Source organism: Cyclopterus lumpus, chromosome 21 (genome assembly GCF_009769545.1).
Source record: "Cyclopterus lumpus isolate fCycLum1 chromosome 21, fCycLum1.pri, whole genome shotgun sequence".
Classification (NCBI taxonomy): domain Eukaryota; kingdom Metazoa; phylum Chordata; class Actinopteri; order Perciformes; family Cyclopteridae; genus Cyclopterus; species Cyclopterus lumpus.
In genome coordinates this window covers 20,285,580-20,516,955 of record NC_046986.1, presented here as the reverse complement: position 1 = coordinate 20,516,955, position 231,376 = coordinate 20,285,580, and the positions used below count along the sequence as shown (strand labels likewise).

The following is a 231,376-nucleotide window of genomic DNA, read 5'->3' as shown; positions in this document are numbered from 1 at the left end:
ATGAGTCTAAACAGTCCATGGAGCTGAATAAAGTAATAATATCAATCTAGGAGTCAGACGCACACTGTGTGTGTGTGTATGTGTGTGTGTGTGTGTGTGTGTGTGTATGGCCTCCTCTCAGACCACTAAGATGGATGGCACCATGTTAAATCCTGTCTAAGCTGTGATGAGTGTCACCAAAACACAAGTATGTGCGTGTGTTCACACATGTGTGTGTGTGTGTGTGAGATCCAGACACCTCATGGTGATAGGCACCTCTGATAAACTACTCTGTTAGGTACTGTTAGGTTACTAATGGTTACCACATCAGCATTCACAAGACTACGCACACACACACACACGAAACACACACATCAAACACAGACTGGCTCCTTGTTGAGTGTGTAGTCGGTGCCCAGATGAACACACCTTTAAAGTGTGTGCCGATCTTGATACAAGTACTTGAGAACGAACACATTTCAGGATTAGATTACAAGCAGACTATACATAGATTCATGCATATATGCAAACACACAACAAATGACAATATTTGCATAAAACCGGATAGTATTTAATTCCATATTTCATTTCACGAAGCTGTGTGTATTTCCAGAGCAGCAGACACACCTTTGATTCAGTTTTTGTTCTCACTCGCTGATTATGATCGTGTACTGAAGGAGGATGTGACCTGAGTAAGTGTGTGTGTGTGAACCTGCAGATGTAGGAGTTCCTGCAAATATGTGTGTGAGTGTGTACATGTGTGTGTGTGTGTGTGTGTGTGTGTGTGTGTGTGTGTGTGTGTGTAGGGGGTGGAAAAAATAAACACATTACAATCTTATGCAAACCAAAAACCAAATCTTATCTTTGTTAAACACATAACGTTCAACCTGTGTTGACACAGTGTCACGGTTGAAAAAGAAGACTTTCCGGATGCTGTAAGTTTGTGGTGTTAATGTTTGGAATGATCCGATGTGGACGTTTTTCAAAATGAAAGTTCCTGTAGCAAAAATAAACAACTACATTTGCAACTTGCAAGTATTACTATAGTATTTACTACCTACTACAACAACGACTTCTTCTACCATTACCGTGAGCCCCTAGTAAACCTTCACAACCACCTAATAAACACAATACACCACTTTAGACACTAACAACCACCTTGTACATCCAAGCACAAACTACGAAGACCACGGAAACCAATCATCACTACAACCAGACCAATTATTCACCTAGAACAGCGTCTTAGCTTATTACTTCCAAATAACATTTTGTGTATTATATAACCAAACCAAGAGACCTTGTATACAGAGACATAACCATTCTGTAAAAAAGCCAATTTATATAACATGTGTTTGTATAAGATACATACACCTAGTGTGTAAACCTTCTCAAAGTCCACAAAACACATTTAGATTGGCTGGGCGAACTCCCAGGACGCCTCCAACAGGCCTGCAATGGTACAGATCTGGTCCACCATTCCACGGCCAGGATCTGAGGTCCGACAGTCAGAACCCTCCTTTCCAGCACCTGGGAATAAACTTTGCAGTGTGATATCCACTCTCGGGTCCCCAACCGGTACCCTGTCTGCTGTTTCCAGAGACCCCTTGGCAAACCAAGCCCTTCTTCGGCTTGCCGGCCTCCTTCATCGCTGGTGTCCACCAGCAGGTCCTCGGGTTGCTGGAAGGAAAAGACGCCGATGACCTTCTGACCACAGCTTCCAGCAGCTTCCAGCAGCCCACTTCCACAGCTTGAAACCAGGAACAGCAGCCTTAAAGTTAACACTCTAATGTCCACATCAAATGCTCCAGCAACGAAACGAAATAACACACGTGGCTAATGTTAGCCTCCTTAGCTCGCTAACTAGAGCTGATGAAACCTGCTAGCGACGGTTGACATGCAAACCAACAAAATGAGAAGCCGGCTTGTTTGCGTCTGTCCGAAATCAGAGACCCATTGTTCCATTGGTAAATCTGCCACCATTGGTAAACATTACGTACCATGCTATATGGGAACATATACATGCTATATGCAACAATATAGCACACACCATGTTTACATTGCAAAAAGCTTTTGGTCATTAAGATATGGACATCATCATCATTTTACACTGAGAATAATTCATACCGTGACCAACATTTGACAATAAAAACAGAAAAAGACAGCTTTTATACTGCGTATTAGGCAGATCAAATATTACTCTGCAAAGCTATCAAAGATGTTTGAGGAGTGCAGCACAGGGCCTAAAAGGTAGTGCTTCCTGATTGACAGCCTTTGGTGCCTCATGTGGTTGTGTGTGCAATTGTGTTTCCATGGCTTTCTGCATGCCCTAGTCGATGTGTCCTTGAGCAAGACACTTAACCCTGAATTGTTCCCTGTGGCTGTGTCTACAGTGTATGAATGTAACATGATTGTAAGTCGCTTTGGATAAAAGCGTCAGCTAAATGACATGTATTGTATTGTATTGCATGTATGCAATAGACATCTCCCTTCAGACCCCCCCCCTGAAGTAGACTGATGACTAGGGGAAGGTTTTAGCGCCATGGCCCTCATCAATCCTGCAGTGTTTGGAAGTGGCGGGGCACCAGCCGGCACTAGCTAATGGGACAGGAGTAAACACAGAAGGAAATGATGCTGCTCGTCTCTGTGTTGCAACGGTATGGATAATATGGGTTTTTTGGTTTGGACAGAGAGAAAAACACTTCAATAGTGGGACATTGAGACCAAAAATAACGAGTGTGTTATTCTGAATCTGGCATCTGACATTAGTAGCCTTTAACATTATGTCTGTAATGTATACCTTTTTTGTTTTTTTACAGCTTTGTGAAATTATTTATTCATTTATTATGTATCTGTATTTGTGGTAACTGTGAGTACACATGACAGAAATATTATAACGTAGTATGAAGATTTAAATATAGGCCTACGAGCAAAATGGTTATTATAGGCTTTTACTTTGACTGTAAATAAAAAAAAAAAGAAAAATGCAATATTTGGATTTTCCTTTTACTGTATTTCACGGTGTAACCCAATTACTGCCATTTTTATACCATGGAGATGTTTGTGGTGAAGAAACAGAAAGAGTGTTCATATTACTTTGGATAATCCAACGACCTGTGGAACAACCCATAATGAGAATAGGTCTCTAAAAACAACCGCATGGTTAGATACGGCTACTGCTGGGTGAGAAACTATGCGTTTTGCATATGATCCTGATAGAGTATTAAATAGATTCCAGCCTGTCTGACGAGGTGGATGCTTCTCCTGTAGGAATGGATCGGAGTGTATTAGTGACCTGAAGCGGGGCAAGGATCATCCATCAGCTCACAGACAAGGCTTTCAGTGAGAGACCCCGCTCAGATAAACAGTCCCCCCCCCCCCCTCCAGATCATCACATGTGCACACACACAGGCACACATCCTTTATGTGTATGCAGCGTATATACAGACAGGAATGCATGCAGATAAAAGTTATGGCAATATACATGCATGCACTCAGGCACCCGCGCGTAAACACGGATCGTAGAGGGAGATGTTAACAGTCTGGGAAATCAATCAATCACCGGAGGAATAATAACAGCGCCCGCTAGTGTTATACGATGGTGGTAGCGGCAGGGAAAATAACTTCAGAAATGCCATTTACAAGTTTAAAAACTGTTCTGTTGAAAAGCTGCTTATCAGCTTCTGAGTAGAACTACAAGATCCAATGTCCCGCCCAAACGTAGTCGCTCCTCGAGGGGTCCCTGCTCGCCTTAGAGTGGATTTGAACTTCTGTGCAGGTGAATTCGTATCACCTTTTAAAGATCACATGTTTAATGTGTGAAAGATGTGTGTTAATTAAGAGCCTTCGTGTTGCTCCGCCCCGCCACAAAGAGACTTCGCCGCCGACCTACCTTCGACGGAGGTCCTCGGCAACGGTTGCCCGGCAGCTGAACAGGTAGGCGCGCAGCGACTGGAGCTGCTGACGGAGACGCAGCACGGTGCTGAGAGGTTCGCAGTGCTCATACAGACACGGGTTGAGCTGCTGGACGTCCAGCAGAGGCTCCTCGTACACAAACTCCAGGAACTCCTTGGCCTGTTTAGACACCTGGAGGAGCACATCAGAGTCTCCATCAGGGTCACGGCACCACGGACCGGAGACGAGAGGTGTAACCGTGGTTGTAGTTTGGATGGTGCAGAGCTAAGAATACGTACCAAAAAGCCTCTGATATAACATGTTAACAGGTGAGCTGTGATGTGCTGGTTGCTTGATTTTCTTTGGTCCGAGCCCGGCTAGCTGCTGAACCCCCCCGCCCCCCTTTCCAGTCTTTAATGCTAAGCTAAACTAACATCTTCTGGTTGTAACTTCATATTTGGCGGACGAACATGCGAGTGGGATCAAAGTTCACAAACTATTTCCTCTCATCCGCAGCAATCTGCACCACAATCAAGAAAGACGATCCTGGATTTCAGCTTGTGTTATGACTTAAAACCAATGCAGGCGGCCATTGTTGTTGGGGACGTGTTGTATCAGGTGCCGCTTAGAAATTAAATATGATCCATGACGTCCAGTTCGAGTAATAGATGTGTTTCTAATCTGGTCGGGTTATAACATTGTGGAAAGTTGTCATTATGTCTTATTTGATTGGCCGCTGCAGCGCTGGGGGCCTCTGCATTGGCACCAACATGGCTTCGATATATAGGGCATGGTCCTTTTGGCTCACGCAGGGCTCATGTAAACGCAGCCTGAGGAAACCATTTTGTTAATTTGTGAGGGAAAATATAAAACCGTTAAAACTCTTCTATCTGAAAATAAAATGTGATTTAATATTGGCTCCAATTTGTCAGAAAGGTGACAACTTGAAGACACAAAGATACCCTGCTGATGTTCGAGGGGCTCATAATGAGTTGAGTTTAGTTTAGTGTGTGTGTGTGTGTGTGTGTGTGTTTTCCCACCTTGTGCTTACTGGTGTCCCAGTTGTGCAGCAGACGTGCTGGGATGAGGAACGAGTTGTCCTGATGGCAGCTCTGGCAGTAGTACCAGCCGCTGTAGGAGCAGACCTTTGCCTTTCCTCTGGAGAGGCCGACTGGACGCTGACAACCTGAGGACAAAGTCGTCGAGTAAGTATGTGTGTGCTTATATCTTATTAATAAACAAATATGTGATGTCATATGATACTCTTGGAGGGCCTGAACCAGAGCTCCACAGTAACAGTTGCCAATCTGTGGCCTTAGGTTCCCGTCAGTGGCAACTGCTTTTTAAATGATTAAAAAAATATTATACTTAAATATTGCTGTTCCAGTCAGAACCGTATATTTAAACAACTATTGCATCACCTCCCCTTCTTTATGACTGCTGGCTTCTCCCCCGACCTTTGAGTGTAACCTTTAGGAACAGCTGTAAACACTTCTGTTACTTGGTCACCAATTTCAGTCTGAAACTAAACTTAAGCCTGCTGTATTATTGTGGCATGAATCTATCTTTATATGTCAAGTCTCCATCCACAGAACTAATCGTGGTGTTCTTTGTGGAGGATGATGATGATGATGAAGACGAGCGGTTTCATTGTGGTTTGTTACCTGCTGGAGAGGCAGAGAACATCATCCCCATAACCTTTGGTTTTTGGTTCAGTCCACCTAACTCTAATGTGTCCACTCCCACCCTCAAACGGCAGTAACCACATGTGCTGTGTACCTGTGAGCAATATCTTACTGATTATTTTCCTTCTTCTACTATTAATAACCACATTTCACCCTTGAAGTTAATCCATCAGATAACTCTTGGGAGGCAAAGTGTCCTGGCATCTTTGAGGTCGACGGTTGCCTTAATAAAGTTTTTCTTCTGTCAAATGTACATCATTAGGCTGCATGTATAACTGCATAGCATCTTGACTTAAAAACAAACAAATCAGTTTTGCTGACCACTTTTAAACATTAGTGTTGAGTCCAATGACTCAGTAACCGTGAGGAAAGCAGTTTAACAACTTTTAAAGAAAGTGTCAAAAGTGGAAAACCAAACCAACTTAAAGATCTTCTACCCGAACGTGGAACCAACACGTGTGTGTGTGTGTGTGTGTGTGTGTGTGTGTGTGTGTGTGTGTGTGTGTGTCTCATGTTGCACAAGTCTGTCCTTGGTGTGAACGGTCTGCTGGAGCCAAGATCAGGAGAACTCAAAAGGCTGTAAACCAATGACTTGGCGTTAATATGTGCCACTTTATTGCCCCTCTCTAAATATCACACTAATCCAGTCGAGTAAACCTGCTGATGATAAAACAAGATAGTCCAAGTAAAAATACATTTAAAAAAGGCAGCCGGAAGAAAATATGTTGTATCGTGGCGGATGTGACCTGGACAAAATAACGGGAACGGATTTCATTGCACTGATAACAGAGTTGTAGAGAAATTTTTTACAGTTTTACAGTTAAACCATAAAAAAAAAAAAAAAAACGATTCTGGAAAAACTTGAAACAATAAGACATGAAACAATAAGCCCCGTATTCACCACATTTTGACCTTTAGAGACACCTAAAGGTCAAAATGTGTTCCATCAAGAGGATGCAGTCAATAATCCAAGTCAATAAAAAATAAATTCAAAAAAAGTCTGTGTTGTTGCCCAGACCTTTCGCATTTTTGTGTACAAAAGGAATTACAACACTTTGAATTTGGATCTCCGTATATATTTAAACAACTATTGCATCACCTCCCCTTCTTTATGACTGCTGGCTTCTCCCCCGACCTTTGAGTGTAACCTTTAGGAACAGCTGTAAACACTTCTGTTACTTGGTCACCAATTTCAGTCTGAAACTAAACTTAAGCCTGCTGTATTATTGTGGCATGAATCTATCTTTATATGTCAAGTCTCCATCCACAGAACTAATCGTGGTGTTCTTTGTGGACGATGATGATGATGATGATGATGATGATGATGATGATGAGCGGTTTCATTGTAGTTTGTTACCTGCTGGAGAGGCAGAGAATATCATCCCCATAACCTTTGGTTTTTGGTTCAGTCCACCTAACTCTAATGTGTCCACTCCCACCCTCAAACGGCAGTAACCACATGTGCCGTGTACCTGTGAGCAATATTTTACTGATTATTTTCCTTCTTATGGTATAGTGCATCTTCTACTATTAATTACCATGTTTGCCTAAATCTAGCTGCCTTTCCCCTTGAAGTAATCCCTCAGATAACAGAGTCCTGGTTCTTCCAGTAGTCACAACACCGCACACTTCAATGGCAAAGTGTTGAGGAAACCTGAAAGGCCGAACGCATCCTCAGCTCCATTCTTTGTCTTATCCACTCTTTAAAGTTCACTCGTCGCCCAAACACCCGGACCTGGTCTATGACCACACACACATAGTTGTTTAAATATACGGAGATACGGAGATCACACACACACACACACACACACACACACACGCAAACACAGCTGAGCGTCACAGCCCTGCGACAGGTGACCCCTATCCAGCACCATCCCGGAGGACGGGGGCCCGGAGGAAAACAGCCGGCGAACACAGGTAGAAGAATACAAAACAAACGGGAGATTGTCATCTCGGTTTTGGGAGACGGGAGGCGAGGAGAGCCGCCGGGGAAGCGAGACGTGTGTCGGCCTGTTTTTTTTGTCGGTGGTGCTTCAGAACAAGCGCGACGCAGACTGACAAAAGGGAGGAAACAGGCAAACGGGCTGAATGAGTAAAAGGCTTTTGAGAGATGAGAGGAACGGCGGAGAAAAGAGAAAGAAAAGAGTGAGATCAAACGAGGACAGATGAAGGCAGGCAATAAAAGAAGAAAAAAATAAGTCAGGTCAACTGCTTTCATATCACGGACGAGGATCTGAAGTCCGAAAACGACAGACGGCGGCCTGAGGTTCGGAGCGCTTTAAAGACGGAGCATCGAGTCCGCTGCGAATTAACCTCCATAAACAGATTCTGCGTTCACATGAAGCATCTGTAGGCAGCGGGGACACGATTTGGTGTCAAATATTGTTCTGCTTTCAGGTTCTGGTTGAATGCAGGAAAACAGTCCGGGCGGCGGAACGCATTGAACAGAAATGCCTTCTGGGAACCCGCTGGCATCCGCCTGGCGATGATTTTGATTTGTATTGGTTTGAATTGAGCTCGTGAGTTGGCGACTTGTGGTCGGCTGTAGCTCATGGGGAGAGTGGTCGTCCCGTAAACCACGAGGTACCCGGTTCGATCCCCGCTCTCCCCATTGTTACATGTTGAAGTGTCCTTGAGCAAGACACTGCAGCTCACTGCTCCTTAACAACTAAGGATGAGTCAAATGAAGAAATGAATTTCCCCACGGGGATAAATAATAGTGTTTCTTTCTATCCGGTCGCCCAAGAGGCGGGTCGTCATCAGACCAACAGCCAATGGGTTCAGAGATTGAGCCACATAGACTGAATGATGGGAGAGTTGTAACCATTGATAAACCTGTTGATTCATTTAGAACAAAATATTGATTTAATATGATACATACCAGTAAGCCAGTTCACTGCAATCTGGGTTTTATTTTGGCAATCCATTTTATTGATGCAGACTGAGTTCATCACAAATATATACATGTATCCTTTTTTTTAAATTTAAATTTTTTTTTTTTTTAATGGCGCCATGTCTCTGCTCACTTCTCCTCTGCCGAGGACTTGTGGGAAAACTGCATTTTATGACATGCGATCGCAGTCTGACCAGGATGTGGTCTGACTGGTTGCAATGCTTTACACTGGAACCCTGAAAAACCCTTTATTGAAGCGCTGTGTCAAATCATCTATTTTTATAGCTTTCAACAGTGGACATAAATAAATATATATATATATATATATATATATATATATATATATATATATATATATATTGCTTATGAATAAGAAGGATAACAACAAAGTCTTATCTCACTGAAGGACCTGTGATCGAACACACATGTGGAGGCTAATTACACAGTGAGCTCATGCTGTTGTTTGGGTGGATGCTCTTTCAAAACGGAACCACAGTCCACTGGTCGGGAGCCAGCAGGCCGAGGGGACGGTCACCAGTCGGAGAAACAGCGTGTCACTTCGAGGAAAGAGCTGACCGCCGCGACGGCTCTCTGGCCAACTGCGGCCTCGGCTCTGGTCGGGACCAGAGAAAACAAAGACACATGCGTTTGTAGCCTGAAAACAAATAAATAACAATCTTTAACCCCCAACCTCAAATTCTATATCATGAGACGGGAAGAGAACGCGCCCACACAAAAACACACACACGTAAAACGTACTGAGGCCGTCTGTAAAGAGCTCTGGACTGTGAGAAACTAACAAAAGTAAAGCCTTTCCCAGATAATGCATCGGGGAATACAAAGGTTAAAAGAACAACAAGCGTATACATTTTATATAATCAATCAATTCAACAACCCAAAGAGCCCTCTGCAGCGAGAACAGTTAAGTCGACTGAACACATTGTGAGACTGTATAAATAAAATATAAATACAGTATGCATTTGTTTTTGTTAGTAAATAAGGTACGTAGCATAAGAATGTACGACGTCAATATAAGAATATTAGGTAAATAAATATACATATACACGCCTACATATATTCCCCTTTATTAGGAATGCCTGAAAAGTCTAATGTGAGCCGATGCTTTAATGCCGTAGTCTTACTTGTGTAATAACTCGCCATATTGTGAAAATTGTTCACTCCATCACTAATACTCCTCTGCATTTTGTGATCGAGAGCTTGAACGTTGCATTTTTTATTTATTCTTTTTTCATGAAACTGTAATAATAATAATAATAATAATAATAATAATAATAATATTGGCATTCTGTAACAACCCACTCAAACGCCCCTCTTCTCTCGTCCTGTCTGATCTCTCGTGGGTCCTTTCTGGGACGAAGAAGCGACACGCGGGGAAGACATGAATGGGAATTCAAACGTAGCTCAAAGGTCTACCGATTGAACCGCGGCTCTCTGTAGTGAGAGAGGGTCACTTTGACCTGCTCGGGGTGAGCGGACGGTGTGGAGAGGGGGGGGGGGGGGGAGAGAGAGAGAGAGAGAGAGAGAGAGAGAGAGAGAGAGAGAGAGTTGGCACCAGGGCAACAACAAAAAATAATAAAAAGGGGGCTCACGCTTTCATCTGCCCGCCGCTGGTTTTAAATCTAAACCTCTGTGTGCGCGTGTGTGTGTGTGTGTGTGTGTGTTATGTACACGTGTGCGAATTAAAACTGAAAGGACGACAGGAATTAGAGCTTTGATGTGTCCCATTCACTTTACCAAACACTCCAATGAAAATGTGCACAAATGGAGAGTACTATAAGACTGTGTGTCTGTGTGTGTGTGTGTGTGTGGCAGAGAGAGACTGTCTATCTTTTGATGTGAGCCCACCTCCTACTTCCTCGATTCCCTCATATCTACTGATTTCCACTTCACCCGAAGTCCCCCCCCCCACCCCTCCCATCCTCTCATCCAACAGATTCACATGGTCCATCGGGGGCCTGAGAATGTGCTCCAGTGCAACGGCAGGGGTCACCAAACCTGAGGACACACTCTGCACAATGCGTGTGTGTGTGTGTGTGTGTGAGATGCGGCGATGGGGAGGGACGGTCTTCAAACGAACACTAACCGTTTCCTTCAAAAGAAAATCAAAAACGCAGCAATTCCCCACGTGTAATTAGCTGAATACATTTATACATTTTGATGTTAAAATAACCAATCACTCGATATGTATGGATGGACGCAGCATGCATATGCAGGTGGGCCGACTTGAAACAAGTTCAAAGGGAGGCCAGGGGAAACTAAAGTAGCGTACTGATCATCAAGAGATCTCGTTTCGATTAGAGGCTTCGGAGAAGAATAATCCGGCGTGCATGCAGGTAAACAACAGAAGGAATATTTTTTAGGAATTATTTTTACGGGGGTTTTGAGGGCTGACCTACGGCCTTTATATCCATGCTAAACTTATTGTACCTCAAGTATAGACTACAACAGTCAAACCACCAAGTCTCGATGTACAATTCTGTAATTTCGTAAATTATTCCTGGCAAAGGAAGTCCATTGTAATAATCACTGTACAATAAAAACATAACATCATAACACAGACTAATCAGAGGAGCTGCAACCGATTGATTGTTGTATGTCATTGAATAACATGTTGATTTTTTTTTTTTTTAGCAAACATTTAGTCGATACATGGTCCTAAATTAGGAAAATGGCCGCCTCACGTTCCCAGAGCTCAAGTTGACATTCGATAACCGGCCGGCTAAAAAGACATTTCATTTACAATCATATCAAACTGACAAACGCAGCAATCCTTCACATTTGAGAACCGTCCGGTACTTTCGAGAAATAATTAACTAGTTATTTAACGACCAGCAGGTATATTACGTTTCACTGTAAAAACATACTAAATCCCTTCTTTTAATCCTCTCACTCCCCTCCTCTCAGTGTGCTTGAGGCCACAGAGATGTATTTTTGTTCAGCACAGGATAATTGAAGTGTAATAAAAAAAAAATGTTTATTTAAGAATCTTATTTAAAAGCTAAAATTTAAACAATTAAACAATTTAAACTAAAAGCCTACACAAACAAAAGAACTCTAACAATAACAAGTGGACTTAAAGGGAATTCCAGGCCTTGAAACGGAACGGTGGAAAAGCTTCTCTCTTTTTTAAAGGCTCTGCTATGTCACACTGCAGGAGACTGAGAAGGGATACAGTCAAATAAATGAAAGGGGGGTGGGGCGGGGGCGCAGAGGGAGAAAGAGAGACAAAAAGAGGGAAAACGCTGTGAGTATATGAATGAACCCGTTGAAAGGAAGAGGAAAGAAAGGGAGGAAAAGGAGGGAAATAAACGGACTGAGCGAGCAGAGGTGTGCTCTGTATAGAGAAAGCACGTATCCAGCTGTCCCTCCCATCCAGCGCTACCCAGAAACCCTTCAATCAAACAACCACGATCGAGCCTGACCACTGTAGCATCCCCAGGCCGCTTTCATTCGCTCTCATTCATTCATTCATTCAGTCGTCCATTTTTCCCTCTCCTCCGGTGCTTTAAGCCTGCCAATTATCATCAGTGGCCCCCAGACGGCCTCTGTGCTTGTTCCTGTTTCAGCTGGCCTTTCAAACAGCCCCCTGCATTAATAAGCCAGTTGTTACAAATTAAAAAAAAAGAAGGGAGGTGAGCGGCGATTATTCAAAAGCCTCTCCTGAAAAAAAAAAAAAAAAAAAAAAAAGAGGGAGGAAGCCCACGTTTCACACCCGGGGAGAGTAAAAGCACCGCCTGCCATTTACGGGGCTGTGCAAGGGGTATGGAGACTAACAAGGGTGGTGATGAAGGAGGAAGAGCGGCTGTAATGGGTCCGCACATGAAAAAGGTTTAGATGCTGGAAAAGAAAATAGCTGACTGACAAGAATAGGTAGATGCATTTAAAGCCCTCATATATCAAAGCACATACAACAAAATAAAAAATCTACATTTGATAAACCCAACAGCAATGTTTCTGTTCCTGAAATCAAGATAAAAAGCTAAAATAATTGTTGTTTGTTTTTATATGTGAAGCAGATAAATCTAATGTTGAAGCCTTTGGTGGAGGAATAATTCAAATCCAAAACAACAACATAAAGATATTCTATTACACTGAGTAACACAGCATTTATAATTGGCCGAAAATATTTGTTGGCGGTGGCGAGATGACCAAGTCTAAGTTTGCATGTTGCGTCTTATTTCTTTACGATATAAAATGATAATGTACATGCATGTATCGTGCATGCTTCATAGGAGTATGCAGCTGCTCGACTGGTCTTCAACCTCCCGAAATGTACCCACACTACTCCGCTCCTCCGCGACCTTCACTGGTTACCGGTGGCCGCCCGCATCCGCTTCAAAACATTGGTACTAGCGTACCGTGCTGTGAACAGATCGGGTCCGGTCTACATCCAGGACATGGTCAAACCGTACACCCCAGCCCGTTCACTTCGCTCGGCTTCTGCCAATCGGCTTGTAGCTCCGTCACTTCGAGCTAAACACTCAACAAAGTCACGACTGTTTGCTGTGCTGGCTCCTCATTGGTGGAACGAGCTCCCCATTGACATCAGGACAGCAGAAAGTCTCAACATCTTCCGTCGCAAACTAAAAACACATCTTTTTCGACTATACCTTGAATAGGGAAGGTAGAGCCGTAGTAGCACTCTGGTAGCACTTAAATGTCCCTTACCGATAGCACTTTGTTGTTTAGCACTTTAGTAGCACTTAAATGGCACATACGGATAGTATTCTGTAGTTGAACGTTATTGAAGAAATTGTACTTGCTTGATTCTTGTTGTTCTGAGTTTGGACTCATGGTTTAATGCACTTATTGTAAGTCGCTTTGGATAAAAGCGTCAGCTAAATGACATGTAATGTAATGTAATGTAATGTAATGAGTATACATTTGGACCGCAGCTTCGTATTTTGTCCAGAATACTGCCCTACATTTTTTTTTTAAATTTAAATAAACAAATAAGAACCCTCTGCCAGTCAGTAATAAAGTTACGTTTTTAACACACTTTAAAAGAAGGGAAAAAATGTCTATGCCCAAATACATACATTATACTCTGATTTAGTTTCTCCTCTGTTTAGCACTCAAACAAACCCTGAGTGTAAAGATATATGTAAGATATACTGTATGTATACCTTCAATATACGTTCTACTGTTTGTTTGGAAATTTGTGTTGGAAACCTGTGAATAAGCCGAATTAGGAAAATAGGGAAAAAACACATTGTGTTATCATCTTCTTCATAGACAACAGTATGTGTCTGTGTCTGTGTGTGTGTGTGTGTGTGTGTGTGTGTGTGTGTGTGTGTGTGTGTAGGTCCTTTACCTGCACACCTGAAGCTCTGAGCCGTCAGTCCCTTCTCCACAGCCAGACAGGTGAGAATACTGAGGAAACTAGTGGTGACCGACTGCCGCTTGGCCCTCTGGGCCTCCCGCTGTCGCCTCTCCCTGGATGGTTTGGATCTCAGCAGCACTCCCTGGAGGGCCGGTGCTCCTTCTCCCGACTCTCCCGCTTCCCCTTTGGCCGGCCTCTGTGCTCCAACCGCCTCCCGCAGGGCCTCCGCCCATTCCTGGGCCTTGAGCCGATTGTCCGCCCGGAGCCTGAGCACCTCTTTGGGGAAAACCACCTGGAAGCAGTCCCCTCCGTCTGTCCTCGGCTCCCCGCTCTCGGGCTCCCGATTGTGCCGCACGGCCAAGCAGGAGGCCATGGAGAACTGGAGGACAGGCTGGGACACGGACCCCCGGCCATCGATGGGGAAGGCCCGGAGGGTGGACTTGGTCAGGACGAAGGTGAAGGCCCGCGAGTTGTTCTGATCCATCAGCTGGTGGAGTGGGCCGGCCTTGAGGACGTCCTGGCAGCGTTGGGTGAACAGAGGCAGGGTGGTGGGTCTGCTCAGGATGCCGGAGTTAGGCTGGAGGTGGAGCGACGCCTCCGACGACGACGTCGGGGTGTCGCTGTCGCCGTCGGGCCTAGTGTCGAGGCCCGACGGCGAGGGCGACGACAAGAGCACGGGGAAACTGACGACCTGTTGCTTCTCCCCTCCGGCCTTCCGCTGGTGGTTGTCCTTCCTCGCAGGTCTGGCGGCCTGCACTTTCTCACACATCAGCCGCCTCCACTCCCCGGCCTCCCATTGGCTGGCCGCCCTCAGCTGCAGGCGCATGCTGTTGAAGAACAAAGCCTGGAGTGTGCGCTGGTCGACGGGCTGGGCGATCTGGCCGTGCTGGCTGCAGGGTGCCGGCGACACGACGCTCTGGCAGTGCGACAGGGAGAAGGCGGTGCCCAGCTGACGGTTGGCGCTGCTGTCCAGAGTGTACAGCCGGAGCTCGCAGGGCGTCAGCTCGACGTGGCAGGGTGTCCAGCGGCCCCGGGGCCCCTCGCGCTGCTCCATCGCACCCTGCTTCACCACACTGCCGCTGCTGCAGCTTTTATCCGCTGGACAGAGATACAGAGGGGAAATAGGGAGAAATAACACATAGATGAGTAATGTGTGTGTGTGTGTGTGTGTGTTCATTCTGATACAAACACATCGTTACATAACACACACTTAAAATATTAGTAGTAGTGACACCGCCGTGTATTTGACCCCAAATGGACCATCATTTAATAAAAGAACATCAAGCTGTGTTGAAGAATTGAAACTAGAGATTGAGAACATGAACTCATGTTTACTGAGGTAATAAATCAAGTGAGAAGTAGTCATATTCTCATAGACTTCTATACAATCGGACTTCTTTTTGTTACCAGAGGAGTCGCCCCCTGATGGCCATTAGAGAGACTGCAAGTTTTGCTTTCCCTTCACCTCTAATTGATCTACAAAACCTTAATCCAGATGGGCCCGTTTCCTACACAAAGTAGCTTATCTCCGACATGAGCGTTGGTGTTTTGGAAAGAGATAGCTGTGAGCTAGTGCTCCTCTGGGAAGTGTTTCTTGTCGCCAGGGCAGGAAGAAACCGTATTGTTAAGGAGCCCGCTGGGCAAACTGTTCCACTCTGTTAATCTCAAGGCCAGAGGCACACCCTAGCCCTATGTTGGCCTTTCCTCTCCATTCTGTCACTGTCTGCTGTTCATTTATGCCCCTCCTCTTTATTATGAGCTTTGCTGCACTCACTGCCCTGCTTGAAAAATACTTAAACTAATTTAATTTAGGTAATAAAAAAATATATTCTATTAAACTAAATGTTTCAGACAAAATGTATAACACGGAGCGCAACAAAGGTATTTAAAGACCTGTGTGTAGCATTTAGCGGGATCTTTTGGAAGAAATTAATAATATTACTACGAAGTGTGTTTTCTTCAGTGTATAATCACCTGAAGATTGCGTTTGCGTTTATATCAAGTCGAGTCCTGTTCACAAAGTTGGCAGCCATGTTTCTACAGTAGCCCTGATGGATAGTGGATTTTGGTGGACCGTACATGTATATCATATTTGCCTGAACTTATTCATCTGACACAAGCCAATGTCTTCCAGCCGATAGTATTGTTAAGGTTCAAATGAAAATTATTCTCAGTAAAGCAGCACTTTTCTAAGAAAAAAAAGTATTGCCTAGAGATTTGAATCAAGAGCCAAAAGAAAAGTGCAGGATTTAAAAAGATCGTATTAGGGATGAACACCCAGCGTTTCATGAAGCCACATACAAGATCTCATCATACTTGAAGGTATCATTTGTGTTTCAATCTCAGCCCGCTGAGTCTCCACTGAGAAGAGAGGAAGAGAGAGCAGCACCTGCTGCACAGGCTGTATGAGCAGATGAACCATCGGGATTTAAAACGGAACAGCACAGAATAAACAAGTAAGCATAAAAGATATCAAAAAGCTAAATCATACAGTAATAGTTAAAGGTTTTGTCAACCTTTAAAAGTTAAAATGGTGTCTGTAGCTGAAAGTATGCAGAACGTTGGTGCTTTTAAAGTTGAAGAAGTTTAACAGCAATAACCAGTTCTGATCACTCTGTGACATCACGCTCAAACTCGTCGCTTATTGGTTGAGAGCTGATTTAATAAAGAATTGAGAAGCTCTCCCTGTAATACAATTGTCTTTTGTAGCTCTCTAACAAGGATCCAAGATGACTCAAATCAGTTGTTTTAAATGAAATATTGCCACATGAAAGCAATTGTACTCCTTAATGACTAAGAAGCTTATTTGAGTAGTGTGTGTCCTTTTTGTGTAGTGCTTGTATTAATCCTACATTTAGAATATGTAGGCACAGAGTTTTGTTGTTTTTGTACTATATTATAATATACATTTGCCTTATTTGATATATCACTTTTTTCTTTCTGTGTAAATCAGATCAGAATCAGAATCAGCTTTATTGGCCATGGATGTGTGCACATACATGGAATTTGACTCCGGTTACACGTACGCTCTCATCGTACCACGTATTTAAATTACAATTACAAGTGACAGGATAAATATAAAGACATCAATAGCAAGATGTATGTACAATATAAACAACAACAACAGTGAATTGGGGAAGTAGTGCAGATGGAGGTGATTAATTGTTCAACAGAGTACGCAATGTATTCTGTGATTTATGTTTTTCCCCCCTCTATTTTAGTTGATGGCTACTGTAGGCTTAGTTGCGGTGTAGCACAGGAAATAAAGAGAAGAAGCACAACATTAGAAATTGTTACACCTTTTTAATGTATATTTCTTTTCATCTTGAGAAGAAGTATCATAACTTGTATCGTAACAAAAAGCCACTACCAATGATCATGTTTTTCTATCCATTTATACTTCATGAATATCTTATTGTATATTGTTAAAAAGTGTTGAGTCTGTTGCATTATGTTAACATCGTGTACATTCAGGGCTTATGTAGCAGGCTGTTGTGTATCTACTGTGTGTCAATATACCTTTAGTGCAGTGCAATTCATCTTGTTTACAGTGCATCTTTTACAAACCACTTTTACTAAATGTTTTAGTATGCGGCTCTCTACTCGACGCAAGACTCTCTGGACTCTACTCGACGCAAGACTCTCTGGACTCTACTCGACGCAAGACTCTCTGGACTCTACTCGACGCAAGACTCTCTGGACTCTACTCGACGCAAGACTCTCTGGACTCTACTCGACGCAAGACTCTCTGGACTCTACTCGACGCAAGACTCTCTGGACTCTACTCGACGCAAGACTCTCTGGACTCTCCTCGACGCAAGACTCTCTGGACTCTGTCCTCGACGCAAGACTCTCTGGACTCTCTCCTCGACGCAAGACTCTCTGGACTCTCCTCGACGCAAGACTCTCTGGACTCTACTCGACGCAAGACTCTCTGGACTCTCGCCTCGACACAGAATTAAATAATAAAAACATTTGTCCCTTGACAATCGGGTCTCTCTACTTAACGCACTATGGGCCTCACACAAATGGCTGGGTAAATAGTACAAGAACATTCCTGCTATAATTAAGTGAATTATTGAATCGTCCTCAAAACAATATGTTACGTAGTTAAACACCAGCAAACACCAGAAATCATAGGCGTTCACTTGAGTGCTTGCAGGATTGCTCATTCATGCACTTTGGATGTGGCTATTCCAAAAGAAAATACATACTTATTATCCGAGCTGTGTGCAAGCGCCTGACTTGGTGATTTGCAGGTCAAAAGACAAATAAACATGCATTTGGATACAAGTGACAGTTTTTAAGTTTAGGTTGTATACAATCATTACGTAGACAGTATGCCATCTACTTTATTTCAGCACGCAGTTAGGACCTGCTTCACATTTAAATGGAGACTGAAATGCTGTGAAAACAATGGTTATAGGTAACCTGAACATCAGGAAAAAGAACTGTCAGCTTCATTTAGACCAGTTGTAACTTTAATATGCAGACGTCTTTTAGTGGGTTGACAGGTTTACTTAAAAATCCCAGCAATCACCGTGCGCCACAATCCGATTTAATTGTAACACCCACCCCACCAGGAGCCATCTAATTGGCAGATATTGCATTTTGTTTCATTAACACGCTAAATCAGGAAAAGGGAAAATGCTCCACAGCTCCTGTGGCGGGTCGAGAGCCTCATCAATCTTATCAAAACAGCAGCAGACGTGGTGTCACTCCGGGTCTCAGACTTTGCATGTTAACAAACCTTTTTTTTGTTGCTAAGGGGACAAATGAATATGCAAATGAGTTTTGCAGCTGGAATCAGGAGTGGCTGATTGGCAGTCTTCACGCTCGGTGGGGCCGAGATGAGAATTAGGCATTGTGGCGAGGAAAAACCGCTCCGTTCAATTAGCCTTCATCTCCACCTGGTAGGTTTCGACATCACACTCTGGTAATAGTCTCAGCCGTCAACCAGAATTAACTGGGTTTTTTCCTCGGGACTCCAAACAAACTATCACGCACTGTTGCCTTTGAGTCCATCCGGACCTCGATGATATTACACAACATTTTACAGTCTAACTCCCACCGTTTGCTGGATACAAACGTAGACTGCAAATGGAAAAGAAACAGAAGGCGGCACCTGCGGCCACACACACACACACACACACACACACACACACACACACACACACACACACACACACACACACACACACACACACACACACACACACACACACACACACACACACACACACACACACACACACACACACACACACACACACACACACACACACACACACACAGACAGAGGGGGCACCGTCCCCTCGGAACCGACAACATCTGTCCTGTTTAGGTTCATAGCGGGGTGAAGCTATCCCAGCATGCACTGGGTGGGAGGTGCAGAAGTAAGAACTAGCACATCAGTCAACGTCAGCATCTAAAAGCTGCATTCAAGTGTGTGTGTGTGTGTGTGTGTGTGTGTGTGTGTGTGTGTGTGTGTGTGTGTGTGTGTGTGTGTGTTTAGTGTGTGTGTGTTTAGCATACAGTTAGTCTGGGAACACATCCATTGCAGGGGCGGGACTTAGTAAAGGGTCCAACTAAAATGCCCCAATCATCATGGCCCAAGGTGATACCTTCAAATTGCTTCTTCTTCTGAACTAAAAACACAATAACATCTAAATTGGAATAACAAATTCATACATTTTAGAGGCCTGAAACAGCAATTTTGTCATTTTTGCTGATTTGTGTTTTGTCGATTGACTAATTGCTTCATCTAAATAACCCTGCCTCAGCACAAGTGGCATCAGAGAATGTAAAGTTATATTTTTGATTATTCTTTTGCATGTTCAAATGTGGTAAGACTGTGTTTTTGTGCCGATGGCAAATAGCCTCTGGTTGTTCAGAGGACTAGTGCTTGTTGATCGACTGAAAGGAGTATTACATTCTGCTGATAAGGGTATCTTGTCATTAAACTCTTTACCGTTTTCTTTACAATAAAAGCAGTTTCCTTGAATAGACCCTGAACTTTAATGAATATAATCCTTGCAACAAAGTGTGCAAAAAAACACAATAATAATAATAATAATAAACACAAACAGATGGATGCCGCCCTTAGTGAGCAATGTTATAAAACACAAGAGCCACAATGCAGCTTATATCCATGTTTATTGTGTGTATAATCATTTCCATTTACCATCTAAACATCCCCAGCTGTCACTAATGGAAAGGTAAACAGTCTCTCTCTCTCTCTCTGTGTGTGAATGAAGAGACATCGCGAGGCCGAGCTAAATCACTCCTTCTGCTTATTACCGTTCTTTTCCTACTTCTCTCCTTTCAGTGCACGTCGAGCCAAACTAAATAGCCTGATGCCTTTTCACACATATGCTAATACTAAATAATCCTGCCAGTATCAGGGGCCGGGTAATTGGGTTGCCTCTTCTTTCGCCTCATTTGAGTCCATTTGCTGACAGGATTACAGGCTATTATCCCCCAGGATCCCTTAGGATCTCCTTAGGCCTTTAGATGGCCAAAACACACACAAACAAATGCTGTGTGTGTGTGTGTGTGTGTGTGTGTGTGTGTGTGTGTGTGTGTGTGTGTGTGTGTGTGAGAGAATACTGACTGTCATAGCACAGCTGTGTCATTTCAACTTATCATCATCTTCTATCATTATTGCTTTCTCTGAGGATGCTTCAACATAAGTACAGCATACGCCTCGATCTGCAGCACAAATAGTCCAGAGACTTCCGTCCTCCGAAAAGCCTCTCAAAGGCTGAGAAAGCTCTCCGGTGAATGGACGCTCGATGCGACGGAGGTAGGGAACGGACTGTTGGTCACTGGGGTTTGCCTAAATGTCCAATTAGGCAAATCCGATGCAATCAAAAAGGGTCCGTTCACCCAAATTAAGATGCATATCATTTACCACTTAGCTTTGGGGATAGAGGAAACATTTCTCAAGGTTTTGACACAATGGAAGTCAATCAGATGGCAACCTCACGTTCGGAAAAGTGAAGCTGATGCCAGAATGACTTAAACGTCCATTATTTTTAATGGCCATCAGGAGGCGACTCCTCTGGATGTGAAAGAAAGTCAAATTATACAAGTAAATTAGAAAATGACTCTACTTCTTACTTGATTTATTCCCTCAGATGGAGGCAGCAAAAAGTGCCAAAATTGAGGCTTCAAAGCGACAGTCCACAAACTGACAGGTGACGTCTTACCTCTATATACAGCAACATGCGTTTTTAAGAAACAGCCTATGTAAAGATGGATGCTATTAAACATTTGTTTTGGTCCAAAACTATGGACATGGGAAATTAATCGATCCAGGGACCAAACTGTTAAACGATTTCACTGATATTAAATATTTTTTTAAATAGCAAAAGCCAATGTGGATGGAAGTATATCATTATACTGCATCATGAATCCCAAATGCCCTTTTTTGTCTAAAACCCAAAGATTATCAAAATCATTTCTTCTTCTTCTTCACTTCTGCACCCTGTGACAAAAGAGACTCGCACTGTGTGTGTGAACTCACCCTCTGGCTGTTGGTTGAGGATCATGTTCTTCAGAGTGTTGCCGTCCACCGTGGGCAGCCCGTTGTCGGTGTATGCCGACGGCCGGTAGTTGACGTCTGACCTGGACCGGTTGTGTCCCTTCTTGAAGGCCGATTTGGACGAGGAGTTGGCGGCGTTGTTGGCGCACTCCTTGGTATGGGCCGCCAGGTCGTTGGTGGAGCGCGCCCGGCTTCGTTTGCCGTGCCTCAAGCCCATCCCCAGCCCCAACACGCTGAAGTTGTCGGCCCAGGCCAGGCCCAGAGGCCCCACCTCCGGCTGCTCTCGGGCCAGCAAGCCCCACACGCCGCTGGAGCTCAGCTTCCCCAGCGCGGCGCTGGAAACCTCCTGCAGTTGCTTCGGCTGCCTGGCGGGCTGGAGGATCCCCGTTTGAGCTTGGCTCGGAACTTGGCCTTGTATCCCATCCATGCAGTGGATAAAGTCCTCGGTGGCCTCGAGGGCCGGGCTGATGTCGCCCACCATGTCAAGCTGCTCGAGACCCTCCATGGCTGGGAGCCTCCTCACCCCCCTTGAGCAAGGAGTCTCACAACTAGACGGTTTTCCAAAATGGGCACAAAAACCCAGTTAGCATCATTCACATGTCCAACAAACCACACTGGCGATCCAATGCAAGCTAAGATCGGGGTGAGGAGGATCCAAGCAGCCGGCGGGCTTCGCACACACCGCTGTGCGAAGCCAAGTCCTGCTCTCCTCCTCAATGCAGGGCCTTCATCCAAGGTTACGGCCTTCTTTTTCAGCGGCGTGCCGCCAGCACTGGAGGGGAAGTCGACTACCTCTCGGGGGTGAAAGCTGCTGCGGCTTTATGCCAGAGCTAAACAGGACTGGCAGTAGCCTGGGACTCCCGAAATCATGCCAATTTGGGTGGCAAACTACGCTACTTAGCCAGAAACACACACACTTTGGGCAAGAAAAACAGTGAAATCCCTCTGCACAGACTGATATTCTCAAGGGCTGCTTGTTTTAGCCCGTCAGGTGGCTGGGAAGTCATCAAATGGAGACTATTCCTGCCTCAACTGTCAGAAACGGAAGAGAGAAAGGGGAAATGGTTAAGAGGAAGCGCGCCGTGCAAAAGCAAAGAACGTGAACACATCTGACAGTAAAAATAGAGGGATTGAATTACCTATTAAAAAACGAATTGTGTTTCAGGCACCTTGCTTAAACTCTAAATAGGGGCTTTGTCGTTATCAGCTATAAAAGCCCTGAATGAGATCAGAGCAGAGCAAGCGCCCCGCTGGTTACGGCTATGTAAACAAATCAAGGAGAAGCTCAGATTACCACAAACAGAGAGAGAGAGAGAATGATTTCATTCCCTGCTCAGGTAAACGTTACCCTGCCACATCTTTACATAGTAAATATTGGTTTTCTGCTGTATTAACGTTGGTTGGGAAAATATCATAGAGAACCTTCAACAACTTTAAGCAGCGAACTACCGACCCACCTACAGCGTCTTCATCACACACCGAGGCCGCAGCGATTCCTCCTCAGCAAACAGACGCGCTCGTCCTCCCTCACATGAAATAATACTTGACTTCCTCCGTGGCTGCTTATCAGTGGACTGAGCAGGCAGAGAGGAAGCAGGCCTGGGTGGGGTTCCCATCCATCTGATTCTCTCTCTCTCTCTCTCTCATCATATCATTTGTGCTCCCTCGCCCTCATCGATTTCTCTTCTCCTCCACAGCTCGGCCTCTTTTACTTTTCTCTACATATTAATTATTTAAAGCCCATTACATCACTCCAATTCAATTTCTAGTCGGGACCCGGGGCGATAAAGTTGAATATTCACAAGTTATAATGATTTGTTGGTGGTGTGCAAAGGAAAGCTGCTCAACTGTTTGCCTTTTTCACAATTCATTTTTGTGAAAATCAAATTTAGATTTTTTTTATCTTAAATGTATTTCCCATCTAATTTTAGTTTTTTTTAAAAAGATTTTATAAAGAGGCTGACAGAGCAATTCAATCAAATCAAATTGATTTTGTTTAGCCCAAAATTACAAATTTGCAAAGCAATGCAGTGTTTTTTCGTATAACAATACATATGTTGAGTAAAAAATGTCACTTGTCAAAAGTCTGACCGTTCTGCAAAGGTTCCTACCTCCCTGTTATAAATCTTAGGTGGACACAGTCGAGCAAAATGCATCAGCTATATTTGTATGTTATTTCTCTATAATGCAGACCCTTGTGTCTTATGGTTTACAGCGTAATTAAATGTCAATCATTCAATTATTACACACGTATAACGTATAATCCATTATATTCAACCACACCTTAGGTAACATTATTACTGACACTGGTACTGCTACTTCATATGTGTGTTTATATTGTGTTGTCAGGTGTGTTTATGTTTTTCTTTTTGTATACACTTCAGTCAGGGAATAGCAAACTTGAACGTCAACACAGCTAAAATGTAATTTCAACTTTTTCTCTCCTTTTTTATAATTCAAGTATATGTTATGGTCGGTTATGTCATCTTTACATTCCTAAAAGTAACGTCACACAATAATACTACATGAGTTTAATAAAAGGATAGCAGCAGCCAGAATCGACAACAACAAAAACAACAACAACCGGGTTCAGCCCACAGCGCTGTTGTTTGTGTTCGTCTCGGTAAACACACGGTCAGCCTCTCTCTCTCTCAGCAGCAAAGCCCGACAGAGGTGAGGCCACGGTCAGCCTCTCGCGACGTTAACTAATTACGTCAACTGTACCGCGACACCCTCCCCGCGAGCAGCGCCGTGAATACAATGATTAACCTCCACGAAGGCTGACTACACACGGCCTGTATTTACCCACAAAGCTGGTGTGATGTCACCCGGTGTTAGGTAGCGAGCAGCTAACGCTAGCCCCCCTCCTCCTCCTCCTCCTCCTCCTCCCTCTCTCCCTCTCTCTCCATCCTTGCTCCCTTTGTCACTTTGGAGTCGGAACTAGTCGCTCTCTCGTGTCCTCCACGTCACGTGCCGGCGGATTTATACCGGCGGTGTCTTGTGGTGAAACCGGTGCGTTCTCGAGCAGTAAAATAGAAATCAGACTCACCTTACTGTGTTTACCACTATGTCATTTAGCCAGTCCGTCAGCGATAAAGCCCCCTGAAGGCAACTGGGGCTACAGGATAAAGGTTCCGGGTACTATGTGGTGTACTCACTGTCAATGTGTTATATACACAATCAATACATCGTGAAAGTAATTAATAAAATAAATAAATAAATACAATTTTATAAACCATTGAATTGTTATGAATAAATACAGAAGAGACCAGTAAATGATGAAATAAGTCAGTATATTATTAAAACTCAACTCGTGATAATCTTGTACATGTTTTGTGTTTGTAGGAATCAGGTCACATTTACATTTCAGATATTTTTGTTTTGTTTCACCTTTTCTCGTGAAAATACCTTCCTCAGTATAAAAAATATAAAATGAAGGTAATTACTGAGGCACACATAACCAACCAATTAAAACACACCCTCAATGGTGAAACATTATCATCGATGTAAAATTCAACTTATGACTAGCTGCATCATCCCTGTTGCCACAGTGAGGCATACTGGAGTTTGGTTTTATTACTTTCAACCATTTCTAATTAAAAATAAATTGTCAATATTTTGTTTAAAAGGTCATGGGGACATTTTCCCATGAAGGTTTCATGAAATACACCTAAAGATATACATTTTTGTTTTATTTTTTTCAATGCTTGATTATATCATGCCTTTCTACATGCAGAATCACCCAACACCTGTTCTCCATCTCTTACTGTATTAACGTAATCCTGTTATACATAGGGTATTTGCCTCATTTCTATAAAGAAACCGAATAAATTCCCTAAAAGCCTTGATCAATACCACGGTTGATAGCAGGAGGTGGTGCAATTTATTTAGTCTCACAAAGAAAGGCCATGACACAAGATGGAAAGAGGAGCAGAGAGTGGAGGACAAAGCAGAGGTGGAGAATAGTCCCTCCCTAATAGACTGCTTAAAGCTGCCCCCAAACCAAGTGTCCAGCAGAGAGAAACGTCATTCAGTCGGGACGCAGTAAATCTGCTCAAATTGCGATCCAACAAAGTGCTGAATCAATATATGGGGCCAATAAAGGACATTTTATATAAAAACACATACATGTGAATCAATGTTGTCCATCTCCAATATCATAAACATGCAGTTTCATTTATTAGACTTGAATACATATGTTATGATTCTGTTTGGTGGTACACTACTCTGACTGGCTTTGGGAAAACCTTAAGAAAACTAAAAAGGAGTATGTAAGTGTGTAACGCTGCAGCGCTGCACACTTTTTCTTGGTGAAGCAAAATAAAAACTGTAATGGACTAAGTTTACACCTGCATTTAAAACTTAACTCCAGTGTACACACTTTTATTGTGTTCTATATGTTATCATGTATAAGTTTAGGCTACTCTTTGTGATGAATATGTAACCGATTGAGGGAGGGTGTCGCGGTACAGTTGACGTAATTAGTTAACGTCGCGAGAGGCTGACCGTGGCCTCACCTCTGTCGGGCTTTGCTGCTGAGAGAGAGAGAGGCTGACCGTGTGTTTACCGAGACGAACACAAACAACAGCGCTGTGGGCTGAACCCGGTTGTTGTTGTTTTTGTTGTTGTCGATTCTGGCTGCTGCTATCCTTTTATTAAACTCATGTAGTATTATTGTGTGACGTTACTTTTAGGAATGTAAAGATGACATAACCGACCATAACATATACTTGCAGGTGAATCTGAAACCAACTTTGAAGACCCAAAAGTACTCAAGCCAACACGGGAATCTCGATAACTCTGTTATTACTGGAAAATTAAATGAAAGAATAGGGTGTAATTATTGTTATACGATACCACTTTCTTTGTCAAACAATATTGATAATAACTTCCCATAAGAAAGAGAATCGCCTGATGTTAAATCCTTTTTCATAAGGAATTTATTCAGAATGATATTCTCAGGGAAACAATGGGTGTCTCGGGTAAATTGGATTATTCCAAATATTAGAACAAATGACAGATTATCAGCAGCTCCAATCCAAGAAATATCATTATCAGCTTCCATGAGCCCATTTGAGAACAAACCCTCGTCGGGCCTCCTCCTCTTCCTCATCATCATCCTTTCTCTGAATGCTCTTTGTCTGGATTCGCTTCAAAAGTTCTCTCCAGTGAAGGAGAGGCGGGCCAGGCCGCCCTAATGGGCTCTACTGAGTCACTCTCCCTGCAGCTTTGTTGTTGGACAACAGTCCTGCATGTCTCAAATAAATATTTCATTTGGAAACATGTTTCAGTAAAAGCAAATCAATAAAGGTGGGAACATCTTATCCCAGGATTTGACATTCATTTGATTCAACACATTTCCACAGAGGCAAGTACGTTTCTCCTACCAGTGAGCGCAAAAAAACATCCCTGTTAATGGGAGAAAGATGTATTTGTGTCTCTTTCTCTCTCCATGTCCATTCGCCGTTTGCCATTTGATTGGTCAGATTTATACATAAGAAAAAGGCTTGAGTGGACTTCCAGGTATTATGACTGATCCACTGTCTTTGCTGCTCGGGAGCTACAGAAATCCTTTTAGACTAAGTGCCTGGGCCTGGATACAGATGGATGCAACAAATAAGCTTCAGTTTTAGGAATAAGACCATCTCTGTCCACGAGGCTCCATCATTTTCCATCTAACATCAATCCCCCCCCCCCCCCCCCCCCCCCCCCCCCCTTTTCCCTTGACTCATGCACTCAGTTCCCTCTCTGTCCCGTCTTGCCTATTTCCTTCTTTATTTTGATCATCTTCTACTGATGACTAAATTATGATTATATTTAAGGATGTGCAGGGCTTTCATCTGTCTAGTGCGTTGTTTAATACTGCCCCCCTCTAACCCCTCTCGAACCACAAGCCCGACCCCCCCAAACACACACGACACAATAGCCATCTACCTCGACTGGCTCGCTCGCTATTGAAGAGCAGAGCGGCTGCTTGGTTCCCATGGAAACACTGCGCGTGTATGTGTGTGTGTCTGTGTGTGTCTGTGTGTGTTTGTGTGTGTGTGTGTGTGTGTGTGTGTGTTTTTCGGCAAATGTTTCTCCCTCTCTGAGATTAAGTTGGACTTGCACGCACACAAAAACACAGGTTAGTTTTTTTAAGTGTTTCTTATTCAAATAATTTCCAACTGCTGCATTTTAAATCTGCATATGAATCGGAAGCAATAACTGTTCATTTGAACAGTGAAACACGTTGTGCTTGCCTGTGATCATTCCTCCTGTTCACACTGGCCATTAAAAAATTACTTCTTGTGCATTTTCAATTTCGGAGAAGAGAGACAAAATCTACAATTCTGTTCAAAAACATAATCTAAAGTTTGTCTAAAGCTGTGAGGTGTCTGTGGATATCTTCCAAAGTATTTTTTATTTTTTTTTAAATCCATGTTGAGCTGCAGTGGAAGAATGATAACATGGAGAGGAAATGTTGTAAAGAGACTTTTTAATTGGAAAATATCCACTTAATTTGTCTAACTTGAAGAACTGAAGGCCTATGTAAGCGTCAGTTAAAGTTTGGAATACATTTTTTCCCAAGATGCAACTCGACAGCCTCCGGTTGGTCAGAGATCGGGGTGTTAGCAAAAGCTAATGTAGCCTCGAACCACCAGCCTCAAGCAGAGCTCTGGCAAGCTCACTACCTTCTACATCCACACCAGGAAACAACCTCTGTGTCAGAAAAGGGAAGCCAATGAGGAAGTGCCTTAAACCTGCATTCCTTCTAATGGCCACCAGGGGGCGAGTCCTCTGTTTGTATAGAAGTCTATGAGAAAATGACTCTACTTCTCATTTGATTTATTCCCTCAGTAAAAATTGTAAACATGACTTTATGGTCTCAATCTCTAGTTTCAGATATAATTCAATACAGCATGATGTTCATTTAGTGAATTATGGTCCATTTAGAGTCCAACAGACCATAAAGCAGGGGATGCTTTAAGGCGGGGCTACCTTGTGAGTGACAGGCGGCCGTTGTCCGTTCTGGGAGCTGTGCCTGTTTTTGTCTTACACCTTTAACCCTTTCACCATGTGTTTCCAGTTAGTTAGTTGTAACATTTTTGGTCACCTAAGAATGTAATACATTCAGCGTGCAGTTGTACTTTGCTCCGCCCGGTACTGGGAAAGGGCCTCAATGTGTTGTAAGTGAATTTGCTTCATTCAACCTTTCTCACCGTGTGTTTGGCTATAGTATTGACTGTAAGGCTAAGTAGGGGAAGAAATGCAGCTGTTGTCCTGTTTTGTTCTAATACTTCAGTGGAGGTGGCATTTTGTGAAGCATAGTGTTTGACATGAAAACAGCAATTTAAGATTGATCTGGAACAGTGTGGACACGTGTCTGTGTGTGTGTGTGTGTGTGTGTTTGTTCAGCCACGGCACCACACGTCTCATTCACACCTAATGATCCTAGCCTCTCACTGGCAGCCATCTCTCTTCCCAGACCAAATCCAATTACTGGGGACAATAGAAACCAGCTCCAGGCTCAGGACTCCATCAGCTCCACTGTGCCGCTGCTCCGAGACTCCTGCTGGACCCCTAATCATGTCGAGGGTCCACGAGGGCCACAAGGTGCACCTGTAGACGGACACAAGTACAAAGAGCAGCGCGAATGCAAACACATATCAAGGGCAACTGCAAAGAAATAAAACACACAAACGTGTACAAATCAATCAGCACAAAGATTTATGCAAATATGAATAAACACTGATTATGTAACTGATGCAACAATTGGAAAACCAAATGTATAGCATAAGAGAGTAAGACAAGCAAATTCAAAAACAAAATCCAATCCAATAATGCTGACCTCCAGTACCACATGCTAAATTTAATAGTTATCAATATATTCAATCTCATTTTGTGCAACACACACACACACACACACACACACACACACACACACACACACACACACACACACACATACACACACACACACGCTTCACAGCACCACAGGGTTCATTTGTCAACAGCTCCATCTAGTGGCGCAAACATGAAACAACAGGGGTGTGTTCTATCTGCATCAGGGTGGCCGAGCTCTTCAGCCCCCTTGTTACGGCTTTGACAAACATTCAAAATAATAAAATATTATATGCACAGTTTAGGCCGAAACATGACAGTGTATTATTTTTCTTCATAAGAGTTTGATATTGTTATAACAGGTAAAAAATAATTGTCTTTATTCTTGTTCTATAGTTTCATAAATACAACAAACTATCGTTTTTGTTCATATAATATGACTATATATACAACTTTATATTGTATATATAGTCATATTATAGTCAGCTGTGATATCAAATAACTTTTGCAGCTCCAGACACATTTTATTTGATGGAAAAAAGGGCAAAATGGCTCTTTAGATATAAGGTTGCTGACCCCTGTTGTAATCAAACACCTCCTAAATCCCCACCTTCTGCTCCTCCTCCTTTGGCTGCTCCTCCTACTTTTCCTCCTGCTTCCCCACCTGCTGCTCCTCCTGCTTTTCCTCCTGCTTCCCCACCTTCTGCTCCTCCTGCTTTTCCTCCTGCTACCCCACCTTCTGCCCCTCCTCCTTTGGCTGCTCCTCCTGCTTTTCCTCCTGCTTCCCCACCTGCTGCTCCTCCTGTTTTTCCTCCTGCTACCCCACCTGCTGCTCCTCCTACTTTTCCTCCTGCTACCCCACCTTCTGCTCCTCCTCATTTGGCTGCTCCTCCTGCTTTTCCTCCTGCTTCCCCACGTGCTGCTCCTCCTGTTTTTCCTCCTGCTACCCCACCTTCTGCTCCTCCTCCTTTGGCTGCTTCTCCTGCTTTTCCTGCTTCCCCACCTGCTGCTCCTCCTCATTTGGCTGCTCCTCCTACTTTTCCTCCTGCTTCCCCACCTGCTGCTCCTCCTGCTTTTCCTCCTGCTACCCCACCTGCTGCTCCTCCTCATTTGGCTGCTCCTCCTACTTTTCCTCCTGCTTCCCCACCTGCTGCTCCTCCTGCTTTTCCTCCTGCTTCCCCACCTGCTGCTCCTCCTGCTTTTCCTCCTGCTACCCCACCTGCTGCTCCTCCTCATTTGTCTGCTCCTCCTGCTTTTCCTCCTGCTTCCCCACCTGCTGCTCCTCCTGCTTTTCCTCCTGCTACCCCACCTGCTGCTCCTCATCCTTTGGCTGCTCCTCCTGCTTTTCCTCCTGCTTCCCCACCTGCTGCTCCTCCTGCTTTTCCTCCTGCTACCCCACCTGCTGCTCCTCCTCCTTTGGCTGCTCCTCCTGCTTTTACTGCTTCCCCACCTTCTGCTCCTCCTCCTTTGGCTGCTCCTCCTGCTTTTACTGCTTCCTCACCTTCTGCTCCTCCTCCTTTGGCTGCTTCTCCTGCTTTTCCTGCTTCCCCACCTGCTGCTCCTCCTGTTTTTCCTCCTGCTACCCCACCTTCTGCTCCTCCTCCTTTGGCTGCTTCTCCTGCTTTTACTGCTTCCTCACCTTCTGCTCCTCCTCCTTTGGCTGCTTCTCCTGCTTTTCCTGCTTCCCCACCTGCTGCTCCTCCTGCTTTTCCTCCTGCTACCCCACCTGCTGCTCCTCCTCATTTGGCTGCTCCTCCTACTTTTCCTCCTGCTTCCCCACCTGCTGCTCCTCCTGCTTTTCCTCCTGCTACCCCACCTGCTGCTCCTCCTCATTTGGCTGCTCCTCCTACTTTTCCTCCTGCTTCCCCACCTGCTGCTCCTCCTGCTTTTCCTCCTGCTTCCCCACCTGCTGCTCCTGCTGTTTTTCCTCCTGCTACCCCACCTGCTGCTCCTCATCCTTTGGCTGCTCCTGCTACCCCACCTTCTGCTCCTCCTCATTTGGCTGCTCCTCCTGCTTTTCCTCCTGCTTCTCCACCTGCTGCTCCTCCTCATTTGGCTGCTCCTCCTGCTTTTCCTCCTGCTTCTCCACCTGCTGCTCCTCCTCCTTTGGCTGCTTCTCCTGCTTTTCCTGCTTCCCCACCTGCTGCTCCTCCTGCTTTTCCTCCTGCTACCCCATCTGCTGCTCCTCATCCTTTGGCTGCTCCTGCTTCCTCACCTGCTTTCCTTCCTGACTACGAGAGCTCTTACGAGGAAGCGTATTCTTCCGGGGGCGAGGACTCTCTTGTAGACGAGATCTCTGACGGCGAGTACTTGCTTGACGAAGAGGAGACCGAGCTCCCCATACTGGATCTTGAGGACAACCCGCCAATCCCCCAAGAAGACTCTTTGGTTCTTAGATCTGCCTCCACTGGGAGACGCCGGGAAGAGAGCGCCGGGGAGGAGCCTCCCGCAAAGAGGTCGAGGTCGCATGATGAGAGCGACTCGGATTGACTCAACCATGCCAATCCTCCATGAAACTTCAGAGCTTCATCACTTCCACATCGCAGCAGGACATGTGATGGCCTTTGGTCCGTTAGTGTCTTGCACTGGGGCTTTATTGTAGTATCTCCTTAACTAAACTTCCTTCCATCCCGAGGCGATTCCCCAGGTAGCCCTCGTGACTGTCGGCGCCCCGTGCGTGTGGCCTTTGCGTCTGGCGGGGCAAATCATCTTTAAACCTGGTCGGCGTTGAAATGAACACAGCACCAGCGGCTCAAACTGGTTGGTCTGCAGCGTTGAATCCCCCAGATGTCGTGCCCTCCAGGACGAAGCCCTTTACTTGGCACCTTTGCTTGCCATCTCATCTCTTGAAAGATTCTGCAGTCACGTGCATCCACGAGATTTTTCTTTTTTGGCGTTATTAGTTTCTGTTTGTAGCACGAGTAGTATTAACACATTTTCCATCTCTCTCTCTCCCTCTCTCTGTCTCTCTGCCCCCCACCCCCTGTAATCACCTTCGTCTGGCTTCTCTAGTTTTTTGGTTTTTGGAGATGTGATGAACTGCCTTTTCCTTTTACCTTATTTCTGGTTTTCATATCATCGGGCAGCTTGTGCCTTTTGGTAATCCTGAGGCCCGACCCAAAAGAGCCCACTGAGCACACTTTGTTACCCGACTATCTCAACTCTGGTGTCTAAAGTGGCACTTTTGTATTGAGAGATTTATTGTAAAAAAAAAAATAATGCCGACAGTGAAAACCTCTTCCTGTACACGGAGTCATCTGGATGACTTTGTAGAGAAAGAACAGATCTTTTTTTAAGTCAATCCAGGTTTAAAGTGTTCATGAGTTCTGAGAATATGAACATGTTTGATAGGTTGTAAACGCTTCAGAGGGAGCTCACTGAGGCCTTCAGCACATATACACACACACACACCACATATATACACACCACATGAGGCCTTCAACACATACACACACCACATATACACACAGATTAATTTAAATTAATTTCAAAGGTATATTCTGCTACCGTGCGATGCAAACCAGTGAATCAATATTTCATTCGACATTGCTTTGAGTTTGAAAGATAAACCTTAAATGTGATGAAACTACAGCCATGCTGGTGGTTGAAGGTATCATATGTATTAAAACATATTGGAAGAATATGGAATACGGAGCACTTGATGAAACAGAGAAAAAAACATTGGTATTTTGAAGTAGTGATAAAGTTTGACCTGAAGGGGGCACCAGAGATACTCAAGTGTTACGAAACCCAAAGGTTAACCTTTAAAAGATGCAACATTTCAAATGTGATTAAATAGTGTGCAAAGAGAAAGGAGGTATATTCCAGAATAAATGAGGATGCTCCATGCTTCCTCCTGCAGGACGGAGCATGTAAAAGACCCTCAACCGTCTTCAGGGGATAACGTACAGACTGTGTACCCTCCTACACGTCCATGTGTAACCGATCTGGTTCCACTCGTCAGGTCCCACGAAGTCCTTCAGGTTTAGTGACGTGTTTACATACAGCAGCGTGTTTCACCTGCATACATTATTTTATTTCAGAACGCACCGGTCTGCAGACGGGTTTGAGGGAACGAGGTCAGCAGTGACTCATATAATAAATAAGAAATAACTTGCTCATGCTATTATTGCACCTCAAGTACATTTTTTCATTTGGATTCAAACTAATATGTTCAAAAGAAGCATTGAATGAATACAATTCTTCTAATCGCAGTAACTTTAGCTGCCATTTAAAGAAGTGAAGTGTAGTGAAGCTCCAACAGTGTGAGCAGCAGTCCTCCAGGTACAGTTAGAGTGAAAGGAGAACACCTGATACTGTCACACCTGAGATTGTTTTCATCCCAGCTGCCTGTTTACAGTACATGTGACCTCTGGAGCACACTCTTCAGGAAGCAAAGCTGCATGGGGCACAATCCCAACTTTCACTTTTCTTTGAACATGTTTCAATTTAAATAACTAAATGTAAAAGAAGAGTGTGTAAAGAATTATGTTTGATCGCTTAAATACATATTTTATTCTTATGTATATACTTAAATTGTGTTTTCTTGTCTACAATACTGCCTCATGCAGGGCAGTATTGTCCAGTAATATTATGAAAATATTCGTTTTCATATTTACAAATTGTATATGTTTATTTGTACATGAGGCTGGACACATGTTATGGATATATTGTCAGGGACCTCTAAGCTCCCCCCCCACTCCCCAAAAACGCTTGTTCACACGCCCCCACACCATTGTCTTCTTTGTGTGCCACAGACATTGAACACTGACCTCTAGTGGACTCCAAGTAAAGTGCAATTGTTTTACCTTAAGTGGGGGGCCCCCTTGGGGAACTAGTCCAGTGGAGTGACCTCATCTCCACAATATACATCCTGGGTCACCATCTTCACCTCAGTGCCTCCATACCCGACCTCAAGCAGTGAGTATGCACATCAAAAGAGCCTGAGGCTGCTTTCTATCAGGGTGACTGGTGGCATTGCATCATCATACATTTTCACTCATTCCATTATTTTACAATAATTGTTCAAATCACTCAAAGTTATGTACATCCATTATTGTCTCTCTCTAGTTTTCTAAGGATTGAGAAAGATGGCTGCCCAACTCGTCTTTCAAAAGAGGAAGCAAACCTGATCCATACAGACATTGTCGGTCTTAAACCGATTCAGAAAGTTCTACAGGCATCTTGGATCAAATACAGGTGGGTATCAGGATCCTGGACCTGAGTTATTTCAAAGTATTGGTGAGTTATTTGAGAGTGAGACTTTGTGCACATATAAGTGGGCAACATGGTTTCAATAAACGAATGTTGGCTTGTGCATGCTGGCGCTCCCCACGGGGCGTAAAGGTCAGGTGTGTTATGGGTGTCCAGGGCCGTCATCAAAGTGGAACTGTGTACCTGCGTTGTGTCTGTCGATCAGGTGTAGGCTTCGTATCTCGGATAGTTTCAATCATGTACCCTGGGCCAAAAAGCACAACCTTATAGGTCCTTTTGGGAGCCTCAACCTGATCCCAATGCAGTTCTGCACCACGTTCCGTAGGTCTTTGATTCTTTTATATAATGTCCTCCTGCAATTTCTTGGAAGTATCAGTGTTTATTTTCTTTACGTAGCAGTAGTAATTTGAGATGGTATTAAGGAAATATATAGACGAAAAATAAATCAAATCATGTTCATAACAGAAAGTTGTGCAATTGCCAAATATAAAACCTGGCAGACAAGTTTTACCATGACATGTTAGGAAATGATGAAGGCAGTTTTAAAACGTTGTTCCTTTTGGTGGTTAGTTTGTGGATGTAGTCCGTGGAGGTGTGTACTCTATTGGATCCCCTTTTTTCATTCAGACGTCCCCATAAAATACAATAATTTGTGGCATTGTCTGTTGAAATCCGTTGGATATCCAGCAAGTCACCCTTCGCTGTCCCGCTGGGGGATGATGTCACGATGTCGACATCCATTTATTGTATGGTTGAATCCTGATGGGCAAATACTGTATAGGGTAAATATGGACCTGCACAATATATAACTCACGTGTTGCCATGACAACGTTATGTACCGTTAAGTCAACGTACTCTCCTCACTGATTGACTGGCTCATTGACTGGCCCCTGTAGAGACTACATTAAGGAACAGATAGCGTTATACAAGGCATGTATCTAGCTGGTGGATAAAAAAACAAACCCTATGTACATAGAGGTAAAAAAACAAGAAACGATATTTATGGGTTTTTTTTTACTCACACTTTCTTAGAGACTTTTGCTGCGGTTTGAGGCATCCCTACGATGGCACACACACACAAAGGTGTCATGACTTTTCATGCAAAAGGGCCAGTTGGACTATACCGTTTCCGATTGTGATCAAAGTAGTACAAAGAAGTAATCTGCACTGGTACACTCGCCCCGCCCCCCACCTTTCCTCAACCTTTCTCTAATGCAGCTTTAATTAAAAGATATATTTTAGTCCTCATGTAGTCCAAAAACCCTTTCGGCACTCATTCCCTCCTCCTAAGCTCTTCATTTGCTGACTAATAGGGGTGAGAGCTAGTCTGCGAAGCCACGATCCACACACAAGAATGCCGGTCTCCTGAAACCAGACAAATGGGCCCCGAATGCCCATTTTCCAGCCATCTCCTTGAGGTGCTCTAAATATTGCATTATCTTTCCAGAGCAGCGAGAGCGCCGGAACTGAGATGATGATGATGTAAACGTGTGAAATAGGGTCGTGGCAGGTGAGAGAACACGCTGAGCTGAGGAACAAGAAACAAAGACAAATGGATTTCCATAAGCGTAAATACCTCACAGAAGCTTTATTGGATGATGTGAGTGTGGCTCACCTTTCAACAGGAAGTTGTAACGTCCATGGGTGGAGAGGGTGAAGCGAGTCACACAGGCCGTGGGACAGATTCGTCACACACTGGGTTCTTTGCACTAAAAGGATTTATTTCTCCTCCATGTAGTTATTATAGACTAATATTCATGAAATAAAGAAAAGATATGAAACCGTTCCTTCAAGGGGCACCATTAGTACACAAAGAACACTTTATCCACAACAGTATGGATGATGTCTACGTGACAAATTAACGATGCTTGTTGCTTAACACTTTTGAAACGTGTTAATATAAGGTGTTTCTTTTATTTTTTTATTCATCCTCCTTACTATACTTTTTCCTTCCGCCAATGTGGTGGACAACCAATGTGAGACTGACTCCATGACTTAGTGCTAGTACGGATGGGATTGGTGCTGGTTCCCATAGCAACTGCTTTTGGCACACCCTCCATGACAACTGTGTGTTTGCATAAAGAAAGAGAAGAAAAAAATGAAAACATTTCTCAACATTGAGCAGGATAAAACTTTATTCGTTAATAAAACTTTGCTTTTGGACAAAGAGATACCTCATAGTTCCTTTACATAAAGAGTTTTTACATCATCTGTTACCACTGATGTCGTTACTGTACTAACAGACACATAATATATTCTGTTACAGTCAGATTTATTGGAAATTCAATTACACCTTTCCATGTATGTTGCGTTTTGTATATACTGTATGTCTGTCTGTGTGTGTGTGTGTGTGTGTGTGTGTGTGTGGCTGCAATGCACTGAAGCTGTGAGGGTTTGTACACGCCCATGCAAAGCCGACTAGCAACAGAGAAGTGGGTAGTATTGCTATCATCATTTTGTGAAATTAATTCAAGTGAACGGTTTAAGCGGGAATAATAATAATAATAATCGTCCATCCATCCGTACTAGAGTATATTTGAATGAAACACGCATGTCGGAAGAGAGGACGGATGCTGCACAGGTGGTTATGTTTCTGATCGAGGCTCAAGGGAACAATGACTCAAATATCACGCCACCGGTCAAACGAGGTGGTCCGAGGGGATGTCCTCACAAACCTCTAGTGGCCGTGGGTTCAAACGTTTCATTTGACGACGGGGGGGGGGGGGGAAGAAAAATCATAATAGATCATAATAAAAATCGTTATAGATGTAATGAAATGCAACCGCAACTCACGGCAGCATCCGTCCGTTACAGCACCCGTTACTCAGGTGTGTGTCAGGGGGCCCCGGCAGCACGCCGTCCGCCGAGGCCTAAATATCACGTCGCATGAACGTGCACGAGAGAAAAGCTGCATGAAAATAATGTGCAAAGAGGAGAGGATAGAATGGACTCGTTGCCAAGATCACACTAGTAATCAGTTCATCGGAGCACAGTCTAAGATGAGCAGCAGAGCCCCCGTGAAGCGCACCGTTACTACGAGTTACGATGAGCTGGTTGTGGGCCTCACGTGGCGCTAGTTGGCGTGTGAACGCTGTGCTTTGCGAGTGAAAGTCTTTGTCGAGATTGTCTTGTGTGCATCTGGAGGGGCGAAACGTTACAAATCAGTGTGCTGTTGGTGAGTCGTCGCGGCGTGAGCCGGTTCACGCCGACGGTTCCATATGTTCTTCGCACAATGAAAAGGAAAAGATCACAATGGAGAAGTTTGCACCTGGTCCATAATAATAATAATTACAGAGTGGAGTGGATGTAGGCGCATCCAAGGCTTTGGCACTGTCCTCGATCCCCGGGGTGGGGGGGGGGGGGGGGGGGGGGGGGGGGGGTCAATTTAGACTCTCTCCCTTGGATCCAGAGCACTGAATACTGGTGACATCTCTTGTCACAGCGGCCGTCTGCCACTAGGGGGCACACTGGCACTCGGGATCCACATTAACAGGAAGAAACCAGGCCACGGTTATTGAAGCGGTTTACTTTAAACCTTAGAGGCTGCAAAGCATCGAGCGTGCTCTTTCAATACCTGTTTGTGTGTCTTTGTTGCCTATGAACGATTTACGTCCACGTTTTTGACGTTTTCCGTCGTCTCAATACCATTTTGTATAAGATCAATCCATGAATTGATCTTGTTTTTTTACTCCAAGAGGATGACTCCATTTCAATGAATCCACCACGACTCATCGACGTTTAATGAAATCTGACGTGTTTGCTTTGAAAATGTTCCGGCTGATTGCATGTCTGAGCTTTTAACACCCACTGAAGGTCAGTAAAACCACGGGGGATTTGTGCCACCGGGTTCCAACGTGTAAAACCATAATTAGCTTGTCAATCAGTTCTTCTTTTGACACCTTCTCATAAGTGATAGAGGAGCCTTGGACGGTGCAGCGCTGTCAGAGCACGCCTACATCCAGTCTGAGGTTTTCACTTACAGTGCAAACATATACAGTAAGACTTCATCATTTCACCAATATTCTACAGTACTATGTAAAACAACATTTACAGTATAAGCGCTATAGAGTAAATATATATATTTTTAACCATATGCAACATTGATCATCCTGCACTGCAACTATATGCTGCCTACTCCAAAGAAAAAGCCTGTTATGTCGACCATACAAAGTACTACGACTATATTTGTGACTTTTTGCTACTGATGCACCCGGAGAGTGTAATAAACATTTGTACAGACTGTGTGGTTGGTATTTACATTCAGTTGGTTGCACACACTGATGGATGATGACGATGGTAACATGCAGAACGAATGATTAATAAGCAGGGAAGCAGACAGAAGCCGACCACCTTTCTGTAAATGATATGCAATGGGAATGATGGATATTCCCACTGGCTGCTTTATCTTTGTCGTTGTGCTTTGTTTCTTAGGTTTTTACACTTTTTGTCATCCAACTTTCCACAGGAACTTTGCAGTCAACACAAGAGAATACAAAAAAGAAGAATAAAACATGAATAAAATAATATCAACCCAGCATTAAATATCCAAACTGGATTCAGTACAAAACTCCATAGAGACAATTATGATATTATGATTATAGCAAACGGTACCAGAGACTTTCCTGCAGAGTTAAGTTATTTTACATCTTGTGTTACAACAAACAAAATACCATATATAAATATTCCATCCATCCATCCATCCATTATCACCCGCTTATCCGGGGTCGGGTCGCGGTGGCAGCAGGTTCAGCAGGCCGACCCAGGCCTCCCTCTCACCCGCAGCACTTTCCAGCTCATTCTGGGGATCCCGAGGCGTTCCAAGGCCAGCCGGGAGATATAATCCCTCCAGCGTGTCCTCGGTCTTCCCCGGGGCCTCCTACCATAAATATTGAGACGTTTTATTCCACCTTACCCTTAACAACCTGGATTTTATTACTGTTTTTCAGTTGTTAGAAGAGCTGCTGAATGCATCTCAGTAATTAACTCACCCATTTATGTATGTGTGAAGAAACAAATCAAAAGATACGCACAATATATGGCGATGAAAGTCAGATACAGCAGACAAAACACAGCAAAATCCCTTAAATCAATTCCTAGTTATTAACAACCCACTGTGCTGAACTGTCGTCAACAAACACCGGCGGGTGAAGGAAAGTCGGCTAATTTGTGCTCGGACACATTACCCACAGTGCAGTGGGCTACGCATTGTGTATATACGACTTGTGCACTTTAGCTTTACAGCCTTCCTATGGCAAATGTTTGTCCATAACGTCTCCTGTGCTCTTTACAGCCGCGTGTGTGCTTTTAGTCGACGGGTTTCTAGATGAAGGCTGTCTCTGCTCCTCTCTCAGCGACCAAATTAGGATGTAAAGCGGCCGCTTCAAAGGAAGGAGGCTGGTGGGCTTTTGACAGGAACCTTCTATCTGATTTAGGAAGGCATCGCCCGTACTTAACAACAACTAGAAACAGAATACAATGTAAATAAATAAACTGAGTGAGGAGCCCTCAGCTCATCTTGGGCGTATATATTTATGTTCTTAATTAAGAGACAATAGGGAGACAAAGAAATCCGCGAAGAGCTCATTATTACGTTTTCTCAAGAAAATCACATGGGGAGCATACCGAGTTTTAGGCCTCATTTAAGTATAATCACCATTTGATCATTTGGGATTTTGCTCCCCATTATTTCCACCATGAGGACAAATGTATACACCGGAGTCTCTCGCAGTGTGGAAAACTGTGCCGACGTGAATAAGTGGCGTCACCACGACGACAGGAGACTCGGCTCTCTTGCTTTTTTTTTCTCATTCTCGTTTTTTTAAATCGAAGCTGCTGGTATCACGAACAAAAAAAAACAAAAAAAGTGAAGAAGAGCAGAAAAGAAAAAGAAAAAGAAAAAAAAATAACTTCAAGTGTTTTCTCTCCAGGATGTGTGTGTGTGGTCTTCAATCGCGTCCTTTTTCCCTCAAAGTCTCTCTGGCATCCGTGTTTGTGCGTGCGTGTCATGTCTGAATGTGTGATTGCTCTATGTACAGTGCACAGCATGTGTGTGTGTGTGTGTGTGTGTGTGTGTGTGTGTGTGTGACGATTCTGTATGGGCTGCGGTGGGATGTGTATCAAAGTGTGTATGAAAGACAGAAAGAAGAGGGCAGGAGGCAGCCAGGTGTGTGTGAGTGTGTGCGCGTGTGTGTGTGTGGACGTGCCCGTCCGGTCAACGCACGCTCTCACTCAAAGCGTTCGTAGTTCCTCGTCTGTCTCACTCGGGGCACCATGTCCTTCAGGAGCCTGCGGGCGCAGAAACGGGGGAAAAAAAAACTCTCATTAGAAAGTGTGCAATAATCTCTTTAGACGATGTCCGGTAAAAAATAATTCTTATGGTATTTAAACAATGCTTCGATTCAATATCTCACATATTCTTCCATCTGCAGCCTCACTTTGTGTCAATGCGGTAAGCAGTAGAAGGAATGTGTTTCCTTTTTTTTTTTTAAAGGCAAAATGCCAACAAATATTGATTGAAGAATATTTTGTAAAAAAAAACAAACATGTTGTGAATTTCAATATCAATCTTTTGTCAATGGACATTCACTTTTGGAGTGAACACCGCTCTGGAGGAATCGGAAATGTTTGGATCTCACAAGTCTTAATCGCTAATCTGTTTTGGCACTCGGCCACACGCACTCGAGTTCACACGTGAGTCGGGCATTAACGGAATATGGATTTAGGAGTTTTCAAAAAGAAATGTAATCGGTTGGTTTTGTCCCTCACTTGATGCCGTAAGCCAAAATGATGAGTCCAATGAGAACTCCCATGGTGCCATCCAGATACCAGACGTCAGTGTGGTGCTTAAAGACTTCGGCGCTGATCAGAATGGAAAATCCCATGATGGAACCGACCAGAGAGTTAAACCCTGAAAAACACAACAAAATTGGACAACATGTCACGTGTGTATTGAATGTTTGAATAATGGACAGCGACATACTTATTTCAGCTCTTTCTTGCTACAGTGCCAGTGCTATTCATCAGTCTAGATTGTTCTGCTGTGTGTTGCTTTGTGTTGCGGATGCCGGCCGTAGAGATGATTTAGACCTGGTTGTGTTTACAGAACATCGTTCCTCCATGAAAACCGACTACCGAAATATCTCTCGGTCAAGCGCAGGCACTTCCCGGAGTTCCTTTGAAACACAAATGGCTATAAATGCTACGTAATTGTTGAATAAAGCTCCTGTATTTACCCTGTATAGCAGATGTTTTTTTTCAATAATTACATTCCTCCTGGTGTGGAAGCCAGTGGGTTAATGTCTCGCCTGCAGTGAGTGGAGAGTCTGGTGGGAAATAAATCCAGTCTGAGAACAGCAACCTCAGGTTTATTGGATTGATGCCCTGCACGTTCAGAGACCTGGGGATAGCGGCGCGTTGTGTGTGTGAGTGTGTGTGTGTGTGTGTGTGTGTGTGTGTGTGTGTGTGTGTGTGTGTGCTGCACTTTTGTACACCTGCTTTGTTTTGTGGCTTTGGTTTTAATACTTTGGAGTCTTTCATTTGGGGTTTGAGCATCCAAACATTTACCCGGTCTTTTGCAATGGGTTCATTATTTGGGAGTTATTTCTGTTTTTTTCCTTCTAATTTATTTGACAGTTATGGCTTTTGTTACTTCTTGCAGCCTCTAAAGGACTATAATGAGAACAAAAGAGTGACGTATTGTTGTACAGTTAATTTAACTACCCAACAGAAAATAAGATAATAAAATTAGCTCCATCTAGATTGGCTAAAACACTGAAATGACTGACAAAAAAAAGGCAACAGTAATAATGGCCCAATAATAATATATAATAATAATAATAATAACAGGGGCCATTTCACTGCATAAGAATTAATTGTACCCTCCATACTATACATACGTTTATGTGATGCTGCTAGTTTTACTTCAGTAAAAGATCCAAATACATCTCATAACTTTCAATCTTTTCTCAATTGTTTTTAGGGCCGTATTTATCGTAACAAATTGCACAAAAGTCAGTTTCGCAACTCTTCAGGTTGAGTTATTTGTCATTAGCAGGGTAGAGACACACCGACACTGACCATCAACACTGAAAGGCTAAAGAAATGACTGACGAGTGGTGGAAAACCAGATCATTTTGCTGGCCATGTGGTGAATCAAATACCTTTTCCTATCGCTGTTCTGGAGCCAGACCTCTTAGACTCATTTATTTTAACTGTGTGTGTGTGTGTGTGTGTGTGTACACTACCATCAGTGATGAGTGCCCGGCTGGTCAGCACTCTTCCCAGCATGAACTTGGCCACAGCCAGCACAGCACATGTGAGTCCGCTCACTATAGCAACGCTGTAGAGGAAGTCATCCTATGGAAGGAAAAGGGTAGAGAACATGTGTATTATAGGTTGTGTGTTTAACACAAAGCCCACAAACACACTGAGTAGACAGCGTCCGTAAGGCAAACACTGAGCCGCGCCAACACTATCAGTCAGACAGAATGACCCACAAAGCCCGCCTCAGCTCACCCATCAATAATAGATTTACAGACTCGACTTGGCACATCAACCCAAGGTCATTCCAATTTAAGTGATGTGAGGGGTTCAGAGTTTGTGAGTGTCAAACTGACTCAGCACAAAACCGCACGCACAATAGCAGGACCGTGACAACTAAAGCACGAAGCGTTTATTTTTCTTTGTATTTTAACTTCCCTCTTTCAATCTCCACTTTGAAAACAGTTCTTATGCAAGTTCTGTTTTTAACCTGAGATCTGTGTCCCTTCCTATATCCTCACATAGCTTCCATCTGTCGAGCTGAACGGTGACGTTGGAGACATGAAATACTGCCATCAGGCCCAATAATAGTATGTATTTATTCAAGGCACTACACGCGCATGGTCCGCCCACACAGGGGCTTTGGCTTAATTTGCCTGATCAGACTTGTTTTTTACTACACCGTTTAATTTGTATTGCTTCGGGAAGTTTGGTGACCTTGTGTAATTCCAGCAACTGTGTGTTCAAAGGGAATGGGCCCTCTTTATTGTTTATGCCGGCTCACTGTCCCACTGTCATGGCTTACTGGATGTAACATTACGAGTGACACTTGTGTGCTTTCCCTACTAAGACAAGTTCACATGCGCAGACGTAATACGTAGATATTCAGGCTGGACTCATGCTCCTTTTGGAGCTACACCTATCCCTATACCCATTCATAGATATCCCTTCTTATGTTATCCACGTCATCGTGAACAAGGAAGTATAGAGAACGCAAAATCCCACACAGGGCCAGTGAAGACAGACTTTTATTTTGAAAGGACCGTGTGCATGTCACGAACGTGAAAGGTCACTCCGAATTCTGAGTAACGTTTCGTAAGTTATCGTAGGGACAGTTGTATGAGGATACGTTGAGATATTCAATAGTTTACTTCGGAGTGTGCCGCTAACTTCTGACACTTATGAGGCCTCGTCATTTGGGGGTCACCGTGACACGAATTCCACATGTGTGTAGAGAGGAGGAATGGCAACTTCCACGGAAGCTATGACACATTGCATTGTGGGATTGTTAAGAGGAAGGGACATTGTTTCGTGGGAACTTTGAGGGCATTAGCTTGTGCATACATTTCACACTAGAATAAAATGGTTGACGGTATACAGTGAACTATATAGTGAACTATAACGTACAACGTAAAGTATATATGCCTGAAATGTATTAAAACAATACATAGTAAAAACGTCTCTGCATGTAATTTGAATAAAACATTTTCTGGTTACGGTAAGAAAAATACCTGAAAGTTATCATCTCTTACATGAGTCATGAAGTTATTTTCAGGAAAGCGTTAAACATGTGGGGGCTGCACAGCTGCGAGGGTTCGTGCTGTATATGTTATTGCATCTTTTCTTCTACACAGGCAATTCATAATTCCGATGATGGTAATGTGTTGCGGAAGACTCACTGAGAGCAAGATCAGAGAAGAAAGGTGTGTAAAAGGTGTGTCTGTGTCTGTATGTGTTGCATCAGTGTGCTTTGCCCTCTCTCCGTCCAGGGAGAGCCAATGTCAGCTCTCTGTTTTTAATCAGAGACACAGACGGCCCGCCGCGTGGGAGCAGCTACCCAGGACGTGATGCGAATCGGGATTCCTGGTTTTCCTCGCCCTCGATGCGATTTCACAGCCACGGGGCAGACATCTTAACACCGTTCGCTCTGTAGTTCTTCTGTAATCCACAACGCTTAACAGGAAGATCTCTCGGATGGAGGAACCAGGTACGGATTTACCTCCTATTTTCATTTTCATTTGTATTCCCTGGAATCTCTGTCTGGCTCTTTCGGTCACACACACACACACACGCACTCACACACACACACGCACGCACACACACGCACACACACACACACACACGCGCTGTACAAACAGATCACCGCAGGTGTGACAAATCACCTCTGACTTCTGTTTGATAGAGACTTCAATGAAAAGCCTGTTTCTGCCACACAGAAGAGAAAAGAAAAAAAAGCCCAAACGTGGATACAAAGACAGGGAGGCCGTATGAATGACGAACAATATGAGTCATGGCATGTTGATAGAGGGGGGCAGACTAGGTGATCTTGCAGGGAGAGGTTGGAGAAAGGGTCTGGGCATAATGATGGAAGGGAAACAATGAAAGAGTGAGTGAGTGGAGGGAGGCAAGAGAGAGAGAGAGAGACTGGATCAATGAGAAGGGAATGATAGGAATCCTTTAAACCCCCACTTCTACAATATTGTGGAAGTATTTCACATACAAGTACAGCTTATTATCTGGTTAATCCAGACAAGAGAGGAGGGAGCACCCTGACAGGCAGAAGATAAGAGTACAGGGAGAAAAAGAATGGGAGCGGGATGGTGGTGAAAAGAGAGACGGGCCGTCAAAGAGAGAAGACGGTAGTAATAGGCTCCTGCTGGTGTCAGGAAGCTCCTCTGAGACCTCACACCCCCCAGTTTCCATCAACATAATGGCAGCGGAGCATCAAACGGATGCCGGCGCTCAACCTGCCTCTGCGTGCAAGACCGCTTATAGCTGTACCGTCTGTACGGGCAAAGGGATTCAAATAATGCTTTGCCTTCTGGGTAAAAAGAACTGGAAAGGACATTTGGTGGATGTGTTACAGCTCTCATTAAAAACAGACACGGTCAGAAATACACATTATTACTGTATAGACCGCAGTGTCAGAACTTACAATACATTCAGCGATAAGGAATATTTGCATTGCAGTAAACCGCAAGCACGTCTTCATTTTTTTAAATGGGTGCCCCCTGTGGAGTTTGGGCCACTTAAGAGTTTGGGCCACTCAGCGGCGCTATGGAGCAATGTTTTTGTAAGCGGGTCGCTCAAACGCTCGCAGGGACACACAGCACCCGGACAAGCATGCATTCGACGTTCCAATGCCAATGAGCAGCTGGTAGTAGTGCGTCAACGTACACGTGGGAAGTCAATGAAGAAAGAGACTGCTAGTCGACGGCGCCACGGACACAAACAATGCAGGTTTGAAAATATTGGTAAAAATCCGCAGTAAATGCTTTTAACGCGTTTATTAGGCCTTGAGTGTGTAGACAATGCATTTTCATGTCTTTACAGGAAAACTGCTTAGGGTAAACTGCGCCCTACAGGATTTTTGTTAAAGGGCACAATAGGCTCAAATTTGACCTCAGCTCAAAGTATTTTTTTGAGATCTGCTGCTGGGCTCAATAACAAAATCAAGAAGTGCATTTTAGAGCTTTGAACTGAGGAGGCTCGGGGTGGACGACTTCTTTGGAGTGTATACATCTCTGGAAAAGGACAGACGGCGAAGGTCGAATCATTTACAAACCCAAAACAGGAAGGTTTCAAAGCACAGGCCTGGAAAAACAGATGCGATGGGTCGCTCACCAAACAGCGTGATAACGGAAGGGTTGGGCCGTGCCCCGGCAACAGAAAGGAGAGACTATATCAGGGGATCTTATTCATAGTTTTAACACCTCCAGAGGGAGAGAGAGAGAGAGAGAGAGCGAGAGGGGTGTGGGGGGGGGGGAAGTGTGTGTATGTGTGTGTGTGTGTGTGTATATGTGTGTTTGCGTCGACGAGGGAAAAGTAACAATAGTCAGGTGGAGGGAGAAGAGAACTCTGACGTCAGAGGAGCTACAGCAGAGGGCTATAAAAAGATACCGCGCCCACAACGATGAGTGAGTGTGTCTGTTTGTGTGTGTGTGTTTGTGTGTGTGCGTGTGTGTGTGTTTTGACTGAAATCGAGCGCATATGGAACTCCAGGCTATTGTAGATTTGTCTGTGTGTGTGTGTGTGTGTGTGTGTGTGCGGTATGCATATAATGCACACGTAATGTGTATGCGGGGTGACTCGTGCCCAACACACTCACACGCGGGCGAACGTGTTTGCCACTTTTCTCATGAGCAGGTTGTTTATGTTGTTGGTGGGGGGGATAGCTGTGTCTTAAGTGTATGTGTGTGTGTGTGTGTGTGTGTGTGTGTGTGTGTGTCTGTGTATGGTCTTACCACTTCCGGGGGCACCCTGGTTGTCAGATCATGGATGGCCTTTCCAACGATGCACAGGGAGGAGAGAATGAACACAACCCCCAGCACCACACACGCCCTGCAGACAGAGAGACGGTCAAGTCAGGTCAAGTCAGGTCAAGTTGAACCGAAGCAATAACCTCAAAGAGCCGACTCGAGGTCAGTCACAGTGTTTACTTCTAGCCACTTTCGCTCTTGCGTCTGCAGGAGGTGCGTTTGTCTTTTTTCCTGCTGCAGTGACGTCCCAAGAAAATGTTCACAGCATCCAGACGTGAACTGAGCGACTTGGCAGGGTGGTGGTGAGCCTACTGACGCGTCAATTCCCTTCAATTCCACTTGATGTGGAAGTTAATGCCACGGAGCGACGGGTATAAATTTGCCACATGGCACGGCGGATGATGTCACATCCCCAACTGTCGTGATACCGAGAGGCCTCTTCATGTCTAATTTGAGTGATAATACGTCGAATCTTTAGAAAAAGCTCAGAGTTTGGGAGACGTCAGCAGACTGCTCACCATGTATTTGGGGCGATGTGTCCGCGACCAGAATAAACAAGTTGCCGACTGCAGTCGGAGCGCTTGAGAGGAGGCACTCTGTGATGTTTGTTCAACGTGTTTTTCATACACATGCACATTCAACTGCTCCGGCTGCATCGGAATGAGATATGGTTATTCACCGCCTCTGCATTGCTTGACTTGTTCACAGTCTCACTTCCTGTGACACACAGAGGAACACGGGTGGTGGTCAACTCACACCGGCCTGTGTTCGGGGAGTGAGTTGCAAAAATTGCTTCGATTGAGTTCCAGCTCTGTAATGTGGTAAAGAAATGTGGCACGGTGCGGCATAACAAAATGAACATAGCGACTAGATACCAACGTGGCCTAAATACACTCTCCCAGTATGTGTTTAAATGTGTTTTTTGGATGTTACATATTGGGTCGATAGAACGAAGGGAAGACAAATATATTGCCGTTTACTGTGCTTTTGTACATTCAGGGGTTTGTGTGTGCGTGCGTGTGTGTGTGCGTGTGTGTGTGTGTGTGTGTTAAATGGATGGCGGAGTGGCAGCTCGGCCGTCTATCCTCTGCGACACCTGACAGCCACTCTGATGGACTCAAGCTCAACTTAATGCTACCTTCCACTTCAAATCGCCACTTGCCATTGGTTTGTCTTTACCAGTGAAACCAACCATTAAAAATACAACACAATCCTGAAAATAAATACCCTCTCTGACCGGAAAAACCTAGATTCAATTGTGCAGTTTTTGGGGAAAATAAATCACAATTGCGTGGGCCGCTCGTAGAAAAAAATTAAAATAAATGGAAAGACAGATAGATGGATGAATACTGGAGATGAGTGGAATGAAAACAAAACTCAGGAGCTCTCGTGCTTCACTGCAGGTGGAGAAGAGAAACACAGATTGCATCACACGGCACACATTCGTCCAACAGTAATTGAACTCAGCACGCTGTTTGGTACTCACATGTACTCTCTGTGTGCAGAGTGCACAGCTGCTGCATTGCTGTAGCGCCAGAGGACGATGAAAGACGACAGGACGTCCAGCGTGGCATCGAACTACGGCAGGAACGCAAAGGAAGAGAGGGAGGGGTCAAGTTATGACATGTTAACTTGAACAAACTGTGGTATTGAGGCCCTCGGTACCGGGCACTTCAGACTGTGCATCAACTAAGAAGTCCCGACGGTTTTAAAGATCTAACGGATGCTTTGATATGATGTGAAACATACAACAGCTGCTTTAAAATACACTGCATGACCCAGAGACTGTCGATTTGTTATCAAGGCGATACATATTAGTCAGTAATCCTCTCTCAAAGAACTCTAAGGCAAGTCTTATCTGTCCTTAAGCTCATAGAATATGGCATGAGCATTATCATTTCATGTTTTAGTCACACCTCTAAAAGCTAAACCTTCACAGCCCTCTGCGTTGGGTTAGATCAACTTGTCGTCTTCTTGCTACTTCATTGAAACGGTCCTAGATAGCCGAGCTCTTGATAATTGAAATCCAATCTTTTAATAGAGAGATAGCGAACACTGCAGATTGTGGATCATAAAATTGTAATCACATCATGCTAATCACATTTTCTCTCACTCGCCTCGGGTGTGGAGTCTTTTTTTAATTAATTTTTTTACTAATTACACAATTTTGGGGAAAGCCAGCAGACATGTTTAGCAGTCACAAAAGGCCTTTTGACATTCAACCTGAGCTTCTCTGCGCTGTTACCTTGGAAACCAAGGGACCAATAGCACTTTGGACATGGGATTCATTAATAAACCACAGAGACCAAAGTTATGACTAATTGATCAATGCAAATGGAGGGAGGGGGCATGGGGGCATGGAGGGGGGGGGGGGGGGGGGGGAACTCACGCCAAATCCAAAGGAGGACGAGCTGTGTCTCATGAAGGATACGGCTGTGGAGAGAGAGAGAGAGAGAGAGAGCAGTTAGGACCGATTGATTAGTTTTAATTCCAGTAGTCAGTTTACTACTAATAAAAGTTACCACATGATGCGTCTTTTGCACAGAAAAGTACATTATGCGAAGTGAAAAACAATTACATGATGAAACATTACGGGATAATAAGTGTCCGTTCCTCTATTCCTCCATTATGATGGATAGTACTGAACACAGTACCATCATGTATACTAAACAGGGCATAGATATTGGTGTGCATCTGTCTAATGTGTGATCAGTGTTTTTTTGTTGGTGGATAATTCATATCGCCAGTTCGCCTTACATACCGAGAAAGTAGTGCTCCCATGGTATTCTAAATACAGTTAATAGTCCATAAAAGACGATTGGTGAAGATATCTTGCAGATGAAATACAACGAGTCATTTTCTAATGTACTTCTTACATGGCATTTACACTCTTTTAAATCAGCACGCATTTAATTTGACTACTTGGATGGCGGCAGCAAACCACCCGTTAAACGTACCATTGACGCATCTCACGCTGATGGCAATGTGTTATCAAATGGAGGCACATTAGTTTATATTGTTTCTGGCCAGTATAACCAATATTCATTTGCTGTTTAGCTCTAGTTTGGTCCCCACCGACTTCCTATTTCCGCGGCTAAACGCTCCACTCTGTTAGCCCGTTAGCTGCCAATCGTGTTGCTCTGCTGTTCGGTGCTACAATGAGTTCATCAGAGGGTTTTGTTTTTGTTGAAAGCAAGGTGCGTAAAACCAAAACAATGAGCTAAAAGACATCAAATCCCTCTACAGAGATCAGGGGGAATACACCTTTCACATTTGAACCTTTTGAATGCTCCATTTAAAACGGTCTGGATGGGCAACTGATTCCTGAATAGGAAGGAGGGTGTTGTACATTCATTGCACTTCTTGTCTAGCACACCTGTGCCTCTTTTTTTGTTTTCTTTTTGCCCTTCTGCCTGTCCTTGTGTTTCTCTCTCTTGCGCTTTCTTCCCCTACACCTCCCTGTGTTTCCAGGACAGTCTCGTGGGGACAGCACATTGGCAGTTAAATCACCATGGTAACAGGAGATTTGAGGCCAAGCTGGGACTTGGTTAGAACCACAGAGCTTTCATCTTCCTCCCCTCTCCATTCTTTGTCTTTGTCGCCTCTCCTCTCTTTTTCCCTGAGACTCTCGGATTCTGATTTCCTTTGACGCATATCTCCTTCTGTCCTCCTTCCTTTCCCTTCCTCCCTATCTCGGAGTCTCTTTGAGTGGTGGCCTTTGTCTTTTATTCACTCTCGCTGAAGCTCTCCGCCTCGCAGAAGGCGGGCGACGCTGCATTGCGAAACAAGCGCTCCCAACTTATCCTTTTGTTTGACGCTTACACGTGACCGACAGAGCAGCTTCAATGTGAACATCTGCATTAAAAAGGCACACGCGAGAGAGAGAGAAGAAAGGGGGAAGAAACGCTGGAGAGATGATGACACCAAGGAATTGAATAAAGTGGAGAGGGCCGACCCAGATCGACCCCTGATACCGGGCAGATGTACCGAGACAGGCCAGGTGCGTAACTCATGACTGCCCCGCGCACACACTCACATATGCTGTCCCTCTGTCTCGCTCAGTCTGGGGGGAGACTGTCACCCAGAGTCTCCCCCCCTTACTCTCTCTCTCTCTCTCTCTCTCTCTCTCTCTCTCTCTCTCACACACCTCGCTCCAACAGGCCTTCCGACCCGTCTGGAGAGTCCAAAGACGGAGCAAACACTCTGAGCGGCATAAAATAAAGCCGCTCCTTAGTCGGTCGTAGTGATCAGAGGCTAATAAACGGATCAATTATGTATTTTACAGCGAGACTGTAAAGAATCTCCTCTTCTTAGTGGTTTAATTTCATTGGACTCGTCTCCCCGGAGAAGCATGATAACTTGCGACAGATGTCAGTGAGGCTTAGTTGTAAGGCTGCAACTAACGATTATTTTTTATTGTTGATTAATCTGCCCAATATTTTCTAGATCAATCGATTAATCGATAGGTGACGTCATGAAATTTGAGAAAAAGGTCCAAACACAAAGATATTCAGTTTGATATGAAACCGAGAAAGACTTGTTGTCACGGAGCGGCTGACGAAACAACACTTTCTGACATTTTTGCAGAAGAAATTACTTTAACAATGAATAGGTTATGAAAAAAGTTGGCGGTTATTGTTCTAACCATTGCAGCTGCCGTGCTGTGCAATTGTAACAATTGTAACAAAGGAGCCAGTTATCCGTTCCACGCTCTAAAGCCATGTTTTAATCACATGAAGAATATTATATTATTATAAGACTACAGGCATAGAGACATCATCCTCTCTTCAAAATATCTCTGACACGATTCGAAGATATGTCCCATATGCCGACGCAGGTCACGGGTCCAGAACAAAAGTCCTACAGTGCGACATTTAGGAGGACGAATAATGTGAGGAGCACATTTTAAAAGATATTCTCAAAACCAAATGTGATTTTTCACGATACGTTTCGTGCGGAGCGACCTGTCTGGGTGTCACGTCTCCGAGTGTGCATGTAATGCTGTAATCTCTATTGTGTTCATTGCCTATATGGCATTGCCTCATGTATTATCTGAAATGTTTACTTGTATTGATGTTATGTTTTTACCTTGCTTCTATGTAGAGCACTTTGTAAACCCTGTTTTTAAAGGTGCTATATAAATAAATGTATTATTATTATTATTATTATTATTATTATCTCAGTGACAAATGGACGAAGTCAGGGCTTGACTGTTGAATATTGTGGGTCATCAAGTCTGGCATGTGTGTGTGTGTGTGGATGATGACGTTCCTAAAAGCTGGAAGGATTATTTTCCGGCTCTTAGTGTCCAGCTAAAGATCTGCCTTTGACAAATATAATCCCACCCTGGTGGTTAGTTTTTTATGCAGGTCTTTGGTCGGGGACGTGTTAGTTGTTAAAGGAGTCACACAAGTACTTTCCTTTATTCTAAGGTATAAAATTGACCTTTCTATCTTCAAACTGTCTACACTTATTAATCCAGCGATGTGGTGGGTCGTGCCCTTTATTATAATTGATCTAAACGCCTGTGTGCGTGTGTCCGTGTGTGTGTGTGTGTGTGTGTGTGTGTGTGTGTCCGTCTGTCTACATTCCAAGAGAGCCTCTGAGTTGAGGGCTCAACCTCGCTGCCTGAGAAGCACTGACCCATAAACTGTCATGGGTTTAGCCTATAGATTTGTGGTTTTTCATCCAGCATAATGCACACCTCAAGAACACATACACCGTCCCAAGTTATGGCCGATCAACACGCTGAGTGTCGGGCTCTTTGGGCTCCTAATGCTAAGTTAGCAGAACATTTATTTACGTGGAGAGAAACTCCATCCTCTCCACGGCTTACACAATGTCCATGTGCTCTAAACTTGTGACTACAGCGTGCTCGGTAGCAGGGGAAATGTGTGTCATCATTTTGCAACTTCAAGGAACCTTTTCTCATGACATGATTGATTTACGAGTGGATCTAGGAAATGTGCTGTGGTGATCAGATATAGTGATTTGTTGCACATTTTAATAACTCTTACAGGAAATTGTTGCATTGTTCAGAAAAGGATCCCGAGCCACGCCAACTCGGAAAAACTTTCCAGCAACATACAGTTATTGGCTGCAATTAGGACTAGTCTGATAAAGCGACTAATTATTTCCTGTAGAAGGGCAAAGAAGATAGAATAAACGAGCTGGAAAAAAAAAAAAGTTTATTGTTTCTCTGGGGAAAAATGAGTCCATGTGAGTCCGAATGTTTTCTCTGAATTTTTCATCGTGTAATAAATCGTTCATCCGACCCTCTGTCTTCAAAAGCGATGCGGTGAGTCAGCCGGAATGTTAATCAACACCTTCATTGAGTAAGCACTTTGCACACACACACACACACACACACACGCACGCACACACTGCTTTGCTCAATGTGTGTTCAGTCCCCAAAAGAACAGATGTCCTCTCTCTGCGTCTGTGTCATCTGTCTAGAAAGTCATTAGGGGAACATTTAAGACCCCTCAGATTCATCACCAGCCTCGTCACCTCGAGCCCTTCCCTACTGTCTGCCCTCGTCTAAACGTGCCGTGACTTAAAAACATCAGTCACATTGTGCATGTGGTCGTTGGTCCAAAAACACTGTGTTCCTCTCTCGATTCCATATCGGCGACTAATTTGAAAATAGTGTTTTGTTTTTTTTCTTCCGCCGGCAGCCATTCATTTTTCCAGTTTCTGCTCTCGGAGCTCATTTCGATGGTTACCGCCTGCCAGCGAATCGATGCCTCTCTCTCTCTCTTGCTCGGGGAGAGCAGACACAATACTCGGCGCAACATCCTTCGGGTTGTTAGTTAATCAGGGAGGCAAACGTGTGTGACCACTGCTAACAAGACCGGGGGAAACCGGAGAAGAAGGCAGAGGAGGAGGTGAAGATGGAGCGGGCAGAGGGAGGAAAGAGAAGAGGACAGACGGAAGAAGAAGAAGTATGAAGGGAAGGAAAGAAATGGGTGTGATGATTAAGGAGGGGCTGGAGGAGTAGATGAGACAGGCTGGAGGAGCAAGAAAGGAATAAAGGAAACAACAGTGTGCCTGTATTGTTGTTATCTATAACAAGAAAACACTATTCCTCACCCTTACAAGGCCGATTACGCCAATTTATGGCAGTCAAACACGAGGCCAGCGTGTCTCCTGGGTCTTTTTCTAGGAATTATTATTCAGCTCTGTTCTATGCTCCCCATAGTTCACTCGGATGTCCTGCCAACACCTGCACATCCAGAGCCGGGCTGGAGACTTGGCAGCGGTAAAACCCTAATTGTCAGTGAGTTATGTAAGAAACCGGGGGCCTCGTGCCAACACTTAACACCTATGCTCGCCCGCCCGCTCGCCGTCTCTCTCCTCGGTCTTCACTCGGCACTGACGCCGAGCAGAAGACGGATGAGGCGGCATCTAATTGGAAATTAATTCCAGGCCAGACTATGAACTGTTTTTTTTACATTTTGTGTTGGAGACAATGTGAATATGTATACTCCATACATTTGGCATTGGTGTTATACTCGCATGCAAAACAAATCAGTTTGAAAGCTCATCATCAACATATTTTCTGTATGGGTGCACTGCCTAAGTTCATTCCAATAATGCCCTACGAGCGGCTCATTTGCCATTTGTTTCCCTCAGTTTCTGCCCCATGCACATCATTGGCACATCAAGTGGTGTTTTTTAAATAAAGAACAGAAATATAAAAGGTGAAATGGTATTTGAGGATACACTCTACAGTCACGCTAGCAGCTCTGTGAGGCTGTAGCCTGCTCGGGAACAGCTGTGTTTTGAGCTGAATGCTAACATCAGTCTTAGTGATGCTAGCTGATTGCTAATTAGCAGAAAACACAAAGTCGATTTTCCGCCCACAGGAAAATTAGGTAGGAAAAGATCTTTGTTTGGTTTGAAACAAGTGCCTTTACTGAAGAAAGGAAGTCATGTAACAAAAACATTAACGTTGACTTCTTGTTTCACACGGGGAACCAACAGCAGTCTCCTGGCTGAAAGACCTCCCCTCACACACATCGCCCCCATCCCCCACACCCTCCTTCCCTCCTGCTCGCCGTCTTTATACTCGTCCATGATTACGTGGATAACATACAAAATAATGTCTTATGATGTCGATGAACTACGGCGAATTACTTGCTTCGAAAAGTGGTGGACCATCTGACATCCGTATTCTTATCACACAGGCTTCAGTTTTGACTTAGAGCCCAATATGGCAGACACAATAGCAAGAGTAGAGGTCATTACGGTCCCCGCTTCAGGTCATTTTAGAGAAAGAGAGGGATCAAGGTGCACATTTTGCATGAACAGTAAACCATGTACACCAAAAAGAAAAAAGAACAACCCAACCACTGCACTGATTAAGTCTCCTAAAGATGGCTACAATGTTTCCATTGTTTAAAGACTACAACCGCTCTAAATTTAATATGGAAGAAACCAAAACTGTCAACTATAAATGTGTTAAATCTCATGGAGGATATCTGCCAGAACCCACACTGATAAACCGAGGTCACGCTTATGTCTTGGCCTGTTTGTCTGCTGACAGATACCGTAGGTCCAGACAGAACATGTCTACACGGTCTGCCTCTCATTCAATCCCCCCGTCAACACCACCCTTGCTGTCGACTGTATATAGAAAAGGAGAGGAAAAAAAAGCCCACATCGAATTAGCAGAATCATTTGCAGCCAAACCGAAATGTAATTGCCACCTCCTCTCTGTTCCTCAAGGGCAAAAGCTCAATTCAGGGATGTGGAATTCAATTACATCACAAGGAGCGAAGGAATAATCTGGGTGGCTGGGATTTGAGCAGGAGACAGAGAGATGAAGGCAGAGGCAGACCCGAGGAGCAGATGGACCGACGGACAGAGAGCGAGACGAGCGGGAGGCAGGAAAACAGACGGAGAGCGAGATGAATAAAGTGAGAGAAAGAAAAGAGGCACTCTCGCGCTGCCAATCGGTGACGCTCTGAGAGACGAGTCATCTGCGTTAGTGCTGAAATTCTCCCAACAGACACATTTAATGAAGTTGAGGAAAACCACCTAATGGTCCCGAGACGAGGGGGGAGGGATTCAAAGTGTTTGAAGAATGGCGGTGTGGTTCAAAAGCGGTTCGTTATTTTTCCTGCGCTACACGGGGGTGATTGTGGAGCGGATGTTTGCACAGTGGAAGGGTGGGAATGGTGATGGTAAGCAGAGGCTAGAGAGAGGAGGAGGAGAGCTGGACAGAGAAGGGAGGATGGGAGGGAGGAGAGAGGCTCAGCGGGAGGGAAATGATGCATCATTAAAGCCGGACGAAACAAGAATTTTATGCAAATACACGTGCCGAGATACGGTTGCAACGGAAGAGAACATCCCACCGGTGCAAATCCGGACGCTGAGGCGTTACAAGACTTGAAAACTTGCGCAGGAGAATTCTCAATTTCTGTCTTTGAGTATTATGAAAAGCGCTATATAAATTAAATGCATTATTAATTTCTCTGTTAAGTCTGGGCGGACATGTGACAAGGTGACCCGATGCAGCTTCCAAAGTTTCGATATTGAATACGAAAACAAAATAACCTGTGTGCAAATAACTGTTTTAGATAAAAGCGTCGGCTAAATAAATGTATTGTAACACACCTGTCTCCTAGAATGTCTTTAACGAACTAATTTGCAAACAGCATATACATAAAAACTTCTTTTTTTTTTTTAATTAGGAAATGTTTGTAATTAACATATCGGGCCAATTACCTATCAGTAAAATGTTCCTGGAGAAGGTATTTCATTGGTATTCTGACAAATGATCTGATCTTATATTATACGAAGACCGTCATCCCTGGAAAATATACACGTATGGGTGGTTTGTGCAAGCTTATCACGACCTCTATACTCTCGTTTATTACTCGGCAATATCAGAGTCTAATATAAATGTATTCCAGAGCAATCTATTTGAAGTGTTAGTTCAGGTGTCGGGATGCAAATTGCTGTGGCAACTCCCTTAATGCTTTGAAAACCTTGAATAAATCAAGTATATAGCAATTAATCTTCCAACTTCGAGTAGATTTCTTGAGTATATGAGTTCTGTGAGTTAAAAAGTTATAAGAGAATTTTAAAGAGGAGTGCATTGGCAAATCAACAACTCCTTCATAGGGTTTTCAAAGTGAATATTTAAAATAGAAATGCGTACTGCGTCGAGTAATATATATATATATATATATATATATATATATATATATATATATATATATATATATATATATATTTATATTTATGGTCTGTTTGATTCTAAATGGACCATAATTTACTAAATGAACATCAGGCTTTATGAAAAGGACTTAAACTAGAGATTCGGATCATAAACTCATGTTTAGAATGGGAATAAATCAAGGGAAGGAGAGTCATTTTCTATAGACTTCTATACAACCAGACTTTTTCAACCGGAGGAGTCGCCCCCTGTTGGTCAGTAGAGAGAATGCCAGTTTTAAAGCACTTCTGCATTGGCTTCGGTCCTTCGCCTGGTCCGACATTGAATAGAGGAAGTGATCAGAGGTTGCTATTGTTACCATCCAGAGTTAGAAATCAGCTGGAATAGCGGTACGCATAAGGACAACTAGATTATTAATAGCCGCTCGAAGAATGTTGCACCGTGAGTGTTTAACAAGCTAAGGACCATCCCCCTGAACGGACACTCTCCACCATTGTTACATATTTGTATTGATTGCTACGTGGATGTGCAATCTCAGTCCAACATCCAATATGTGAATTACCCCATATCTAAACTGGATACCAGTATTGGATGGTATCAGTCTCCTCTCTAGTGACGTGGTTTAAAGAGCGACACATTCCAGGTTGGAGGTCCGGTTGGATGTGTGGGTCAAACAAACCCAGAGCAGCCCTGGCTGCTTGTGTCCGGTGTTGACTGTTTAAAAATAACTCACTTAAGAAGATGCTGAATAAAACACAACAAAGTCAGCCATGATCAGTCCGGCTGTGTGTTTGACAGTTTGTTTACTTTTGTCTTGTCAGCAGCAGCTGAGCTGGTTGCAGGTTCAAATAGCCTTGATCATTAAGTCATTACTGTTTATTCTGCTGTAATATTATATCCACACACGTTTCTGATTTGTCTGCAATTTATTTATTAGGAATATTTATGTGAATGTCAGATGTTGTACCATATCTGGGGCAGCAAATTATTCATAAGTCATAAATGCAATAGCCAGGATGCAAACCCAACACTCCTGCTTTGAACGCCCACATTGAATACTGTGACTCTGCAGCCCATAAATGGCGTGCTCCCTTATTCCTTCATTCATTCGTTAAAAGAAAAAAAAGCATTGCCTCTGAGATTCACCCAGGTAGTGATTACTTTTACACCACAACGTAATTAGGAGAACACTTTCATCATGTTCAAATGTAATATTTCTCGGAGACATGATTGACGGACAAGTTTAGATGTTGGCGACTGTGGCTCAGTGGTGAGCAGGGTCATCCTTCAATCAGAGGATCGGTGGCTCGATCCCCGGCTCTGCTAGTCCATGTCGATGGAAGACACTTAACCCCAAAATTGCTCCCGTAGCTGTGCCTACGGTGTGTGAACGTTAGTTAGTCCTGATGGGAAGTACAGGTCCATTTACCATTTAAATGTCCCATTACCAAATGCGTGTGTGCGTGCGTGTGTCTTAAACGGCTTGTTGCCTTCCAGTGGGGCAGCGAGTTAAAACAAAGGCCCTCAGGATATTGCTTCCTCATTAATTAGTGGCTCTAAATGGGCATAAACTCCATCTGATGACCACACACACATACATACAGAGAGAGAGAAACACAGACAAACAAGCTGGCAAAGCCAACAACCACACACAATATAAAACATTTAAAATAAAGAAAATTAAGCAAAAAGCACGTCCAATCACAAAAGGCGCATGTAAACACTGCTTAGGCGTAAACCCACTCTGCCTCCTCAGCAGACACGTCCGACATGGCCGCGGCCGTTTGCTGCGAAACATTGCCTTTTTAATAATTCAAGAGCTCCCGCTCAGCTCTGCACCGCGCCTCGCACTCTGCCTGAGTTCACCCTGCGGAAACCCCTACTGGGATGCTTCCTCTCTCTTCTCTCTCTCTCTCTCTCTCCATTCCTCCCCCTCCTGCTTCTTTCCTCCTTTTTAACCTTTCTTTTTTTTTGTTACTGTCCTTCCGTCACCTGCGGATGGGCCACTTGCTCTCTTCTGTCCCTGTGTGTCTCCAAAAAGAAATCCTTTTCCCCTTTCTGTACGTCTCTTTGTCGTCTCCCGTCACATTTCGCCGTTAATCATCCTCCCTCTCTTTGCTCTTTCCCTCCCCTCCCTCCCTATCTATTTTCATCCCTTTCATTTTGCTCCTCAATCTGTCTCCTCCGTTTCCTACCCTCTCTCCTCTCCTCTTAACACCCCTATATTCATAACCCCTCTCTCTCTGTGGTACCCCTCCCCTTGCAGTAGCCAGGCAGAATTGATTTATAGCACGGGCAGTCGATGGGGAGGTGCCATCTGCGACCCGCTTGGCACCGTGGACTCGCCGGAGCTGGTGTGGACTTTAAGCTGGGACAAGCTCACTCCGGTGAGCTAACTTTTCCTGGACACCTGCAGCTTGTTTGAAGAGCCTCAGTCTGGAAACTTTTTAACGGCTCAAGAAGGATGCATTTGAGGATTTTTCCAAAAACTGATCCGGCACAAGGAGTTCTCTATGTCCTTCTGAAGAGAGAAAGGGGGTCACGTGTTTGGTGATAATAAGTGACCAGACCTCCAGCGTCAGGCCTGGTGGTATGGTTCAGCAAAGCCCAGCAGAGTCATGAAAGGGTGATGCTGAAGACACCTCCGCCGTTAATGTCCTCCCATTTAGAACGTGTAGCAGTGAGCAAATAGGACATCTTGCGGCAAACCAACGTGACAGTATTGTGAGGGAATTCATTAGGAGCGCAGAGAATATCCTCTCAAGGTCTACGCTGCTGCTGCTGCTGCTGCTGCTGTTGTTGTTGTTGTTGTTGTGCTCGGCGACATCACTGCGACAGCCAGAGCTGTAGTTAGTGAGCTGAGGGCAGGTGTTAGCTTCCCTCCGAAGCCGACGAATGGATCGCGTAATTAAGCGGATGATTTGATCGTGGTGCATACTGAGACCGACTTCCGTACAGGATAAAGAAAGGCCACATGACACAGCCAGTGGTTCCACGCATCACAAGTTGTATCGGTCCCACTTGATTTAATGTATACATTTGCCTTATTTAAAAGCAGCTTTTTCAAAGAGGGTAACATTCCATCTAAATCCAGTTCTCCTGTCTTAGCTGCTCTGCTTGTTAAGAGTCAAGTACGACTCTAGAATATAACATAAAACCACGTCTAATTGAATCCCTGTGGATTTTAAGTGGTATTACAAGACAGGACGGGGTCGGGGCTGGCCGGATCTTACACATTGCTTTCCAATTCTTGAAAGGTATTCTCTACCCATTCTGAATCAGATACAATCTCACACCAAAAGGCAACTCGTTAGTGCTCAAACCTTTGCCAACACAAAACTATTTCCAACTGGCAAAATTGCACCTTTCAGAATGTATTTTTCCTTTTTCTGAATGGTTTGCAGGGTTCTGTTGCCAGCTTAGCTTTTCTTTGCTAAAGCTGGACCGCCTGAGCGCAGACAAAAGAGTCGACTACAAAACGCAATATTAGTAATGTGGTGAGGACCGTGGGATGGGGTTGAAGGCTCCACAACAACTGGCATTTGAGACACCAGTGCAAAATAGAATAGCAATAAGAGTAACATAAATATGGTATGACAATCCTTCTGATTGACTAGCAACAGCTGATTTCTGTTCACCCTTTTCTCCCTTGCTATTTTAATTGCTTCACCGAAACTATAAAAACTTATTTTCAACATTCATAGTTACATAACTCCATTGTCAGCCCTGCCTCTGCCCCATTTAATAACAAAAAGCAAACAAACAAACAAACACATGTATTTTGAGTGCTTCCTCTGGGTCCGTCAGAGCTCCGGCTGGCGGGACCATGAAATGATCTCCCTGCTGTTTACTGTTTACCTCACTAATTTATTAGCTTTGATACGTCTCAAGACTTCCAGCGCTCCGTGGCAGGATAACAGTGAGCAATAAATAACATTAATCATGCAGCTTCATTATCCCAAAACCAGACGGAGAGACTGCTGCTTCACTGCTCTGACCTGATTGGCTGCTGGGGCTCAGACTCGGACACACGACTCTGTTTTAGCCCTGCAGGGAAGAGATCTATGAGCCACTTGAGCCACCGCACTACCTCTCTCTCTCTCTCTCTGTCTTTCTTTATCGTCAATGATCCTATATGCACTTCAGCAGCCTCTCTTTGTATCACTATCTGTCAATGTCCCACGACACCCGCATTCTTCTTCTTCTATGCTGCAGAAACTGCATAAATATGTCTTTGTTAAAATGAAAAGGCTGACTAGTTCCGAGCTCAGGGGGAAAAAAGCTGTGTAACATTCCCCCAAAATATCTTTCCTGTCTGTAATACCAAGTCAGATTGCTTATCCGGTATCCACATTTGTATTTCTTGCCATGTAAGATGATGCTTGCTGCCTGTGGTCTCTTTAGTCAAGCTGCTCTAATTATATAAGCAAGTTCTATTCTCACTTTCAACTCAGCAAAATGCTCATATGGGCTGTGCAATTTGCCTATTTTGTTCTTTTGTATAAGAAAAAAAACAACTGAAAACATTGTTTGACCACACCTATAACGACCTCTAGAGCGACCTCTATTCTATATCAGGTTCAATTGACTTCTCGTTCCCTGCTGTTATCTTGAGCTGGTTCGTAAAATAAAGGGGTGAATTTACATACTGACTCATAAACAAGCACGGATTCAATCTGGCCTTCAGGTCATCGCCTTGACAGTTAGTCCACACTCACAAAAACTCTGAAAGACGTCAGTTTTTGCATTACGCCAGAGGAAATTTGGCAATAAATACAAAGACCAGAGGAAAGCCGAGAACCACACAATTCATTCACACGCAGGTTAAGACATTGGGGTTAAAATGAGGTGTCCTCATACCTAAACGACTGAATTGGTATGTAACTTAGTTAAGTTAAGTATATGGCATAAGTTAAGTATGTGGCTTTAGTTATGTGAGTGACGTAAGTTAAGTGAATGGTGTATATGTATGTGGCTTAAGTTAAGTAATGTAGGTATGTGGTGTACGTTAAGTAAGTTAGGTCTGTGGTGTAGTTTAAGTATATGTTGTAAGTTAAATAAGTTAGGTCTGTGGTGTAAATTAAGTAAGTTAGGTATGTGGTGTAGGTTAAGTGTGTGGCTTCAGTTAAATGTGTGGCTTAAGGTAAGTAAGGAAGGTTTTCTATATACATAGTATACCTGCCTTTCATTGCGAGCATGACTGTGAATTGTGTGAGCAGAATAGAAAGACAGGAGAGCGAAGCACACAGCGGTGTGTTTGTGTTCATGAAGGCTTCCGTCCGAACAAAAAGGACCACATCACATTTCCCCCCACAGTTTAATTAAGAGCTCCGTGGAGAGTGCTCTCCATAATCAGACACAGACACAGACGGGGAGAGGTGCCTGAGACACGTGCACAAGTGGGCACACAATACTACACATGCCATTACGCACACACACACACGCATGTGCAATCCTAGCCGCTATCAGTGTGAGGTATGAAGCCTATTTCAGCTGTCAAGCATCGTTTATTGTGAAGGTTTGTGTTAAAAACTACATGAGTTGAAAGATATTTGAACATTTTCAGTTTCCTGTCATCCGCTGGAAGTGTTTCGCCTCTCTGGAGACCTCTCACTCTTTAATGTGGCAACGCAATCACAGGCAACACAACCAGAGAGCAAATAATTATAGATTTAATTCTGTCAAATATACAATGCAATTCTCTACTAAAATGCCAGCGCAAAGAGTGTGTAAATGTTGCACTTACACCCTAACCTAGAAGCATTTTGTTAGAGGGTGAAGTGGAACTCATGCCCCACCTTTACACCGCTTCTTTTTTTTTTTTTTCCTACAGCAATATCATGGGCTGAATACTGATTTGAAAAAGACCAAGACATGCCAGTCCTGTTTATATTCTAGGGGTGAATTCACATCGTCGAATATGACTGGTCAAGTCTTGCCTACCGCCGACTCGTGTTTTTCCCCCATTGTAGCAGCCCACGGACAGAAAAGGAAACAACAGGGAAGTCAAGGGACAGTCAGTGAGACCGAGAATTGTTCATCAATTAAAAGAAACATCTCTGATTAATAAATATATTGTTTGTTTCTTAAAACAGTAGCCTTGTTGTAAACAATAGAGCAACTGCATGGTGATTTATTCCCGCTCCCGAGGGAGATTGATTGAAAAGACATGAGTTGTTCTCACAATTTTATGAACAGTGTTATTAATAGGCTGGTATATAAACCGATACGTCATTATTTATTGGGAGAAACCAAGCAATTCTTCTCTTTTTTTCCATCAATATGACTGTGAGATGGCAGTAGAATCGGGCTCCATCGATGGATTTGTTGAACATTACAGATGCACTATTCAGGGTCACCCCTCAAATATCCATTCAAACTCCTTTGTGTTGAAGGAGAACAATTCAGCAGTTTCTCTCGCATCGTTCCATCCTTTAGTGTCTTCTCTATGGGGAATCGTTCTGCGTGCATTTGTGAGTCTAATTTATTTGTAAATCCTTCAGTGTGCGTTTGTAAATCGAACATATTTGTAAATTGTTGTGTGCGTATTTGTGAATCTTTGTGTTTGTGAGTCTCTCTTTGTGCATTTGCAATTATTGAGCCTGATCTGACCCCATACTTCTCCACCCACCTGTCCCCTCGCTCCTGTCTCATTATGACAACGAGGTGTAGCATTGATAGACCCGAAAATCACACACGCCATCTGCTAGTTGATGACATCAGAGTCACAGTGATCCAATTGAATTTTTCCGTGACTCGAGAACATTGAAAACACCTCTGCGGATTGTTCACAAGATTGTAATAAGTAGTAAAGATTCGGAATGAAATACGTATTGCTTTATTTAACGAGCGTCTCTCACACAGGAGACCTTTGTTCATGTCCCGTGTGAAACAAGACGTCAACGTTGACTTACTTGTCTCGTAACTGCTCCACTTAAGTAAAGCCACTTCCCTTGTTTTTTTTTAACACAAACCACAATCCGTCACACGTAATATCCTATTGATAGATGTTATTATTTACATCACAATAGTATCTTCAAGCTGAAGGCCAGTAAACCATCACTGACAGGAAGGTTTCAGCAGATTTGTCATGGCTACGTCTCCGGATCTTGAAAGATAGCACTTATTATGTCAGTGGATGATGTAAGGAGGCACACAGTGTGTCTCGCTGCCACTCCACATCCGATAACTACATTTCATGGCTCGTGCTCATGTGTTTTTTTTTTTTGGTCATACATCCTTAAAAAAAAAGAGGCGGGTTAGCAGTTTCTGGATGCACACTGTTACGAGCAGTCCTGTCATGGCAACGGGCCTCCTGCTTCACCACCATTCACCGTGGTAACACGAGCACAGAAGGCGCTGACGGGCTTGAAAACACGGTGCGATGTATTGGACTCAGCAGTGTTTGTTTGGTGGATGAGGAAATTCACCGAAGCACTTATAACTGTAACTGTGGTTGAATCACGAAGAAGTGGCTCAATATAGCTGGACTGGCCTCGCAGGGAGGAAGGGGCGTGTCGCGTCATGAATGCAACGCTCCCGTCTCGACGCAGAAGAACAGTCCTGTTTGAAGAAAGCGAGTTCACCCGCATCCAGGCCGAGCAGCTGCGGCCCAGTTTCACTCACTCGAACATCTCCAGCGCTTCTTTCATCTGGCTTAAAAGATGAATGAGGTGCGAGTCATGACTGGCAACTATCTCCATCTATTCTGATTCCGGGCTGTCACTTTCTTTTACCGGCATCTCCGCTTAATGGGAGCGTTAACAGCAAGAGACAGGCAACAGATCACGTTGGTCTGCATGATCCATCTAATCCATATCCATCCACATATGGATGGATATGGATTAAGCAGTAGGCTTTTAGAACAATTTGACTTAAGTCACCATCTTGTGGGTTGGATTCTTGACTTTTTAACCAATAGGACACAAAGACTGAGGGTCAATGGTAATTCTGTCTGAACAAGTTTGCACCTCCACTGGCTCCCCACAAGGATGTGTGCTTTCGCCCCTATTATTCATTCCTCTCTACACAAATATGTGTCAGAGCAGGTATGAAAATAGGACCATTTTAAAGTATGCAGAGGATTCTATTATTGTTAGTTAGATGTTAGATGAGACCAGCCGCAGTCCGGTCATCCACGACTTTGTCAAGTGGTGTGAGGAGTCCCATCTTCAATTAAACATGATAATTGATTCCTAGCCAGCAAGACTATTGCTTGCTCTAAGATGCTACCTAACTCCAAAAAGGTCAGTCATTCGGAGAGAGTTTATAACCAGAACTGATGAGTATTATTCTTTTTAAGATACGTTTTCTGGCCATTTGCCTTTTTAAGCTTGATAGGACAGAGAGAGAAAAAGAGGAGAAAGAAGGACAACATGCTACATCGGTCAGATTCGAATCTGGGCCGCTGCGATCCGGGTTCAGGCTCGAACCGGACTGGGCTGGCCCATCAGCCGCCATTGGCTGACTGTCATGTGGTCAGCCTGAGCTCTCTAAGATATGGGAGCTGGTACAATAGCTCTTTACCTTACACTTTTTTTGCTGGCATCTACTGTGCATTTTTCCTTCTTCTAAATGTTCTCACAAATCCAAGCATATGTTTCTATTGCTGTAAACAATATGCTGGTGAGATGGTTAATAGTGCCAGCTTGCATTCTTTTTCCCCCTCTTCCTTTTGTCTTGGCACCACAATGATACTAATTTAAATTGATGGAGGTCTTTATTGCTGACTTCATCGTCCTATTGTTTATCTAAATCATGTTTACTGTATTATTGCATTTTCTATTTGTAATAATTTTTGTGTGACATGTGTGAGATAGTTAGAGCAACATCTTTGGATACAGGCCTGAACAACCTCAGTCATCAGAGAAATTATTTACAGAACAAAAGAAAGAAAGCAAAAGCAGCAATGAGGGTTCAGCCTTCGTTCCCCCAAAAATATTTACATGATTATTTTCCTTCACCCACTGAAAACACATTGCTATTAATAAAAACCAATAGCACTTTGTTCCGGTTGGTTGAGGGCAGTCGCATCTTCTGTCTAACTATTGTTGTTAATTGAATTAAAAACCAACCCATCATCATGTGTGCAACAAGGCCTGTCACGCTCATATTACCTGTCAGTAGCTTTCACACAAAAAAGAAGAAGAAAAAAAAGGTGAGTGACTATCAAGGGGCAAAAAAACACTTCCAATGTGCTGTTTTTATGCTCTGATCCTGAAAATTGTAAATGCCTGTGGAATCATATAGCGTGTGCCTGCGCTCAGGGAGAGGCTGCTGCTGTGAGTACAGGGTGTGCAGCTGTGGAGCCCAGTGCCAGATGTGGACAGCTGACAGCTTGAATTTCAACTGGGATTGTTTTACGGTTTTGTTTCCATGCATAAGGTGAGCTAAGACCTTAACACAAGGACAATATTTACTGCTATTGGTCACTTCACAACCAGAAAAGGGCAACGTAAAAAGATGTGCACGGCGCGTAGATGCACCGCTCTCCATGGACACGACGGGACAATCCTTGAAGCCGTGTTACGGGGTGTGTTTTCTTTTACTGATTGAGGTCAAATGGTTGATGTTCCCTGCTTCCAATTAATAGCTTACCGGCATCTGCCAACCTGTTCGTAACATGTCTCTGACCTTCACAGACACACACACACACACAATCATCATAATCATCTAAATTGTCTCAGGGGCCTCACTCTGTGAGTGAGGTGGTGAAAATTGAGTGCAAATTAGTCCTCGGTCTCAAGTGTGTGTGTGTGTGTGCGTGTTGTCCTGATATGGTCGTGAATGTGGCCTGCTGCTCGGGGGATACGGACGGATCGGGACAGAACACTCCGCTGCTTATACGTAAGGACTAATTGTTTATTTACACACTTGTATTCCCCGTTGTCTTCGTGCTACCTACTCGGTCTGACTGCCTCCGTTTCATCCGCCCGACCTGACAGAATCGTAACGAGACGATGCTTCGACTGGGTTTGAGCGCAGGGGGAGGGTTTGTTTGTTTTCATGCCAGCCGAGCATGAGTGGATGCTCACAAGAGGTTGCTGTGATTCAGTGTCGGAGAAAACAAATGATCCCAAAATCTGACAAAAGGATCTTGTGTAAACTCTAGGATGAACGGGGCATTTAGAAGGTGGCGTGTGCGAGCAGCTATTCTAAGATAAATTACATGTCCATCTGTCTTTCTCACCATTCTGATCTCCTCACTCTCTTTCTTGCTTTCACTTCCTCACCTCCTAGCCTTCCCACTTCCTATTCCAGGTTCCATCAGCCCTATAACACAGGGCTCAATACAAAACAAGTAATGCATTAAGGGGAAAATTAGGCTTTCGCATCCCCTTTTCTCTGAGGCCACCCTTACCACCAAGCAATCTCTTCACAAGTAACACATTGCAGTATGAAGAAGCCCAGGCCTCTCTGAAATGGATCCATTGCAAGCAACGGTTTACCATTGATCACCTTGGAACTAGCTGTTTGCTGCTCTGGGAGTTTCACTGCTCTGGTCTTTCTGTGTAAGACTAGAGCAGAGTATGGAAAACAAGGCACGTCGTAGCGGAAAAAAAGCAGAATATGGATTTAACGGAGAGTTGATATACTCGTGGTTGGCCTTGACCGATCCTCTTACAATGTGTTCTGGTATGCATTCTACTGATTTAAACATCAGGATCAGTATACTTTTCGTGGATAGGTCACGAAAATCTGCAGGATCTCTAAATGGAGGGGAATTGTGCCTTGCAGCTTGATAAAACACATAGAGCACAGAGAGACAAAAAAGGATAAAATGCATAAAACATGAATACAAGTGACAACAAGAAAGCAAGAGTGTGTTTAGCCATTGAGGAAAACATGATCAGCCGACAGTGGTGACGTGGGAAACTAATCAACCGCTAAGTGCTCCATCATGAGAATGTCAGAAATTACAATTGATGACAATATGGGATGGAAAATAAAACCTAATGATCTGCACAGTGTTTCAGAAGATGACCAGCGATATTATCAGGGCTTATTAGTCTTGGGATGCAACTGACAGCCTGCACATTGAGTTCTAGCAGTGGATTTGGTACAAGTCCAAGTACAATTACAATACCAAATCAATGGAATGCCCCTTTATTTATTCATCATTCACCAGCAGACTTGTGTGACACAGTGCGATTAATTGAGCTGCTATGAATATTTAATGACATTCACAAGGTTGTTAGGTTGTTCCTCTCATGTATACTGTAGCTCACGCGCAAACCGCAATCGAGTGATGATACAAGATGAATATCAGGAAAACCTCACTCGTATCTCGTCAAATACAAACTGTGTCCTCGGTCTCTGATAGTGGGATCAGAAATTGGGTGCGTCTATATGAGGCGCACCAAATTTCAACTGGATCCAATGTAAGGCCAACCGCGTCGATGTTAGATGGTCAGAGAAACTGGCCTAGTATAAAGAGCAAGAAAGTCAAAGTATTGCGGGTGGAGTTGGAGGGGAGGATTGATTGGTCAAACAACCACGGGACTTTCAGCCAGCAGACCGCTGTTTGTGTGAAACCAAGTACAATTCAACTTATTTACAGTAGTTTGGTGTCCTGAGTTACGTAGCATACTTATTTTACGCAACTTATATAGTTATTTGAACCAAAACCACAATTCTTCAACTAGTTTTGTTGCATAAGTGAACTTAAGCGGCAGCCATATTGTGTGTGCAAACAAAATAAAAATAACACCAGGAAGTTTTCTCTTCATCAATTCTGTTTCAGCAGAGATGAACATCTGAGCTGCAGAGAGCTGTTTATACTAGCTGTGAAACGCTACACCTCAACTCGGGAGAGGTAGAACATTACAACCACACTGTGTGACTAACTAGAAATATCCCAGACACACACACACACACACACACGTTCCCAGTGCCTCACAAGCCGACATTCTCTTCTGACGTTTACATTTGATCACACCTTCACTTCTCTGGCTCATCAGTGAGGAGTAAATATAGTCGAGTGCTGCTGACTGATAGAGGATGTGTGAGGCTGCTGAGAGAGGCTGTCCTATACTTATGCTGCAGATGGAGAGTTTCTGACAGCCAAGCAAATACAGAGATAAAACAACCTTGTACCTTCTGATAAAAAATGCCTACACATACAGTAGTTCCCTGACCGCGAGGTGAAGTGTGTGCAAGAGAAGTACTTCACAAAAAAATCACATACTTGCAATGATTTCATAAAAAAAATAAAAAACAGTCAGCATCATTTCTGAACACCATGCTTTCATACCTTCCATCCAACAGACTAACAAAGGTCCTCAGCTGGAATAAAACTCATTTTAAAACTTGGTTGTATTGTATCAGCCCTGCAGGGGTTTTAAAACAATTGCTCTTGAGAAGGGGATCAATAGGGTAGCAACATGCAGCAGGCAACTTTGGGTTGCTGCATTATCTGTCGCAGCACTAAATGTTGCAACACATAACCTCCTGAAGTTTTAAGAATCAGTACCCAGACATAATATCAAAGACAAAACCAAATATCAACACAAATGTTCTATGAAGGGAAAATGTGGCGATGGAAAAAAAAATATATTCTTGCAACGGGTTAGCCATCATTGAGCTCATATTGCTTAGATGGGGTTGCTTTATTTCAACGAATGGGTTTGGATTTTTAGTTTAATGTGTGCAAAAAAGATGTTACGGTTGTATTAATAAAACATAATAATAATTAAAGCTGCGAGCAGCAATGAACGGGTCCTCGCTCACCGGCGCCGGTCGGGGGTGCCGGCGGGACGCCGACCCGCTCGGACCCTAATTAATAAACAAGAGCCAAAATATGGGACATCAAAGAGGATGAGCTTTGTCTGTTCCAGCCTCACCTCCTGATTCAAACCACTAAAATATCTTCAACAAGCATACTGTTCTCTTAGTATTAAAGTGGCAACAGATAATAACCAATCTAAATGCCAATGGTGTTATCATTTGAAAGCTATTACATTGTGCAATAATTTACTTCATAATGATAAGAGTTAACCCTCTCCTGAAGAAACCCACCCTCAACTTGTCCGAAGTCAACAACTACAGACCTGTCTCTCTTATTCCTTTTCTTTCCAAAACTCTAAAGCGAGCTATCTTTAACCAAGTGTCCTCGTATTTCCACAGTAACAACCTTCTTGACCCTCACCAGTCTGGATTCAAGGCCGGCTACTCAACAGAGACTGCCCTCCTTGCTGTCTCTGAGCAACTTCACACTGCTAAAGCAGTCTCTTTCTCATCTGTCCTTATCCATCTAGACTGTAGTGTCACGGGCTGTCGCTAGGACAGGCTAGCCTGGGGCGGTGCAAAGAGAGAGATGAACACAGGCACGTCCGAGGGTATTTAACAAAAAGTCCAGGTTTATTTCCCATCCCACCAGCAAGGTAACATCCAAAAACAACAAAGTATCAAAAAAAAAGTCCAGTTAGATAACACAAAACATCCCGGAGGAGAAAGTGGTTAATTAACCAAACAAAAACTCAATCCTGGTGAATCCCGGCTACGAGGTCCTCTCCCTTGTTGTCCTCTTCCAGGTGCTCGTGGGTTCACCTTCCGCTCTTCTTTCTCCTTCCCAGGTGCTCTCCCTTAAGTCTCCCAGCCCTGCCTCAATCAGGTGCCTTAAGCAGCTGCAGCTGGGTGAGCGGTGAGGCAGGCTGGGAGATGTAGTTTTTGCACTGGTGGCCACTCTGTAGCGCCCCTCCACTACCTGTCCCCTTGTGATGCCACATATCCCTCTCCCCGGGCCTGACGTCCTCGGCAGGGTGAATGAGCACCAGAAGGCATCACGGCGGGACAGGGCATCTGCGTTGCCATGGCGTCGCCCTGGCCTGTGAATGACAGAGAAGTTAAACGGCTGGAGGCTTAAAAACCACCTAGTCACCCTGCTGTTTGTTTCCTTATTTTTTGCCATCCATTGCAAAGGTGAATGATCTGTTACCAGAGTGAGCCTCCTTCCAAGCAGGTAATATTTGAGGGTTTCCAGGGCCCATTTCAACGCTAGGCACTCTTTCTCCACTGTGGCATAGTTCTTCTCCCTTGGCAGCAACTTCCGGCTCAAATACAGAACGGGGTGTTCCTCACCTTCCTTCATCTGGGCTAAGACAGCACCCAGGCCCATCTCAGAAGCATCTGCCTGGACCACGAACTCCTTGCTAAAGTCGGGGGCCATCAGGACTGGTTTCGAACACAAGGCCCTCTTCAGGTCGTTAAAGGCCTCTTCTGCCGCCGGGCACCATGTCACCATACGGGAATGTTTCTTGGTCGTCAGTTCGGTGAGAGGGGCCGCTATCACAGAGAAATCCGGGATAAAACATCTGTAATATTTGGCCAGGCCCAAGAAGGATCTCACCTGTTTTTTGGTCAACGGCTTTGGCCAGTCTTGGATGGCAGCGAGTTTCGCATCCTGGGGTTTCACAAGGCCCCACCCGATGGTGTACCCCAAGTAGTTGGTCTCCCCAAACGCCAGCCTACACTTTTTGGGGTTGGCGGTCAAGCCTGCCTGTCGGAGGGAGTCGAGGACCTTCTGAACCCGTGGTAGGTGGCTCTCCCAGTCTGGGCTCTGAATTACCACATCATCCAGATAGGCCGCTGCATATTCTCGATGGGGTTTCAGTACTTGGTCGATCAGGCGCTGGAAGGTGGCGGGGGCTCCAAACAGGCCAAAAGGCATCATCCGGTACTGCCAGAGGCCTCCCGGGGTGGCAAAGGCTGTCTTCTCCTTCGACCCTGGAGACAATGGAACCTGCCAATAACCTTTGGTGAGATCCAGGGTGGTTAGGAAACGTGCCTGGCCCAGGCTTTCAATTAGCTCATCGACACGAGGCATGGGATATGCATCAAATTCAGAAATGTCGTTTACTTTTCTGAAATCATTACAGAACCGGGCTGTTCCGTCCGGTTTGTCAGCCAGGACGATGGGGCTTGACCAGGCACTCTTGGATTCCTCAATCACGTTCAACGCCAGCATCTTCCTTACCTCCTCGTTAATCAGCTTCTTGCGGGCCTCCGGCACCCGATATGGCTTTTGGTTCACCGTTTTTCCCGGCTGGGTGCGTACTTCATGTTCCACCAGGTGGGTGTAGCCTGGGAGGGATGAAAATACCTCCTGATTTCCTTCTACCAGCTCCTTTGCCTGCTGCCGCTGGTGCGGAGAGAGGTCCGGGCCTAACTGCACCTCGTCCCGGGCGGGTTCTCTCGACTCTCTGGGGGGAAGGCCATTGAACAACACCTCTCGCTCATGCCATTTCTTTAGGAGGTTAATATGGTAGATTTGCTCACCTTTCCTCTTCCCTGTTTGTCGTACTTTGTAATTGACTCCCCCAACCTTTTCAATTACTTCAAAGGGCCCCTGCCAAGTAGCCAAGAACTTACATTCCACAGTGGGGACAAGAACTAGGACTCTGTCTCCTGGGTTGAATTCCCTGGGTTGTGCTGCTCGGTTATAGGTGGCCCTTTGATCCCTCTGAGCCTTCTCCATGTGTTCCTTCACAATGGGGAACACAGCTGCCATCCGGTCCCGCATCGCCCCCACGTGTTCAATCATGGTACGATGGGGACAGGGTTGCTCCTCCCACGTCTCCTTGGCGATGTCCAGAAGGCCCCTGGGTTTGTGAGAATACAACAGGTCAGAGGGTGAGAAGCCAGTGGAAGCCTGAGGCACCTCTCTTACCGCAAACAGAAGGTAGGGTAACAGCTGGTCCCAGTTTCTTCCGTCTTTGTCAATGGCCTTCCTCAGCATGGCTTTGAGGGTCTTGTTGAACCTCTCCACTAGCCCATCTGTCTGGGGGTGGTAGACCGAGGTTCTCACCTGTTTCACGTGTAACAGCGCACACAACTCCTTGGTGACCCTCGACATAAAGGGGGTCCCCTGGTCGGTAAGAATCTCCTTTGGAATCCCCACGCGGCTGCTGAAGAGGAACAGTTCTTTTGCTATTTGTTTAGCATTGGCCTTTATTAAAGGGACGGCTTCTGGATAACGGGTGGCGTAGTCCACTATGACCAAGATGTACTGGTGCCCCCGGACACTTTTGGGCAGGGGACCCACAATATCCATGCCTACTCGTTCAAAGGGGGTTTCTATAATAGGCAAAGGGATAAGGGGGTTCCGGTACGTCGGTTTCGGAGCGGTGACCTGACAATCTGGGCAGCTGCGGCAGTAGTTCTCTATCTCCTTGTGGACTCCGGGCCAAAAAAACCTCTGTAACACCCTCTCTTTAGTCTTCTCTACGCCCAAGTGCGCTCCCAGCAAGTGAGTGTGGGCCAACTGCAGAACTGTGGAGCGGTGAGGCCGGGGCACAAGTGGTTGCTCAACGATTTGGTCCTTACTTCTTGTTACCTGATACAAGAGGCCATTTTTCACTGAAAAATGAGGGTAGGAAGGGGTCAACCGGGTTCCCACCAACGTTCCCTCTAGGACCTGGACGTTTCTTAAGGCATTACCCAGAGTCAGGTCCTGCAACTGTGCGGTTCCATACTGACCTTTAAGGGGCAGTGTTTCTCAAGGGCCATCAGTGTCCTCCTCACTTGGCCCAGGTTGGGGCTCAGCGTCATCAGACTCAGCTCCACTAGAAGCTTCTGCCAAGGCTTGGACTGACACTAGAGGGGACAAGCATGGTTTGGCAACGTTAACCCAGGTTTTACTCAATTGTGGATGGTTCGACTTACGTTTGCGGGGCTCCCGGCTAAGCTTCTTTAGGGCTTCCCTCCACAGCATCCGGAAAGCTGGGAAGTCACGCCCGATCAGGACTGGGACCGGGAGGTCCCGGATTACTCCCACCTCGACATTAAACGTGCCCTTAGTTGTGGTCAGTTTCACTACGGTGGTTGGATACTCTCGGGTATCTCCGTGGACACAAACCACCGGGACGGGATCGCCTTGAGCCGGGGACGTTGCCTCCAAAACTGCCTCCTGGACTAGGGTCCGAGCACTTCCTGAATCGAGCAAGGCTTCTAGGTCCCGTCGATTCACCTTTACGGGGCACGTTGGTCGCCGGTCCCTACTTTCGCCTAGGAGGGCAGCAAAGTGGACATGGGGGCCGCTGGCGGATTCCGCTGTGGGCATGGGCTCGTCTAGCCTTTCACACTGCCAGGAGATGTGGCCGAATATGCCACAGCGATAGCACTGGCGGGGCTCTGGGTTCCGGAACGCTCGTGGCTGTCCAGGTGAACTACCGCCTCTGCTGGGTGGGTCCGAGTGAGGGTTGGCCAGGGCCGGACCTCTTTGGCGACGCACACTTGGCCGGGCCGGGACAGAAGCCACCGGCGCTTCACAGGGTGATCGGAGCATGTCCGAGGCCGCCTGGAACTGTTCTACGGCTTCTACCAACCCTGTGGCCGTTGTTAACTTTTGGTGGCCAATTATTTTTTTTGCCTCGTATGGTAGACCCCGTAGATACTTGTCCATAACCAGGGTTTCTATCATGTCTGCCGGGCTGTGTTTGTCCGGTTCCAACCACCTTTTCGCCACTCGTATCAACTCGTGCATTTGGGACCGGGCGTCTCTCCGCTTAGGAAAGTCCAGTTATGAAACCGTTGGGCCATGCTAAATTTGGTGAGCCCCTGGCGACTCAAAATCTCCCCCTTTAACTGGTCGTAGTCGTGGGCAATATCAGCCTCTACATCTCGAAATGCTTTAAGGGCCTCACCGGATAGGAAAGGCGCCAGAAGTCCAACCCACTGTCTCTTTGGCCACCCTTCTCGAGTCGCCGTAGCTTCAAAGGCATGAAGGTAAGCTTCCACATCGTCGGTCACGCCACGTTTAGGGATGTAATCAGCAGCCCTGGGCTTCGACTCTGGCCTCTGCCCGAGCTCCTGCTCCTTCAGTTCATTAGCCCTGATTTGCTGTGCCAACAGGGCACCGCTGATTTCCTGCTGCGCCCTTTGGCTCTCCAACAGCATCTGCATCAGGGGCTCCATTTTGGATTGGTGGCCTGGGGTTTGAAGTTCTGAAAAAAGTTGGGACAAGTCGTCAATATCTCCTCTCTCAATCATCCGCACTTTGGCCCCAGTGCCCGCATTCTCCACCACCTGTAGTGTCACGGGCTGTCGCTAGGACAGGCTAGCCTGGGGTGGTGCAAAGAGAGAGATGAACACAGGCACGTCCGAGGGTATTTAACAAAAAGTCCAGGTTTATTTCCCATCCCACCAGCAAGGTAACATCCAAAAACAACAAAGTATCAAAAAAAAGGTCCAGTTAGATAACACAAAACATCCCGGAGGAGAAAGTGGTTAATTAACCAAACAAAAACTCAATCCTGGTGAATCCCGGCTACGAGGTCCTCTCCCTTGTTGTCCTCTTCCAGGTGCTCGTGGGTTCACCTTCCGCTCTTCTTTCTCCTTCCCAGGTGCTCTCCCTTAAGTCTCCCAGCCCTGCCTCAATCAGGTGTCTTAAGCAGCTGCAGCTGGGTGAGCGGTGAGACAGGCTGGGAGATGTAGTTTTTGCACTGGTGGCCACTCTGTAGCGCCCCTCCACTACCTGTCCCCTTGTGATGCCACAAGACCTTTCTGTGGCATTTGACACAGTGAACCACCAGATCCTTATTTCCTCCCTCCAGGACCTGGGTATCTCAGGCACCGCGCTCTCCCTTTTCTCATCCTACCTCAACAACCGCACTTATCGGGTAACTTGGAGAGGATCTGTGTCTGAACCTCTCACTACTGGGGTCCCTCGAGGCTCAGTCCTGGGTCCCCTTCTCTTCTCTCTGTACACTAATTATCTTGGCTCTGTCATTCTCTCGCATGGCTTTTCCTACCATAGCTATGCTGATGACACCCAATTGATCCTCTCGTTTCCCAAATCTGAAACACAGGTAGCAGCACGAATCTCTGCCTGCTGATTGACATCTCTCAGTGGATGTCTGCACATCACCTGCAAATCCACCCTGACAAAACTGAACTACTTTTCCTTTCAGGGAAAGGCTCTCCCACCCACGACCTGACCACCAACGACCTGAGTACCACTTTCAACAACTCTGTGTTAGCCCCGACTTCCGTGCCAGGAACCTCAATGTGACACTCGACAGTCTACTCTCCCTGACTGAATGGTGGAACGAGCTCCCCACTGACATCAGGACAGCAGAGAGTCTCTACATCTTCTGCTGGAAACTAAAAACACATCTTTTCTGACTATACCTTGAATAACACTTGAATGGCACTTACTTATGGTATTATGGTATTTTTGTAGTTTGCCATCAAGTCACTCTGGGCCATTAGGCACACCAAAGCCATGAAGCAGCAATGTCTGTGACATTTGTGACCACCTGTCGCAAACTACAGGTGGGATCAGACAGTTAATGTAATGGGAAACCTGAACAGAAATCCATTCAGCATGAGTACAAGGATGAGCAGCGATGCTGAGAAGGTCAGAATTACCACATGGACAAAGCCTGAATCCCAATGTAACCAAAATACCCAAGAGTCTAATTACAAAATGACAGAATGTTTTTCTTCTTTTTTTTTTACTCGTCTCTAGTCATCACTAAACAATTTCACATGAAAAACAGCCAGATGGAATATTTCAGCGGGACTAGCACGAACAAGTGCCGGCTTTAAGAAGTAGGTCTTGGGTCAGAGGGAAAAATCCTTGGTGTCCATGCTGTTAGCTTCATTAGCTAGCGGCATGTTGCACAACCAGTACATGTGTCACTACGTGTGCCGGTTCCAGCTTTAATCATTTATTCAGTTGAATTACATGGTGTGATGAGAGAAGCTGTGTAACTAACCGTACATGGCCAAATGGTATCCCATGAACATCAAGGGTTCACAGCACAAATGGATGCAAACACACACACACACACACACACACACACTAGTTCAAAGGCTTTGCAGCCCAACATAATTCCCATACCATTTACAGACCTCCACAGAAAGAGAACTGGTGCAAAGTGAGTCATCTCTGCTTTGATAATGTAAAACTCTTCTGTTTTATATCCATCCCAGTTTAGAATCGACAGAGGGTTTGATAACTGAATGCCCTGAATGCCTGTTCAGATTTGTAGGCGTGTTAACTTTCTCTTTAGTCACATATGTGCTCCTTTAAATCCTAAATGACATAAATTCTGAGTGTTTATTTTTATTAAGCATGGTCTTCTTGTGTCTTTTTTTTATTTGACAACCCAAAATAAATTTATAATCCTGATATAATGTTGTATATCTAAGAAATTATTGTTTTGGCATATGTTAACAAACACCGGAGTCGTATCAGCATAAGTATAGAACATTTTCAAATGTTACACAGCCTTACAACTACTGTAGTCCTGGTCTAGATTTAGCTCTGTAACACGCCTTTAAATGGTGAACTCACTCACAAAGTTGGAGATGGTCGACCTCCCTCATAGGCCTCAGGATTTAAATGCATGCATGCTATGTTGTATGGGAAGTATGATATAGTATATATAATATAACAGAAAAAACTGAATGTGGGTCTGGCCTAGCCATAATCCACTACAGGATGTGGAGGAATGACCAAGCCCAAAGGTCTTTACACAGGGGTGGGGGTGACGAATAAATAAAAACGAAAAAAACAGAAATACTCGCCAGCAAATATTATGTCTATATTTTTTACTCTGATAGGTAAGAACAGAAGGAGTTTTTGATTTAAATGAATAATAAAGTTTGCCATTCTGGTTCAAACTATCCATACTAGCCTCCGCAACTCAACCCGTTACCCACAACGTGATTGGTTGATGCCTCAGAAAATCCACCTTGTTCTGAAAAGAATATATACAGTATGTTGTGAAACAAGTTAGAGAAAATATATTGACCTGCAAACTAATTGCACACACACAAAAACCACCCTCATTGTGTAAAACAGCCTTACTAGAGAAGAAGAAAGATGGCTGTTTGGAGAACATTAAGGCTTTGATTCATAACTCTGACATTATCCTCAGCATTATAATGACTTCATAGACATACAGAACAAGGGCCTGAGCACAAACACTAACACATACCCAGTGTTGTACACATCTATATATATATGCTGTAGATCCATGCCACAGTCACTAAACACAGTGGACACTTGAGTCACTAATGATTAAGATTAGCGTGCCTTGAATTCAATAAATCCAGTGTTGCAGATATAAATTACATTAGCTTTTAAATGCGGGTCACCCGATCTAAATGTCTGCAATTCTCGTGATGACATAACAAATGTATTAATATTTTCAATCTGTGCCGTGCAAGGGCGGCATAAATATGCGTGGATGCTTTGTGTGAGCATGCGTGACGATTTGTCTGTTTCCTCGTGGTGCTGAAGGTGGGGTGGGGGGGTGACTGCAGCATCTGGTGTGAGAAACCGAGAACACTGAAGACCACACTGCTGCGCTCGGAGTAGCTTCGCAGAGTGTGAATAGCAAGGGGATCCGTTGACTGTGACAGTGTGGTTCTTCTGCAGAAAGCCATGCAGTTATAATGCGGCATCACCGCATAGATAGCAGCCACGCTATTAAAAGTGACTCGAACACCCAAATTCATTAACATCTACAACAGTTTGTCATAACTGTACTGTAGTAAAGTTTGTACAACAAAAAAAACCTTTAGAATGAATCACGAAATAAACGAGTAAAATATGCAAAAGCCTACCTAATCCTTTATCCAGGAGCTGAACAAATTGGTGACAAAGACACACTTAAGTAATGGTGAGTGTATTTCTGGTTAGCATATTACCGGGACTCTGGTGCGGTGGAGTTATCGGGAATTAGAGAAAGTGAGGACCGGAACAAACATAGTTGCAGCAAAACGATGATTAACGTAGCTTTCACAACTGGAGTTTGGTTCAGTTGGTCCAAACCGAGGGTAAAACGAGATGAACCAAGAAGACTAAACGGTATGTGATATGGACATGAAAGCTCTCAGTGTTAAGGTGTTGTGGTGAAAACTATTCAAGTGTTAAATAGATGTTTGTCCGGAAAGACCCCGGATACCTAGCTTGAATCCGGGGGCGTCTGGTCACCGTACATGCGACACATACGGCGGTCTCCGAGGTGATAGTCCTGTGTTTGTTTGACCCATCCACTATTTCCATCCACCCATCCGCTACTTTCTCGCTCTTTTACTCCTTATAATACCACAGAACTTTCGCTATACTACATCACGCAAAAAACGTCCACATTCAGCATATCCGTGGTTTTGAAGAAACTTAAATCCTTTTTCCTGCCGACTGGGCTGTCTCCGATGACGTGAAGTGCTCACAAAGAAATAATGGATTATGAGCCTTATTAGTCGACACTAAAACTAATGATGATCAAAGTCTGTTTGTACTGGAATTTACAAGAATATTACAAAATCATAAAAATCAGCAGATGACTTCATAAGTAGTTTAGCTAACGAATTCATAGAAAGGCCACATATTATAACCATGAGACTAACTGGACCAGGGGTGGCTCAAAAAATGGATCAACTTTTTCAATATGAAGGTCTTACAGTACAAAATATATTTTGTAATAAACAGAATGCCAGTGATGTGCCTTTGCTTATGTCACTGCCATCACGGAGAGTGAATGGCAAATACAGTCCCGTCACATGTCAAATCATGGGTTGTAAGAGACAGCATTGTCCCCCTGAGCACACAATGAGCAAAGAATGAGACATTTAACCACTTAAGATTAACATACCAGTCAACAGCCTGTGTGGCCCCAGTCAGCTTCAGTCTGCTAAGTGACGTGGGGTAGACACTGAACACTGAGCAGGTATGTAGCGTATTAGGAGACACTCAAAAGAGTTATCTATGAGGAGGATATCTGTGATTTGCCATACCTACAGTACGCCTGTGATTCCTGTTTAGAAAGCAGGGAGTCAGTGATGATTACCCACTGCAAATTCCTAGGTCATCTGATAATAGTAATCCAGTTTGAATAGACATCTTTTAAAGTGATAATGACTTTCCCTTTCTGCAGCTGGCAGATAATAACACCTTTCTATATGTTAGAATTACAAGTAATTCAGCATAGTTGAGGAAGTTGAGGAACTTGCTGCATGACTCTTGGGATTTTCAGGTTGTATCCACACAGTTAATGCACCTATTGTATATATATATATATATGTACCCGGCTATATGGGCTGTAGCTGCTGCGTTAGTGGGCCAATCACACTTTGCGTTAAATTGAAGAAAGCTTCCCGTGATCGATTGCGAGCAAACCAAACACATTTTCAATTCTAGAGTCACAAAAGAATCAATTGCAGCCATCGTTTGGAAGGAAAGGTTGTTATGCTGGATTAGAAGTCCACTTCCTTAAATCCGTTTAAACATAAACGTGTGAATGAATTTGCAGGAAAGCGAAAGGAAGTGAAAGTGAAAAGGAAGGTCACAAGTTATGGCATTGCCTTCATCCTTGAAGCACCTTCAAGTAGTACCATCAACGTTTATGTGCCATAGTAAGCGGATTAACGTCTGCATTGCATTTAACATTTATTTTTCTGGAGGTGGTGGTTGTATAATTGGCCCAAGCAAATGTAAATTTGATCTGGGATGTCTTTTTAAAAACGAGAAAAGCTATTGACAAAAAATCTGTAAAGGACCCCGCTAGTCTTTCTAAAAACCTGTTATGATGGTAAAGGAATAGGCAGCTCCAGCAGACACGGAATAGAATATAACCTCTGGACAAGCGGCGTCAGGAAAAGAGTCATGAAAGTGGTCCTCATGTGAACCCTCGCTTCTAAACAAGGAAGGTAAGACACAACTGTGTTCCATTGAAAGTTGAAGTGGCATATGTTGAAATTTGGCAAGTATGCCACGGGTGCACTAATTTCTGTGCCTCAGGAATGGATCGAGAATACTGAAGTAAACAAACACTTAATTATGGAGAAGATGATGTCTGAAGGGGGAACTCAGTGTACTGCTTGTTCTTTCCCAACACATATGCATACAAAAACTCATTTACACAAACACACACACACACACCTTGAATGCTTGCAGTAAAAAATAATCATGGTTTGGTTTAAAATAAGTATGTTTGTTACTTTATTTATGTTGTTGACAAAAATTCAAATAAGTGAATGTGGACTTTTGATGCGGTGTCCTGGGTGAAAGTCCTATGTTTGTTTGATCCACCCATCCTGACATTCCATACGCGGATTTCTGCAGGCGGACTTGTGAATCGCCAAAAAGCGTACGTAGCCCGGGAGAAAATATGCTTTCCTCAAAACCTAAATTGACAATGCAGTTTTGTAATTTTTAGGAGACCAAGCTGAAATACAAGTATGAGAGTAAAGTTCAGATGATCAGCACCTGATTAAAGGCTGGTCGTTCCTATGGGGGCCTTTGCTATATGTCCACCGCTATGTATTTGTGTGGCAATAGCAGGTAGTACACGTCTGCATGTACTTTTTACAACGATTACAAATGCAACAGTAAGTTACTACGGTCTGACAGAAAGAAAGAGAGGCATGCTTTACCAGCCATAACTGATCTATAAGTGACAGGATCATAAAGTTCTTATAAAATACTTTGGGTATTTTGGAAATTACCAACAGCGTGCCATGTAAACGCTGCTGATTGCAGCGAAACCACGATCACACATAATGACCATTTGGTCCGGGGGATTAAGTCTTATCCGATTACTAGAATCTGACTGTAATTACAGAAAAGATACACACCTGCACAGCCACATATAAATAGAAACTGGGGCAGGTGAAAGCACCGAAACATCATTAACTAACCTATTACATGTACGGCAATGGGAACGCAGGCAAAGTAAAAGGCAAAAAAAAAGCTTAAAGCTTTGTTAAAATGATTGCAGACAAACAACGAGCAGTAAATTATTTGGATTTGTAATTCAAACGCCACATAGCCTGGCAGCTTCCCCGTTGACAACTTGGTGTTTACCAGTAAAAATAGACTGCACAGGGACGGGAGGGAAAACAGATGAATAAATGATTGTGTTTTCTACCCCGAGACAGACTGTAGGTGGGTTTGGGTGTATGATTAAAGCGGAGGGAGTGAGGGAAGGATGGAGAGTGACGACAAAAGAAGGAGGAGGTTTTGGGTGGAGAGGAAGAAAGGTGGGAAAAGGAGTGTGACTGAGAGGTTGGGAAGATGGAATTGGAGCAAGAGAGGGAGGGGGATATTGGTACGACTGTTTTTCTGCAGTGACCGCCCAGATATGATGAATGGCCTGCAGGTACCACATGCAGCTGAACACAAACATCTCTATTGTGTACCCTCGGCCTTCTGTGATTCATCATTTGCTTCGGTCGTTTTGTTTGTGGTTTATTTTTCAGATCCAGCAAATGAGATAGTGGAAGCTGCAAAGGAGTCAGCATATGCATCTCTAATGTCCACAAATTAATCCTGATAATGTTAAATCACTTTAATGCAGCGTTAGCATACATAATTATTATCATGTGTTCTGTCGCGGTTACGGACATCTTCTGTCTCAGTTCCAAATATTGTTCATTCTTGCCCAGCACAGTCTTACCTTATTCATGGTGTAAAACTATCACATCACCCTGAAAAAGTCACATTTTATACAAAGGACAAGTCTAGCATTTTTGTCTTATTGTCAATAAATCCCAAATAAAGAAAACCAACAATCCATTATACTGTCCCTCAGTATTTCCTTCAGTAGCCTCAAGCTTATTTGTTTCTTCTGGAGACGTTACTCTTCTATAATGAGTCCCCACGTTTAAAGTTTAATTATTCCTTATTAGAAGGAGGAAAAACAGCTGAACACAGTAGGGTTTTAGCTAACGTTACTCACAAAGGAGTAAATAGTGGATTTCTTGGGGACTATTTTCACCCACGGATTGAAACATATTGGTAGCGCCGGAGAGTGCATGGTGACGAACGGTGCACCCAAATGGTGTGGCTCATTGATGGAATAAGCTACTTCAGACCCTGGATACACAGATAGTATTTGTTAAAGGGGCCGACTCATTGTTGGTTTTGGACTTGTTGGCTTTCTATGGGCAACATCTATGAAGCAATTCTGCTCTGTTGTGCATATAAGCTGCCACATATGAATTACATGACATCAGAGTAAGGTGGGCTCTGGAAAATAAATCGAAGCACTTAGTCAATTACAACCAACAGCAGAGATGTTTCCGCCTTCGCCGATAGTTCACTGAGGAAACAGGTAGCTAACGCCACGACTTAAAAGGTGCCCTGTGGAGGTCCCTTTAAGCAAACAAAGTTTCTCCTTGTATTGATATTTGCTCACAAAATCCCACAGTGTGCATCCTTGAGGTCTGATACATGTTCAGCGCATAAAACCTCTGGAAAAATGGTTTTCTTTAAATCCTCCGCTGCCTTTGTTGACATTTCTTGGCAAACAAGGGCATTATTGTGCCCCTCTTACCACGCGTCAAACTTTGAACTCACTCCCTGGCCCCGGCTCCTTCCGTCTGCAGCTACAAAGTCTCGGCCCAGATAGATATCCATGAATTGGTGGTTTATTTATAACTGTGTATTTATGTATCTGGGTTGCATCACAGCAATTACAGCTCTACTGCGGATACACAAGAGGGCAAACAAGAAGGAGGAGAAAAAGAGAGGAGTTTCTTGGCCCAGGGGTTTCTTGGTTTCTCTCTTGTCCGACCGTGTCTTAGAGTTTCAGTGCTTCATAATTTCTCTTCCATCAGGCCTTATTTCCATCCATCTAACTCCCTCTATAACGTTCTCTATATTCTGTCAATAAGTCAGTCCTTTTTGCTTTCTTCCTCTTTCATGCTCTGGTTCTAGTATCTTTTATTACCACACTGCAAGACTGTGTTCCCCGAGTTGCCGTCCGGCTGCACTCTACTTCTTGTTCCTTCTTTCTTGGCCATGCTCCCTCCCATTAGCTCCCTCCCTTTTTTACTCCCGCCCCATCTCGTTGCTAAAACACAGAATGCTTGTTGGCAGTGCCACTGATTGACCGTGTGGCAACCTATTAGTCCACATGCTAGCTCCTAGAGCCTGAAAACCAACCATGCGTGTCGTCTGTCCCCCACTCTGAATATGGAACAGCTCTTCCTGTGGGCCCCTTAGCAAGCACAATACAAATGGATGACATAAACACAATTCTGAAAAACCCACTATATACCTGATAATGAAACAGTATCTATTCAGCTACTTACAAGCCTTGGGTTAGGATTTCTAATGAGAAGGTGTTTTCATAGTTCAGTTGTCTCACATAGCCAGAACTATCCCCACATTGCTGACGAAAGGAAAGGTCTGGCTCCACATAATATGGTATAGGGGGAAAAAAACGCTCTGCCTTGTGTGTATTTGTTTTTAAAAACCAATCACAATTGTCTTGGGCGGGGCTAAGCAGAGGACACAGCGACGGTGCCCTTGCAAAAATGTGCAGATAGCAGAAGGGTCAACTTTAAAATCAACAGCGTCATTATTAGACCAACTGGCGTAGTATTCAGTGGCTGAAGTGCAATAAATAAGATCTTTGCTTTGTGCCATTTGTATTTTATAGCCTGGCCCTTTGCCACCAAAAGTCTGATTGGCTGGAAGGTAGTAGTCTGTAGTAGTTCCACATGCAACGTTTAGTAATCGGTCAATATTCCCTATGCTTCACACCATGTTAATAATTAACAGCTCTCAACTCACAGCAACTCACTGTTTAAGGATGGTTAAAAAATACCCAAACTTAAAGTTACCCTGTGGAGTATTTTTACCACTTGCGCTGTGTAGCAATGGTTTTATGATTATTATGTTTTCACGCGCGTGAGCAGGGCGGTGACTTGCTTGATATCCCTGACAATCCTGATCCACTATTCCATTGACCGACAGGTGGTGGTAGCACAAATGCAGTATAGGAGAATGCCAGATCTAAAAAAAAACCAGCTGCATTGAATATTTGGGACTAGCGTTTGTCTTCTCAGACTCGTATTTACATAAAAACACAGAAATAAGCATACGTGGGAGGGTGCTAGTGTCTGCTGCTGCTGCGTCTCTTTGTTGTTCTTTTCTTTCTTTTTTTTACTCTCATTTGAGTTCAGAACAAACGGAAATAGTTGTCATTTTATGTGTTCCTTTATATAATATCTTTATTTGGAACAAAAGCTCAACTTGAAAAGCGTAAAGTGTCAAGATCCGTGTTTGTGTGTGCTCACCAGACCAATAAATACATCAAGGAAATGCGACGTCGTTTTCATAACCAACGTATAAGCGGAGCCTCAGCTCACTCTCGGAGCCTGATGTGTCCGATAAAGCCTCGCACACTTGTGCCACTTTCAAAAGGTGAGTGACTGTGGCCAAGGGAGGACAAAAGACAGCTCCTCCAGAAAAGGTTGCGAGCTGAAGACATTCAAGGGGAGTGGAAAGGGATCGGCCTTGAACCCTCATCCCTTCTAAATGTTAAAGTACTGCGAAAAGGTCACAGAAGAGCAGAGGCTGTTTGTAGTTTTCCTTAGAGACGGAAATAAAGGGATATAGAGAAGACGAAAGAGGGGAAAAGAGAAAAAGCTTTTACCCTGCTTTACTAAAACATTTCCACCAGAGGAATACTCAATAATAAAAAAAAGATGTACAAGACACACTGGTCGGCTTTAGATAATCCAACCATCTTGTATCTTTGCCCGCATAGAGTACAGTGGATCTAGTTCTAGACATATATAGGACAACATAAAGGGGGGCAAAGACGGAGGGATATGGTGAGACAGTACATACAGAGGAGGTAAGGGAAGATGGTAAGGAAACAAGTTGACGGGAGGAAGAGAAACTAGGGCACAAGAGGGAGGAAACAGCACGCTACTGTTCCTTAAAGTTGAGCCATCACAACCACTAACTCCCCAACGCCGCCTGCCAGGACTCATCCCGCCTCGTCCCCCCGGTGCCGTCGCACCTTTCAGAGCTTCACTCCACACCTCCGTATCCATCTGTCTCACGCGATGCTCCCTTTCACTAAGCTTTCTCCTCTTCAGCGCGCAGCCTCTTTTTTCTTTCTAAACCCCTCTCTCCACGTCCATGTGCAGAAGACGGAAGCGCCGCATTCATTTATTCATTTCCTGACACGGTGCAGCCGACGCTTCCACTGGAGGCTGCAGTTGTGACTGGAGCTGGTCTACACAACCCTGCACCCTTGTTCTTACCCTTTTTCTTTTTATCTCCTAGCCGGGGGCTTTCTCCCTCGCTCTCATGGGTTCACATTTGTGTGGGTCATCATCCGTCTAAGTTCACACACACACAAAAAACATTCACCATGTTCCTACTTTGCAAAGTCTGTGTCCATGCCTCCTTGCAATGGTATTGCTGGAGGAGAATGACAAATATGCCAATAATAATTGTGGCGGTCTTCATATTACAGTTTCACCTAAGTTTCATATCAAGAACCGAAAAAAAAAAGCTTTATCGTCACAACTATTTCTGATCTTGATTTGTTGGACTTCTTGGAAGCCATGGGAACAATCTGTGAACACAAAAACAAATGACTCACTTCTACTTTGAAGTTGATATGGCGAACTATCAGAAGAACACTTTCATTCATTTGGAGGCTTTTTTTCCCCGCCGTCAGACTTTTTTCATTTTTTTGTTCAGTTTTGTGTCTCTGCTAACTTCTAAGAAAAATGTCTCTTTAGCTGCTTCTCCACTATGTTCACCATTTGCTTACTTTATTTTTGGCAAGTTTACATAGCGGGTTTTTAGAGTGTCTGCTTGCAGCAGCCAAAAAGAGACTCTATCAGAGCCATGAGAGTGAAATGAAACATGAAATATGGAAATATGATCATTTTCCTGTTAAGAACTTGCATTTTGGGATTCTACTATAACATGTTTACATGTTTTAATAAATACAAAAGGTACATTAGTTTTCTTATACCGTCTGTCTGAATATACCTGTATTCACCTCTGAAACGCTCCGTTTTAGCGCCTGTGACATAGTTGAACTTTAAAATATGTTTTCCTTTATGGTTTTGTCAATGTATTATATTACATGGACATCTTTGTCAAATTAAACTGGGCTAAACTGGCTTTGTCTAAATGTGTGAATCAATGCAGCTGCATTGCTTTAAAAAAAAAAAAACTGCCTAGTCAGCACATCAAGGATTATAAATCTGAATAGATTGGGACACATCGTGACTTGAAACTGATGCTTAGCCGGGATGACAAAGCAACCGTGTGGCACACCGTGGACATCCTCTACATCATAAGACAACGTAACGCGTGAAACTGTTGCCACATGGTTTCACAACATCGGAGGTGTCACTGGGGCATAAGTTCTCTCCATATTTGTGAATATGAGCTCCTCTCTCTCACAGCCAGGAACCAGAGGAGGAACGTGACTCAAACGTGTAATGTCATCAAGTATAAAGTGTCCGGATGCTCCAAAAGACAATGAATGGGAGGCTGATTTCTTTCATTCTATTGTCGTGTTCCTCCAGTGTCATATCGAACATCTCTCCCAATACATTGTCTATGAAACAGCTCCAGAATTCATACTTGATGACATCACACATTTGAGTTTTAGCACTCTAGGTTTTTTAGATTTGGTACGAATTTATGAACTTGTCTGAAACCGACAGGGATAACATGTATGAATTTTGAAAATGGTTGTAGTTCCCCTCTAATACATAATGCAATATTGACAACTGTATATTCCCATATCTTTGCCCTTTTTCTGTGAATCCCCACGAACTTGAGATTGTCTCGTATAATAAATGTACCTTCAGGGAATCAGTCTTATTGCCACATAAAAGCCTGGAAAGTACAGCATGTGCATTGGTCAGGATGGAAGTATGAACACTTTAGGAATGGATCCATCACCTTCTAGAGCGGGGAGAATCTTTGGAGGCGGGCGAATTGACTGCACCTGAAAGGGCAGGCCCAAGGCAGCAGCACATTGAGAGGTTTATTGTTGGTCTGCAGTTTGCTGTTGTAAATGTGATTAAAGCTTCTACCTCGCACAGTAAACAGTGCAATCTGACAGCATCTCTTGTTGTTCTGTGCCACTTTTTGGACACAAAATATGCCTCTTTCACGCCACTTCGCTTGTGTTAAGTGTTATATATTGCTAAAATTGTTTTGCAATGGCTCCATCAAACACAACAGGGGGAACCAACAGTGCTTCGTTGTATCTCACATTGTAAGGCATAAATAGCATGAACCCCGCTCCACCAGAGAGACCAGTCGCTGTGCTAATGTGTCTACACGTCCCATATTCTCTGCTTTCACAATTAATGATTCACCCGTTTGCTTTTTTGGACAGTTAACCATCATCATATTTTATCTTAACACCTTCCAACGAAGCTCAACGTGTTTCCTTTCAAATTTAGGGCTAGTTAGGGTTTACTTTGATCAAATGTAAAAAAAAAAAAATAATCAAAAGTAGCACTTGTGATCTTTTTTTCCTTTGTAAAACAATGTAACTCAGACCATGTGCATTTCTTCCAACAGAGGTGTGTAAAACTGCGTTTGGCAACATCTCCCCTCAGTCAACAGGGAAGTGAGAAATAAACTGCCACCGTCAGTCTTGTTACTACACACGACACACTGTTCACAAGTTACTCTAAAGCACTCCAGCCCAAGTTGCATGCCTGTAAATGAGTATTTGAAATGCTTACTGAAGGCTGCCACCGCCAGTATGAGCGTCACCACGATGGAGAACCAGGAGACCCAGAGTACCTTCTTCCTGTAGCTCTGGGCCTCGTGGGGCTTCAGGCGCATGCTGCTCTCGAGGAGACCTGCAGTGAGACAAACAACTTGTGTTAAAAAGACAATTCCTTCATCCCGTGCATTTTGTAATGTTTCTTTCATGCGCTGTTTCAATGTGTGTTTTGAGGACCCTGGTCACACTGCATGTTACAGGTCATGGGAGCATTGTTTAGGGACTGACCTCCGCAGGGTTAAACAAAATCCAAGAGCAGCCACGTTACACCTGTATCAATCCACCATGCTGAGCACTCACAGTTACATAGACGTGGACTGTATAAAGTAGTCCATCAAACTACTTTATCTCACTGGTGAAGAAATCTTCAACGCAGATAAGGAGTTATTTCAGAAAGAGAGCTATTATACAAGATTGTGCACAGAAACGTTACATGCCTTTACTTTTTTTATTTTGAAAAAACATATTCTTGTTTATATATTGCAGACATCTCCACTCTCTGTCTCCAATGTGACACAAAGTGCGTTATTTTTTCTTAAATTAAATATTCAATTATAAATATAAATATTTTTCAGGAAACCCTTTAAGAATTTAAGGAGAATAATGGTATTGGTCAAGTTTGTTGTGCATGCCTTCTGTTAGGAGTCCCAAGCTTCGCTGAGTTTAGAGATTTAACAGTATATTGTGAAATTAATTTTTCATAGACTCGAGAAAGCTCCTCCAGAGCCACAAAAGACTTTGTGCTCCCTGTGACTTGAGAACTGACCTTAACACAAGTGGAGTTTCCCCTTAAAATTACTGTGAATATTGTTCACAGTAATTATTGTTGGGCCCACTAGCACGGTAGAACCAGAACCAGGACTGCATGGAGCAAACTGTCAGAGCCCTGCTGCAGTAAAATGAGTGATCTGGTGCTCCGAAACTCAACAAAAAAGTTCCTTGTGGTCGCTTGAGATCGCAGACAGATAGTTACTATAATAATCCCGCAGGGGGGAATTGTTTTGCTCCAACAGCATTTATACAAACGTTTATACATAAGTTTGGAGAAATTACTCACATTTCAATGGGATGTTTTCACAGCATCCTTATTGTTGGAGAAAAGCTTGTTGCTGGGGCAGTACCTGTTAGCACCGTAATGTACTTGTTAAGTACACTTTGTAGCCCAACCATCCGTGTCGCAAAAAACTATCTTGTATAAAACAATAATTTGACAATAATATAAACTAACAATCATACATTTATTCATCTTTGCATTTCTCCGGGATGACCGGTTCACCAGACATGCAGTCCTTGCTGTTGTTAACTCCCACTGTTTCTCCAGTGTGGGTGTAGAGCGAGGGAGAGTGTCCAGAGGGACCTGGACCTGGGACTGGCTTCACACCAGTGAGTGCTGCCAACTGCTTTTGATGGACAGCCAAGCAATGTACTGACCTCAGTCTAGTCGAGACAATTTGTACCTAGAACTGTTTGTATAAGTGCATATATTAAAGTAAAAAGGTATGTGCAATGTATTGTACATGTGGTGTGTGTGTGTGTGTGTGTGTGTTTGTGTGTGTGTGTGTGTGTGTGTGTGTGTGTGTGTGTGTGTGTGAGGGAGAGTGAGTCACATGGAGCAACATTTAGAGCCACCACAATTACACACTTCCAATCATGAGATCATCTCTGTTCATTTGTTCCTTAAAAAGCACCCAGGCTGAACAAAAAGTTTGTTTTTGTTGGTTGGATGCATCGGATCCATTGGACACGTGTCTTATAACATCATGACTGGACACGCGCTGATAACAATATTAGTGAGTGTTTTTCTCTGGACGTTAGCATTGTTTTCGGCCCGGATACGGTCGGATCATAAGTGGAGCTTAAGTGGGTGGAATATTCCAACAAACACTCATCAGGGGTTGTTCACAATGATGATCTATGCATCATGCTGTTCAGGATGACCTTTTTGTGTCTGGCTGCAGAGACAAAAACTCAGGTCATAAAACTGCACAATAGAAGCTAGGAAAGGTTATACCATGGTGTCATGCTTACATTGTAGAACAGAAATGTAAGCATGACACCATGTGTGTGTGTGTGTGTGGGTGGGTGTGTGGGTAGCAGAGGGGGAAGTGAAACAGCATGGTTGTATTACTTTGCTCACATGATCCCTGGCTGGGGGATCAGACAGAAGGCATGTGCTCAATACGTCCTCATTCATCTCTCTGTGACACACACACTAGTTTAACAAACTAGTGTGTGTGTGTGCGTGTGTGTGTGTGCGTGTGTGTGTGTGTCTCAACACTTGTCTGCGACACCTTTCTTCTCTAAAAATAGTTAACATCAGGCAGCACACTTGCCAAGGAAACATGTGATTGAATATCACATTCCCAGGATGGGTGTGACCTGGAAGAGATCAACTTTTTTTTCATCTGAAAAAACTCCCCATCTTGCTCTCTGACAGGTAGCTCGATGGATGGATAGGGGTGGGGTGGGTGGGGGGTGGGGGGGATGTCGACCGGGAGGCTGTGAATGTGAGGAACATAACGTTGTGTTGTAGTCTTTAAACTTTTAACTTTACGTAATTACACGTGACGTCATAATATAGTGAGAAGAGGTGGTGGTTAGTACTACTCCGCCTGGTGAATCCATTGCATAAGGAGATCTTTGGTTCTAGAGGAGCTTTGTCCCGGGTGATATCATAGGGATGTCCTCAGGGTTACCTTGAGTTGTGTTTAGAGACTACAACTTTTTAACTGAATTCCAAGTTACACACTGTTAAGTTCCATCATGGGAAGTGTAGGATCCAGTATTTTCTAAGCTTACCACAAACCCTTAGGGAGAGTACCGGGCTTTGAAGACCATTTTCTTACTGGCCTCAATGTGGAATTTGCGATGCCATTGGCCCCAAAATGACTTTTTCCCACAGACTCGCATTGGAAAAGAGACCTCTATATTTTATTCTTCAGGTAAATCTACTTTTTACAAAACCTTTCAACGAGGAGTGCAGCTAGCTGCTAACAACCTGGGTGTGTTAAGGGTGTTATGCTGGCATCACCCAAGCCTGGAGCACCCGGCTTTTAGACATTCTGGAAAACAGCATCGGCCAAATGAATAATCTGATTCAGGGAGTTGCATCAACAGCGGGCTGTGTCATATCTCTGGCAATCGCTGTGTGTCTGGGACTCACAGCACTGATGATGGACTGGGATGATCCCCCGGGAAGCCGCATTATCCCGTGTGGGCTCTTCGGATCAATTTCATCGGACACACAGTGCTATATATGTCTAGACGAGGTGAAATCCCAGCTCAGCCATCTTCTACTGCTCGCCCACCCTCAGAGGAGAGAGACTACCATGCCTCCAGCCGCCTCCACCTCCCCGGCATCACTCTCCCTGCGGCCGATGAGCATCAAGATGGCTCTGAGTCAGCAGGAGGATCCGGCCAGGAGCTTGTTGACACTGCAAAAACGACTATGGGAGGGAGCATCTCGACAGTGAGGACCCTGCCGCAGCGGGAAATGCCATTGGTGCTCGAGGCTTTGACCTCAGCGAAGGCTGTGTGAACGAACCGCCCTGTTGGTGCACTCCGGTTGCCTGTTGCTTCGTGGTGACCGTAGCGGGGCTGCCCTCAAACCAAATCCCTCCTTTGTTACCAAGAACGTAAGTAGTTATTTCAGGTCGAGGGTTATGCAGCTTGATGCTAAGTCTTCCACATGCACATCATTTAAAGGGAGACAAAGTTACATCTGCCAAGCCTCGTATGGCCCCCATCGGGTGCAGTGAGCAGTTGTTGGTGTGCTTATGGGATGGTGTGACTAGTGAAGCCCTACCCAAGAAACACCTGGCGGGGCAGCTTTGGAAGTGCATCTCAGCCTTGTTCAGTGGGGTAAGTGCATGGGCTGCATATAAGAAGTGGACGTAGTCATCGTGACGGCACACTTTGGTTTGTGGACGTTTTGAAGCCTTGAGTTGGCCGTCGCCATCTTGAATTATTTTTGCAACCATGAGAACCGAAGTGACCACATTTGGATGGCGGAGGAGTGGCCGTATACTGCTCAGGTAGCGGCAGCGACCTGTCAATCACAGGTTTACCCCACCCTAATGCATACGCTGCCTTATACTCTATTTTACTCTAAGTGAAACCATCATTTACGAAATGAACATCATACTGTATTGACGAAAACTTGATTGAGACCATAAACTCAAATGTATAATGTTTACTGAGGAGAGCCATTTTCAGATAATTTGACTTCAGAGAAGTCGTCCATTTGAGAGAGTGCACATTTAAGACGCATGTACAGCTGCTTCGTGGTCGACATCTGGTCCGTTTATAGTTTGATTTATTGGACATGTCGTGCTCCTTTTTTGCTTATGCACTTTTTAAGTGGGCAACAGCATCCTTGTGATTTGAGGAGAGTAATACCCATAGAGTATACCTGTATAGGGTTATAATAGTGTATCCTTGATTTCCAGACTTTATGAAAGTGCAACTCTAAGTCCCTGGAGGGCCCCTCCTAAGTGTAATTTGACAGCTGACCATGGTCCTAAAGCCATTTTAGGATTGAGAACATCGCAGACACAAACAGTTAAATGTATCTTTTAGATATACTGTAGGTTGATGTCCGCCTTTATAAATAAACCAAATCCAATCAACTTAGCTGTCACGACTCTAAATATAATAACCATTTAAGTTTATTATTATGTCATTAGGCTACTGAAAGCTACACGGTTTAATTAGCATGTCAATTAGCCCTTGAAATCAGATCCAGCAACATGCATGACTAAAACTGGATGCGTATACTGGGCAACAGACTGAGGATGAATTGAATAACTGTGGCCCTCGTATTAATTATCCACTGTGGAATGTTTCACAGGTTTCATGCATATTAAAAGATGAATGGGATTAAATTGGTGGTCACTAACACACCAGACACACTCATATGTGCTTTGCAAATGCACACTTAGAGGTTTGGCATGCGCGTGACTGGTATCAGAATCCAGCTCTAAAGCAGGCCGAGCCTGCGTGCCCCTGTTTTAGGAACAATTGAATTCCATGCAGGGCAATTTCTGTCCCCAGAGGCACGGAAATATGTAAAACGGGAATGAATAAAGAAACGGCGTTGGAGACCGGAATCAATTTAAGAATAATTTAAGCTTTGAATTCTACTTTTGCGTCACGCTGATCTGAATTCTGCTGATGTAGGGCTATCATAAATTATTCACATCAGACTAAAAATAGGCTATACCTCACATGGATAAAAAATACCCCTCCCATCTGGGTCCCATACACACACACACACACACACACACACACATACACACACACACAAATGCACACCCATAACTTTAAAAAAAAAATAAAAATAAAGAAACATTTCCAAACATTAGAGGGGAGTTACCTTCTCCCTCCACGCCGTCTGTGATTTTCATCTCGTGGCCCGTGGTGAACGTCTCGGGCTGGCTGGGGGATTTGGCTTGCTGGTGATGGTTGTTGGTGAAGCCATCTGGGGCGCACTGGCCGTTCCGCGCTGTTGCCGGGCGGGGATCCACAATAGTCGGGTCCGGGACAGGGTAGGACTCCTGGCTGTCCGGGTCTGTCATTGTTGTTTTTCTGTTGCCTTTTTGTTTTTGTTGTTGTTGTTGTTTCAGTGTCAGCCTCAAAAAGGCAAAAGAGATTGATGATGATGTTGTTGATAATAATAATAATGATGATGATGATGATAATGAAATTTAGGGGGGGGGGGAGAGAAAAAGCAGAAAGAAAGCTTCACGCCGGCTCGCTCAGTGCACCAGCCATCCAGCGCGATATGCCGCCGGCGTCGACTCACATCCGCAGAAGGAGGAAAGATTGCGATGAGAGAAGATGGGAGATAAAGAACTGATCTAGCATCAGCCGCGAGACAACTCCCTCTGCTGTGAAGCGAACAGTGGCAGCAGCAGCAGCAGCTCCGCAGCCTCAGTGTAAGCAGCCTGTCCGGCGGAGCCACTTAGACACACTTTAGGGGGAGATGCGCCGATGCGATAAATCGCTGAGATCCGCTGTGAATCTGGCAGGCGGTGCCAGCAAGTTTTTTTCTTCTTCTTTTTAAAAAAAAAAAATGATTTTCCTCCTCCCCTTCCTCCTCCTCCTCCTCCTCCTCCTCCTATTCTCGCCTCCTCTCAGAACTCAGCACCTATATTTCTCATACAGGCCACATCAATATCTTGAATCATTCGGGCATTTAAAAGTTGTTCTCTTTATATTTAGAATAACATTATTTAATTGAAGAAATGTTCGTGTGTTGTGTTTTTTTTCTATTGCACAGTTATTGTTGTTATTCCACATCCAGGTTTCTGGAATACTTGTATTAATCCCACGATTTATTTATCTATATCATCTACACATTTGTCACAGAATGACGTTCTTTTGCAAAACTTTCCGTGTAAAAGAAACCATTTAGTGCAATTCTTATAAGCAGCTTTCACGTGTTTGTTTATGTATTTATGATTGTTTGTTGTATTGTCGTGGAAGAGCAGAAGGATGGGAGAGCTGTCAGAGAGAGGACAATGTAGGGATCCTGTTGGGGTAACAATGGTTGTGTGTAATGGGCCTGATACATCAGTGAAAACGGGACACGAAAACCTGCGAAAAAGCCTGATGATGTATGGATGAAATTCCCTCTGATATCGGTAAATTCAATCAATTATGTAATTATCACATTTTTGTATGCTGCGAATTGCACACCTGTAATCAGAATCCATCTGTTTTGAAAGGTGCACACAAATACTGGTTTTGCTTTCTTTTTAAGGTTTTAGGTTTTTTTAAAAAGCTGCCATTCTCCCGGTCACTGCTTTGCCAGATCATCTCGGTTTAATTGATAATGGGTGCAGGAGGGAAAGCTCCTAGGACATTTGTTTCCATTTTAGATGTGTGTGTGTGTGTGTGTTTGTGTTTGTGTGTTTCCCATGATTGACTTCAGCATAACTTAAGTTAATGACTTTTATTTTTACATCTCTTTTACTCTCAGTGCTCTGCTCCTGTACATCTGAAGAAGGGCCCTTGAAGTTTTGCTCTTTTAAGACGTAGTTTTTTCCGTGAATCAGAATGTCTCCTGTCCGGATTGATAAGTAATTGAATTTGTCCATCTTACATTTCATTAAAAAGTGCTTTTTACAGGCTGCCAGTGTCTTCACCACCACAAAGACATGTTTAGTGATGTGGTTGAAACCATCAGTGTCCAATGTTTCCAGCAAGGCGATACGGGTGTCCGATTAACGACCAGGCGTTAACAAAATGGTCACAAATGTGTATTACATGATCTACCAATGCCGGTGGACACAACGTCAAACTTTCTGAGTGAAGCTTTCGAACAACTCGTTTCAGCCCGAGAGATTACACGTGTGCCAGGAAAGATGTCCGCTCCCTCTCATGGGAAAAGAATGCAAAAGAAGACACAAAAAAAAAAAAATCTGAAATCTCCGCACCCAACTTGAGCCATGAGCAATCAAAGGCAACCAAACACCAACTCAATGGTGGCGAGACTGCACACTTACTACCAGTCGATTGATCCGATTTATTGACCTCAGCGTGGCCACTCGTGGGCATTGCAACATGTGGGTCTCCGGTCTTTCGGCATTAACCTGCGTCGCTCTCTTCAGCTTTCGTTTTGGACGATAATCTCGTATGTCGTCGTTTTTTTTGCTCAAAGCGATATCGCCGTGAGGGGGATTTCAATATCACCCAACCCTGCTTGAGACGGAGCTGCCCTTCATAGCACACTGCAACCAATATGGAAGGGTAGAGACCATGTGTTTGGCAGAAATAATAAGTATAAGTATTCCTGCTACTTACTGGGAGAGAGGGAGGACGGATGTCGACATGAGCTCCACAGCACCACGTAGCTAATAATTCATGTTTATGGATGAATAATTCATTTGATTATGTTGTATTACCTATCTTCCACAGCCCATTTTCTTTCTCCATGCCCTTTTGTGTTTTACTTGTGTATCTTGTTTATTCAGCTTGAATGTGTAGTTTGTCTTAATACGCTCCGCTGTCAAGTGTTATGACTTTTATCTCATTTTAAAACAGTTTCGGTTTGTATTTTTTCTTTCTTCAAGATCTCAAGGCAAACAAGACCGTTCTCTTATCTCCTACAGCAACATTGGTGGTGCCCTCATGACTGGATGTAGCAACATCCAGTGGCTGCCTCTGGCGAGATTCGTGTATTTGCGTACACACACACACACACACGTCCGCGGGAGTGCACGTCCACGCTTGTGTACACAGGTTTATGTTTTTTTTACAGGTTGAGTGCATTCGCTAGCGCTTCATTCAGCAACTGCATCACAACTCTGTTTACATAGTAATGACATTTGATTTTTGAGATTGCAACTTATTTGACCTTTTACTTAGACATTTTCGTCCTGTAAAACATTGGTGTTTACCAGCAGCGTGCAGGAAATGCACCTTTCACTTTGCTCTACATTGTGAGTGGTCAGTGGGTTTCAGCTGTGCAGCAGCTTATAGTTCAGTTACCGCCAGCAAAAGACAGAGGTAATAATAAAGGAACTGCAACTTCATCCGAACATGCATTATGGAACTACAAGCACAGAACTCTGACTCAGCATTACGCAGCTGCACAGAAATGCTCTTTAAACTAGTGTGTGTGTGTGTGTTCATGGTTGAACTAGGGAGTGAATAATAGTTGAGGCTGTAATAGGCCTACCTCTTATGGTTCAGGGTATATCAGGCTATATTTCAGGAGGTTTTATAGCCTCCACAGACTAATGATTACTCTCTGCTTGTCTTACAGACTAGGTAATGAATGACCAGGGTGTCACAGCAGCAGCCATGCAGTCACCTGTTGGTCATTGGTTTCGGCTGAGGGCGGTGGGTGGAGAGACTATTTGCTGGATTTGCACTCAGAGCAAGTAATCCTTCGCAGCAGACCCCCCACCCCGCCCCTCCGTTTTGCCAGAGGGTAATCGTAAGGATGAAGGTTGATATTCATAATCATATTTTACCAAAGGAGTGGCCCGATTTGAAGCAGGTAGGCACCGAGAGACCCAAGCGCATTGAGGATCTGAGGGGTTAAATCCACACATTTGTGTGGTTGGTTGGATGTTTCTTCTTTTTTTTTGCATCAGTTCTGCAGCCGGCGGAGCTTCTCTTTCAGTTCAATGCAATTACAAGCCAGTACAATGAAGTGTACAGGCTTTTCCCATTGGAGTTAACAGCTCACTCCATAGATCTGTGTTCACTATGGATGGTTAAACTTTAATCAATAGGTGGATTTGGCCTTGCTCGGCCCTGTCCTATCTGTTATCCTATCTGTTATCTGTTCCTGCTTGTATGTCTTTGTTGCTATGGGGCTACAGCCTTGGCTAATGATTTCACATGTTCAGTGCTGGACCGAGATGGCCTTTCTTTTCTCCTTTTTTACTCAGGAAATGTATGTTGTAATATAATAAGTCAGGCCTGTCTTGTTGATGAGTTATGATGTATAGCTTCTCTGCTAGTCTAAATGTTGCAACACATGCAAGGCCAGCAGATTTTTTTTTTGGTGCGGGCAAATCAAAACTTTATGTGACACACTGAAATAATAATGTATTTTCATTGACACAGTTAGGATTTGCTCTGTGGGACTCGATGTATTGCATCCCTGAGGACCTCTTCATGTCCATATCATGTGATGAATGGGATCATTTTGGTTGTCATATTTTCAAAAACACAGTGACAGTGAAATTTATTATCGCAAAAGGGACACTTTTTCCTTTCAAGAAATTCACCCTTTCCTTCCAAATGAATAAAAAAAAACAAATGTAGATAAATAGTAATGAAGCCATAACTTTCCCCTCTGCACAAACTGGGCCCTTCCATTTGTTTGCCAAGAACGTCAGTCAAAGACAAATAAATGTACATTTTGGTGTTATTCAGACACATTTAGACTGTAATAGAATTGTTGTAGGGTTTTGGATACAAACATATATGAAAGTCCTTTGAATTGAACCGTGTTTTACAGCTTCTGACCCTCTAAAACAAAAGCAATGCATCATTTTCTGCAGCACACTTCTGAAACTTGTCCTCGGTTCACTTTGATGAAGAAGTTCTCTTCAAATTCTGAGAGGTCATGAAATAGCAAGCGGAAACTAATTATTATAATAAAATAACTCATTTGACATAGCTGAAGCTTCTCTGTGGCGTCAGCGAAGCACACAGTGCTGCCGATGTGGGGGGATATGAAATAGGGCTCTACTGGCTGGATTGCTCACATAGATCATCTGCGACTTCATCTGTATGCAAAAGACTCAACAGCCTCATGGCACTCAGTTTGAGTTTTCCAGGGCGTTGGAGGAGATAGTCCTCAAGGATGAAGATTGAACCCCTCGCAGATGGGATAACACAATTGAGGCTTTCCCCACAGCAGGATGCGCGTGGGATACCAAACTATGTTTACTTTTATACAGATTTGGCATCTGAATTAAATACACCAGAGATGTAATCTGATACACCATTTGTTTTCCACTATGTGATCATGTGTTTCAGAGGTATGGATATGATGGGTTTGTCCAGCTTCACCATCACTGCAAGGTGAGTTGCTGAGTATTTTCCCTTTATGCATGCACAGACAAAGGTATACAAGCCCTCATGCAATTGTACTGCACACAATGCTCGGGACACAGCGGGGCGTATCTGCCCCCCCCCCCCCCCCCCCCCCCGTGGACCTTTATAAGTCCTCGACATGTGAGCAGCTGCAGGACTCCACACGGTGCCACTGCATCAGCGGAAAGAGTCCCTTCGAATGCCGCAGCAGAACCACGCAGGCCAGCCCGGCCGACATCGGTTGAGCCCTTTGGCACCAAGCGAACCGCACATAAGGACCAACGGTTGATTGTGACGCGTTGATGCATTCAACTGTAAGGCGTGCCTGGTGATGAGCATCTGTTAGAGTCCTCATGCCAATGTTAGAACATTGGTTCCAGGTCACATTGTGACACGGGTGTGGTGCACCCAAGATGTCTGTAATTACAGCCGTTGCCAGGGGAGAACACTGTGCAGGTGTTGTGTGTGTGTGTGTGTGTGTGTGTGTGTGTGTGTGTGTGTGTGTCTGCGTTTGAGTACACCTTTACAAAGGCATGTTGTCTGTCAAGCCCTTTTCATAGATGACATCTCATACGCCTTCCATGAATCGTCTGTCTGCTGCCATCATGTGGTTTTTAAGTGTTATGAAATCCCCCCCCCCCCCCAAAAAAAAAGGTCAGCTTGAAAACTGGTAATGAAATGGTTGAAGGAGAGCGGTGAATGCTGCCAAGGTGTCCAGACTCTACACTGTGGCAACACATTGAACCAACGGGATGTGGCTGCTGATGGTGTTGTGTTTCAGGGCGAAGCCAACATGATGAAGGATGGGAAGCTGTTCCGAGTGATTCAAGAGAACTGCTGGGACGCAGACGCACGCATACGGGACATGGATCAGCACGGTACATGCACAGACATGAGAGACGCCAACACGCACCGCAGGGTCTCATTGATGCCGTCTGGTCTCTAACCCCTTCAGGTGTCACCGTTCAGGCCCTTTCTACTGTCCCTGTGATGTTCAGTTACTGGGTGAGCGCACACTAAGCAGCATGGATCAAATTGAATGAATACACCACGGCGGCTTATTGTATGCAAAGCTGCTTTACAGTCTTAATCCTTCTTCAGCCAGAGAAGCATCAACACTAGGATGAAGAATGTATTATTCCAGTTGTATTTGGTAGGACACGCCATGACGCCCATACTTGTAATGCATTATAATCTGCTTATAGCACTGAGTAAATCATAGTTATAAGCACACATCAATATTCATAGTATTATATTTCTTTAGGCCTCATAATTGTTCACCGACATTGTTTTGCAAGGATCATGGTGTATTGTAATTCCCATTGTTGTAATGGATTATACATCACTGTTATAATGCATTATAATGAGATTATAAGTCATTATAAATGGCCATCGTTTGATTGAAGTAAAGTGAAAATAAATCTCATAAAATATATGCAAGAAAGAACAAGACACAAGAAGTTGCTAAAAGCAAACAGTGACCCCTTTGAGTGACCTATAATGACATTATAATGCTTTATTACTGTGATTTAATGCTACACTATGACCCTTGCAAAAAAAAATGCAATTATATGCATTGTACGTATGTTTGTAATGCATTATGCAAATGGGAGTCATTGAGATGGTTAACTTTCATATATTTACCTATTCTAATTTTATTTTTGGATTACAGGCCAAACCTCACGACACACTGGATCTCTGCGTCCTCTTAAATGACGATTTGGCCCAGACAGTGCGCCGCCACCCCAAGAGGTTCGTGGGCCTGGGCACTCTGCCCATGCAAGCCCCCGACTTGGCCGTGCTGGAGATGAGGCGCTGCGTGAAGGAGCTGGGCTTCCCCGGGGTGCAGATTGGCTCACGGGTCAACAACTGGGACCTCAACGCCGCCGACCTCTTTCCCTTCTATGCTGTGAGGACATTGAATATTGCAGTGCACATGCTCATGTTGATGACATAATGTTTCTGGTAGTTACACATTTTTCACTGGTTTGATTGCTTTCAGATGTTGTATTCAGAGGGGGGTGTTTCTCGTTCACGTGTAGAATTGCTGATCTTGCGGTGTGTCTTCCACGCAGGCAGCTGAGGAGCTGGGCTGCTCCATATTTGTCCACCCGTGGGACATGCAGACAGATGGGAGGATGGCTAAGTATTGGCTGCCCTGGCTGGTGGGTGAGGGAGATGGAGTGGCAACAGGAGATATATTGATATATTTATATATATGTGGCCATATATACAGATATATTGTCCCTTAAGTCACTAAAATACACTTTTCTTGTGAAAGTAACTTCTTTGAGACCGATATGGAAACATGTTCCTCTCCGCATATAAAAATATAAAGATGTTACAGTATTTCCTCAAATGTTCGATGACGTCATCAAATCCAAATCGTTGTATTTTCCAATGCGCCTCTAATTTAAAAAAAGCTGCTCCGATGTCCTGAGAGAACAAAAATGTCAACGTAAAAACAATTACCATCAAATGTAATATTGTTATTATTTTCCACTTCTTTAAATCTTTTAACCATCTTCAGTACTGAATGGGGACATGTTTGTCCTTAAGTGTCTGAGTATCCGTATCTTAAAACTACAAGATTCATGACGTGCTTATTATGAGAGCTGAGGTTGAACTTCCAGAATTCCACCGTTGCAAACCATTTACGCCATAAGCATTAACTCAGCCAAATGATTAAAAAAATGGAAAATGGAAAAGCCTGAAATGTCCAGAGTAATGCATTAGGTTTAAAAACTCCCACATTGAGTGTAGTTTTAACATCATATTTGATGGATTGTGATTACGGCCAATGGTGACTAATAAAGCTCTACATTTAGATTTGGCTTCTTCTCCTTTGCATAATAACCCACTTATACTGTCTTATAATAACAAGACACTTTATTAACATTAGTTTGAAAGGAGAGGTTATATTTTGTTGTCTTTTCCATCTCAAAAGGCATGCCGACAGAGACAACCATGGCTATTTGCTCGATGATATTCGGAGGCGTCTTGGAGAGATTTCCAAAACTGAAAGTCTGCTTTGCACATGGAGGTAAAGATCAGATGTCCCCGATACACGTTTCACCTGTAGAGTCGCAGTAGAGTAACACAACGTGTTTTCTGTTCTTACAAAGCTCAAATACAGATACTGTTGTTTACAGATAGCTTATATTCATCTGGTTACAGGGGGCTCTTTCCCATTCACCGTTGGCAGAATCGAACACGGCCACAAAGTCCGCCCTGACCTGTGTGCGGTGGACAACAAGCCCAGTCCGAGGAAATACCTCGGCTCTTTCTACACCGACTCCCTGGTTCACGATCCCATCGCCCTGAAGCTGCTCGTTGATGTTATCGGAAAAGTGAGCTTGTATGCATCACATTCCTTCGACACATACACACGCACACACACACACACACACACACACACACACACACACACACTGAGAAGAGTGTTGCCAGTGTTGAGCGTGGAGAGTGTGTGGGTAGACACTGTTGCATCTGCATAGGGTTCACTACATGTTTAACACTGGCGTCGTCTTTCAAGTTAACAAGCAGGTATTCCTCTTTCAGGATAAAGTGATGCTGGGAACAGACTACCCATTCCCGCTGGGAGAGCTGCAGCCTGGATCGCTGATCGAGTCCATGGATGAATTTGATGACACGCTGAAGGTAACAATATGTTCATCTCCCTCATTTTGACTGCTGTCATGAATCGACTGTAAAGCACATAGCCAGGTAGAACATGTTTATCAGCAGTAGTGCAAAGAGCACAGCACTATTAGTCTTTGGCAGAATGCTTAGAAGCCTTCTAAATGTCTTTGATTGTGCTTTCAGAAAGCAATTGCGTAAATGAATACGTTTTAGAAACGAACTGCAAGTCCAAGCGAGGAGTCAATATGGTGCGTACTCTTTTGTTTTGCAGGACAAATTGCTTGGTGGAAACGCAGTGGAATTTTTGGGCCTGAAACAAGAGCAATTTGAGTGACATGGAAATATGAAAAAAAAAAAACAGTGATTCAGTGTAAATGCTGTATACAAAATTCATATTTGGATGATTAAAAGGGACAGAAAAAAATACATATTTGTCCTCTTACCTGTAGTGCTATTCACAATTTAGATTGAGATGGTGAGAGTTGCTTAGTTTTGGAGATATCGGCTGAAGAGAGGTCTGCCTTCTCTCCTGTTCAATGTGACCATAGCATGTGGCGTGTGGCACTGGAAGCAACAGTGTGTCTTTTTCAGAAAGTATTTTGCACTCAGCATTTTGTAAGTACAATTGTATAGTTTATTGCTATTCATCCACACTTTATAGAGAGTTTATTTATGTTAGTTTGATTAGAGGATTATTGCCAAAAAGTACAACAAAGAGAACTCTCACCATTCAGAACACACAGGCTGCTCTACACATGACCCCCAAAGGTGCTCTCCTGTTAAAGTGATCCCTCACTTCTTGAAAAAAAAAAATATGCACTAACATGAGCTCTACTTCAAAAGGAAACTATGCCCTTCTCTGGCTAACGTTGACCCAGCTCATAGAGATAACACAGTGGGGTTTAAATGCAACACCACAAAAATCATACATCCAGTTTCTGACTTTTTATGGAAATAGCTCAACTTTTAATCCAAAGCCTGTGACATTTACATGTATTTGTGCCCGCTCCACTCTATAGCCAACACAGGATATACCTTTAGTTATGTGGACTCTGTTGTCGCGACAGTTAATCAATTATTATTGAAGGTTGGGCATTGACAATTGAATTGACCCTAACCAAACGCAAAGCTGTATAACATGTGCATAAATGAATCGGTATTGATAAAGGCAAATGCCCCCTCGTGTTATGAAACAGCATCAGAATATGTAATCCTGTAAGGATGCCCTGGAACGGGATGGATACCGACCGACCAATCACCGGCAAACAGCGTCCCCACCGCCGAAGAAGTCGTGTTTTCCTGTGCGACACCGACGTCACATCCGTTTTCTCGATGCTGAATGTTGGAGTGCAATGGCGGCGTGCCGGGGATCCTCGTCGAAATGGTTTTTCACCCGGGAGCAACTCGAAACCACGCCGTCCCGCCGTTGTGGAGTAGAACCGGACCGGGAGCTCTCTTACCGACAACAAGCGGCAAACCTGATCCAAGATATGGGTCAGAGACTCAACGTGTATCCTTTGTAAACAAACTTATCCCTCCGTCCAGGCTGGAAGTGGACATGGCGCTGAGGAAAACCAGTTGCAGCGGGCCCGATATCGCGAGCAGATGTCAAGCCGAGTGCTTAGTTTAAGGAACAAGAGTGGCGCGTCTTCGACTGTTTATGTTTCGGTGTCGTGTTTCTTAAAAACGACGGTTTGCCGTTCAGCTCTTAACCCGGAATCTCTGCGTCAGTGGGTTATGCTCAACGTTAGCTGTAAGCTAACGTAGCACGCTAGCTAACGCGTTAGCTGTGGCTTGACGTTCAAAGGGCCATCAGGCGAGTGTGCAGCTGTTGCTCCGTCCTGACCGGCTTTACCCCTCAGCCCCGTCGACTTTAATGACCGGAAATAAACGAGAGGTTTCCTTAGAATACGTACGTTTACAATTATACGACGTATTCTTATTATGTATTAGTAAGTTAGCACAATCGGCGCCATTATGAAGCTACATCCCGTTAGCGGTAACGAGCCTGCTGCACAAAGTGTCCTTTGCGCAACTGTCGGAACTTTTTCTTCAATGTCATTTATTTTAAACACGTGTTCAGTGCCAATACGCTCAATGGCATATGGCTAACTTGATAGTTAACTTGTTGACTCTGTTCTTGGCAGCGGAAGTTACACTCACTCCAATAAGATTGTCCTTGACTCCAAACTCCAGCTCTCAATTAACAATAAATACAGCCATTGTTTACATGCATAGATTTTATATGCACCACTCTTTCACCAAATTCCATAGGAATGTAAGTATAATGTTACACAACACCACTCTTGACCGCCTACCTGGAATCACAATATAGGTAACGTGTTACCAGAAATCGCAGATAATTGACTATGAGAACTGTCTCCATGTATTTGTTGCAGATAATATCTCCAACCACCTTGTTCTTGGCCGCGAAAGTGGAAGAGCAACCTCGGAAACTCGAACATGTGATCAAAGTGGCACACGCTTGCCTAAATCCCCAAGAACCACCTCTAGACACGAAGAGTAATGTAAGTTCAGGAAGATCTCCATATTGTTTGGTTGAGAGTATTTTTTTTCTTTTCTTCCCTTTCGACATCTGACTGGCCAGTTCTCTCAGTGGTCATGGTTTTCCCTGTGTTAAACTGGCTGTGCCAAATTTAATTGCCCGCTACAAAAGGCTTAATTTGAACGGCCATGGCCTGCTGTCGGTGTGTACCACACACCTTCGCCTCACAAGGCTTTCAAGCAATAGTAAATAGTAAAAATGAGCCTCTCTGTTTGGAGTTTTGGCCATTTTAAAATCACTTGTTAGGGGGAGAGATTAATAGACTCATTACAATTGTGTTGTAATGACTGTCTATCAAACTTCAGGCATACCTCCAGCAAGCTCAAGAGCTGGTGATACTTGAATCCATAGTGCTGCAGACCCTGGGTAAGTAGTGGTGACTGGAGTGGATGACTTGAGAGAGAGTTAGCGTTTTATCATTATCTGTGGCTTATCTCCATCAGTAAGGGAGTAGTGATATTGATCACTGTTGAATTTATTCGTCACAGCCTGTTAAGTGAAATGTTTTATGAGCTGCTGTATGGGTATCTTATCACATGCATATCTTCAAGAAATCATGTAATGGTGACATGTCATTCTGTCATTACAGACGTTGGTCATGGAACGTGGTATTTATTCGTCTTTTTGATTTTAGTTTTTTATTTTTCTCAGCAATTCTTTTTACTGCTGGGCCACATTTTCTGTTAATTTGTTCTCGCTTATTGATTAAGTTCAAAACTTTCATCCAAAGAGAAAGTGATTTAATTATGAATAGACCAAATGGTTCCACTATTCATATTTACCAAATCGATATCTACCGCAGTCTGAAATGACAGCCCTAAAAGGCTTCACTCGTTTCATTTTCGTTTAATCATAAAATGACATGTCACCTCCCAACTGTCTCTGTGTTGAACTCACCTGTCATGTATTTTGTTCCAGGCTTTGAAATTACTATTGATCACCCACACACTGATGTGGTGAAATGTTCCCAGCTAGTGCGAGGTAGAGGCTTCCTTCTTTGCTCTTTGTGCCCTCTGCTCTGATTTGTCCCACCTCAAACATGGGTGGGGAGGGGGGTAAAAACCTTGCTGACTTAATGGTTACATGGACACACACACACACCTTGCTATTTTGATGGCCTTTATGAGTTAATTCTATGACACAGCACATAAACAATATTTTCTGATGCTTATTATGCCAAGTCCAAGACTGAATTGTATTCATTTTGTTGGGGGGGATTTACCATTCTGCGAAAAATACCCCCTAAATATTGGTTATGGTTGACTCGGCTAAATCATAGGTTCTGGCCTAATTCATAAAAATCATCCAGCTTGCTGCAAGTGTCAAACATGTAGCAAGAGTCTGTGCCTAGTGGTGTTTTTTGTCTTGGCCTTGGCTTAATCAGTGCACCATTCACTTCCTGACCTAATGATGATGATATGCGTTAGGCTTGCAAAGATGGTAATTCTTTCTCCATCCCTCTTTTTCTTCTTTTTCTGTCTCTTTTACAGCAAGCAAGGATCTGGCACAGACTTCCTATTTCATGGCTACCAACAGGTTGTTATCCTGCCCCTCCTTTGTTGCACTTTGACTGCACACCATAGCTTCCTGTAATGCAGGGTACCCTTTCAGTGTCCAACGGGCCCTACTTGCGCTGGCGGTTGTTGGGATGCTTGCCTCCTCCCCTCGGCTCCCCTCCCCCGTTCAAAGGGAGTGGGACAGGGTGGCTTGTAGCGTTACCGGCCCCAGTCGCTGTGCGGTGTATTGTACAAGGGACCAGTGTTGGCACAGATGGGTTGAATGCAAGGTGTGAAGTGTAATGGTGCGCCTGAAACCCACATGTTTGTTCGGTTGCGAAAAAGTGCATAATTCTAAAAGAAAGACACTTTGGTAGCCTGAATAGCAGCTAAAGATTTCACAGATGTAAACATTTCTCGTAGAGGTCCTTCCGGTAAGTACCACAAATACATTTTTTAAATGTTCTTTTTCATATCCATTTGTTCAAAATGCATTATCTCCTCAAATATTTCTCACCGTCTGCAACATTTTCCTGTCTTTACATGCCCATATTTTCTAGCTTTTCTACAACATTCTTTAGTATATGTAGCTCATGTAAAACATGTGACCAGAAAGAGAATTGCGACCCATTAAGGAACTGCTGATTTCTTTGAGTAAATTGCCATTTGAGTGTCTCATACTAGGATTAGGATTTATTCTAAAGCGAGGACAAAATGTTCTTCATAACATGTCTTGCGGTCGGCAAACCGTGTCCTTAAAGGGTTTGGGTAGGATGGAATTTGTATAACTTCCAATAAGTTCATGCTGTAAATCTCTGATCTACGATGGTGAAGATCCTACTTTTAATCTAAAAAAACAACCACCGTAATGCTTGTTTAATTTAAATTACTTGTGTAGTGGCGATTTGTCTACCATTATTTGTTACTTTTGATACAATATGAATAGGTTTGACTGTGTAATTATGATCCAAACTTGCAATATTCCACCCAATTTACTTCTTGCAGGACAATAATGCCCATTTTTTAAAGTTTTTATTTACCATTGAGTCATCATTGGTCAGATTAGCTTTGATATTTATATTTAGGGAGGCTTTCAGTCTTGAGACTACTCCAGTGTAGTGCCTTGTTGTATCCACTAGGTTTATCCCCTTCAACACAGTCCCAGAGACCCGTGCAGAGAGGGTTGTAGGAGCAGCCCCTCGTCGGTTAGCTGTCCAATGATGTAACCGCCACATGTGTGGCCCCCGTGTTCAGTGTTTGACAATGGGACCCCACCTGGCTACCACACATGGCCCCCCTCACCCTTTGTTTTCGACATTTTAAACCAGCCAGGTTCCTTGGAACACAAAAAAACGTTTCCACGTGCCACTGTTCAATGCTTTCTTTCTAATCGCACTGTGTATCATGTCTTTACCTGCATCATAAGGTTAATGGACATCACCTCTACTGTGACCTGGTTTTGAACTGACAAACTGTTACATTGTCAGTGACAGTTTAATGTATGAATGCCATTCAACAATGGCTCATCTTTTGCAACCAATACAAAAGATTAAAACCGTCCGCTCCCTCTTGTGTTTTCTTTTCTTTTTTCTACATATGTGGGACCAATCGGGACAACGCCTGGCCTGAATCAACTCACTCACATTCCTATACACTTGCATATCTGCACACACATCACACACGCATTCCCTCCTATGCAGTCTACACCTCACCACCTTCTGCCTCCAGTATAAGCCCACAGTGATCTCCTGTGTGTGCATCCACCTGGCGTGCAAGTGGTCCAACTGGGAGATCCCAGTTTCCACCGATGGGAAACACTGGTGGGAGTATGTGGACAACTCTGTTACCCTCGAGCTGCTGGATGGTGAGATTGAATTGATGAGTGTTTACTTTTTAATAATGTGTTTGAAAAAAATAATAAAAGATATGGCAGCGATTTCTCACGCCGTGCTATATGTTTATGAAGTTGTCGTATACGGCTGTTTTCTCGACTTGTTAACTTGGGGAACGCTCACAGAATTCAAATATTTCAAGGAGGGTGACTTAAAACAAGAGGCCGTTGTTGCAGTGGAGTTTGAGATGGTTTGATGACAACACGCACGCCTTGTACTTGTAGAGTTGACCCACGAGTTCCTGCAGATTCTGGAGAAGACGCCCAGCCGGTTAAAGAGGATACGCAACTGGAGGGTAAGATGCATTGGAAAGATGTGTCACCAAAATAGTTCTGAAAACAATGTGAAATAGTCTTAAGTATATAAAACTATGAATTACATCCCCATTTGGCAAACCACCATATGGCAACGTTTGTGGCAGTGTAACATCACACACATCTAGAGAACAGAAACCTGAATTGATTGACTGTTCCATTGTTAAACCCCCTTCATGAGCATACTGCCAACTGGAACCAAAGTCTTAACGGTGTTATATCTCTTTCCATCCCCTAGGCAACACAAGCTGCCAAAAAGCCCAAGGGCGACAGCTCCCAGTTGAACGACAACCCGTTTCCTGGGCCTTCCATGCTCCACGATCATGGTGATTTGCCGCTTTCCGCCAATTCAAGTTTCTCCAAAGCGAGCGGTGCTTTCGGCGTGGCCATGCCTGGCCAGTCCGGAGCCGCGTCCCTGGACGCCTTGGCTGGGACGTACAACCCAGCTAGCCACAGCGAGTGGCCCCTGGTCAACCAGAGCCAAGCAGGTTACCCTTCCGCCTGTATAAAACAGGAACCCCTCAGCATCCCTCTCCAAGAGCCGGCATACAGGACTGAGAAAACGCTAGACTTCATCCCTGTTAAACAGGAACAAAAAGGCGCTGGTGTGAGCGGAGCAGGCAAGAATCAGCCGCCACCTCAGTCTGCCTACCCTCCGCCCGCTCAGCCCCCTCCGCCGCAACCGTCTCCGGCTCCAAAGCTGTCCCTGGACAAATACCGAGAGAAACATGCCGCGGAGCTGGCGGTTTCTGGGCAGAAACGCAGTCAGGAACAGCACGGAGGAATAATGGATTTCGATGTGAGGGGGGATATGTTATCTTCCTCCTCTTCTACCTATGCATCATCCTCTTCTGCGAGCCAAGTAGACAATAGAAAGCATTCAAACCCCCACCAAGCATCCCATGGCGGTGGCGGGATCCCCACCGCCTCCCCAATGAAAATCAAGGTGCCCTCCTCCTCGACTTCAGGGCAAGATAGACGCCATCACAGTGACAAACGGGACAAAGGCTCGCTTAAGCTCCGCCTGGCCGTCCCTGGGTCTGGTGGCAGCTCCCAACTGGATAGAAGTGGACAACCAATCAAAGATGAGCTTAAGATGAAGATAAAAGTCTCATCGTCCGAGCGCCACAGCTCATCAGATGAAGGCGTGGCCAACAACATCAAGAGTAAACATTCCAGCCCTCTGGTGAGCAAGGAGAAGCAACACCGCGGAGCTGATCACAGCCTCCATCGCCACCACAAGCACAGTCACCCACATCCACACACGCACAGCGGGAACGGCGGGGCAGGCCCGCTACGGGGTCCTCCGGGACTGGCCAGCATGGAAGGGACTGGGCTCCCTCCGCCCGGATCCACCACTCTGTTGTCATCGCGCAAAAGGGCGTACCCAGAGGTCGGCCACAACCACCACCCTTCCTCTTCATTCTCCACTTCATGCTCCAAAGTGAACAAAATCTCCAAGGGTGGCACTGGTGCTGCAGGTACTACATCTTTTTCTCTCCCCCTTTCCCCTCCTGGCTCCTCTCCTGTACTGCAGTGTGTCTCGTCTGGCTTGCAGCTCTATGGCTAACCTCCCTCCCCCTTCCTTCCCTCTCTCTCTCCTCCTCCTTATTCGTGTTTCTCCTCCTCCCCTCCTGTCATACCCAGGTGGGCTGCGGACCTCTCAGCAGTACCCTCCTTCTAGCGCATCGCCACATGAAGTGGGAGAGCAGAGACACTGAGTCCACCGCTCTGCAGCCATGGCCAGCCCATGGAAATGGAAACAAACTACCCACACAGCTCAGACTATGCTCACCTCCCTGTTAAGTGCCCTAAGGAAATAACTATGATAAACCCTTTACTGAAAGGCAGAAAAAACACTTATCTTAAAAAAAAAAAAAGAAAAAAAAAAGAAGATAAGTATTGTTGGGACATCTCACTTTCTGAGAGACGAGAAAGAAAAAAAATTATGCTTCCAGACTGTCAGATCTCTGGGCTGTGACGCTCAGTCCTGTCTTTCTGTTAGTGTTGAATCGCTGCTTGGTTCTCCTTCCTCCTCAGTTGAGTCTAGGACTGCAAAAGTGGGTGTTTCACCGCTTGGGCGTGGGAAAGTCTTCCCTGCATTTCAGATCTCCACATGGAGGGAAAAAAAGTATTACAAGTACTATAAGAGGCATGGAAGGTGCACTTTTTTTATTTTCATCTATTTTTTTTTTAACAATTAATTTAATTGAATCACATTTCTACGGTTGTATGGAGGAAACCAGTGGCCAGCTGGAGATGGGTTCAAGTTATGTTTGCTGGCATTCCATTTAGTAATGTTGATGGATTCAAATTATTATTATTTTTTTTTTAGGTGTAAAGTTTCATCTCCTCAATTTCTTTCTCGTTGTGATTTCTTTTTATACTTCAGTACTGTGCGTATGATTTGCATGTTTCAATCATCAAAGGGATTTAAAAGGAGAATGCGTACTTGCTGTTTACAGAAAGTGGAGATAAATGTACATACGTTTTTGTATGTTTAAAGAAGAGAAAAAAGCTATACCATGACTACTCAGGTTTGGAGCTGCTTGTAAGTATAACAAGATAACTATAATACCTATGAAATACTTTTATTTTGTTGATCAACGGACTGGGCATCATGGGGTGATTGATTGCAGCATTCCAGTGGTGTGTGTGTGTGTGTGTGTGCTTCTACCAACCTTCCTACAGGGGGTGGTCTGTGCTTTTCCATCACAGTGAACATCAGTTGATGCCCTCAGTAACACAGGCACATCTAACACCTACTTATCACATCAGAGCAATGCAATTTGTACCAAAAAAACATATTTTTTTTTGGGACCTATAAGTAAACCTTAAGCTGGATGCCAAAGGTTGTGCCTCAAAAAGAAAAAGAAAAAACAACTGACAAAAACAACAGTAGTGTGCTATTAAAGTTTACATAACCCTTTTTACTTTGAAGTGCATCATACATAATTTTATGACATGAAGCTGTAGCCCTTAGATGTCAGCAGGGGATTCATGTAAGTATTGTTCAATCAGCCATTGACGTAGTACTATATAGGAAGAAAACACCCATGTTGGCTCTGTTCCTTCCCAGCAACAGTTGTTGAAATAGTGACCAATTGGCAATATGCAAAGTGACCTGCTGAATATCATTTGGAAACCTCAAGTATCTGCAGTGTGGACGTCCCTTATAGGTTTTGTCACCGATTTTCCTCATTTACATTTACAGCCATGTACATATCTGGACACGTCTCATAAGAGTTTCAGACTTTAAACTCCATATTGTTCCCAAATGTTGACCTGGCCGCCCCTCTGTTCTTCACCGGGTTATTCAAAAGCCGTTTGTACCCATTAGGGATTAACAGTTGGGCACACGAAGCAGATGTGGACAAATAAGCATAACCCGCTCTTTATATCCTTTTTTTTTTCCTTTCCATTTTAATATTACCAATAAACTTCAAAGTCGCCACTACCCTGACACGGTATACACCTTGGTTGTTGTCGGTTTCTTATGCATTATCCCTGTTTCTAGGCTCTAGGAGGAGATACACTTGTATTTGAATGTGAGGAGACAAGCATGTACTATCCCTGATAGTAATGCCAAGTTCTTATCACTTTTATGTTTCTAAGTCACAATTTAACCCTGATCCCTTAATAACTCATCAGTAGAAAGCTAACAGGAAGTAGTTAAAATTCTCAGCATGCTGCAACATGGATTAGACACTTTATCAGAATCTACAAACATCACAAAGAAGTGACATGGTTACAATTAAAGTACTTATAAGATTGGCACATTTATAAGTTTACTATAGAAAATATTCAAAGTGTGTTACACAAATCTGCTCTAAGTCAGTTCACATTTTATAGGTTCTAATAAAGATAAATGTATAAAAGTGCTTATGTATTTTCTCAAATGTCAGCATGCAAATGCCATTCCTACAATGTTCTCGTTTTGATATACTTAGTAAACCATACACTGGGGACAGGTGGCAGGCTCTCAAAGGATCTTGAGTCATTAATCTGAATTTAAAAAATGAGAATTGAACATATAAACATTGTAAGTGTAACTTATTAACCACACAGTCCCTCTGGGTGAGCACAGCAGTCCTTGAAGTGCGCTCCGGTCTCACGCTGCTGCGGGATGAACGAATGCTTCAGCAGCTGGTCTGCAGACGGCCGCAGTCTCTGGTCACTGGAGTTGAGAGGAGGAAAAAAACAAATTAAGAGAACTAATTCCTAAACGGGATAGAAATAGAAAAAGTATTCACTTAATTATGTCAAACTCAAGTTTCCGTTCAAATTAAATTGGTGGATAGTTCAGAGGATAGGCGAGTATGAAAAGCATTTATCCAGGAGGACAACGGGGTCTCACCATGTCAAGGTGATGTTTACAAAATCCTTGGCATGATCCGAAAACCCATTTGGCAAGGAGGGCATCGACCCTCGTTGAGCCCCGATGTAGAACAAAGCCACCATCTTGTCCATGTGTGCCAGCGGTGGTCTCCCTGTGGCCATCTCAAACACTGTGCAGCCCACGCTCCATATGTCTGACTTCCTGCCGTATCCTGTCTCATTGATAACCTGAGGAGTGGACGAGATGACAAGAGTACGATAAAGGCCAAGTTCACACTAAACGGCTTCCGGAGATGTCGGATTGCTGCACGGTTCACGCTACGCAACTTGCTTTCCCGTAACCGGGAGTCTTTAAAGACCGGGCCACACACTGCAAGATCTTCCTGGAAGGATAGATACCCCGGTGACGCACCTACATTTCTTTACTAAGTCTTTACTTTTTTAAAATCTGTTTCCTGTCGATGCAACAACACCGTTGTTGCAAATGACACACTTAGAGTAAAAATCTGAATGTTACAGGCCACCCCTCGTCTTGCCCTCTCAATGGCTGCAGATCTCAAACAGACTGTGACAGTTCCAGGTCTTTAGCAGATGCTAGATATCTGGAATAATGTGTCTGCAATGCACCGCCGGGCTCCTCAGCTAGCGTCTTTGAGCTGTTCACACGGCGCTCAAGCTCTCGTTTGCACCTGATCTTGGGCTCTTGTCGGGGAGCTCTAAGAACGGTTGGCGAGAGGGAAATCAGGGTTGATCAGTGTGAAGTAGGCATAAAAAAGGTAATTTTCCATTTAGCTGACGAAGAAATTATTGGAAAAGGAGCCTTCTTCACAGGTGAGAAGGCCATCTTAATAACTCATCTACCTCCGGGGCCATCCAGTAAGGCGTGCCGTGGACAGACTTGAGCAGATCACTGCTGCTGGCGGTGTGGTTCAGGCAGCTGAGACGGCGCGCACAGCCAAAGTCTATGAGCTTGATGACGCCAGTGGGCATCAGCATGACGTTGTTTCCCTTCAAATCTCGGTGAATCACCCTGTTCAGGTGAAGGTAGGCCACCCCCTCCAGGATCTGATGGGTGTATAAAGCCAGGACACGCTCTGGCAGGGGACCAAACCTGAGGAAAGCAAAAGGAACAGTGTTGAAGTCATTAGTAGAGACCAGGTATTGTTAAACCCTCAACGGACCCTTCTGGGTAAGTTGTCAACCTGTGAAGGATGCTGGCGATGGATCCTCCCGGGATGTATTCCATGAAGATGGAAACCACGTGCTGAAACAGTGAGGTACCCAGAAAGCCCACGATGTTGGCGTGTCTGAGGGTTTTTAGCAGCTCCACTTCCCCCTGCAGATGGCTGTACTCTTTCTTCGCAGCGTCGGGGTCGGAGGAATCAAGGCTCACCTGCTTCACAGCGATCAGCTGGCCCCGGCTGGTCAGGCCGCAGTACACCTGGTAAGAATGCAGCGGCGATCAACCAGGGTTAGCTCCAGAACCAATGTCTGCTGTGGTACCTATAATGCTTTAAACCTTCCTTTGTCATTCTGGATTTACTGACTTACCGTCCCATATGCCCCCCTGCCGAGTACTTCGCCCTTTGTCCACGTGATGGCGTTGTCTACAACTAAACAAGAGCCAAGCAGAGCAGCACTGTCTGTGGGATTGTCCTGCAACCAAATGCACAGAATTCACAATTGTTGTAAACATTTTTACAACAAACTTCTAGGTCTCTCACAATGTCAATGGGATTTTACAAAGAATGATTAAGTTGGTGAGGGGGACTCAACCTAAACCAAGGCCCTCTCTTTATTTACCCCCACCTCTTGGCTTGGAGAAATGTGCATGTGGAAAGGTGCACATGTATGAACCATTGTGACATGAAAAGTCTGCTTGTGTAACTATTAACTATATTGCAAAGGAAGGGTAAAGACAAATATAAATTTAGGACTGGAAAAAAAAACCTCCCTTGCGCTCCTGAGAAAGCCAGACTACCCTCTTCAGTCAAAAGAAAAAATACTATACCGGCCCCAAGTAATGCAACAACTTGTTCATGTGCAGTTCCAAATCACTCCTGATCATGATGACAATGTTTATTTCCATCTTTCTAAAATAAATATATTTGACCATGAAAGTTTACCTCATGATCAAAAGTCAAAAGTCCTGTCCTTCTTCCTGACACGTGATCGTCTTCTCCGTTGGACTCCAGGTTTTCCAGGTCTATGGATGCATCCCTCTCGTCCAATGAGATCAGCTCCTCGGCCAGACATTGCAGCAGGTCGTCTGTGAGCGGCCCGTCCCCCACCTCGTCCAGGAACTTCTGGTAAACTGGTGACACAACGGTGTGGCTGGTGCAGGAAGACGTCCAGGTGTTGATCTTTGGCTGATGGGGGCTTCGAGGTGACACAGGCTCAGGGACCGGTCGGTTTGGGTTTCTTATCTCTTGCATATTCATGTGCGGGTGATGATGATCTTCGGCATTAGATGAAACTACTGGCGTCAATGTTTTGTCATTTGATTTGATCGTTTCGGACACATGTTTAGAAAGAGTCTCCTTTATGGTAGATAACACAGTTTCGGGAGCACTGCTCTGACAAATCCCAACATCCTTGGAGGGAACTAACTCAGCCTTTGTGTGTCCGCCTTTCCTTACTTTGTGCGTGCCTTTCCTTGGAACAGCTGCAGCGTGAGGTTTTACCCGAGAGGACACAAGCTTCGGTTTGCTTTTAGCGGAAACCACAACACTCTCCGCCGGACTTCTCCTCTGCGCTTGTTTCAGGGGTCTGTGTTTGACTTTGTGGCACTGCTGTGTCTTCCTAGGCGGAGCCGACTGCACTTGCCTGCCCTTCCCTTTCTCGCAGGAGCTGGAAACCCGCAGGTTATCGTAGATGGGACCGACAAACATCTCGTATATTTCCGGTCCGTCATCCCCGCTCTGCATCTGCTGAAACCCGTCTTTGTAGGTGATGAAGTCCACGGTAGATTTAGACCTCGGTGTCGCCGCTGGACCGGGTCTCTTCAACTGCCGGCTGCTCTTTAGCTCCCTCGGCGGTGCATGCGGCGGAGCTCTGTTCATCTTGTCGGGATCTGCTCTTTTGCCCTGATCACTAAGCTTCTTTCGTGGTGAGGGGGCGCCACCGTGACAATTTGCAACTTTAACAGATTTGAGCTTTGACTTGACTTGTGTGGCCGTCTCTCCACTGAGTATTAGCTCAGGGCCGTTCTTGGTTTTGTCTTTAACTTGTGTGGAGAGCTTCAGATTGCTTTTAGACTTTCGGTCTTTGTGTGCAAGCACGTTGAAGGACTGCTGGGTCGTAGGAATGTCGACTCTCAGCTCACAGTTCATGCTGGTTCTCCTGTCCTTGTTCAGAACAGGCATTAAGGCCTTCAACATCCTCTCATCTCCCTTGGGATCCATGTCTGACCGTGTCAGGTTTCCAGCTCGAGTAAATAATTGAATTGTGTCTTCGGTAGTGCCAGCAGGTATCTTTACATCCTCCCTATGAGGGATTGGATCATCTTCCTGGGTTTCTTCACAGCAGGAATCCCTCATTGTTCTTCTTGTCTGTTTTATATGCTGCAGGTCGTTTTTGTAAGTCTCTTTAGAGGATGCAATAGCATCACCGTGGTCATTTTTCCTATGGAGTGTTATCCCTTGGCGAATCTCAGGCTCTTGGGTGCAGCCCACATGGTTTCTTTCCTCTTGAGACTTTGATGTGATCGATAATTCATCGTTCCCTTGTTGTGCATAGTGATATTTCATTAACGAGTCATTGGTGGCTTTGCCTTCACAGTGAGAGTGTGTACGATTGATGGGCTCTCCATCCAGGTCATGTGCCGGGCTGTGGATGGGTGGAATGTGACTGATCTTTGACAGAACTTTAAGATGCTGCCGTGTGTCCCCAACCATCTCAGCCTCAGTGGGGCTCACATTGTTCAAATGCCGAGCCAGTCTCTCTCCAACTAACTTCATATGTCTTTCCCCTGAAGCTCTCTCACACACATCCCTCTCATCTTCCTCATCTTCATCCTCCAGATCGAAGGAACTGTGGCTGCTGGACCCGCTCCCCTCACTACCACCTTTAGTGGTCAGAAGGCCAGTGATTGGGCTTCCCCAGGACCTCCTTTCCCTCCTCAACCAGGTCTTGGAGCAAAGGGGGCTCCGGCTGATGGGCTTCAGGGGAACTCGGTGCTTTAGCACTGGCAGAGCTGCAATATCCTTGGGCCGGCTGCCAAGGGGTGCCAAGATCTTGGGCGTTCTGGGATACAGAGCCAGCAAGGGCCCCTGCGAGAATTGACACAGAATGCAGACATTGACAGTTATTCAATGGTTAGGACTTGTTAGGTAGACCAACATAGATAGAAATAAAAATGAATAACAGTACGACAAGACAAAAAGTGAAGGTGATATAAGGACATTTGAAATTCACCTTTTGTTCATTTCCAGTGTCTTGGAAGCCCAGTCCTGCAGACAGGAAGAGATTATACATTTAAAACAACATGCCATCAGCAAACAAAAAGCATTGTTTTTATTTTCTAATACATCAAGTCACTTTTTTAACACAATTGTGTTATTTATACGTGGAAAGCAAGACAATAACACATGGTAATTCTATTTATTTGACTCACTGCACTTTCACTTCATGACGGGGAACAAGAAAGACATTTTCCGTCAACGAAAATAAAACGAACCAACAAGATGCAGCAGAGAAACTTGGTGTTCCTATAATGAAAGTATCGTTCCTATAAGTATAGTGATTAATTTGACCACTGTGATCACTACAGCATATTTCCACTGCACATTATACCTGTTTCCTTTTGAATATTTATAACATATGGAGAAAAAAAGGTCCTCTGATATACACATAATACTGCTTAGTATTCCAATATAAGTCAAGTTACAAGTTACTACATTTACGTACGGGTCTGAATGTGTGCTCTGGCCTGCATCACTGTATTTGAGCACAGTAGTGGTTCCATGATGCTGGGGGCTGATTGGCTGAGCTGGCCGGGCTCAGCCACAGACAGCAGGGCGGGGGAGGACGGGCATGCAGCAACCACACTTCTTGTCCTCGGCCTGTGAGGGACAACTCAAAATCTAACCTTTTTTTGTTGTGCTTCTTTGCGAGTGCTGCACATTTGTTCAGTACAACAAAAAGTTAAATTACCAGAATACGGAAGGGCAGTATTTACAGTCTATTTCAGTCAATGTTTCATTTTTAACTGTCAGTAACTCTCTTTTTACATGTGATGTGGAAAAGTCAGTCCAGCTACAGCGTGTACCTGTTTTGAGGTGGAACCGCCAGACAGGAGGTCCTGGCACCCAGCAGACCGGGTGAGGGACCAGGATCCAGATGGCTCAAGCGTCTGCTGCTGTCGCCCAGGCTCGGCAGAGACAGACCTCCTCTGCTGAGCCGAAGAAGAGAGAAACACAGAGAGTATACGTGGTTTGCTTCGCCGTGGACGAGATGAGCGTGTATGCACTCAGGGGAGGTTTGTTGGCGCTCGACTGAGAAAACCACGAACGCCGATGACTTTTATTGCCTTGTGCTGAACTGAACATAAAGCCCACCCCATCTCTCTCTCTACAGTACTGGAAGATGATGCTATGAAATTAGAGACCAGCTCAAAGACCTTTATTCTCCTCGGAGAGCTTGGACTGTATTCCGTGGTGAGAGCGCTACATCGCAGACAATGAGCTGATTCACCAGAGTCCTCTCTCTCTCTCTCTCTCTCTCCCCCTCCTCCTCCCCCCGTTGGCTGTGTTTCTAACCTGTTTGGGCAGAACAGCCTGTCCTCTGGACACAGTGACAGGTGCCTGCATACAGGACAGGAGTGTAACCGGAGAGGACACCGTTCTACTGGTTGTTGTAAAGTAAGAGGCAGTTGTTGACTTTCCCAGGGAAAGTGTGCTGTGTATTCAAGTGACTGTATGTGTGTGTGTGGGATGGAGTGTTAACTGTTCGCAAGAAAAAATGTTTGCGGGTACTCATATGGACAGATGTTGACGTCTGCACTGTCAACACTATCAGCTGATTGCCATCAGCTTGGGGAGTATCACTTCTTTTCAGCCAGTACACACCCATGGGAATGTGTGTGTGTGTGTGTGTGTGTGTGTGTGTGTGTGTGTGTGTGTGTGTGTGTGTGCGGGTGTGAGACCCTGCCCACCTGCTTCCCCTCCCTGTGTCCTGGTAGGCCTGCCTGATGTCTCTCAGTGTTTCCATGGCGTTTTGGAAACAGAGGGGGATTCCCTTATCTGCTCCAGACACACACACACACACACACACACACACACACACACACACACACACACACAAACAGTTACACACACCTGAATCCATCGTATTCTCTTGGTGTTTACGCTCACACACACACACATGTAATACTCTGTTATCAAATTTATGCCCCGATAGAAGCCAAATAATGTTGTCTACATCCAACAGCTTTGTTTTGGAAGAGTAAACAACCAGCAGCGATACTAAAGAAATTCTCACACGTCTCACAAATTCTAACTGCAATCCCTTCACTGTAAAGCGGGGGTTCATAAAGGCGAAAGAAGAATGTCACTCTGAGGTGAACCAGACGTCAAAGCCGCATAACAACGCCTTGATAACCACTGCTGAGCGAGTGCCAACTCGCATCAATCATATTCGAGTACACCTGCTGCTGCTGCTGCTCATATAGAACATATGTAATATCAATATTCGTATACATTTCACAGAGAAAACCATATTACCTGTTTCTGAGCCTTTTGGTCCACTCTGCTCTCATATCGAGCCTTGAATGACTTGAATTGGACCAGATGGTTCCTCTCTCTCTCTCCCCCTCTTTATTTCAACCTGACGACTACACCCTCATTCTGTTTTTGCTCCCCGAGTTCTCGCCACGTCCGTTCCTCTCTTTTTCTGACATCTGCTCAGTCCTCTCTCTCTTGCGTCTCAACCACGCTGTGGTGGCCGGTGGCAGAAGACCAGCAGGCGAGTTTCTCAGCTGAGAGGTCGTATTGTGATGCGAGACCCCTCCCACCCGGTCTCCCCTCCCTTCAGAAGGTGACCTGATCTGATGGACTCTTTGGGAGCTGACCGGTGTATTTTCTTTGCCACGATAAAAAGCCATCACACCCATTTTTTTTCCCTCTATTGACTGAGAATACAATTTGGGTTCTTCTCTAACAAGCCCCCCCCTCCCCCCCAAGAAATGTGTATGTCATAGAGCAATAGTCCGCACCATAGCCTGCTAAAACTCCAGTAATCAGAGAAATAGTTCTTACCGGGGCCGAGGCCTTTACGATGGTCGGATAGAGGAGGGTACCCTGGAGACTCCGGCACTTCCTGGAGGGAACAAAAGTGAGCCATTTATTATATATTCCCAGTCTTTAAAAAAAAATAATAAAAGAAAAAAAGGCTGGTAGAAAGAAGTACTGCGCTGCAGCACAGTGGGACCTCAGTGTGATTACTCAAAGTCAAGTTGAAGTGCCCGTATTTCATTTTGTATCGAGGGGTTTTATTTCCTGCGTTCTCGTTCAGTCTGTGAATACTTTCTCAAAGCTTGTCCGGCATGCGGCGCAACAAGGGATTACAAAGTAGACAACAACCCACGAAGGCATGCACTTCATTATTTGTAATTTTATTTGTTCCCACGTTCAGAGGTCAAGGCGTAACAATTTGAATGATTTTTTTATTTTTTTTAAATTCTACGTCAGCCCTCGGTGTGAAGTGTATTTTATTTGTAGTGGGTTTAACACTGTACATGTACACATGCATTACAGTTGAGTGTGCCAGTGGGCCTCTGAGCCACGTAAAGGTCTACCACCTGCTCCTCTCTTCCAGCTAACCAGCTGCCCTGCTTGTCCGCTGCGTCTATAAGGACACCCATAATATGGTGGTATGGCAGCTAAGTGTCAGCTACCCAGAGAGCCCCTCCTCCTCACACACACACACCTATACACACACACACACACACACACACACACCTATACACACACTTAACTAAACAGACATTTACTACATCTATATGTTTGTCTTCTGGGTGACCGCTCATTGCCTGTGTGTCTGTTAAATGTGGCTACATGAGAGCAACGAGCCACATTGTGAACCAGGCAGATGTCTGCACTCGCGCACACACACACACACACACACACACACACACACACACACACACACACACAGACACACACAGACACACACTTCTATACAACAGATTATTATCAAGGCTGCCCCCCCAGAGCACTTACCCCTGTGTGGCTGTATAGCAGAACGCCGCTCTGATGTGCTGGTGCGGTCGCCTGATTGGGATAAAGGCTCTCGAGCTCAAGCTCCACGTCCGGATCCCCAAACTCTGAGTCCAAATCCGGGCCTGAGTATTGGTCAGGGGCTCGGGGTGACACGGGGGCAGCATCTGTGCAAAACCAGAAACAATTCTCACCCCTTTGTGGCTTGTGTTGAAAGCGGTCTCACCAAGTCACAACAAGAGCAGGTCAAGAATGAGAGAAAAACCTCCAGATCCACGTCTGAGCGCACAGGATCCACACCCCACACGGGTGGACCCTGTTCTGTTTACTCAAGGTGGGGAAGGAGAGGTGAGTTTGGAAACCACTAGTTTCACATCTACCTTTCTCCATCCTCTCTGTGTCACCTTGGCTCAGCAGCGTGCTCGCTTGAAACATACACAAACAGGCCTTTCTTATACCCTCCCACATAAGTGCAGACTTTGAGGGCCACTGCGGAGGTTTTACTCTGAAAGAAAACAGGATCATGAATGAACTTGGTGTGTGTATGTGTGTGAAAGAGAGAGGGAGAGAAAAAGAGCATACTTACATTTATTAATGAATAGGAAGTCATATTTAGAGGTGTGTGTATACTTTGAATTAAACACGCAGTTTAATGAGTAACTGGTCAATGAATCAGTAACCAAAGTGAATCCCATTCCATGAGGAGAAGGGACCAAGTGGGAGCAACATTTGGTCATTTCCTCAAATGCGAAGGCAACGATTGTAACAGAGGAATACACGTATCTGTTACTCAAGGTTGCCAATGGCAACCTATTAGTTAAAGTATGTAATACAAAAGTATGCGTTCTATTTTTGTCCGTCTCATGTTGTATTCAAAAACACACACACAGAAGAGGTCTCTGAGGTGTTCGGAAACAGTGTTAAATAGTGCAACTGTGTGTGTGTGTGTGTGTGTGTGTGTGTGGTGGGGATCCATTTTCCTCTTGGAAAAACATTTGTTAACTAATCAGATTATAATTATTTTTGTAAGCAATGTGAGAATGTACAAACAACGGGATAATCCCTACTTTCCCAAAGCCACACATGTGCAGTTGTAATCAAGATTGTGTGTTTCCCCACAACTTTAAAGCAGAATTGAGAAGCTGTTAACACACCACTGACTTTTTCTTCATTATTTGGGGTTACACCTTTTTTGGGGGGGCTACTCACACATCACCTCACACATCACAGCAAGCGTTCGGGTTGTGTTGTTGACCACCTGCTTTGATTTGGTCTCCACCACCTCCTGAAGTAATTGTTTGGAACTTGAGCTGCTAAACGCTCCATTGTGTTTGCTAGCTAGTTGCTAACTCTTTCAGTCGTTGGGGGCTGAGCAGGTATAGCGTACAGTCTGTCTGTCAGAGATATTTCACTGAAACAGCTGCCCGCTGCAGGCATGAGAGCCTGGAGAGTGAACCAAGATGGTTGCTGTGGCTGTTAAAAAACAAAACAATTAGCTGAAAGATGCTAAAACGCCCAGTAGAGCTGAGGAGAACTGATGATTCTCTACACTACGAGGGACCCCCTTTATTAAATATAGTTGTCTAATGTAATTTGAACAAAACAATCATTTAAGTAGCTTAAAATTGGGACAGACTATCGTCCACTAACTCCTGCTAATCGATACATGCTTCTTCTCTCCAGGTGGAATCGAAGTGTACAGGTTCTTTCCGTGTGTGTGAGCGTATGTGTGTACCTGTGTGACTGAGGGCCTCAACCATCATATGCATGATCTCCTCCTTCAGAGGGCTGTGGATGGCAGCAGCGTAGTGGGGAGCACAGCAGTCGCTGTGGTCTCGCAGCCGCAGATCACTGATGGAGAAGTTTGAAAACAGGTGGCGCAAGTTTAAGAAAGACAGTTTCAGGCATTTTCTATTTATATTTGGTGTGTTAGTGTGGTGCGGAGTATTTTAAATTCAAGCATCAACCTCTTTTGACTGCTGGTGGTGTGTGTGTGTGTGTGTGTGTGTGTGTGTGTGTGTGTGTGCACGCATTAATGTGTGGTTTCTTACACCGAGTGTCCCAGCAGTTCCTTGACCACTTCCACAGGTCTGTGTTGCCATGGCAACAGTGAGGCGATGCCCTCGAACAGGTCAACGTCCCGAACAGCGAGCATCACAGCCGTCACACCGTGGCTGTTAGGAACATCCACATCCAGCCTGTCGGCCTGAGCCTGAGACATGCAGGCAGACAAATACATTACACACATGAATAAAACATGGGGCTCTGTAGATCGTGGTTCTGAATATAATACATAATAGTGCTGAGGTCGCAAAAGGAACTTGGCACCTTGCACCACAGTATTTCTCTACAATGTGAAATATTCATAACTTTGTGTCGAACAATATGGATGTAGAGTGGCGAATGAAAAAGTTAATGGTGATACATTTTCTAAGCTTGTGTAAACATTATTTACCATTATTTAAATATGTTTTAATACATGTTTTGAATAAAAATGTATAAAACATATATGTGTGTTTATTAATCTTCCCTTTTGTCGTTGCTGATGTCGTAATTCTCATTTTGGCCACAAGGGGCAGAAGGGGTAGTGGTGCACTTCAGAAATGCCCAAATGAGTATTATAACAACACCTGACCAAAAAACAACAACATCCGACTCAGAAAATAGATACTTGTTTACTTACTTACCTCTCAGGGCTTCCGTACATTGTTAGTCCAAAAAAAAGAAGCGCTCGGTTAAAGTCTAAATTCTCAATAGAATCAAATGTAGTGTGACTCATTTCTCTTCACAAGGTGGGAGGAGGTGTTTTCTCCTATAACCCCCCCCCCCGAGAGGATGCAGAGAAGTCACGTAAACAGCAAGACTCGTGTCATGTGGGTCCCTTGTGTGAGTGAACACGGTGTTATTGTTATTGGCTGGAAGAATACGACCTGTCTGACAAACACCGCTCACCTGTGGGTAATTTTCCGGTGAACAAACGGACATGATGTCATATCTGACCGATGGTAAAAGTCATTCACACGACAACATCGACATCCCCATCCCCGTACCTCAGTCGTGCCTGTGCGACAGGCCGTGATGAGTGGACTGGATCCTTCCTCAATTTCCTCCTCCTCCTCCTCTTCCCGGCACTCTCGTCCACGGCTCACAGCCGGGACTCCTTCGTTCCCCTCCTCCTGCTCGTTCCTCGGCATCTCATCCACACTCCTGTTTCCCCGTCTCTCCCCGCTTCGCTCCATGGCTGGAGCCGGATCTGTGTGAAGTGCAGCGTCGAAGCCGAGAGGTCAGACGCGACTTGACCCCCCTTTTTTGTTGTTGTTGGTTGCTCTGTTATAGAAAGAAAGACCAAACAAGAGGACACCTGAAATGAATGCAATGCACGACGTGCGGGATCCGGTTCTCTCAGCTCTGTGTGTGTTTGTGTGATCACCGGAGTGATGTAAGTCTCTGAAGGTCCGTGAGTCCCAGCAGACGGACGACGCTGACGGAGTGCGTGATGGGAATCTCATTTCACGCGTATTACTGCTGCTGAGTGGCAATAAGGTGCATCACTATGCTGTCAATGCTTACTCGTGGGGCTGCTGTCCCACGTTTGTATGGACCGGTTCCTCAGACAACCACACACAATAGTCAGCACGTCGTTGTGTTACGCTCTGTCATTAACGCAGTAGCATTAGTGTGTTATGCCCCCTTTCCCCGCGGAGCCTCGCTGGATGTTAAACGTAGTGGAAGAAACCAGCTGTGTCCCGTCTGTCTTGGTCTGTGTGTTCATCTCATGAGTAGTAGTGTGTGTGAGGGGGAGTGTTACCAACGTCAACGTGTGGACATTAATCTGATCACACCGTCACACGGAGAGGACTCTTCTTTTATTTGGCGGGGGAGAAAATGCAGACAATTGCACATCCCCTTAAAAATTGAGGTGTTACGACTTTGTGTGTGTGTGTGTGTGTGTGCATAATTATAGACAGTGTTTGACAACATTTACAGAGCAACAGTCCAGATGGCTGAAGTGTATATGATGTAATCACGTTTAAAACAATATATAGATACATTAGGAGAGTGGCTTTTAGAAGACATGAAATAATTTAAATCTGATATTTGTCTGCACAAGAATTGCGATGCAAAGTTGAAATGAACTACGTTACCCACGCTCCTTCACATTCCTCCACGAGCTCGTCCAGACACGTCCTTCTGGGGATATTAGACGTGCGAACCGTTGATCCATTTCAGGGGGCTCTCCACTCTATTGTTTCCTCTCCTCATGTATGTTTACACTTGGTTGCCTTGGAGATGGTCAATTCAATTCAATTCAGTTTATTTTGTATAGCCCAATATCACAAATTACAAATTTGCCTCAGAGGGCTTTACAATCTGTACACATACGACATCCCTGTCCCAGGACCTCACATCGGATCAGGAAAAACTCCCCAAAAATAACCTTTGACAGGGAAAAAAGGAAAGAAACCTTCAGGAGAGCAACAGAGGAGGATCCCTCTCCCCGGATGGACAGAAGCAATAGATGTCATGTGTACATAATGAACATCATTTACAAAGTTACATAAACACATTACATGAATATGACAATGTATGAATGGAACTCCAATCCATGAAACAGAAGGAGGTAGAGAGGAGGGGGGGCGGGGCGCATCAGCAGGGCCAACGCGGGAGGCCGGTTCACCAGGCATCAGACACCTCCAGGTCCAATGGACCCTATGAGACGACTCCGGGGAGGAAGCAGAGTTAATAATGTGCAATGGAGAGATGTAAATTCATCCATAAGGAGAGAGAGAAAATGAGATAGGTGCTCAGTGTATCCTAAAACATCCCCCAGCAGCCTATAAGCCTATAGCAGCATATCAAGGGGCTCGACCAGGGCAAACCTGATTCAGCCCTAACTATAAGCACTATCAAACAGGAAAGTCTTAAGTCTGTTCTTAAATGAGGTGACTGTGTCTGCCTCCCGGACTGAAAGTGGAAGCTGGTTCCATAAAAGAGGAGCTTGATAACTGAAGGCTCTGGCTCCCATCCTACTTTTTAAGACTCTAGGAACCACAAGTAGCCCCGCATTTAGTGAGCGCAGCTCTCTAGTGGGGCAACATGGTACTACAAGCTCCTTAAGATATGATGGTGCATCACCAATCAAGGTTTTGTAGGTGAGGAGAAGAATTTAAAATGTGATTCTTGATTTTACAGGGAGCCAGTGCAGAGCAGCTAATACAGGAGTAATGTGATCTCTTTTCTTAGGTCAGGCAGACAGAGCGGCTGGCTTGAATGGGTTTGAATGCCAGCAGGCTGTTTGCTGCATGACACACTTAGACCTGAGGAGGACACAACATATCAACATCATGCCGACTTCTTTTGTCAGGATAACTGAGTCAAGTGTGGCGTGAACTTGATGCAGCTGGACTTCATGCACCGTGCTTTGCTCGCACTAATCTCTGCACTTGAAAACAAAAGGGATTCCTGAAAGAAAGGACAAATGTGCGTCGGAGCATCCGCTGATTTAGTGGAACTTCATGAACAATATGCTGTATGAGTCCTGGAGCTTCCCATTGCATACTGTTTGTGAGTCCTCCTCTGACCGGCCTTGAGTCCGCTTCCATTTTTACTTTGCTTCATGTCCTTCTTTAATACATGTTGACTCTCTCTCTCTCTCTCTCTCTCTCTCTCTCTCTCTCTCTCTCTTAACAAGTGGTCTATCGTTCTGCTTCATCTGTTCTTTAATCTCTGCGTTCGGCCTCGAACACGTTTTGGGTTTGAGATTTTCAGCCGAGCATTCGTCGTGGTCTGCATTTCCTACTGCATCCCTTCCTCCCTGCGTCCAGCCGACATAATAATTTTTTTATTATTTTTTCTATTTTGCCTTGCTGAAAACTTCACATGTTTCAATGTTATTCTGACTGGACTGCTGGCAGAGGACGATGTGCTTGATCTTATTTCAGTTGCCCTCAATTTTAAAACACTCACAGTTGCCTTGATGCTGAAGCTAACCAGTGGTGTGCTTGTGTTGCCTCTGTGTCATCCTCCTTTCATTCTTCTCTCCTCCTTTCAGTTCTTCTCTCCAGTGATACCACCCCCCCCCCCCCCACCCCCCCCCCCCCCACACCCGACGGACCTTCCTCTTACTCTCTGTCAGTGTGAGATGTTTTGACAGGCCGACTTTTCCATTCAGTAGTTTCATTTTCTGAGTTGTTGTTGTCTGGGAGCTTCTGATGTAACACCACGGAGCGACAACAACAAAACAACAAAGGTTTAGTCCTCAGCAGCCCACATGGATGAGTCATGATTGGACTTTTCACTGGGTTCAAACTGAACTGCAGCAAAACAGTGAGAATGTTTCGACACTTGAAATGGTTCAGAGAACCTCTATATTCCAGCTGGGCTGGTCTTAAAATGAAATATCTTACACATTTCTGCATACTATATTCATTATAATGTGCATTGTGTGTGTGTGTGTGCGTGTGCTCTCCTGTTTTATTACATTCAAAAGGAGGAAAATCCGACTGAGGAATTATCCAGAGATTAAAATAATTGAGCTGGGAAAAGGTATTGGGTCCTAATAGACTGCTGCAGGTACGTGTACTAATCCATCATCCATAACAATATAAAGGAATCGTATAGAAAAAGAAAAAAACTGGCCCAATGAACTGCGTTGTAACGCTCCACGTGACCACTAGATGGCGCCGTTAAACTACTCGGAATTCAAACCTGAACCAGTGGACAAATCCCCCCCACACGCACGAACGCACACACACTCACACGCACACACACACACGCACACACACACACACACACACACACACAAAGTGTTTGCGGGAGTTCCAGAGCAGTCTGCCTTATATTTTTCCGAGACAGAAACGAGCCCTGTACAAACATCTTTTTAAGTTATTATATTGTAGGTTACTTCATAATTTCTAAAGAGACTCTACAATATACAACTGGGTTGTCTCTATAATACTGCTATTCTACTTTAGATGACGTCACAACAGGCTGTATTCAATTGCCTCTTCTTTTTTCTTTTCAGTATGTAGTTTGTTGATTCATTAAGTGGGCGCTGGTTTCCGATTAACCAATGGAAAAGTCCCATTTCCTGGACCTCCCCCCCCCCCCCCTTCCCTCCCTCCCCCGTGCAGTAATTGGCAAAGTCTGTCCCGTGTGTCCCCGTCGCTCACCCACAGCGGTGTCCTCTCAGAGAGTGCCCACTGAACCCTCCTGAACACACACACACACGCGCGCGCACACACACACACACACACACACACACACACGCCCGCTCGACCGGTCCCAGGCTGGTGCGTCCCGTTGCGCGCGGCCCCGCGTACCAACGCCGGAACGCTTCAGCAGCGCGCTCCGGACTTCTGGCCGACTGGTGGGGAGGATAGCTACAACTTTACGAGTCGATATGTCTCACGCGAGGATGACAGCGGATCGGTGACAGGAAGTGTCGGGGGAGGTCAGGCCCAGCAGAAGCGAGGACGAGTCCACCCCCCCAGCCCCAGCCCCCCCCTTCCGACCCCCGGAGCAGTTTGCGCAAAGGTGATCCAGCAGAGGATCCCCCGACCGGACGGCCGCATGACATGGATTTCTTCACCTGCCGTCTGCTCTCACTCACACTGTTACCTCTCACTCCCTGAGCTCTTCCTCGGTTGACCCCCCCACACACACACACCCTCTCTCCACTTCCCTTCCAAACTTCAGTCGGTGGACCGCGTCAGAGAGCGCCACGATGGGATCGCAGACCGGGGCAGCTGCGCGGAGACAGGCGCTCCTGTGGCTCATTGTAGGTGAGTGTGTCACACTGTGGCTGCTGCGTTCGTTGTGTTGATGGCACCGGGCTTCAGATATAGTACAGTGGAGCATTTCATACTTTAGTATCTCTCTCTCACTCCCACTATACTAGTTACCCAACCTGTGGGTTTGTTATGGTACCATAATTCATGCGTGGTGAAGTGTAAACTATAAATCTGTGTAGAAACTGTGTAGAAAAGCAGTGCAGCTGTGAAGTGAAAGTGTGAGGGAGACCATATAACAGGACACTTCATGTGATGAATATACATATAGATAGATAAGTATACGCAGAACGGTTTTTTTGTGCTTTTTATTTCTCTGTATCAGAATGTGGAGATATAGCATCTAATTAGGAAAAGGCTGAATTTATTATTCTCAAAAATACGTGAAAAAACAAACACTACACCCACTCACTGCATCTAACCTCGCAAGTCAACTCTTTTTATTACAATGTCGTTGTTGTTGGTTTTTTTTTTACAGGTGCCTACACTAACCTGTTCAGTTGTTTGTTTATTCATTGGAGAAGCCTGGAAATGAGCTCAGACTAAACCACCTGCTCGTCTCACATTTGACAAATACAACAAAAGTGGAAAATCTGCTTAAAATTGCAGAAGTCACGTCACGCTCCCCATACAAGTGTGATGTCTCTTTAGCGTACAGAAGAAGGAACATGAATATAACATTACTGCATCTCCCACAGTAGATCAACTCGTGCAGTGCTCTGTGTGATAGCTGGAGTGACGGTAATGTCTCTTAACCTTTCGCAACATGTATGCAATCATGTAATATCATCAGATCATTGCGATCATGCTCCTTATTAAGACACGCTGGACGCATTAATTCCAGAGACGTGCGCCACTCGGTTTGGAAAAAGGTCATTCAATCTAGAAAAACTGAAAAAAAGTAGCAGAAAAATGAATATAACAATGTGAGGAGTTGTCACCAGAGACCTGGTTGGTGATCTGTGATCCAGACGCAGCTCCTTCTTATCTTCTCCTACAGCTATTTAAGGAGAACACATACTTCAGGTTCCTCTGACTGGAATTGAACGATACAATTAAGAGTTCCTTTGATGCATGCCGCTTCCCATCTGTCGCTCCCCTTATTTCCTCAAGTCAAGTGTCTCATAAAGACATACGACGTCCGAACATAATAACAATAAAAAAAGATGCCTCTGTGCCTTTTTTCACAAAGCATAGTTAAACCATAGATTATTTCGACAAGAAAGAAAATCTGATCAAAATGAGTCCTGCCATTGTTCCAATATTTGACATTATTAGCAAAACTATTTGACATGTTTGTATTATTCGTCAACAATAATCATGCCTCTCATGATGCCTTCAAATGGGGTTGTGTGTTTACTGAAAAAGTCTGTAGGCATTTTGGCCATTGCCATCTCAGATAATGGGACCATAATTTACAAATTGAACATCGTGCTTTATTGAAGGAGACTTGAATCCAGCGACCGAGATCATACCGTACATAGTGTGTACAATGTTTATTACTGAGGTAACAAATCAAGTGACAAGTTGGGTCGTTTTCTCACAGACAGTCTGATTTATCTTTGCAACCAAACCGATGGCCAGTAGAAGGAATGCCCTTCGAAGGCACTTCCACATCTCAAGCTTGTTGGCCGCACAACTTTCCATATCGCAGCCACGAGCTCACAGGGGCAGCGTCCATAAATACATAAGTGTACAATGAAGACCGGCTGCTGGTCAGTCCAGTCTGACAACGGGGGACAGCTCACTGATTAGCATTAGCTGGCCTCACAGCTCCAAGTCTCGGCGCTCCATAATTCGGGGCATGTATATTGATATATGTATATTGATCACGTTGAAATAACGTACTGATGTGTTCGGAAGTTACTTTGAGACAGCAGCTAGTTAAATGTGACCTGTAGAGATGAAAAGTTACCATTCAGCAGAATGATTCAGTGTGCTGCCTCTCCCTCTCTCTGTCTCTCTGTCTCTCTCTCTCTCTCTCTCCCTCTCTCTGTCTCTCCCTCTCTCTCTCTCTCTCTCTCTCTCTCTCCCTCTCTCTCTCTCCCCCCTCCGTCCCTCGAGGAAACGTCTCCCGTGGAGCAGACATAGTACAGACTCCAGCAGAGAACTAGATACCGGCTAAGAGATTAATTTTTTTAGTGTGGTCAGCTCGTGGGATTAACATTAATTAGCGCCAGCTGTGTTGTAGTAGCGTGCCACCGGACACTCTTTGGTTCATCCTTCTTCAGACGTAGTTGATAAACACAGCTCTGAGTACTTGTACATTGCGGTCTTTCAAATATCACAGTTGTGTGAATTTCAAGTTTTGATCAATTTGTTGCTGCATTCAAAGGTTTTACACTTACATTTCCTGTTAATTATGAAGACTTTTTTCCAAGTTGCTGATAACCTGATTTATTATATGTGTGTTGTTGTGAACAAGATGCAACGAGCGTTTGTCAGAATGGACATGGATATTTCTGAAATTGCGTTGCCACTAACACAACAATGTATGACCAGACCGTGCGTCGTATATAAAAGCCACGCCTATATATACGAAGACCCGTCTTCATTGTCAGGCTCGTATCTCCCTCTCGGCCTCGGCCTCTGCTGCACGCACACGTATATACACAGCCTGGTCATTTTAGGCCGATGACATTCAGTTGACTCCCCAACCTCGAACACTAATGCTCACCACTAAGTGCTTCCCTCTTAGCTGAACCGTAATGCGAAACCCATCCCCTAAGCGCTGACCCCCTAAAGTAAGCGTGGTAGAGCCCTGCCAGAATGTGCTCATGGTCCCCGTTGCTGGTTGTTGTGCAGCTCCCCCTGTTCAAGGCTCCTCGCTGCATATGGATAAAAGAAAAGATGAGCACACGGTTGTCTTTCGCACTGGAGGTGTGCGGTGTGCGACCGCGACGCTCTTCCACAAAGGTGTTTTCCGTCAAGCTTCCTCTCCTCTTGGCCCTGTTGTGTCCCGTTACAAAGGCTCCGCGTAGGTGTTCTATATTTACACAGAGAGAAAGTCATGACTCATCACAGCGGCACCAGGTTGCCTCATTACTGTTGCGCCACATTCCCAACAGAAACCGGCAAGTTTTGCTCAGAAAAATCTATTTTTCTTTTCTTTTCTTTTTTTAAAGCATCTGATCCCTAAATACAGTAATTCTGCCCTTTCTTGGAGGTTAATTTAATTGTCAAGGGTGCTTTTTTATTTCATCTGTCTTAAAGGGGCGACCTGTTGTCGCCCACAGCGCCCTAAAAAAAGGTCTTCCCTCTCCCCCCATAGACATGGAGGTGTGGACACGGAGGGACACTTTAATCCTCTTCCCCCTCACATGATCGTCTTTCATCCGACGGCTCAGTTTCAATTTGAATTTGAAGGAAATATTTCACACACTCAAGCGACTCGCCGGACGGTAGTGAAATGACAACTGGGGAATACTTTGAGGTGGGGGGACATCTGGTCATTCTGACAGCTTGACTGGAGGGACTGAATATCCTGTCGGCAATCAAAACGGTTGACGTGGTGCACTCCGACTAAAACGTGAGGCTCAGAGTGATGGCCCATGGGACAATGTCGGGTACTTCCCTTCATATAGCAGTTTTAATAAAGCCATGTCTAAAATGAGAAGAAAAAAAAATAAAAGCTCAAGTTGATTCATTTTGGTTGGGTGGCTTCATTCAGAATCAACTGGGCTTTCAGAAATCCAGCCACCTTAAAGGGCGGTTTTCGACTCTTTCAAGTGTCTCCGGGGTTGAAAATAGGTTGGTGTGTTCTGGTACTCCGGTACATTCAGTGCCACATTTGTGCTCCGTTCATTTGGAATAATGTTTCTCATTCCTTTCTCAACCACGCAGAGTAAACTTGACTGAGTGTGTTCAGTGATGCGTGAAGCTGTGGGCGGGAGGAGAACAATAATATGTACACTCACGGGCCTTATGGACTCTCACAGACCTTGTGTACGCTCACAGGCCTTATGGACTCTCACTGACCTTATGTACGCTCACAGGCCTTATGGACTCTCACAGGCCTTATGGACTCTCACTGACCTTATGTACACTCATAGGCCTTATGGACTCTCACAGGCTTTATGTATGCTCACAGGCCTTATGGACTCTCACTGACCTTATGTACACTCATAGGCCTTATGGACTCTCACAGACTTTATGTACGCTCACAGGCCTTATGTACACTCACAGGCCTTATGGACTCTCACAGGCTTTATGTACACTCACGGGTCTTATGGACTCTCACAGACTCATTCTCCCATAAGCTCTTTTTATGCTCTCTAGTTGCTGTGCAGGGATGGACTGCAGACCTGGCTGATAATTCATCTCTTAGTCATGGTAGTATTTTTTTTATTATATAATGATGATGGTAACATGTATTATATAAAAAATATTTCTTACCTCAAAGATTTCCCAATCTGATTAAAATAAAACAAAAAACTAATCTCTCAAAGTTTTAATTTTATTCGGTAGAACTGACAAAACCAAATCCAGTGTCCGAATGATAATTTATTGGCAACCATTTGGTAGCCATCAACTTTTATACTGCATATCTTCCCATGGAGTATGTGCATGTCCTTTGTCACACTTTTCTATCATATGAATATGAACCATGACCGTAACTCCTCCCCGCCCCGATGGTAGCCGACTTTGTACTTCCAATATTTTTCTCAGCATTGAAAAGTCGAGGAAACGCAGATAAGCGTTTGTTGTATCGGTGTGGAATGGTGTTCACTCTTTATCGAAAGACAACAGGGAGATGTTGCAGTTGGCTGGCTGACTTCCTGCAGCACCAACAGCCATGGTTTTGTTTATGAACATACAACAGATACACATAGCTCTTGGGCAGAGTAGCATGTGTTACTAGTGTGAAGGACTCAAGGGGACGAGTCTCCATAAATCAGCAGAGACACGAAGACACGGAGAGATAAACGAGGTGGGTGGGGCTGGATAGTGAAAGTTGTAATAGTCCTGATATACTGTACGCCTGTGTCTGTTTTGTGTGGCGTTGTGCGTTCCTGTGAGTGTGTTCGCGGGCTTCCTGCGTGCCAGACCCGCCCACCGGACTCTGGCTAATTAGATAGACGGTGAGCAATGGATGAAGGGGAGCAGAAGGAAGCCATGAAAAGCGTCCCTCCTTTTCATGGATCCGGTTTTCACCTCTAATATTAGATAACTTGCCCCCTACACTTCCTTTCCCCAGGACGTCTCTCTCTCCTTTCGCTCTGAATCAGAATCAGAACACTTTATTGATCATTTATAAGTGACAGTTGCTATTATGATGAAATATAAGGAAAAAGTTGAGACAAAACTATGCAAAATAAATTGCAAATGATGTACAGGATTCTACAACATATTACAGAGGTTTAATCCAAACAAGTATGAATGCCTTATTGGGGTCAGCTGTAGCTCAGTGGGGAGAGTGGTCGTCCCGTAACCACAAGGTACCCATGTCGAAGTGTCCTTGAGCAAGACACTGAACACCCAGTTGCTCTCTGGCCGCTTCACTGCAGCTCACTGCTCCATAATAACTAAGGATGGGTTAAATGCAGAGAAGAATTTCCCCACGGGGTCAATAAAGGATATAATATTATTATTATTATCAATGGAAATATTGCACAGTTGAATTACTGTACAAGATAGGAAAACGAGCAGGAGCAACGCGCTGCATGCACGGTCGGACTTGCAAAGTCCCTGATGAGAAAGGCAATTTCTTGCTAGTGGCCAAATAACAACACTGTTTCATGCTTAATAGTTACAGTTAGACAATAGGTACATGAGAAAAACTGGGAAACCCTCTGAGGGCTCCTAATGGCTTTTGCAAGATTCCACAATGCCTGAAGGAAAAACCTCCAATCAGAGGAGAGGAGGAGTCTCTAACACAGCTGTCTGTCAGTCACTGCTCTTTAGATTCGTGAACTCTGAACACACATGAATCAATATGCTGTTACAGCATTGGTTAGTTCTTTACTCAAATGTTGTCAGGAACATGTTATATTCTCCTGTTTGTCCATCCATCCATCCATTATCACCCGCTTATCCGGGGTCGGGTCGCGGTGGCAGCAGGTTCAGCAGGCCGACCCAGGCTTCCCTCTCACCCGCAACACTTTCCAGCTCATTCTGGGGGATCCCGAGGCGTTCCAAGGCCAGCCGGGAGATATAATCCCTCCAGCGTGTCGTCGGTCTTCCCCGGGGCCTCCTACCAGTTGGACGTGCCCGGAAAACCTCTAAAGGGAGGCGTCCAGGAGGCATCCTGACTAGATGCCCGAACCACCTCCGCTGACTCCTTTCGACACGAAGGAGCAGCGACTCGACTCCAAGCTCCCCCCTGATGTCCGAGCTCCTTACCCTATCTCTAAGGCTGAGCCCGGCCACCCTACGGAGGAAGCTCATTTCGGCCGCTTGTATCCGAGATCTCGTTCTTTCGGTCACGACCCAGAGTTCGTGACCATAGGTGAGGGTTGGAACGTAGACCGACCAGTAAATGGAGAGCTTTGCCTTCCGGCTCAGCTCCCTCTTCACCAAGACGGACCGGTACAGCGCCTGTTTTACTGCTGCAGCTGCACCGATCCGCCTGTCGATCTCCCGCTCCACCTTACCCTCACTCGTGAACAAGACCCCGAGATACTTGAACTCCTTCGCTTGGGGTAGGCAGTTTTCCCCCACCTGGAGGGAGCAATCCGCCGGTTTCCGGCAGAGCACCATGGCCTCAGATTTGGAGGTGCTAACTCTCATCCCTGCCGCTTCGCACTCGGCTGCAAAACGCCCCAGTGAATGCTGGAGGTCACGGTCCGAGGAGGCAAACAGGACCACATCATCCGCAAACAGCAGAGAGGCGATCCCGAGACTCCCGAACCGGATCCTCTTCGCCCCCTGGCTGCGCCTAGATATCCTGTCCGTGAAGGTCACGAACAGGACCGGTGATAAAGGGCAGCCCTGGCGGAGGCCAACACCCACCGGGAACGTGTCTGACTTACTACCGAGGAGACGAACACAGCTCCTACTGCAGGCGTACAGAGACCGGATGGCCCGTGCCAACGGGTCCGGCACCCCATACTCCCGCAGCACCCCCCACAAAAACCCCCGAGGGACCCGGTCGAAAGCCTTCTCCAGGTCTACAAAGCACATGTAAACTGGTTGGGCAAACTCCCAGGACCCCTCCAGTAATCTTGCGAATCTCCTGTTTGTGACCCATCCAAAGCCGGAAGACGTCCTCCTTTTACAGCTGTACGGTAACAATGTGTTTCTGAGGCAAGAAATAGCCAATGCAGAAAGATAATCTTGATTCATACCTGATCGGCGCAGCCTATCTTGATCGGATATACGAGCAGCTAATGTCAGGATAACAAGTTATTCTTAACTAAGTTAGCAACTGTAGCTTTGATTGAGATGTTTTCTGCAAGCGAGGCCCTCTAACAGACAGGACATTCAAACAACGAGCCACAGTCGGGCGTTCAGTATTCAGTGTTTTAGAATGGGCCTGTGGTGCAGCAAAAAGCAGTGCACTGCACTCCAATCAATACGTTGTCAGCAGTCGACGAACTATTTGTACTTTTGCTTCAGAGATCCGTTTCCATGCTCTTTTGAAAGGATCAGTGAGCCCAGAGGCCGGCCACTCTATTGATTCAAACCCCGAGGGTCGGAGATCCTCCTGGCTGGATCCACTTTCTGCTTCTCCTATACATATCCCTGTAAGTCAAACTTTTTTCTTCCCTTTCCCTTTTTAGCTTCTTTTCTATCTACAGACAATAGAAATAGAACATTCTTTTCTATGTACAGAAGTGAAAGGAAATGCATTATGATGTGGCTTGATGAGGCGTGGCTCCAGCATGATCTCCTCGGCATAGATTCCCCAAGTGTGACATGAACGAATGATTTTGATCTGCTTTTATTGAGAAAATAAAGCAAGTCTAAACTCTTTGTTTGCAGCAGAAAGGGTCTAAAGGGTGACGAGAGCGTCTGGCTGGCATCACCCCCGCTAACACAGACTGGGAACAACTCTTCCCAATCATCGGTTGTAGATCATTGGTTGTCAGTCTGGTCCGGTTTGCTTTCTGAAATTAACCCTCCTCATCCGGTGCGAGGGTCGTGTTCTGTCCAGACATCGACTGTCTATAAGAAGTGGACGTTGTGACGCCACCCATTGGTTTGTGGACTAACGTTTTGAAGCCTGGAGTTCGCCGTCGTCACCTCGGGTTACGGACGAATCCGTGTTGTAGTTTTGTTTTTCAACCTATGAACGGATTTAAGTGTTCGAATGCTGAAGGGTGACGTAGAGACGCCGTTTACGTCAGTCACAGTAAGGGACCATAAGCAACATCATGACATTGGATATGTTAGTTGTCTATTTGAACATCCAGCAGACATTAGCATTCGTTTGCTGTCGAGTGTATAATTCCAATATTCTTTTTTATTTATTTTTTATGCTCTCTAGTTGCTGTGCAGGGAGGGACTGCAGAGCTGACTGATAATTCATCTCTTAGTCAGTGTATTAGTGCGTACAGAAAAAAAAAATATATATATATATATATATATATATATATTTTATATCAGATTGTGAAATCTTTTGAGGTAATTATTATGGGATACATATCTTCTTTCTTACCCAATCTGATTAAAATATAACCAAAAACTAATCTATCAAAGTTTCAATTTTACTCGATAAAACTGATAAAATGAAAATCCAGTATCCAAATGATAATTGAATGGCGACTATCTGGTGCTCATTATCTGTTAGACTTCTTCCCATGTTGAAATGTGTGTACATGTCACACTTTTCTATCACAAGAATATGAAATATGATCATAACTCCTCCTCGTCCCGGGAGATCAGCGAACACTGAGAACCGCGGAGCAGATTTTACAGCCCATTTATCTGGGCCGCTGCTCTCATCCATTACATTTAACCTTACATAACAGGCATAGAGAGCCTGTCGCTGCGGTTCCCTCAACCAGTGCATCAGCCTGGAATTTTTCTTTTGAAGAATTCTTTTTTTCTCTTTGGCATTTCTGCTTCGCAGACGGCTCATGAATGGCACGTCAAAGCGACCCCGCAACATGGAGAGCTTGTGACACGCAGTCACGTCGGGCCACCAGAAGAGCCTGCGAGGGGGAATCTCCTAACATTTACCTAACCAGACCGGTCAAACGGTTAAGCATTGGTATTTATAGCCATGACCTGAGGGAGGGATGTGGCTGAGCCATGGAAACATGTACATACCGCTTGCAGCCGGGAGATGTTTCTTACCTCCACAGTCGAACGCTGTGGACCAATGAGCTGCTCTGCTGGAGCAGTTTGTGGCTTCGGGGCCAGAGGACAGCAGGAGGCTCACTAACTTCTTACGCTAGAGTGCATGTAACTGGAGCGCCAGCAGTTTGACTGCTATGAACACAAAAGTGGCTCAAATCAGTCAGAGATGGGGTCTTATTCCCCCAGCGGTCTTTTAAAGCCAACCCTGTTGCCAGACAAGAATTTGGGCAACCGCTATGGTCCAGACCGAAGTATCTCAACATCTATTGGATAGAATGCCATGCAATCGACTTCACATTCATGGTATTTTGCAACCAGTCAGCGGAAGTGACCATGTTTGGACTGCACCTTATATGACTCTGATAGCAGTAGCAACCTGTCAATCCCAAGGTAGCCCCGCCCTAAAGCATACCCGGCTTTATGGTCTATTTGAGTCCAAATGGGACCATCATTTAGTTAACGAACATCATGCTGTATTGAAGAAGACTTGAAACTAGAGATCGAGACCACACACTCATGTTTACTGAAATACATTTATAAATAAATAAATCAAGCGATACTGACTTCTTTTTTCAACCAGAGGTGTCGCCCCCTGATGGCGAGGAGAGAGATCGCAAGTTTAAGGCACTTCCACATTGGCTTCATTTTTCAGAACCGGAGGCTGCAGCCTGGTTTCCTCTCAACGATTTACAGAGATCAAAAAGGGAATAATTACTAAGATATTTAATTTGCGGAAACCAGAGGCTGAATAGTATTTTGTGAATACTTATCTGGAACTATACGGTACTTAATACAGAGTATGCTGCATATGTATTGGATTAAGCAGGCCTGAGGTAGCTCTCAAGGCATAAGCACTGTGCAAGGGATTGCTGGATAGAGCGTGCTCAGTCAATCTTCCACAAGGATTTAAATAATATATATGATCTGATAGGTATAGGATTTCCGATGGCATTCAGGCAGATACAGATTGTTTCAGGTCATGGTTTGAACTAGAGACCTTTTAATTTATCCTTCAACAACGTATTTGTATGAGGAAAAAACATTTTAGAAATGTATGTCGGATTTTCTCTATAAAAGGTCTAATGATTTGCCTTCCAGCAGCATTTTTTTTTCCCGATTATTCCTTTCTCTGCTGCTTGTGATGCATAACTTACTAATTTACTGGAGGGGAATTAGTATGTAATGGAGCAAGTCTGTGGAAAAAAATCCCAAATTGGGCCAAATGAGAGACTGGTTTTGTACATTGACATTTAAATTAGAACGTGTAATCGCTGTTAATTTTATGCATTAGAATACAACGTTGTGCCAAGATGCAGACTAACTCTCAACATGCTCAGATCACATGGCGCTAAAATGAAAGTTGAATTTGCATCAGGACACCAGCCGGCTGGTGCAAACAGACCCCCTGCTGTGATGTCCGTGTTACATGTCAGTGTTCAGACCAAGACAGATCTGAGCGGTCGTTTCAATGAAGCACTGCGTCCCTCTTGGAGCACGGGAGGAGTTTAATCCCAGTGCCCACCGCTCCACGCCGATCACCTCATTTCACGACTCGTGTGTCTGTGACGGCCCTGCCTCGTGTGTCGCTTTAACCTCAGGTAACACACAGGCTTTTTTAAATGCTACACATCCTGGACAATATTAACCTCACGCTGAAATTAAGAGAGGAACGAAAGCGCTCATCCTCTCCCTTCACCTGTCTCCGGCAAATTGATCTTAGCAGAAATAGGAGCTGTAACTAAATTAACAGCGCAAGTGCCTCTCTCTCTCTCTCTCTCTCTCTCTCTCTCTCTCTCTCTCTGTCTTTCTATTTCTCTCTCATATTTCTACTTAGCATTTAAAAAGGTGAGTAGCCCCCAGCTCTCCTTTATTGCTGTATCTGCCTCCCTTTCTCGCCACATTCACCAGTTTCATTGCTGGTCACGACTGGTGTGTGTGTGTGTGTGTGTGTGTGTGTGTGTGTGTGTGTGTGCGTGTGCCTATGGATTCCAGTGTATGCATGTGTGTGAACTTGCAAAGCAGTAACCCAGATTTCAGTGTCACGCCTCAGCAGCTAATGAGCAGCGCCGAGGCACCGCGAGTTAGTTAGCTAGTGCATTCTTCTGTGTGCGTTTGTGCTCTGTCCAGAGTGGAATAGCGACCAGCAATTATCTGTGGATTCTCAGTTATCATATGTGGGCATACTTTGGCACTCACCCTCAGACAATGGGACACACAAAGGACGAGAGTGCACACAGTATCACACGGACCCTATATGTGTGAACACATCCGTGTGAGGCACTAAGTGAATCAGACATGCCGTCGCGGTGCCCTCGAGCGAGACACCCAGCGCTTGGTGTCGAGTTTCAACAAGGGAAGCGGCGGTTGTGTGTCGACACATCACGGCTCAATTTTAAGCAGCGAGGAGCTGGGTGGCAATAATTACAGAAAAGAAAAGAGAAAAGAGAACTTCCATTGTGATTTTCCCTCTAGGCCTCAGGCGGCGGCAGGTAACCGAAGCTGTACCATCATGTGTCAAGTGATGGGACGCTTTCACTCGAGTGCATTGTTGTACCGTTTGACTTAAGCATGTGGGATCCCAGTTGGACTCGAGCTCCACGCCGCTGCTCTCCCCATTAACCGGTAAACATCGGGACTCGCGTGGAACAATGTGTGAGTTGTTCTAATGAATGTTTAAACTCATCGTAAAGTGTCAACTCAAACTGCCGCACTTGCCGATTGCCTTCAGTGCCGACATTCAGAAACGGCCATCAGCTGTTGCACGTGCGTTAATATATTCACGAGTGCATAATTGATTGTCTATGCATGATGAATGTCTCATTAAGGCAAGAGCGTCTGTAAATGGCACTGTTGTGTGCATCCAAAGGGCGTTACACAAATATAGGAAACGCCTATGCACAGCCACAGATTTTTTGAATTAGGTGACCTTCCAACTTGCTTACTGAAAGGTTTCCGTATAAATGTGGACAAACTGTATAGACTGCATATACATCTGTCTATGAGATGATCACAGGGCCGGCTCGTGATCCACTGAGGGATCCAATCGAATTGCAATGTGTTCACACTTTGCATTAACATGCTTTCTTTCAACATGCTTGATCTTATCGCTACGGCAGCCTTGGAAATCGACAACTCCGTCGGTCGAACTAACTATGCTTTTCGGATGAATATGTTTTTTTTCAAGTTGGTCTGACTCAAAGTTTAGTATTGACCTCACGGGCACTTTCTCTCACAGTCTTTCTTTGAATTACTCCGATCAACACCGCCTGCTCCAATCAGAGGTGTAGTGCTCTCGAGTAGCATGTTCAAGACCTTAGCCTTGACCTGTTCGTCCCACGTACAAATAGCTCCTATCAAGTGTAAATACAAACAGAATCAATATTCAAGAAAACAAGTTGTACAAATAATATGTAAACAAGCCTATTAAATATGACATAAATAATATTTATGGCAGTTAAAAAAGGCCTATTTTTTGCATAATCAATGGTGTGACTTTGATTCATAGTAAGTTAATAATTATTCTCTATACCTGCATCTTCAGATAAGAACATTGCCCAGTTATTACAGCTGATGGTGTGAAGGTGAGAGTCTTTGTTGTCTCACGTCTGGCATTTGAAAAAAGTGTTTGCCAGTAACGCTTCCACAAGTAAAGGCAGTGAAAAAGCTCAACGAGTAATGTTGAACCCCTCCGGAGCGACTAAATGGGTCCGTCCATATTTATCTCTTGATCCGTTACCTTTTTCCTTGCCAGGCGGCGCCTGAATAAGTATTAACCTTTACACAAGTGCGTCGTTGGAGGCCGGTCAGCGCTGTATCAACCAATCGCAGGCGTAATCCGAACATCTCCACCTTTTGCATTGGGGCGAGGGAGAGGAACGATCCAGCTGACGGTGTGCAGAGCTCCGGGTTGGAGAGACAAAGCCGGACTAAGAATATGAAAGCAATACGCGCCGTCGGTTGTAGAGTTTCCAATTCAGTCGCAGGGTGAGAGAGCGGCCTGCACGAGCGAGCGGGATGGGAGTTATTGCAGGTTAGTTACACATGACAGCACCTCACTTGAGCTATTATGCATTATGCAGATGAGTCCCGGGCCTCGGTTGGCATGCAGCAGCCGTACGGCAGCAACACGTTCATTTACAGCATGCCTCTTTGTGTAATCCTTCTTCTTTCATGCTCCCCTCTCACCGCGATGTTCAATGAAATTACAGGTTCTGGTAATTCACGAGCACACCTCTCTCTTTCTCCCTCATGCTGCTTTTTGGCAATCCCGCCAGTGCTATGGCTGAGCCCATTGTCTCCCGCATCCTTTTTGTTCATTTTTTTGGGGGGGCGGAAAGTCTGGCTACACATTATGTCCACTGAAAAATGACAAGAGATCTCAGCTGTTTGTGGCCTTCGGTGGCCCAGAAGTGCTGCTGGCGTGGTTAAATTTATTTTCTCTGAAGGGATAAATGGCAAAAGCAACTTGGCAGTGTTTTGTTTTTCCTCTGCGTGTCGTGTTTTCGCGGAGGAATTCCAAGCTTGGAAGAGTAAAGCCCGATGTCTCCGCACGCTATTAAAAGAAAGCAGAACTCGAGCTGTCATTGTGATGAGTGTTCTCTATCTGGACGGCTTTGAGGTAAATTCAAAGGTGAGGATGGACTCAATTCAAAGCTCGATACAACGGACAGAGAATAACAGAGAGCGAAGTTGAGGCCCCTTCGGCAGGAATGTGACCCCAAAGAACCTCTTTACTCTCTTCTGGGTCTCCGGTGTTGAACCAGATACTTGGACTAAACAACAAAAGGAGGATTTATGTCCCCATTTGGTTTTAGGGCAGAACAGGAGAGCAGAGTATTCAGTTGAGAGGTTTCTGTGTTGCTCTCACTTCAACATAATCTATTGTTGTTCGTTTCACTGCCTCTGCAGGGATGCTGCACAATAGTAAATCACAAAGTTTGTTCTTGAAAAAATGTAAATGGTATGAGACTATTCTTATTTCAAATACGTCTAAAAGTTGACAGAAAACTATCAATCTGGCTTCTTTCAAGGGCTTTTCAACCGTAAACTCCCACTCAGCCGTCAGCACAAAGCAGTGACGTAGGTTAAGATAATCAATGAGGTCATGAATATGCATATGCATATGAAAAGGCCCACTCAACTGGATGCCAAGTTTGGAAACTGCTGAAAGAGTTAGTTTAAGACTTTTTTTTAAGGTGGGTTTGAATGTGTGCAAGGTCAAATGACTGCGTTTGTCAATGGGCTCTGGTGGCTTTGAAGAGAGCGATACAGCGTCATCAGTCAGAGCCGTCTGAAGGCAGGCTAGAGCGGCTGTGGACGGGAGCAGCACACAAACATACTGTATTTTAGCCACCTTTAAAAAAACACCACCGCTCTACCTTGCCCTCCTACCGCCCTTCATGACTGTTATCTATGCTTTCTTCAAAGCAAGTCCATAGTTTGTGTCATCGTGTGACGTACCGTGGCGTCCACAGCAGCACAGGGCTCTGCTTCCGTGGCGGTGCCGGTACTCTGTGCTCCGACCGCCGGCCACGTGTACAAACTGTACACGTGACAGCGTCATCATGCACAAACCTCTGTCAAGCCACGTGGGGGAAACGTTTTTTAGAAGGGCCTAATGGTAAAAGTAGCAGAAGTACTTTGAATACGGAGACTGTTCAGAATTCAAAATTCACTAATCTTCTGGTTTTTTTTTTTTTTGCAGCGTGCAATAGCCATAGGAATCAATTTCTGTGTTTTCAAAGCGTTAACCGTCATTTATTTGATGTGGGAAATTAATTCAAAAAATATTAGTCATAAGGAAAACAAGTTTCAAAACAATGGAATGACAAACACACGCACACACACACACACACACACACAGCAGCAGCAGCTCGGTAATTTCACTCACACCATTGGCCACTTAATAAGTCCTCCACTGCAGCATTGGAGTGGTTGAGTGGTTTGGCTTTGGCAGCTGCAGGCGGTGTTATGACACGGGGCGAGACATGCACTCCCCCCCCCCCCCCCCCACCCAAGCACACTCTCACCCACTACATTTCTAATCACCTGCCAGTCTTCCATCAGCTCTCTGATCCCAACAACCGAGGCTGCTTCAGAGCGTTGCCAGAAGCATTACCCCGCAGGATGAACATTGTTGACCAGCAATGCGGATATAGTGCGTCAGAAGGCGTTATCGTGCATACTGTTGCCAGTATAGGTAAAATTAAAAGCACTCACAAACACCTCACTGCATGTCCTGTTTCACATGGTCGTGTTATGGAGCCCAGAAGACCTTTAACAATAGGACATGTGGTGGTCACGCTGAGGATCGTTTACACTGTCCTCACACATTCAACAGCGTCATAATGCGTCTGTGTGTGTGTGCAAATTATTATTATTAAAAATCAAATAAACAGAATTTATATCTTCATATAATTATAACAAAATCATGTATAGCATCCATGTTATAATAGCAAAATGTCATCACCTAATTATTAAGTCAAAGAACAAATATATCCGTCAGGTTTTTAATAAACCGGAGAATGTATCGGCCTTCTAACCAGATTGACTGACTGATATATCCAAAAAATAGATAAATAAATAGAACAATAAAACAAAGAAGTGCGTATAGATTTATGTTCCTCAGGTTCCACTGTTTTTTCTCTCTCTCTCTCTCTCTAAATTATCCTGACAGGGCTATAGCCTTTCGCTTCAACCCAGTGGCTTCACCGGCCCTCTGCTCATCTCTAATAAAACCTTCTCTCACACACACGCACACACGCGCGCACACACATGCGCACACACACGCGCACACACACACGCACACACACACACACACACACACACTCTATCTGTGGACCCGCCCATCACAGCCAATCATACAAGATGCATGTGTGCCGGTGATGGGCATGCTCTTTCCCCTCTCTACAGCGACACTGACGTCTTGTGTAATTTCACTGGTCCGTTTCAAGCCCTCTCTCCATTTTTTGCTGGTACACACTCTCTACCATGGACACACACACACACACACACACTGTATAAACCCAGGTACACAGGCTTTTTTTTTTTTACAAACTCTTTAAACCAAAACCACTGAGTGAGAACACAACAAGCTGTCTTCTGATCTGTCACTCTGTGACAACTGAAAGTATTTTATCTGCACTCTTCGCTATGATTATTTTAATGTTTTTATGGAATGATTTTATTTGCCTTTTTGTAATTGTATGTAGCTGTAAAGCACTTTGAACTGCCTTGTGTACGGATTGTGATCTATAAATAAACTTGCCTTGCCTTGCCTGACTCAAGATGTGTTTGTGCACATGCAGAGACAGACTTGTAAAGCAAAGGAAACAAAAAATAATAACAAAATAAAAGGAAGAAAAACTTTTTTGAAATCTTATGTTCTGTTCATTTCTACAATATAGTTCATACTAATTCTACCCTCTGATTCCAGTTTCTTTAATGTGTGGTCTTTCTCTGCTGACAGTCATTCCTTAAGGCTCTGTCATACGTATAGCCATCTGTTAGCCCAGAGTTAAGCATATTCATCTAGCAAACCATACCTACCTTGGAGGGTTACAGCCAGTATCATTTTATTACATGTGTCCATTCAGGCAAATTGGTGGATCCAAATGTTATTAAAAAACATATATGATGTAATTTCTTTGTAATCGTCCAAAATAATGTTAAGTGTATGGGTATTTTTCCAAGTAGGCCACTGAGTGTTCGATACTGTTCGAGTGGCCAACGCGCTGTGTATTGAGTGGGCCGGTCTGACGGTAACTCCCGGGCCACTTTTTTCCCCCAGTCCGCCCCTGCAGTCTGGCCCAAAATGGTGGACTTAGGAAGGTGTTCCCCAACATAATTAACAAACATCCTTTCGTGTTCTGATTATGATGATGGGGAGAATATGTCGGTCAAACATATACCACTGTATAGGTGTTCAAGACATTCAATTCAGTTTATTTTGTATAGCCCAAGATCACAAATTAGCTTCAGAGGGTTTTACAATCTGTACACATATGACATCCCTGACCTTTGACCTCACATCGGATCGGGAAAAACTCCCCAAAAAAAACAGAAAAAAACTTTCACAAGGAAAAAAGGGAAGAAACCTTCAGGAGAGCAACAGAGGAGGATCCCTCTCCCCGGATGGACAGACGCAATAGATGTCATGTGTACGGAATGAACAGCATTACAGAGTTACAACACATTCAATGAATATGACAGAAATTAATGAATAATGAGTAATAGGCATGGACCACGATCCAGACCTCCATAATCCATGAAACAGAAGGAGGTAGAGAGGAAGGGGCGCGGAGCAACAGCAGGGCCATGGCAGGAGGCATCATGAAAGAGGCTGGACCAATGAGGCCAGGCCCTTGAGGCAGGAGGCACAAAGAAGGAGGCAGGGCCATTGCGAAGGAGGCCAGTCCCAGGCCAGGGGCTGTATGCAGGAAGCAGGGGCAAGGAGGCAGGACCAGCTTCAGACACAGCCAGGTCGGACCCTATGAGGCGAAAAAAGCCAGGGCAAACCTGATTCAGCCCTAACTATAAGCACTATAGGAAAGTCTTAAGTCTATTCTTAAATGAGGAGTGGGTCTGCCTCCCAGACTGAAGGTGGAAGCTGGGTCCATAAAAGAGGAGCTTGATAACTGAAGGCTCTGGCTCCCATCCTACTTTTTAAGACTCTAGAAACCACGAGTAGCGCCGCATTTAGTGAGCGCAGCTCTCTAGTGGGGCAATATGGTACTACAAGCTCCTTAAGATATGATGGTGCATCACTAATCAAGGCTTTGTAGGTGAGGAGAAACATTTTAAATGTGATTCTTGATTTTACAGGGAGCCAGTGTGAGATTATTTACAGTGGTGTTGGATGCCAGGGCAATGCCATCTACAGAAACCACATCACCAGATAATTGATCTCTGAGATGTTCAGGGCCCAGTAAAATAACTTCAGTTTTGTCTGAGTTTAACATGAGGAAGTTGCAGGTCATCTAAGTTTATATGTCTTTAAGACATGCATGAAGTTTAGCGAGCTGGTTGGTCTCTTCTGGTTTGATCGATTGATGTAAATGAGTATCATCTGCATAACAATGAATGTTTATGGAGTGTTTTCTGATAATGTTGCCCAAAGGAAGCATATACAGTATAAATGTAAATAAAATTGGTCCAAGCACAGAACCTTGTGGAACTCCCTGATTAACGTTGGTGGTCATTGAGGCTTCATCGTTTACAAATACAAATGGCGATCGATCTGATAAATATGATTTAAACCAACTTAGTGCGGTACCTGAAATGCCAATCGACTGATCCAGTCTCTGTAATAGGATGTCATGGTCAATGGTGTCGAACGCAGCACTAAGGTCTAATAATACCAGTACGGAGATGAGTCCTTTATCTGATGCAATTACGAGGTAATTTGTAATTTTCACTGCTGTCTCTGTGCTGTGGTGTTTTCTAAATCCTGACTGAAACTCCTCAAATAAACTATTATGATGTAGAAAGTCTACTTTCTCAAGGATCTTAGAGATGAAGGGAAGGTTAGAGATTGTCTATAGTTAGCCAACACTTTGAAGGAATGTGGTACACGGCCTGTTAGTAAAGACACATTGACAATATCCAACAGAGAGGTGCCAATTAAAGGCAACATTTCTTTACGTAGCCTCGTCAGGAGTCCAAGAGACAGGTAGACGGTTTAGAAGTAGAAACTGTTGAAGACAAATGGTCAAGGTTGATGGGAGAAAAGCCATCTAAATTTACACCAGGGTATACAGACATTTCCAAGGCATCTGATCTGCCTCCCGTTACCACCTTGACATTCCTGTAGAAATATATGTTTTTCTGATAATTAGGATGCAACAATAAAAACACCATCCTCGAATGCTGCCAGAGCTCAAGTCGTCTCTTGCTGTTGTGCCAGCTTCTACTCTAATCAACATGTTGAACATCTTAAGGATACGTCTTTCAGCTGCGGGCTGATGTGTTTCTCCATGCATGTTTTTTTCATGCTTTCATTAAAATAAGTTAGCAGTTGTTTAGTTTAGTCTCAGACGGCACATTTATTTTCCTTTTAGATTTCAGTGTCTCATGATGAATTTGAAAGTCTCTCTTGATTTCCCTGTCTTTTTAGTTCTTATTTTTCATCTAATTTTATACCTCATCGATTGCTCACTACGGTTGCCACGCTCTGCCTGGTCTGCCTATACCTGCTCTGTAAAGTCAAGTTTGTTGTAAATGGAGCAAATTGCTGAACTTTAACATGGACGACTGCAAAGAAGAAAAATGTCTTTATTCTTCGTTGACAAAAAAAATAAATGAACTTGCGTATCCCAGTCATCTGCCCTCCAGTCTCTGGAGATAACTCGCTACAGTGGTGTAGCGGCTCATCCTATTGTTGTGCGCCTTTTTTTCCCTGACGTAATTGTGTGCTATAACCAGAGATCCGGTCACGGCAGACCTCTCTATCTGTGCTGAAAGCCGAGCCTGCTAGAATCATTAACTGGTGATGGATGGGAATCAACTTGACAGAGATAGATATGGCCCACAAACTGCCTCTTCAGTAATTGTCACAATGTATGGTGTTTGTTCCTGTGTGTGGGTGGAAGAACAGGGGCAGTATGCGTGTTTGTTTGGTCTATTTGCATTGTGTTGTAAATGTGAGCTGTCTTTCAAAGAGGAAACACAGGTTGGCTTCACTCATCGTTACCTCATAAAAATATGTGTGAGAAACATGCTTTTTAAACCTGTGTGTGCACTTGAGGTTTCTGTCAAAGGAGTGTAAACATTTTTATCACATTGTGTGTGTGCGTGCGTGCGTGTGTGTGAGTGTGTGCGTGTGTGTGTGTGAAAGAGATAAACTGGTGGTGAGAAAGAATAACTAATGAGCGTTAGCTGTAAATAAGTTATATTTATAAGCAAAGCGCTTGTCAAGAGCTATTCTTTACTGTCTCTTCTTTGATTTGTGTTCAATTATATCGCCCTTTGAAGACAATACTTTCTGTTTTAATGGGTCTGAAAAGGGAAGCCAATGTGGATGTGCCTTTAATCCTGAGCATGTGAGGCAAAAATGTACATGTGTATTCATAAGCCGTGGAATCAATAATCCATAACGAATATAATGATGTTACGAACCAGATTAAACAGCAGAGCCTGGGATACATGCCATTTGTACATGCTCCAAATACAACTCAACCACCAAAGCCCAACATTACCAAATATCAATATTATATCTCTCATAAATATCAAACACCTGCCACGTTTGTAGCTCTCGTGCTCATTAGCTTCCAAAAATTCCAAAAAATCCAGACGGTAATGGCTAAAAACCAAGATGGCGGCCACCGGAAAGCCAAACTGGAGGTAACAAACCAATGCTGACGTCAAGGTGATGTCTTATCTCCAGTCTCCGGGCAGAGCTGCCAGTATGTATCCTGAGAAGTGAACGACAGGACAGAAAAGGTTTCAAGGCACTGTGTTCTGGCTACAAGGCACTGTGTTCTGGCTACTGTGTTCTGGCTACTGTGTTCTGGCTACTGTGTTCTGACTACTGTGTTCTGACTACTGTGTTCTGGCTACTGTGTTCTGACTACTGTGTTCTGGCTACTGTGTTCTGGCTACTGTGTTCTGGCTACTGTGTTCTGACTACTGTGTTCTGACTACTGTGTTCTGGCTACTGTGTTCTGACTACTGTGTTCTGGCTACTGTGTTCTGGCTACTGTGTTCTGGCTACAAGACACTGTGTTCAGGCTACTGTGTTCTGGCTACTGTGTTCTGACTACTGTGTTCTGACTACTGTGTTCTGGCTACTTTGTTCTGGCTACTGTGTTATGGCTACTGTGTTCTGGCTACTGTGTTATGGCTACTGTGTTATGGCTACTGTGTTCTGGCTACTGTGTTCTGACTACTGTGTTCTGGCTACAAGACACTGTGTTCTGACTACTGTGTTCTGGCTACTGTGTTCTGACTACTGTGTTCTGGCTACTGTGTTCTGGCTACTGTGTTCTGGCTACAAGACACTGTGTTCTGACTACTGTGTTCTGGCTACTGTGTTCTGGCTACTGTGTTCTGGCTACTGTGTTCTGACTACTGTGTTCAGGCTACTGTGTTATGGCTACTGTGTTCTGGCTACTGTGTTATGGCTACTGTGTTCTGACTACTGTGTTCTGACTACTGTGTTCAGGCTACTGTGTTATGGCTACTGTGTTATGGCTACTGTGTTCAGGCTACTGTGTTATGGCTACTGTGTTATGGCTACTGTGTTATGGCTACTGCTTTAACACGAGACATCCCAAACGGACCGTTTTTATCAACTCAGATCGTTGGAACTGCATTTGGACAAACCAGGAAGGTAAAGGAACAATGTTCAGAGAGACTTTAAGAAGAAAATCCATATGAAGTCATGAAAGTAATGAGGACAAAAATAGGACCGTCCCCGGCTATGTGAAGCTTGGTCGCTGTCAACTTTATGTGTCTGAATTCTTTTCTTTTAGATCACTGACAACTCTGCGACTATAATCTTGATTTTCTTTCTGTATCTTGAACTTTTCCGAGACATACATTGCACCAGAGGGACGTGCCGTTCTTCAGAGATATTTGCCAGACCAATACGTTGGAGCACTCTCTTTCTCTTTGTCTCTGTCTTTTCAGTCTTTACTTAATACCAAATCAATTATAAATGCAATTAAAGTGCTCTTACATCGAATAGACAGCTTATAGGGCTTAATCCCTGCGATCAAAATCTCATCTACTCCCAGATCATATTGATATGAAGAAAACCATGCAAGCATTTATTATAGTGCTTTGTCTAATGCAGGGCATTTCATATGGTCTGATATTAGTCCCACAGTAACGAATACAGCCAGATATGAATTAGAATGAATACACACTTTTTCAAAACAGTGATGCAGAGCTCTCGGCCTACGGACTGAAACCTCTTATGGTTATCATGCCACTCGAACCGCCACTACAGTCTTCAGGGGAGGGATTACCTAATCGCATCAAGTACGATCATTATCAACACAGTTTTGTGATTATTTTGGGCATGCAAGGTCCATTTATTTCGAGTTTTTCCCCCCTCAACCTTTGAAAAAACATTTTCAGACACATATGAGATTAAATTAATTTCAGGCAAACTATTACCATATTTGCACCATTTATTTAGTAGTCCACCAAGAAACCCTAGACAACTCCTGTCTGGTCTCAGCACAAAGTCACAGAGACAAATAAGGTCATACTGGGACTGTAGGCTCAGAGTATGGTTGGACAGTGCAATGGCCTAACTTTCAACAGCAATGTTAAAGTTACTACAAGGAACTTTCTTTTCTTTCTTGAGGCGGTCCCTGTGGACAAAAGCTCCAGAGTCTCTTTAGAAAACCTCTAATTTTACTGCAGCAGCGCTCTGACAGTCTGCAACGCACAGTCCTGGTTCTGGTTCCCCCATTCCTCTGGTTCCCCCATTCCTCTATTCCCTACAGCAGGCCCGACAATACAGCATGGGCCTCCAGCACCATGATGTCATCTGATATTGTGACAAGCATGAAGGATAACTATATAGAAGTTGACAATCTTCTCGCTGATGGTCTCATTTACTGCATAATAGGTATAGGTTTAAGTATAGGTCATATAGAGGCATTGGTATTACATCAAGACAGTTTCATAGCCACCCAGTAGCTTTAATTTGAGTGAATTTACAGTATGTTATATACCATCCCATGTTTCCTCACGATTTACAGGAATCATTCATTTCATGGGCAAAAATACATTCATAAATAATGATGTGTAATATGTAATACAAACAACTGTTTTTCGGCACCTTACACAAACATCCGACTACAAAGAGACAATCTTTGGAGATACAAATCGAATGACATTTCTAAACGCAATACGTCGTCTTCCGAGTCAACCGTTATTATCTTAATTGCATAGCACGCACACTTCAAGCTGCTCTACTTTACTTAAGTATTCTGGATGATTGAATTGTCCTCTCATATAGAAATTGACACAATTATGGTACGTATAAAGGGCGTCTCTCATTTTCCTCTCCAATCTTCTTCATTGTCCCGGCTGAGAGCAGCGTGGTAGTGATTCAGAATGGATTTCTCCATCTTCGTGATTCGAGTGTGTCTAAATGCCCGGAGGTGAGTTTCTCTCCTTTTGAGTGCCTGAAGCGGCGATGTGATACACGACGTGGCATCCTGTTAAACTATTTGTCTGCTATTTGAGTGGAGCGTGGCTTGACACGCTCACTGGCTCTCTTGCAGAGATTGATACAAACGTGGAACCAGCAGACGGTTAAGATTAGCTTCGCAGAAAAACTCTTTACTTGCCTCTTTGTCAATTTGCTCATAGAAACCTAGTCATCTGTAAATCCAATGGCGTCATGAATACTCAAAGTTCAGCATCTCTGGTTTAAATGATCTGGTGAAAATACTAATTACTGATTAAAAATGATATATTTGTGATTGGAGCGATTGCCTTGTGTCACCTTTAGCCAAAAATCCTGTCAGTGCACCAACTGATAGATCCACTTTTTTGTAGCCTCCCCAATGATCTTGAGCCCAACCAGGTATTATAGCTCAAGGCTGTATTCAAATAGTGTGGCTTCTTTGTGCTGCCATTCGAGGGCCAATGCCACATTGGGGCGAAGCATGCCCTGGGATTTAATAATAACACTAAGAGCACCTGGGAGGGAGAGGGGGGCTTGTTGAGCTTCACAGCCATCTCAAGTAGATAGAGGATCGAGTGTGTGTGTGTGTGTGTGTGTGTGTGTGTGTGTGTGTGTGTGTGTGTTGTGGAGGGTTGCAATAACGTCAGACAAGAGCTGAGAGATTAAAGGGATAAATTGTTAATTTTGAGGTTTCTATGGGGACAATCTTTCCTCTATCACTCTCTCTGTCTGTCTATTTAATCATGTGAATACTTTAAGGTAGTTTTTGTATAGTTAAGTTTGCCCCCTGGGTCTCCAGCTGTCTTATTAGGACAGACTGCAGAGGTGGAGGAAAGCATTCATTTGGTGTGTTTGTGAATGACAGCGCTAGAGGTAGGACTGTAATACGATGTAATGACGGCAGCGATTGCTCTGCTACCGCCGGCGTTCCTCGCCGCTAATTCATCAGACATGCACGGCTCGCCGGGCCGAGGAAGCTTAAGAGTGACTCACTTTTCTCCAGCTCATTTGAATCCCACTGTCATAAATACACTGTACATATCAGTATTCCAGAGTTGTTGTAATGCGTTTGGTCTCTTGGTAATCATTTAGTGGGTACGAATTGGTCGGTCAAATTAATGACGTGAACAGACGGTTTTAGGAATTTACATATCACTGTGGCCAATGGATTGAACATTTTTTTGTTGCTTGCATTCACTCATAATTTATTCATATCAAGGCAGCAGCACATTCTCAGGAAATTGGTTTATTGATCGACGTACCTGTTGAGTGAGCATTGAGATCAAAATCATTTAGTTGCTCTCAATACATCATTATTGTGAATTAATTATTATTGCTTTTTCACTGTTTCAAGATTTAAGCCCAGAGAAACGATATATCAACGATATATGAGATTCATCCAAAGTTAAAAAGGCTTGGATAGGAATCAGATTGTAAAGATGGATGAGTCACAGCTCCCAAAGGTGAAGCTAAAACATCTTGAATGCCCCCTGGTGGTTCGCAGCAGTATAGGTCATTAAGACTGCCTCCTCCATGTTAATGGATGGGACATGAAAGAAAGAAATGTACACTTTATTGATCACCATGGGGAAATTCTTCTGCATTTGACCCATCCTTAGTTATTAAGGAGCAGTGGGCTGCAGTGAAGCGCCCGGGGAGCAACTGGGGGTTCAGTGTCTTGCTCAAGGACACTTTGACATGCAACTAATGGGGAGAGCGGGGATCGAACCAGAGACCTTGTGGTTACGGAACGACAGCTCTCCCCATGAGCTACAGCCGACCCTCAAAACATAGGCCAAACAAAAAAATTACAGGTTAAACACATTGTCCCCAAATATTAGGTTCTTATCATGCTCATGTATGTTCACGTGTTCTTTTTTGGTTTTAGTTTGCTCTTTGATGCTATAAAACGGGGGTGTCATTGTCATGTCATCATTGATAGCTATGCCCGACAGCTGTGCAGATGGTGGTTCCGTACATTTCCGTGTGGAGGGTGTAGTGTGTGTGGAGTGTGTGTGTGTGTAGGTGTGTGTAGGTGTGTGTGGAGTTTGGGCTAACGCTACCAACACAGCACTGAAGCCTTCAAAGCTAAAGCGGCATCTCGAGACCAAACATCAGCGCTCGTGGGAAAGTCGGTGGGATTTTTCAAGAGAAAGTAAAATGGGCTCCAGAAGCACAAAAGGTTTGTCGTGTCACTGACTCCAGCTGTCTCAGATATGAAGAGCAACTTTTGGTTCTGCCATGCAAACATGAAGACTGCTGAAGCATATCATTTGCAGATTATAAGGCTATATTTTCTTTTGCACATTATTTAATTTTATTTACGGTTTATTTAATTTGAAACATAGTATTTTGATTATCCATTTTATTACCACATATCATTTATTTAAATTTAAATGTATCAGTTTTTTTGAGTCCCTCCTTTTTTTCTCTAGTAAAATCTATTTCTTAGTTATTTTTGTGTTAATAAGCCTGGCTTGAGCCTTTACATTAGTTATTGTATTAGCTTGATTTGTCCAATGAATTGTTCGCCTATTGGGCGTCTTGTTGTTGTGCAGGTTTACATACACATGATGAACACATGTTTTGATGATCACATTGTGTCATGTTTTTGCTTCTTCAAATGTAAGTAGATATGATTTAGTTATTGAATACAAATCAAACTCAGAGGGAGATCAATTAGTTAAACCAATACGGTGTTACTATTTGAATGGGACCCGGGCCACTTTGTACTTGAAAAGTTGGGGCCCGAGGTCAAAAAGGTTAAGAACCCCGGTTATAGAGGACACTCTTTTAATATACATGTTTAAAGCAACAGCTGGACTAGTTGGGATATGAGTATTCTTTCAAATAAGATTTATTGCAATCTTTTCATCTAACTCTTCACTAAAAAGCTGTTACGCCTGTTTCCCAAAATGTCAAACTTTTCCTTTCATACCTTAATTATTTGAGTTGATATTTGACTCCTATGTATATATTTATATTTATATATGTCAAGAGTTTTTTTTTGCTTCAGTACAGCATTAGCTTTGTATTGATGATGTAAACATTCCTTTTGGGAAATATGTTATCAATAGGATAACTTGTTTTTTTTGTGATGCACTGGCTTTACATAATATGGAAACCAATGGCCGACACAAGATCGGCCTTTCTTTTGAAAGCTTGCACTAAAGGCAGACTGCAGGACATGTACACAAGAAGTGGAGGAGGAAGAAAGTATTCTTATTGCTCGCTAAGTGCACAATGGTTCTGAAGGAACATGCCACGAGTGAAGGATAGCCATTTCCCACAGACATTCAAAGGAACATTACATCGTACTGATTTATTAAGCCCGACTCGGGAGGAGAGATGAGGACCATGAGAGAACAAAGCAGCGAGAAGATGTGAGAACAAACACTGAGGAAGGAAGGAATCAAACAGGGTCCGGATTTACTGCTATTTCTGACCTGACCACTTATTCTGCAGCAGTGAGAGAGTTGAAGCAATTAGCTGATTCATTTAAGATTAGCACACTTTCATTATTCTATCTGTGAGCGAGTCAGCGAGTTGACTTGGTATCAACATATAGTGTGAACCGTTCATGTTTATATTATATTACAAGAGGGGTGTCAAACTTCCAGAGAGAAATATTAAGATTAGCTGAAATTTTCCCCAAAATTTGTTTTGGACTTGTTTTTTAAGATTAAGATATGATATTAATCTTAACTTAATAACTTCCAGAACGTCCTTAATGACATTAAGTCAACTGCTGTCAGCCTCCTGTTGCTCGTGTGGATGCTTACACTCTGTAGTGACGTGACGTTCCATGATAATCATACATCATATGGAGAGTAGCGTTACTATTTGCAATGGTCCTTTTATTTTATTGGGACTATTGTCTCCATGGTGCTTATTAGCTTGCCGCATGGAAATTACTTTGTTAAACATTACGAAGCAACCAAATATTAAGAATAGGCGAAAGTCTTTGACCCATGCATTCAAAATAACTTATTATTGAGATCAAAAAACAATGACTGGCAGGCTATATTTCCTTTGGGCTCGAGCGGCGCAGAAGAGAAAAGTGAAGATAAAGTCTGTTCAAGGCTCCGTTTGTACACCCGACATCAGGGTGATCTGTTCTGGGATCAGAACCCCGTCATAAACGCCACATCCTTTGAATTTGACTTATCCGTTCATACATTGGCCATCAAAGCAATTCAATTGCTACATATAATTACTTTAATTTTCTAGTTAGGAGGCAAAATCAAAGCATAAAGATGTTATCTTTAGTTCACCTTTAATATTTGCCAAGCGGTGCTTAAAAGGGCAACTCGTTTTGTTGCTTTAGCTATAAGACCAACAGCACTCTGATTAACTGTGGTGCTCCGAACACCACTGCGGCATCTTCTAAACCTAAAAGAAAGATTGACTTGTAGCATGAGGAGGACAACTCAATTTAGTTGTCATGGAGTTTAACTGCTTCTTGTCTCAATGCGCAAGGAGGAAACTGTTGTTCTACACAAATACAAAACAGGGAGGAGGAAATGTATAGTTTGAAAGAAACAGGAGAAGAAAAAGAACGATGGGCTCAAGCTGTCAGCGGTTCCACCACACAGAATGCATACAAATCAAACATGCCCAGATTTGACTGTGTTCCAATTGGGAAGCCAGAGATGCAAAGTTAGGTGCGAGAAAGACCCACCTGAACCTCAAAAAGCCAAAAAAGTGTGAACAGGAAGAGCTGAAATGTGTGGGTTTTTTATGAATATGCATAGCACATGTGTAACTTTGCAGAATCTAAATCCAGCTGTCAGTTCGGTGGGAGGGGAAGCGGAGCTCTCTTTTTCCTCTTTCGTTTTTGATGCGTTTTGATGTGAGATCAGGCCACGGAGCAGCGGTCGGTCAAAAATAATTCCGATGAAAAGCCAAAAGATGCAAGACTTCCTTCTCTGCGAATCATCTGTGAGAAGATGACGACAGCAAGAGAGACACCAGTGGCTCGTCGGTGAGCATCTGATCAGAGGAGCGCCTGCCAGCCGCCGTCGTCCGTTTGTCACTTTTCAAACCGGACGGAGTTGCCGGATCATCCCGTGGCTCCACGGCCTGCCGCGACTCTCTGAGACTGAGTCTGTCCTCAGTGAGTCTGATGCCAGAACAGCTGCTACTGACAGCACGACGGGGAGAGTTCATTATTCATGAGGCAGTTTAGTTGATCTGCAGAGCATTCGCTGCTCTATTGGACAACGGAGGGGTTTCCTAAATGTGTGAATAAAGTCTGTTGAGCCGGACGTGGCTGCCGAAAACAAAGTGGACAGACTTTGGTCCTGCCAGTGGTAGCTTTACATCGAGTCTTTTTACATTGGACAGTTTGGAGAATAACTTGGTGATTAGAATGTTAACATGATCTATAGAAATGAAATATATGAATAGTTGTAATAAATGACAATTACATGTAATAAGTCCAAGTTTGAAATTGAACGTTAAATGGACTTTTTATAGCCTCTTTCTAGTCACCCGACCACTCAAAGCACTTTAACGCCACGCGTCATTCACACGCTCACACCCTATTCGTGCACCGATGGCAGGGGCCACCATGCGAGGTGTCGCCAATCGCACCACACCTTCGGGAGCAATCTGGGGTTAAGTGTCTCTCCCAGGGACGCATCGGATCGAACGGCAATCTTCTGATGGGAAGACGGCCCGCTCTACCTATCTGAGCCACATCGGTACGGAGGTATCACAGGTTGTAATAATGTGGTAGATGGAGGCTGATGATGACACATAGCGGCCGCTCGGAATGTCGACGATTGGAATTACAGTCTGAAGGCGACTGTGGGTCAGTGGTTAGCAGGTCCGTCTTTCAATCACGGGGGTTGGTGGTTCAATCCCCGCCCTAGTCGATGTGTCCTTGAGCAAGACACTTAACCCTGAATTGTTCCCTGTAGCTGTGTATGAATGTAACATGATTGTAAGTCGCTTTGGTATAAAAGGGTCAGCTAAATAACATGTAATGAAGGTATATTACGATCCTGTTTACTTCACTGGTGCAAAACCCCAGAAGAACAAGGACACGGACGTGCTACTTTAATCATTGAATGGGGTGATGACGCACTGTATTCCCAGAACTGATGAACAAGCCGACATGGGAGCTGTTGTTACATTGTGTTGTTGGGAATCAGGATGGAACGCCTTGTACGTGGAACGCAGTAGGAAGGGATTAGATATAATGTATCATGTGATCGTTACTTTATGAGTTGTCGTTCTATATATTGACGTGTGTGTTACAAAGTGTAAAGTGTCTAAAGTGTCGCAAGGCGGAGAAGTCGGGTAGAATCTGTGTAATAGGCGGCAGGGGAAATAATTACTCAAAGATTGGAATGGGATTTGGAGTAGAAAGAGAAAGGGTTGTTGGTGACACAATTCACAGGATGGAGATGGGAATGAATTTAAAACTGGTCAAGAGGGGAATTAAATGTAACGTTTTCACAGAGGACTTGTCTGTTGTCTCAGCGGCCACGGCTGAAACATTTCACGACGCCCCCAGTCGGCTTCATCAAGGCACCATGAACCAGCGCTCGGAATATTAGCATTTTCTTTCTCTGAGGAGCCTGCTTGCTGCCAACGGCTGCCGCTGTGCGGGATGCTGCAGAGAAACAGTTTCAGAGATTCATGAGGAAAGCAACTTCTGACTCAACCGAATAACAGATACGCTCCTATTTATGCATATTTGTCATTGCTGTCATTTTTGTCCGTTCGGGATTATTTTGAATTAAACCACTTCCATTTCAAATACATGCCGGATCAAGGTCCCTGTCCTAATTTGTTATTTGTGGGGAGATTAAAAACAGTTGGCGAGTAGCCCGTTCCCAGCTGTGTCTGTCATTTTATTATTTATTACATTTTAAAAGATGTTATGTTGTAGTGGCAATTGTGTACCGTTTGTCTTTATTGTTTTCCTTTTCTCTGGTGCGCGAGGTGAGCTTTGGAGAGCGAGCTGTACCCAGCATGCACATGCGCATAGCACACTATTAATACACAAGTCCCGCAGATCTCAAGTTCACGCTCGCCACGCTGCTCTTGCTTCCATCCTCAGCAAATAGAGTCGATCGGACGAACAGCTGTCAAGAAAGTCCAAAGACAGACGGAGACTCCGTCCACGGCAGGTCGACGTTGGTCGAAAAAACTTTAACAATGTTAAATAGAAAATGATTGAAGAGCCTGCGCAGCTGAGTTTGGTCGTTGTAAATCAGCGTTCAAGTGTCATCCGTCCTCCTCGTCCTCCCCGCCCCATATTTACGCCTTCTTTTCAGCAGCCTCGTCATCTCTGTACTCACATTAAAAAGCATGCGGTAGTCAAATCTTTGGTCTGTGTTCAATCTCCGCCTGTTTGCTTTCCTTTCATACTACGGCAGCAGCAACTTGAGTCTGCTCCTATCTGTTTATTTCAGAGCATCTCAACATGTTTTCAGTCACGCATAACCTCGGGCTCTGTTGCTTGGAAAAGCTCCAGATATGATCAGCAGCTGTCAAGCTAGACGTTCAGACAGGGGAGGAGCGTGCCAGCCGAAAAACGTTAAATATGCAAACACGGGCTTTGAGGCGTTCGAGAGGGCGACGTGAGAAAGGAATTAAGTGTGGGCATGCGGCTCTGTTTGTCTTGCCGTGAGGCTCTTAGTTTAGTTTAGTTTATTGGATGATGACAAAGACGAGAGAGAGCGAGAAATACTATAAATAGATAGACTGACCAATTCCATCACATAATAATAATCACAGACATGTACACTGATGCTATAGCATCTGGATGGGCTTGTACACGGAGAGAAGTGGATTATGGGTAGACGCCCCGCGGAGAGGGTTAAGGGTCATCGGCCGTCTACTGACGAGCACGAGCGCGCCATCGACTTCAAGTACACTTCTTGATCTTGTAGATTATTTCATAACACTCCGTTACAGTAATTACTAATGCCCTTTACGTTGGTCACAGGTCCGGATTAGAGCTGTGAAGGGTCACCTGACGCATAGTGAACACGCATAGTCTCTGTCCAAGCCCTGACACGAGCCTGAACCCGGTTGTAAGCGCACATGTTCTCGGTATTAAAAGCTTTCTTCAACATAAGTATTCTTCTTTGCAGTAACAGACATGTGCCGGCCCATTCATAATCCAGACTATAACATGATGTAACATTCAGTTTTCCATATGTGGCCACCTGTTGTTGGCTGAGATGCTTGAAATACTACAGTTTTTAGTGGTAGCTACTAAATTGATTAACATTAACATCAAGATAGCGTAATTCATAATTCATCCTGTACGTGCAACCTGGAAATCAAAGAGACAGTGAGTGCTATAAATGAGAAGCCTGCTAATCTCACCTGATCGTTTAGCATTCAGGCTTTATGAGTGCAGGCATGTTGTGGATGGAATCCGTTATTGGAACACAACCCTAATCTTAAATCACGAAATGTTCTGTAACAACAGATTTCAATTGTTTCCCAACAATATATCCTTGTGGTAACTACATAATTATGAAATCTCTTGATGGTTCGGTGGTAAAATTAGGGCAATGACGAGACTCACCACACACACACACACACACACACACACGAGATGTTTACTTCATTCACCAAAACCCAAAAAGTATTTTTATTGCCTGTTCCTAACCACCCGTGGGACAAACAAAGATAATGAGCAGAGACACGGTTGAGTAAAAAGACGGCTGGGGTGTGTAAGGGGGGGGGGGGGGGGGGGGGGGGGGGGGGGGGGTTGCATAGGGCAGACTGCACATGCTCCCTGAGTTAACGTCAGGTTGAAAGGCGGCCTCGCTGTATTATTTTTAGTTACTGCTCCTAATCGATATATATTGCTGGAGGAAATGAGAAAATGGTCAGTCAATGATGACCTTTCCTCTGGATCTATCATGTACCGGGATGGTGAAGGAAGTCCGGTACATGATGACCAGAAGTGACACCTGTTGAAGCGATGGATGGGGGACGGGGTGTGTGTGTGTGTGTGTGGGGGGGGCGGGGACAACAACATTTCGTTAAAGGCTGAGTATTTCATTTGAACCTTTTTTTTGTCAAGTTACAGGAAGAAAGATTAGGTGGACGGCTGTTTTTCAATTCGACAACTGATGGATAAATGACCAAGAGCCACAGACAATCTTTACTTACTTACTGATTCATTTTAAAGACACACTAATGGAACGTGTTTTGGCTATAGCAATGCCTTTATTTACACGTCTGATGAGACAACTGGCGAAGTAAAGTTAAACTGTTTAGGATGTTGGCAACACTGCTCAATATTTTGGAAAAAAAATGTTCATCTAAAAAGGGAGTCTCTCTATAAACATGTGGATTAAATCTTCCAATATGTCAACTGTGCGCATTTTAATGGGCCTGTCTAGAATGAAAAACACTTTTTAGTTATATGTGACGCAAATATCGAAATATTTTCTGATTTAATTTAGTTTTAGTTGCTTTAGTTTTACCCAACACTATTCTTTTGTTTAGGATTCATTGGTCGGTTGGTTGGATGTAGACGGGGGCCAACTTTGACACCGGAGACCGCTGTTCACGTCTTTTCTTCTGTTTCTCCTGCCATCACCGTGATCTTGGCCTAACCAATCGAGTAGTAGTAGTTGTTGCCTCTATCAAACCACAGCTTAACTTAAGGAAAAAGATTATGTCTCTCTCTCTCTCTCCCTCTCTCTCTCTTTATATCCGTGTTTTTCACAAACATAAACACATTTTTATCTCTAATCCCAATGTTTGATCGGAGTTGTGTCGACGTGTAGATGAACCATTTCATTCGTCCTCCTCACATCATGAGTCGGGTTGTTTGTAGGAATGTAATCTATTTATTTATTCATATTTTTTTAACCTCCATATTTTTTTCTCCATACTTTTATTTTTCTCCATCTCCCTTCTGCGCCATAAGAGAGAGAGAGAGTGAGAGAGAAAAGTGTTGTGGGAGCAAGGGAGAAAAACAAGGGGAGGCATTATAAATGTGTGGGAGGCTGCCGGAAAAGAGGAGGAGGAGAATCAGGAGGAAGTCGTGAAAGAAAAGGATGATGAGGGCTAGTGAAGTATATTAATGTGACGGCTGTGTCCAAAACACTTTTTTTCAATATTGTTTTTTGTACTCCCAGCCAAATCACATCATGATCTGATGTTATTGTTGTTTGTAAATGAATGTTTTCGAGCGAGCTGTAATCAGAAAAGCTTTCTTTCTTTGAAAGCAAGAAATATCCCGAAAGCAAAAACTCCTTTCTTGTTGGCCAAACCAGCGAGGCCTCTCTGGGTTATGATTTATTAAAATTGACATTTTAATAACTAAAAGCTATAAAGGGAGCTGGTATGTGGATTCATTAAACTCAGGATGGAGCCAATTTCCTATGCATAGCTAAGCTAATTGGCTTCAGAAATTGCTCAAATACATTGAATTGGTGTATATCTAACTGCCATTATCTGATATCACATTTTCATAAACACTTGACAGTTGACTTATACTGCGTGTGTGTGTGTGTGTGTGTGTGTGCGTGTGTGTGTGTGTGTGTGTGCGTGTGTGTGTGTGTGCGTGCGTGCGTGCGTGTGCGTGTGCGTGTGCGTGTGTGTGTGTGCGTGTGCGTGCGTGTGCGTGTGTGTGTGTGTCTGCTGTTTTGGGGGTCTTGGCCATCCACCAGATGGGCAAACATGTTGGCACTGAACCCAAAAGAGACGACAACATTTAAGGTCGCATCAGTGCAGTCCTGTGTTTGTTTTCGCTATGGCCTTTTACCGAGCCGTAAAAGGTTGCATGTATTCACACACACACACACACACACACACACGCACACACTCTGTACACAGATTAACACAAAAATATGTACTAAGCTACTCATATCCCACTTGTTTACATATTTGGCAACCTTCCGAATATCTTTCAGTTTTCTCTTTCTCTTCACTAATCCACATTTCTCTTCACCCCCCCACCCCCACCCCCACCCCTCCTCACCCCGTCTCTCAACAGTGTCTCAGTGTGTGTTGGCACTGGGGTGTGGACCCCACTATGAATTCGCCATTGAGGAGTTCTGCCTCGCCAAATTCAGACTGGACATGCAAGAGCTGGACCAGAGACACTGGTGTAGCTGGGAGGACACAGTCGAGTGAGTAGAATAAACACTCACACACACACACACACGCACAGAGAGAGAGAGAGACGTCCAAACACAAACAGATTAACTTTCCAGACAAATGCAAACAACATAATGAGCTTTCCATTTAACATTTGCATGAGGCTGAATCAGCAGTTTAATTCTATTTGCTAGTTGTAATGCCGTAAGAGCATCAAAATGCCAAAAAGCGATTGTGGCTCGTTACCTATTCAGCATGTAGATCGTCACACATCTCAAATATGACCTTTATTTATTGTGTCTGTCACGTGACTAAGATGAACATTTAAAGAAAGGCATGTGTTCGTTCCTGTTCTGGAGATCTATAAAAATCGGCCCAATGTTTTGGTCACCTTCCAACAGCTGAGTAGATACCCGGTGAGAGACAACGGAGTTTGTAGGGAAACTGGAGAGGAACGAGAGGGATCCGCTGAGAGCGTCCGTGTCGGGAACAAAAGCTGTCAGCCCGCGGCACGGACAGGGAGGATTTTGTGCACGTACAAATATTATCTTTGCACTCACTGTAAGAGACGTGTGGCGTAGGTTTTCACAGTTGCTCTCATCTGAGTGCCAGTTATTGGAATCATTTGCTACAATTAAACAATTACATGTCACCCACTTGTTTTGTATTCAAACAATAAAACCCCTGTCCTGAATTACATGGGTGTAATATCACGCTGCCTCCCTAAGGGTCCCCCCCCCACCCCCCACCCCCCAACCCCTATCAGCAACCTTGGATGGGGAACCCAATTAAGGAAGTCTCCAATCGGCCTGACCTTTGCCCTCGTCTCATGCACAGCATTGTTTCTGTTCTCGTGAGAACTTCTGCTTGTCAAACAGCCTCGGGCCAGAGCCAACTGTGTCACAGTGGTGTGAGAACACTAAGTCTAAATAGCGCTGCTATTAGGTATTACAAAAAGCTTTGGAAAAAATAAAAAAACAAGCCGCAAAATTAATCTGGTTAAAGGAGCGGTGTTTCTTGATCTACGTAAGGCCTTTTGGTCGTCAGCACATTGCACTAATTAGTCTTAATTTAGATAGGCTATCAATTGCTCCCAGCAAATATCTTGAGTAGAAAGTCAAAAACAATACAAACGAGTTAAAAGTTCTCAAGAAACATCTGAAGAAGATGAGCCACACACTGAAATATAGCTTCAGGCGTATTAGAAGCTCATTCACAGCTTGGACACCAAAGAGTGTGTTATTAATATCACGAGCACATTATATTCAGTGTGTACTGTGCTGTGCAGTGTTTGTGTCTATCTGGACAGACCTAAAGCACTGCAGCTGGCTAACCGTGTTTAAAGCAGCTCCTTATTCTGCTTGAGATTAAAGTTTATTGTGGTTTTATTTTTACAGTGCCTGCCAAATACATTTACTTCAACAATATATTGTGTTGTGCAATAAAGTCCTAGTTACTTCTCTCAAAGCACAAAGTTTGGATTATAGCCACAATATGTGACAAGATGTGTTTGATTTACTGACTAGCCTCTGAGCCCTCCTCCCTCACACCTCGTCACAGAAGACAGAAAAGGCAGAAAAAAGAACAACCCAAAAAAAGAAAAACAACAACTGGTGAATGTGAAATTGAAATGTCAAAAAACGGTTCACTGAGTAGAGAGGGGGAAATGTCAGGACAGTCGAGGGAAATCTGCCAAGATGTCACTGGGGATTTCTAATTTTATTCCAATAGGATGTGTGTGTGTGTGTGTGTGTGTGTCTGTGTGTGTATGTATAAGTGTCACCCTGCCCGGGTCTAAAATTCTCCCTTTCTGCATGTAATCTTTCTCATTTCTTTCTTGCTGAAGCAGAAATCAGAATATTAGATAACTATATCAACTATCTATTATCCAAACAATCCACCCAAATATAATTCAGAAAACATTTTGAGGTGAGGTATCGTCTGTGACCCGCTGAATCTTGTGTCATTTTTGAACATTGTCGATTTGACAGCTTGCTCCAATTGTCGTTGCATAAAGTTGAGATATTTAAACTTTAAGCGAATACAGACTGACGAACCCAGCGCACGCCCTGCACTTATAAGTGCATATAAATGAATAATCTACTGATACATATGATTGTGATACTATATTAACACTTGTATATAGTCTTATTAACACATGATGATGTTAATACGCCTCTAAACAATTATAAGGGCTTTATTACTGCAATGTTGTGAGTTAATGCAGTTTGATTTCCAAAGTATGAGCTGCATCTGAAGTTTGCATTTGCTGTGATTAATTCAAGCAGATTTTCAACAATACCACTTATATTCAGATATTTTATGGAAATTCTTGAAAATGTACGGCTTCCCTGGAATGAAGGAGAAAAGCATCCAGTCATGCAAGAAGCCTTCAGGTTCATACGGTGTTATATTGTGGGATGGTTTTTTTTTAAAGAAAAGTATCATTGCATTTAGATATTTCACCCCTACCATAACAGACAGCTGCTTACATGCAATATGCAATAAGCAATAAGGTTCCAGCTTAGACACCATGCATACAAATTCATGTTTGAGTGTGATGTGCATCGCAAAGAATCAATAAAAATGACACCTGTCAGAAAGATGCATTATCAATGATTGGAAATACAAATAGCTTGCAATATTGCCGCCGTAAAAGGGAGAAACTCAGCTCGGAGGCACAATCGAGCATTTTTAATATTCCCCACAACTGTCCCCGGGAACAGGACCTGAAACGGTGCGTTTAGTTGTAGGATATTTGAAGCAGAGCGAGCACTCAGGTATGCACGAGACACTCAGCAGATGGAAGAAGAAGAAAAATGACGAGTCTGCTAATGCGGATGGAAGGCAGATGGAAGGACGGAGACGTCCAGCTGGAGACCGGAACGATAACATGTCGCCGTCTAGGTTCAGTTTTGACCTTTTCCAGCACGCTGTAAGAATTGAAGCTCTCAGGGGCGACGTTTTTTAATTCCCAATTGCCACTTGTCTTCAGACCACATAAACAAATAGATTTGTTTATCCTCTACTATTATTCTTCAAACCCCTCGCTTGCTAGTTCCAGCTGACACGAGGTTTACTCCGTGATTAATCGGTCCCCTTGAGCACAAACCTTTTCTGTCGGCCATGTTGACAGGAGCCGCAGAACTCTGAACGAGTGTGTGTGGCGAGGAGGCGGCTCGGAGACCGATGTACGGCCATTTATTTAGCTTAGACAACACAGCGTCCAACTACACACGTGTCAACCAGCCAGGAGTCCATCACGGCCTGAACCATAAATCGTTTCACCCCCTCTCTTCATTTCACTTTTTCGGTCTTTTGGTGCCTCGGAGCCGCTTCATATGAGGTCGGAGCGCCGCAGACTCCCTCAATGATGCGCGTGCCACCTCGGTCGCTGCCTACAATGCAGAGATCCAGTCTGCGTTCGAAAAAAGGCTCCGTTCTGGCCCAAGAAAAGTGCACACGCTGCAGTTTTTAAGAAACTGGGAAATGGTCGACATCAAATAATTATAGAACAGCTGGGGAGAAAAATAGAGGAGGATGATAAAGGACTCGGTACTCAGCTGTCTTGTCCAATTACTCGGTGCCGACGGCATCTCTGAACAAAGAATTTAACAGTTCAATTGCTTCAAGCCGATGGGCACAACTCTGATTATCGGGCGACTTTGATCTCCTCTGCAGCCATCGTAACAGAAAAGGGGCCTCGAGACAGAGTCCAACCACAGTGAGCAGATGAGCGTGGCCCACGAGGACAGATGTATGTGGATGCAGCTTTGGAAGCGGGGCGCCGATCATTCCTATGAATGTTGCTCATTAACGCGTGAAGCAAATCCCAGTACAATATTAGCCTGATCTTCCGCAGAGCTGTAGAACAACCGATGGGCCTGTAGAGCAAATGCACGAGCGTTTTCTTTAACCCCGCCTCCCAGCCCTCGGCCTCGGGCTTGTTCTTATGAACGGAGGAAGTAACAAACATTTTGGATTCCGCTATACTTTGCATTTTACAATAATGTAATGGCTTCGATAAGTGCCATTTAGTGTTCATACTGGGAATTCAAGAAACTTAGAGATATGGCTCTATCCCGTTGTTTGTCTCTGGGAAAAGGTCTTGGGGAAAAGCTGAAGGCATCTCTTGCCATAATTATACAATTTGGCCAATATGTCAAATTTGCTTCAACTCTCGGGGGCTTCGGTCGACATCGACAGAGGGCGAGGAGTCATGCAAGCAAAAATTAGGAAATTAGGAGCATACATTTCTTCCGTTTGGGTTTGAAGGAGTCTGCTTCCCTTTCGCACTTCACTGTGAACAACAGTCTGATCACATTTACTTACAGGTCTGCTCCAGCAGCTCGAGAGGGACTCCGTGTCTTCAACGAGAACTAAAAGCATGTCAAGCATGTAAATGCCAGCCGTACGCTTTTAATATGTCAAAAAGAAAGAAACCATGCAATCCTTTTCAAAGAGGAAACAACACATTCATCCTATTAAGTCTGATTCAGAACCCATGCAGCATACCTTTGCCCAATTCAATTCACTGCTGCTACAGTCGGACTTATTCTGGAACAGCATCAATGCTGCCAGATTTTTTTATTTAGTCTGGAGGGAGGAAGTAGAATTATTTCAGATTTCAGGGTCATCCTGAACAGGTTACATGGAAAATGTCAGAAAATCTCTAAAATGAAAAGACTTTAGGAGTCTGAGGACATTTTCTTTGGGTTGTAACAATCTATTTTGAGATTATTTCTTTCACAAATTCTAATAATGGAATAATACAACAAAACAAAAAAAAGTCAAATAACTTCAAATTGATCACGGTCAGAGTGAGCGTCATACTGAAGATGAGTTCATTGAACGTCTCAGCAAACCTATTAAGGATTGTTTTGTGACAAATATGAGGGAATTATTTAATTTGCGCTAACATCTGCTTTAATATTCTCAAAAACTGCACAGTGAAATTTCACATGGTCAGGATCATACATATTTATTCAATTCACGAGAGTTTAAAAATTAAATATTATTTGAGCCAAATTGTTCTTATCATGTAGAGTGAAACGACTTATGGACATTTTGAGCATTTTGGAAAGCATTAAGATGGATGTTTTAAAACTCCTCTTTGTAGAACATCATTTTCCGGGAACTGAAACTATAAATATGATTGCTTTGATTACTGGATTAAAGTGTGATCTCTGTCTGAGATATGATGAAAAATGAATACAGAAATGTGGAGCGCCACAACACTAATCTGAATTTGATGGGGAATAAAAAGTTAAAATGCCCTTAACATCAACAACTTGACACAATTTGCTGTACATGAATATGTATTGGGTCTTTTAAGTATTCTTTAGTCAACCCATCTGCCAACCTCACCAGCACAAAACCCTGAAGGCTGTTGATATACTCATCCATCCGCTCTGTCAGTTGGGTTAGTCGGGTGGTTGTGGCACTCAGCGTGGCTATTGTAGCCTCCAACACACACACTCACACACACACACACACACACACACACACACTCCTCCAGCATTATATGCAAATTCTCCAAGAAGATATTTTTTTACCATAACAAATATTAATCCCTGTGTTTTAGATACACTAATTACAAATCCTATTTTTGCTCTGCTCCATTGACATACTGTGTGAATGTTCAGAAAAGGAGCTATTTGGTTAAGTGGCTGCAAATGAAATAATTCTTCAGTGTAGCAGCTCTTTTTCTCAGGACCGAGTTGGGTGACTTAGTAGTGTCATCGGCTCGTAACCAGCTATTAAAAGCAGCACTGTACACAGCCCAAAAGCATCCGAAGGTTTAGATGACTCCTTATTCATACTGAGGAAAAGAGCCGCCGGTAAGTGTCAGAGCCGGAAGGAGAGATCTCCAGAAGTGTAGCTCTCATCCTGCAAAAATAACAACACTCTTATTAATTCTTGACACAGGACCTCCTCCTCCTCATCATCATCCAAGTCTTCTATATATGTTTATATGTTTTTCATGGAGTTGTGTTGGCTCAACATTTTACGGAGCTATTGAATCGCGCCTATCAAAATGCAGGTCCAAGTCCCCCGCAGTCCTCTGTGTGGTGGATGGACTTCTAAAGCGCCTTCTGACCACTGAAAGTGATTTAACACTATGTCATCATTCACCCATTCATTCACACACTGATGGGGCTACAATGCAAGGTGCCACCTGCCCATCAGGACTAGCTAAGCATCACACCCGCTCACACACCGAGCCCCGCCTTCGGGTGTCTCACTCAAGAACACGTCGACACGGACTGGGGATCGAACCGTCTGATTGAAGAACGGCTCTACCTTCTGAGCCCCCATGTGTGTAAGCATGAGAACATCTTGAACATCCAGCATGAGGTTCATTTTGTAAACTGTGGCCCCGTTTAAAGTAAAATAGACCATAGAGCAGGGTATGCTTTGGGGCGTGGCTGCCTTGTGATTGACAGGTTGCAATCGCGGCAGTTGTTTTCGTCTTCGAACTTTAACCCCGTCGCAGTGTGTTTTCAGTTCATGAAAGTCGCCTCTTATTTGGCAACTGGTCGTACATGGCTCCGCCCCCCTCCCCCCCCCCCCCCCCCCCCCCCCCCCCCCCCCCTTCTGTTTGCAAAAAAAAAAAAGCAAGATGGCGACGGCAAAAAAAACCGCCAAACTCGAGCGTAGACGGGAAAGCGATCGGGGAAGCCCAAAATCCCAGAGCGTGATCCGGGAGTGCGACGGAGGCCGGGGGCCGGGACGATAAGGCACAAGAGACACACATTAGAGAGTCTCCACGGGCTGGAAGCCGTTGAGATGATGAGCAGCACCGACACACCTGATGCCGCTCCTGTAATCAAGCACACGCCCACACAGACGAACCCGAGAGAGCTGCTGAGGGTGTGACCAGAAGCTGTTTACTGCACATTAAAGGCTCCCCGTGGACTCTTTGACCAGTACAATAGGGTGTAAACAATGCTGGATTAGGAAAATAAATTAAAAAATCTGCTTTGCAGATGTTTTATGTAGAACAAAATGAGTTTGACACGTCGGCAAGTGGTCCATCTGTCCCTTTGCTGTCCTTCTTCGTAAGCTACACGCAACTTTGTTTGAACACTTCCATCCGTCTGTTTCTGAAAAAAAACCACAAACTAAAAAATACATGAAGGCAAATTTGCTCTCTTTTCTCGTCTCGAGAGCACTTTCCTTTCACAAACATAAATCAGCTATAATTCATTCACATTTACACGAATCACATCAGACAATCACTTACGCGTAATCGTATAGTCGTCGTAGTCGGCGATGAATGTGCCGTCACACACAAAGGAAAGAAAAGAAAAAGGGAAACGCTGCAGTTGAAACCTGTGAGCACTTCTGTGCACAAAGAGGGGCCGAAGCCCGGCGGGACCAGCGAGCCGACAACGGGCATGTGTGGAGTGTCGATGCTCAGAACAAAGCAGACGGCTCAATTAGAGCGAGGAAACACCTTCTTGTTGTGTGCTCTTCTAAGGGAAAGCGTTAACTCGGTTCCACATCAATCGGGAGGTATTCTCAGTGCCAATGCCAATATACTAAAAGCTCATAATACATGAGGAGGGAAATCATCATCATCATTTTTTTCTTTTACAGCAACAAAGGGAGAGAGGAAAATAGATTGTTCCCGAGAACAAATGCAGAGGTTTCCTCCTCTCTATGCAGAAGAGGAGCGTGGAGGCAGAAGGAAAATGTATGCCAGTCAGTTTGATGATCTTCAAAACCTGAGTTCCTTTTTTTTTTATCAAACTTTAATAGAAATCTTTTTGCTTTTTTTTTTTTTTTTTAACTCCCTAACGGAGGCAAATATGCAAATCCTCATCCTAATGCTATTAAAGATGCATTGCATAACAGCTGGCGCGGCTTCGGCCATCCAGGCGATGCTGGATACCGTCCAATTCGCTCGAGCTGTAAAAACATCACGTCAATCCGTAATCAGTTAATAATCAGCCGCTTAATCACAGGTCCACAGAAAGGGGCTTTAATTAGCTTTCCACACTGCCCAGCTCACTGGATCTTTCCTGGTCACGTAACTCCGAAGTGAGCTCACTCACAGAAAGGTTTTTAAATTATTACAGACGGCCGACGGGCATGACTGACTGCCCAAAATACTCTCCAACAATCGCATGCAACCAAAAAAAAAAGCCCTGGGAAGACCAAGAAAAACAGAGCTATTTTTAGAGCCAGACGGAGGCAAGGGCAAAAGGAGAGGCATAGACTGTAATTAGGATGAATCAAAAACACAATATCCCTCTTTTTGGATTTATTGGGGCGAACGGCTCTGCTGCCTTCCCATCCTGCATTGCAGCAGACAATCGTCACACTGCTTGACTTTGTTTCTTTGACAGTTTTAAATTGTTTCTGCCAGCACCAGCAGGTCAGTAGATAGTTGGTCCCAAACAACCGACGTGCTGGAGCATCTCAGTCACTTAAAGGTCACACACACACACACACACACACACACACACTCACTCAGAAGCAACTTTATACCCCGGCGTGTGTGTGTGTGTATTTCGGGGGCCAGAAATCTTTCAAATTATATATATCTTTTGTAAAATCACTTAAGTTATCACTTTTGCTCTATGTAAGAGAAAGAGTAGTGCATGCACGCACACACACACACACGCACACACGCACACACACACACACACACACGCACACACCTACACACAAATTCAGATGTTCAATCTCCCCCAGAAGAGAAGGGGAGCACGAGGTTAGCAGAATAACAGCAGAGAGAGAGAGAACATTTTGTCGGAGCTCAGCAGTGACAGTTTGGTGTGTTTAGTTTTTTTTTGTCTTTGTTTTTCAAGGGAGGAATCTCTCCCTTCCTGCTCCGAGGTGATCTCTTCTAGCAGCATGACAGAAACCTTCTCAGCTGTAAATGCAAGTGATGAAGAGGGGCCCAAAGTAAAGAAATAAGTGAGAATAGGGCGATGACATGTGGTTGCACATAACAGGACCTGGGAGATAACACAAGGTCATGTTTAGAGATCTCAAACTGGAACAGAATCAATCTTTGTGTAATAGGACAATAAATAGTCTTCCATCTTCAATATTTTATTTATTTTTTTATTTTTTTTATCTCTGTGGGATTTTTCCTATTTTCAGCTTCGGCTGCAGTTCTTTGATGCCTCATGACCCATTTTTCTGTGGGAACTTTATATTATCTGATCAGATGTTCTCCTCAGTTAAAAGCGTAATGACAGCCTCGCTGTTGATCAAGACGATCTGCGGTGTTCCGTATCTGCGCTGCGTGAATGGATGAATTAATCTGTCACAAGCTGACGTCTCGTTTCCTCGTGACAAAAGGATGCAACTTTTTTTTTTTTCATTTGCTCTTTAAAAGCTGCTCTTCTGGTTTAATACGGCGGATGTTATTTTCAAGATTCAGTTTTCAATGTTTTACTGTTCTTAAAAGTTAAGCCAATGCTGAAGAGACTTAAATCTGCATTACAGCAGGGGGCGATAACTGTGGATGCAAAGAGGAGTCCCCTTGTATAGTCTAAGAGGAAATGACTCTACTTCTCACTTGATTTATTACCCACGTTCCCATCCCAAGTCATCACTTACTGACGCTTGGTCAGACCCCTTGGCGTTCCTCTCCAAATCACAAACTATGGCGCTTCGCTGCGGTCGCAGTAAACACGCGTTAACGTTGGGAATTCAATCAAAAAACACTTCGGTCTGGGCCCCAAAAACAAGCAGAAAAACCTCATAGTTTGGGTTTAAAATAACGACTTAAACAATGAAACGTAAACAATGTAATTTAAGTATAAAAATCGTATGAAAAAAATTTAAACTATCTCAACAACACTTTGGGACATGAACACCAGTCCAACTGGTGAATGGTGGCTTGTGGGTCGGTATCAGACGGGGATGGGGCATGAAACAAAGTTGTGATTTCATAAATAACTCTCCGATATCCAAGATAATATAAGATGATGCGGAAATAGCAGAAAAAATTGGTCAGGAACATTTATTCAGGCATAAATTTGATTTATAGATATAGGACCCATTCTGAATTTTAAAAAGTGGTCCCCCTGGAGAAAAAGGTTTGGGCAACACTGGGTTATGGTAAACAGTCTGTTCTGCAGGCAAGTTATTAAACAAAGATCATGTACTAATACCACAATATTAAGAAAGAAAATGACCTCTCAACAAACTCATGAATGCAACGGTGGAAAGAACTGAACAGGGATATGTTGACGACATCAGAATGTAATGGAAAAAATTGTTCTCATTAAAACCTGAATAAACAGTGGTCAACATCAGGCTTCATTATCATCACACGCTTAATTAACAAACAATAGGTACACGGTATTTATGAGACACTCCAGCAGGGGGCCAGACTCGAATAATAATTCATCCGAGGCCTTTACCTGATAAATATTGTTTCTGTCAGTATTGTAACCCTGGTTCTCTGAGTGAGACCAGCTCCCCACGCCGTTATGTATCCCATGTGTAGCTGGAGAAATATTCTGGATGCCATAGAAAGAGGACTGGAGTTACTTACTCCCAGCTGACACAAAAGCTCACACGTGTTAATTTTCAATATTCTGTTCATGTTATAAAGGAAGTAATCCTCCAGGAATGTGACCGTGCATGTATTTGCAGCAAAAGTTGAGCGTTGTTCAACTTATTCATCCTTTTGCCGGAACCCCCTCTGTTGTCATCGTCGTCCATCTGAACAGCACGACATCACCCCAGAGATGTTTGCCACTCAAAGTGAGGTTGAGCGCGGCTAAATATGCAGCGCTCCTGAATATAATATGACTCAGAGGTTGTCTGCAGGGCAATAGCAAACATAACGTCAATGTTACACTGTAAGTGGGTTTCCCAAATGACATTTTCCTCTTTCACATTTTCATTTCCGACAAATATGACATGTCAAAAGTGAGCAGAAGATAAGTCAATTAAAAAAAAAAGCATTATTTCAAACAGAGGGAAAGCTTTCTGCAGGAAATATCACTCCACTTTAGCTCAATGTGTGTGTGTGTGTGTGTGTGTGTATGTGAATATTGTTATTACACCAAAAACTCTCTCGTTTCTTGGCCACATTCACACTTTCCAATGAAAACATAACCTCCTCGTTATTTTTTTATTGCATGCTACCTAAAAATCATTACTTGTGTTTTGCGATAGCAATAACAACTGGAAATATAGGGACCTGTGCTGACTCATTTCTAGTCACTGGAACAGTTTTGCTCTGTGTTGCTTTTATTTATTCATCATCCAGTTTTTATTTATTCACACTGCGCTCTGCAGACAACAGATCAAACTCCACGTGCCTAATTCAGGTCCGTCTGCGCTTCGTCTGCTTCATATGGGATACTTTCATAACCACTCGAGTCAATTGGGCTGCCTGTCCCTCGCTCTGCATATATCATGCGTGTCTGCATCTCTTCCCATACCTCCGTCTGTATTCTCCATCTCGCCTCGCCTACATACATTATGATTGATTGTGAGTTGATTTTCTACTGACGCACATTTCATTTCTCACCAACCGGAAAACTTTTCTTTTTAAATTAAATTTTTTTCCATGTGCTCTCAGGTGATACGCCAGCACAAACAGCATTTCACAGGCTCAAGACCTTTTTTTCAACACCCATACGGCGTACTTCATTTCCCACACACTTGAGACGTGCGAGGGGCCACACAGTCACGCACACACAGCCTTGACCATGCATGCAATCTGACAGCTCTGCTGGCAAAGTGAGGAACTAAACAAACCTGCACTCCCGACAGCAGGTACACACTCATAACAACGCGTTCCCACCTCCATGCTCCTGAACTTCCAACTGTTGTGCTCTATACGGGCCCCTCTGTGGCGCTCTATACGGGCCCCTCTGTGGCGCTCTATACGGGCCCCTCTGTGGCGCTCTATACGGGCCCCTCTGCGGCGCTCTATACGGGCGCTCTATACGGGCGCTCTATACGGGCGCTCTATACGGGCGCTCTATACGGGCGCTCTATACGGGCCCCTCTGCGGCGCTCTATACGGGCGCTCTATACGGGCGCTCTATACGGGCGCTCTATACGGGCGCTCTATACGGGCCCCTCTGTGGCGCTCTATACGGGCCCCTCTGTGGCGCGCTATACGGCCCCTCTGTGGCGCTCTATACGGCCCCTCTGTGGCGCTCTATACGGCCCCTCTGTTGTGCTCTATACGGGCCCCTCTGTGGCGCGCTATACGGCCCCTCTGTGGCGCTCTATACGGGCCCCTCTGTGGCGCTCTATACGGCCCCTCTGTGGCGCTCTATACGGGCACTCTATACGGGCCCCTCTGTGGCGCTCTATACGGCCCCTCTGTGGCGCTCTATACGGGCACTCTATACGGGCCCCTCTGTGGCGCTCTATACGGGCGCTCTATACGGGCGCTCTATACGGGCGCTCTATACGGGCCCCTCTGTGGCGCTCTATACGGGCGCTCTATATAGGGGCGCTCTATACGGGCCCCTCTGTGGCGCTCTATACGGGCCGCTCTGTGGCGCTCTATACGGGCCCCTCTGCAGGGGCAGTTGTCACACTCACGTGACCAAATGTCAGCGTTTACTCATATTTTCACAAGGGACACAAACTCTCCCAAAACCGTGTGTTTGTTTCACCCCTTCCCCCTCCCCTCCCCGCCAACTTGCACTTCCTCCTACGGCAGTAGCTCTGAGCATCTGCTGAGGACACGCGAGGGGGTTTGACGAGTCGGAAATGAGAGCGGGTTGTTAAATAATGATTTGACTTTTAAAACCCTTGTGTATGTGTAGTCCTGTCCATAACGTGCTCGAGGACCGTCATCTGGCAACTGTGTTTTGGATGTTTTCTCCCAGAAATGTAATTTATGTTGAGGCCTTCGGTGCAGGAGTAAACATACCATCTGTCCCATAAACTAAACTGAATATGGCCACTCTCGCTCTCTCCATTTCCTCTCTGATCCACCTCCCTGCTTTTGACTTTAGAGAATGCTCTAATCTTTAAACAGAAATGTACTGTGCAAGACCAGCATATGATTATCATGAGATCTGAAGTGTTTACTACAGCGAAGCCTGTGTGAAGCCCCCTTGTGTCTTTGTCTAAATAAGATCTCAACAGTGCTAACATACACATGCAGTATCGAGCATATCGGCGCTCTCTGGGAAGTCATATCCCAAAACACACCTGCAGTTACAGCTTATCACCATAGGGGCCGCCAAAGAAAACTAAACGGAGATCCATCAGATTGTAACTTTAAGTCGAGAGGCGACTTCCGGTTCTGAAAAGTCAATGTGGAAGTGTCTTAAACTTGTAATCGCTCTACAAGCCAGGAGAAAGAAGTCTGTGGCGCTCTATACGGGCGCTCTATACGGGCGCTCTATACGGGCGCTCTATACGGGCGCTCTATATAGGGGCGCTCTATACGGGCCCCTCTGTGGCGCTCTATACGGCCCCTCTGTGGCGCTCTATACGAACCCCTCTGTGGCGCTCTATACAGCCCCTCTGTGGCGCTCTATACGGCCCCTCTGTGGCGCTCTATACGGGCCCCTCTGTGGCGATCTATACGGCCCCTCTGTGGCGCTCTATACGGGCACTCTACACGGGCCCCTCTGTGGCGCTCTATACGGGCGCTCTATACGGGCGCTCTATACGGGCGCTCTATACGGGCGCTCTATACGGGCCCCTCTGTGGCGCTCTATACGGGCGCTCTATATAGGGGCGCTCTATACGGGCCCCTCTGTGGCGCTCTATACGGGCCCCTCTGTGGCGCTCTATACGGGCGCTCTATATAGGGGCGCTCTATATAGGGGCGCTCTATACGGGCCCCTCTGTGGCGCTCTATACGGGCCCCTCTGTGGCGCGCTATACGGCCCCTCTGTGGCGCTCTATACGAACCCCTCTGTGGCGCTCTATACAGCCCCTCTGTGGCGCTCTATACGGCCCCTCTGTGGCGCTCTATACGGGCCCCTCTGTGGCGATCTATACGGCCCCTCTGTGGCGCTCTATACGGGCACTCTACACGGGCCCCTCTGTGGCGCTCTATACGGGCGCTCTATACGGGCGCTCTATACGGGCGCTCTATACGGGCGCTCTATACGGGCCCCTCTGTGGCGCTCTATACGGGCGCTCTATATAGGGGCGCTCTATACGGGCCCCTCTGTGGCGCTCTATACGGGCCCCTCTGTGGCGCTCTATACGGGCGCTCTATATAGGGGCGCTCTATATAGGGGCGCTCTATACGGGCCCCTCTGTGGCGCTCTATACGGGCCGCTCTGTGGCGCTCTATACGGGCCCCTCTGCAGGGGCAGTTGTCACACTCACGTGACCAAATGTCAGCGTTTACTCATATTTTCACAAGGGACACAAACTCTCCCAAAACCGTGTGTTTGTTTCACCCCTTCCCCCTCCCCTCCCCGCCAACTTGCACTTCCTCCTACGGCAGTAGCTCTGAGCATCTGCTGAGGACACGCGAGGGGGTTTGACGAGTCGGAAATGAGAGCGGGTTGTTAAATAATGATTTGACTTTTAAAACCCTTGTGTATGTGTAGTCCTGTCCATAACGTGCTCGAGGACCGTCATCTGGCAACTGTGTTTTGGATGTTTTCTCCCAGAAATTGATTTATTTACGTGATTTATTCCCTCAGTAAACATTGTAAACATGAGTTTATGGTCTCAATCTCTTGTTTTAAGTCTTCTTCAATACAGCATGATGTTCATTTTGTAAATGATGGTCCATTTAGAGTAAATATAGACCATGTTATTCAAATTGGAGCATTTAAATACACTTCTAAAACTGCACACCTGGGATATTACTGCACCAGCAGTAATCGTTTGACCACCTGCAGTGTATTGATTCCCACAGGGAACACAACAAAGACAACCGCCATCTGAGGTTTAATTTTAAATGTGTATTGCACTAGAGGCCATCAGTTCTGTGTCTCAGTACCAACACTACTGACACCTCGAATCCTCAGGTTACACTCCTTTAGTAGACAATTAAAGCAAGACTATCCGTGGTAATACAATTGGTCATGGCACTTCATTTTAGGATGGAGATCAGCTCCGGATGACAGCACTTCAGATAGAAATGGTAAGAAAAAAGACATAACATGGCAATTACATTTCACCCACTCATCCTGATTTGTTACCCCCGTCTTTCTTTCTTATTAACTGGAAGAAAATGTATAAATACGTCATGGGCAATACATACATAATACATACAGGCATGTTCCTCCCGCCTGAACAATACTCCCACACAAACTTGCCCTGGGGCCTCACAGTTATAAAGACATTAGCACACACCCATTGACTGTTTCAGTCACAGCACAAAGGCCAAGTTCAACCCAGTCACCAGACAATATGTTTCCCTGAATACGTTTCATATCGGCCTCGCCCAATATACTACGCCACTTGCTCTGATTGAATTAAAAAAGGTTGACTTTCAACCTACCCTTGGTTTGCAGTAACAAAAAGATTTGGTGCCGACTGGGTTGCCAATTAAAGATTGAGCTGTGACTTTTCACTATCATTAATTTAACCGTGTATAACTGCCATGGAAAAATGAAATGGCTACTAAGAGAAATTGCATAAGGACCATCAGGTTAACCTTGACTGAGGTGAACTAGTAGGCGACCACACCCACCGTCCCTGCCCTGACTGCCGCGACTTCTTTCAGCCTCTAAAACCTGGGTGCTCACATGACCGGCAGCAAGACCAGAATCTTTTCTTTTTTTCCTCCACGGAGAAAGCCGAGGGAGGAACATCCAGTGAAGTTGCTCCCTGAAGCAACCAGAGTGCTCTGCACTGCTGGTCCCATACCAACCAGCCCTGAGCTGTTTTCATCAACAAAACTTCCCCGAAGAAAGACTCCATGTTGAGATCCATCATCAAAAACTGTTACTGAATAGTATACAAACATATATATAATCTGAAATGTGCAGAGTAGAGAGGGCGAGCAAAGCAGGTATTCTACAGCTATGGGTATATGTTTGCATTGCATTATATTTCACACTAATTGATACTTTTATGTTGGGTCAGTTGACAACATGTTAAAGGGGTCCCTTGATACACCCATTAGAGAATTATCACCACACTATGCCGTTCCCCTCAGGTCTAAAGCGCATTTTAACGTATCTTTGGTTTTATGGTCTGCAACAATACTGTTCATTCATTCATTCTCACTGCTCTCACCACACATGTTTCCATTGGATTCTACCAAATGCCAAATGACCCGCAATTGAAGTTTACGACTAGTTGGTGAACATTGTGGAGCATTTTGGAAGTGATAGAGACCAAAAGGGATCTAAAGGATGAATGAATAAAGTTGTTTTATTAGTTAATACTCCATATGTCAGGGTTTGTTATTTGGAGTGTCTCTGGCCCCAAGTGGCAAATCAATGCAACTTCAAAAGAGCAATACGTTTAAGCATTCAAATATCAGAATAACATCTGCAGCACAAACACATTGTGCTTTAACCCTTTATTGTAGATCTTTACGTATAGTGGGACTAATTTTAGGTGGATAATCAGCAGCTAATTAGCATTTAAAGTTTAACTTTTAAACAGTTCAGTTATATAATTGAGTGTACAGCTTAAAAAACATGTTTTAGTGTGCAGTTAGTCTTTGCGACTTGCACTCAACATAAAAAGACCTACCTTACTATCACCTACAGTACAGTGAACTTTGATTTCTTTATATAAGTTGGTCGCTGCATAGGTGTGATTTGCTGCCTGAACCTTACAGGCCCATATGACCTTCATTTGAGCATTCACAGTATCCTCTGTGTGCTCAGTGTGTCATAATCATGGGTCATTAACTTAATTATGATGGGGATCATCTCACCATGGAGAAGCACCACGCAACGCACTAGGTATAAACGATGAGTATGAGTACGACCCCTCCCGCTCGCTGTTTCTTTCCCTAAGTGTCTCTGATGACGCGTAATGTGATGGTGAAGGACAAGTGTTTTGCCTGAGCCACCTGGACAATCTAGTAATGTGTTTGTCCGGTCTTCCATCCATTCCGAGGAGATGTAATTCTGTTATTACACATGATTTATCCTATGAAATGGTTTTTTTTAAGCAATAAATTCTCATGAAACCCTTAAATCTCTATATTGTCATTTTTAATTAGCTTATGCATTACATTGATCACTTCACTATGTATTTTAAAGATCATAGAGTGGTAGACTAGATTGTGTCAACACATACAGTAAAAGACCATTTAGCAACAGATAAAAAAGAAAGAAGAATTGCTTTAACAGTTATACTGTTATCGACCGTTCACTAAACCCCTCCCCTGAATAGTTTAGCAACCCTAAGGAAGCATTGGCTTCAGTGCCGTAACGGAAACACATGAGGCCCCCCTGCAGAATAACCCTGAGAGGGCCCCCCCCCCCTCCCCCCTATATGTAAGGGATAATGTATTGTCCGGCGGTCATTATCCAAAGATAAACGAACAGGACCCAAGCTTTTCTTTTGAGGGAAATTTATTCAATCAGAAAAAACAGCTCAAACAGAGAACAAATGTATTCCAACAGAAACAAAACATATGCTAGGGCCTATCAAACAGCTCAAACAGAACATATGTTACAACAACATAACAAATATGCCTACATATAGTCGATACACCGGTAGGCTACTTTCTACAGGTTTGCATTTGAATACACATGTGCGCGTCTTTTAGCAAATCTGTGTGCAAAGTCTTTAACCACGCTCTTTACATCTAAACTGCGCCCACGTTTATTCTCTATGCTAAGGACGGCCAGACCGGACAGCCTCTCTTGTGACATGGAGCTTCTGAGATATGTTTTGATCAGTTGGTCTTGGAAAATGACCTTTCTTACTTAACGGTTACTTTTATTATTTTGTACAGAGCCGTTGTCTTCTCAAAAGGGTTGCAGTGTTGGACAACGTGAAATGAAGTTAAACAACGATGTGGTTGTGGAGATAATTAAGGAAACGTGTCCGATAATGGGCGCATGAGAGCATAGGTTTAATAAGGTTAATGTATTTTCAAGCACAACACATAGACAGAGCAGTACAGCTGTCAAAGTATAACGTTAGCTACGTGGTAATGTTAGCTATAGCAAACAGTACAATACCTGTCTCTTCTGGCAGATGAGTGCATCCTTCACCAGCTGGTCGAAAAAGACTTGTAATTTTGGGAAGTTTGGCAATTAATTCAGAAATGTCCTGTTTTGATTGCCGCTTTTGGGCACCACTTTTAAATGTGCGTTTCATTTTTCCTCAAGAGAAATTTCCTCGTAGTTCTCCCAGAATACACCGCGGCCCAACAATAACACCAGTCCGCGTAGCAGGAGGCCCTAGTGGTTGCCTGTTACGATTGCCTTTACAACTATTATTTAAAACTTATAAAGCCAGTTTAAAATACTTTTTTTTATTGTGTAGCTTTATATGAGAGAGACAACTTTGAGGGATATCTTAATGTTATTACGTAATGTAATATTATTTATTCATTACATTATTCGGCCCAGATTTGGCAGCCGATAAACCGGTTGCCATGTCCAAGACAGAATCTGCCCATATCCGTAACAGCTACACCTGGGCCAGACATGGCAACAGTGAAATGTGCCAAAGGTGGCTCACATTTGGCCGCATCGAGCCGGAACACAGCCGAGTCAGCCGACACTTAGCCGCAATACGGCCGAGTGCGCTGGCTAGTGTTGGATTCAAAAAAAAAATTGCCATGCGAGGCCCCCTGTCACTGCGAGGCCCCCCCGCAGTGCGGGGGCTGCGGGGGTGATCTCTACGGGCCTGATTGGCTTCCTCCGTATGCCAAAGCGGTGTAAATGGCCATGTAGCAAAAGAGATACTCAACACTTAAAGACTTTGGAGGGTAATGTCTTCGTTTACCTTCTCTGAAACCAAAAACAATGAGCAAAAGTAGAAGGAATCCATTCCTTCTACTTTTTCTCGTTGTTTTTGGCAAACAGTGTTTATTTGCGCTGACGTAAGCAGTGCATTTCAACATGTCTCAGTAATTAGCTTACTCAGAGTAATAACCTACAGTAGCAGTGCTTTCAAGCCCAAGATCTTTATTGGATTTGGAGAACTTTACACTCCAGCAACCCCAACCAACATTGACTTTAACCAGTCTTACCTAACATATCGGTTTGTCGTGATCCTGAAATACTTTTCTTTTGTGGTGTTGATTGTAGAACCATCGCTTGTGAAAATAAAAATATTGCCAGCGGCCACAGGCAATAAACGAGCTGAAATCAGCTGAAATCCCGTTGTTCCAAGAAATGCCAAGAGTTTGGAGTGGTACCTGCATATGTGCCGAATGAGAACAAAGAGTTGGACAGGCACTGACAACAGTTACATAAAGAGAAGTGGGTAGTGTGAGCAAATGGTGAGTTCATCTTCACTGTGTAACTGTTTATCTTCTTCTGTTGTGTCACCGACATGCAGACTCTACGGCGAGCTGACCAACTGCACGTCCCTGGTGGCGCATAAGATGGACTGCTTCTGGCCCAACAGGCTGGTGGATGAGTTCTTCATCCGAGTCCACAAGCACTACTTCCACAACTGCTCGCTGTCTGGACGGCAACTGAAGGACCCACCCAATCGCATCCTGGGTCCTTTCATTGTGGTGCCCATCCTGGTCACCCTCCTCATGACTGCCCTGGTGGTGTGGAGGAGCAAGCGCAGCGAGGGCATTGTATAGGGAAAGGGAGCGGGGTGGCCGGGGTTGCACATGTCAAGACAAGAGGTACTTTTTGTCCCTTATGGTTGCATCATATTCACCCTCAGCGACCAAAGGATCTCTCTTCCTGAGTGTTAGTGTTTGGGGGAAAGTGGTACAAATGGACCAGAACCACTTTATTATGGACCTGCAAGAGGAGCTGTACAAGATACTCGTTAAAACCAGATCCTACATCAGTGACGCCTGAATGCTCTGACACCAATACAAAGCCTTTACAACTCCCATCTGGTGTAACACCAATAGCCTGACATGGTTCAAAATCATTTCTGTTGTTTACAGAGCGTACCTGAATCTGATGTGGACCAGGAGAGGGACTGGTGGAAAAAATATGAATATAAAATATATAAATTATAAACATTTATAACAATTTTGAAAAAGTACCTTCTTGAACACATTTTTGTGGAGTCCATGGAAATAACTGACCTTCTACAGAATAACAGGATTAAAACAAAGTGCTGAACTTTCCCAGGAGGCCTGCTTTACACTTTGACTACAAAAGGACACTGACGGCATGTGTTAGGGGAACCCAGGTATATCAGATGTGATATGTATATACATACTATACTGTATATATACACAATATTTACAATATGAGATGTATTGTCAGTGGACTGTCAAAATGTCTGTGTAACACAATCAAGATAAACATTTTAAAAAGCATAGTAAAACTAAATCAAATTCTCTCAGATGCAAATTTTGTGTTTACACAAAGAAACACGATTTTAACATATGCGCATTATATTTAAAATATACTCTCAATCGTGCAGACGGCTCATGTTCACACTGTCGAGCTATAGTGGGAGTGGAATCTGTCTGTCTTTTAGTTTTTCATTTCTTTTCCTCTGCTCATATCATGACCTCGAGGTCCTCGCCATGCCTGCAGGTCAAGCTCCACTCTGAATGGGAAAACAAAGATGTGTTTCCATAGCATCATACAAACTGAACCAGCTGGGGAAATGCAGGTAGCTAAAGATTGGCAGATGTGCAGTGAAGGTGAAAGACGGCACGGTGCCGAGAGGATGGCCACTACGCAGGGGTCGAGGCCCCAATTTGGACGGACTGTGATGAGGTTGTGTTCTCTGGCATCCGTCCTCCGTCACCAAGGAAACTAAAATGAAGAAATACCTGCAGACGCGGCTGAGTAAAGACTTTGAAGGCCACAGGAGAACAGAAGTTTGGACAGACAGTTAATTAACCAAAAATTTGTTCTGATCTTTCTCCCTCAAACACCTCTTTTATCAATTTGGGTCACAATATAGAAAGACACTAGCCCCCAAAATTACCAAATTGATTGCATCCAATTTTGGCAGTTATGTGAAAATGTTGCAAGAAATGAAATTCACTGTGGGGGAATCACACATCTAACTACAGAGAGAACATAAAGCGATGTGGATTAGCCAACACACATCTCTGCTGAACATTTCCGAAAGCACAGTTTGTGTATCATGGACCGTAGGTCTATATTGATTTGTGATCTCCCAGTGTGGTAGAGTGCGCTGCGTGAACTCTTTCCTCATTGATATTTTTAAATGCACACTTTCCTTTCTAGATTCATTGACCTGTAACCCGCTTGTCAGCAAAACACACCAGAAAGCACGCCCACCGCCATTTGTACTTTGTGCCAAAAGCTCTTGGAAAACAGAGGGCAGTGATTGCTGTGAAATGTCTAATTTTCTGTTGGAGTGACTTTTAATGACTGTAAAATCTATGATCATGAGTTAAAGTTGAATAAAACATCTGATTAATGTGTCTGATATACTGGGTGTTTGGCACGTATGTTTCTTAGGGGTTGGGTGGGATAGTCCAAAGGGCTTCTGGTAACTGTGTGTTAAATATGAATGAGGAATCCTGCAATAATGCATGCGTGGCTTAGTGCACGACATTGAGTCGTCGTGATCGTGAATGCACTGGGTTCAAGCCCCCGTGTCTTTCGCTGAAGTGTGAAAAAACGGCATAACTATATTTAGTAAAGTGTACAGAACACCAAGGCCTCCTGTCCAATACGTGAACAAGCTTCGTGATCTGAGGAATTATCCGCAAATAGAGGAATTGAGACTCATCACTTTACCCTTTTCTCACATTTGCATTGGGGAACAGCACTGTTGCCTGAACAGAGAAACAGTAAATGAAGGTGCAGTCACACAGAATTATATCTTGCACTATAATGTTGTCTTTGTGTTTAATCACAAAGCGGGGGTCAATTAAGCTCAGATGTCAATTAGAGCAAACGGCTTCTTAATTTATATTTATCAGACAAAAGGGCTAACTTGTCCTCTTAAAGTCAGAGTCCTCAAGGTTCTTTGTGGGAAAATCCAAGCCAGGTCTCAAGACATTTGAGAGAAGTCTAAGTCAAGTGTCAAGACATTTAAAACATGTATGAGACAAGTCTCAAGTCATTTGAGACAAGTTTAAGTCAAGCATCAGGTCATCCGAGACAAGGGCAAGCCTCGAGTAATTCGAGACAAGTTCACGTACAGTGTCAAGTCATTCGAGACATATCCAAGACAGTTTGAAGTCTTTTAGGACAAATTTCAACACTGTATAAGAAGTGGACGTAGTTGCCGTGACGCCATTGGTTTGTTGAATACAGTTTGGAAGTGTCCAGTTTTGATCATCGTCATCGTGGTTTTTGACAACCAGAAGAGACACGAGAAGAACAACCAAATGCTGAATTAGATCTTTTTAGGCCTAAAAAGTTACAATTCACTTCGATGAATGAAAAACACACTGTGAAAGGGTTAAAGTACTAAGACGGAAACCAAAGCTTTGTGGTCTATTTGGACTCTAAATGGGACCATTATTCATCCTTCTGAGTTCAGACCATAAACTCATGTTTACAATGTTTTCTGAGGTAATAAATCAAGTGCAAAGCAGAATCTTTTTCTAATGGACTTCCGTACAATCAGAGGAGTCGCCCCCTGATGGCCATTAGAAAGAATGCATGTGAAAGGCACTTTTGGGACCCAGAGGTTGCCCCCTGATTTCAAATCAAGACTCAAGTTCATCAGGGTAAGTACACATCTGACATGATGACGTTAAAGGATTTCACTTTCCTGTGTCAATCCAGTGCAATTGTATGTAGCTGTTTCCTTTCAGTGCACAGGCCTAATAATTTAATATTCAAGGTGTGTGGTTACGCAAGGCCTGCTGTACGCTGCTTTTTAGTGTTCTGGGATTTCACCAGTTATGTCATGAGTTTTTTTTTTGCTTTCATGTCAAGTCTGTTGCTCTGCCACAGCGTGGTCTCACAAGGGTTCGGACGACTCTCATTAACCTGACGATTCGTACATGTAACTTTAAGTGAAGCACCGTGTAAACCTACACAGCCTGCCGCATTGGAAATTTAATGAGCGCTCCCCAGCCGCTCCACAACCAGTCTTATGTAGAGGAGTTCAAACTCTGTTTGTGCCATGACAGTCAAAAGATGCACACACGAGTCCTTGCACTACAAAATAATGATGTATGAAAGATCTGTTGGCACCCTTTTCCCTCTCATCTCACCATGGTAACTATTATCATACAGATGAGCATGTTGTGTGTTTTGTTGACAAAAATATATGCTTTGGTCCGTCTATCATTATTGGATGTGTAGGATGGTTAGATGGATGGTGATTGATTTGTCACCCTTTCTATGTTGGTGTTTTCTATGCTTTTCATTCATGCAACAGTCTGTCTATTTATTGTTGCTCAGTATAAAGAATAAAATCCCTTATTTATTCTAATAATTGGCATCTGCCTCATAACACCCTACTAAGTGTCATCCTCTCCATGTGGCAGCATCCCTCCTCTCCTGTTAAAAAGGAGTTGAGAGCATGTGTCTCTAGATACGACGGCTGTTTATGAAGACGCGTTGATGTTTGGTCGAACTCAAAGAACCACAACCTCATTTTTATTGGCTTCGCACACCAAGCTGACTAAAATCATTTCAATCAGGGAGAGACCAGTTAGATAAAGAAAGGATGCATGTTTATTGTTAACAGATGATATGAAATGATGAAGTCTGAGTCTTTGGCGCTTGGACTCTGCGGGGAGATTTGCAATTGAGGGCCGACTGCCCCGATCAGCAACGAGATAGACCCCCCCCTGTCGAGTCCAGACCCCCCTGTGGAGTCCAGACCTGGTGGAATGATGAGTTGGTGAAGCTGATGGATCCGTGGAGGTGGAGGGTTGCGTAACGGCAGCATGAAAGAACTGAAGGTAGAGAGGCAGTCATATTTAACCGAGACAGCAGCGAGATGATTGGCTAACCGTGTCATTGTTTCCGTGTGCTTATTGAATAGAGGGGATCAGCTGATCTGCGCAGCTGGTGTCATGATTGACGGCGCAGAACAGCAAATAAACAACGAGTGAGCATGCGTGAGGAATGATTGGCAGACATAATATGGTGGGCTGAGGGGTGTGGTCTTCCTGTCTGAACTTGCGCTAGAGCTCCATTTCAACTGAAAACTAAATATAATTCATCATTAGAACGCCACGGACATAAAACCGCTGCGAGCATGAAATTTGCTCGGCACCTAGCATCGTTTGTGACGTCATTCAATGGAGGCACTAAGCTATTGTTAGCTCTTTGAACAATCTGTCCATCCGTGTAAAAGCCTGTCGGTCAGATGCTCCGGTTTCAGTTAGCCACAAGTCCGGCTAACCTGCCAGTAAAGTTACGTTAACGTTGGCTTAATTAAAAAGTAGTTTTTTTGGGAGAGGTGACCAAAACTAATAGATAAGAAATAAAAAATAAATTCACAGTCTAAACCTCAAGGTTTTGGGTACTGATATTATCTGACTTCCCGATCTTTTCATCAGCACAAGGTGAACAACAAGTATGAGATATGATGTTAAAAACCGTGCTCCATAAAGATGCCACAATAACACAAATACTTACAATAATGTTTTTGCTGTCAGCCGTGACCTTTCTCCACCCACGCTACCTCATCCGATTAAAGACTGGACTCTGCCTGGTGAATTATTTATGGAGGAGAAGGCAACCTGAGGAGATACAGATGCTGAAGCCACACATGACTGCAAGGGCAGCAGCCATTTTGACAGCAGCACCGATGCACCCGATCCGTCAATTATTGTATAATGACCAAGGACAGTGAGTGGGTTGAGGTCAGAGAGAGAGCAGGCTCAAAGATGCTAGAAGTCCAAATTATTTGTTTGCTTGTTTTGTTGTTCAGATATTAAATTTGATATGCTGAATGGCGTCTCCGTTCCTCCCTCACACCCTATCATGAAGGCAAAAAACAAGACTGACGAAAATTTAAAATTAAACCAACGGCACAGTTTAAAAAGACATATGCAAAACACTGCATGTATGGAAAATTAAAATGTAATCAGGAGTAGGTAAGCTTTTAATTTCGTAATTGTATTAATCTATGTTATACAACCCATAATCACCAACCTCAGTTCTTACAGTTGCATTTTTCCAGCATTTTCTTCACACCCGTTTATATTAATACGGTGATCTGAAAAGGTGATGTGTGGTAACCCTGATGAGGAACAAGAGGGGGATTAAAATGCACCTTTTCACATCGAAGTGAGTTCTTTACTCTTACCGGTAAAGTATTCATTTGCATCCAAAGAACGCTTTGGAGAGAAAGCATCTGAGAACTCCAGAGTTGGTCCATTTTACTACCGAGGAAGGCACATAACTTGTCAACGCCGTCTAGCTAGGTCACGCACACGGAAACGTTATCTCTACTTCTTGGCGTTCTATCCCTACATTTCATTATTAGCTAATTGCAGCTTTCTAAGCTGAAATCTAAAGCGACAATTATGTCTTAATGTCCCCCCCGACCCTCTCCAGTGTACATACATTATGTGCAAACCTATTGAGTTTATAGGAGGTGATGTAGCCATCCGCCACACGCTCACAGACCAAGAAAAAAAAAGCATTAAACCCTTCGCCACGGGCAGCACAAATTAGAATAATAATGATAAATCGGCATGCAGAGCGATGCCGCCGCAGGGCATGTGAGACGAAGCAAGACGAAGACAAAAGAATGAAATCAACGCATTAGCGTAATTACGACATTGGATGACAATACAAATCCGACATAGGCCTACTTAGTTTACGCATTACTGCAGACGGAACGCTGAAAGCACACACTTCATATGGAGTGTGGAGGAACTGCTTCTTGTCTTGGAAGAGTAATCCAAAGATCCCTCACAGTCGGGGTGGCTCTGTGTGTTGACACTCTGTTGGTGTCAGGGCGGAGGAAGTGAACGCTCCCCTCTGGAGAAGAACTCTACGACCCTCACGATGCGAAAGTGGCCCCGAAGAGACAAGAAGCGTAATAAAAAGATTGTTTTATAGTTCAAATGCTGCCTGCTTTTTATAACTTAATCCAACATGATGGTTAATATTCTATGCCGTTATACTACCGTCTGAAATAATGAGACTTGACGCAGCGCGGTACCATTTAGCAGCGGTTCTGGAGCTTCATCACTTGATCACTTGATCTTCGTCTGTGTCTGTCTGTTATTTTTTTGGACAAAACAACCTGCCCACGCGGCCCGTTTGGTAGTCGTTCTGATGTCTTGTTTTTACGGATAAATCATTTCAGACACAAACTAGTTCGACGGGAAGAAGACGATGCAGCGACCGCGACGGTGTAAGTTTAGTGAACGCTACCCTGTGGGAGACGCGTCTATCTCGGCCTCAATCTGAGTCCAACTGTCGGAAACGAAGGGAATGCTGAAGAAGAATGTGGATTTCAGTTTTTAAAGTCCATTGTTGTCGATGTAAACGTGAGAGCGACACCCACGCGCAGGTGTCTGTTTTTCAGGCTGCGATGGTGTCGCCCAGAGATAAAGATTTTTTGTTGTTGTTTTTTTTGTGTATTCCAACTATTGGAATGCTGCAGTAACGAGGAGCAATCAATCACAGCCAGCAGATGTTTTTTCTTTTAGTAAATATAAGGAGAGGGGATAATATTTATAGTGCAGGGCTACCCAGAGCTTTATGGCCTGTTTTATGGACTATTTTCCGTGCTCTTTCCATCCATATAGTGATCCCTCTCGCCTCCTTCCCACAGGTTGATAACAGACAGCGCAATATCATTCACAGATGTCCGCTATTAATGTAGATGCATGTTATTTTCGGCGCTCTGTGTGTACACGCCCGTTTCCCAAGTGCCTCTGGTGTATTTCAGACTTGTACGCAGTTTCCCCAGCGGAACCTCAAGCAACATTTCAATCTGCCAACAGTTTTCTGGTGACTCGATATACTGATAAAAGAGAAGACTCTCTCACTTGTGGATTCAAATCCGTTTGTTGATATGCTCCGTCACCGCGGTTTAGAATAACCCACATGGAGAAAAGCGAATTACACAAGCACATATTCCACGGTGCATGGGGTGTGTCTGCAGCACCAATCTATCTTTCCGGTCACATTATGCAGTTTCATCAGAGCAATCTCACGCTCTGCACTGTCTCAGGAGACAGAGGAGGGGGGGGGGACATCATCCCCTTCCTCGATATTTCCATACATGTATTATGGTTCAGTGTGGTCGTCGGTTATTAGAAGTTTGACAGTAACGGCTAAATCTGATGGGTTCAGCCGAAAAAAAAAAAAACGTGAAAGTCTTCAGCAGAAAGCAAAAAGACATGCTGGCTGTTTCAAGCCTTGTAAAAATGTTGCTTTGAAAAGGTTTGCAAGAGTGCTCTTCTAGTGCGGGACTTTGAAACAAAGCTCGTTTTAACACTGCCATCCAACATAAACGGCACATTTTGTAAACAACAGAAATGAGCAACAATCCATTTCGTTACCTATCAAAAACATAATTTCCATCGATTGCAGTATAACACAGGCAGCCCAGTGGGAGGCTGTCGGAGGGAGCCACTTGAGATGGCTGGGCCTTTTGAACCTAATTAGCAGGCAAACGTTGGAACCCTCAGGAGTTGCTCCTGTGGTCATTGGTGGCTGACAGACACATACAACTGTGTACAGTTAAAGCATAAAGCACACCCTGCTTTATGGTCTATTTGACTCTACACTAAGGGACCGTCATTTACTAAATGAACATCATGCTGTGTTGAAGAAGACTAGAAACTAGAGATTGTGACCATGAACTGAGGGAATTAATCAAGAGAGACTCTAGAGTCACTTTCTCATAGACTTCTATAGGATGCCCTGTGGTTCACGTCACATATGGAGAGTCACCCCTGTTTGTGTGACTTTGTTTAAACTCAGCCGACATGACAGCTGACAGTGTTCTTCATCAAAAAGGTGATGAGCAAAGTCAAGGCACATAATTCTGCTGGATGCGTGTGCGATAATGCTCTTTCATGTGGGCGTACATAATGAATAGCTGCTTTACAATGCTCACCGTTGTGTTTAAAAAAAAAAAAAAAAAACCTTGATCTTGAACCAGGTAAGTACTGTAACTTCATGCATGTCATGTCAACCACCACCACTCAAGGGCTCCGACTCCAGAACCGCAGCTAACAATAATGTCAGAAAATACGCGCCGGCGTGACATTAGCTTTGTTTTTCCAATGCAAACAAAGCCATGAGAAGCGGAGATGAGGCTTTACTTAATTACGGTAATGTACTCATTGTTTCTGCTTCTGTAAAAGTGGGCATGACTAAATGCATTACTGTTTGCAGCCTGCCAAGCTAATCTCCCAGAACAATGAAACGCCTCCCACGGCTGGAAGCAGCATGTGGGCAGCGTTTGAAGAGGAACACAGGAAACGGTGCGCCGCTTCTTCAGAGGCACAACTGTGCTGCGCCACGTGGACGCGCGTGGGCCTGCACACATCTGCCCGTTGGTTTGCCCACACCAGGGGTCTCGTTTGTCATTTAAAAAAAAAGGTGCGTAGGATCCGCGCTAAATGTTTGCGTCCGTACGAAGTGGGAAAATGCACGTACGGCGAAAGAATATTCAGATTCACGAAATGAAGTGAAATTGAACGTGAGAGGCATCGTTCTACCTGTGATGATGAGTTTCCGTACGGGTGCGCTCAATCTCCGGTCCACTTCCATGAAGGACATTTACACAACATTTATGTGTGCATAAGGTTGCCGGGGGCGTGCATAATGCGTTATATTTGCATAAAGCTAAGCAGTGCTCAGAGTAGTGTACATAGCTCCCTTCTCGGGTCCGAATGAAGTCATACAGAGAACGTGTGTCTGAAAAGGGCTCATGACAGAGGAAGAGGATTTCCGAGAAGGTGTTAAGAGCTGTGGAGATGAGAGGCTGCTTGGAAACAGCCAGAGTCAGTCAGCGTGGCGGAGGAGATGAGCTCCAACGAGGCAGCTGGCACCGAACGCCCACCAGGTCAGCAAAACACACGTACACACACACACACACACAAACACAAACACGCACGCACGCACACACACACACACACACACACAAACGCACGCACGCACACACACACACACACACACAAACGCACACACACACACAAACACGCACGCACGCACACACACACACACACACACACACGCACACATACACACACACACGCGTACAGTGAAATAAGGAACAAAGATGAACATTTGACATCTGATCCATCTCTTACTGTCTGGCCTCGCGGATGACTGACATACAGAGGCGAAGTCCTGCCTCTGCCGCCATGAGATCTTAATCCAGAAACAATATTTATGGTAGAAAAAGTCCCCAATAATGTGGAATATCGTTAAGAAAAGAAGAAAAAAATATGCTTCTTTAGTTTATTGATTAAAAAGTAAAAAGAGACAAAGTGCAATGAAAGGAAATTTAGAGAATAAATAATGGAAGGATGGAACAAACATGGGACTTTCATGCAAGAGCCGATCTTCTAGTGCTTTTGTTGCTTACGAAGTTGTTTCGCTTTAATCCACATCGTTAAGTTTCACTTTCACAATGGCAGGTGACGTTTGGTCGGTCTGAAGCATGATCATGGTAATGATAACCGCCATCGGCCATCCAGCCGGCTGGTAACGTTCACACAATGGGGGTCCGGCGCCTGGTGTTTGTGTAACTGAAGTTATGGTCATGGTGATTATACTAGATCACTTAATCTTGACCAATCAATCCTCTGACTGAGTTAAAACAACAACAACATGTCAGCTGGATGAGAATGATCGGAATCATTGTGTCCTCAGGTTGTCCTGGATGAGCCGAACCACGGTTGTCTTGTGCTGAACTACAAATCATCTTCTGACATCTGGTAAGTGGTTTGATTCTCTACATGCTCACCGAGTGGACAAGTAGGGATGTGAACGTCCGTCATTTTCAAGTACAATGATATTTAAGAAAAGAGTTGACACCTACTTTTTAATAAGATTATGTAAAATGAATGGATAGATTAGCATCCACCCGAGTATGAGTTATCCTTTGTAATATGAAGTGTATGTCATCCTCTCAACGGAAATCCTGTGAGCTTCCAGCTCTTAATGAACCACAACAAAGATACCAGGAATATAAATGTGCCTTCCATTGCGCAATGAGAGCGTATGAGGAAATGACTCGGGAGATGAGTCATAAGATAAAAAAGGAGTAGGCCAGATAGATGAGCTTAAGGTCTGTCGATCACAGGGAGAGGGGTGGCAATTACTGCAGCAGAAGAGAATCTGGTCTATATTTATTCAAAAATATTGAATTAAATCAGCTTTTGTAACTCATCAAGTAACAGTAGAATATCAATGAGTTTTTTTTTTTTAAGTTTTCTTTGTATGTACTTCTCAAAAGTTACACTCTTGTTCTCCATGTAACTTGTGGATTGTAGTTTTTATTATTTTTTTTCCTTTAAAATCCAGTCCCAAGGGAAATCTATTTCCAGCCCCCCAGCAGCTGTAGGTTACATTGTGGAGCTAACAGAAACAGACACGACACATATTTAGACCGGGCACACAGCTCCCGTGCAGCAGTGTGACTGCAGGCAATTTATGTGACGAAGGAGCCATCATTTAAACCTATTATTCTCTTCCTTTATGTGGCTGGCAGGTGTGCTGTCAACCGGCACTCTGTGGGGACACAATGCGTGTTGGTCCTCCTTATTGTTTCTTGCCCCCCCCCCCCCCCCCCCCCCCAAGGAAGGTTAATGTAAATATGTACTTTAAGTTTAATCGAGGCTAGTTAACATTAACCTGTCCAGACCGTATTTTGGCTCAGCAGGTGTTGTGACCAGGAGAGCCAAAGAGCTGCAGAAAATGTGATTGATTTATAGCATTCAACCATCTCATTACCTGGCTGTCAGCTGTCATTGTGCACACACACACACACACACACACACTCATAGGACTTTCATAAGTTAGTATAGCTACAGTATGATTGTGTTTCCTCCAAAACCAGGTATAATAATAGACTGTGTGGGTGACTGGCATATGTTGGCACTGTGTGTGTGTGTGTGTGTGCCTCAGCCAAGTCAAATGGGTGAATGGCTGACAGTTGTCAGATAACTTTGACATTGTGTGCATGTATGGATGTATAGTCCTCTCCTGGATAAGTATAGCACACTTCTGGGTCAGTGAAGAGCAGACAGATGGACTGTTACTGTAAGTGTAGGCAACACAATATATCTACAAGTTACCAAAAGTTAACACGTGTGTGTGTTAACAGAAACAATCAGCTGAAATAATAAAATAATTGAAAATAATATTGGGCCTTTGACAAAAAAAATGTAGAACTCAAGGTCGGAAAATATGATCATGGTTTTGTTAAACACCGTAACAATGTAAGTGTCGTACATAAATAACGGCAGCCCTGAAGTCTGATATGTGTGATTTCACACATGACACGAACAGTGGCCTAAATATGTTCTGACCTTTTTTATCTTGCAAATGATTGATGGAGAACATAATTGGTACATTAGTTGGTAATGAAAATAATCTTTATTTGCAAGTACAATTAGATTTTTTATTTGTTATAATAATTATAAACTTCTGCATCATCTTACATTGCTGACAGTCGGTTGCAAAACTACTGCAGTGAATGAAACACACGCGACACGTTTTTTATCTATATTCTCTTTAATATATCTTTAAAAAATGGATATACAATCTGAGAAAGAAACGGTTGAAGATTTGAAGAAGAACAAATCGTTAATCTTCTCCCATGGCCCAAACATGGAGTTCGCCCAAGCAGAGACATGGTCGCAAAAGCATCCAGGGAGCAATAAACACTGCTAACTGCCAAACTAACGGACATATGACAAGTCAGAGTATTAGTAAGGCTAACGTTAAGTATCCTGGAGGCGGCGACTACCGCGACAATGAGCTGCAGCGGATAGGCAGTTACATTGGCCTTCAGGGTTTGTGTGGTCCAACACCATGCTGGAGAATACCACGCCCACATTCACGCTTCCAAAGGAACCAGCTATTGGTCATATTCTGAGGTCCTTGATCTCAGCAGAGTCAGTGTTGCCTGTTATTCCGTTGACTTTCACCAAGAAAAAAACAATAACAATTGGAGCTGTTGAACCCCAGAATAACAGAAAGAGGAGAAAGGGGGAACCAGAGCATGACAAGTCACATCATTTCATTCATGTCATACTTTAACTGCCCCCCCACCCCCCCACACACACACACGCTCAACAAGCACATATCGGTCTTTGCACACACACACACACACCTTTGACAATAATATTTCAATCTTCAACAACTACATTTCTGACATACTCTGTAAATGCACCACTGGTCAGATCACATACTTTGCCTCACGCAGACGTGTGAACACGAAGCTGAATGGAGTGAGATCAGTGTGGATGTTCAGATATGAGACTCAAACTGGAGGCACAATGCTAGCCAGGGCCAAAAGCACACACACACACACACACACACACATTAGCATACGCAGGCCACACTCTCACTGGCTCAGTGACAGCCTCTTTCTTTCTCTATCTAACACACACACACAAAATAAAAAACGTATTTTATGGCCAAAATCCACAATGGCAGTGGAATAGCAGCACCTTACTCAAGTTCACTAGCGAGCTAACGAGTGAGCTCGCTTGCTTTCTAACCGCCTTTACCGGTGAACCTCTGCAGTCGTCTGGAGGTTCACGTCCAATGAGTTAAAACATACAGTTGGCAGAGAGACACGTTAGCTTCTGAAATCTCTCACAGCAACCAGACTGAGACGGTGCGGACGAGGCGGCCCTTAACCGTCCTGGGACAGTAACCTGTCGTTTATTCCATATTGCAGCACGATGACAAACACATGACACAATAACTGTGAGGTAAAAGTGCCGGCTTTCAGCTTTAAAGCAATACTTCCCCCACAACAATGACCATTTGGATATCAGGAAGAAGACAAAGGGAAAACATTTTCTTCAAGAATTCACGTCCTAATTTTAGGACAGTGATCGTGAACGTACATATCAATGATATTTGGTCTGTCAGTTTGAGAGCTTTTTAGCCGAAAACATCAAAAACACCACCGAGAGCGGTGAGAATGAACAACAGAAAAGCTTTGAGACATAAAAAAATGGGTACAATTTATTTATTATGGATTAAAAAAAATGTTTAACCCGAATCAGGACTTTAAACTCATAGTCATTGTTTCGCCTTAAACCCACTGTGAAGTGACCACACACCAAAAAAGTGTCAATGTCCTAGTACTTCCTGATTGCACTGTAATATGAATGAACCTCTCCATCCTCAACGATAAGAGGTGTGTGTGTGTGTGTGTGTGTGTGTGAGAGAAACAAGAGGGACGAAAGGCAACAAAAGGGCAGCGAGGAGAGGCGACGCTGAACACAGGACGATACATTTGGTTTTAGTCGTCTCGCTTTAAGACCACAGGAGCTGAAAACGATAAACAGAAAGTGTGTTAATGCGAGTGGTGTGTGTGTGTGTGTGTGTGCGAGTGTGCGCACATGCAAGGAGGATGACAGAAGGGGCAATGTGGTCATTCACATGCTGTCTAGTGGAGCTGGAGGCCTGTGTGTTTACCTTTTACTACAGGGGGTTTATGTGACTGAACTCACATGCATTTCCTCTTTAGTGACACAAACAGAGCAGGCACTGGAACAGAGAACTGACAGCAACACATATTCTTTCTCTCGATTTGTCTTCTTCTTTTTCCTTAAATAGCTGAACCCAACTTCCTTTCTTTCTTTTTTTTTTAATTTCTTTTTCTTTGCGCACTGGTGGATCACCACGTCCCTTGCCGGTCGTTTCCGTGGCTCGTCTCTGACTCCTCGGGGAGGCGGCGTCCTTCAGCGGTCTCGTCGCAATGAACGGACATCGCGGTCGTGGTAACACTCAATCTATCGGGATCATCAAAGCGTCATTTTCTTTCTTTACTAAAAACGCATAGTTTCCGTATTTTTTTTCTTTCTATTTTTTTTAAATTACTATTATTATTAATTCATTCTTGCAATGTAGAGTTTATTGCAATCTTGTCAACAGCAGGGCAGCAGGGGGGGAGTCAAAGAGTCAGCTGTTGATTCACACGTGTGGGACGGGGGAGTCGGCCAAGATGAGCAGAGGCAACGTGGAGCAGCTTCTATCATCTGGCGTAGTGTTTGACGTAATCTTGAACCTTTTTCCGAAAATCCTCCTGGATTGGAGAGAGAGTACAAGAGTTAGATGGAGGAACCAGATGTTTAACATTTGTAGAGGGTCAAGACTGGAAATACGAATATAATGATACAATATTTTAATATAAAGCTTTTTGGTCTTGGTAGCATTTTTTATACATGCAGATTTGACTATGGTTTTTATTTTAATTGCATTTTTTAACACATCTCATCTGTGGAACCACATTGCATCTCATTTATGATATTTTGTCATCCGAGTTGACTTTCTCCTTCTGGTCGTGTCTGACCCTCTCCACCCCTTTCCTATGGTTTCCTCTCCTCTTAATCATGCCCCTCCTGGTCGTACTTGGCTTCTTTCCATCCCTCGTGGTTATTTCTGGCCTAATCGAGCACCGCGTGACCTCTTCTTCCTCTCCTGGCAGCCCTCTCTCGCTTCCTCGGCTCTGTCTGTCGTTTTGAGCCCTTCGTGTGTTTCTTCTTCCGCCGCTGGTTTTAACTCGGTTTGCTTGTGTCTCTACACCCTTTACATATTTCCTGCAAACTATCAGCCGGAATGTTTACAAAACACACACACAGACACACACACACACAAAGATGCCATTGATTTGGTCAAAGGCTGTTATTAAATTTGAGCTGCGGCAGCTTCCTCTTCCGAAAGGATTTCCTTTATTCTCACTAACTGCACTGTGGGTTGACACATCGCACAGTAGAAGAACTGTCGTAATTGGTTGCACGCTGTCTGCGGCATTCTTTTCACGGACTAATGAAGATGCAGTTGGTATTGCTTCGGCAGCATCAATGTTACCCGTAGAGGTGAGTAATATATGACTTCCATGCAAAGAGTGCTGAAACGATTCACATTGCTGGCTCTGATCAGCCGATTCAGCACTTTGTCCACTCAGATTTCCAATGAGAGCCTCTCACATCTCTGTTTACTCTTCAGAACGGTACACTTTAATACCCAGTTTTTTACCCAGTTCATTTGTGGCTAAACTAATAGTGTGCCGCATTTAGTTTCTATGTTTGCCTCCTCCTTCCTCAGCCTCACCCCTCCTCCCTCTCTAGGCCCGTCTTAACTCATTAGCCCCGTCACTCCTTTCGCCAGCGCTGGGGGTCCGGGTCATAACGTGACGTGCCCCCGCTGTCCCACACTGACTTCGACGCACTGATTTACGCCACAGCTCCGGCGGGTAGTCACGTGCACACTGTTGGGGCTTCTGTGTCAGAGGCGAGATCCAGAGAACGTGAGAAAAAAACGAGAGTCAGAGTGATGGGAACAAGAGGCATGGGGTGGTGTGTGTGTGTGTGTGTGTGTGTGTGTGTGTGTGTGTGTGTGTGTGTGTATGTGTGTGTATGTGGAAACACAGATGACAGACAGGAATGCTGAAAAGATGCCAGCGTCTCAAAAACTCAGCAGCAATGACAGCAGTTTGAGTATCGGTCCCCAGCCGGATGATGGAGTGGCCTCATCACCGCCGAGGTATTTTCCCTCCCTCGGCCCTGTGTCAATGTCACAAGTGTGGCAACCGGAGAAAAGCAGGTAGGTTTGATGGATATGTGCTTGTGCCATATTGGTTTTATTCCGGTGTGTGAGATGGCTAGGCTCAACAAATGAAGAAATGGCTTCAACTGAGACTATTATTCTGCCACTGGGAGCTCAGAGATGTCCTCTTTGTGTTTAAGCTTCTAATGATCTGATTCGTTGAGGCCAAGTGACTCATATAGTTCAATAATGTTTTTAAGCTTTGAGCTAGAGGTGTATAATTCCAGCAAGGCAGCAGCTTAAATAGTCCTCAAATAACTTGACATGGATTGGACCACGATAAACACATTGATGGTATCTATTTCTGGGCTCGGTGCGGACGTATCTCCAGGTGCGCAGAGGATTGTGGGTCGGAATGCTGGAGTGTAATGCAGAGTGCGACCGGACGCAGTCGGTCATCCTGGTACATTTGGCTCACTGTTGACAAACTATGTAGTGGGACATAGCACACTAAAAAGTATGCTAATAAACCAGCGAATGAGACATTACTGGATATGGAATGGAACGGTATAGAAATGTGAACCGATTATGGCAGCAGATGGAAAGTTAGTTAGTTATGAAACTATCTAAATGTAATACTGGTGCTTCTCTGTGACCTACATAATTAAAAGGGAAGATTGACTATTTGTACACACTTATTCTTATTGCTCGTCATCAACCGTCGGTGTTCAAAGATCAGAGGGGATACAGACCAGTTCGTATCCACATATACGTGTCGGCTATGTCAGAAACTGCCTTTGTGCCTGTTGATGGTTATCACTTTTGTTTTCTAGATGAAATAATAAGCAGAAGCATGGTCCTGTCTAAGGAGTTCCCCATCTGTCTGTGTGAAGCGGACAGCGCGTGTCAATATGGGATACGAGTCCGTCTGGCGCCGCTCATCCGCTCTGTCATCTTTTGTCGACCCAGCTGTCTCTTGCGAGCTTTTGCAAACATTTGCTGGAAGAGCCGCGATAAACGAAGACTTAGACAGACAAACAGTACAAACAGCACGCCACTTATAGAATGAGGGAGTGGAGGGTCTGCAGGGTGCACAGGCACCAGAGGGGGGAAGTGAAGTTAAATGTAACGCCACCTCACACACATTTCACCCCCACCACACTCCCCACTCGCACTCTTTCTCTCATACAACAGAAATCTGGCTGACAGTGCACATTACTTTGGCGTTCATTAGTTTGAGGACTCGGAGCACACCCTGCAGTCAATGACAAACTTTGCTTGGCTTACTTTTCTGTTCTTTGGCTCCATTTCTTCCCCGCAGAAGGCGAGAGAATTCATTCTCCTCTCCTCCAGAGATCTGTGCAGGTACTCAAAAATATGTATCACCATCTGAGGGGGAGGGCATGCAAATGAAACCCTGCGAGTACAAACGGTTACTCTAAAATGTGCTAAAAAAAAAAAGTGGATAAATAAGCGAGGGGGAAGTGAACTCCAGTGTGGTCCACCAGGGTCTGCAGCAGATGTCAAAGCCTTCCGCTCCACACTCAAGAGTTGAATAATGCCGTTGATTGAGCGCCTCACATCACGACTTTCTTTCAATTGGATCCAGCACTGAGGACGAAGTAGAGAGAGAGCGTGACCGTTGAGATTATCCAGACAAAACTCAGGAACTGTGTTCCATGATGGACTTCGATTTTATGACAATACAGATGGCGCTGAGGGGTGATAAAAGGCTCCCGACTGTTACGCAAACGGAGCTCTAGACTTCATTTGTTTAAAGTAATTGAACTTTTTCCTGTATTTTCTGCTTCACAACCGTTCATCGAGACGACGGGAGTCGATCTCACGGTGGCGTTAACCTGAGCTCTAATGTTATTAAAATGTTATTAAAACTGAACAATACCTCAAGTCCAACATGGAATGACCCGCCATGTGTTCTTTCCAAGGAATACTTTACCCACTAAATGACCGTATTGATGTATTTCAATTACTCACCTTTAAATTCTTGAAGGAAAACATTGTTGAGAGTAATTGGATGAATTTATACTTGGATTAAACTGCATGAGTCATGTACGAGTGTGTAAACAAATGTTTTCATATACTTTTGCTGTTGTTGTACTCGGCTCCCACTCGTTTCAGTTCATCGAGACTTTTCTCCGTTTATATTTCATTCGTTCATCGTGGCGGCGTGCCAGAAAAACTTATTCTTTAAGAATTCAAGGCGCCACAGGTCGAGTAATTGATTGACAAATGAACCACTGTGGGTGAAGTATGCTGTGAAGCTGCTGGTATGCTTTAGATTGCCGATACAACAAGTAGTAGGACGTCTGGTTGACTTGCATGTATTTAGAACTACACTGAATAGGGGGCTGGGATATGGTTTGCATGTTTAAGTATGAACATTGAGTTTTAATATTATTAATGAACAGTCTAATGCTGCATAATGCCTCCATATGACTCTTTGGAGGCCAGCTGTGGCACTGAGGGTGTTCTTTAATGTTGTTGGTATAAAAGCAAACTCAAGACCTACCTTTTTATTCTGGCTTTTAATTGAGCTTTAATTGTTTATCTTTTTTTAAATTATTTATTGTATGTCATCTTCCTAGTCTGGCTTTGAATTATGCTTTGTTTATGTATATTTCTTTCTATTTATTTGCTTTTACCTTTTTAGTTTGGCAGTCTTCCTCACCATAACGTGATGACAGTATTTATGCCAGCTTCCTGGTATTTTTTCTGGTATTATCAAACTTGTTATTAATTACAAAGTTACTTATTGTTATTGGGGGGAGGGGTTGGGGTGTACTGTTTAAAGTACTTTGAGCTACATTTTCTTAGCATGATAAGTGCTTAACATATAAAGTCTGCTTGACTGATTGATCAATACTGTCCACCAGTAAAACACAAGGAGCCACCATTAGCCACTGAAAGCCCTTGACACCGGGGTTTGGATGAACAGCGGGTTTAAAGCCGGTCTCTCTCTAAAGAGACGTTAACAACGATGAAGTCCGACGCATTGCAGCTCAACAGCCGTATGGAGAGTCGGCGCGTTACGATCAGATGAGACGCACTCACAGAAGGAACCGGGTAATTACTGTGACACGTAACCCCCGAACAAGAGGGAGCCGATGTCTGCCTCGAGCACACGTCAGCAGTGTGGCTGCTCGCTGAACCAGAGCCTCGGAGAAAGCTCCGTCTCAGACTTACACACCGCTCGGAGCAGAGGGCGGACGGGAGGAGGTTGTTTTGAGTAGATGGGCCTCACCCGCCTGCTAATTTGCGTTTGCTCTCCGTCACAATTTGTATTCGCGATGCAGTGAGCCAAGTCGGTCCAGGAAATCCATTCGTCTGCATCGTCTGCCACCTCGCAAAGAGTCGGTGTGCATTTTGGCTCGGCACCATTTCTCTATTCAAATGGAAGACGACATAAAAACACTTGCTGTCAGTCTTTGACTGCCTCCTTGCCACTTTCACCCTAAACTGACAGAGCAGGTTACACTCCATAATGAGGTGCTGCATTTGTATGTTGAATTCACCCTGCAAGACAATAATGATAAATTAGTTGGTCTTTTTTAAATTTTCGGTGTTACATTATTGCGATGAGCTCAAGATGCATTTATAAAAGTGACGGTCTCATATATTATTGAATCCTCAGCACAGGGGTTGCCAACCTTTTGGGACTCAAGGCCCACTTCTGATTGTTAGAAATTATTCAGATGGCCACCATCCCAAATAAATGAGCAAAAAAGTGAAATAAAAAAACATGCGTCTCTGCCAGCTGCGACGATTAATATGAAATAAATATTCACCCATCACCGCCTGCCATTATTAATCCAAATTGAAATAGTTTTCAGAGTCATAGTTCCTCACCACGGGGTTGAAGCTTTTACTGGCACAAGGTTGTCTCCCACATCCCCGTCCTCATTTAAAGAAATATTCTTTTGTCGCTGCATCCGAGGGAACGTTAGCGAGCTAGCGGTGGAGACGAGTTCGTCTCTGATGACGTGTCGTGACCGACGTGGTGATGTTCAAATGCACAGCTGCTTATACCATACGTGGTACAAAGTGGGATGTAAACGGTCAAAAACAGCACCACGATAAGAGCGAGCCCAGAGTATCGGAGGCTACGAACTGTATTAAGAAAAACAATATTGATAATGAGTCAACACTGTTGTTCCTGTTTTCATGTGACTAAGGAACCGCCCCGATGCGTCTTCCTCCTTTGGTACTCACTGTTCTTGTATGTGTGCGCGCGTGTGTGTGTGTGTGTGTGTTTGCGCTTGACATGATGGATTATTGACCGAGGAGGCGAAGCCAATGGAGACACCCGAGGAAGCCAGAGCGTGAGGACAACGAGTCTCTGGAGTCCCACTATGAAGGTCAAAATCCGAGAGCGCAAATAAGATCCACGCACGCATGCATGTAATTTACTTTGACCAGCGCTCTTATGGACCTGTACTTGTGTAGCGTATTTTACGTCCCTCTTGCGCGAGCAACTTTGCACCGGCTTGCTCGCGAGTCTGTTACCTGCTCGTTTGCGACAGTAAGTGGGCGGCCCCAGTCACCGTTGTATCTGTACATCTAATTTGTTACAATGTCTTTGGATTGGCTGACCCGACACGTTTGCTGCACCACACTTCACTAAGGTGGAGTAACCCAATGTGAGCTATTCAAATGATTTGGATAACTGTAAAGCAAAGAACATGATAAACTATGTTACACCATCCACTTCCTAAATAAATAAGTTTTAAAAGATATATACACGTTACCTCCTTGTAGTCAGCCATGCTTCATACTGGCTCCCCCGTTTACTGTAATTATTGTCCGATCGCAAGATTTTATCTCGCCTACTAGCACCTTTAGTCCAATTAGATGTTACAATGGTGACTGGGTCCGCCTACTTACTGTCAAAAATAAAAAACTACTCGCTCGCAGGTAACAAATTTGCCGTTTTGTAAAAGCACTCGTCAAAGTAAATTACACGGGCAACCTTTTGATTGGATCTCATTTGCTCTCGGATTTTGAAAGTGATTTGGCTTCATATCTCACGCCCTCTGTGCTTCGGTAGCGGTCAATGTCAGAGTAAATCTCGTACGCCCCGGATACATTTTATTGCCATCTTGACTTCGGTGCTCTTCTGCTTTCTGGCAGATCCGCTTGGTGCCATTTTATAGAATTGTCTGACATTTAAATAGTGACGCGCGTTGTTGCTGCTGGGTGGCGTATTCGAAGGTCGGAGCCGATTCACTTTCCCTTTACACCACATCCATCTCTGCAGTGCACAGGTTAACATTGTCCCAACTGCGCTACCAATAAAGAATGATCTTATGTTATATTATATATTTTGACTACTTTAAGGGCATGTTTTCCTCTTCTTTTCTGTCACGCAACACATGCAGTATTGTGATGCACTGTAGATGGCCGATGCAATATGTTACAGTTTATCTGTACGATGTCATGCAATCCAACAGAAAAGGTCTTTTTTTTCTTTGTGAGGTTTAATGATTCTGTGTGTTGATACAATGCTTTGGTATGTTTGAGGCCATCGTTGTCGGTGAGGTCGCCTCGTGGGACTTAAATCCCCTGATCCCTATACTACATATGGAAGTTTAATATTTACTTTTTTTGTTTTCCAAATTTCTTCTGAAGCCATTTCAACAACATGATGTACTCTTTTTTTTCTTTGTATTATGTTTTGCAGCTGTTTGTGCAACGTTTATTGTGAACATACCACACACACTCAAAACCTGCTCAGACGTGTGTGTGTGTCATGCAATCGGGACGCAGTAAATGTTTACATTCTAAGGGAAAGGCTACAGACTTATTCCTCCTGGTCTGCGGAGGAAAATGACTGAAATCTGAAAACCCAGTCGACACTCATTTCGTTAAAACATGTCAATTTTACACAATACCTTTCACGCATTCTTCTTATGCTACCGAGAAGCTTAATTAGCATTTATAGGGGGAAAATAGGCACTCCCCACACAGAGTGTGCACGGTTCACAGTTCGGCACTCGTCAGCGGTTCTTCATGGAAACTAATAAACACTGAGGGAGCAGACATCAGTCAGAGGACGCGCGCTCACCTCAACCTCAGTCTGCCAAGTGATATTTCAGAATTCACCTTTACACACGCAAACACAGCTAATGCTGGAGCTACAGACTCTCCACACACACACACACACACACACACACACACACACACACAAAATTGCAGATGCTTCCTTTAAGCCACTTTAACCAGCCAATGTATTCAGAGAGCAGCCACAGGAGGATATCCACTTCAAAAGCTTCAGCACACACACTAGAGCCGGCATCCGCATTAGTGCGCGCGCACCTAGCGCACACACTCCCACAGCTTCACACACTCGCTGCTGAGGTTGACTACGGCAGGCTGCGACTCAGTGGGAGTGGGTCACGGATGGCCGACTTTGTGTTTTCAGCTGTTGCGACTCCAGAGAACTGCAACAGCACACAGAGGCAGCGCTTTAACTCGGCGTCCTTTAAATTGAGCAAAAGTAATAATATTTTTGAGAACATCTACAGTTTTGTGAGTGTGTTGCATTGTGTAAATTAGCAGCAGTACGATATCTGCGCTGTTGCCTTTGGATGCTTTAAAAGGAATTAAATGGTTATTTTAACTTTCTACTTTCTACTTTGGTGACGACATCATGCTGAAAGACTCCGTATAACAACAAGTATCCAACCACATCAAATTGCCTTTCTCTTCATAACTGATATACTTCATTATTAATTATTCCCTGTCTAATTGTTCCACCACACAAGCCTGTTTCAACCATAGACTGTATATAAGAAAAGGATGTAGCCATTGTGACATCACCCATCGGTTTGTGGACTGCCGACTTTGGTGATTTCGCCGTCGCCATCTTTGAATATGACTTTCAACACATGTTTTTTTCCAGCCAATGAACAGAAGTTACCGTATTTGGAATGCGCGTGATGTCGAGACGCCATATAAGGCTCTGGTAGTGACTTGTCGTGACATCCCTAAAACATACTGTCTGTTTGACTCTAAATGGAACATCATTTACTAAATGAACATCATGCTGTTATGAAGAAGAGACTAATTTTCTCGTAGACTTCCATACCATCTGACTTCCTTTTTGCAACAGGAAGTTGCTGGTCAGCAGAGAGAATGAACGCTTTAAACATTAGAAGAATGTCCACACAGCGCATACATGTTCATGTAGCGTTAAAACAGAGACAGGACTTTCTCCTGGTATGTCTGTGGTAAACGAAGAAAAAGAAAAAAGATGTCATGTGTTCACTGTTTCACCCGCAGAGTACAATTAATTATGTGTTATTTTCCTTCGGTTTTGAATGGAATTAGCAAAAGCCACATTTGTAATGCAACCGACTCGGCTGATTATATGAACGAAAAGGTAGAGCAGTGTGCAATATGTTTTATGCATCACCGATGACCTGTGACTGGGCCTTGCAAATCCATCTGCATGTGCGCCTGGACCCGCAAAGTATTCATGAAGACATGGGCTGTGTTGTGTGCGTGATCGCTCCTCCAACAATATGGACACTTGGTAGTTGACTCTGTAGTGAGCAATAAATTAATACTTCGAGCACTTCCTGGTTTTACATCATCACTGACGGGGGCATCTATAAAATCTATCAGGGGGGGATTGCACTCAATGTGGATGCATTTTGCACTCAAATAAAATGGTGGATAGTGAATACAGTGCACTACTACTATGTGGTACATAGGGACTGTTTTTATACACGGCCATGGTCACAGCAGCTAAAGGGACATCAGAGAAGGTGGGAACTCACACTGCCGACCAGGTGTGTGTTGTTTGTTGTCAACCTTTTCATCATGGTGGTGGAAAAGTGAGAAAAGGGAAGAACAGGGTGCATTTAAGCAGGTGCAAAGTCAACGAATGCACCTCATGGGCAAACTGTTGTGGCTCGATATGTTTCTAAAAACGTTGTGACAGGCTCCCAGTTGACACAATCACACTCTCCTTCATGGCCATAAGTATTGTGCACACTCTCTTTTTCAACAAAACACAAAAACTCTGTTATGTCTCATGGGGGGAGGGGGGTCAAATGTTGTACTCTGAAAAAAGGCTTTGAGTTTGCCTCAACTCAGGCCTTAACTAACAACTATTAGCCCGGTCAGCAGGCTCCCTGCAGAGTCACATTAGTTCGGTCGGCAATCCAGGAAAGCAATTACTGCAAAACACAGAGAACATCAGCTTCCCCACTCTTTCTGACACCGTGCAGATGGGCAGACATAGAGGGAATACGTTCAAAATCAATTAATCTTTCTGGCCTATCTTTCGGAAACATCATGTGTGTTTTGCTTGAGGGGAGGGGCAGCTGCATTTGTCTCAGGAGATAAAGAGGGGCTACCAACACACACACACACACACACACACACACACACACACACACACACACACACACACACACACACACACACACACACACACACACACACACACACACACACACACACACACACACACACACACACACACACACACACACACACACACACTTTAGTGTGCCGATTCAACTCACAGATCGTAGAGTGTGCAGAATGAATGTACTTATGTTAAAAATAAAAAGAATACATCATAGTTCCACGAGTGCAGCTCTGGACTATAAAGTCACAGCCATCCTCTGCCGAGAGAGGCTGCTGTGTGCTCTTCAGCCCACTGAGCCGGATTAAAGCACTCTTGACTGAATATCACATAATCCCACCTGAAAAAGAAAATAGTGTGCACAGAAAGCAGCAGCAAGAAAATAAAAAAGGTAGCTTGCAGCATTTTGTCCTGATATATTTTCAATGCGGGCTGAAGTTATGAATATGAATATGGAGACTATAATAAAATCTGAGACGCGATGGGGAGGCCTCGCAAGTGAACCGTCTGCATGACTGCAGTCATTGTTCGGGCACCGAAATTTGTGCCCAACAATGAAACGGAATTATGGATATGATCACCCTGAATGTGTCAGTGAAGCCTCACCTTGTCTCTCAGATGATGTTCCGCTGCATCGATGTTCAAAGGGTCATCAAAGTTCAACAGGTCCTGAATCATAGAGGTGGGGGAGAAAAGGTACAGAGTGTGAACCCACAAGTGAATGATTATGAATAGAAGATCTTTGCAAAGTTCAATGTGTGGATCTCATTTCCCCCCCTTTTTTAACAAAAGAAAAAGCTGCTGAAGGAGATATTGACCACCTCAGCACTATTTGCCGCCACCCCGAATTCTGCAAAGAAACAATATAATTATGCTGTTGCCGCAGCGATGCCAGGCGCACAAGCGAGGCAAGACGCGGAGCACTATCGGAGAGATAAACGTGTTTTTTTTCTTTCTTTTTAAAAAAAGAAGGATAGCCTGAGAGGTAGTTTTCTGATTATGAGGTAAGATTCATGGCATGATCGCACATCGATGCAGATGACCGTCACCATTATCATCACAGACACAGTGCTGACCTCAGGGGAAGTGTGCTCGATGTTGGATTCATGCAAGCTGGCAATTAGCAGAGTATACATATCTTGGACAAAACAATAATCATGTTCAGCTGCCGACTCAGCTGCATCCAAAATGTCGTCTAATTGAACATCCTCCATTCCATTTAAACATAAAGCTTTCATATTAACAGAATGCAATGACATGCCTGAAGAATTTGTAACGCATTATACTCAAGACATGGCACACGGGGACATCAAGATACCGCTGAGGATGAATTTCCATGATGTGCAATTTATTCTTTTTTTTTTTTTTTACTTTTCCTTATCATCTCAAATTGCTCTTTATACAGAGTAAGATTACAGCTGTAAAGTGAGATAAACAATAGCCTTGGTACATCTCGGTATCACCTACATACAGTCAGCACGATCCCTGGCCTCTTTATCATTTCCTTATTTAACAACAGGAAACTGTGCGCATACATAACCATGAGACTATCGTGTGCGGGCCGTTTGTCCGGTCAGTGTGATGACAACATCTACATGTATTTGTAGGTAGGTTTCTAACAACAGAGCCCTGCTAATAGAGTACAAACAAGCACAACTTACAGTAAACAAGGAGTTCAAGCCCCAGACAACATCCTGGAAAAAAACAAATGGAAAAGTATGAATGATCAAATTGTATCACAGTTTCAATATATTCATGAAAACATACACACTTCACAGGGCAGCCTAGAACAATTTAAAAAAAGTCTTAATTATTATTATTATATAGTATATGGTGTACATTATATAACGGCAATTTTGTGAATAAACTTAAAGTATGAAAGAAGTGAATATTTACCTCACATTAATTCCGCTAACGTTAATTTATTGCGAGGGCAATTTAATGTCAAATGTTATTATAAATGCCTTTCAGTCGTATGGTTAAAAGAAACCGAACACAACCAAAACAAGACCACATGGCGTAGACAAAGACGTTGGGATCTTTTGTAGGAATGTGCAGTCATACAACAATAAGCAGGAACATCTGTGAACCGTTATACAACTTAGTAGCAGTACATTCAATTAATTTGTGTGTACTCAATCTGACAGATGTAAAACAAACCACAGCTAAATGAATATGATAACGGCCGTAATAAAAAGGCAACATAAATCATCATTGTCAATGTACTAGACTACTATATACACTACATCCACCCTCTCGAACGACATGACGTTTATTCACTATATATATATTGTATATTCAGTATATACATCGTTCTGCATTGGACCGCCACAAGGATCTCAGAACTTCTTTATCATTTTGAGAAAGCCGAGGCGCAGACATACAAAAGATGAAATGATCAAATCCCAGAATACTCTGAGCCATGAGACTCTTCAATGTAGCACTGTGGTATGCAGGGTGTGATTCTACAGCCAGTCAGGCAGTAGCTAAAAACAAAGGCGGCATCACAATAGCAATTGTATTTATTTTTACTAGCTTGCGACTTTTATTATCCCCCACTTTATACTGACAGGAACAGCAGTGACGGAGTGTAACAAAAGCCAACTAATAAGTTTATTTCACAGCTGCAACAACCGTCAGCGAATGCGCCGATTGAGGACGTCAAGCTAATGTCAGAGAATCTATTCACACACACGCACGCGCGGCGTAAAAGCGTTGAAGTGGACTAGAGTGGCGACAGAAGAGGGACATCATCATCACCCACTTAAAAACTCACACAATCCCTTCTGACTCTCTCGCGCCACGTGCACATCTGCATTTAAGGAAACATCCACCGAGTGTCAGACCCGAAGAGCCCAGACAACATGTCTATGAGCAACTCAAAAGGTCAGTGTGCTCTCCATTCGAGGTGAACGCCCCACGGCTGAACAGTGGGCACACGGCCTACACACACGCCGCTGCATGCCGTCGCTAGACAGATAAAAGATGCAATTTGATGTATTTGTGTGTTAGTTATGGATCGGATTAGGCTTCTTTAGAGTACTTGTTATAATGAACATATGAAAAGAATTAAGTTGTTCATTAACTCACCGCTTCATCTATAACAATCTTTTCACACAGGGATTGCGCAATACGGACGTAAAGAGGAATCATGCAATCATGATAGCAGATAGCATGCCAACAATTAAGCTACTGAGGATGCACAACCAAACCGCGAAGCAAAAACGCTCAATGGCGTACAGACCAAACAGTCTTGTTGAACCACTGTTATCAAATACAAATGATTATTTGATGAGCAGACATCGAAGAGGCAATTACATGAACGTAGGCCTACTTCCCCAATAAGTAGCGTGCCTTATTTCATGTTTAAAATCAGTGTTATGGCTTCATATAATATAGAAATATCAGTCATTACTCTATATTCTCATTACTTGGAGTATTCTCTAGAGTTCAAACCCATTGGAAATACGGTGTCCCCAAAAAAACTGCATTATTAACAAAACTGTGCTTGTTGAGCCGCTGCACAACGATGGGCTACGTGAGCGAACGCGGCGCAGCGGGCAACACAACAGCACACCGGTCGTCCCTTTCACATTGTCCCTCCGTTACCATCTTCTCTGCCGGCTTCAACACGGGAACAACTGTGAAAGAGGCTCAACCGTTCAAAAAGGTGCAGAGCTGCTTCGTTGCACCAGAACATGTCCCATTTGTTCTGCTCTCCGCTTCTCCAGCGAGCAGACACGGCAGCTGGGATTTCATGCCTCCGTCAGGTGAAACGTTGCACAAATGCATTTTGTGCCGATTACACAAAAGCCACAACGCCAGGGAGTGTGTATAATAAGCCTGACTGTGTGCTCACTGGACGGCATTGCTATAATGAACCTCAAACACACCGGAAGAGGAGCCCGCATTGCGTATGCAAAGCCACTTCCTTCGCAGGGACTTCTTCCAATCAGTGGCGAGGAGAAGTATTTAAAACAACTATATATATATATATATATATATATATATATATATATATATATATAATATATACACACACACACACACAATAATCTATTGTGTGTATATATTTTATATATATATTTTATTTTATATTTTGTATATATCTGTCATCCCTGTTCTTATATTTTATTTTATTTTGTGTGTTTAGTTTATTCCATTTGGTGTCTGTAAAGTGTTGGGCGCTACTAACAAATTTCCCCTTGGGGATTAATAAAGTATATATCTATCTATCTATCATACTGTTTGAAACATTGTTTTCATAATCATTAAATATACATTTGTAGGTTTCATTTTAAAACAATGAAAATGATGTTAGTAAGAGTGTATTTAGCTCTTAGTTCTGGCAGAACATAGTGGAATGGTCTTCACAGTGGAAATCAATAGCTACATGTGTGGTTTTTCAATCACTAGAAGGCCATCTTGACTGTCTAATGTGTTGCTCCAAGTCACCGCCCTACATTTCACAGTGAACCCCACAAGTGTGCGTTGGCTGTGATGCACAAGGCAAACCAGTTTTCCAGGAGTAAACGGCCAACCGCGTTCACGCCACAATAACACTTTTGATTTGACATTGCTCATTTTTTTTGGCGTTCCTTGAAGTCAAAGCACCCATTTCCCACAGCTGTCATCATTAGTAGCTCGTTGTTTGAATGTGTGAATGCCCGGTGGGAAAGCTGATCTTCAGCTTGAGACTCCACAGCTCTCACAGAGGAATCTGTGGACGTGGGCATTTCTTTATTTGTTTATCAAGCGCTTTCCCTGACTGCTTGAGTTTTCGCTGTGGATACACAACGCTGAGCAGGATATAACTTAGTGAAGGCGTGGAAACGGATAGAATGTAGAATCTTAGCATAATTGAGCTGCACACTATTTCACGCCATTAAAAAAAAGGTACTGAAGAGGGAAAGTAATGGAAAACTAATGGTCAGTTAGCGACCCCATTAGTTCGTTAGCGTAGCTTGGTCATTATAAAAGACCTAATTGTTCCATCGACTCCAGTCTCGTAACCATCTGCCAACTATTGCTTTTTGGTGGAAAGGGAATTGCCGAACACAGCTAGAAAGCTACGATGGCAACAACATCAACAATGTGGCTCTTCATCCACTCAGAGGTCAACTTGTTATTGGTCAACGGCAGAAAACCTGCATGTTAAAGTTCAGCAAAGTTGAACTATATGCGGAACATAAGCACAGATTCATTTCAGTGAAGCGGTTGTGAGGGAATTAATTGATTTTGGCGCGGACATCTTGACGTCATTTAACACGGTTTTCATCGTGACAGCAATGTGAATGTTGCATAGAATTTAAACACTTTGCAACCCCATCATTGTGGATACCAATTATCTAAAAAATAAATATTTTTGGGATAACTAAAATGTAATAAGCTACCAGGCAATTTTGTTTAACGTACAAAAACTATTTCACGTTTTAGTTATGTTCTGTTAACATAAGAGTGAAGGTCAGTTTTTTGTTGGCAAATTATTATGATTGGTGAAGTATGTGGTGAAAGAAATTGAAGACATGCCATGAAGGTTCCAGTTGCACCATTAAAGTGAACATTGGATCTGACCACAGACAGAATGCTGCCACATTGGAGCCTGATTTTACTTCATGGAAAAATAAATGGCTACGACAAAAATATATTAGATTTTGAGCTATACTTCCATGGCCATTTCTCCTTTGTGTATCATGCAATTGATATTACGCAGAGTGCAACATAATGTGGGGACACTGAGCCCGTCACGATGCCATTACAATAGCTCCAATTTAGCCTGACGGTTTTTAAATTACACAGAATATGTTCGTCCTCCCTGATGCAGAGAAAGAAGAGCTCACTTTGGCCGACAACACCGGAAACAAGGCCACAGGAGAGGGCTAACCTGGATTGAGACAAACACTTAAAACCGTAAAAAATAAATAGGTAGAGAGCACTCTCAAAAAGTGTCAGGCCTTGACCGGTGATTGGATGAACCATAGGTCAATCGAAGCCAGCCGGGAGAGAGAGCGAAAACCTCTTCATTAGTGAAAAGAGCCTTCAGCGACATTCTTGGCTCTTCTTTCAATGGAAACAGCTCCATCGGTCGGTGTGCTGGGTTTCCGGACTCAAACATGACACGAAACGCATCACTTGTAGCCTGACATGACGGATTCTTATGCGACGTGGGCTTCTGCCAGATGAAAGGGCCCAGCCAAACCCACGTCCCTCCACTTCTAAAAAGGCAACTGCACACGGTATGCATGCGTTGACATAGTTCATAATTACAGATCGCACCCAGGTGCAGTGACAGAGGAATGTTGATCGCGCTTTGCCTCCCCGCAGTGAAGCACAGGCAGGCGTAGATTGGATCAGAACGCTTAAGTCGAAATTAAACATGGACGGTAGAGCTTCACCTTATAACTACACTCACTTCCACAAGGTCGTTGTAATGAAAGATACTTTGTCAATTCTTGAATATTGATAGCATACGCTTTCTTCCTTTAATCTAGGGATGCACCAATATCACTTATTTTTGTACTTACATTTGGTCACTTACCGATATGAGTACTTAATAATAATAATACTACAGTTCTTACAATAACTATTTAAAACACGTTTTATTTTTACCAGATGCGACTCACTTTCTGACTGCAACAAATTAGATATACAACATGATGCTGTGGCTGACATTATAACATTTAACATTGTGTGTTTTCACAAACCATGCCATTAGTTTAACAGCTAAAAGAAATATAACAAATAAAAAAAGCGTGTCCCTAAAGGAGAATAGGGCTGGTCCACCTGTATCAGAGTCAGAGCTGCTGCTAACTTTGGGGTTAACCCAAGCTCCTAGGAAGAGTGCATGCTACATGCTCCACTTCACACGCCATATGCAGGATCTGTAGTCAGCAGGACAAGATCTTGGCATCGGATGCATTCTGGTCACCGTTTGTAGTCCGAGTAGTATTGACCATACGCCTATCGTGTGACGACGACTTTGCTTATTGTTGGTTTGAAATCAACTCGGAAACTGGCTACTTTTGAAACAATCCGAACAATTAATTAGCATTTCAAGTTGTCAATTGGACTGTTTACAATGAGCGGCGCAAGGAAGAGGAAGTAATGACCCGGATATCCACTGGCCACGCCGGAGAACCCTAGAAGCATCGCCCCTCGCCCCCAGAGGCTTATGTGTGGCCAGACCGATAGCCGATGGGTTCCTATGGCCTTTTCTTTAATAAAGCACATTCTCTCGAATAAATGAAATGTGTTTACCTTTAAAGTTCTAGTAGGGGCCCAGCCTGTGCCATCAATAGAGTGTTCCCGCAATAAGCTGAAATACAGTTTAAAGAAAGAAAAACAATTAACAATACTTGCATGTTATCAAAGTGACTTTGTGGCAGCTTGTCGTTGTACGCTGTTGCCCTCAAGCAACGTCAAAGGTGTTGCAAAAGGTTACAAACTCGGAGACCGCTGGACAAAGAAGATCTGACAAAGCTGTGTGTGGGTGAGAATGGATGTCTAGCTCAGGGAACACCATTTTATTGGCGGGTTACATCCATTTCTTAGCAGGAAGATCAATAATGTAACATCCAATGAAACATGACTTTCAGGAATGTGGAGGAAGCGTTACCTCAAGCAGATCTCTCCAGTCTCTGTGATGTTAGGATGCCATATTCTGGTCAGACATCTCACTTTAGGAGGCTGAAAAATTAGCAAGAAAAAGGGAAGATACATTTGTATTTACTTTAACGATTTCATGTAATTTTAAACACACTTTTAATATTCAACAGTCGGAGAATATTTACGTGAAACAAGTCATTGCTGTCGGTATAATAGAGAAAACAAGTTGAATTGAAGGTTGTGGGTTGAGTGTGAACAATAGGACATTACCACACTGAAGTAAAGAGGCATTGGCGTATGGACGCACTTTACTACCAGAGCGTTTGGCCTCAGCTCCTCGTGGCCAGTTTAAAATCAGAGCATAATGTCAAGTACACATTTTCATTATTATGTAAGGCTTTTGTAGTGATGTATAAATATTTTTTTCCTTTGACTATAACAGTTATATAATTACCACTTCAATGATTTTGAGTTATGTGAGCTAATTTGATATTAAAACTGATTCATCTTGAAGGTAAGAGTGGCCGTTCTCCAAACAGCAGACCGAAGAAAAGAGCCTTGACGACTCTCCAAGGGTTTTTTTTCTTTTCAATTCAGCGGTATTTTTTAATCATGTGCTAATGCGATTCAAAGCATTTCAATCAAATCTTATTTCTGTTCAGGAATGGGCCCCACACAAATAGACATATGGCCGAGATGAGGCAACAAGGCCATGAAATAAATAAATTAAAGACACCACAGTATTTGTTCTCAATTTCTGTGAGATTCTTAAGTCGTGAACATTTAAATAAATCCGCCTTCAAAAGGCCAGTGTCCACAGATGGTGTGTTCACTGTTGTTGGTCAACATGGACGCTTCTGTGCCTTACAAGTCTGCATATGGTCCATGTCCCACTGTGTTTTGGGGGCTTTAAACCTTTTTCAGATCAAGGAAGGCAAACAACAACAATGCCTCTTTACTGCAACATAGTATTTTCCTGGTGTTCGCACTAAATACTCAACCTTCAACTCAACTTGTTTGAGACCCTGCTGCAGTAATACCCTGCTCTTAACGTATTTTCGGACAACATCGTCATCCCAAAAGAAACTCCAACATTGTTTATGGTTAACTAGATGGATATAAACCCAATTACACCACATGTCTAACCCTGTAGATGAAAAAGATCAATGAAATGCTGTTCAGAGACTAAATGGACCGTTATGAGGGGAGCTACGGGTAAGATTTCACTGCCTTTGTTGACTGATCAAAAAATACGCTGACTCATTTCCAGGATTTAGGACTCATTCCGGCAAGCCTTCCACATGTCTGTGCATTTTAACCGCATTATGGATCCAACATGATTTCAATAAGAGGTAATAGGCCTACTGATGAGGGATGCTCCTCCCACAGGTGCAAACTTGAACGCCACTAGGCCTTACTTCATAAATCGATTAACCTTTGCGTACTACTTATCATTCTGTGGCAGGCGTCATAAAACTGCAACAGGTGTCTCAATGTAGAGGAGTGTGTGTGTGTGTGTGTGTGTGTGTGTGTGTGTCTGATAAAAGACAAAGATACAAAGAATACTTACATGTTAAGGGATACATAGAGACTATCAAAAGATAGATGCACACACACACACACACACACACACACATGGGAGTTAAGCCTGTGTTGCAAGAACCAACCAACAGATGAAGCAAAAAGGTGAACAGTAAGTTCAACCTGTCAGGTTGAAAATTGACGCAGTATAGTCTGCAGAGCTTCCACGCAGACAATAGAAAAGAATCTACTGCTCGGTACTCTGACATTCCTATATGAACCTCAATGAAAGGAAATGGGATTTTGCACATATTTTTTGGTTCGTGATTTGAAGGAACCACTACTTCCTCCCAGAGACTGCTTCGTGCACGATATTTTTGACCGGCCAAAACAGGAAGCTACCGACTGATGCTGATGACACAAATACGCAGGTGGGCATGTCTGCATACATACAAACACACGGGCAGACCAAACTGTGAGAAATCACTGGACCACTCACCACCATGTTATAGGCTTCGGGGACGTCTATTTCAAACTGAAACCTTCCACTGTGGTAGTAACCCTCATCTGGAAGAAGAAAGAGGAAGAAAGACAAGCGGTCAAGGGTTTTCAATCATCGATACACATTACATTACAGGTTTGATGACACACCCATTCATGAATTCCTGTAGAGAGACCCTTCAGTTGTTGTCATACACGGGTAAACAGGGTTTACACAGACTTTTTGGATTATGTATCACGCAGTAAAAAAGAAACATGATTAAAAAAACCTTTAAGTCATCATCTTTAACACAAAGACCTAAACAGAATATATGAAAAGCCAAATGAGCAGATGAGTCGATGGTCATTTTCACTAAATGTTCATGTTTCCCACTCGTTAAAAAACACTGCAGTTTAGTGAACACACGTTCTTCCGGCAATGAGGACAGCCCAGAAATGCATCTTTTAATGGCGAATTACCATATTTTCTTGAATGAGAAGTAAAACGCAGATAGTATGAACGGGTTTGGGTATAATAATGAAGCCTACGCAGAAGGGGCCGTGCTGCTGTGCTGCTAAAAAGTACCGGTGAGCAGATGACAAACGATTCCTTGAAGTCCAGTTTTAATAATAACAATCCATCTCTACAATTGAAAGATTAGTTTTAGAATAAAGTCACAGAGGAATCGATTCAGCATTTGATTTGCCCAAAGCCGGGAGCCCTCCCGTGCCACAGTAGTGGTCTCACTGAAATGGCGGCTGCGTCTGACCAGCAGAGATCGACCAGCTCCACCGAGATCAATGACTGAGACAGGAAAGTAAATGAGGGGACGTGTAGGTCAGGCGCAACACTGGCTTAATCCTCCATTTCCATCTGGCAAGGGCCGACGATATTTCCGCGCAAACACACCTAATATCCTACACTGATTGGACGCGGACAATTGTGCGATCGCTCATGTACGCGCATCGCACATTTTTATATTCCTTCATCGATTGCTGTGGCATTTGTTTGACCAGTTTATCTACCCGTCTCCCTCTGTCCAATCAATGCCAATTACAGGCTCGTTGAGGACATAGGATCTGTTTAGAAGACTGAGGTGACTCTAATTAGTTGAAGGTTCTGTGACCATACGGGGCCACTTGGTCAGACATGAAAGGGCCACAGAAGAAGAAGAAGAAGATTGATGTACACCTAAGTTCTTTCAATGCCGCTCTGACACGGCGTCAATACCACTTACAACTGTGTTTCAGAGCAAAAGGTTTCAATTAAATATCGGCATAAAAGGCAAGCAGCTCTCACTCCCCCCCCCCCCCCCCCCCCCCCCACACACACACACACACACACACACACACACACACACACACACACCCCGTACTCAAACACTGGGCAACTTGAGATAAGGCCGTTGTCAAAGGGCTATCTAAACCTCACTCAGATTCCATTTGCTGCAACAAAGACGGGGGTCCAATTTAATTAGACCGCACAAACAGTCTTCCCTGTTTTATGAATGAGAAGAGGGAGAACAACACTGTGAGAAGCAGAGATACAGCTTGAACAAACTTTCAAGTAGAAAAGAGGATAAAGAAGGAAACAGCGACACGTCGAAAACCGAGCGATGGGCGGATAGAGGAAAAACAGAAAAGGGACAAAAGAAAGTTACAAAATAGAAAGAAAAGCAACAAACTGAAAGGAGAGCATCCACTGACTAACAGCGGCAGTCAGAGGTCATCAATAATTCATGAGTGTCCTCTGTACGCTGGAACAATCAGTCTTTTCTGTCACAAGACAACACTGGGCCTGCAAGCTGTACACACACTGACACGCACACATCTTCAAACAACTGAACTCAGAGTCTTGAGGGAAAATAGATTTGAGACATAATTCGTTCGTGAGCCCAAAAGTTTGAACGGAAAGATGCAACTTAGTTGGTAAAAGGAACACTGTGTAGCATTTAGGTTGCGTCCCTGACTGTTTCCATGTTCAGCAGATGGATTTTATAGCTGCTGAGCATTTTTAAATGAATGTTAAAATTGCTTTCACACCACAACAAACCCCACCAGGGTCAAATGGACAGCGGGCCGCAATCAACCCTTTAAAGCCGTCCGGGTAAACACCCTTTCGCTCAAATGGAGACGCAGCCCTTGTCCAGATCAACAACTTTGACTTCATAACTGCATCGAAGAAAATCTCCTGTGAGGAGGAAATTAGCAAACAAATACCCTATTAATTGGCATGATTGAGATCCCCCCCCCCCCCCCGAGCACAAGAGAGATTGACAGCTCATCTGAAAGAGCATTTTACTGCTAAAAGGGACACTAAAAACATGTTACCGGAAACATTTGAGGCGAGAAACGGCCAACGCAGGGGACAGAATGTTTGATCAGCGCCGCCCGCCGAGCTTCACAGTTTGCTTAAAGTTCAGGGGGGCTTCGTTAGCAGGGATTGAACGCTTTGATAAGAGACCCCCCAGCTCTGAATTGTCGTTTTTTCTTTGGGGGCGGAGGAATCTTGCAAATGCCATTAGGAGCACAAAGAGGAGGCAGAGGAACTTTTGGTTTATTTTATCCAGAGATTAACAACTGTTGCTTTAACAGAAGATTGAAAATGTGTTTGCTTGATTGGTTCTCTTGGTCAGATATATATATATATACACTGTAAATATATATATATATAGAGAGAGAGAGATAGATACTGTATATACATATATATGTATCTATCTATCTAGATAGATAGATAGATAGATAGATAGATAGATAGATAGATACATACATCTTAAATGTTGATGTTATATATATTATTCAATTCAGTTTATTTTGTAAATCACAAATTTGCCTCAGAGTACTTTACAATCTGTACACAGGTTGTAAAGCAATTACAAATACATGGCAATTCCTTTGACATTTCATATCCAAAGTCCGGGCTTTGGAGGCGGGGTAGGTCTCTGAGCATACTCCTTGAAAGGTGTCCTGTGCCAACTGCGTCGGGGTTTGTACGGATTGCCATGAAACAAGTACCTGCATTAGCAATTTCCGACAGGCAGTACATGCTGATTGATGTACTCACCCGGGTACGATCGCTTGCTCCCAAGTCCCACACAAACAACGCACAAAGTAGCGCCACGAGAAACGCCATCATCTCTATCCAGAGAGAGAAGTGTGTGTAAGAACTTGACTCTAAACTATAGTCTTTTTGAGTTATTATGTACTTTCTTCAACACACAATACGACCTCTTGCTCACCCTTAAACATGGCCGCTCTCTGTCTGCAGGAATGTGCACAACAACACGCCAATTATCCGTATGCAAATCGAGCAGGAAGAAAGTACATGTCTGAACACACAAAGACAAGGTCATTTTTCTTTCTAATTATTGTATAATAATCCAAACAATGACATGTGAGAATGGGTTCACCCCTGGAGTGTTGCTGCTGTCCCCATTCCTCAGAGACACAGGGGTCCAAAGCAACGAGGTCGCGACACAGAGCTGTTGCATGGGAAAGAAAAGGAACCGAAGTGGAGTGACTGAAGTTCAGAAAACATCACTGATTTTTTTTCCTTTTTTGTTATTTGAAGGTTCATAATGGTTCAATAGGTTCATATTGGTAGAAAAACATTTTGACCAAATACTTTGCTCAAGTAAAACCACTGAATGAGAATTGTGTGTCAGCAAAAAATCTCAATTACCAAAAAACTAGGCATGCAAGTCTTTTGTTTTTACACATTTATGAGAAGCAATGCAATGTGTTTTGTGGCTGAAATAATTGCGACGCATTTTTTTTATTATTTGTTGGGTAACCAACAATCTAACGCTTAAATTACAGCATTACCTGATTCATGATTTTACTGTTCATCCAAAGCAAACGGAGGAACTGCAGCTCTCGTGAGAAACGTAAATAACACAAAGGGAGGAAAACAAGAAGAGTAAAGAAAAAGGACAGGACGGAAGCACTTACAGGAGCCTGGAGCTATAAATTCTCCCCACGAGTCGAGATGATTTTACCTTACATTGGTTTGGATGGAAGAGATATTTGACAACCTGCATCCTGAGGCGAGTTCCCGTTTTGCATTTTCCTGACCACTTCCCCACAGTGCAAATGAATGCTTCGGTGTGTATAATGCTGAAGACACCTTGCACATCGCATCCACTACAGAGATGCTCAGAGATGGCTCGAGGTGTTCCTTTTTTTCCCTTAATAAACTTCCGCTACTTTTATATATATTTTTCCTGTAAAAGATATTTAGAAAATGTAGTTCACGGATTAGTGTTAATACTTTACAGTGGCCTAGTTCTGTTTACATGCTTGTTTCCTTAATGTACTGTATTCGGTCCGACTCCAGAGTAGCATGGTCCTCTGGCTGGAGTAGAAAGATGAAAAACTGAGGGCTATGTGTTAAAACACCAGATGTAATGGAGGGGTAAAAAGATAGCGCAGGAAAGAGGAAGAGAACCAAAAAAAAAAAAAAAAAAAAAGTGAAAGGAAGTGACGGGTGGCGTCAGCAGAGACAGAGGTCCTGAATAATTGAGCAAGACTTTCTCTGAGAACTCAATCTCCTTATCAACTCCCCTTCAAGACTATGACACCAAAAGTGTGTCTCTAATTGCTGAACTTTGCTTTTCTCTGCAGATTTTGCTGACAAAGTCCTTTGTGGAAAACTAAGCTGGCGACGCCGAGCCCATTCAGGGGGCAGGGAGACAGATGACACACACTCCATACACACATACACGCACACACACACACACACACAACTTGGAAGCATTGAATGAATTTACCACTTCCTAAAACATCCAGATATTATAACATCTTAGTTGGCAAAAAAATGGATGCAGTGACTTCCATCAGCTGTCTTGAAACAAAAGTAAGTGGCAACCAGATGAAAAGACCTTTGACAAAATTCAGTTTCCATGTCTCTGAAACCACACAGGACAAACTGCTGTGCTCCGTGTGCTTTGTCAGGTTATTAAGTCCAGACAGTGACTCCCCGGCGTTCGCACCGGTCACCAGTCGTGTCTCTGCCTGTTATTAGTCATTATTCATGACGTGCAGTCGATTTGCCCTCTCATAATACACAGTGTTTGTTTTTACCCATTTGCATCCTGCACTTTGTTTTATGGGGGTTGGTTGAATCTCAAACTTTACACAAGCAAATTTGATCGGTGCTTGCCTTTTACTTCTAAAACAACAGTAAATTCAGCATCCACCAATAGAATGAGCAACCAACCACACTGCTGTATCCCATCATCAGAGCAGCTGTGAAATGATTAAAGCAGATAAAAAAAAAAGGAGGACAGACAGGTAATTGTTCTCTTACCAGGAGACACTGCCAGCTGAAAATGATGCAGCTTGTCCTCATCTGGGAAACTGACTTTGCACGTACCTGGACAAGAACAAATGGGGGGGGGGGGGGTATTATTAGTTCTTAGAGTCAAAGGTAAAAACCTATTAGTTTTGATTGCTTGCCTTTGTGTCAGAGGGGCATTAACATCAATGATATATTGTATTGAGCCACACACAGTATGTTCACACTGTCCACACAGACTGCAGGATTTACCGCTGTGGCACCACATTTCCCCCTGGTGTTCAAGGATGTGTACTGTGGCCAAGATGGGAGAGCTTCTTTTTCTTTCTTTTTTTTAAACCATGTTCACGTGTAAAAGTTTACAAACTTTACATCACATCAGCTCCTTTCACTGAATAACCTTTTGGGTTTTAATCCGTGTAAAATACTGTGTAATATTAAACATATTGTTAGTGGCAACGACTGTAATGTGTATACAGGAAACACTGAATGAAGTGAATCTGCGTTTTAGTTGGGCAGAGCAGACGATCTGTAAAGCAGCTTCTCTCCTCCCATCTCCTGCACTGATGCATGACAATGACCAGATAACTGAGAAATAAAGATACTGTACATTTAAAATGTTCAAATGAAAGCCAGAACTAAACAGTAGGGGGTTAGAATCTGTCTGAACAAATAGACCCTGAGGCCAGACGGTATAATAGGCATGAAACCCGTCTAATTTGTTTTTGCATTTCTTTATACACACAAGCACGTGGCTCATTTCCAGCTTGACACAGCAACAACGTTCACGTGGAAGAAGAAATAAATACTTTGGATTTCAAAACAGCATCAGACCTATTCAATCATTGGCAGTACATTCAAGACGAAAAATGTATCCTACTCCAGCTGAATAGCTTTATGCTACTGCAATGAAGTTTAAAGTATTGTGAGAAAATAACCTACAGCTAAATTGTCAGAAAATGAAGTGCATCTATGTGGTTGGTTTTGTCTTCACGCTTCCTCTAAAACATTTGTAGAATTGTTCCAAAACACAACATTTATTAAGAATGATTCAGCAAGTCTGAAACAATACATCAAGCCACCTTAATCCTCATTAATGACTCAATATTAGAAATTAAAGAATGTTTTTCTTTCCTGAATTGAGAAAAATGTAAGAACCGGGAGGACAATATTTGAGATGTGAGGCCGCTGAACAAACACGGGGAGGAATGCAAAGTCAGAGGGAGTCAGACAAAACGGAGGCCGGTGTGTATGGAAGTGGAAAGCATACTCACTAGGGAGATTGGCTTCAAGTTCTGCAACTTCTATTGAGAGAAGAAGAAAATGAATCATGAATAAGGGAGAACACACACACACTTTTGTTTTTGTTAAAGAAATGTCAGTCAGGAAAGCATAATGTCTCACATGAAAGTTGTAAATGCATGACACAACCCAATGCTGCAGAGGAAAAACAGTCATCGACCGGTCACACAAGGGAGGATGAAAAAAAAAGAAAGAAGAAAAAAAAAAAAAAAGATGAGAGATGAAGAAAATGACAAGTGAAGAATGGCGGGTTGGTCAGCTGGTGTAGCCTCTGGGTCAAGTCCGGTTGCACTTTTTTCTTTTTTAATGCTTTACACTAATGTTCCCGGAGTATGATTTATTATTTTAACAATAAATAACAATGACATATGATATGATATATGCATCTATCTATTTGCTATATTTTCTTTTACAAAGTTAAGCTAAACAAGACAGAAGAGCAAGTCACTCGGACATCGTACTGGAGCATATGACGGGTGCTTGTGAGATTACATTGACCCACTTTTATAGAGAACTGTATATGATATTGGACTCGCATTGGACAAAAAACACCGTTGAATCTACTCTTCTCCATAGCCGTCATTCATCTGGTCATAGTGATGTGATTGGGTACAATAATGCCTTTAAGTATGTATGGACCAAAGCGAAGACAGGCGAGAACCCAGAAAGGTGAATACATAATGGTAAAAATGGTGGTTGGAGACAAACGTGATGAAAAAAAAATTAGATGGACAAGAACAAGCGTTTGAAATTTAAGGGAGGAGAGGAGGCAGGTGCCTGGAAGCTGCAGCTCAAGGCAGCAAGCCTATAAATAAAACCCAAGGAGCAAGAGGCAGAAATATGTTCAGAGAGAAAGAAGGGGAATCAAGAGGACAGCGAGAAACAGAAAAAGAAGGACAAAGCCCAAACTCCCATGAAGGAAGAGGATGTGTTCATATTTCTGTATTGAAGTAAACCAGAAAACAATCAAGAAACCTCTTTGTGGGGGGGCATACAGGGTCTGCCTTTCAATATTTAGCGTGTTATGTGTCCGTGTAAAAGAAAGTGAGGTGAGCTGACAAAGCAATGGACGACGACTCGGGTACCTTTGGTAAGGAGGCGGTCCCTGATGGAGATCCTGTGGGTGGAGTCGGAGGCTCCGGAGGCGCGGACCGTCTTTCCCCCATCGTCTCTCTTCAGCTTACTGGCCAACGTAAGCATGGCTGCGCTGCTGTGGTCCGCCTCAGTCTGCCCGGCACCGCACCCCTCCACCCCCCGCGCTGCTCAAAAAAGGTCAATCACACAAACAAATAAAGAACAAGTTAATATAGAATAGAGGTGGGAAAAAAGAAAAAGTGTGTATATATATATATATTAAAAAATAAATGAAAAATTTGCATTGGGTGTCCTCTCACAGACCAAAAGAAGCGCAGCGAAATGAACTGGCAACTTTAAAATTGCTCGCTGGTCATGCACTCTCAGCTAGCACAATGAGTTGGAATAAGCTCCACCCCCCAGCCCACAATGATATATATATATATATATATATATATAATAAAAAGGCTGGATAGGTGGGAAAAAAACAACACTAAAGAGAAGGGCCTTTCAACGTACATTATATCCCAGGCCAAAGCTCAGTTCAGCTCAGAAAAGATAGGTCTTGAGATCTTTTCACATCATGTTATTGATACTACGAGGTTTATACTTCCACTAAAAACTATGACACCATTCAATTCCGGTGGAAGAATGGAGTACTTGACATTGATTAGAGGAACCAAGTTATGGTTCTCTGTTTTGGAAAGATATGAGGGGCCACAAGTTGTCCAAGCACAAGTGTTGCGTCTTGTTACTTGAGAATGCACAAAACTGATGGAATTAAAAAACGAAATCTCTCGAGCTCTTCATCATATCACAACAATACCTACTCACTACGAGAAATGAAATGTATGAACTAAAGGAGTTGAATTCTGGCCATCTGCTCCTCTGCTGAACTGCTGTGGTTTGCGTGGAACTCAGAAGTTTATAAGAAAACGATGATGGTCTTAGTGCCATTTTGTTTTGCTGAACGAGATTTAACAAACTCACTGGAGCAGATAAGGAACAGGAAGCCAAAAGAGTACTTCAACCTCATGCTTCTGCCAACTTTAGCAGGCAGCCGGTATCTACGGCACGACGGCATTAAACTCAGAGATTAAAGCGTTTACTCTGTAAACACGTCTTCCTGTAACTGTTGACGCATTGCAGCGCCCGAGTGGGCCTCTGCCTTTACCGTCGTTTACTGATTTCCTGGAAGTGTTTCTATTCTTATGCATATGCACTTGAAATTAACAATATCCATAACGGATTAACACATTTCAAATCAAGAAACGACAGCTTAATCCCATCAAAAATGGAGTTCATGTATTCAAAATAATTCTCTAAAAATGTAATTACTCAATTTTATGTTACAAACTAAGAGGTAATGTTTTGCATGGGTTAGGAAAACTGGCTTAGTGTTAACTGCTGAAGCCCACCGCTACTCTTTTACTAGAAGTACAACCCTGCAGGTGGTGCAGAGGACTTTTAACCTCTCTAGTCCAGTCTGGGTGAGCTCATTTGGGCAGCAACAGCAGCAGAGGGCGAGGTGACAGTGCGACCCATAACATGCGTGTCACTGAGTCCACCTGCCTCAGCTGTCAGTCACTGCACTGACACGCGCTACCTGGATAAGATAAGAGAATCCTGTATTAGTCCCGCAGTGGGTACACTTGCAGGATTACAGCAACATAGGGCAAAGTGCAAACAAGTATCATAAATAAGCAATACAAAAATTAGCTGCGGGGGGAGGGGAGATTCCTTGTGACGGAATGGAGTCATGCAGCATTATGCGGAGAACAGTTGTCAGAGAAGAAAAAAACAAAACACAACTAGCCAGTAGATAAACACACACATGCACTGCTCGAATACATGTAACCTCTTAACTATATATATATATATAGAATATGTAGTAAGTTTTTTAAAAAGGGTGTAGCCTGTCTTTAATGTTAGGAACTAAAACCAGTCCAGCTGACTTGGCATGAAAACACAAGGAAGTGCGTATCCCTCAAGATAACAACCTTTTATACTGGAGTCAAGAGTAACGCAAATGTAACGTGAGTACTTTCAGTTACATTACTGCCTCGTCGCTGTACTTTTAGCTCGTTAACCAGCGATGACGACGAGCCGCTAACGCCGCTAAATCACAGCTAGCTAGACGCAACGTCGGTGCTTAAAACCAGACTCGGCTCGCGCTCGTCCCTCGCGCACGTCGCCGGGGGCCCGAAGAAATGTCACTCGTTTTAGTTAGTGGAGGCGCACAAGAGTTATTAATGGAGGACCTCTGCTAGCCAGTGTTAGCTTGTGTGTTGCCTTTTTTTTACCTGCTTTCTCAGAGCTCGCGCTCCGTGCTACACCATAATCAGCCGCCCTCCTCTGTTCAACGCGCTGTCTGCAAACCCCAGCCGGAGGTTATGGGAGGCGCGTCGGACTGTAAATAACTTCTAAAGTGATTATTTCGGGGGCTCGGAGTGGATATAAACTGATTGGAGAATCATCTGTCAGAACTTCGCTCCGGTGTCATGGGCAACGGAAGCGCAGTGCGTTCCGTCTGTTATTGTTGTCCGTGTAGATACGGCGCCAGACTAACAGTTCCTGTGGGAGGCATTACAATGAAAAAACAGTCGCCAAATCTGCGTAATGAGTGGATATGTTTTACTGTCACAATATAAATATTTATGGTATTCATTTCTTATTAATACGCTTGACAAACCTGTTCATTAGTTTATAAAGCCAAGTGTTTTTTTTTAAACCAAAGTTTTAAATTAGCTCTCTATAAGTAAAAGAGATGAGAGAAAACATTTGCGGAATAAGGAGCAGTATTTATATTATAATTGTCCTATTATTTGTGAGTGTTATATTCTGCCCAACCGCAATGGTTCCAGATGAGGAATCCGGCTAGCAGCTTTTTTTATACTTTATATTCATTTTGTTTCCTATTGGATATTATTTATGTGTTTATTCGTGTACTTTTGCTATGTTAATCACCCCCAAATTGATCTGTTGGATGACATCTTCTAAAATTCCCATTAATACAGCACAAAAACATAAATCATATAGAGACACATATAGTACCCATGCCTTGAAGAGAGCAGCATTTGCAAAATGGAAACTGTCACTGTTTGACAGAACAGCTCATTCGCTTTGGAGCAAACCCAGTTCACCCTAAAGTATTTGGACAAAGCTGTGATCACCCAGTTGTTCCAGGGGCATGAGGGCTGTCACTGTAAACAAGAACATGCTCTTGACTGACCTGCCTGGTTGGATGAAGCTTTTTTAAAGAGAGGAGTCTATTAATCTTGGAGCAGATGATTATATTGTATTTCATCTGAATCTGTTTAGACATGTGTTGGCCATCAGGCTTTCTGCGATGCTTGTACCACAGTTAGGACCAAACTCACCCCTCAAGCATGGTGTGCTTTTGTTATTCAATGGTGCAGACTGAGGACAAAGCATACATCTGTATTTATTCATGGGAGTGATATTACTATGTTGTAGAGTTGTAATAAAATGGAAGAAAACTGCCAAAGAACACTTTATCAGCTGAGTACTGAAACAATTGCATTTAGATTGACATCCATACAATGAAAATATATTTGTTAAAGCTTTTCAGCCCCTGCCCTGAAGCTCACAACCTCAAAGTAGGCCGGGCTGATCAAATATGAAACTATATAACTAACTGGCTATTTCTCGCCTCAAATGTTTTCAGAAACACGTTTTAGTGCACAGTTTAGCTGTCAAATGAAACCGTTTGCTCTAGACGCTGCTTTGTTTTAGCTTTCCCACATGGCGACTGGGAAACAGTCTTATTAAAGTTACTAAATCTGTAAGCGAGGAGAGGTGAAGACCTGTCAGGAGGAGGAAGAGATGAAGAACAGAAGGTCAAGGATGGGATCAGGAATTTTTGAGAGGGAGGACTCTCTTCTGAACTCACTAAAGAGTCCCGCAAATCAAACTCTCCACCCTCTCCTCAGATGATCCATTGAAGAGACAACTCACCGAAGATGAAGACTTTCACTTTGAAATCAAATATTTCTGTCACTTCGAAGTCTTCGAGCCCGACAACGACGTACAGAGGGGGATGAGAAAGGAAGAGGGGGATGAGAAAGGTTTGTTGTGCTTCTCTAACCAAAGGGCGTAATTAATTGATGCAGATGTCCCCTAAGGGAATTTAGACTCCTGCTTATCTTTTAAGACTGTTTTTGAAAACCGAAATGTTAAATGAGCCTCATACATATATATGTGTTCAACATTAATGGCCCTCAGGTGGATTATTGCAACCACGTACAGGAATGTAATCTCATAACTGCCAGATCAGCCCAACCCGCCCTCCCTTCACCCCACTACCACGTAGCCCCTTAGCCCACACAAATCCACTAAATTAGCTTTCAACGTTGATGTCTGCAGAATAAACAGTGACTGGAAAGAATGTTCAGCTCAACTAGAATTTTTTTTATTAGGAACCGTCTCCTGCTGCCATGTTGCGAATAATCCAGGGTTCGGGTTGTCTCGAGGGCAATAGACTTGACTCAGTGATGTTTCAGTTGATGTTGCACTGAACAGCTCATGCAATATCCACTGTACAATGATGAACAATCTGAGGTGGATGGGAATGTTATTAGGTTTGCAAGTTTTTGGTCAAACCATAATACTGGACTAACTAAAATGTTAACCTGATGATGGCGCTGGCTCAAAGGCACTTTGAGGAACTTAACCGATTATGAAACGGCACCAGGAATCTTTATGCAAACTTTCATGACAATCCATCCGATGATTGTTGAGATATTTGAGTCTGGACCAAAGGATTCTTTGACCTTGCCCAATTGAGAATGTTGTCTTCTAATTTCCACAAAAAAATTGAGCTGTCAATCTTTCACGTACCACTCTCCGATTTTCTTAAATAGTCAGTGTTACAGCCGACCACCAGCTTCTCTGCAAGTACACTGACGTGACCCAGCGGCTCTGATCTTAATCATGTAAAATCCAAGTGTTACACCGGGGGCTTTGCTCTCCCTGCCGGACCACATGACCCAGATGTGAGTGAAGTGTCTACTCAGTTTAAGGTGTGTGTGTGGGGGGGGGGGACTCTGCAACAACATGACTAATGCACATGTCATAATAATACAAATCCTATTTCCTGCTGCTTGTTTGCTTTACTTCTGCTGCACTGTTGCTGTATACGCTGTTAAGAAAATCTTTGAAATAAATCGGAGAAAGCGAATTACTGATGTGCAAGAGTGCAAGATCTGAAACCATGTCGGAGCAGACACTGGCATGCCACTCTTTTCTTTATGTTAAGTTAAACTTTGTATTAAAAAATGTTAGTGAAATCTGAGGTGAAATTGACTGCAGCAGTCGGAGAAGGGGGAGTCTCTAATTCAATCCAATTCTCTGTCTCAGGTTAACACCAAGTGCCAATTTGTCATAAAAAGACCCATACAGCCACGACCGAAGACTCATAAATTGAGTGTGTAACTTAATAACAAAAGGGCCACTGACTCAGGCAAAAAGTTGCTGGCAATTCACTGGTGCTGTCCTCCGGCATGTGGACATCTGATGTAATGTGTATTGTATGCAAGCACAAAGAGTCCCAGGCTCCAAAAAAGCTTATATCACCACATGACTCATCCCTCCCCCCACCCTTTGCACCTCTTGATGCTTCTTGTTATGGAACATTCCAAAAGGTGGAAACATTTTATTGAACATTAATAGTGTTAATGTACAAATTGTGTCAGTATAACACCCTTCTACCACATCAGTTAGTTGTGGTTTACATTACGGCGTGACGTATCGGGCTTTCAGTTAACTAAAGCAAGACAAGTTGGCGTCGCTTTCTGACGTACCACATAGCCACGCACACAAACACTTGCTTATGTTTGGGCGGCCCTTAGTTGGGTTTAGAGATCTGATGTCACGGGGTGGAGAGGCTTTCCATCAATAATACTACAATGTCCATAAGAGATCTGAAAGGTACTTTGTGCTCATACAGCTGCAATAACAGATAGAGAAGAAGAGGGCTCGGATTCACCGGATGGTGCCATGTTTTTCTTCTCGGGGTTATTGGAAGAAGTCATGAAACCAGGACATCAATAAGCATGGCTGCACTTCGGCTTCCCTCGTCTCAAAGTCAATGGGTTTTAAAATGAATAGTTTTGCTAAGGGGCACAGTA

The 231,376-nt window shown here is 43.9% G+C and overlaps 7 protein-coding genes across 15 annotated transcripts in view; 3 read left to right on the top strand and 4 right to left on the bottom strand.

Moving 5' to 3' along the window:
* plekhm3 (pleckstrin homology domain containing, family M, member 3) overlaps positions 1–24,446 on the bottom strand; it is a 34,593-nt gene extending 10,147 nt beyond the window's left edge. Inside the window, exons 1-5 of one of the 3 annotated variants that reach the window (XM_034562057.1) lie at positions 24,388–24,446; positions 21,321–22,370; positions 13,784–14,890; positions 4,911–5,056; positions 3,869–4,062 (exon numbers count right to left, since the gene is read on the bottom strand). In XM_034562057.1, the coding sequence (XP_034417948.1) occupies positions 3,869–4,062; positions 4,911–5,056; positions 13,784–14,890; positions 21,321–21,843 (1,970 nt within the window). In that variant the 5' untranslated portion in view covers positions 21,844–22,370; positions 24,388–24,446. The other 2 variants (XM_034562056.1, XM_034562058.1) reach the window with 2 other exon arrangements.
* Positions 24,447–39,157: 14,711 nt separating this feature from the next.
* Positions 39,158–94,658, bottom strand: tmem163a (transmembrane protein 163a). The gene is made up of 8 exons (XM_034561494.1): positions 93,981–94,658; positions 88,563–88,682; positions 49,284–49,327; positions 48,381–48,472; positions 46,880–46,976; positions 42,620–42,731; positions 41,142–41,283; positions 39,158–40,661 (listed from the first exon to the last, which is right to left on the bottom strand). The coding sequence occupies exons 1-8, from the start codon at positions 94,180–94,182 to the stop codon at positions 40,601–40,603; spliced, it is 870 nt and encodes a 289-aa protein (XP_034417385.1). The 5' UTR covers positions 94,183–94,658; the 3' UTR covers positions 39,158–40,600.
* On the top strand, positions 61,902–103,223 carry acmsd (aminocarboxymuconate semialdehyde decarboxylase). The gene is made up of 11 exons (XM_034561493.1): positions 61,902–61,956; positions 97,377–97,613; positions 99,110–99,154; positions 99,948–100,044; positions 100,122–100,171; positions 100,839–101,075; positions 101,242–101,335; positions 102,114–102,209; positions 102,344–102,516; positions 102,728–102,826; positions 103,080–103,223. Exons 2-11 carry the CDS (start codon positions 97,557–97,559, stop codon positions 103,140–103,142), a joined length of 1,011 nt encoding a protein of 336 aa, XP_034417384.1. The 5' UTR covers positions 61,902–61,956; positions 97,377–97,556; the 3' UTR covers positions 103,143–103,223.
* An 895-nt stretch (positions 103,224–104,118) lies between these two features.
* Positions 104,119–112,548, top strand: ccnt2a (cyclin T2a). 2 transcript variants are annotated; one of them, XM_034561043.1, is made up of 10 exons: positions 104,119–104,318; positions 105,005–105,086; positions 105,208–105,336; positions 105,680–105,740; positions 106,293–106,355; positions 106,865–106,910; positions 108,571–108,734; positions 108,987–109,057; positions 109,315–110,557; positions 110,724–112,548. In XM_034561043.1, exons 1-10 carry the CDS (start codon positions 104,161–104,163, stop codon positions 110,795–110,797), a joined length of 2,091 nt encoding a protein of 696 aa, XP_034416934.1. In that variant the 5' UTR covers positions 104,119–104,160; the 3' UTR covers positions 110,798–112,548. The 2 variants fall into 2 exon arrangements, with proteins under 2 accessions (XP_034416934.1, XP_034416933.1); XM_034561042.1 differs by having other exon boundaries at positions 109,315–112,548.
* A 293-nt stretch (positions 112,549–112,841) lies between these two features.
* On the bottom strand, positions 112,842–120,354 carry map3k19 (mitogen-activated protein kinase kinase kinase 19). Its single transcript, XM_034561041.1, has 11 exons — positions 120,137–120,354; positions 119,569–119,656; positions 118,684–118,809; positions 118,323–118,477; positions 117,831–117,865; positions 115,541–117,685; positions 114,966–115,070; positions 114,617–114,855; positions 114,276–114,525; positions 113,434–113,642; positions 112,842–113,253 (listed from the first exon to the last, which is right to left on the bottom strand). Exons 2-11 carry the CDS (start codon positions 119,622–119,624, stop codon positions 113,133–113,135), a joined length of 3,441 nt encoding a protein of 1,146 aa, XP_034416932.1. The 5' UTR covers positions 119,625–119,656; positions 120,137–120,354; the 3' UTR covers positions 112,842–113,132.
* A 9,002-nt stretch (positions 120,355–129,356) lies between these two features.
* ramp1 (receptor activity modifying protein 1) lies at positions 129,357–183,560 on the top strand. Its single transcript, XM_034561921.1, has 3 exons — positions 129,357–129,414; positions 163,794–163,929; positions 183,305–183,560. The coding sequence occupies exons 1-3, from the start codon at positions 129,357–129,359 to the stop codon at positions 183,558–183,560; spliced, it is 450 nt and encodes a 149-aa protein (XP_034417812.1).
* A 13,443-nt stretch (positions 183,561–197,003) lies between these two features.
* ube2f (ubiquitin-conjugating enzyme E2F (putative)) lies at positions 197,004–227,772 on the bottom strand. Of its 6 annotated transcripts, XM_034561048.1 has the most exons (13): positions 224,126–224,156; positions 222,864–222,929; positions 220,966–221,037; positions 220,795–220,884; positions 220,620–220,693; positions 217,575–217,642; positions 215,565–215,635; positions 215,207–215,264; positions 209,611–209,643; positions 208,556–208,618; positions 202,817–202,957; positions 200,842–201,165; positions 197,004–199,288 (listed from the first exon to the last, which is right to left on the bottom strand). In XM_034561048.1, exons 6-13 carry the CDS (start codon positions 217,578–217,580, stop codon positions 199,133–199,135), a joined length of 852 nt encoding a protein of 283 aa, XP_034416939.1. In that variant the 5' UTR covers positions 217,581–217,642; positions 220,620–220,693; positions 220,795–220,884; positions 220,966–221,037; positions 222,864–222,929; positions 224,126–224,156; the 3' UTR covers positions 197,004–199,132. The 6 variants fall into 6 exon arrangements, with proteins under 6 accessions (XP_034416939.1, XP_034416935.1, XP_034416936.1 ...); XM_034561044.1 differs by lacking the exons at positions 220,620–220,693; positions 220,795–220,884; positions 220,966–221,037 and adding exons at positions 225,239–225,412; positions 227,531–227,748 and having other exon boundaries at positions 224,126–224,155; XM_034561045.1 differs by lacking the exons at positions 220,620–220,693; positions 220,795–220,884; positions 220,966–221,037 and adding exons at positions 225,239–225,412; positions 227,531–227,748 and having other exon boundaries at positions 197,004–198,091; positions 224,126–224,155.
* Positions 227,773–231,376: the final 3,604 nt, after the last annotated feature.

Coding starts and splice junctions, on each gene's coding strand:
- ramp1 (XM_034561921.1), top strand. CDS start 129,357: ATGGGATCGCAGACCGGGGCAGCTGCGCGGAGACAGGCGCTCCTGTGG. Junction 129,415..163,793: donor GCTCCTGTGGCTCATTGTAG/GTGAGTGTGTCA, acceptor GTCTCTCAACAG/TGTCTCAGTGTGTGTTGGCA. Junction 163,930..183,304: donor AGCTGGGAGGACACAGTCGA/GTGAGTAGAATA, acceptor ACCGACATGCAG/ACTCTACGGCGAGCTGACCA.
- map3k19 (XM_034561041.1), bottom strand. CDS start 119,624: ATGGAAACACTGAGAGACATCAGGCAGGCCTACCAGGACACAGGGAGG. Junction 114,526..114,616: donor ATCGCCAGCATCCTTCACAG/GTTGACAACTTA, acceptor TGCTTTCCTCAG/GTTTGGTCCCCTGCCAGAGC. Junction 113,254..113,433: donor GTAAACATCACCTTGACATG/GTGAGACCCCGT, acceptor TCTCAACTCCAG/TGACCAGAGACTGCGGCCGT.
- acmsd (XM_034561493.1), top strand. CDS start 97,557: ATGAAGGTTGATATTCATAATCATATTTTACCAAAGGAGTGGCCCGAT. Junction 99,155..99,947: donor AGCTTCACCATCACTGCAAG/GTGAGTTGCTGA, acceptor GTTGTGTTTCAG/GGCGAAGCCAACATGATGAA. Junction 101,336..102,113: donor TTGGCTGCCCTGGCTGGTGG/GTGAGGGAGATG, acceptor CCATCTCAAAAG/GCATGCCGACAGAGACAACC.
- tmem163a (XM_034561494.1), bottom strand. CDS start 94,182: ATGACAGACCCGGACAGCCAGGAGTCCTACCCTGTCCCGGACCCGACT. Junction 46,977..48,380: donor TCTGCACACAGAGAGTACAT/GTGAGTACCAAA, acceptor CTCTGTCTGCAG/GGCGTGTGTGGTGCTGGGGG. Junction 42,732..46,879: donor CCAGGGTGCCCCCGGAAGTG/GTAAGACCATAC, acceptor TTCCTTCCATAG/GATGACTTCCTCTACAGCGT.
- ube2f (XM_034561044.1), bottom strand. CDS start 225,353: ATGCTTACGTTGGCCAGTAAGCTGAAGAGAGACGATGGGGGAAAGACG. Junction 222,930..224,125: donor ACTTGAAGCCAATCTCCCTA/GTGAGTATGCTT, acceptor GTTCTTGTCCAG/GTACGTGCAAAGTCAGTTTC. Junction 215,636..217,574: donor CCGAAGCCTATAACATGGTG/GTGAGTGGTCCA, acceptor CTAATTTTTCAG/CCTCCTAAAGTGAGATGTCT.
- ccnt2a (XM_034561042.1), top strand. CDS start 104,161: ATGGCGGCGTGCCGGGGATCCTCGTCGAAATGGTTTTTCACCCGGGAG. Junction 108,735..108,986: donor TACCCTCGAGCTGCTGGATG/GTGAGATTGAAT, acceptor TTGTACTTGTAG/AGTTGACCCACGAGTTCCTG. Junction 109,058..109,314: donor AGAGGATACGCAACTGGAGG/GTAAGATGCATT, acceptor TCCATCCCCTAG/GCAACACAAGCTGCCAAAAA.